The sequence below is a fragment of the Rissa tridactyla genome, chromosome 2 (genome assembly GCF_028500815.1).
Source record: "Rissa tridactyla isolate bRisTri1 chromosome 2, bRisTri1.patW.cur.20221130, whole genome shotgun sequence".
NCBI classification, from domain to species: Eukaryota; Metazoa; Chordata; class Aves; order Charadriiformes; family Laridae; genus Rissa; species Rissa tridactyla.
In genome coordinates this window covers 132,045,793-132,334,150 of record NC_071467.1, presented here as the reverse complement: position 1 = coordinate 132,334,150, position 288,358 = coordinate 132,045,793, and the positions used below count along the sequence as shown (strand labels likewise).

The 288,358-nt window shown below is 40.4% G+C and overlaps 3 protein-coding genes across 14 annotated transcripts; 1 reads left to right on the top strand and 2 right to left on the bottom strand.

Annotated features, from left to right (window-relative positions):
- The first annotated feature begins 79,231 nt into the window (after positions 1-79,231).
- Positions 79,232-136,409, top strand: PALS2 (protein associated with LIN7 2, MAGUK p55 family member). Of its 6 annotated transcripts, none has more exons than XM_054192497.1 (13): positions 79,232-79,402; positions 108,793-108,861; positions 112,164-112,285; positions 116,737-116,889; positions 122,578-122,730; positions 123,254-123,481; positions 124,671-124,802; positions 126,137-126,236; positions 126,791-126,859; positions 127,905-128,066; positions 130,665-130,867; positions 131,274-131,402; positions 133,726-136,409. In XM_054192497.1, the coding sequence occupies exons 3-13, from the start codon at positions 112,169-112,171 to the stop codon at positions 133,900-133,902; spliced, it is 1,623 nt and encodes a 540-aa protein (XP_054048472.1). In that variant the 5' UTR covers positions 79,232-79,402; positions 108,793-108,861; positions 112,164-112,168; the 3' UTR covers positions 133,903-136,409. The 6 variants fall into 6 exon arrangements, with proteins under 6 accessions (XP_054048472.1, XP_054048473.1, XP_054048470.1 ...); XM_054192498.1 differs by having other exon boundaries at positions 108,777-108,861; XM_054192495.1 differs by lacking the exon at positions 108,793-108,861 and having other exon boundaries at positions 112,167-112,285.
- Positions 136,410-142,155: 5,746 nt separating this feature from the next.
- Positions 142,156-171,583, bottom strand: GSDME (gasdermin E). 3 transcript variants are annotated; one of them, XM_054191615.1, is made up of 13 exons: positions 171,445-171,583; positions 169,089-169,202; positions 168,161-168,310; positions 167,104-167,188; positions 166,443-166,673; positions 165,098-165,290; positions 155,453-155,624; positions 154,316-154,436; positions 149,695-149,883; positions 147,675-147,802; positions 147,374-147,560; positions 144,716-144,789; positions 142,156-143,897 (listed from the first exon to the last, which is right to left on the bottom strand). In XM_054191615.1, exons 5-13 carry the CDS (start codon positions 166,651-166,653, stop codon positions 143,670-143,672), a joined length of 1,503 nt encoding a protein of 500 aa, XP_054047590.1. In that variant the 5' UTR covers positions 166,654-166,673; positions 167,104-167,188; positions 168,161-168,310; positions 169,089-169,202; positions 171,445-171,583; the 3' UTR covers positions 142,156-143,669. The 3 variants fall into 3 exon arrangements, with proteins under 3 accessions (XP_054047590.1, XP_054047589.1, XP_054047587.1); XM_054191614.1 differs by lacking the exon at positions 167,104-167,188 and having other exon boundaries at positions 171,421-171,583; XM_054191612.1 differs by lacking the exon at positions 167,104-167,188.
- A 9,859-nt stretch (positions 171,584-181,442) lies between these two features.
- OSBPL3 (oxysterol binding protein like 3) lies at positions 181,443-275,257 on the bottom strand. 5 transcript variants are annotated; one of them, XM_054192242.1, is made up of 24 exons: positions 275,049-275,257; positions 254,484-254,609; positions 231,109-231,351; positions 221,361-221,477; positions 221,112-221,165; positions 220,789-220,902; positions 219,828-219,998; positions 216,322-216,448; positions 215,388-215,491; positions 215,154-215,246; positions 214,395-214,551; positions 211,892-212,022; positions 208,932-209,039; positions 205,971-206,105; positions 205,184-205,277; positions 201,863-202,113; positions 199,868-200,005; positions 196,929-196,992; positions 193,858-193,936; positions 191,695-191,839; positions 190,048-190,192; positions 189,281-189,407; positions 188,585-188,707; positions 181,443-187,057 (listed from the first exon to the last, which is right to left on the bottom strand). In XM_054192242.1, exons 3-24 carry the CDS (start codon positions 231,199-231,201, stop codon positions 186,961-186,963), a joined length of 2,667 nt encoding a protein of 888 aa, XP_054048217.1. In that variant the 5' UTR covers positions 231,202-231,351; positions 254,484-254,609; positions 275,049-275,257; the 3' UTR covers positions 181,443-186,960. The 5 variants fall into 5 exon arrangements, with proteins under 5 accessions (XP_054048217.1, XP_054048218.1, XP_054048219.1 ...); XM_054192243.1 differs by having other exon boundaries at positions 275,062-275,257; XM_054192244.1 differs by having other exon boundaries at positions 275,198-275,257.
- Between the last annotated feature and the right edge of the window lie 13,101 nt (positions 275,258-288,358).

Here is a 288,358-nt window from a genome sequence, read left to right as displayed (position 1 = left end):
ATCGCTCAGTAAATCAGCTAGAGGAAAACATATTGGCACACCTCAGGGTTTTTATGCCTCTTTCTTAGTCCATTTAGCATAGCCTGCTATTAGAGACATAGCACTAAATGCAACTGCCCGTTTGTAAGGCTTGTTGTGGCAATTCCTATCTCTGTCTAGGTAAGCAGTTTCATTAATATTGTGTATGCTCTGTGTACAAGGCCCTGCTTTCTTCCCATTTCCACTCTAATAAGTGCTGGTTTGAAAAGTACAGCTCAGGAGAAGAATATAAAACATAAAACTGACCTCCCACCGGGTTGTAACATAAATGTCATTGGGAACATTTCCGTGATGAAGAGATGCTTCCAGAAAAATGGGTGTAATGGCATATGAAAGCCACTTTGTGATAATTTTACGTGCCCTCAAATATTCAGCATTCTGTTGGGCCCTAATGGGTATGAAATTACACAACATGCAGTGGAGAACTCCTTTGCAACCTAAAGGTTTCAATAACAAGATACCCGAGACTTGCATTTTAAAAAAAGCCCCTCCCCTGACCTGTAGTGGATTTAGGTTTTTTTGGGAAGAACCTCTTCAGACTCCCAGTCTTAGGAATTATGGACTTGAATTTCACTTATTTATCAATGCGTTCTCTTTTTACATTTTTACCTTTTTACCTTTTACATTTTTATCCAACACCCACTCCTTTTCTGTTTTGACCAAAGGCTGGACCTGCTCTGCTCAGTGCCCTAAAACTGCTCCGTGGTCAGAGGAGGCAACGGCTCCATTGCCCTGTGGCACGAGTGTTGGGGGAACAAGTGGGCAGAGAAGTGTGTGTGCGGAGGGGGGTGGCACTGAAGTTTCCAGTCCCTAGTTGGCCTGTCCCCTCAGGGACTGCAGAAGGAGGAGGATTTCGGAGGAAGTGGGTGAAACATGGAGGTGAGGGGACATTTTCCGGGGAGGGAATTGTTTGAAGAGAGACCTGCTCGTCAAAGGCAATACGGCTCCCGCTCCAGCAGCGAAATGGTGAAAGGCAGCCTCGCAGGGAGACAAAAGTAAATGTTACACAACTTCAGGGTGGGTATAATAGATGCAGCCCATCAGTGCCAGTTCAGCTGGCACAGCACCACCAGTCAGCGCTGCACTGGGCAGCACCAGGTGATCCTTGGGGGGAACACCCCCGCTTTCTGTGTACAGTATGGTGTATCTGCTGCCACAAAGATAATTAGATCTAATTGTCTTTATGTTTGCATGAATTAGGATTTTTGCAAATTCCCTCTTTATCAGCTGCCTGTCTGGAAAAAAAATACTGTCGGTTCACAAACCTGAACATCTTTGGTGGTGACATTACTGTAAGGGATGTTAACAGGATCTGGATGTTACACCTCACTGGTCAGCGGATGGCATATTTTGGCAGATTTACTCACTTCGTTTATGCTCCTTAATGAAGGGAATGTGATCAGATGCTTCTTCTGTATTGTTTAGAGAAAAGCTCGAAGGGAAATACTTGGGGAGTGCAATGATTAAGTTGCCTGATTTGTGGCCGCAGCTGTTTCCTTTGTGCGAGCGCAGGCAGGAGTGGTGATTCATACACGGGGAAAGATCACTCGTGCGTTTGGTTTGCTGTGAGCTGCTCTTTTGTGCCCTCCTGCACTCACCGTGGCACCCGCAGGTTTGGGGCACTCAGCAAGAGCATCTCAGCGCTGCAGGAGGAGGCACGGCCACACTTAGACCTTGGAAGAGCTGTTTTGAAGTTGCAAAGGACCCATCAGTGCTACAAAAAAAGCAGCAAGATGCTGTTTCTACTAATCAGGTTGGGCCAGGAGGCCAGAAACACGCCTGTTTAAGGAGTATCGAGCATGTTTCTGTGTTTTTAAATAGACATCTGGAAATCTACTTCCAGAAAGGCACAATCGGTCCCAGCCCGTGCAGTCTCAGCATCGCTGCCGATGCACAGCTCCCACGGCAGTGAAAGTAGGGTGGGGGTGGGAGGCGTTGATGATCCCAGGGCAAAATTTGGCTCTGAGGTTTGCAGGGTACCAGACTGGTATTTACCCACCTCTGATACACCTTTTACACAAAACAAGGAACATCATGTACTAAGGCACTGTCATTGCTGGAAACGCTGGCTAAATCATGGGGTTGTAGGCTCCTGTACTGAATGGCAGAGGATGTAGGTGACTTACAAGGACATTGGTAGAATGGCAATCTTTAGATAATTTCTGGAACAAAACCTAAAAACTGCTAAAGTACTTCAGGCAAATTATAACACCCACCTTACATTTTAATGCCACCTTAAACTGTATTCTGCATCAGTCAGCTGTGGGAGGAGATGACATAAACAGACAATTAATGTTTCTTTTCACTTGCCAGTTAAGATTGAAAAATGTGGTCACCGAGCTGTCTTTTTCTGACATTTTTTTAACAGCTTTACACTTTGCAGAGACGTTGCCGTCAGTCCCCGTGCTAGAGCTGCACTGCAAGCAATGGGGGGAGCCTCTCTGTTTTTACTGGTGGACCGTCAGCATTCATGAGCACCACGTGTATTTCCACTGACCACAAAACTCCCTGCTTGCTGTCTGGGGCCGTGTGTTTTGCCAGGTGTGGTGGGATCAAGGTTTATGAAGTCTGAAGAAGGATTTACTCTCCCTTGGTTGGCCCCAAGCAGGGTTTTCTGGGGCAGTCCTGCACTCAGGGCCACCCAGAGCTGGACAGGTCCAGCAGAAGACCTCTTTAGCATCAGGAAGCTGTGATGGCTGGTAGATGCACCGTTTTCACATACCCTTCAGGTCTATTTAAGCTTAGTTTGTACTTGAAGTATTCTGTAAGTGCAAATGACAATCTGTGATTGAATACTTGAGTGCACAATGTTCTCAGAGCAAACTCCACCTTCCCTCTGGTGCCCATTGCTGCACAGACTCGGCTAGCTGGAAACTCTGGGCTGTCTCCCATTCACCTAATGAATGCATGTCAGGCACCTAGTAGTGAGTTACACCAGCGATTTCAGTTTTTTGAGCAGAACTCTTTAACAGTTTTGAGTTCCACAGCTGTAATATGCACTGTCAGCATTGATTCTGTGGGTACTGACAAGCTGAGCTCTAGATAGGTTGTCTTACAGGAGGTGGGTGGTGGGGAAAAAAGATCTGTCTTCTATAAATACATTTGGATAATTGCATTTACCGAAATCACTCTTGTGTCCTTCCCCACTCCCTTCTGAAGACGAGAGTGTTAACAAAAAGAAGTCTGATACTTTATTGCTATTGGAATAACCAGATCCCTGACTTTTCAATCATACTTTAGATTTTTTTTTAAAAAAATGTCTTACATATTGAGTGTGATTGAGTTTCTGCCAGAATTTTATTAGATAATTGGCACGGTACTTCTCCCATCAGTGAGACACTGATGAGGAGAAAATACAGCAAAGGAAGGAAAAAATGGGAAGATGGAAGAAACAAATAGGAAGAAAAGAAAACCGAAGTAGCAATCTAAAAGGCAAATAGTTTTTTAATAAAAGGAGCCTGAATCACAGCCCAGCATCAACATCAGTCAGTTAAACTATGGTCCAGATTGAAAAAAACAGGCCTCCAGGTGTCATTTGGACCTGATTTAGTTACCCTGCTGCAGTCTCCTCTATGGACAGTCTTCTATTTATTGAAAGCATTCTTATTCCTGATCATTGAAGTCTGGCTTAAACCTAAATCAGCATGATTTCAATCAATTCTACCCACGAATCACTAACTGCATCTACTGAAATCTGTGCGTGTGCTGGTAGCACATTTAAGCAACGCTGTCCCTCTATAAAATGGGTTCTCCAGTTTCCTTGATAGAACTGGGGCAAGGCACTTCCCACAGTTTATGCCATTTAAGCTAACCTAGCGTGAGGGAGGGAGGGAGGAACACGCTGCAGTGAGGTAGCGCAGGGTGTGGGCTCGCAGCGTGTCAGCCCTCCTGCGGCAATGGCCCGGGCGCACGTTTGTGTCTGCGGCATGTGGGAAACGCACAGCAGCCCCTCGGCTACCTCGCCTGGGTATGAATGTGCCCAAAGGTGGTTACTGGGGACCCACTGGTGCACTTAGGGTGCAGCAACTGTCTGTCTGTCACAAAAGTCACTCCTTTTTCACTGAAACGAAAACACTCTGGAAGGATGTGCTCTGGTCAAGCTGCGCAAATTTTCCACAAAGAAAAAGCAGAGAGGTGTCTGCAGCAGCTCAGGTTGTCCGAGGTGTAGTAGGCTGGAAAGAATTGAATGAATCTAAGTAAATAAGCTTGATAACTACCTTTAACTTTGCTGTAAAGAGCTATTGAAACCCCGCAGTGAAGAAGGGATTACATGCGTGTATGCATATAGCCTTCCACTAGAGTGAACAAACACAAGATGAAACCAGGCCAGAGGGCTGCAAACACAGATGACCACATATCGATCAATTTAAATGCAACCTGGACAGGAACTGGTTTTAGAACATTAAAAATAAAAAGAAAACATGGCTTATTTGTGCTAATGAAGCCATTAGTCGTACTACCAGAAAGGTGTATCAGAAAGAGTGTTAGCAAAACCAGAAATCTCCTTTTGGAGGAAACTGTATTTCTTAAAGAGTAGTGAGGAAAACCAGGAACCTTCTTATTGTGATCGCATAACTTGGCCACCTATAGAGCTGTGTAGCAGCCTATGACATCAGAATTGTACATACATAAGATCAGTTAGCTGTGTTCTCTGTGTGTATGTGTACAGGTGTGCAAGCATATTTTTTATATATATATGTCTATACACACACACGCTTACACACATGTATGCATGTAAATATTATTTTATTGGCATTTAAGGGACATTGCTTCTGTTTGGTTTTGTAACCTCTTGCTTCTTCTCTTGCTTCGTCTCTTGCTTGTTTTGGGGTGAGCAGCCAGCTGCTCCCATTCCCCTCTCCAGGCACAAGAGAGGAGGTTTTATTTGGCAGCAGAAACCAACGGGAGAAATGCTTAGCAGTTCTGGAGAAAAGCTAGAAAAAGAGGCCCACTTTCATCACCTCTGCATTTCCAAATTTTCTTTCCCTCCCTTCCTTCCTTCCTTCCTTCCTTCCTTCCTTCCTTCCTTCCTTCCTTCCTTCCTTCCTTCCTTCCTTCCTTCCTTCCTTCCTTCCTTCCTTCCTTCCTTCCTTCCTTCCTTCCTTCCTTCCTCCCTCCCTCCCTCCCTCCCTCCCTCCCTCCCTCCCTCCCTCACCCTTAGGTGTGCTTTCTTCTATTTTTATTCTTCAGCTTTAAAAATTTGAGTGCCTGATTTTTTTGGGGGAAGGGCAGAGATTATATTCATAATAAGTAGGAAAAAGTATTAATCACTTTATTCTAGGAAGTCAGACCATAGATCTTAATACTTCCAAAGATCACTTAATCATTTAGTTCCCTTCCCCCCAAGGGAATCAGATTACTAACCACTTCGCTGCACCCTAGGGCTGCACAGCTTTTTGTCAGTCTCTTTATGGTTAACCTCTTTGTCATAATATTGATTTCTAACAAAAATATCCTTTCTTCTTTACTTAACTTTGATATGCCACAGAGCCCTGTAGCTAATTTTAGATCATTGTCTACTCTTAGTATTTGAAATCAAGTTACTGTGTCTAATCAGTTCTTCCCAGAAGTGCCTTACTAAAGACACGCAAGGGTCCGCTAAGAAACCCACCTGATTTGTTTTGCCTCCTGAGGGCTCCTCTCAACCCCCAAAATTACCAACAGCATTTTGAAAGGGACTAGTCATGACAGCCCCCCTGCCCCTCCTCCTCCTCCTCCCCGTCCCTCTCTGAAGAGCCAAGCAGAGCCTGAGATGTTGCAGGGCCTGTGCAAGTGGGCTGTGTGGAGTGTCTGCCAGGACCAACCAGAGCTGCTGAGCTCCAGGAGCTCAGGAGAGGAAGAGGTGGCAATGTCAGGGACCTATGCTGTCGGTGTGATGGCCACCAGGGATGGTCAGCTCCACCCTACAGGCTTTGGCACCAAATTGCTGGGATCTTGCTTGGGTGCAAACATGCCAACAGAGTCCAGTCATGGCTGGGGGGGGGCACGTGTCCATGGTAGCCATGCTCCCCGCAATGTGGTTGAACCCATACACCCTCTGAGAAGCTCAGCACAGGCCACAGGAGCACATAGAATCATAGAATCTTCATGGTTGGAAGGGACCTTTGAGATCATCGAGTCCAACCAAACAACCTACAATCTCTGCCACTAGAGCATGCCCTGAAGTGCCACATCTAGACGTTTCTTAAACACCTCTAGGGATGGTGACTCTACCACCTCCCTGGGCAGGCTGTTCCAGTCCCTGACCACTCTTTCAGTAAAGTAATTCTTCCTAATATCTAATCTAAACCTCCCCTGCCGCAACGTCAGACCATTTCCTCTGGTCCTGTCATTATTCACCTGGGAGAAGAGGCCAACACCCACCTCTCTCCAACCTCCTTTCAGGTAGTTGTAGAGGGCAATGAGGTCTCCCCTCAGCCTCCTCTTCTCCAAGCTAAACATGCCCAGCTCCCTCAGCCTCTCCTCATATGACCTGGTCTCCAGACCCCTCACCAGCCTGGTAGCTCTCCTCTGGACACGCTCCAGCACCTCAATGTCCCTCTTGTACAGAGGGGCCCAGAACTGAACACATCCCAGGGGCTGGGTGCCTGCTCTGATCTCAGCTTCCACCAGCTGCTGTGGCTTGTCCCCTCTGCTCTCTTCTCCTCCTCTGAAGGTTGTGATCTTGGCCCCTCATCCTCCGAGTGCCTGCACTACCAGGTCTGCTCTGTAACTGTCTGTCAAAGGCTCACACACACTCCAAAGAGCATAACTGCCATCTTTGGAGCACACCGCATCCTCTGCAAGGGGCAGCTTACCTCCGCCATGGCCTGGAGGATGAGGAGAAGGTGTCCTGTCAAGGAAAAGACCTGCAGGAGGGTCAGGAGCCCACTCTGTAGTCAGGGACCACTGACATGGGTCGTGCATCAGCACGAGGATCATCTTTCTTGGTCTGATGGTGGGCCATAAGTGCACAGTCTTGTAAAGAGTTTTACCAGATGAGATCCATGACCTTCACAGGCCAGAGCCCTTCAGTTGGCATGTGCCCAGGGACACCTGTGAGACCCCAGCCCAGCAGGACGTATTTCCATGACACCACAAGCTGGTGTCCTGAGTGTTCGTGTCCACTCAGAGACACTCCTTCACCAGTGGCAATCGCTTCTGGCTCAGGTCCAGCCTTGGGCTTTCTATCCCCGGGGACCTCCTAGGACACCGCGGCACCCATGACCTGCGGTTTCTGCAGCCCCATGATGTTTTTGGTTGCAGAGCTGATGTTCTGCAGTGCATGTGGTCTGCACACACACACGTGCGCACGCACACACGCTTCTCTCACCTAGCCCTCTGATGGAGCATTTGCCTTGTGCATGCTGGTTGTAAAAGAGCAAAAAGTGGCACAACGCTCCGCCATTCCGGTTTTATAGAGGCAATTATGTCGATCCTTGTGAGTGCCTACTGTGTCATTACCATTCTAAGCTTTGTTTTGGTGTTCTTTTTCAAGGGACATCTAATTAGGAGTAACAAACTTGTACACCAGACAAAGGTATTGCATCAGTTCATCAATTTGTAAACATTTCTCATCAGAGTATGTAGTGCTTTATGAAATGCTGGTAATTAAGTCCAGATAATAATCCCTCCAGCCCTTCAGAATGGTCCAGCAAAATGTTAATTAAACTATCGGTGTCCTCCATGTAGAAAAAATGTAGTTCAGGTCATGTCAATTAATTATATTTTTCTCTATTCCCCAAGCAGTTTTTATGGCTGTGGTCTGTGAATATTAAAAATAGTCTGATGATGAGAGACCAGATGGCTAAAGAGGTTGAAAATGGCATGTGTTGCTTTTCACTTGAGGATTATGCACTTTATTCAGATGTTGTTGCATTTGATGTCTGTTGAATTGTCTAAATGAAATGAGTTGGTGAACCACAAAATTACCCCAAAACAGGCCGGAATTTGCACCAGTGAAGAAAAATTCCCGACAAGACTGGGAAAGTTTTAAAGAGGTTTATAGCTGGTTACCTTTGGCTATAATGAATGATTCTAGACACCTTTTTACTTAGGGATTGTTATATTTATTACGTATTTTAGGAATATATTATCTTTGGAATAATAATCTTATTCCTAATTTTTGTAATTATCTCCAAAATATTCTTAATTATTTTAGATTAGTCATTTTAGTTATTCCAAATTATTCCTAATTATTTTAGAAATAATAACACTTAGTCCTGATTTCAAAGTTGGACTAATTTGGTGGAAAGATTTAATTCACTTCTGCAACTTTTGGATCAAGCCTTTAGAAAGCAGTATCATTCGCACAGCTTATTTCAATTATGAATGCTTTTGTATTTCTTTACCCACAAAACATATCAAATCCCCTGTCTTTTACAGGAGTTAGATATATTTGTGGAGGTATTACACTGTCTGGGATCTCCTTGTCTTCTGGGAGCTTCAGTTCCTAACGCAGGGACCTCATTACTTCATAAGGAAAATATGTTTTAAAAAGATAAAATAAGAAGTGGAAGAAACCACTCTCGTGCTGGGTTTTATAAAAGGGGGAATGGGGCAGTGCAGCACAATTTTATATCTAGACTTAACCCCTTCATTATTGAAGAGAATAAGGCCATCCCAATCCCTGTTTTACCTCCTTGTTGCTATCCTAGCTTTGTAAGCATCCCTTCGACTGAGACATTTGGTGTTTTACTGCAAGTTCCCCGGAAGGCTCTTTTGTGCTGCAAATTGACTTTAATGTTCCTTCCATCAAATTTTTTTGTTAGGCTTAAAGCCTATGCCATGAATGGGGGTTTAGGAGGGACCTGGGTTTCCTGCTTCTGTACTCCCACTGTAATTAATCCTAATGAAAGAAAAAAGGGGAATAAATTGCTCCAAGGCAATTCCTTGCCAACAGTGAAAAACACTCTTCCAGAGGTTCTTTGCCACACAATTGTCTGCACAGTGAGCATTCCATACCTTATCTGAAGGGATACTGGCTTGGGCCCTTCCTCTGCCATTATAAGATCCCTTGTCAAAGACCTCTGTAAGGAAAAACCTTTGAGAAGCATTATTTTTCCTTGTCCCTGCAGACCTGAATTGTTCTATGATTGTATGAAATGTGTTTAAAATACTGATGATGGTGTGTTCTTGTTTCAGAGATGTTTGAAAAGAGGCTCTTTGGTCACTCTGTGAGATCCTGCTGTGCTTGAAGACATGCTCCCCACCTCCAGAACCTAGTTTTAGCATATGTGGCCTTCTTGTTAGAAGCAGCAGAAACGCATTGATTTGCTCTGCAGGTCTGAGACGAGCAGATCTGAAGTGCTCTGGAGGCTGGTCCCAGTTCATTGCTGCTTCCAAGCCAACACCTTGAAGTTTAATTTAAAGCTGGCAGCTAAAAACAAAACACCATTTCTGGACCTGCACGCTTTCTCCGAGAAGCCAGTGGCAAATCCTTCATAGCGAATACTTTGTGAAAAAGTCAGAGACTTGTAACATCAAATGTTTAAATCATTCTTCTATTCTCACGCGAGTAATTCCAACAGGTAGTCTGTAGAGTAGTGACAGAGGAGAACCAAATGCCAAATGTATTTCTCTGATTTGTATATGGCTGAGAAACACAACTATGAAAAAAAATTGAAGAAAACTAAAGAAAGCTGTTTTTTTGTAGGAAGAAATAAGCATGAATGAAGTATTGGAGACTGGGACTACTGAGTTCTCCTGTTTGTAGCACCACCATGTCCTATCGCTTTGGGACGCCTTTTATGTTGAGATTCACTATGTGTACTTAGGAACAGAAAGAAGATGCTTAAATGAAGAGCATCATCATGGAAACCCCTTTTTACTTAAAAGATGAGCTCATGCTTTAGAGCTGCGTCTCTCTGTACTGGTCACAGGGTGGTCAAAGGCCTGATGGTCAGGAGGGCCATTCCTGGCCTCCGCCTCTGGGGACTTCAAGTGCCCCTGCTATAAAATGGAGATGAGGGTGTTTGTCTAAATCACAGAGCTGTTGTGGGAGTTGACATTTGTGAGGCATATCTGAGTGCCTCAGGTCATTCTGTATTGATCATAAGATTCTCTACTTAAGCCATGACATTTATATATAAATTTATAGATGTGATACTACTACTTTTCTCCCAAGGCTGATACTTAGTACGTTTAAAATAGCAATCCTTCATACAAAGTTAGTAAATTTATAAATCCTATAATTCTGCTTTGACTGTTTTGTTTCTTTTTCCTTTACAGGCATAGGGCCAGCAATGCACAATACTTTCGTGATTTTATGACGAGATGTTTTACCTGCTGCTAGGTCACAGGAAGGTCACACTTTCTTCTGTAAAAATGTCCAGTCAACACCAATGCTAATTTTCTCAACAGCATTGACAATGCATATGTCTTTTTGCAGCTTCATATATTATGTAAAGCCTGTCATTTCTCAAGCTGTGCTACTGCTGATGTTTGATTAACAGTGAGGACTTGTTACCTCCTACATGGAGCTCTGGCTAGTCAGCAATGACAGCTAATCGAATGGCTGTTTTAAAAGGCTCGCCTCCTCTTGAGTAGACCAAGCTTCAGGATGAATGAGACTTTGGATGCCAATCTGTCAGGGACATTTCAATCATCTGGCAGGTGACCAGTGCTCAAAGACCAGTCTTCTTTAGTCCTCCTTAAAAGTCATGTGGTTCTGGTCACTCCAAAGAAGAGGAACGGTCCCTTGAGACCTGCACACACAGCTACGGACTGAACAGGGGGGCTCCCGGTTCACTCCAAAGGCTCAAATCTGGCTACAAGAACCAATCCTGCCAGCAAACAGTTTGCAACTAATTCAAGGTCTGAAGTGTATCCACATAAACTAACATTCAAATATTTCTAACCAGGAAGAAATTTGTAGGCATCCAGCCTGTTCACTGACAATTTCCATGCCAAAAAAATATCTCAGAAGAAAGGCATTTTCAGTATCATCTTATTCAGCTCCATTTTCAAGAGATAAACCAGAGCTACATTCCTGTTGTGAAGCTGTATATGCCTTCAATAACTATCACTAAAGATCAGATTATTTTTTTTATTCTCACAGTATCCATAAATCTGGGTTCATACCTACTTCTCATGCTCAGTTTGTGAGTACGTAAACCAGAGTATGACTGACACTGTCTGACATGCGGGGAGGTATGGGCCTCTCTGTTCCTTAACATTTCCATAGAATAAGTGTGTTTTTTTTCTTTGTTCTTCTGCTCCACTTCTGATTCTATTGTAGGTAGGATGCTCTCAGGATTCTTCAGCTTTCAAGGACACATTTTCCTTTGCAATGGCCTTCCTGAAAGTAACTTCACAGTTTGGTCAGTTTGTAAAGGTTAAATTCTTTTCAGTCACTGGTGACAAGAAATCTTTTCAAGATCTCTTAAAATAGCCAAATCTCTCCAAAGAATTAATCATGGGACTACAGAAGTCAGAGGCTGTTGGATGTTTTCCAGCCCATGCTATGAAAATGCTAATCCTCTGAAGAAAAGCCGGAACTAGCTTTAATGTCAGGACAGAAATGTAGAGCTAGCCATGATCCTATAGTGCAGCACATTGTCTTCCCACGCCTACGAGAAATAATGGCAGATATGAAGTTTCTATGGAAGAGACCATGTTTCTGTTTAGTCACCTGTGGTCTTTGATCCTGGCAGCTATAGCCATTAATCCTAGTATGACACCAAACATTTGGATGCCTCTGGGAAACGGATTTACATCTTTGCCTTGTTACAGTGACACTTAATGAATTACCAAATTTGTGCTAGCGTGTCTGATCAACAATCAGGCCACGCTAATCAGTCTTGTTGCCACTGACACTAGCAAGGACACAGTGTGTGGAAGGTCATGACTTACAGCAGGAGATTCCCTTCCCAAACCTTCTCCCAGGTTTCTCTGTAGGCTGTGTTTCTGCTCCCAGGATCTCGAGCACCTCTGTTGCTCTGCAGGGGCCTCTGTGTCTAGTTTCATGGCTGGCATTTATGGGGCATCCCTACTCAGGCTTAGAAGGATGGAAATCCACAAAACACCTGGGTCTGGAGACATTGCTGGTGTCTTTACATCTTCTTCCCGTATATTAAGAGAAATTCAGAATCATATGTGTGCGTCATTGCTCAAAAACTGTAGCCAGCTCCTTGGTTTCAGTCTACTGTCAGTTCTGGCAAGTAGAACAGCACAAAACCCAGGAAAGATACCACTTAAGGAAGATTTCTATCTAATCGTTGTCATTTGCTGACACCGGAAAGAGACAAACAGAAGCTATGAACCTTCTTCTTAACCCTCCTCTGCCCCTACATGCAGCTCTCCAGAGAGAGGTTTGTTCAATTCCATTCAGAAAGACACTCCATCATTTCAGAATGCAAGATCTTAGACACCATTGCCAGAGGCTGGCCGAATTAGTCTCTGTCTTTCCTTCCCTGAAATCTATCTATCATCTGCTCTATTTATTCTCAGAAATTTCTCTCAGATGAGCCTGGTTTGGCAGAAACTGAACTCTGTGCAGGCCTTGACAGTGATAAAACACAGTTTCTTGCACTTTAGAGTCAAAGAGGAAAGTTTAAAGAGGATGATTATAATTAATGCCAGAACAGAATGAAGGGTTGCAATGCCTAGTGGACTTAGAAACTTGAATCTTTTCACTGGCTTAGACTCAGAATTGACTTTAACCTCAGTTTCCCTGACCATTCAGGGCCATTTTTACCTCTTGGCCTCCAAAATGCCAACTGCCATATACCTATCTAGGCAGCTTGTTAAAAATATCTTTATTTCAAAGTGGTCTAGCAATTTTCTGTCTTTTGGAATCTGCCTTGGCTCTTCTCAGAAGTGCACAGTGGTAGGACAAGAGGAAAGGGACACGTGTTGCGGCAAGAAATATTTCAATCAGATAACAGGAAAAAAATATTTTACCCTGCGGATAGTCAAACTCTGTAACAAGGTACCCAAAGAGGCTGTGAAATCTCTACTCCAGGAGATATTCAGTCTTATCTAAGTTGTCCTTGCTTTGAGCGCAGGATTGGACCAGGTGACCAATGGAAGGCCCTTTCAACCTAAATTATTCTAGGTTTTTATGACTTATATCATCCTCATCCATTCCTGAATTCACGCTGGTGCCTCCCTTCCCTGAGCCAGATATGCAGGTCTTTGCTGCATGGTGGCCTGTTAGCCAGCTACTAAAACAAAGTGGTTTCTGGGACTGTGAAACACAAGCATGAGCACCTATACGAGACCCACTCCGCATGAAACCGTAAACCTTGTCAATGCTGAATTATCTGGAATACACTACCTTTAGTTAAGAGCCACTGCTGCTTTGAAAGCAAGCCATTTCCTCCTGTGATTGCAGTTGACTCTCAGTGTGGCCATTAGACAGTAAGCAGCAAGCATAAATGCGCGAGGTCTCTGCTCTTCTGCAGAGAAGCAGCCCGCTGTGTTCTGCTAAATCTACAACATCTCATCTACTAGCTCATTAATTGGTGTAAAAATTAAATGGCAATATTGCCTAAATAAATAAAAAGAATTCCTGGAAAGTCACGTCACCCTAAGGAGATCTACCTTCACATTTGTGTCCACGAACATCTATGCTGTTGACGGTCTGAAAAATGCCAGCCAGAAAGCCATGAAGTTACAAAGTGTAACTGATACTTCCTCATCCACCTGAGATGTTTCAAAGTGAGAAATCTTTTCCCTCTTGTCATTTCATCCCATATTTCAAGGAGCAATCACAAACCAATTGCATTCAATAGTATTACTGTATTCTTAAGCAAGTGGAGTATATCACTCCATTAACTGTAAGGCGAAAGTGTTAATCTTTTCCAGTTACCCACCACCGAAACTACATGTACTGTAATTGTTCAATTTCTTTCCGAAAACCAGAATCACCACAGCCTTGAAAGCATATTAGAATTTTTCTTCATGACAGAAATATGTACTGTACTGTACTCTCTCTTAAGTTCTTATTGGTATTTTCTTGGGAGATGGGATTTGAAACAAAATTAGATTGTGAGATATTGCAAGATTGTACAAAAGCACTTTTGTGGGAAAAAAGGATGATTTTTACTTTTTTCTGTGGACAGCTAGAAAACATAACAGCCTGGTTTTGCAGTTTTTATTATGGTACTCTGATTTTTTCCTGGTGGATACATAGGAAGAAAAAAATAATAATTTCTGAATCATTATTTTCGGGGTTGCATGTTGCTAGCAATGAAGCAGTCAGAGCTGACTCTGCCAGCATCTTCTCACCAATAAATGCCAGTTTGAAATGATTACATGAGCTGGAGAGGATGGAATAGGCGCTTTGCTTCAGTTACCTTTCTCCCTGAATGCTGTTTTATGCATGTAGATGAAATGCACTTGGCCTTTGCCTAATACGGTACTTTCTCTACTGGGTGAAGCATGATCTTTCATTCCTTCCCAGGGTGCTAGATGGCACCGAGCAAGGTAAAATAAGAGCCCTACTTTATGCTGTATCTTTCGGGATCAGAGGGTATTGTCCAAAGCAGTTTGTAGGCTTCAAAATTAATTAATTAGTTGTTATTTCAGCTCAACACCCAGGAAGCCCTGGGTGCCCCAGTACTGTTGAAATGTTGCAGATTCTTAGTCTGGAATTTGGATAGTGACAAGGCAGCAGGTAGCAAAAGAAATGAGTTTCTGCTGAGTGAATATAAACTACATTTTAATGCCCTGTATCAAATTTTAAAGTATTTTGCCAGGTCAGTCACATGCTACGAGGCAATACTGCATTGAGAAGAAGAAGAAAATCCATTTAGAAAGCACATAATGAGGTAAGCTTTCTGGTGATGTACATTGCTGAGGAACAGAAAATTGTTGAGATATAAAACATTCATGAGAAACATGAATGATAAGGTTCTTGTTCAAAACTGTAAAATCGGTGTTTCTGTTCTGAACTCTATTTTTGGAAGTTGTTCCTTGTTCCTGAAAAATTGCTTTGTGCTGGAATGTAGCAATAAAGATGGTAGTCCTGGAGAAGAGTCATCTTATTCTTCTGGTTTTGGTTGTTGTTAGAGAAATGTAAGAATTTATTCATTGAAGATCCATTCTAATGCTTTTGGCCAAATAATAAGTGCTCAATTTCTGATTATGTTACTACATTACCCAACCATCTACCAGCAGGAAATTGTGTTTAGGAAGAAATATGCATGGGAGTATCAGCCAGCATGATATGGCGGTCAGTGTCAGCCTCCTCTGTGGCTCCAGCCTTAGAAGCCAGATGCTTTTTTGAGGATCAGTAGCATCTGGACTCCTGTGTGGCTTGGTCCACCCTGCAGGTGGGGCTTGGACATCAACGGCACTTCTTGGCCATCAGTAGTTTGGAGGATGTTGGAGATGCTCCATGGCTGATTTTGGGGAAACCCAGGTGGAAGGGGATGCCTCTCTGCAGGCTGGTGGACAGAGTCTGCAGAGCCTCCATCACTTCTGAAAATGAGCCAAAGGCACTCACAGTCATTTAGGACCAGATTTTTTTTTTCCTTAAAGCATTTAGGTGCCTTAATGTGGGAAATCAAGCTCCAAGGCCCTCATGATAAGCTCGCCAGATGCCCGTCTGCACCATTAGTTTGTGAAGTACCTGTAAAATCAGACTCCGTGGCAGAACTGAACAAAGCTTAAGCAAGTTTCTGACTGGGGACATGCAAGCTGTGACAGAAGCCAGGTGTGTCAGGAGCACGTGCTCCTCTTTAGGACAGCACCTCCACCAGCACCCGAGAACATTTGGCATTACTGAGGAGTGCGTGGCCTGACCTCCAAAATTTCCTTCTGCTTTTTGGATCACAGCAGCAATGTGTTGCTAACACAAGGACACTTCGGAGCATGTATGTCAGCGCCATCCTGATGACAGGTAGCTGGCAGAGCAGGGGTGAGGGGGAAAAGTGTCTAACAGAGCCGCTCCAGCTGGAGGTCTGAGGGTAAGCCTGATGCAAATGCCGTCTCTGAGCCTGTCCCAGTGGTAGCACCGAAGAAATCTGTGTACATTCTTTACCTTGGCAGGTCACATAGATTTATTCTCATAAAAGTCTATTGTGCAGATATTAATATCTGCAGCTCTCTTTAATTTCTGTTGTAATGATGCACTTTTATTACACTAGAGTGACCTGAAACTGTGTCCTAGTCTCACAGATCCCATTTGCACAGCTTGCACCGTAGGTTTAATTTCACAGTTTTTAGTTTCCCAGCTTAAAAATATGAACAATTTATGGAGTAAAATTAACAGTTTATTAGAAATATCACTCACTGCAAAAGTCTTAAGGGTAATTCACAGCTCTATAAAAGGTTGTGATATAAATAATTGCTTGATGAATATGGACCATGTCTGTTTGTCATTAAACACCAACAGAGAGCTAATGCACTTTAATAGTCCTGCTAACTGCCATCTGACAGGCACAGAAATCACAACCAAATACAACAATTAGGCTGAACAATTGCTTCTTACTTTTTTTTTGTTTAAACAAAAGGTAAAATAATGACATATGTTGTTTTCTTCACACTTCAGTAGTGGTCACGACTTACACCCCTATAAAATATTGTAACCAATAGCTTAGATATTGCAATGGTATTATTCCACTGTTTATCAAACAAAATGTCTCATTAATTTCACTCCTTTACATGTCGAAGGGCTGCACTCACAGTGTGCAAACTGACAGTGTGCCACAGTAAAAACTGTTATTCCCCTTCCTATTTGTAAGGGAACATATTCAAGGTCCCTGGTGTAATCACTGTGTTCCTAATCCATGCATAACGGTGCCCTGATCCAACTCTACACCACTAGGTTCTTGAGATCCACGCACATCTGTGTAGCTCTCCACGTAGCATTAGTATATGTAGATTTAAACCTTATTCAAAGTGAAGAAGCCTTCTAGTGGTGTTTCTCTAATAAATGCAATGATTTTTTGTTTTCATTAGGGGCTTATTTCATTCAGTTGTGACTGAACCTAATTACAGCACACCTAGTCCTGCCAGTGAGGATGAGGCTACAGGGTGTTGTGTTTGGGAATGGATGCAGAAATGATAAATGACATTGATAGAGATGGATTCTCCCTTCCAAAATGTCTGGGTCTTTTCCAGATGATTTCCTGCTGTACTTGGCCAAAGAGACTAAAAGGTACTGCTCTCCCTTGCTCCTACTTACCTCATAGCATCCGTCACAGATTCTAGGGATAATTAATCTGCCTCCTCCCAGCTGCCCTTGGAGAGGCTTTTCTACACACGACAGACCCCTTTAGGTCTACTCCAGGCACCCCTGAATCCCATCATCTCCTTCCCTATCCATCCTGAAAGGTCCCTGTAAAGTCCCTTTCAGTTCTCTCCATAAGTAGTTCCCTGCTAAATCCGGCCCTATCGTATGTCAATGAGTCACTTTATGTTAAGAACTTCCCACAGATGAGCTGGATACTTCATCTGACATGTGTAACAAAATGAGTTTGAAGGTAATCTATTTGTGTAAGAAATTATTTAGGCCAAGAGAAAATATGTGGTGATGTGGCTCAGCTGTCAGGAAATTAGGCTTTAGGATGTGGTAATTTCATCAGTCACAGTCAGTTCCTCAGACCACTTTTGGCACCTAAATCTGAGGATGAATTGAGCCCTAAGGTATGAACAGGACAACACTCATAGAAAACCAGTAGAGAAAATTTACAAATCTTTATCCAGGTCAGGATCCGACACATGTGCATGAGGCCACATGCTAACTGAGACAAAAGAAAATTGCTCATTAATTGATCACTGTCCATTCAGGGCAGTAAGTCATCCAGGAGTACCAGGGAAGAAATGGTATGTGTCCTTGTAATTAAGTGCTGTTTCATGTCGAGGGTGCGCAAGACCATGCTAAAATGAAGGAGCATGGGTATGTCCTTGGTTTTGGAGTTTACTGGCCTTTGCAATGTTGACAGAGTTTGCCCAATGAAGTTTATTGTTTACCGTGCGGCAGATATCTTAGGTGAATGTTTTGAAGTAAATCAATTTAATAAAGAAACTACTGATAGGAAATAAGACCAGTAATGGCAGGGAGTTAACCTTTGTTCTGATGAGACGGGATTACATTAGCAATTTGAAATAACATCAGGTAGAACCTATTCTTGTTGTCAGAGGCAAGACAGGACCTATGGTGTCACGATAAATAATTACGCATGAGAAATTAGGACTTGGTTGCAGAATCTGGTTGCTCCGCTATCCTTTTTTTCAAATAGGATGAGCAGTTTAGGGGAAAGGGAGACTTATGTTTTTAATTAAAGGATTTATTTGACATTTCCCTGGACCTAGCCTGGGAAGTGACACTCGTACAGTGAGGAATGAACAGCTTCCCAAGAGGGAGAGGCAGGTTAAATTTCTCCAGTAAGTTAAGAAGCTCCCTACTTCTACTCATCTGTGAGAGCTCACCAAGTCGGCAGGATATTTAAAAAGAATTCTCTGACTCCAGGCCATAATGGATTGCATGGGCACAGCCCATCTGCACCTGCCTGCAGCTAACCCCTGTGCAGTGGGGGGGTTGCAGGGACTTGCAAAAGGGCTGTTGACGAACCCCATACAAAGACATTGCTTCTCGCGGACGTATTTCAGGAGATCTGATTTTAGTGACCAGGAGAAACTTCTTTATTGTTTCTTCCTATGAGCTCACTGGGGCCTTGCACAGCTCAGAAACACCAGGCTGGCGTTTCTAACCTTGACTAATCGGTCTTAACCGAATGGTTTACAAAAACCTAGTTGCATACCTACGCAAGCAGTGGAGTTGCACAACCACCAGGGATGGCATGTGGGCACTGTGATCATCCAAGTATATTCCCTGGCAAGAGATGCTTGAAACAGCAAAGGAAAGCCTCTGGATGCTGCTGCCTTCAGTTGAGTGTAACAGAGAAAAGATGAAACCTCAGGCTGCACCAGAATCAGTCAGAAATGTTAGGCCAGGTTATGCCAGTATTGCTGGTATAAACACAAGATAAATACTCTGATAGACATATCTGGCCCAGCGGCAAGTGGCATTGCCCACGTCTGCTTGCTCAGAGCGTGTGGAGAAGCAGGGTAATGGGGATGCGTGTAAGGATCCCACCATTTCCCAGGCTGGAGGAGTGAAACATAAGCTGCTTTCTACTTCTGAATCCAAATTTTTGGGATACCAGGGATTTTATTTTTTTTTTTTAATGTACTTCATGTCGTGACGTGAGCAGAACGAGGCATCTTCCCTTAAGCTTGTGATGAATGTTTTTTCTAGAAAGGTTTTAAACCAGTTCTGGCTGTGTCAAACATTTTTCATTGAAAACTTTGATACCACCTGTCAAAAGTCTTAGAGAGCTGAGCTTATGAGGTTTCCTTAAGAGCAAGAAAGCATTCCCTTGCCCCAGTCAGTGTGACGTAGACTTGTTTCATTCTCGATAGGTGAGTGTCTAAGTTGTCCTTCAAAACATCTACTGACAGAGTCTACATCCTCATTAAGCAATCTGTTCAAGGCTTTGATTGCCTTACTGTTTTTGCTGGTATCCATTCTAAATTCCGTTTATCTCAACTCATTATTGCTTGTCTTTCTCAGGATGGACATGGAAAAGAGTTTACTTATACTCTATTTTTGGCTGTCTTTCGCATATCTGAGAACTTGTGTAATTTCCCTCCAGCCTTCTCTTCTCTGGACTGAACAGCCTCATTTTCTTCAATCTCTTCTCGTAGCATAAGGCCATGCTTTCTAGACTTCCCTCACCTTTCTCCCCCAGTCCCTCACCACATGGCCAGTATTTTTCACAGCTAGTGCTGTCCAAAATCGGATCCTTATTACTACCAAGTACAGACAGAAGTTTCCTCATCTGGCTCCGAGGCAGAAGCCTAGCTCATGTACAGCAGGATGCTGTTTGTGTATTTTGCGACTGTGTGATACTTTTGACTCATGAGCATTTTGTGGTTCACTGTAAAGCTCGGTGCTTTTCTGCAGTACTGCTTCGTAGCCAGACATTTTCCATCCTGCATTTGGAGAAATAAATGTAGAACTTTGCATGCCCTTATTGAATTTTTGCCTATTACTTTCAGGCCATTTTCCTAATTTATCAAGTGTTTTAAATTCTAGTTCTGTCCTCCTACGTGCTTGTAGCCTTTCCAGCACTAGTCTTGCTTGAAAATTTAATAAAGTATACTTGTTAATTTATCATCCAAGTCATTAATGAAAATATTGAATAATACTGGATGGAGGATAGATCCTAGGGGAATCTCACTTGATACATCCTTCTGTGTTGATTGTGAACTATGGGTAGCTATTACGTAAGCGTGGATTCCCCAGCCAGTTACATACCGCTGATAACACCTTCAGCTAGTATACCTTTCACTCACTTGTTTATGAGTCTGTTGTATGGGCCAGTGAAGAGCGGGTAGTGACAGTGAAGGTACTAAAGCCATGACAGTGAGTGCCTCTCTCCAATTCACATGACTTGTTACCTTGTTGTAGCAGGAAATAAACTTTCCATGATTTATTCTTGACAAATCCGCGTTGGCTGACGTTTATCTCCTTTAGATGGTTACAAGTGGCTCGATTATTTCCTCCAGATTTGGGAGAAAAATCAAGATAAGCTGACTAGCCAGTAATTTCTTTCTCCCTCTTTTTCTCCCCTTTTCGGAGATAGGAACAGCATTACCCCTCCTCCGCTGTGAAATCTCTTATTATCTAAGATCTCTGAAGCTCTCTAACGGGTCTGGGGCTCCCTGGCTGGGTCCAGAAGGCTTGCTTTGCAGAGTGACTTCCCAGCAGAGGCTGTGGTCGCAGCCATGGGTCCCTGTCCCATTAGCCCCTCTCTGCTGGGGACAGCCGAGCAGGGAGCTGGACCGGGGACTGTGGTCAGGCTGAAAAACGGCCTTTTCTTTCATGGGGACACGGCAGCAGGAGTGCCTGGCTCCGAGATGGAGGGGACGGTGAACACCTAACCTGGCTCAAGCAATGGCCCCTCAACTGAAACGTGTGACCGGAGCCCAGTACCCCGCTGGGTATTTCTGAACCACCGGGTCTGAGAGCCTCTAACTTGCACGAACACTAGCAATCTACCCACTCCCTGCTGTAGCCTGGTTTCTTATTTTCAGCTGCTGCTATTAACTACATTAACATCCCAAGCAGCCCTTTTAGTGACAACTGATGATACTTTTCACAATGTAACCAGTAGATAATTTTCCTGCCCCGTTACAAGTCTGTATGACTCTTGCCTTAGTCATTTCAGTACTATTAAAGTATTAATACATCCTGTTTACCTGTGTCCCTGGGGAGCTGTATCTTGCTTTGCTCCTGAGCTTTTATAGTGTGTGTGTCCCTGCACAATTATCCTTTACATCTGCCCGTAACAACGTGAGTTTTCCTTCCTTCCCTTGGGATGGCAGAAGAGCTTGTGGCTGGCGGTGCTGGTCTGTGACTGCCTCGCAGCCTCCTCTGCCAGGAGGGAGTTTGCACTTCTGTCCTTTACGTAGCTTCTTCTAGGAGATGCCAAGTCCTGCAAGCTCATTTCCCTCCAAGAATTCCAGTAGGGTTTTACTTACTTGCAATAGGTTTTTACTCCCGTGAAACCCATTCTCTTTACAAGAGCAGTTTCCATCTGTCTTTTTGCAGGAGGTGTGAACGCCCTCACGCTGCACATTGCCCTTTGCCTTCCCGTTTTCATCCACCTCCTCTTGCCTTGAACCGATGCCTGAACACTTAACCGTGTGCTAGTGATGGAGTTGGACAAGGTGCTAACACACAAGGAAGGGTTTTTAAGAAAAATAAAGGGACTAGCTGAGGCATAGCCAGGGAGAGACATTTTTGTGTCTCTGAAATGGAGTCAGAGATGATTTTAGCCCACCACTAGGGAAGCAGATTAGCTTCCAGGAGAGCCAGATGAAGGCAGATGCACTAGAGAACAAATGGAATTCTCACAGGTCTCATATGGATGCATTGGAACTCAGCCATTGCTGATGAATAAAAAATGAAGGTAAGGCTCCTACTCTTTTGATTCATTCCGCCATTTCTCACATTATTTTATAAATGTATTTATATTATTATCTATCTATTGTTTATAATTATGTATAATAGATAAAATTATGTATATATTTATATTATTTATATTTTTATATTATTTATAATTATTATACCTCTATAATTCTCAACAAGTTTTCACAACTACTTCTCTAGAAACAAAGTTGGTTTTCGTTGGCGTCTTACTGTTGAAGCCAGGACTACCACGTGCCAATAGCAGAATGCTTTGCTCATGGGGCCAGATGACAGATTTGTAGCTTACAATAAAACTGCCTGCAGGTTTATTACTGTGCTGTCATGCATTTCAAAATCCACGGTAGAGTGAACCTGAACAGTGCCCCAGCCACTACTTGCCATATTTACCTGATGATAAATGTCAGGTCTCTGTTGAGTTTCAGCAACAGAGCAGATAATGGCAAGTAAAAGAGCTTGGGTGAAACAGCATCACCAACAGTCCGACTCTGTGTGACCCACCACATTTTTTCATAACATGAAAGATTGTACATGGCATCTGCAACCACTCCTATGACAAGAGGAGAACATTTTCCTTCCTTTCTTGAGTATCCAGGATCTTCACGAGAGTTATCAGAATGAGGCCTGTTTGTATTTGCCTTCTAATTCTGTAGACTTAAGAGTCAGAATTTAAGCCCTTCTGCCAGTGATGGCTCCACAGATGTTCACAAGGATCTTGCTGATCGTTTCAGAGGGGTTGTATTTTCATTATTTTTTGTGGCAAGGAACTTTAACACTTCTAAGAAAACAGCATGCTGTAAGGGCTGTCCTTTAAAAACAGTAACAGAAGCAAAACCTCTTATCATCAGGACACTCACAGTGAAATCACAAAAGTTAACAACCCTGCGAATCCTGTCAACAGCAACTCAAACGATCGGGATATAGACTGGCTCTTATTTCCAGTCGTGGAGAGCTGAGATACCGGCAAACTGAGAAAAAAGAAAATGATCACTTTGCAGGACAGCTGCTATTGAAAGAGTTTCTTGGCTTTCAGGAAACGACCCCTAACAATTTCTTGCATTTATTTGTGTTGCTTGCATGCTTATCACACATGCACAAATGCAGCATCCTGGATCCATTATTGCAAAGTTTTTCAGAGTGTCTCAAAGAATTGGCAGTCTCCAATATGCAATGTAGTTTTCTAGCATGGTGGTTATAAAACATTAAATCAAGTATTTAAGATTTATATTGCTAAAGCACCCTCTAGTGGGGCAATAACAGAAGAGTTGGTTTTTTGCATAGACATAATAACTACTCTGCATATTAAACAACAGTGAAGTAAAAGGCTGGATACTGGTGGAGACACGCAAATGCATTGAATCTTTAGTTTAGTCAATGCTTTTGCTGTCCATGCAGCACGCAGCATTCTCTATAATACCTGAAAGGTGGCAGTGAGATTTTATTGCACGTAATCACAGAACAATAGCATTATTTCAGGCAGAGACCTCTGTAGGTCATCTCATCTAACCTCCTGTTCAAGGAAGGTTCAGATAAATCAGGTGGCTTGTGGCCATTTCCAGCTGAGTTTGGAATATCTCCACAACAGGGGTTGCACAACTGCTCTGTGCAACAAATTCCAGTATTTGGCCATCGTCACGGTGAAAAAAAATTCCTTATGTCTAAACAGAGTTTCCCTTGTTGCAACTTCTCTCTGATGCTTCTGGGCCTACCACTGTGCACCTCCAGGAATTCCCCATAGTTCCTCACGGTCTTTACGATGTCACCATCTTGAAATATTGGAAAAAGTATTTAGAGTCACCTCTGGATGTTGTTTGTTCGTAAATGCCTTCCTAAGTGATGGTGAATCACTGAAGATAAAGCATAATGCTGTTAGATGCAGCAGTCCTGGCTCAATGCGGCAGATTACTTTCTGGTCTCATGCTGGGACCCTCATTCTGCGAGAAGTTCATCTTGCAAAGTTATTTCCAAATTAAGAGTGTGCATTAAAAAGTCTAACACATAAGCTTGCACGGCTGCTTGTGGGACCTGGACTGCAAAATTTTGGTGTAATACTTTACAACTCCCCGACTAGTTTTGCCACTTATCAAGTGAAAGAGAATAAAATCTTAAATTCAATTTTAAAGCAACACAAGTATTGCTAAGAATTGTTTAAGCTTTATTGAAACTGGAAAATACAGCAGCCAGCTTTCCATGGAGACTGCATGTAAAGAAGCCAGTGAGTGTCTTCCCCAACGCATGTAGGCGAAACAACAGATATCACCCTCCAGAACACAGGCACATGGCAAAACATGCACATATAAGCACATGTAAATAGCTGGAGAGGGCCTCAAGGTTGATGGCACCAGGCAATGGAGGTAGAAGAGTGTTCGCTGAAAACATGGGTGACCACATGTCTGTGACAAACAGCAGTAGGAAGACTTTACAGAGAGACCTGGACAGGCTGGAGAGTTGGGCAAAGAGGAACCTTATGAAATTCAATAAAGGCATGTGTAGGGTGCTGCACCTGGGGAAGAATAACCCCATGCACCAGTACAGGTTGGGGGCTGACCTGCTGGAGAGCAGCTCAGCTGAAAGAGACCTGGGAGTCCTGGTGGACAACAGGATGACCATGAGCCAGCAATGTGCTCTTGTGGCCAAGAAGACCAACGGCATCCTGGGGTGCATCAAGAAGAGTGTGGCCAGCAGGTCGAGGCAGGTCATCCTCCCCCTCTACTCTGCCTTGGTGAGGCCGCACCTGGAGTACTGTGTCCAGTTCTGGGCTCCCTGGTTCCAGAAGGACAGGGAACTGCTGGAGAGGGTGCAGCAGAGAGCAGAGATGATTAGGGGACTCAAACACCTCTCTTATGAAGAAAGGCTGAGGGATTTGGGTCTCTTCAGTCTGGAAAAAAGACGGCTGAGGGGGGATCTTACCAACACTTATAAATACTTAAAGGGTGTGTGTCAGGAGGATGGGGCCAGGATCTTTTCAGTGGTGCCCGGGGACAGGACAAGAGGTAACGGGCACAAACTTGAGCATAGGAAGTTCCACCTAAACATGAGGAGGAACTTCTTTACTTTGAGGGTGGCAGAGCCCTGGCACAGGCTCCCCAGAGAGGTGGTGGAGTTTCCAACTCTGGAGATGTTCAAAACCTGCCTGGATGCGTTCCTGTGCAACCTGCTCTAGGTGACCCTGCTCTGGCAGGGGGGTTGGACTAGATGATCTCCAGAGGTCCCTTCCAACCCTATGATTCTATGATTCTATGACTTGAAAAGGCACACACTGAGGTGGCACTGGATGCCGCTTAAATAACCAGTGGAAGCATAACCCCGAGGGAAATGAAAAAAAACTGAGAGAAAGCTTTTGGGCCAAGTGCTGGCTGAAAGTGAGTTGGGGGTGTAGCAAAGAAACCCCTCCTTGTTCCCCTGTTCAGGGAAAGGATTTGCAGGTGATTTGTAAAGAAACACAATGGCTTCAAAGAAGCTCGCTCATTTTATTTCTGTTTTTAAAGGAGGCAGCTGTGAGGTCCTGACTGAGGCTAACCGCTCAGCTGAAGGTGGGCAGGAGTGGGTACCCCAGGCTGCTCTACAGAGCACCAGCTTCCCGTCAGCAGTACAATATCCAGTGCCTTTAAATAATTAATCTTGTTTTGAGGGGAAGGAGATGGTAATGATCCAAAGCAGAAAACAGCTGAGACATGCGAGCTAGGTTTGGAGAACCAGAAGGTCACCAAAGAGGCGGTGGACCCCCAGCTGGTGGTGATCTCTGCTTGCTGCCTGGCCCTACGCCTTACCTGGATGCAGCAAACAGGTGAAGAAGAGACAGGATGATCTGGCCCTACAGACGCTCATCTGAACAGGCCAAATTGTAGCATTGTTTTCCAGGCTTTCAAAAGATTTTCTAGTAGTCCAGCTTTGGCTGGCCTCTCGCCATGAAAAGGAAAAGGACAAATGGTTGTATTCCCCTTTCCCTTAAATGGCTGGTGACACTCCCCACGGTGTGTGGAGGGGGATGCACAGCATAGTGCTGAGTATATTTTTGGTACAAAGGTTGGCTGGCCATGTTATGGCACAATTTTCGGGGCACAGAATGTATTTTTAGGAAAAATAGTATATTTTTAGGAAAAATAGTATATTTTTAAGAAATCAGCAGCATTGAGGCCTGCTGTTTTTTTTTACTTCCCTAAGACCAGGCATCGAAGCTGCTGAGATCTGGATAGATATGGATCACAGGTGAGTGCTGATGCACCTCCTGGACCTCCTCCAGACCTGCCTGGGGGCCACAGTCCATCCCGAGGATGCGACGTCCATCCCTGTCCCCTGCATCTTTGCTCTCGCGCCGTGCATGCCTGCTGCCTCCCCTGCGCAGCCCACGGGCACAGCCTGCCAGTCCGGCACAGGATGTTTAGAGGGAGGATTAGGCAAGGAGTAATGATAGTTCTTTCAAACTGGCTGGATAAAATTAGACGCGTATAATCAGCGGTCAGGTGGCTGGAGGAAAGGAGCTTTGTTTATGAGCAGTCAGCAGCTGCTGACATCCAAACTCATGGCCTCAGTATTCGCGTCCTTGCCTTTAGGCACTTCAGCATGAAAACGCTCGCCAGGGCCAGACATGGGGACTGAGCCTCCCCTGGAGCTGGGATCCCTCCTCTGCTTTCCATTTCCACCCGCCACTGCTCGCCCCACCAAGCTATGCATTTCTGCGACCTTGCTTGGCAGGAAGGCCAGAGTCTCTGCAGGTGGCCAACTGCCAGGAACATTCATTTTTTCCAATTAGTGGAAAACAGAGGGTGTTACCTCTACCCATGACTTAAAAACAGCCTCGGAAAAGAAACCCATAGAGGACATCCTATATCCTGGTCAATATGTTGCTGTTGGAAGCCAGCAGCGCTCTCCTGTGTGCAACAGAAGACGCTCCTTCCCCCAGACTTTTTGGAAAAAACATAGCAATGATGCTTCAAAAAAGCTGGGTAGGGGAGCACGGGACCCCTGATGTGTGACAGCCTTTGTCCCTCCTCGAGCAGAAGCAGCGATGCACTGAGCACTTTGTGCAGTTGAAGGGTTCAACCCAGTGGGCTTTCTGCCCTGAGGAACTGCCCTGGGTACTCCAAGAGCTCTAAGACCCGTGCTCCAGATGCTCACAACTTACGGTAAAAGAAGACCTGGGAAAGCCCGTGAAACCATGACCGATCCCAAGGCACTGAGGAGACTCCGTTTTCCTTCTGTGCTGAATTTCAATAGTCCTTCCCTGGATTTTCCTCTGATTCTAGCCTCTTCCCTTTGGCACATTTCTGTTGCACAATTTGGCTTTTCAGATGTGCCCTTTCAAAACGGCAGTTTGGAACTGGAATTAAAGGGGGTGGCAAAAAGCTTTAATCAGAGACCTGGCTTTATAAATAACACAAGTACTTATTTTATTTCACTGTTTAATAATATATTTCTTTGCTATGGCTGCAGTGCTGAGGAGGCAGAACAGCAGCATGTAGGACTGTTGTTAATTCTACATACCACTATAACTTATTAACCTTGAAATGAGGAGACATGAAATTGAACCTTACTTTAGCATTTATAGCAACATTTGATCAAACGTGGTTTATGCCCATATACAATTTCTGACACTAGAGGGAGTACATAATTTATTTTATGAAAATAAAAAACAAGCCTTGCTTTTTAAATAGGAAATACATCAAAGGGAGTAAAGCAAAAATATTCAAGGAGAACTTCATTCTCTCACTTCAAGTTATACTTTAAAAAAAAGCTGAGAAGCCGCCTTATGTGTTACCCTTATCTAGGTAGGTTATGCAACTGGTTTCTGTAAAAGCCACTGTGGGGCAGATAACCAAACAGCTTGTGTTCAATTTGTGTGTGTCTATCGAGTCTGAACACATGGGGTGAGTAACCAGCCCACGGGATAACACACACAGACATCTGTGCCCACCGGTTTCTATCTCTGGTGCTGCTATGTTCCCACTGTCCCCCACAACCACCGCAGTGTCTGAATAGCTATGATCTCTTCAGGGTGTTTATCCTCTCAACATGCCTGGGAGGTAGGGAAGAAGCACTGTCCTATTTTACGGCTGGAAAATCAAGGTGCAGACAGGATGAAAGATGCACCCACAGCACGGCGGGAGCCTGTGGCAGAAGAATAAGACCATGCCCCGTCCATGCACCTTTGCCCAGGCTCACAATCCATCTCTGGGTACAGCAGGTTGTTAAGCTACGAGGTGTCCTTGCGTGGCTATTTTTCCATATCACAGGTACAAAGGTTGCCCAGTGCCTTCTGTGCTGTGTTTTTTGTGTAATTGGATAGACGTGTCACCGTGACTTTGTGACCCTTTCTCCCAATACGTAGGACATGAGTCAGGCTCCGGCCGATGTGAAGACCATGGCCTTTGCGGGGTGGTGTGGGGAGAAAGCGGCTCCCTTGCCCCTGTGGGGTGAGAGGCCATGCAGCATGGCCCCCACTGCCTCGGTGACAGAGGCTCTCACACAGACTGAAGCGGATCATCTTGTCCTCCTATTAAAATATTCATAAAGTTTCAAGGAAAATACAAATGCAGTTGTCCAGGACAACCTGGATGGTTTTGCAGCCCAAGCATCTTGATTTTCATGCGAGATCCATCTGACTCACAGCAGGTGACGGCATTTGTTGCATGCTTATCTCCATTACAATGTAATTGTCTGATACAGAGATCTCCTAAAAATCTCTTTATCATAGGGAGGATTTCTTTTAAATGATGGAAACAAGGTCAATTCTGAAAATACTATCACCTTGTTATCACTGTACGTGCCAACAGCTTCTGAGAGTCCCTTCTGAATTCTTCCACCGAGGCCTCCTTCAGCCCATCTGTGGCTGCAGGTATTAAAGCAACAAGTAACTTAAGCAACTCATCCCATTAGGGAATATTATGCAGTGAAATTGCACTGCTTTTAAAATAAATTCTAGTATATTTAGCAAGGGATTTGGTTTGTTATGCAGTAGTTTTGGGGACAGATATTCAAGCCAAGTGTAAGAATAATGTAATGTTTGTGCGTGGATCTCGTCTCCTGCCAACCACAGACACCAAATCATAGAATCATAGAATAGAATCATAGACTGACTAGAGTTGGAAGGGACCTTGAAGATCACCTAATTCCAACCTACCCACCATAGGCAGGGACACATTCCACCACACTACGTTGCTCATCCAACCCCATCCAACCTGGCCTTGAACAATTTGAGGAATGGGGCATCCACAACTTCTCTGGGCAACCTGTTCCAGTGTCATCACCCTCAGAGTAAAGAGTTTCCTCCTAATATCTAATCTAAATCTACCCTCTTCCAGTCTGAAGCCATTACCCCTCATCCTATCACTACATGCTGTTGTAAAAAGTCCCTCCCCAGCTTTCTTGTAGGCCTCTTTCAGGTACTGGAAGGCCACTGTAAGGTCTCCTCGGAGCCTTCTCTTCTCCAGGCTGAGCAACCTCAACTGTCTCAGCCTGCCCTTATAGCACAGGTGCTCTAGCCCTCTGATCATCTTTGTGGCCCTCCTCTGGACTCACTCCAACAGATCCATGTCATAGAATCATAGAATGGTTTGGGTTGGAAGGGACCTTAAAGATCATCTAATTCCAACCCCCCTGTCACGGGCAGGGACACCGCCCACTAGACCAGGCTGCTCAAGTCCTTCTTATGTTGGGGGCTCCAGAGTGGTACTCCAGGTGGGGTCTCACCGGAGCGGAGTAGAGGGGCAGAATCAACTCCCTCGACCTGCTGGCCACGCTTCTTTTGATGCAGCCCAGAATACGGTTGGCTTTCTGGGCTGCGAGCGCCCATTGCTGGCTCATATTTAGCTTCTCATCAACCAACACTCCAAGTCCTTCTCCTCAAGGCTGCTCTCAAGCCATTCTCTGCCCAGCCTGTATTTGTGCTTGGGATTGCCCCAACCCACATGCAGAACATTGCCCTTGGCCTTGTTGAACTTCATGAGGTTCACATGGGCCCACCTCTCCAGCCTGTCCAGGTCCTTCTGGATGGCATCCCTTCCCTCCAGCATGTCAATTGCGCCACACAGCTTGGTGTCATTGGCCAACTTGCTGAGGGTGCACTTAGTCCCACTGTTCGTGTCTCCAACAAGGATGTTACTAGATACAAAAGCCATGCCAATAAAAGGCTGTCTATCATGCTTTAGTCCACACACAAACACACAGATCCAGGCTAAGAGAGCTCAATGAATAAAAAAAAAATGAAATAAACCTTCTTTCCCCCTCCCCATTGCTCCTTCAGACCAGTCAGTAATTCCCTCCTTGCTAATGGGTTGTCCCTCATGCTCCAGGACTTGCTGAGAGACAAAACTCTCCACTCCTGGGAAGGAGCCTATTTTTGCTTGAGATTTAAGGAGCTGGGTCTCATTCCCACAAATGTTTTCTAGCACCTGGGCAATGATTTGTTACTGAGAAGACAAGGCTGCCCCTTGGGACCCTGAAGAATCCATACAATGCAGTGCAGCTGCATTTGGAGGTTTCTTTTCTTTGCACGCACAAATCTTACCGCGAGCTTTGTATGTGTAAGAAAAGCAAGATCCAAGCTATGCAGGGAGCATCTATTGTTAAGCATCAGGACCTTCCTGTCTCTTTCACTGAGATATGCAATATTTCTCTTCCTTTCAACTGCTACCCATTGAAAATATGTTTTTTCTCCCTCCTGTGTATAGATTCAGAAAGAACAAAAAAAAAAATAGTAATCATAAACAGGTGATCAAACACAGTATTCAGCATCTACCTGAACACCCGAGTGTATCAAATCTATCACCTCACTTCTGTCAAAATTTCATGTAGAATAAAAACTGAACAGACTGCTCTCGAAAGATCATACTCTAAGGCATGACATCTCTTTGTTTCCCTTGTGCCTGCATCCCCTTCTGCAACATGACAGGAGGTTTGACATAAATGAGGGGGTGGCTTGGCGTCTAATTCCTTGACATTCTTATTTCACCTGGGCAGCGAGAGCCTTTCTGTAACACCTTTAGAGATATGACTATCTTCTGTCCCATGAGGCTGGCTTCTCTCTCCCTGGGAGAGAAGACTGTGCAGGGTAATGAACTATTTTGTTAGAATTTTGTTTTGTGACTATTTGACCATTTTTAGGGACACAAAATATATATCCTTTTGGAGCAGCCAATCCTGTCCCAGGATGCTTTGTTATACTCCCAAGGAAACCACTGAGACCCAGGACCATGAAAGAAATGAGGCAGTTACCTCCTCACTGGATTCAGCTTTCTCCGTGTCTAAACACCCAAACCTTGAAACACCTTAGCTTCTCCTCTGTCAAATAGGGGAAATATCTCTACATGTTGTGAGCATAGATTTATTAAAAGATTGTGAAACACTTGGGTCAAATGGTGTAGGATGGGTCACAGAAACAAAACACAAATCTTATTAAAAAGAGGGGCAGTGGAGGGAGGGAGGGAAAAAAAAATGAGCAGAGGAAGGGGAATGGAAGGCCACGTCTAGTTTTAGAAAGAGAAAAAAGACGGAGCAAATAAAAGCCTGGGAAGAGCAAAAGCCTCAGGGACAAAGTAATATGTTTTTATGTAAAACTGCATGTGCAGAACATCATAATGAAAAATACAGCAGCACTGTCAGGGGACCTGGCTGCTTGGGAAGCAGAGGCTGAGCAGCCTGGCAGGGAGGAAATAGCCCCAGTGTCCTGCTTTCATTAGTCAAAGGCATGTTTCGGTTTTACCTGGGTTTAGTACCACATAAGCAGACTTTCACATGGATTGATGCATTTAAATGTGTGATTAATAATACGTACAAGTTTGCTGCTCTGTGGCTGTGGTCCAGCTTTGCTGTACCCATGATGGCACGTTCATAGCTCCTGGCCCGGAATCCCATATAAGAACACTGCACCTTCCGGCTTCCCCTTGCTGCAGCAGCTCCTCCCAAGGAAGGAACGACACAGCTCACCTCCCCCTTGCCTACATTCCACTGAAATTTTCCCCTTAGTTGTGTTTAGCTATATGCAAATTCACCTGACTATAGATATTGATGTATCTATCTATCTATAACAATCTCTCATGGTTCCTGGTTACATTTATTTCTTCTAGATTATATTCTCTGTTTTATTCTGCTGTTGAAATTGGTCTTTTGATTGGCTGTGTATTGTATTACATGTGTGCACTGACTTTTGGAAAAAAAAAATCAATAACAATTAACTCAAATGGGGAGATGTCAGCATGCTCCAGTCTGTACCAGCTAGCCCAAACAAAGCTGCCAGCCCTGCCCTCAGCCTGCAGTGTTAGAACTTGAGTAAACGAGATATTTAACTTTTACATTTTCCCTGAGATATTTGATAGGGAAAGGATATCAAATATCCAAAGGTATTCAACAGGGGCCCATTCCAGCCAGTTGTGGTTCTTCTGCATATTACGGAAAATGCAAACATTGGGTGCTTTTTGGATTTGCAGCGGAATTTAGTGTTCATGCAAGGGCTGAACAGGTGGAGCAGCATCAAGCCATTCCCTGTGAGGAATGCGTAACGCTTGCTCCTTTCCTGGGCACTGCTTCTTGGCTGAGTCGCAACGTGCTCGCTCTCCTTGTTGGCACCCCTTCGGCAGAGACTACATATAAATTTTGAGTGCTTGGGGCACTTAGCATTTAGATTGAAATAGGAGAAAGCAACTTACCTTTGCCTACTATTGTCACATGGTAAAATTACACTGACCTTGACTGCATCTTTTGTTTGCCTGGAGCGCTTTGAATTCAGGGGGACTTTGGCTGCCTGATGAACACAGGATAATCATCATCATGGTCAAAATTAAACACCTGAATGAAGGCAGGGGGAACATCTCACCTGTAACTGGATTCCGCAAATCAGGCTCTCAAACCAATCTCACTATCTTTTCTCCCCGCCTTTCAGATAAGATGATGTCAGATAAAAAAATCCTCTTCCCGGTCGTGGGCTGCTTTTCACACAGCACCCAGAAGGACTTTTTCGCTGCAGGTGCAAAACTTAATGCAGATCTTTTCCTGATATAAAAGCAAAATAAGCCAACATATCCAATGATGTATGGAAATCTGTTTCGTAGAAACCAATTTACAGATAAGAATTTCATTTCCTGTAGTCAGGAACTGCTCAATAGGAAGTGGGGGTGAAAGAAATTGAAAGAATTAAAATAATTGCATTTAGCTATTTTCTTCCTCTCCAGATACCCCATTATCTAATCTCTTGCATTTCTAATAAGCAGTGATCAAGCACCCAGTTTGCCCATGGCTGATATTCTATGGAAGAATTTCAACCAACAGACAATATAACAAATCTTCTATAATAAAGTCTTTTAAAATGTGAATCGATATGCGTGGCCATAAAACACATTCTGTTTTTACAGAAGGAAGTGATGAAAAATGTGTGTTTCACATCGGAATTAACCCCCTGACAGATGGGCTTTTGCAGGCAAAACCCAACCCACCCAAGTTTTCAGCCAAAGGCTTTTGCCTGAAAGCTGACATTTCTGAGTTGCCCTTCTGGTAGGAGGAACATAAAAGCCTGAAGTACCCAGGAGCTTCTTCAAGGAAGAAAAGCAAGAGCAAAACCTGGCAGACATCTCAGCAAATAGAACCGTGAATGGCAGGATCCCTCCTGGTGCCTGTCTCGGTTTGGCAGAAGGGGTGTAAAAGCCTGAAATAGGTGGGAGCTTCACCAAGGGAAAAAGCAAGAGCAACACTTGGAAGGTACCGCCGTGTAATTGATTTTTCAGGGAAAGAGAAAAATGCGCACACTTTTCCCTCTGAAGGAGCAATTTTCTTCTTAGCATTTTCGAACTATGAATGCACTTTTAGGGAAGGGGAATGAAAGGAATATTAAAGCTAAAGACTGATTTAAGAAAGACACAACTTCCAGAAGGAAGATTTTGGCATGACAATATTTATAACATGCTTTTAAACGTGAAGATGATTAATGAGAAGTTCTTACTTCTCACTTTATGAAGAGAAGTAAATGAGGCATATTGTGAAACAAACCTCAGGAACTTATGCTTGCAGTCAGAGCAACCTACAACCCATTAAACATGCATGAGCTAAAAATCATAGCTTTCCCCCATAATTTGAAGGAAAGGAGCAATTTGTTTCTGAAAAACTGACCAGAGAATACACCTGATATATGACTTAATTTTATTTTAACTTATAATCTTAACTTTTCAACCAAATGAAAAGATAAAGAGAAAAGAATATTTTGTGGGCTTGGTATGCTCAGAGTTTAATGAAATATTTAACATTTCCATTAAGGGCATATCTCCTTTCACAAAAAGAATATATTTATTTCAGTTTAAAAAAAATAATCCATTGCTATTAAAATACAGTCCCTTTAACATCACCACCACTGCCAGCAGCATCCATAGTCTTGGCAAAGGTGAGAGCAAAAGAAATCTCTATCCAGAGGACTATCTTCAACCCTAAGAGCAAGAAGAACCCTTCTCCTCCCTCTGCCAGGTTTCTAGGAGGAAGTAAGGCAAAAAGCCACCTCTGATGCCTTGGGCACGGAGGGACAGGAAGCTGCTATGGCCTCACAGAAGTTAATTCTGTTGTCACAAAGCCTCTTACTCAGCCCACTTGATTACTAATGTGAGAAGAGAAGGCTGCAACAGAAGAGAGCTCAAGGATACTTAGCTCAGGAGTTGGCTGCCACAGTGGTTATTATTTAGCCTTTTGCAGGATGATTGCAGTTGATCACCTGCCCACAAATGTGAGGGAACGTAAATCTGGAATTTGTGAATTCATCTGTTGTGTTTTGACAGGAGAGAGGCTTTTGGCAGCCAGGTAGTGGAAATAAGCTCTCTCTCTCCAGGGCTCAGAGCCATGTTGCAACTGCTGGAGTGTATTTATGCCCTCTCATCCACTCTCTTCGGAGAGGCTGTAGTTCAACCAGCTGCAGGGCTCTAAATCGGAAGTATTGTTTTAGCAAGAGGGAAAAGTCCTTCAGCCTGAGAGATGGAGCTGCCAAATAACCGTTTCCGAAAAGTTTGCTATCTGGTTTTGGACATAGGCTCTTTTCAGGTACTTTAGGAGGATGTAGATACAAAACCTCAGTAACTGATGTTAGATCAGGTCTAATCCTTAATGTCATCGGTTTTGTTTCATGTGTGGGAAGATTTCATCCTTTTGGAGAAAAAAAACAACGATAAAAAACAAAGTACTTTTCAGTTTAATGAAATCTATGATTACTGAGCTACAATCTTAGTACTGCAGAGTGGTATCACTGATGAGGGAATACCAAAAGCTCACCAAGCTTTGGTCAATTAGATAAGTACCCTGAGCATGGCTGCTAATCTGAACCACTTCATAACTAGTTTTAACCACTTGAGACTGAAAATGAAGCTCAGGATTTCACATGAACAGGCGTTCCCGTGTGAGTTCCAATACTTTTTGCTTCCAGGAAGAATGGAAATCCCAGAGGAACTAGTCTTGTGCATTTCAGTATCTCTTTCTATTGAAAAACGAATAATATATTTTTCTTTTTTTTTTTAAATGAAACAGTTTGGCTCGATTTAAGTTTAAGTTTTAAATAAATCTTTGCAGGGTGTGGAGCTCTGATGTCCTCAGGACTTGTTACGATAAGATATAAGATAGTGCTAATAAAGAACTTCAAGTACTCAAGCTGCACTCTATAAGACCAAAGAGAAACAAAGTAGAAAGGTGGAGTAGATTCAAAAGGCTGAGCCTGGGACTGGTCTGAGCTGGCCTTAAAAAAGCAATGAGGCATTGATCTAGAGATAATTTCTAACTGTAGACTTGGAGTAGTCGGTCTGGGCCCCACAAAGGGGCTTACGCCTGTACACAAACATTTTCTATTGCTGTTTTAAACCTTCTGATGGGATGAGCACCCCATGGACTGGGCTGTGACTAGCGGGCTGGCTTTCAAGGCTTAATGCTTGCCAGCAGCCTCTGGGTGAGGCCGGTACAGCTTGCTGCACAGTAAGGAAAGCTTTTTATACTTGACAACAGTATGTTATTTCTGGGTTTTATTACATGTTTATCCTCCACGCTCAGCAACATTTGGGTGGACTCGTTGTGTCCCCGGGTAAGAAGGACCACCCTGCACTCCTAGGCAGGCTGTTAGCTGCTGGAAGAAGAGAGGGACCCCCAAGCCACCATCTACCTGGGGGAGGAGGCCAGCACATTGCAGCATGGGGCAGGGGACTGTGGAAGGGAAAGACGGAGGAGGTACATAGTCAGGGATGGACATGCAGTTGTGTGAGCTTGTGTGTGTGGTGCAGGGTATTCTCCTCCTGGTGTGGGATACCTCACAGTAAAGCCCAGCCTAGGATGGGGCTAAACACTCTGTGTGTGTGCGTAGCTGATAGCATAAAAGCACACAAATGACCGCACCCAGCCAAACCAAAGGCTGAGCTCGCCCGGCACCTTCTCTCCAACAGCGGCTGTAAGGGGATGCCTAGTGAAGAATAAGGGCAGGATGAGCATATATGGCATTTCCCCCAGATGTACCCAAAATGGTACTTGCCCAATCCCAAGCTGTTCTCTATCAGGAACTTCTGAGATAGATGTGGTTTCTCTGTATTCACTAACTTCCAAAGGTTTTCCCATCTGTGAGCTTCTCCCATGTCCCCTGAATTCACTGTGGCTCCTTGTAACTTTGTATTAACCCTTCCTCCCCCTTCCCAAGCCTTTGTGTTAGAGAAGACAGCAAGTGGCTGATTTTTGAGCATCCTCACTGTCTCACCATCTTCATGCTGTAGACTTCTTTCATTAAGTTCTTTCTCTTCCAGGCTGGAGGACCCTGTCCTGGTAAAGTCATTGGCTGTACTGAAGCTTTCTGTTGCTGATCAGATATCGAAGCTGATCATACTTGTTGCTTTCCTCTGGATTTTCTCTGACTTTACTGCACCCTTTCTGACATGAGAAGTCCTGAAACCGCACAGACTTTTCACAATATGGGTCAGTCATGAGTTGACACACTGGCATAATGTTCTTCCCTCTTCCATTCTTTTTTCCTATCCTACTAAGCCCTAATATTTTATTTGGGTTTTTTGACCACTACTGAGTGCTGAGCCGGCATATTCATGGGAGCTGTCAAATAGGCCCCAAGATCTTGCTCCTGAGTGCTAACGGTCAGCTCACAGCATGTCATTTCAGTTATGAAAGGATAATTGTTTTCCTCCGCTACGTATCACTTTATATTTATCTGCACTGCATCTCCTTTACCATTTTATTGTCTAGTCATTAAGTCTCATAAAGTACTGCTAAAGTACTACTCATAAAGCCAGTCCTTGTCCTTAACAGCATAAATATTTTGCTGTTGCCAACAAACTTTCTCTCCTCTCTGTTCACCCTCTTTTCCAGGTTGCTTATGAATACCCTGACAGCAAGTGTTGCTCTATGCAGCCCTGCAGAATTTCTCTGGTCCCCTCCTCTGTTTCCTGTCTTTTAAAAATCTTTTTATCATGCAATGGCTTTCCTTCTCATGAAGTAACTCCTTCATTCCCTTAAAAGCCTGTAGTGGGGACTCAAGGGACAAATTTGCTGAAAGCCTTTGGAGATCCAAGTAGACTATATCAGCTCAATTGCTCTTATCTATATGTTCGTTGATCTCATCAAACAACTCCAGTACGTAAAATTGGCAAAGGTCATGGTGACTCTTCCCAAGTAAATCAAATTTATTGAAGTGTCAATGAATTTTGTTCTTCGTTACATTTTCTACTAATTTGCCTAGTGCAGATTTCAGACTTTCAGGTCTGCTCTTTCTCACATCTCCCCTGGAACCTTTCTAAAAAAGTTGGCCTGGTGTTTGATATTTGATAAGCACTCTGGATATCAAGGGAGTTTTAAGCACAGAGTTATAATCTACTATTAGTCATTTAGTGATTTCGTCCTTCAGGTTTATTGAAACTCCTGGGTGATATCATCTGGTTTTTGGCAACCAGTTGCTGTTCATTTTGTTACAGTGTTCCCAGACCCAATTCCTGGGCATGGCTATTTCAGACAGACTTGCTGATGAGGGCCACCTCATCCCAGAAAGGTTTCTGACATGGGAATCTACTCACCTACAGTGAACAAAATGATGTAAAGGATTCATTTAGTTTCTCTAATAGCTTTATTTTCTCTGAGTGCTTCCTTAGAACTCTGGTAATCAAGGGACTCGGCAGATTATTCTGGCAGGCTTCCTGCTCCTGATGTGCAGGAAAAAAGATTTATAGCTAGTTTTGATTCCTTTTGCTAGAAACTCATCAAACTCCTTTTTGGCTGTCTAATTGTTTTTGTTCATGTGATCTTCCAGAGTGTCTGTTACTTTCTAACTTATTCACTTGGGTCCAACTTTAGCTGTTTGAAGGATTTGCAGTTACTCGTCTAATAACCTCCCTTATCTTGCTGTCTTGCAAAGCTACCATGTACTGCCCATTTTCAAGCGTACTCGATGAATAATGTGCACTGGCCTTGTGCTTTCAGCACAGTGTCCTTTAGCAGACTCCTTGCCTGCAGGAAAGAATTAATTTTCTTTGTTGTCCCATTTTGCTTCTTTTAAACAAAATTCCTCATTTATATGTTTCTCCTCCAAGCCAATTCCAGAATTGCCTGTTTTCCAATCAATATCCCTAACCAGTTCCTCCATGAAATAATTATCGACTGTTTCACATTACATCCTTGTGCAATATCTGGCCAGTTTGCATGGAAATAATTGAAGCCTGACATTTGATATTGCCTTTCCTGCCTCTCTGGCGTCTTGGAATTCCCCCATATAGTCCAGCCGGTGTCGACATCCTGGCCGCAGAGTCAGTATCACACACAACGTTCTCCTCGTGCTATAGCGATGACACTACAGTCTTCCTATCTAGGCCTGGAATTTCAGTCCAGACAGATTTTATGTTTCATACTGATGTGGTTAATTTGTTAATTTTATTGATTCTAGCACGGCCTACTATAAGCTTGCTGAATATTTGGTATTACAGTGTCTCACTTGCTGTCCTCTTTCCAGTGTGTTTCTGATGTCTGTTATGCTGATGCCTTCCCTTGGACTACGCGTGCCTGTTCCTTTATCTTAAATCTTAGCCAGGCATTAAATGTTCTGCCTTTCTGCCTCTCTTTCCCTGGTAGCGCGTGGGTACCAGGAGCATTTCAGAAGCAGCTACTGTAGGAATCCTGGTTGTCAGCACCTCAGAGCCTCAGCTTTGCCTCTACCACCTTGCATCACCTCTCTCCCACTCTCCCCTCTCCTTGCCTTGCCTTGCCTTGCCTACAGTATTGCAATCCACATGGACCACAACCATCTGGTCTTCTGCAGCACTCCCTAGGAGCTGATCAAGGCACCTCATAAATTCCTCTCCCTTTCTGATGGTTGCTCTCTCCACATGGAGACTGTGGCTGCCTAAATAGGCTTTCTTGTCCGAATGATCCCACTGACCTTAGTTTCCAAGGTCATTCCTTTGTTCAAGCATCAAGTGTACCTCCCATGACTGCAGGTGCTACAAGAGGGCACCCATTCACACCAGCATCACAAAAGCTGCAGAAATACCAGTGGAGCCAAGTGCATCCCAATTTGGGAACTTAGATGCACCTGGGGCATTTTCAGCAGCCTGCAGGTACTTCAGTGTGAATCTCTGTCAGTGGAGCACCCCTCCGTAATGACACAGCTGGGTAGCTCTGGCCCCTGAGGGGCTATTCAGGTGGATAAAATTAAATGTGTGCACAGGAATTTACAAGATTTGGATCTGGGCGTGTAAATTTAAGGCAGGGCCTCGCCTCCCTCTCTTCTGTTAATTAAGCAGAATGATTCCAGCAGCTCAAATAAACATGTGGGATTTTAATAAAATGCACAGTTACAGAGCTGATTATTGGGATGCTAGCAAATGCCATGTAAAGCTTTGAAAACATTTCTCTGATTCAGTATTTTTCCCTCATTCAATTTTCCCTGGCAGAGGGACAGGATGTCTGAGCAGGCTGATCATTACGGAAACATTAGCAAGGCCGACTGAATGCTTTATGTAAATTTTCATACGCAAACTCTGTGTAGACTGGTGGAGGAGAGATGTAAGGAAATAGTAGGCAGTTCTGTAAACAACTTGTGCTTTATCTTATGTGGAGCTGCTCATTCTGGTAACATCTAAAATCAGTTTTAAACACGCGCTACGAGGAGAATTGTTGATCCTGAAAGCTGCCGTAATTTGTGTTCATTTAATTAGCTCAGTGTTGATGTTGCTGTCCTGTGTACGCTGCTGACCAAGCCGCATAATCTCCTCCGCAGTTGTGCCGGAGCACTACTAAGTCCTGTGATGAGATTCTGCAGAAAGCATTAACCTTCTTTGTCTGACCCTGACCCTTTTATTTGCGCTCCCCCCGGGCTTTCATTCATCTCCTCTGCCAGTTCAATTAAGAAAGAAGAAAAAAAGTGTACTTTCATTGGCCAGTCTGCTAGCATGTATGTGTCTGACGTGAGATATCTTATAAAGAAATGCTTGTAAATGCAGTGAGAGCTCAAATACTATGGGGTACATTTTAAAGACAGCATTCAGAGGTTTAGCAGCCTGATTCCCACTGACATTAATGGCAGGCATGAGGCTAAATCATAGTGCATTGCTTTCAAAACTGACCCCAGAAGACATTTCCTGGTGGGAAGGGGCACAGCCTAAGAAATAAAAGTTTACAAAACCGGAGAGCTGAAATAATTGGATAAAAACTAGGAGGCATAGGTGCAAAACTGAACGAGTTATGATTCAGATAAGCTTGCGTCTAAGCAATAAATCCCTAAGACAAGCGGAGAAAAGTAAGAGTTTAATCACAGTGGCAACATTTATGTATTTTCACTCAGCGGAAAACGTTATAGGCTTGACCTCATTTTTATTTACCAGATCTAAAGATGTTGATGTCCTGTGACAGCGAACACTGATTGACAGGCTGCAAAGCCGAGAAGCTGCAAGGCACCCAACTTCCCAGCAGGTGGCTTGGACAAAGCAAACCAGGCTTGGGCTTTTGGGAAAAAGGACTTAAAATAGCTACAAAAAAATATCAGAGAGTTCATTCATGGCTTATTGATGCAACAGATCTCAGTTACATTTCAGGGACTGAGGCGTAAAGCAAAAGATCCTTCCCAACCCTGAGCACCGCATCAATATTGCATGACCGTTCAGTCCAAAGCATTGCGCTTTTTTCTGTCTTTTCTGATTTTGAGTCAGCAGTGTGATGCCAGTTTACAGAGCTGAGCATGTAGTCTGCAGAACTGGGAAGACGAATTTGGCCTCCGCTTGGGGATTGGTGAGAGGGAATGGATCCTGCAGCGAGAGCAGGCAGAGGAGGGGGGATTTTGTGGCACACAGCTCAGCGAAACGAAAGGCATTAGCACGTACCCGCTGCGGGGGATCGCATGAGCTGACACCGGGACAGCAGCTAAAGTCGCGGGTTCTTTGAGGCCGACAGTAACGTTTTCAAACATTGTTGTAAATTAGCAGCTCAAGTTTCTCAAGCTCCTTAAGTTTTGCTCCCGAGTCGCTTGGAAGGTTTTTAAAATAGTCCACCTCGGGTTTAGGGTGGCAGAGCCTGATGGAAGAGTGAGACAGTAGAAGCAGGCAGGAGACTGGGGTTTTAAAACAAAGAAACACAAAGTCTTTCCTTCCCTCTGTTCATCCCATGCAGTTTTCTGAAATATTAGGTTGTTTTGATAATTTGCAATTTGCAGCAAGCCACAAGAAGGGTTTGCCAGCATAAAGTAAGCAAAATCCTAGGACTCAAAGTATGAGCAAGTCACCATAAAAGTGATAAAGAGCCAAGGAGAGAAAATCAGTTTTTGGAAAAGGGACAAAAGAATAATGAAGACCAGACTTAGACTGCTAACTTTAGTGACACTGGCTTACAAAGAAAATGTATCATCAACTGTATAACATAGGAAGCCAACGAGAAGTATGCAGTGAAGGATGCACAGAGGATTACTCGAAACAGTAGAGTTTTTCTCTTCCAGCCAGAATAACAAATGCGACACTTCAGCAATCCTGCGCAAGAGCAACGCCTCGTATCAGCTCTGCACCGAAAGCAAGGCTGCGCGTCCCCCTGCAAAGTGGGGGAAATGCCTGCTAGACCATAAAACAAAGAGGTGTTGCAGCCTTGAGTGGTATGAGCAGGAAAATGAAGTTGTTTGATGTGCTTCCCCTTCAGCAAGAGCCCATGCTGCTCTTTCCTTCTCCAGTTATGTGCTTAGGTGGGAACGGGCGCAGGATTTATCCGTCGTTTCACCTGATGCAATAACTGAGCTTTAGGGACAATGTTGCTCACACTTAAAGAAGAACATTTCTCATCAACAGTGGGAATGTTTAGTAGAATATAAAAATATCCTTTTAAGCTGTGGCCATAGAGGCATGATCATTATAATTATGGGTAATGCAACGACTGCGGATCCTGCTCTATGTTTAGCAGTCAGAACCGGGGCATTAATGTTTTAGACAAAGATAGGATCTGACTTCTCTTCCCACAGTGGCTCCTCATTCCTCTCAACTGAGCAACCACGACATCCATATTCATATACTATTTTTTTCTCCAAAACATTGCCCTTGGTCGTGCTTATTTCCGTGTGAGAATTGCTTCCAGTCTCCTAACAGCCCCACAAAATTTCCTACCCTAATTACAAGCGTGCTGTGGAAAGCAGCTCTGCCACAGCCAGTATAAACAGGGTCAAGGCAGAGTTGAGGAGCAAAAGAGACATACCTAGGCAAAAGGGAGACCTTTCTGGTCATAAACTGTTTTTGGAGGCTCTGCTGAATCCAAGAGCAGTGTCTGATTTGACCTCTTATGTTAATAGCCCTAGCATTTCCAGCCTTTTTCTGACACTGCTCTCTGGTACATCTGCTGTAAGTGGTTATCTATTTAAATGAGCATTTTTTACTTGGAGTGGATTTGGTTTAGTTCTTGTTAAAAAAAAAAGGAGCTCTTTCAAAACAACAAGAAAAAACTCAGGAAAAAAACCTCTGTGTGGCAGAAGTCCCAAAATTCATCTCTGAAAACACACAGAGCTGCACTCTTTTGAAAGTGCCAGTTCTGTGAAATCCTTGGCAGTCCCTGCAGGGCACTGAGTGCCCTCAGTTCTCAGGATAGTGCTTGCAATTTAAAGCTGCTCAGGAGGCTGCGGGATCAAGCTACTAGCTGCTAAAAAATATCCCCCACTTCTTGCCCATGCACATACCCGACATGCCGATGCTGCAGTCGCTAAAGAATTACAGGCTCTCACAGAAGGCATGATCTTCTATCTTCGGGATTAAATCTAGTGCTCAGCCTTATTTTCCAAACAGACAGCTAAAACACCTCCATAATAAAACAGATTAGCAGAGAAAATATGGAGTTGCTAAAATAAGTGACAATGTAAGGCAAAAATAAAGCAACGCAGAGCTCACTGGTGATTTTTCTGCTTCTAGCTTCTACAGTGACACCAACTGAGAAATTGCATCTGGTGATGACATCTGTGTATGTTCAGTGGTTATTTATTCCGCTAAAGAAAAATTAGCCATATACTCATTCTGAAAACACTTCCTCATGGAGCATGAAGAAGTTGCTTTGCTTTCTAGGGATGAAGAACTCAATTTTTCAGGGGTTGAGCAACCTCCTTCCTCAATGAGTGTACCTGATGCCAGCTGAGGATGCTTAGCACATCACAGAAATACATTTCACTTCCGAGGAGTGAAATCCTTACTCTTTTGAAGTTAATGTCAGTTTTGCCATCAATCTGGCTAGGATTTCATCTTAGGTCTGTAAAACAGATCTGTCTGCTGTCTACATACAGATTCTTCGACACTCTGCTGGCCTTGGCCACTGTTGTGGTGCACATAAAACCATAGGTCACCTTTTGGAGCTTACCATATTTTATAATGACAACAAGGAACCTTTTTTGTTTTCCCTAGGAGCTTCTAGAAAATATAAACCTCTAAAAAGCCTAAGCCCATCTTCCACTCACAACCTGCTTTGAAGTGTGGAAAAACGAGGAGGGGAATATTTGCCGTGATTTAGACATCTGCCAGCCTGCTCTGATGTGCCTTGCAGAGGGATTGACCTGGTAGTAGATGGGAACATATTAATCTGAATATGTATAAACATAAACAATGCTCAGAAGCCACTGCCCAGTTTCATATCCTGCCCTCCCTCCTCCACATATTGAATTAGTGCATTCTTAATGGCATCTCTGTTTATTTAATAAATCTAAATTTCAATTAGAGACCACTAACAATTAGTCATACAGACTAGATATGACAGATGGGCCTCATCCATGCTTGATTACACTAAAAAATGTTATGTGAGTCTATTTTTAAAATACTATCATTCTAATACCCTTGCTGCATGCAAATAGCTGAGAAGTCCATAATGTATTAGTGAGCAATTCGGCTTTCTGATAATATTGCAACAGAATATGGGGTTTATATTTTGAAAGAGCTCATTATTGTTTCCTATTATCTTGGGCTCATTACTAAGAATTATGGCAGTGTTTTTATAAAGAAATGTAACACAGCGTGATAATTTGGTTATTCTTACATGGTCTTGATTTAAAACATTGAACCAGCAAAATTATCCAAGATGGACAAAAACTTGCATGGATCAAGGCAAGGACATACCCGAATCATGTAAGGGGTTTTATATTTGTCCTTGACTCCCTTGGATTTCTAGTATTTTAAAATTCAGCCATGGACAGACAGCCAGTTTTAAAATATTTCTGGTGATGAAAACGAAGGATTCCCCCTCCCTCCCAGCATGAAACTAGTATGTTGTATGTGTTCTTCCTTTCTTTATGTTCATGTAAACTCATGTAAACTAAATAAATGGAGGATTTTGTGTTCCATCAAAAAGACTTTAACTAAGTTTTATATATTAAGTACATAAATATTAATATATTTTATACATATTTTATAGTCTATTTTATAGACTCCCATCTAGTCCAGCAGAGTAGTGGAAAATGATCACAAAAAGGCTACAGAGAGTAGTGTGTTTGAATGGCATCAGCCTTCTGGTTTCTCTTCTCCTGTCCTTCCAACTCTATTCACAAATGTTCCTTCTTCTAGCTGGCTAGCAAAACTGAATTATAATGCCATGCTACATGGAGTGATTCTGACAGAAAGCAATCTTTCTCTAAAAAAAGCAGCACTTTTTATAAGAGATTTATCTCCTTTTCTTGACGCAATTTCAGGGGAAAAAATCCTGTATTAAAGAAGACAAAAAGGTTAGGAGAATATCCTTTTGAGGAACACCATTGAGAAAATCAGGAAAGGGTGTATCAGACAACACAAAACTACCCCAGAGAAGCACTGACCTTGAAAGATTTAAGCTAAAATCAGAAAAATTAAGAAGAAAGGGCCATTTTAATCTAAGATGTAAAAATAACCTAATTCAATTGCACTCTGTGTTTCATATTTATAGCACAAACCTTTGTCCTTTTCATTTGTTTGTATCAGTGGCACTAAACCTTTAGTATCTGGAGAGCCAGTTTGTCATCTGACAGAGTCTCTGATGGCTATGAAAGATAAAATATATACAGAATACAAATATCAGACCAGAACGTTAGTCTCACAATATATATAGCACTTCTGCAATTCCAGCGTAACAGAAAGGGCCATAAAGCACCTTAACTGGTCTCCTGAGGAGCCTTTCCATCCCAGCAGGACCCCGAGTGACAGCTCTCGCCGCTGAGCAGCCGGGCAAGGAGGAGGCAGCACGATGTAAATGCTACTACAGGCCAGTGACCCCTTGCTGTAGCAGCAGCCCCTTAGGTTTGACCATAACTGAGGTTGTTCCCGAGGCTAATATCTTTATGGTATCCCTGGAGAACACCAGAAGAAAGGAATAAAGAGGCGGCGGAAAGTCCCTCTCTCTTTTCTCTCTCTTGCGTCTGGTACTGTGCCGAGCGCAGCTTAGCTACAGCGGCAGTAACAGGCTACTATCTGTAACCCTGTTCAGAAAAAATCATGGTTGGTAATTCTGTTAAATCACTTTGTCCCTGAGTAAAGCAAACATGAGAGCAGATTTTTGTATTCTTATTTTTACAGTTTGCTTACTTGGCTGACAAATTAAATAAAGTTTATATGCCTGTCTGTCCATCTGAGTCAATGTGGGTTTTCATGTTTAAGCTGGCTGCGTTCCCTGGAGTAAATGCCATGTTGCCATTAATCACTATGTGATGATGTGCACTAAAAACAGTGTCTGTGTATGTGGCAAGAGAAGAGCTGCATACTGCTCTGGAATCACATGCTGAATTCATGAGTTTGCATGGCTTGCAGAAACCTCTTTTTCAGGAGGGAAAAAAAATGCAGCACATGAAGGGAGCTCCAGGGGTGTTTCCAGGGCAATGTCTAACCCATGATTTGCTCAACATCCCTTGGAAGTTCTTCATTCTGCGTCAGCGGAAGAATTTGTGCTGTTACGTTACTGATTGCAAATTTTAACTAGTTCAAACTAGAGCTCCATGGGCGAAGGTTAACCCCTTGTAACTGCTGAGGCAGCTCCGGGATGATCTGGGGTTAACACACTGCGATTAACTGGAGGTCCAGCACTGTACTGAGCTACTGGTAAATAGCTGTCGGCTTGTTCACAGGGCAGAAAACATCCATCTCTCTGCAAAGGGGAGAAAACATTCAGCTAAGGGGTCGGCTGCCTGTGGTTCCTCGACACCTCTTGGCTTGCTGGGGTTCTGGGAAGGGCTCCTTTTTCTGTTCTGAAATGCTATATTCCCCATCCAACCTCGAGAAATGCCTGTCCACCTGCAATCTCGTTGATGACAGACACCGTAGGACCAGCTGCTCTTGCCTGGGAGGAGGCCCTTGAGCCTGGGAAGCCTGTGAGGTTGGGTTGCCAGGAGGGACCTAGGGTTAGGGAGTGCTGCAGAGGTGATCCGAGGAAATCCCAGGGGCTCCACACCATGGGGGTGTCTCTCACGTCTTGGTGCAGAGTTTGGAGCAATTTTGCATTATTCTAGATGTAAAAGTTCCTGTTACCAGTCTCCACTGGAGAGATATGTGCATGTTAAATTATCAAATCTAAGAAAAAATGAATTGCACCTAAAAAGTAAGATGATAAAATGATTGAGGAGGAAATCATTGTTATGCTATTGAGTGGTGCTAAATTGGTTATAACAGATAAAACACCTTCTTCTGCTTGCAATTATAAGGGAGAGAAAGCAGTGCTATATATATGTTTGAAGTCTGAAAAGGTGATGAAACTCAAAGTTTATTTTTTATCCTATCCAAACACACCAGCATGAAAGACGAAGCAGAATTCCCGCTGCTTTTTGCTGCAGACCATTGTTATTCCTGTGGGCAAAATATGGGAGATATATGATATTTGTACTAGTTTAAACTATGGACTTTCTCTCAGACTGTACCCTATGGGGCTGCAAGATGGATCTTTTAAGGGATTCCCCTTTCACACTTCTCTTCCGTCTTTCTAGTCTTCCTCACAGCACGACCCCGTGGGGAGCACACAGTCCAACTCAGATACTTTTTTCCATGGCAGCTCTGCAGAAGCAAAGAGGAGGCCCTGGGAGAGTTAATTCTGTGTCAAGCAGCTTTAGCTGTAGCTCTGATTTTCAGTCGGAAATCCCTGGGGTCGGCTGAGGACAGCGCTATAGACAGGAGTTGGTCTCCTGATCTGTCCCTCCTGCCTCACTGATTACCCCAGGCCCACTGAAATACCTCGGGGCATCTTATTTCGTATCCAGCTGATGGAGGGACAGTGCTATGGAAGAATTATGGTCCCTGCTGTTGCCCCAGATTATGTCAGGTTTTCATCCCTCCCCCTGAAAGTCAGAGGGAACAGTTCGATACTGAGGCTTGTAGTACTGTACTTCAGCAAAAGAAGTCTAAGTATTTTTTTCCTCCACTTATTTTTTCTAGTATTTCTTTGGTTTTTTCACCTTTATTAATACATTGACAAGTGAGCCAACCGGAACAAAAGCTTTCTCTGTATGAAGCTTTATATCCGATACTATTTGAACAATGATGTCCCCCCTTCCTCATGAAGCTGCATGGCTGCATTAAAGTTTCTGCTAAGAAGGCAGCAGCTTGGATTTCCCACCGCGACTCTCTCTTCTGTTAACATAAGCACTTCTAAAGAACTATGCCAGCCAAAAAAACCAACCCCAGAACAACCTTTGCCGCAGAAGCAGCCAGGAATATAGACATTTCTCTTCAGTCCACTCTAGGGAAGCAGCAGGGCTCTCTGAGCCCTTCCTCTGACCCAGCCTCCAAGAGTTTTGCCACTTCAAGAGCCTGTAGCTCTTGAAGCTCTCGCTAGCTGATGACAAAAGACATTTCATGGTCACCTGATAACCTTGTTTATATATGTACATTACTTTTAGAAGTGATTGACAGTTCAAGCTCAACTCAGCGTTTCTAACAGCAGCCTCCTATGATTACTCTAACGACCTTGATAAACCTCAGGCTTTTCTTACATCCTGGGAACTGACAACAATCTAAATACACGAATATTAACCTCAGGTCACTGAGGCTTAAGTTTTTGCAATGCGCAAGTCTTGCATTAATACAACACCAATTTTATTGGTAAATAACAGCAAAACATAATCTGATTCTGTTTAATTGTAGTTACTATCCTTCTGGTTGAATATGGAACTGAAATGACAAAAAGTGAACTTCCACAGTACCAAAAAATACAGTCCCTAACACAAATTTTACTCATGTAAAATGAGGTGCCCCTGTCTCCTAAAAACATGGTGTCTTGTGTGTGGTAGGAATTTTTCTACAGGAATAGATTATTTTTGTGAGGAAAAATGGCCATGTTCTCTGCTGGCTTAACTCCAGTGGAGTCACATCATCAGGGAACTGCTAACATTTTTCCTCTGTAAGTCTTTTATCTCCCCATCCCACAGAAGTGCAATTTCAATCAGTTGTTCCTTCTGTTGTGCCAAGGATGGGCAATGGTTTCAGACCTGTGGTGGCGATGAGGTAAAATTCATGAGGTCTTCGAAACAGGATTTACATGCTATCTAGTTTTCCTCCTACCTGTTTACCCAGAAACATTTTCTATCTCTCAGGACAGGAATACAAAAGGAATTGAAATAATCATTGCAGTTCTGCTTTAAAAATCAAATGAATTGGGGAATTGCTACTTTTCCTTTCCTCTAGGGTATCTTGTGTAGGACTGGAGGCTTTTAACGTGATATTTCAAAGAGATCTTATTTCTTCCTATACTAAAGTCTGTTTCTGAATAATCTCAGCAATGTCCAATTCTATGGAAAAGATTTGTGATCTGCATTGGTGACACGAACAGAGCTTTGTAGTGTTCATTTCTTGTTTTCTGCTGGAAACGGACAATTAAGTTGCCCTGACAATACACAAGTGCTTCTTTTCAGAAGCAGAAAATCGTAATCTTCCCAGGAATTACTCAGTTTACCTTTCATCAGATGAGAAGGATTTTCACTTTCATTCTCTATTTTAAAATTCACATAGGATTCATCCTGCAAATGTCAGGTGCCTGATAACAAAAGCACATATTTACTCTGAAGCCAGAAGCAGCTGATATTTTACATGAGACTTGGAATCACGAGAAAACTGTGATTCCTCTTTGACTGAGCTGTAAGTCAACTGGTTAGTAGTGTTTATATTTGTAAATGATTTGATATTTTGATCCTGGCTGTGTGTACATGAGAAGTACCACTGGCGATGTTCAGAGATAGCGTGCCATATTTTTCAGATTTCTTTCTTCTGGGTGATGAGAAAAGCGTGGCTGAATGTGCCCTTTTGAATAGCACTTTTAGCTGGGTGCCTTACCCCGTTGACATCATATCCTACTAGCAGATGATCGGGGCACTAGCTAATGTACTCATTTAATTTGGCAAATGAAAAAAATCCTGAACAAATAGTTAAAGCAAACATTGTCAAAAGCAGGCTCTGACCTTAGGGTACGGTACAGATGAGTGCAAGTTTGGTAATGTGGGTGTCTGCCTGGAGACACTGCTTTTGAGCCACTAGAGCACAGGCAGCTGCCTTCTCCCCACCAACTTCCTACCGTCTCCATAGGCGCAGCTTGAATTGGACGATCCCTTTTGTGTGACTCTTGGAAAGTAAATATTAGCGAGAGCTGAATCAAGACCACAAACTCATCCGGACTTGTTCAGCTGTGGTTGCAGGTCCCAGACTCTCAGTCTCAAGCTGAAAATACACATATGCACACACACGCATGCACTCTCTCTCTCACACACACACTTTCTTATTAATGGAAACTAGGAGAAAATATTCTATATGATTTTATATTCAATTGCACGTAAGCTGCCATTCAGCAACTGGCTGGCTCATTGCCTTTGTTTCAAAGTCCTTGCTTGCGCTCTGCTGCTGCTGCTATTAGACTATTGTCAACAAACTCAATTAAAACTTCAGATATGACGTACTTACACTTTCATTTCCTCATTAAAATACTTTCCTCGATAGGAATCTGAAGTTAAAGGAAATTTCAAAGAGATTTATGGACTTCTTAAGGTTTTTTTTTAACAACTCAAACTAATAACTTGTGTATGAATTTCCATTTCTCTTTAGGTAATTGCAATTGCTTGAATAAAAAATAATAAATAGAGCATAAATCCACGGCCACTAGAATGAATTTCATTAGCATGCCTAATCTTTACTGGAAATTTGTTTTTCATTAACATTAAATGATCAAAATTCTCTTGCTTGCTAGAGTTAGGTCCATGTTCTTTGAGGTGCTGATCACCTTTTTTTGAAGTGCTGAGGGCTCTGACGTTCAGAAATTATTCAGCAGTAGAAGCACACCGCCCACAATACAGTTAAGTCTCTTAGTTAAAAAAAAATGCTTTTAAATTAAATGAAGAGCCACCCTCAACTTTCTATTTAGAATTTGACTTGGAGCTTTTAATGGTTTTGCACATTGCTGTGAATGTAGCCAAATGAGTCTATTAATAAATTTAATTCTATTTATGATTCTTGTACTTCTAAACTGTAAGTTAATTTTTTTATATCTTTGTATGTTTTCCAGTATAGGATTATTTCTTTAAACCCTCTGAACTATCACACCAGGGAACTGGACCAGTTCTACCAGCTACACGGCATGTAATATCAGCCTGATTCAACTGAGAAGCAGTCCAGATCAGAGAACGATGTTTAGCAGCAAGCTGCATGGTTCCTTTCTCCAGCATGCAGTGAATCGACATGTTTCTAGGCATGCATAGAGAGAGGCATCTTTTAAACATTGTAATCTGGTCTCAAGAGTATTAAGGAGTGTGATTCTATTTCAATATTTCTGTGATTAAGGAAAAATATGCATCTGAAATTTTGATAGAGAGCTCCTGGGTGCCTTTTGCTCTGCAAACTTAAATCATTGCATAAGAGCCCAGATCCGTGAGCTGTTCTGTTTCACTCAGGTCCTGCACAGTGATTTTAATGGCCTTCATACAGATCATCAAATCTCTTCACAAAGACTCATCTGCTCAGGAACCAAATGGTGGTACAGATATTTGCGTGTTATGCCCTCACTGACAGAATAATTTTAAATTTAGTCTTTGTAATGGTTAAATGGTTAAACTTAGTGTTTGCATTGGGATTATCTGGCAAAAGCCAATGATGTCCACAGATGGCAAATAAGTGTAAATATCCATGCTCAGTGTGTATGAGAAACGTGGGAATGCTGCAGCAGTCAAATCAGAAGTAGATAAACCCCAGCTATATGACTGGTGAATCATGACTCCACTGAAGTCAGCAGCAAAACTCCCATTGATCTCAGCAGAGATAGCACTTCACCGACCCTGCTGTAATGGCAAATTCATGTAGCACAGGGATCAAGCATTTGAAAATAACACAGAGCGTCGGGGCCATCTCCTGAAACAGGCTGATTAAAATCAGGGAGATCAGAATATTCTCTGCCTCTTAAATCAGTCTGATTTTAATCAGCTGCTTTTGGGAGTTGCTCCGAGGATTATTTTTTTTTGTACGTGCGTAAGTGCTTTGCAGACTTAGGCCCCCTGTACCAAAGACTGTAAAACACATTGAGTTTTATGAAGAGATGGAAGAAACAAACACATAATACTCCTCCTCCGTTGACTTTGGGAGAAGGAGAAATCACAATTTATTGAAAAAAGCCAAAGCACGCTTAATATCCCCTTAGCAGTTCAGATGAAAAATGTGACCCTGGCAGCACTGGATGTTTTTCAGCTTTATTTTACTGCTTATTCCAGTGTAAGAATTAAAGCTAATGTAAGTCCCTAAACTCAAGCAGCATAAACATGTAATTTAAATAGAACAGTCTATATTAATAAGACTCCTTTGAACCAACAAAATAGGTAGGCCAGGTAGCTCATTTTTAGAAGTTAAGCCAGCCACATCCCCCTTACTATAGAGTGGGCATGAATCTCTCAAACGGCAGTGGTACAGCAAAAATAAACAAACAAACAAATAAATAAATACTTGGAAAGGAAAGAGCCTGAGCATCCAAAATAAAAAAGACTGCTGGTGTTCTCTATAGGAGCGTTTTCACTCTTATCCTTGCTACATAACCAACCTGAAAGTCTTCAGCTAGCAAACAGTCAGAGCTTTAGAGGGACTTTGATGGCTTAGAGGATTGCTTTTGGGATACAGAAGCTTTCATCTCTACGTCATTGCTTCTGGCTCTCGTCCAAAGTGGGTAGTGATCAAAAGCTGCTGTATGATGAGCGCTTCAATACTCCGCATGAAAGAGGCGGGGGGTCTTCCGCCTTCCTACCTGCGCCTGCAGCCGTCGTCTGAAATCCCTGTCAGCCTCCGCTCGTGAAACAGTCTCAGGGTCCCCAGTGCCTGTCCCCAACACCCCTCCACTAAGGATTTGTGCATCCCCGCAGAAGAGAGATGCACCCACGGGGTTTGCCGCAATGGGGGTGCCAGAAGAAAGTGTGTACCACTGCACTGCATTGCTCCCAACCACAAATATGATACTCTTAACTTTTTTTTTTTCCCTTGTGTCATAAAAGCAATTCGAAAGAGCAGACCTGCCTGCCAGGTTCTTCAAGCTACATGGAAACAAGGCTTACCTTGGGAAAGAGAATGCAAACGTGGGAAAGACCGGGCTGGGCTGGAGGAGGAAATTGAGTTCCTCTGACCAAAAGAGGTGTAAAACTCTCAGTGTGGTCATCCAGAAAACTTATTGCTGGAAACCATGAAATTGCTGCTATATCAACAGACATCAGAGACACAAATACATGGTTTCAAATGGAGTTACTATTTTAAGTACGAGAAAGTCTTGGAGGAAAAATAAAGCCATGATGTTGTTTGCCTCTGCTTTAGAGACCAGATTTTGAGAAAACTTCATTTTACAACAAACAGAGCCTTATGCATAAGAAAGAGGAGGTGGTTACAGTCACATATCTGCAAAACTGTAAATCATCATTGTTTACATGGGTTAAAAAATGGTTCTCAGAATTATGATCTTATGAAATGATAGAAATGTTTGGTATTAATTACCTCATGAAAGAGCTGGAATTTGTGCTAATAAATACTATCTGCCAGGTACGAATGCATTTGTTACAGGCTGTCACCCACTAATGTGGACGAACAAGAAGTGGAGGAGAAAAATCACCGGAATTACTGCCACTAAACAGGTACAAGAATCCCATGCAGGCCAATGATTTTTAAGTTTCATACGGAATTCATATGACTAATGAAACTGATGTATAGGGAGAAGACAGTTCCTTCTCGACCAGAAAAGTATGTCAGGACACACCGCCCCTGAGGATTAAGAGTCACAGGAAAACAGAGCAGGAGTTAACTGTAAATTGGTGGAAGGGAGGGAAGTTTAGCTAGCAGGCAGTCATGTGCAAAATAGCAACTTTAAGGTGGCAGCTGCTTTTCTCTCCCAGTTGTAAAACGCAGTGTTGTGGGATGGGTTTGCATCAACATGGAGCCAAAATCAGAACATCCTCGGGGGCTGGGCAGCTGCACAAACCCAGCTCCTTCATTTATATCCCTGCTCCTGGTGGATGTGGCTCAGAGCCTCAGCGATGAGCTTGCAGTGTGCACCTGCCTTGCAAGACTGTATCATCCACTACATTTTACCTGTCAAATAGGGCATTTTTCTTCTCTTCCCATGACATTTTAGCTCTGCTGGAAAGGGCAGAGTGGTGGCAAGAACTTGGCTCTTCACCTTTGCAAGCTGGTGTGCGCACATAATCACTTGACTCGAGGAGCTGAGACTTTGGGAAAAGCACCAAATGTTTATATGCCCTGAGATAAAATTGTGAGATTTGGCAGCACTGCTGCTTGGAGTGCCAGGAGTTGGTGGGGAGGGCACACCTAGGTTTCTATTGACGCAGATTAGTGTATTTAAGATGACAAGTCTGATACAACCCCAAATTTGAACTTCTTACCCGAAACACCCTCAAATCCCTTGTCACGCTATGCCGAGGAAAGGGTGGCATGGAGCTGCTGTGCCGGCTCCCAGCGGAGTTCCCCTGGGAGACAGATTTGTGGCAGAGCCAACATACACAGGGCAAGGTACAGGGGTGAAATTGGCCTTGTGGACTTTTTTATTCGATCTGATATCCTCCTCACGGGATGAAAAAATGAATTGCTTTTCAGGCACCAGTGTCTTTTGGTGCTAAAGTTAATAATTCTCCTATGAAAAGAGCAGATGGAAGCAGCTGACTGTCAGCAAATGGCACAGTCACGGGTGGGAACTTGTCGCAGGGCTGCAGAGTGGCTTTGGGAAGTGGCTCTGCTCAGGATAAGGCTTTCGGCTGCAGGCCCTGGCCAGGGGGGCTTGGGACAGGGAACAGCTTAGCATCAAAGAGCTCCGGTCTGAGTGGAGCTGGATAACTCTTGAATTATAAATGCATTAAAAATACCAAGCATTTTTTGGAGTCGTATTTCAGAATTTTTTAATCTATCAACAGAGTAAAAGAGGCGAAGAAAGATTTTGCAAGGTGCAGGGTAAAACAGAGCAGAGAGTAATAAAATACTACTTGTAAACGAGCCTAGTTGGAATGAGAGGCTCTTTATGACAGCTTGCCAAGGCTGTAGTGTTTTGCAAAACTGTGTGATAAACTCCAAATAGCTTCTCTGCAAATCTCTGGAGGCAGAACTGAGCTAAGGCTGGCTGCTGTTGCTGCCACAGCTTTCAATGAATGAGCTCAAAATGGACCCTCTAGTGACAGCTCTGTCAAAGAATAACAATCAGATGCTCTCAAAGACAACAACTTCGACATATATATTTTTTATGTATAAACGAACCTTAATGTGCTGGCTTCAAACGAATCCAAAAGCTCAAAGTTTTTAAGATGCATGGTTGGACTATGAACAAAATAAAAGCAAACACAGATAGTACTGCATTTTTTCCCCTATTTAGTTTGCAATGCACGATTCTCGCTAGAATTGAGATGAGAACAGAATACAAAAATAGGTGGTGTTGGTGGGGGGAACGACTGGTTAAAGGTAGCTCTGCCATCACTTTCAGAAGGGAAATGTCAGGGGAGTCACCATCACCCAACGGTTCAGGTGAACTGACTGCAAGAGGGAGGGCCCGAACGATTTTGCAAACTCACAGCTTCGAAAAGCAGCACAAAAGCCACTTTTTGGGGGAGACACTTCAGACTGCAAAAATCAATCACGTAGAAATGGGCTTAATCAGAACCAAATTATTACCTCATGATATTATTGGTTTCTCCACAAACACCTGATTTCATACCACCAATAAATTTTGCATTTGGAGATTGCGTTGCGTCTTCTCTCCTGAGCAGAATAAACTAGGAATGTCTGCCTCTGAAAAGCACTAGAAGCTTTTCAGCAGTGGTGTGTGGTGCAGCTTAGGTGAGTCTTCTCACTTACAATTATGTTGACTGAAATAATGGTTGTATCGTGAGTAACAGTCAGTTTTAGCTGTGTGACTGTCAGGAGGACTCCCCTAGCACTGAAGCACCTGGAGCTCTTTCACAGCCACTGTGGAAGAGTTAACATTTCTGTAGTGGAAGCAAGGTGTCCTTTTTGGATTCTGCTCAGGTGTAGCTGCTTGTGCAGTCTGATGGAGCTACTGCTATTGCCAGAGGAAAATTAAAACAAATCTGGCTTGGCTAATAAAAGGCTATGAGTATTAATGGCTTTTTCTCCAATTGCCAGGAAGTTTCAGTCTCTGATGTGATGAAGACAGAGTATGTACAGACTGGTGTTGTCATGCTATTTTTAAATGTTGGTATGCTAGAGATTGTAGTCCTTTGCCCTGGTCTTTTGGCAAGCAAATCTGCAGGGCGTGTAAGAGTCACAATAAGAATGTGATTGTTATTTTCAAGAGAAGAAAGGACAATTCTTAGGCATTAAGGCTATTAGTTTGCACAGTTATAAAAACACCACTTTATGGACCCGGGTCTCAGAAGTGCTGAACATTCACAGCTCAGTAAAATCAATAGCCCCTACTCAAGATTACTTAAATCTAAAACATACCAACATTCAGTGCAATTTAATACCAGTTACCTATTAGCTTTTAACAATTGTATATATTTTGACAAAACTGCTAAGATATGTTGTTACAAATGGGAAATTCTTAACTATGCCACACAGTGGAAAATAATCCACCCATACAAGGAAAATTATATTAACACATGGCACTAAGAGCAAACATATTTACAAACTAAAGCTGAGCAACAAACACATATACCAGATGTTACTGAGATATAGATAGGCTGCACTGCTCAGCTGAAGTAGCTGAAGTTCCGCAGAGGGATTTTTTTAGAGCATCTATTTCATGATGGATATCCTTGTTCTTGAGCAAGTTGTTATGGAGGTCAGAACTCGGCTGTTTCGAAGTTGTCTTTGAGATTCAGTGGTAAGCAAAATTTAACAACATCAGATAATTTTTCCCCTTTTTCTTCCACGTTTGTTGGTAAGAAAGGATCTTCAGCCGTACTGATAATAACTTCTTATGAATGGAAATTTTGGAAGGGACTTCACACTGTCAAATAACCCTATTCATCATGAGGTGGGATTATCTGTGAAGTGACAGAAGAAGGTCCTCCTTCCCCGTTGTTCAGTTCAGGGCTAACTAGCTGTTTCCCTTGCCTAATCCTCCTTATCTTTTCAGCAAGACCCATGTTTCACAGCGGTTGAGGTAACCAGAAGCTGCACCCACACCATCATGTTCATTTGGTGCTATGGCTGCACGTCCCCGACCACATTCCCTGCTTGTCTATAGCTGTCTGCAATTTTGTTTCATCCTCTGCCTCTGGCTTGGATCCTGGTTTCCTGGTAGACAAATCCAAGCAGAGACACAAGCCCAGGGTTTGCCCTCACAGTCCATATGGATCCATCAAGCTCAAGCCACTTGGCTCTGGAGCAGTACAGCCAATTGCAGGGGTATTTGCGTTGTCTGTATCAGATAACTTCTACCACAAATCCTCCTTGCCCAGCGTTCCTTCTTGTGAGCTGTTTCTGAGACGACCTCAATATTTCTTGTTGATGTTTGCTTCAATTCCTTGATTGCCAAAATGAAAAATACCAGTTTTTATAAAAAAAAGCCCAGTCCAACCTCAGAAAGCGAGTCCCCAGACAATTCCTGCGGCATGTAAGGTGGTTTTCCTGAGACATGAAGTGTTACTTCAGGCCAGCATAAATGTCTAGCATGTCCTCAGCAGCTGGGCGCTGCGCTGACCTGTCCCTTGACATTGTACACCACACCTCAGTGGGTGTGTAAGACTCCAGTTTTTGTACTTAAGCAGGAAACAGCTAAAACTGTAAATTTCTATGATTGTCTTCTGCATGAGCTGGCAATGAGTCAGCAGCAGTTTGTCTAGATCAGCAATACATCCAGAGCCATTTTTTTTGTGCTCTTGCATCACGTTTTTGCCTTGCATCAAATGTTGCCTGGTTGTGTTCAAAGGTCCCATCAAAAGGGGTAGTGGTATTGCTCACAGAAAAGACCTGGTATCTTACTTATGAGGGAAAAGTTTCTTGTTAGGATGAGGGAAGCCACAACTTTTTCCACTGCTTCCTTTGCATATCAATGAAATTCAGTAATTTTGCAGAATGCTCCTGGCATGAATCAAGCTCCACACCAGTAAGATAGGCATCTTGGCATTCCCGTACTTAAAATGGCAGTCCTGGGGATACCCTTTCCTTGCTGAGCAGAGGTTGCCAGGAAAAAGCCACTGCCCTCTGATCGCCGGGAGGCAGAGCATGGAGACAAGGAAGGCAGAAAGTGCAGAAAGTGCTGTGGAGCTGATATCCGTTAACTAGTGGAGTTACGACAACCCCCGAGTGTGGCTACAAAAAATTGGATTAAAAAGAGGATCACTTGTAAAAACTGGTACAAGGCTGATGTTGGGGGACACTGGGACACGGTAACTGAGAACAAGGCTGTCATGGAAGTCAGTTGGCAGCTTTCACTTCTGACCCTCCTGCACAAATCCAGAGGTGTATAGGGATGGCTTGCCAGCCAGGTGAAAAAAGCTGTCAGTACTAAAAGTACACTATTATTTCTGCTGTAGCTTATCATACAATGTGTCTCCAGGGATTCAGCAGATGCCAAAACAGAAATGCACCAGAAGAGCAGACGTTTATCTCTGAGGTGGATCTCAGCGTTGGTAATTTGCCATCCTTGAGCCGCAGAGGTTTTAGGATGAAGAAATGAGGCCACTGATATGGTTAGGAAGCCCTGACAAAGATGGGTTGTTTCTTACCCAATGCCTAGGGTCAGTGTCCCCCAGCCTTAGTGGGGAGAGCCGCTCGGTGGGGAGTGACAGCCATGGTGCTTGGAGCAGTGAGCATTAGGGATGAAATTCTCCATGCCAATTGGCTTCGCACAGTTGTGTCCGTGCTGCTGTGCCTCACATGCAGAGCTTGCTTCAGGCCCACATCAAACATGTCCACCCAGCAGCTCAAGCTCTGCAGCTTCCCGTGCCCCTTTGGACTACCACAAGGGTGTGTGAGGGCATTTGTCACTTGATTTATCTGCGCCATACACTTCTTGTCAGCCTCCGATACACTCAAATGAGGAGTCTTCCACATTGTATTTACTCTGCAAACACGTTGCATGCTACTGGTTGCCACTGCTGCTGACATGATGTGTGATACCAGGTCTTCTCCCTGCCTAATGGTGCCACCAGCAACTTTTAGAGTCCTACAAGGAAAGGGGAGACTGTGCTATGGTGTAGCTGTATAGGTCAGTGTTAAAGGGCACTGCATGAATACGTTGTAGTCTCTATGCTCTCAAGCATTGCTTTTTTCCAGACGTCTCAACCTTGCTCCTGCTGCTCCTACTTCCTCTTTCAGAGTCAACCATTCCCCTGCCACTGTATCCCATGAGTTCTCCTTAAGCAGCTGTCCTCCCTTCCACGCTCCCCTGCCCAGTACAATATATACTGGCCTTTAAAATCCTCCATGTATCCTGTCCTAAACCTTAAAATAACATTTCCCTGCCATGAAGAGCTACAGCAGTCTGGCAGTTTCCTCCTCCCTATGTCTCCACCCCCAGCCAGGCTTGTCTTCCCACTCTGAGATAGCCCCATAATGCATGTGCAACCTCCCTGGTGTAGACCCTGCGTCCAGACATCCTCAGGATGCCTAGCAGAAGTACAATGGAGGCAGATCACAGATACCCCAGCTGGTGGCTGGGACAGATAATAAAAGAACCTTCCAGAAACTAGAGAGCATTCAGCTTCAGCAGGCTGAATATATTTATTCCCTCAGGAACATTGTAAAATATGACTAGTCTTGGCTTGCACTAAGAACGCAAATAATTAGGAAATCTAGACCCCCTAGGTACTTTACATGCCAGCACAGAAAGTGGCAGCAGCAAGTTGTGACCAATGCAGGCTAACTAACCTCTCTCAGGAGTCCAGAGAACACAATGCATCACTGTGTACTTGGAAACAATATAGATCAGCCCTTTTAACCCAGGCATCCAGGAAACACATTTAACTTTTTGGCCTAGTTTAGGACAATGTATATTCTGTTTTATAGCAGAACAACTCAATCAATAGAATGTAAGTAAGATCTCTTCCTTTCCTTCCCCAACACATCCATATTTTCCTTGAGGTTTCTTATCTTCAAGCAGATGTCATTCTGGAGTGAACTTCAGGTGACCTTGTCCTTCTGAGCAAAGCAAGAAATGTCTGGCCGTCGCATTTATATCTCCAGAAGTTCACTTTACAATTCAAACATCAAAACAAAAACCCTCACTATACTACGGCAATACTGTCAGTAAGACTAGGAGGACCTATAGCCCTTTCAAGCTGTACCCACCCCAGAAGTGCTTCCCATATCCCCATCCATGCTTCTCGACACACTGCCTGACTGAAGGAAAGCTGGGCAAAAGCAGATGGGGGTTGCTTTTGTGCCTCTGCACTTGCTGCTTTAACTCCTCTGGGAGGCAGCTGAGACAGGAGAGCATCCAGCAGGTAAGTGCACGAGAGAGACATGGGAATACGGTTGTCAGACTGTGGCTACAGGTGCTCCTGGGAGGCTTCCCACCCAGGTGCTAATCCGCTGTCTCCGTTCCTCTGAGGTATGATGAGCTCAAAACTCACAGCTGTATTCTTATTGCTGGTTTCTGCCTGAGAAAGTAAGTTGTAATTCTGTGGAAGTATCGGTGGTAAATCTGCCCCATTACTTCCATTTACTCTTTTGCCCTGGTGCTTCTCAGTCGGTACGGCTCAGAAACGCTGCTTCCCCAGAGCACTGCCAGCAGAAGTGGAGAGACGGACTGTGAGCACGAGCACGGAGTCTGGCAAAGACCACACTGTGTAACAGATGACTCTGGGTTCTTTTACTTTGATGATCATAATAATACGTTTTATTTATATAGCACCTATTTGCATGGCAATAAGAGCAATATGTGTGCTTCAGTGAAATGAGAGATGACAGCAAACAGATTAAAAACTACGATTCATCTTGAAATGAGGGAAAACAATCAAATGAATCACAGAGCCAAGCAATAGCAAATCATTATTCTTAAAACAGCATAATAGCAAAACAAATGAAAAATACACTGTGTAACACTTTTTCCTTGTCTGACGGTAAATACTGAGTGACACTGCCAAGCTTATGCAGAAAGAGAGCCCAGTTCACCATTTAAGTTTCATGGAAACCCTCAAAAAAGAAATTATTTAAGTGGGACTTCAATTGTGCATTAGCTACATGCTAAGCCCCAGTATACACATGGGTTTGGACCCTTGCAAAGAGTACTATCTCCTAATCCTTGCATTATTCATCATGTCACAAGACTGACAAAATGTGTTTTCCCAAACTTTAAGCTCCTTCAAATTTAGTGGATTTACAATTGGACAATAATGGAGCAGAGCCTACTAATATTCAAACTCCATTTTCTCATATGGAATTCATTGGCTTCCTCAGCCCTAATTAGTTTTCCTGAGGCTGTCAGTCGCAGGCAATGTCAATACTCTAGTCATCTCTTCTGCCTTCTCCTCCCATCTCCTCACCCATATTCATTATTTTTATTATTCCTATCCTCCCCATTCCAGAGTGTCAAGCCTTCTCCACGTTCAAGTTTCTCCTAATGACCCATCTTCCTGTAAGGCACCAAAAAAAGTGATACAACAGTCTATATACAAATGAAAGAATCTTAACTTCAGGACATGAAAGAATCTGTTTTTTTTTCCAGTGGGAAAGTTATGCACCTGGTGCCCCATTAGATGCTGGCTGGCTTGCAGGACCAGAGTAGTCTCTAGTTTAGTGAGAGAAACTCTTCCTTCATTCAAATTCCTAATAATTTGACTTCAGTTGCCCTGTGAAACTCTCTTCATAGGAAAGCTAGGCTTTTCCCTTGTGTTCTGGTTTCAGCTGAGCTAGAGTTAATTTTCTTTCTAGTGGTTGTTGTGTTTTCAGATTTGGTGTGAAAGGAATGTCAATAATGCATATTGCTTTAGTTGTTGCTAAGTGATGTTTATACTAGGAAAGGACTTTTTTCAGCTTTCCATAGAAGAGGAGAAGGAGCATAGACAGAACAATAGAATGGCTAATGGAATAATCCATACCATAGATGTCATGCTTGGTACATAAATGGGGGGTTGGCCAGGGCGGGGGGGCGAATCCATGATCTCTGCTCGGGTTAGGCTGGGCAACTAATTCACCAGCTGGTGAGAGCAACTTGTGTCTTGTATATATTATTATTATTATTTTATATTATTATCCTTTTCCATTATTGTTCTATTAAACTGTCTTTATCTCAGCCCACAAGTTGTTTTTCCCTTTTCTCTCCTTTTCTCCCTCTTCTCCCTACCCTTTCTTGGAGGGGAACTGGGGGTGAGCAAAAGGCTGCATGGTCCTATTTGCTGGCTGGGGTTAAACCATGACACCTAGAATGTGCATCTTCAGACTTGAATGTTTCTGTTTATTATGGTTTTGTATTGACAAAGCTCTTCCCTACTTATGCTACATAAATATTTCAAATAAACACTGGAATATATGGAATAGGTGTCGTCCTGGCAGGTGACAGGATCTGCCCCATATTAAAGAGTAGCAGCAAGAGTGGCACTTCTGTCAACTTAGAAAAGACACACTGTAATTCAGATTAGCAAGGCTGCCCTTTCCTGGGCTTGGAAATGTACACATCTGGATGTCATGAAAATGTATTAACACACAGCCATGTTTTTGCCTTGTTAGCAGCTGGCCAGCTACACTTTAATCATGCTGCACTGAAGCTGATGGCAAAACTCTCCTTGACTTCACGTGTCAAAATGTTTAGTTCTGATTTTAATGTGCATTTTCCCATTCCTTAGAGAGAAAAAAAAATATCAGCATGAATCAGGATATTTTAGGAAAACAACGTAAGCGCTTTAAGCCCCTGGGTGCCCTCTGTTCTCTGTCACTCCACTACTGTTAAATTAGGTTCTGACATACAATCAATGGAAAAATGTGGGAGCCAATAAATAACGTGCATAATTAAACTGAGGCATTGAAATGCCTGTCTTTCCCGAACTTGGCCCAGAGAGTGGGAGGCCGTTCTCTGTGGTAAATACTTGAGCTCCTAAACTCGGTGTGGGGGCAGAGGGTTTCCTTGGAAAGGATTTGCAGGAGTGAACAGAGACCATGCAGGCACCTGGGACTGATTGATTGGAAATGCTCTGGCCACACACGAGTCTTTCACACCACATGCTTACATCCCTTGCCCAGGTGTCTCTAGCTGCTTTTCGGGGACATGAGCAGCGCTCAGTATTTGACATTAAAATAAGAGAAGCACCAGGAAGACACCAGCTTGTTGAGAGGAAAGCTGAAAGAGCCCGACTGGAAAAGCTTACTGAAAACTGTTGTTGATCTAAGTTCTCAGACGGGTTGTGGGAAGACTTACACGTCCACTTTCAGCCAAGCTGAATTTAAGCCCAAGCCTGACTGAGGTCAGGGGTACAGTCCTAGAGCTGTCAGCTGGCACCTAGTCCCTCAGGGGCATAGAATGAGAGTTGCTGTACACGTCGTCTGCAGATGTTTGTATGGATCAGGGATCTGCAAACTGTCGAATGCAAATAAAAAACCTTTGCAGTGCTGCTGCGCAAACACGATTGCAGTGCTTTTCCCTGTCCAGCCCTATGAGCACTGAGCAGCTGCCATCTCATCTGAGAAAAACAGTGGTTTGGTGCAATCACATTTTTTCCAGTATTTTGCAAAGCCAGTAGAGCCTTTTCCTGACAACGTCCATCAGACCCAAGTTTGGGAAACATTGTCGAAGAATCCTGTAAGAAATACGACATGACTAAGTTGGAATCTTAGTTAAAGCATTTTGTTGTGTGATTTTTCAAGCATTTTCCAGCACAAAAGCAGTCACCATCTGCCTGCAAGCCCCTGCTGAGCCACAAAGTATTGTGCTTTGAGATGCTCTTCCGTAACAAGCTGCCATGATAAGCAAGGGTTAACGGTTTAAACGATCAATTTAAGCAAGACACAATTCAAGCTAACATAATGATCATGCCCAGGTCAAAACCATCATACGTAGTAGGGCTGAAGAAGCAAAAGGAAGAGTGTGGTGTATGAAGATATTTATAATTCTTCTAGTTGATTGACATTAATTAACTTGCCAACTGGACGAACTCACAATGAACCAACATCCTACAGAATTGTGATGTTCCACCCAAAGTGGGAATATACTTCGCTACTGAGCTGTCAAACACATATTTATAAGACACCACAATGCAGGAAAGTGGTTTTGCAGTGTGAAGCAGTGCAGATATGAGCAATACAGCTTGGCATGCAGTGTTGGTTTTTTACTCTTTTGGTTATTTTTATATAGGCCCCTTTTTGCCTTTCTATTTATCTTTCAAAAAGTAGTAAGACACAGTAAAAAACACGTATTAGAAAAAAAGGTAAGGGACATCTTGGTATGTGTGTTAGTCATAGCAATACTATTTGGTGCTACCGAAATGTATAGAGGATCATCTACAAACACACTTGCTTTAATGGAACATCTGTCCTAATAGCCTGTATTTTGATTCCTGAAAGAGAAGAGTCAATTGTATGTTATTAAGATTCAGATTATTTTGGAATGAGCAAGATAATTACAGGCCAATCCTGCCTTCAGTTTCCTATCATAACTTAAAAGAGCTGATTCTGATTTCCATGACACAAAGTAGTTCAAACAAAAAAAATCTGGAGTAAAATACCTTTTAAATAGGATTTTTTTTTTTTACAGGAGCAGATGTATTTTGCATAAAACATTTCTGCTGGAAATAAATTTTCTAATCCCGAGAGATGAATGGAGTTTGAATCTCATACTGAAATTGATGAAAGCTGGTGGTGTTAGGCCACTAGCAGAACTAGAAGGGGGACGCAAGATGTAGAAGCTTTTGGCTGCTGTCCATTCCATAATCTACCTTGGACATTGCCTGTTTTCAACACTTTGTAACAGTCATTAAAAATTCAGAAGGATTAGATCCTTGTTTTGGCTGCCAAAGTTATTGGTGAAATTTGATAAAAGACATTTGAAACCCAGTAAAAACTGTTTCAGGCTATTAATAAAAAAAAGGTAAGAGACAGATAATGTTCTTCATGTGCCATGTTCTCCACGTCTCAAAAGCTGCTAAGTGATCTCCTCTCCTAGGGTAGCTTTCAGATCTCCAGAGTATAAATGAAGCATTCTCTTGTTGAGAACAGCGTACTATTTTCTCAATTAATAACATCTGTAAACACCCACATTTAATGACAATTGCAATTCATATTCGGCTTCAAAACAGAATTTGTGATTTTCACTGTGAGAACAATGACAAGAATGTGAGGATGATGAAAAATACAATCTATTTTGCCCATACATTTTTAATAAGTGACGCTTATATTACAATGCACTATTTTCAAGGCTTTTTCATCTGTGATGTTTAAGTGTGTAGGTACAAAATCCATCAAGATAATATGTTAATGTCTAACAGCACATCAGACTCTGTTCTGAATAAACAGAGAAGCTCTTTTACTAACTTGATTCCATTCTCTCCAACACTTCTTTATACTGTCATAGCTTATTTACTTCACTCTGGTTTTGAAGCACTAATGTAATCTTTTTTTAATGCACTACAACACCCAAAAGCATTGCCATATTTGTAAGTTATCACTGCATACCAGTTTGGGATCGTTTATTATTATGTGTTTATTAAGATCTGATAAGGTACTAGGCACAAATATAGACAACACTCTGCTGTAAAAGTTTATACGCTACAAGAGGAAAAAATGTACCTAGACGACTAGAATAGCAGGTAAATTCAGAACATTTCTAAATTAATCTGTTCTTGTCTAAGAGCTTTCCAGTATCTGCAGCAGTAGTGGCAACTCATTCTGAGCTCTTCTAACATTGCCTGAATTGTGACAGGAAGAGGAAATCTCTACGCATTGGGTTGAAGCTCCTGTCCTTGTTAGATATTCACAGAGAGGACACAGATATTTGAGAAGCTTCATGAGGTGTTAGTTGGCAATTTTCTTTAGCTCATCCTCTTCTGAGGAAAAGCCAAAAAGCTCATTGAGAAGGCCTTGCATGAATAAATCTTTGAGGCAGTAAAAGCTCTTGGTGAGAAATGCATCAGCTGTCTCAGCTGAGACAACTGCGTTGAGAACAGGTCTATTACTTATTTCCTATTGCCTTGGAAGAACCAGGATGCCTCAAGAGCAAAGCTCCACGGAAAGTCTGGAAAATTGTGCTGCAGAGAGCTTACCTATCCACCTCTCTATCCGTATGCATGGCTATCCATAGGTCATGGCTGAAGTATTTATGTACTGGTCTAGCAGGTTTGTTATGGGAGGCAGAGGTTGCAATGGTAGTCATCCACATGCCAACAAGTAGGCATTTGAAGTCCTTCAGATGACATAAAGCATGTAAGACATCTGCATAGAAATGACAGTGAAGATGAAGAGAGATCTAGAAGAGGCTGGCACCTTCTGGAGAGACAGCTGGACACCATGCAGGCTGCCTGCAGCGTCAAAAATATCTTAGTTTAGGCAACAGATTCCTACCCAGTATGACTCACATCTTTCCATAAAGTTCTGTGTTATTGGGGAGAAATGCCACAATTTTCTGGTTCTCCCAACATGTATGGAACACAGTGTTCTCATCCATTTTTCAAGCTAAAAACAGTCAATATGTTCTCAGTGTAGCTTGTTTCACTCCATAATATATTGCAGTAAGACACAACATGCCATGTTTTAATGGTCTATTAAAATGCACCTCATGTGCTTCAAGAAGCTCAAGGTTGCGTAACTTCAGACAACCAAGAACTGTACGAATTGTCAATTAATACATGCCTGATATTCCTATAATAATACGGTTCTCTACTATTTATCAATAAACATCCATTTTAATGAAATATATTTCAATGAATTCATATTCCTATTTAGGGAAAAATAGATTGTAATAAAAGGAGAGGGCTTCTAGTGCACTCTGATGACTTTTTAAAGCTGTCATTTTAATCTAGTACACTGGAAATGTAAGTGATAATCATAAATCATACCTGTTGGGCTAAGATTTCTGTTAAATAAAAATCAAACTCAAGTGTTTAGTTCAGATGATTGCGAATTTGCAGATGGTGATTAATATACCACTAAAAAGGTAGGGTTTTCTAAACACTCCTTTTCCCTTATGCAGAGGAAAAAAGGTCATGCCATGGAAAATAGATGTACAAAACCATATGTTCCCTTCTGTTTCTGTGAGTGGAAGAGAGCAGACAGACAGCTGCACTTCGCAGCAACAGGATGTATCCCCAGTAGGGACTGCCAACATTGGCTTTTGGTTCAACACAGAAACACTTCTCTAACCCTGCAAGGACTAATTTATGCCAGATCCCCTATGATGATTTGACATCCCTTTCTTTCTAAGGTAGGTCTTACTCCTGAGACTGTTGCTATGAAGGACACGGCTCCTGCGCAAAGGGCTGTGTTTGCTGTAAGAGGCAGAGGTAAGTCTTCACCATCAGGCTAAGAACGGGGAATCTCAGATATGAAACTTCTAAGTGCTTATTTCAAGTTTTTTAACAGCTGATACCTGCATTCAGTGTTTGGTGTTTTAAGCCTGATTTTGACATTTTTGAGGATCCCAATTTATTTCCAGCTTAAGGAACGATCCTATTAGCTGTCACGCAACCTCAACTGCTGGCCTTACCAGTAGTGGTGTGGGGTACACCTGGAAACTTGAGCTCTCATGAGCAATGCTGCTGGTGATTGGAGAGTGGATGCATCTCCCCCAGCAGCAGCAATGAACTGAAAGTCTAGTCCTGGAGCCTGCACCTGCTGCTTAGTGAACTGTATTCTGTCCTGTATTGGGACAAGAGAAGTTGTGTCTAGCTCAAAACAGACTCAAAATCAGTGCAGATAACCAGAAACAGTGCAGCTGTAGCGTCTGCAATGGTACCAGTGGGTACAGCATGCTTTTGAGATCGCATGATATGGAAGCAGCATATGGCTATGTATGCCTTTGCATCTATAGAGTGGTTGCACCTGGCCATGCTATTAGTCACTTTCGCCCAGCCTTTGAGCCATGTCTTGCATACTTCAGACACAGATAGGAATCTAGATAAGATATAAATTCAGAAACTTGATCCCTGGTTGTGATTAGAAGAAATAATATGGCCTTGTGACCTGGCCAAATTTTGTGCACCACTTTCATAAATCCAATCTACAACTGAATACTTTTTTTACTTTTTAATTTTTTTTTTTCTGAAACAGCTGTGCACTGTTAAATATCAATGGCATCTCCTCTTTCCTTCTCCCTTCCCCCCTCCAGATTCCAGTATATGACTGGTAGACTAAATAGTATCTCCGCATAACATGCGTGTGAGTTTATAAAGTAATTTGGTCTTGGTCAGGCTGAAGTCCAATACATTACTAGGTTGTACATAGTTACCACTATTATCTAGATTTGCTTTGAGTAGTCTTATGCCTGGGAAACTACTGCTACCAACTTTCAATTTTGATTGAAGATGTATTCAATTATTTTTTTCTTTAATGAGAAACAAAAAGACAGGTAGGAAGGAAGTGCTATTAAAAGTCACTGGCAGTCTGTTAAAAAAAAGAAAGAGGACTTTTACCCTTGTCTGACGGAACTAACTCAGCTATGGATTTCAGACATTGCTGCTTCTAAATATTGCTTTAAAAAAAGTCCTAAATTTCACACCATTTGATTTTTAGTAAAATCTTCAAGAAGTTGAAAGGAAGCCCTGTGGTTGGTACACAGTTTTTGAAACACATAAAATTGCACCAGAACACCTAGGAGAGGGTCTCCTAAAATCTGAAGTCAAAATGAAAAAGAGGACCCTGTATGTAATGTTGCTGAAAACTGTGAAACATAATTTACTATTTTTAGTAGTTTTATTCACAGGAGTGACTGGGGACCAACAAGAACTGGAGTTTTAACAGATTAGGTACTGTTCAGACACAGAATGGAGATAATTCTTCCCTTACGGAGCTTAAATGTAAATAAATAAGTCTGAAAAACAATAAGGAAAAAGGTGTACAGTTGATAAATACCATAAAAAGGATAGCTCCTTTATATATTACAGCTTCTTTAAAATCATCCAATGCAATGTAAAATACTGGATAAACATAATTTCTATGTGGTTTATAAATTATCCTCTATAAATGACAGAAAACTAGGAATGTAAAGGACCTCAAAAGTCAAACTGTCCCTGTCCCTGTGTCAAGGCAGGATGAACCATACTTGTGATACTCTGAAGGTTCTCAAAAACTGATGATGATGGAAATTCTACCACAGTTCCTAGGTAATATGCAAAAATAGTATCTTGCATGAGAGAGTTTAACCAATAACCAGAAATTCAACCCTGCCAACAGCCTTTGTCCTGTGAGAAACATAAAGTAACTAGCCTGCCTGTACCTCCCCTTTGGCAGGTGCTGCCCCATGTTTAGTCAGCTTTGTTCCCGGTTGCCTCCTCTGCCAGAAATTTGTCTGAGGCAAAGGAAATGAGCGCTTTGCCGGTAGCTCCCACAGACAGATTTGTATTGTACAGCTCCATACATCTGTATTGTAACCATCCCCTTGCCCCAGAAGAACTTGCACAAAGAGGTTCAGGAGGCCCAATTTTCCCTGGCTTTCCAAAATGCACTCCACAGCAAAAGTGGTGTTTTGACTGGACATAAAACTCAGAACAAAAGAATACCATCATTCCTGCAAGCCAACTTTTCTCAAATGATAATCAAATTTGTGAAATAAATTAACTGCAGGAACAAAAAGTACAGTTTGGGGGTCTGTTTAGACCATGCAGTATAAGTAATTAGACTTTAAATGGAGAAGTTGAGTTACATGTGCCTACAAGCAATTTCATTTTTTTAAAGCCTGGCTTGCTGTAGTGGCCATAATTGGATTTCTTTCAAATACTTTTGGGACAAACGGGCTCAAATCTTAAAATTACACATTACAGTCTTAAAAGCATTTGAAAATTAAAGAGGAAAAGGAACCAGAAGTTATGTAAGATCAATATTGGTAGAATAATTCCTTTACTACTCTTCCCATGATATCGTATTCATCTAAAATAAGAATTCGATCCCTAAATGTAGTTGTAAGTAAAATGAGTCCTTTCTAAAAAGTGAAATAGCTAATCAGCATTTGGTTTTCCCTTTATTCCCCTTTCCAATCCATGTACCTTTTAAAACCATCTCATATTTTTTCTTCACTGTTTCTTTTTTATTTCCTCATTCAGGCAGAAAAGTGTCCTCTGATGCTGCTGTCATCTTCGCCAGAGTGATTTGTGGGTTTCTTTAAATGAATTTGCCATGGCAGATAGCAGAGAACAGGCAGCAATGCTTGCTACTAACAATGGTTATCTTCTACTAGATTTTCAGTGGCAATGCAATTTTTTGCTGGCATCCCATTGAGCTGGAGACATGAATGGCAATATATTTTGTCTTGGAAAGATTTGCAGCCAAAAAGTTCGGGGAAGGAGCTGTCTTTTGTAGCCAGAGTCACAACAGCAGCTTAGGGAAAAGGGCCTTGCAATCTTAAGCTGCTAATACTGCTCATTTTGCTGTTGTAAGGGATGGTTCTTCCTGACCTTAGCTGACTATTAATTTTGCCTTGAAGCATGAGGACACAGAGTCTCTCTGGCAACACTTTTTGTAAGGTGGAGAAGACTGTTAGGAAATGAGCTGAGCCTACTCATGTAGGCCGCTGAGCCATGGCTTTTCTGGTATGCTTAGGTTCACAAATTATTTGATTCCCTTGAGTTTATTTGAAGTTTTTAATTAAAATTCTCTGCATTGGTACTCTGATTTTATTGAACGTGACAAAGATTTCTTGGGACTTGATTTTTGTTTAAACTAGGATCCCTTTACAGCCATCACATAGTGTAAAAGAATTTTGAAGTGGGTGTAAGTGACATAATTTTAACAATGTAAAGGAAACCTTAGGGAAAATGAGAATGTCTGTATTTTATTTTTCTGGAATTTCATCTTTGTGTGTCTGGACTGAAGACAAGATGGTGAAATAAGGGAATTTCTGCATTTTCTCTCAAGAAATTATTTTCAGATATGAGTACCTTGTCAAGAGATCTGGTAAGTATTATTTTCAGAATTTTGCTGTGGTTTCTCTTTCACTCTGGGCATCTCCTCTGGGAAGGAGGCTATGGAAAGGGAAAAAACTAAGAAAATTTCTGGTGGCCAAAAAAAGACTTCAAAACATGCAAGCCTTCCTCCTAAAGCTGTGCAGCCAAGAGTGCACGGTTGCTGAGGCCAAAAGGAGAGCAAACAAGGGGGAGTATGGAACTATAGCCAACTTATTATAGCACAGCTGGGTAGTTGTAGCTTGGATTCTGATCCATACTCCCAGTATAATTTAAGATTTATCGTTATATTGGATAAACCATATATGTCAGAACTGTCACCTCTCCCTGTAGATATAGTTCCTTTTCCCCATGTTTTGTATAAAAATTGTGAACTCATTGAGTCACTGAATCGTTGAGTAAATCAGGTAGGAAGGGATCCCAGGATGTCTGTAGTCCAACTTCTTGGTCCAAGATAGGACAGCTATGAGAGCACACCATGTTGCTCAGGGCTAACCCAGATGGATCTTGAAAACCTCCCAGGATGGAGACTGTACAACTCTTGGCAACTGCTTCCACTGAAAAAGGTTTTCTTTAACTACAGCCTGAATTTCTCTTGATTCCATCCATGTCTTTTGTTTCTCATCCTTCAGTCAGGCACCACTGAGGAGCCTGTCTCCATCTTCCCAATAATCTCCTCGTAGGCACTGCCAGGTTGCTGTTGTGTCCCCCTCAAAGCCATCTCTGCTCCAGACTGAACAAGCCCAGTTCCCTCAGCCTCTACTCACTGGCCAAGTGGTCCAGCCCCCAACCATCCTGGTGGTCCCCTGCTGAACTTGCTTCAATTTATTCAATGTCTTTCTTGTACTGTGGGTCCCAAAACTGGAGGTAGTATTTGAATGTGGTCTAACAAGCACCAAGTAACAGGGGGCAATAACATACTGACTTTCCTCCTATATTAATAGAGACTGGGTTGCTGTTGGTCTTTGCTGACAGAGGACACCCCTGGCTCATGTTCAGCTCACTGTCTACCAATACCTCTGGGCCTTTTCAGAACAGCTGCTGCCCAGCCAGGCAGACACATTTCCCCCCAGCCCGGATCAGTGCAAGAGGTTAGTCATCTCTGGTTCAGGACTCAGCATTTGTCCTTGCTGAATTTCATGAGGTTTCTGTTGGCATGTTCCTCCAGCATGTCAAGGTCTTTTTGCATGGCAGCCCTCCCCACCAGCATGTTAACTGCACCCCCAACCTGGTCTCATCTGCAAATCCGTTGAGCAACCATCACTCTGTCACCTCCTCCAGGTCACTGTTAAGGACATTAAACAGGACAGTTTCCAGGACAGAGACCTCTGCGGTACTCCACTTGTTACTCTTGCTACTGGCCTCTGGATAGAGCATGGTTCATTAATTGCTGCCCTCTGGGCCTGACCATCCAATCCATCTGGTTTTCCGCTCATGCAGACTGAAAAGTGGGAACCTGGGTGAAAGGACGTTGTGAGAGTTAGTGTCAAAAACTTTGCTGTATTTATTAAGCTTTTTAAGCCTTGCTTAAATCTCGACATCCATGGCTCTCCCTTCATCCACACATCCAGTCATTTTACCATAGAAACACATTCAGCTTGGTAAGGCATAATTTACTCTTTGTAAATCCATGCTGACTTTTTCCAGTCACCTTCTTCACCAGTCACCTAGAAATGTGTTCCAAGAGGACTTGCTCCAGGATTCTCCCAGGAACCTAAGTGAGGCTGTCCCTCCTGTAGTTTACCAAATCATCCTGTTGGCCTTTTCTGAAAATGGGTGCAATATTTGCCTTTCTTCCATTGTCAAGGACCTCATTTGATCTCTGTAACCTTTCAAAGCTAGTAGAGAGCAGCCTTGTAAGAACATCAGCCAGTCCTCTCAGCTCTCTCAGATGCAGCCCATCTGGTCCCATGGATTTATATGAGCTGAGTTCTTGCAAGTAATCCCTGTCATGATTTTCATCCGCTGATGGTACTTTTCTTCCTCCTTGCAGGGGCCCGTGAGACCTTACTGGTGAAGAATGAGGGAGAGAAGGCACTGAGTACCTAAAACATAGCTATGTCTGTTGTCACTAAATCATTTTCCCCATTCGATAACAGAGCCGCATTTTCATTGTGCAGCTCTGTGAATCTTTTGTGCCTAACTCTGTATTCAGGAGGATACTGTAGACAGTAGAATCTTTACTGAAGTTGTTACTGAGACCTGAGGAGTAAACAAAAATTTTATTTTTAATACAGCTTCGTTTAGCAGAACATTCTATAGCCTATGGCCATGCAGTCTAGCAAAAGAAAGGGGCTGAATGTTCTTTATATAAGGAAGATTAGCACTTTTGCACCTGTGAAGAAATCTTTAAATTATCTTGATGTAAGCTTCTCTCATGTTTTTAGATTTTCTTGTCATTTAACCCAAATTTCAAGAAGGAGGTGAGGTGGGGTTTTGGTTTTTTTCCTGCTCTGAACAGTACGTGGGCTGAGAGTTGAAAATGCACATAGGTTGTGCACAGGGGAAAAGAATAGGTCACCTGAAAAGAATTAGTACAATTAAAATAAATATCTTTAAATTAGGGGTCGAGGAAATGCCTACTCTTTATATTTGAGGTATAGCTCATAGAAACAGAGTTCTTTTCGTAATATAGGTTTTCAAAGGATGTTGTTCTGCTACTGCGCTTCCTCCACCTCGTAAGAAAAAAACCCACCAACTTGTAAAGAGTATCACATTCACATACAGACCATAAATTTTGCAGAAAAAATAGTTAAATATTTTCAATTGCAGCTAATATCATTTCTCTGATGCACACACTGATGGAAAATAAAATTCAAGTATACACACAGAACACCTACAACAATATGTTCAGGCAATTAAAGAAAATGAACAGTACTTCCAAAACTAAATATTCCAAATACATGCCATTTCAGCTCCTAGCTAAGAGCTGATCATCATTTGGGACTACGTCTTCCTGTCTAAACCACTACGGAGAAGCAAATTCTGTAACGTAACTGACCTAACCAGAGGGCAATGTGCACTTGCAACCTGCAACAGCTTAATCAATACCATTCCTGTGTTCAGTCAGTGACAGCTATTTTTGAACTGGGCTACCAGTTACAGGTGTAAGAGTTTTTGATGGATTTCACACAGTAATGCACTTAGGTGATCATGTTCAGGGGATTTTTTTTTTATTTTTTAATTTTTAACAGACCCAAGTATTGAAATTCTAAAACTCTGACAGTGAAGAGGAGCAGAAGTGGCATAAGAAAATAACGCTCTTTTCTCTATCTCTGTAGTCTCTGTATCCTGACTACAGAGGCTAAGTACAGCCTCTGTTCTCTGGCAATGCTAAAAGCTTGTTGCTTTAGAAGGCTGTACCTCTGCTCCCCAATAATAACCTTGCTAATTGTATAGTGTTGTATATAGTGGAAAGATTTTTCCTGACCCCGCAGGGAACTAGTGCTGTGAAGCATGAGATTTGATTAGCCTTATTATCTTAGCTTGCCCAGTTACCAATGTTGTAAGCTGCCATGAAATTATCCACCCCTTTTAAAAATAAAGCCATACTATTTGTCTTGATTATCTTCTCCTGTGGAGTTGAATTCCACACGCAAACAGACCTCAGTGATGAAAATAGCATAGGAATTAGACGTATAGCCTTTTAACTCTGTATGTACTGTCTCCTTTTATTCTTTCATGTTGCCTTTCCATGTAAATCAACATTCTCCTAATTATTGTGGTTTTGATCGCATGCCCCGCCCCCCCCAAAAGAAAGTTGTTTTTATTTTGCCTTCAATATTTGTAATCATCATGTGATCTTTTAATGAGTTCCTCTGGGACAGTTTGGAAAATCATGCATTTTCTTATAGATTTTGCTGTCTTTGCTGGATCTTTTTGAAAATCTTGAATGACTTTTTGTGTAGAGACATGAAATCACATTGTATACCATTTCTTTGGCACAAAGAACTTCCATAAATATCTCACTGTTTTGATGACGATGATCTTGTATGCCAGTGGATCTTTTATATGTATGCCAGTGGATATATAAACAAATAATCTTCTTAAAATTCCCAAATAGTGATAAACACAGCAAAGAAGCTGATACTTTATTGTCTGTAATTTTTCAGGTGATGAAGAGAGCATATTTTAGGGGTTATCAAATAAAGAAGGCATCTAGAATTCCAGCTGTCTGAAGACTGATCACAACAACTGATTATCCGAGTTAGACTTTGGTAAAGTAAAGTACACAGAACACTGGACTTGCAGAGTATGCCAGCTTAAAACGTCATTAAAAAAATGTACTGTCTCAAAGTCCTTCACTCTAAGTGCTCAACATCAGTTCCGCACAACAATTAAATATAAAAAGGGGAATTTACTTGAAGAAGAAGCTCTTCTGGGTGTACATCTGTTCATTTTGTCATTAAAATAGTCATCGGAACAGTAACAAAGAATTCAGAATTCAGACCCAGAATTCTGCAGAGTATAAGACAAAGAAAAATTTGGCATAGTTGACACCAGCCAGCAGATCATTCCTCCAGTAATAAGCAAATGTGGCAGTGCTGGTGGTGATTAGAGGTTTTGTTTCCCAGTTGTATACCCAAAACTGTGAGGGGACTGAAAACCACATCATCCCCCTTCCCACATTTTGTACACTGGAGCGTCTGCTCATCTACCCCTCTATATCAGGGCAGGAGCCCTAGCAAAAGACCCTGGAGAAAGACCTCTACCATGTTGTAGCACCAGCAGAGAACTATCACAACATTAGAAGCCTAGTCTCTGTGGTTCTACAGAGAGGAGAATCAGACTTCATAGGAAAAGAAACCTTTCGCTTGAGTGAGATCTGTATCATCAAAGGCAGAGTTCAAAGCTTTATAAAGTCATAAACTCCCGTTCAAGTGAATACTAATCAATCTGCCCAAAAGTGTGAGGGCTGGGTCTGACCCACCATACAGTCTTTATGCTCCCTGAATCCTGTGGCTAGACAGAGACTGAGATAATCCCTGGCATAAAGCAACTCGGCTTTGGCACTATTCTAATTTATGGCTGGCTGACCATGATCACTAGCCAGAAATTGCTGGGGCATAAGTCAGCCCTGGCTAGGTCCCCGTCTTCTCTGCCCTAAACTGGGAACAGGGTGAGGCTTGGCTGAAGTGCAGTAATTGCCTGTTAAATGGATAAGGGAGATTTACAGTCGTTTTGCGCTGCAGGAATGATGCAAAGCTATCAGATTGAACTGCACCATCAGGGTCCTAATGACCATCCTTGGACAGGGGATTTTCGTTACAAACGGCATGTGAATGTAAGTGGTAAAAAGCCAAAAGGATAGGATAATTCTTGCCAGAGGGTAAACATCAATTTCTAAATTCTTCTCTAAAACAATACATCTCTGTTTTCTCCTTAACCCTAACAGGTCAGATGGATTAAGTAGTGGGCAAGAAATGGTGTGCGAGCATTTGGGACACATTCCCTAAAGGGCTTTAATAGCCAAATGGCAGCTGCAGAGGCCAGCATGGAAGACATTCAAAAGGCTATGGAGCAGTCAAAGTACTTTGTGTTTAGATATTTCTGCCACAGCCAAAAACGGGCTCTCATGTTTCACAGGTTTGGATTCAGGCTTTGAGTTGAACCGTAACAAGGAGCCTCTAAGTTTTGCAGTGAAGGGATTTTCTTTCGTTGGCCACAAAGGTAAAGTCAGGATATCATGAAAGATGCCAACATAAATTGCTGCAACCCTTTCTCCTTAATAGAATAATGCTCAGCCTCCTCAAACGCAGGGACTGTAAGAGAAGAAGTCAACAAGATGTTGAGTTGTGAAATACAGGACGAGATGACAGTTACACATTTTGTGGCTCTGGTTCAAAAGGTTTTCCATTAGAACATCACAAAAAATAAATGAGGGGCAAAGGACAGAAGGATCTGGAGTTATTTTTTGGGGTGTGAGGATTTTCTACGCCTGTCAGTTTTTCCATTGTAGCCGCAAGTGTTCGAACACCGAAAGGGTGGTTCGTCATTACTTAGCTTAGAATCCCTCATGATGCGTTAAGTTTCCTTTCAGTTTAATAAGGAAAATATAATTGCTTGTGAAGAAAATTACCAAAAATATGTTTAATTTGGACTTTTTTACTGAGAAAACACAGGAGAGTTGTAAGCTCTTTGGACCCAGGGATGCATAATTCCATGTGCTTGTGAAGCTCTCGGCACAGTTACTGTTTTCTGAGCAGAGCCTTTGGTAGCTACCGTAATTTGAAGAGTAAGTAAAAATAATTCCTAAAGGAATTTTACATGCTGGTTTCCTAAAATGAGGATAGCAAGATCTTATTTACTTGATGCATCTTTATTGGTCAATCTGAGACAAGTTTTTCACCTGCTGGCTGCTGTTCCACAATTTCTTTAATTACGCCCTTCATATATATGCCGCTTCTTTTGATACCTTTGGTTGCATAAAAATCAGTTTATTCTTTCGGTAGGAAAGCACAATCTGAACCTGCTAAAATGAAAATCGATACCTACTGGATTTTCTGTTCAAACCCTACCCCCACATAGTTCTGGCTTTCCTTCTCCCCAATGGCTCCCAAAGCAAAAGCCAGTGTGAATTGCAGCCAGCTTATTATTAAGGGTTACCATATGTCACAGCAGGCTATCATGTATTCTTAAAACAGCATAATTAAGTAGATTACAGTTGAACTGTAGACTTAGATTTGAAAATTTTTGGAAATCCGGTAAGGGAAGGAAAAAGCGAATGGAAACAAGCTCAGGAATGAAGCATTGCTTTGGGTACGAACATTTTCTTTTCTGGGGCAAATTTTACCCTGAGATACTCCAGCTTCAGTGAGTGCAAGACTGACTTAATGTTTGCAACTCAAATGTCATTAAATCCAAGAGTATCGAGAGGTGAGAGTCTCCGCAAAATCAACCAGAAGCAAACAGCGAAAGCTTGTCTATTATCACTGTTCAAAACAAATGAAATGTTTAAACAGTGATCAGGAAAATCAGTTTTTCAGTGTTGTTTCCATCTCAGTGGTCTAGAAGGTTATTAGTATTAGGGGAAATTCCCCCCTCCCCTGCTTTCCCGTTTGAAATATTTGACTTATCCTTTGCCAGTGCTTCTCACGCTTGGTGACTGAACGGGCAGCGCCAAGTGAAACGCTGGCTTGTCCCTCCTGACTTGGACCGAGGAGAGTCGAAACCTGCCCTGGCAAACACGGACACCAATTCCAGCCAGGGAATGCATGTGCCCCACGCTCCAGACTATGGGGACACGCACAAGTTCATGTTCTTTCACACGCATACGTACACTCTCGCAGACACTACTGCTCCGCATCACAAACACACTCACCCTCACACACACTGGCTTTTTTTAGGCAAACACACACGTGCCCTTTCACACCAACTCACTGACACACCTGTACGCTCTCCCTTCACATGTGGCCACACACAGGCACTCTCTCACCCCCACACAAATCCTGACATGCACAGTCACAGTCACAGATATATGGTCTCTCACACACACTCCCACAGACGTATGCCCTTGTTCGCTCTCACACATGCTCCCTCACACTCACGGCCTCCCTCACAATCAGCGTCTCACACTGACAGCCTCCCTCACCCTCACTTACACACTCACAGCCTCCCTCACACACTCAGCCTCTCACCCTCACAGCCTCCCTCATACTCATCCTCTCTCACATGCACAGCCTCACTCACACTCAGCTTCCATCACACTCACAGCCTTCCTCACACTCAGCCTCTCACGTGCACAGCCTCACTTGCACACATAGCTTCTGCCACACTCTCCCTCACGCTCAGCCTCCCTCACGCTCAGCCTCCCTCACGCTCAGCCTCCCTCACGCTCACAAACTCCCTCACGCTCACAGCCTCTCTTACACTCAGCCTCTCACACTCAGCCTCCCTCACAAGCTCAGCCTCTTTCACACTCACAGCCTCCCACACTCAGCCTGTGTCCCACTTACAGCTGCCCTCACACTCAGCCTCTCCCACACGCATGGCCTCCCTCACATTCAGCCTCTCTTGCACTCACAACCTCCCTCACACTCAGCCTCCCTCACACTCACAGCTTCCCTCACATGCATGGCCTCCCTCAAACTCTCCCTCACACTCAGCCCCTCTCACACTCACAGCTCCCTCTCACACTCAGCCCCCTCACACACCGCGGGGGCGGGTCCCGCCGGGCTGCCATACAGGGGGACAGGCGGCGGAGGCGCGCGCCCCCTCAGGCGCCCAGCCGTTTGCTCCGGGAGGCGGGGGAGGTGCTCGCGCGCCACCGCGGCGGAGGCCGCCCGCCCGCCCTCGCTCGCGCGCGCGCGCGCTGGTGGGGCGGAGGGGGGGAGGCAGGGGGCGGGAGCGCGTGCTACAGCCACGCCGGCGGCGCGCGTCCGAGGCGGGCGCAGAGCGGCAGGAGCGGCAGCGGTGGAGCCGGCGGGGGAAGCAGCGGCGGCATCTCTGGCTCGCGCTCTGCCTCCGCCAGCTCGCGCGCACGAGTTCGTAGATGGGGCTGAGCGGCGCCCGCTGAGGAGGGGACGGGGAGCGGGAGCCGGTGCCAGCCGGTGAGTTGCGGCACCGGCGAGGAGGTCGCGTGTGCACGGGGGGTGGGGGGCAGGGAGGGTTCGTCCGCTTGCTTCTGCCTCCCTTCAAGCCGGCGGGGGAAATGGTGGTGGGAGGCGGGGTCCTCCAGCGATGCCGGCCGAGCCCCTTGCCCCGGGGCCGGGCGGCGGGAGCTGAGACGCCCCGTGTGCGTGTGGCGTGAGGGGGGACGAGCCGCCCGCAGGTACCGGTGCCGGGCGGGCCTGCAGGGGAGCGAACATGGCAGCGCCGGAGTCGGGGAAGAGGGATTTTTTTTTTGCCCCCAGAGCGAGGATTAACCCTCCTCCTCCCGCCTCCGGATACGTCCCCGGGAGACTTGCTCTTCATCTGCCGCTCCGGATTATCTACCCGCCCACCCTCCTTCCCCCACCCCCTTCCCGGTATTTTCTCTCCTCCTGGAGATTATCAGATTTCCCGCCCCTCCCTCGCCGGGATCCTCCGCCTCCCCCCTCCTCCGAGGGGATTATCTCCCCCCTTCTCTGCCGGATTATCCCCCCGGTTCCCTGTCCCTGTCTCTCCTTCCCCAGTTATGCCCCTCCGCAGCCTCGCCTCCCAGGGATTATCTGCTCTCCCTTTGGGGTGATTCCTTCTCTCTTGATCTCTGCCCCGGCTTTTCCCTGCTTATTTTCCTCCCGAGGAAGTCATCCCTCCCCTTCCGTCTGCCTCTGACTGGGGAAAGAGGAGAAAATGTGGTTGTAATCGGGTGGGCAGGAGTTTTCCAGTAGTGCTGTCATCTCCTTAGTGTCTGTACTAGTACTACAGGCAAGTGGATGTAGGTGGTAGGAGAGGCTACCAAGGATGTGGAAAGCTTGTGGCAGAGTTCAGCCCGTGGCGTTCTGCTCCGTATGCAGGAGAACGTATGCACCCTTTCTGCGATGCTATGGCTGTTGGTGGAGATGCTGGTGAAAGGGAGCCTGTCTGGATCAGTGCTTTATAAAGACATGCACATGCATGGCTGGGTGGTGGATATTGCATGTTAACCAGAAACTGCACTGAAAAGAAAAGCCAACAGCCTCCTAGTTTATTTTGGGAAGGTACAATGTACAGTAGTAACATTATATTATAAAGTGGGAAGGTGCAGGGATGACATTGCTGCTGTCCAGGGGTCAAAGCTGAGTTGAAAGCCAAGACAGAAGCTATCCAAGGCAGTTGGCTTACGCTCTTGCTCTGTGATGAGGAAGGAGGCAGGTATCTTTTGCTGAGGCTCTGTTGCTTATGTGGTTCATTACCGTCAACACACTGGCAGAGGAAAAACCAGTTTGTTCCTAAAGAGGAGAGATAAGATTTATCCCATGTGTTTGACTCTTGTGTTGGTTAGACCATTCTCTCTTGATCTTATGGCACACTGGAGGAGAGCTGCAGATCTTCTGACAATCTTGCGGCACAAGGCCCAGGATTATATCCATTAAACTTCCCTGACTTGGCTTTGAGAGGAGGAGGGGCTGTGAGAAATTGTAGAGAGGCTGGGCAGCTATAAATAGATGTCGGACTAGAGGAGGCTTTGAACAAATTTTAGCATGCTGCTTCTGAACAGATAGTGTCTCTTAAACTGGTTGAGTTGACGCTAGCATCATAATGTTTCCTCTTATTTCTGCTGAGGTGGTTGGCTTTTAATACTTCGACATGTGACTGGACCATGCAACATCTGTCACAAAATCCTTCTTGAAAATGCCATAGAGAAAATTCTCATTTAAATAAAGTGCTGATAATTGTCTAGCCTAGTTTGAGCTCATTTTAATATGATTTTTAAACGACTCTTCAGAGAAATCTATGATTTCCTCTTCCCTCCCTTGAAATGTTTGGAATTTATGATCTTGCTCTCCTTATTTTGTTTTTGAAGTAATGCACTATATAGATTACCTGAGACCCATATTGCTGTGAAAAATCTGCAGGACTGAGACATGGTGTCATAATGCTGGTACCATTGTTAGTTTTTTATTTCTTCATCTTTTCTAGGTGCGTTTTAATTACTCTCTTTGTTGTTGGGTTTTGGGGGTGGTGGTGTTTTTTTGTTTTTTTATTTTTTTATGGAACCTTCAGCATCTAACTAAAAGTGTGTATATTCAGCTTCTTTGAATTCTGTGTGCTTGCATTTGTTTCAGATCCTATGGATCACTGCTGTTTCAGCCTGTCTTGTCAAGAACTACTTAATATGGAAATTATTGACAAATGTACTGTATGGGCTATGTGGAATGGTGTCTGTTCTGCCGCTATATTAGTGGGCTAACTACACACAAGAAGTCTCTAAAATGATTGAAAAGCTGTTGCAACATATGTGCAATTGGGCCTTTCTTGAACTACCTCTTGTTGCTTTTTTTTTTCTTTAAACAAATAATGGAAGCTATTAACTTAAATCATGGCTTAATCACATATGTTTGGTTTTTTTTTTTTTTAAATAAGAAAGGAAGTAGTGAAAACACGTCTGGCTAATATGAAGGAGCCTTAATGAAGGCTAATAGAGAGGATGCATGTCTGCAAGAACCCTAATTTTTAGGACGCTTCTTATTTAAAGCATAAAAATTTAATCTGGTCTTTTTTTCTGAATTACTGTGTATGCAAACCTCAGGGAGGTAGAAAGAAACCAAAATCCAGGCAATGTAACTTACTACTTTTGGCATTTTTGGTTGACGTTTAACCACAGTAAAAGCAGGAGAACCGATAATGTAGCAAATAATTTGGCAGGCTTTATTTTGAGCTATTAAGGATGTGATCGGAGCATTGTCCTCAAACACTCGGATTCTTAGTCAGAATCAAGCTCCAGCTTGCTATTAGGTCCGTGTGTTGGGTATTTCTACGTGCAGAAACAAAGGTCAGTGATCTGGATAAAACTTTCTTTTGCCTGTCATTATGGTAATATAGTCTTTAGCATGAGTCTCTTTGTACAGTGACTCAGTCCCTGAATCATCTGTTTTTCCAAATGTATTTATTTGTAGAAATTACTTACAGTTTGAATGCAGTTTTAGAAAAAGTTTAGTGTCCTGTTTTAAAACAATGCTTTCTGCTATAGTTATAAGTGATTTAAAGTTCTGACTTGATGAGACTGTCCCAGTCTCTTGCTCCTCTGTGCGGGAGAGGCTGATCTGTAGATCAGTGAATCTTTTCTTATGCTGTAGAAAAGGGTGAGGAATTTCTTTTTACTTAAGGATCAGGTATGCACTTGTGATTGTGATAGTGTTTGTGGTAGTACTTCAGGTGTTGCAGTCGCCATCCAGATGTGGAATGAATTATCCTGTTGTAAGATTTGAAAGGATTAAAAAAGTCACACAAGTTTAAATAAAATGCCCTGTTCTGATCTGTGTTTAAGGTAAAAATGGATAAAAATTGACTCATCCAGGTTTGAGGGAACTGACTGAGGTAGTGGTTACGCTACTAGATGAGGAAAGGGTACCACAGGATGGACAGATGTTTCTCAACACTGCATATACCTGAACTTGGTTTTTCCTGCTTATTCTTTTTCTCCCACTCTTTTTTTTTTTTTCTGTTTTGTTTGTTTGAGCTGGCCTTAAATGAGATGTTCGTGTTTGTTCTTTTGAGGAAAAGAGAGCCAATTGAGGAGCTGAGGTGTAGGGAGAAACTCCACTTAACTCTTCTTAACAAGCCAAGCAAGTTACCCTACCAGTAGGAAGTGCACAGTCTATGTTATGTAAATTCAGTGCTGAGGCAAACTAGAATGGGTATGGCCTTGCACATATGGTAAAAAATGGACTTTTTAAAAGCATCCTGCAACTGGAGTGGTACAGACACTATTGGAATTATTTGTATGGAAATGTGAAGCAGAATATGATGGCAGGGTTAAGAGCAAGTCTGAGAGAGGGAAAGTGGTTTTACTGTCCATGTCCACCACAATAGAAGAAGCTCACAAAGAGTTGTGGGGAAAAGTGAGTTTAGTTCAGGCTGACAGGTGAGAGGCAGGCTGAAATACAGATGTGCTGGTCACAGATACTATTAGAGGAATGTGATGTTTTGTTTTCATTGACAGGGAGGTGTCAATTTGACTTTTTATCACAGGATAAATAGTTGATGATGTTTCAGAGCTTAAAACTGATCTAAGATTTTATTTAAGCATGTGTTAGGCAGTGCCAAATAGCTGGACTAGTAGGTGTTATTGGATAGCGCAGTATGGTTGTGACTAAAGTCTTTCTAATATAAGTTCAACAAAATGTCAGAATAACGGTTCAGGTTTTGGGGGAAGGAGTTAAGATCATTTTTAAGTTAAGGTGTTACCCGATTCCATGGTCATTAAAGCCATCTGCAGTTGGATCTCAGATTATACTACAGCAAAACTGTTGTCTTTTGCAGTGGGATAAACAAAGAATTGTTATGTTAGTGTGCTATCCTGTGGCTTAAAAATTGCTTTTTTCAAGAATAAAGCAAGCCTGAATTATTTAGTTATAGCTGATGTCATTCTTACAAGAATAATGGAGACAAAAAAGAGAAAAATAGAGGTTACAAGTGTTTTTTTCGTATAAAAACATTTACATTCCTATTTTGGGTTAATTAGAGTCTTTAAAATGATGGTAAGTGATTTCACAACCTGTATTAAGTAATAAAAATGAAAATTTGAAACTCTACTTTTCTCTCTTGTTTAATTATTTTCAAGGTCTCTTTGGCTTAAAAAAAAAGGTGTTGCATATTGAGAATGCTTCATATTAGTAACCATTCTGTGAGTTTTACACGTTAGTTATTTAAAGCACTTGTTTTAATGTTAGTGTCCAGGTCTCATGAAAGCATGGTGGAAAGATAATGAAATTAGATAACACTTCAGATTTACTGGCAACACGTTACGTAAGAAATTACTTGGATATGTTATTTTAAGAGTATTGACTAGTTTTGGATTCTAACAAGTAACTGTTTGAGAGTAAGAACCTTGTGAAATCCCTGCTGACTGCGGGGGATGTCAGTGGTTTCTGCAAACTTTATTTTTGAGGGAGGAGGAAACCAATTCTCGGCATCTCACACAAAAACATTGCTCTTACAGCTTTTGCTTACCCAAATCTCAAAGGATCAAATTACTGTTTCAGTTAAATTCACTTTTCCAGTAGGTGGAGACACAACTGTTAATTTCAAATACACTTAAGCCTTTACTTTTCGATTCTGAACATTTTGTCAAGATACAGTTGAAATAATGAAAATTACGAGATAAGAAAAGTGATTTAAATTTTTATTTTAAGATAGTTCATTTAAGCCTCTTTTGCTGAGGTAGTGTTGGCATTCAAATATTATTTCTGCAGTAAGAGTGGCTACTCAAATAGTTTGTTTTTAGTTTTCTAATAAAAGCCTTATCTTCATCCACTGGTCAAATGTGCATTAATGAAAAGTTAAAGTGATACCTTTTTATATATGTAAACACAGGATGGAGGAAAGTAGATTGAAGGTAAATAGACTGAGGGTAAAAAGACAGGCTAAAGCTTTTTTCTTAAGGCTAATGCAATGTAGGGGAGCACTCAAGTAAATCTGTAAGGGAATGAAAGAAAAATATAACAGCCATTCTGATTGTGTTACTGCATTCCTTGATAAGTTTTTTTTAAAAAATATTTGATTCCATGTTCGTTCATTAGTTATCAATGTTACGTTCAGAGATATGTATGCAGCTATCGTGAGAGGTTTTGTATGTAAAACATGTCAACAACTTTTTATGTGACATTGGTTTACTTTTTTAACAAGTCAGTGGGCCAATTGGTAAGTCAGCCTTTGCATATCTTATTAAAATTCCACCCCATGCCTTTCCTGATCCACTGTTGAAGTTTACAGAAGTCTTTTTGGCAAGATGAAACTGCTTATACAGCAGAAGTTCTGAAACTGGGAAGGCAAACTGCAGTCTAGTGAATGAAATGAGCGAAAAGTTGATTTTGCCTTTCCAAGCAATTCTGGCTTACTGTATTGTGAACTATTGTGCTGTAGCAAAGCACAGTGATGCTGGACGGAAATTGCTTGAATGATACTAAGTTTACTGTAGTTATACTGCTTCTTACAGCTTCACTTGCATTTTTGGGGTCACTAGAAGTGCAGGAGAAGGAGGTGTAATTAACAATTGAAAGTTCAGTTCATGCATTTATTGGTGAAGAACATGCGGGCCGGGGGAAATTGTTAAGTGAAATTTAATGTTTATGGAGCGTTTGACTGTAAGGTAGTCATCTGAATGCAAATCATGCAGATATTCAGCCACTTTTGCCAGATCTACCGGTACAGTTTTGCTGCTTACACTAGATTTGGTAAGTGGTAGCAAAATGGGATGGGCAGTGTTTAATTTGGTCATTTCTGATCAGTGAAGGTCTTTTCTATAAATTTAATCTATGTAGTATTTGAGCAACTTCCAGAAGCATGTTGTTTGATGTAATTGGCATTTGTCATATGTGATCTTCCCGCTGAGGACAAACTCTTTGTTTACATTGCTGTGTGTGATAATTAAAGCAGTGTTTGAGTGAAGCTTATTTATGAGGTGAAACACTAGTGATATTTGGGCTGGCTCTATGATTTTTGTTACATTCTTTTGCAGCTTTCTCCAGGGTGGCCCACTTGCTGCATAGATAAAATTTAACCTTGGCATGAACCTGTGGTGTGAGAGTTGTCCATCGTTGTCTCTGTGATAATCTCATAGGTGTCTTGGATCAAGAGTGATAAAACGGACACACTACATTTGAGTCACTGTTCTTTGGAAAGCAAGACAAACTGGTAACCAGCGTTACTGGGTTTTAAGCACTACTCTGGAACATTGGCTGGTCACATACAGGTAATGACTGCTTGAGTTGCTCTGGTTGATGGTTGAGAACCCTCATCCTTCTGCTGCTGCCTGCAGGGATCAGGTCAGTTTCATGTTCCCGTTGCTAGAAGGGAGAAACGTTTGGGCAGTTTGGAGGATAAGCAATAAATACACGAAAAGAAATGTTAGGAAAGGCATAGGAGAGCACTGAAGAGTTGGCGATTGAATTGTCTCTTAAGTTTGAAACATAATTAGGTATGAAAAAAATCCATCTGTCTGTCTGTGTGTCGCCCCGTCCCCCCTGGCTCCCAAGATGCAGGTTTTAGGTATCAAGACATAGTTAGAAATTTTGCTATTGGGATAGGAGAGTAACTGAATGTGTACACTGGCGAGAAGAGTAAGAAGTTTTGTGTGTTGTTCAAAGGTGTAGAAAAGTGTTTTTTATTTTATTATTTTCAAGTTCCGAGTGTCAAGTACGAAAGTGTGAAGCAGAGCCCCTCCTGTTTCTCAAAAGAAACGTAGCTCGAACACTCCCTCTCGTGGTGATACTGTGACATCGAAGTGGGGGAAGTGCTCGGGGAAGTCGGAGTTACTGCTCTGCATGAGTGACAGGAGCCCACTATTTTTGTATGGGTGCCTGCTTGCTTAGCTGCATACAGTGATAAACAAACCAGTGCTACTCAACAAGTAAGTAGCCAAATACACTTAAAAAAATAATCCACTGTACCCAAAACTTGATACATCTAGAAATCTTGGTCTAGTAATTGGATCAAAAAGCAAATCTCCCATCCAGTAGTCTATTGCTTGGGGAAGTCACTGCAGTCTGTTTGCTGGGGCTTTTTGTGCTGTCGCCTGGAAGCATGAAAGTTTACTGCTGAATGGAATTTATTAGCTATGAATTGAAGTGTACACATTTAAGTGTAAAATCTTGTCAAATAGCTCTACAAACAGCACAGACTAAACAGCAGCAGAATGAAACGTGTAGTTCTTACCAAGTTTACCATACAGTTCTCAGTCTTAGGTCAGATTCCATGCTTTTACAGTTCAGGACAGCTGTAAGCAGGAACAGTAAAACTGTTAAACAGGAGTCTTCGTAAGGAAGTACTTCCATTGGTACTAATGAACAGGAAATGGGAAAGAGAAAGGCGAACTGTTCAGCAGCTGGATTCCTAATAAGGTGGAAGGTCTCAAGATATATTGTCGTAAGTAATGTGAAATTTCCAAGAGAAGTGAATGCTTCATACCTGATTCCAAGCTTCTGGTATTGTTTCACTTTATTTCTTTTTAGCTGTTCAAGACTTGAGCTTCTGGCTCCTAGTGAAGTCCTTTATTTTAGATAAGATTTAAGGTTAGGCCTTGTTTGACCACACATCTTGTTTTTTTCCATAAAGCCACCAAAACTATTTTGAGACAGTTTTGTATCAGTGAGACTGTCAGAATGGTCCAGTTGATATTAACTGGAGATGTTGAATTAAAACAGTTTATGTGGACTACTAAGTAAGTTAGAGCTCATAAGTATATAGTGTTTTATTTTTTTTTAAAGGACTCTCATTTGTAAGGTACTGGCAAAAACCTATACAGAGAAACTTTCAGTAAAACCAGTAGGAATTTTTTCGTTAGAATTATAAGGATTAGTCTAAACACAAATTTGTCAGGAGGTGCTTTTGCAAGAAGTTCAAAAACACTCTGCTGCTTAGCTTAGAATGTATGGACGCTATATGGAAAAGTGGAACTATATGACCATTCATGCTCGACATCTGGTATTCTTACTGGTTACACGTATCTGTTTAGCATCACCAAAAAAGACGGTTACACAGAATGTGTACTTTTGTACACAAAATTATTTCCTCAGTATTCATGCCATTATGAAGCTTTTACACATTCCAAATGAAAAAAAAAAAATTAAAAAAATCCCTTGGGCCTCCACACCCCAGGCAAAAGTGATTTTACTTTACAAATAAAATTACAGTACTTCCAGAGGTAATCTCTCTGGACAGCCATAGACTAGTTTGAATTAGATTACTCTGTTTTTTCCTCCAGGGAGAGTTAATACATTGAGTTTTATTTTTCTGTAATTACTTCAAAATTCAGATCACTTTTAATGCTTACTGTTCTTCCTTATTACTAGACTGGGATAGCTAAGAATACTTGCATTTTAAAGGTTGACATTAACTTTTTTTTACCCGTAACTTTATTTTCTCCAGGTAGATATCTGCTCTACTCCTGGAGCTTACGTTGTATCCACTTAGTCTCAGTTGCAAAGTTTCTTAATTTGTAAATACTGGAAATATTTACTTAATAAGCAGAGAGTAAGCACACTAAATCTTTCAGTTGTGACATTTAAGTAAGTCTAGCTAGAGCAGTGTTTTTGTTAAATCTGTATTTCCAGAGTTCTGGGTTTGCAAACCTTTCAAGCAGTTTGGCGGTAAGCTGCATGAATAAAACAAGTTAGTACATTTTACCTCTATTGCAAAATCTTGGGACAAAAAGCCAGTCAGTGTGATATAAACAGAGGAGCAGAGTTAGTCTTGGGAAATACTACAGTGAAGAAAATGTTTTTCCCACTTTTCTTCATGAACTTCAGCAGGAAGGGCAATTCTCTGAACCATGGTGGGACACAATTCCAAAATGCAAATGCTTTTATATAATGGTCTGTTCCTATTTGGAATTTACATACTGTAAGAAGTAGCTATGCACTTAAGCATTAGATCAAAGAAATCTGCAGAGATGAGTTTGTAAGTGAACCTCATTGTTTGAGAATATAATGCTGTTTTGAAATAGGCAGAAGGAAATCTTTGGTGTTTTGAGGTCTCAGGACATGACTTCCTGTTTGTGTTGAATACAAGACTAGCCAGGATATGTGTAGAGGCAATTAATTTTAATTCTGTAGTTGTCATCTGGTATGACAGTGCAGGAGCGTTACATACGTTAATGGGTAAAACTTGTTACTTTCATTGTCAGTGAAGTCCTGCAGCCTAGCTACATAACGCTTGAGTCCATTAAAAACCTGAAAGTATTTGTGTACTCTTTAATATGGTATTTTCAAACAGTAAGAACTATGATTGTGTCAGGCCAAAGGTCCATCTTATTCCATATCCTTTTTCCAACATGCAGTGCAACTTCTGAAACCATTCAGAATCTATCAGGAGCTCCTATTAACACTATCTCTGAGCAGATTGTCAAGACAGAAGGCATGGATGCCTCTTCATGAGGAGCTGCGTCCAGAAAATTTAGTGTCTGGATAGCCTTAAATTCAGCTTTCAGAAAGGGATAAAGAAGCATATCATGGTCCCCAAGTGCCTAGACATCATTAGCCACAAACTGGTGAAGAATTTCATTGTGCTAATCTGCAACAGTGGCAGAATCCAAAATTTAATGTGTTGTTCACGACTAAAATAACATCTTATGTAATTGCCCTGGGCCTGCACATTAACAACTTCCAAAAAGATCTAATTGCTTTGCAGAGGGGATTGAAAACTAAGACAGCAGAACAACTGATAATGCTAAAGGCATAAGACTGAAGATCTCCAGAAAGTCTTTCCCCTTGTTGACAACAAAAATGACATATTTGCCACCTTTTATCTTTCTCTGCTTTTCTACAAGTCACTAGGGAGCCAGTATAAACACATCTAAAATAACAGGCACAGGTAAGCATCTGTGGGTATGGCTACCTGTAGGAAAGATTCCTGCTCCCTAATATTGCACTGAAGAAAGACCTTGCATCAGGACCTTTCTCCTGTTTGATGTGATCTTGCTCTGTGTTGAGATATTACCTGTTTGAACTGAACAGGGTTGTTATCCATTAACAGCTCTTAATAAAAAATATTATTTGTTTGTGTGCGTGACTATACATACATAGATATATGTATACATAAATAAAAAGAAGGCATTTTTAATGAAGTATAGTATTTTATATATATGCGTTAAGAGTGCATCTGCATATATACGTACACATATGTATATCTGTCTCTTAAAAAACAGAACACTTGTCCGTAAACAAAAAGCCCAGCATCCATAAGCTGTCTAGGAAAGTATAAAACAAAAGTAAGCATACATGGTATTTTCCACAGGTAATCTCCCAGAATCCAACTAATGTTTATCTTGAAGACTTTTTGAACCAAATGAGGTTTGTGCGTTATGTAATTTGTATTGTGTGCTTTTACTATTCAAGATGCTTCCATTTCAAAACTAGTCTCAAATTCTTCATAGACTAGTATTCATATAGAAATTGCTACTGTGCACTGGAGATCTGTTCGATTAAACATGAGAAACTCATCCTTGGACTGAATGACTCTTTAATTTCTTTAAATAATTGACATGGATTTTCTCTGGAGTGCTTGGTAACTGAGATGTGATACGTGTATCATTGTAGACTACTGTGAAGATTGAACTGGTAGCAGTTCTTGCTTTGTAATAGAGCAGATTAATGATTACCCACATGTGTAGTTTAGTAAGCATGTCAGACTGACCAGGATATCCACGGAATGTTCTTTGGTTGGCCATTGCTCCACCCTGCCTAATGATGGGTCCAGATGGAACAGCAGAAATAGATGTTCAGTCTCCAAGCACTGGAGCCTGTATGCCTGTTTACATAGTTACCTGCTCTCCAGAAATCTGACTGCTGCTGTGTGACGTGTTCCTTCTGATCCCATCTCCTACACAGGCACCCTGTGTAAGGTTGACCTAGCCTTGGCCAAGATCTTGGTGTGGCTTTAAAGGTTCTTCTGCCCTCAGTGTGGGGTTTTAATAAACACAGAAAGATACATTGTGATGGGCGTTCTTTTAAACGCCCATCTTTTAAAAGAAAACATTCTTTTAATAGTTTGAATTTGGGATTGGTTAGTTCCCTTTGAACTTAGATGTCCGTGCTGATAACAGGTGGTCATCTGAAGCTGAAGGAAAGACTTCTAGATTAGCAATAGAAATATTCTTTCAAGTCAGACTCACAGTATGGTATTCTGTGCTTGGAAACAGATCTTCAGCTGATCTGTGGAAATGCATAGATAATAAGGAAACAGTGATCTGTTTTAGATTGCTGTGATTAAAAAACATTCTTCCCGAAGTCCCTCTTCACATTGTCCTATATCTATACTCATAATTGGGAACAAATTGTAGCAACTGGCTCATCTTTCACTCACTTCAGTCATTCTACAGGTAGCTAGCAGTTTGTTATATTCAGTATCACTTGGAAAACACTTCCAAAATTATGGTACTACCCAAAGACTTTTAAGCTTCTTGGTTCAGTCCGCTGATGCAAGTAAGAAGGATGGAGTCAGGACTTCTACACCATCTTGTGTTAATGGTGAACAGGAGATGTATTTTGGTCAGTGAAATCAGCTTGATAGGAGATCTCAGAATCCAAGAAGCGACTGCGATACAGAATAGAGGCATAGTGCTATAGAAATAGTTTCTGCTACCTGTTGGGAATGTGATGACGAGGACCCAGAGAGATATAAAGAGCTCTTTCGCCTTTGCCCTTCAGTGTTTCATCTTTTCACACTTGTTGGTAAAAGTCAAGGTTCTTGTGATTGATCCCTTCATCAGTCAGTTGAAGAGGTGATAAAGAAGCAGTGTCCCAATATAGTTTTCTAAAAGTGTTTACAAAAGATATTTTTTCAAGGTGACTTTCTTATTACCTTTGAACAACAAGTGTAGTCACTGGAAAACCCCTAGTTTGAAATAAGTGGAATGTAAAAGTTCTCAGGTTTGATATAAGTTGGGAAGTGTATAAAAGTAAAAGCAGTTCTGTTACCAAGAACTTGATCTAGGCTTGTTGCGGTTCTCTTTCTTCTTGGGATAAGAGATTTTGGTGCTGGTGGGTAAAACGAGTAAGTGGAGCTCAGAAAAAAATGACCAGTTTTTCTTATCCCAAATTGCACCAGGAGGGCAGGTCTTCCTCTGTTGGTACTTCTTGCTGAGAGAAGTGACAATGGCATATCTAACTTCCATTCTCAAAACCAGCTATAGTTTGATCTTCTGATGTCTTGAAGGTGAGACTTGTCTAGACTTGTCTTTTCTCTTGCGGAAGGAATAGTTCCTTTGGAAGAAAGTTGAGATAAAGTGCAGCACTCGTATCCTTCTTGTACAGAAACAGGAGAAAAAAGAGGAGTAAAATTTACCAGCTGTACATTAAATATTGTCTGTTCATGTGATGCCCAAAAATACTCTTGTGCATCTGAAGATGTTGAATGCATCATAAATCTCAGCTAATATTAGCTAGAATTACTATACTTAGTTATTTGTGACGAAAATTAGAATCCTGTTAAAGCTTTTATTATGTAGTTTTTGGAGTTCATTGGCAGGTCTGACTGAGTTAACAAGATGAAGAATGGCAAAAGAAGTGAAGAGTCATCAGGACTCTAGATCCTGGCCATCTTTTAAAATAGAATTTAAACATGTTAGATCTCTGAATGTCTATAGCACAGATAACTTCTAATCAAACTACTCATCCTTTTAATGCAGCTAAGAAGCCGTTTTAGTTTTAGTCTCTGTTTTTTAAGCATTTGGGTATGCTTAGGAAACGGGAGTAGTACTTTCTTGGGTGAACAGAAACAAGCAGTGAATGGAAGGATACTGGAAAAAATCTTGAGTATATATGGGTATGAATAATCTTTTTGAACAAAATGGTTTAATCAAGAGTTATACTATGTGGTATTTCACAGTTTGTACTTAAGGAAATATATGCAAATACCTCTTGTCAGCCTCTTTTGAGGGGATCTGAACATATAAACCTCAGAATGAGTCTTTCATTCAAGTAGGTCACTTCCTTCCTTTTTGCTCTTTTTCTCTGGTCTAATTCCCAAAAAACAACTTTAACAGATGCCTTAACTTTGAAGTCACTGGGACTACTTACCTGCTTGCAGCATACTTAAATCATTTCAGTAATATTTTAGCAAATCCTGCTTCTCTGTAATATTGTCTAAAGAACTTTTAGGCAGTAGGCTGAAAAAGGAGCACCATGAGTAAGTAGCAAGTTGAACCTGCTCAGCTTTGTGAATCTCCCTCTCTTTCCCATCAAGGAAGGAGTAGTAAGCATAATGTCATCGTTCAGGTAGAAGTGCCAGGCTATATACGTGGAGACAGGTGGAGCAGGTGGCAGTCCTGTGTAAACACTATCCCTTCCAGCATGGTGAAGGCACTATCTTTTAGTATGCAAAAATGACAGGCCAGGTGTAGTTCCTGGGCCATCAGCTGGAAGATGCTGTAAGCCATCTTACAGTTTTTCTTTTTCCCTCTCAGCTCCTTCTTTTGCTGTGTCTAGTTTTTCTAACTTTATTATAATGTGTTGCCTGCTTTCCAGACTTTTTTTTGCCTTTTTGTTCAATAGATTGCCAAATAGTTCACTGTTCAACAGGTGTTCAGGGCTTTTGGGCCTCAAACAAAACTTTACTCTTGTTCTTTCTTTGTTGGAGAGATGACCAGCTTTTCTGTCTATGGTAGGATTTAAATTTTGGCTAAGTATTTTAAAAAATGATGTTGGAGTGTATGTGCATGTGTGTATGCATGTTATGATGGCTGGTGTAATGTGGAAATGTACAGAACGGATGACTGCAAAGAAACCATGAGAGATAATCTGACACTGACGTCTTGAATTTTTGCATCTCAGTGGTGATTAAACTCATTAAAATATATTTTCCACTTCTCCCCAAAATATAATCCAACAAAAACCTTCAAAGGATTAAAATCATCTAGTTCTTCTATTAGAGGGATCTTTGTACAAGGTTTCAGAGGTTCTGTGTTTGTAAGTTTGTTTGGGGTGCTCTTATTGTAGTATGTGTCTTTTACAGAATCTATTTCCCTTCCTCAAAAATTGTAGAACACTGTGTGTTGTATTGGCTTCAGTGTTAGCACTGTAGACTCAAGTAAAAATTTTTAGGGAAAGCAAGACTGTCTCAGATGCAATTGTAGTGATATTTCCATGCTTCAGATTTACAGTAGAGTCTTGCAGCTCTGCTGAACTAACAAATTTATGCTGCACTGTGCGCTTCTTCTCAGTCATCTTATACAGAAAAACATGTATCCACCTGTTCTTAGAAAGCCCCATAACTGAAGAGCAAGACTGTCAGAATTACTTTACTGATTTATTTATTTTATTAAGTCTTGCACTTAAGATAGTCTTCCTGGTACTTTAAATCAAGAGAGAACTGACATATGCTCTCATAGAACATTGTATGAATGTTCCTTTCTCACAAAAAGATACTTGTTTAGGTTCAGGTATCTGTCTAGAACAAGAACTGTGCCGAGTGATGGAAGAACTGGGAAAACTGACAGACAGTGCTTTATATGTAAGTCTTTGGTGAGAATCCTTTAGGGGAAGAGTTCTACAGTTTCCTGCTGTTACTCAGTACTGTCTTCAGAATGGATGAAAATGTTTTTCAGTTTGTATTTAAGTTTGGACTCTTCTTCCACGTGTTATACTACTGAATATAGGCCATTGACTACTCTTGGCTTTAAGATCAAATAAGTTTCTTGAGATTCTCATTTGACATTTGTCATACACAGCAATAGTATGAGGATAACTGAACTCTGTTGTTTGTCTTGAGGCAGTCAGTGGATTTGGTAATGCTTAATTTAATTTGGACTCATGACTTGTAAGGACAGAGAAGACTGACACTTCATGAGTCTGAAGAGGTGTAAAATCCATTGGTACAAAACTCAGTTTATTGCTGATAGTGAAAATCCAGATTGCTATTTCTGAATCATAGTTCACATGTCCCATCTTAAGTTTGGATATATGTATGTCCACTTGCTTCCTACGCTTCTTTCCCTTCTTGTAGTTATGTATGTATAATAGAGGTCAAGAGGAGTTACGTGGACCCAGAGTATGGGTTTACAGGTGTTGTCAGAGCAAGAAAAGTATAACAGGCACATGAGACCAGGAAATTACAAGGCTTATTGGTGTACTCTGCTTAAACTTGCTCAATATGCTAACAATTAATTTATTAAGGACAGGAAAAATCACAGTTTTGAGCACATGTGAAATTTACGAAACTGCATTGTGAATTTCAAGTACTTAGAATCTATATAAAAATATTATCATTAAACTATTTAATTCTCTACTCTTTCAGCCATAATTTAACCCTCTGTTGAGCCAATGTGATGCATGCTTGATTGTATTTTTTTCCTTCATAGCCCTTGATGTTCATTGTTCTGGACAAGGGGGATGGTAATTAGTTTGAGAAAGGAATTTTTAAAATTTTTAAATACAGAGACGGCTTTTTTGAACTACTGGCAAGATCTCATTCAAACCAGTCTCTCTGGTATTAAAAAGCAAGTGTTGATTCCTTCCGTGTGAAAGTTGGCTTGTCTGGGTCTGAAAACTTATGCTGAGAAGTGATGTGGTGTTTAAATCCTGACACTGTTTAGAAAAACAGAAAGTCTGCCAGCATTTCTGCAATTGGGAAACCTTCTTTCATATTTGAACTGCTTCAGTCATTGAACACAAATTCCTGCTTCTGTGATTTGCTACCATGGCAAGTTTCTGTAGGGGAATACTTGGTGCCATCAGTAAGCTTCATTTATGGAAATGATATTATATTAATGAAAATAAAAAGACACCTTTCTAAGCAGTGTGCTATTATTATTGCTAAGGTCTTTTCCAAACTGAGTATCCCAAAGGAAGTTTCAATATGAAGATCTGATGCTTCTGATGGATCTCTATGTGCAGATTAATGCTACTAGGTAGACCAGTAATCCAGTGAGTGCTTGCCTGGCTATGAGCAGGCTGCTGAGCTTGTACCTTTGTTAGTGTGCAGTTGGATCTGTCCAAGGACAGGTGTTTTGGCAGTCTCCCTGCATGTGGTTTACTTTATATCTGTTTCCTCAAGCTATTTCCCTCTCCCAACTAGACCAAAAAGCAAGCTAAAGTCCAGCATGCTACCTTGCTGGCATGTAGGATGCTTGTAGCTGAGCTATCAGGATCTGTTGATTTAGGGAAGTGCAAGCTTGGGCTGCTTAAAAAATCTCAGCTGCTCTTTGAGGAGAGACAGCCAACTGATTCTGTCCTGACTATAAGACTTGCTCTTGCACCACATGACAAGTGGAACGTGTGCAGGTATGCTGAGGGCCATGTCTCCAGAAACAATGTAGTGGAAACTGAAAGAAATATAGCTGATCATTTGGAAAAACAACTAAACAGTCTGATTTCCTTTTTATCAAAAGGAACTTAGATTTTCTGAAAATGTATTTTTAGACTGTTTTTTTTCAAACCTTTCAAAATTATGAGGAAGAATGTGGCCATTTGACTTCAGTGCTGAGTTTGCATGAGCCAATGACTATCTATTTGATTCCTATTACCTTATGTGTGCTGTATGACCTGTCTGGTGAGATAGTACTTGTTTTCTCTGTTGCCAGTAGTTCTGAATGTTGTGAATGTTTTTTAACCTTGTAATACCCAGAAAATGTTGGGTATCTTAACAATATGGAAAAAGACATCATTGCCCTTTTAAATTCACTTGGGAACTTGAAGGTAGCTTCGTGTTAAATTATTCTGCAATCTTAAAGCTAGTTGTGTCTAAAGAACCAATTTATCCATAGGAGGGTACATTGCTCTCCTTTTATGTATCTCTCAGGCCCAATACTCTTCTGGTAAAGAGGACTTTAATGGGGAGTATAATAAGCAGAAACTACTATGGATGGGACTGACTGCTCTGAGAACACATTTAGTGTGATGAGACAGTCCTCTTTACTGCCATGGTGAAGATGGTCGGCAAAGCAATTACTTTTTCCAGGTCAGGACCCAGACTTTGTAAAACCTTCTTGTGGAAAAGCTGAAACATGGAATTATTTACCTATTACAGTGGAATTCCAAGGCTGCGGATAGAGAACAATCATGGCCCCTAACATGCCATTTGTGATTGTACATGGGAGGACTTTAATAGGCTATTTTGCGAGTCCTCTCCACTTCTTTTCTGTTGGTGGCATTATCTTCCAAGTAATTCCGATTACCGATACGCAAGTAACTGGGCCTAGAAACTTGTGCAAATCTGAGAGGTTCCATTACCAAAACCCATGAGGTTCTTGGCTCAATCAGCTACTATTTGTACTAACATCTTCCTCTCTTCTTCCATCTCTTTCTCTGAGACCCCTATGCAGTGGGGAAAAGAATAGAACAAAGGACTTGGGTCGAACCCAAGAGAGTCTGTGGCTGTTATTGCTTCACCATAAACGGGGGCGAAGAGAGTTAGCATATGAGGGTATGTATGAATTGCTTTTAAGAACCAGCAATTGGAGTTTGGAGTCTAGGAAAAAAGAGATCTTAACATTTCTTTAATTTTTTCCCCTCTTTACTTTGTCATGTTTCAGATGTACTCAAAAAGCCAAGTTCCATCATGGCCTCATTTTTTCAAGAAAACATGTTATAAAAGAGATAATGAAATACAAGTAAAAGTTGTAGTTTTAAGCATTTCTACTTTCAGCTATTAGAGCCATTTACCTATCTCATAAAATGATAAAAAGCCCTGATAGACTGTATTCTTTGATTAAATTTTGCAGTGGTGTGAACTGTCTAAGAAGAAAAGTTGAGCTATCTTTGCATTTTCCAGAATTTCTTTTGAAAAAAGGAAAATAATTGAGCTGAAGACATGCAGAACTTGGCTTGTGGAACAATAATTGAGGGAGTGATTTGTGTAATATGAGTGACTGGAAGTATGTACCTGAATAGTTATTGCTATCAAAGAAGAGAAATAAACCGAAGTGAGATGACTGCCTTCCACTACAGCAGCTATTAGGCTCTGCGTGCTTTTGTGTCATCTGATGCAGGCTTGGTACAATACTAGCGTATTATATCTGGGCATGTAACATGTTTCTAATTCCCACTTAATCTTTAGTTCTGGTAGTAAGCTGTACTTCATTTAAGCACATTTGTTGGACGTTGGGCATGAAGCTGTCAATAGTTGTTGGAAGCAAGATTTTTGTTTATACATAAAGCTGATCATTATATTTCTGAGCATGAAATAAAAGCCCTGTCTTTTACTGCAGCCCTTTTACTACTCTGAAGTTTCAAATGTGTCCTTGAGCTTCTGTAATCTAGAATCCCACTTTCCAAAGGAAGAGTTGAATATGAAGATGTTTAAAACTTGTTTAATTAGAAAACCTGTAACTATTTGATGGCAAGTTATTCACTGTAAGCCTTTACTTAAAAGTTTTGCTTCTGTTGGGGTACAGGACTGAAAATTCGGACGTTTTTAGGCAAAATTTAATGAAACCAAACTTGGTATTCTGAGGAAATAGAGTAGAAAATTTCAAACTTGCCACTATGCATCACAGGTACAAGTGCAAAATACTGTTTTGAAGTTTGCATTTTCAAAAAAATACTGTTTTTGAAGTTTGAAACTACCCTTTGCAGTTTCTGTGTCTGTGTCCACCTTACAAAACACAGAACATTGTCATTCAGTGTTCATAGCAGTAAGTTGGAAACTGACTTGGAAGTGAAGGTGGTGAATATTCAAAGTGGTAATTTTCTTACAAAGGTGTAGTTCTTAATGCACACTGTCCCAAGACCACTAGAAATAACTTTTACCCCTGTTACTGTGCCCAGATATTCTTAAACTGAAATTAAATTTCCCACTTTTAACTAAGAATTTGTGATCCTAAATACATCCTGATGGCATATTGTGGGGAAGTAGTCTGGGAGGTGAAACGCAAGACTTAAGTGCAGTGTTACTTACTCCACAGAATTTTTCAGTTCCCTTCATAATCTGGGTGTTGAGGTGATGTTTTTGTTCCTTTTCCAGGATTCTTGAACATACCCTTTAAAGGACTAAAGGAAGGTAACTATTGAGGATAATGAACAAGTAATTGTGTCAATCTTGACAGCGTTAAATTGAAAGAAAAGTTTAGATTAGAATCTCCTACCAGTGTCTGAGATGCATTTTGGGCATTCATGTAGGTCAAGTAAGCGTTTAACATGCCATCATGTTTTGCCATCTCTGTATTAAAATACTAAGGTTTTATGTGGCATTTTTCACCATTTAAAAACATCAGCAATGTTGTTCTGCAAAGAAATTTGGAAAAAGCATTTTCTATCCACTGCATCACTATTAACATTCCAAGTGTGTTTTGGTAAATTTTCTTTGTAGATAAGGCTTTACCTTGTGTCCTCAGAGTAAACAAGAACTGCGTCATATGACATGGGTAGTTAAGAAAACATTATTTTTTTAATTTTTTTTTCTATTGTAAATCACCCTGAACTCTAACACTGTTAATTTAGCAACTTGCTTTTACAGCTTCCTAATAAGTTTGTTTGGGCAGAGATGGGGAGTGCTTGCATAAGAGGGATTAGTTTAGTAGAAGTGGGAGCATTAGAGTTTAGGAATGAACTTCAGATGAAACTTCTGGAAAATGTACTAGGTGATCATGTAAAACTGAAAACTGAGGTCCTCGGCCAAAGACAATTTCACTTAAATTTTATAATTTTTGTAGTTTCACTCCTGTCTTAAATTTTTCACTTGTAAGTTGTGGTGCAGAGGAAGACTTTCAGTGAAATTAAGTAGACTCTGAAAACTTCCCAGTGGAAGTTTTGCATGGTGGGTCCTTTTCCTTCTAGAAAAATGGGGTAGAATCACTTTAATTTTTTATTAAATAATGTATTGAGATAGTCTAAATCTTTTCTAAAGTGCTTTAATTTATTTTGCGCTCTAAAAAGCTGTCTTGCATTTGTCTTCTGCATGTGAATTGAGCTTGTGTGGCATCTGTAATAGAACCTCAAATAAAAGTATTTTCATGTCTGCATTGATGCAGATCTAATTTAAATACTCTGATGTTTTAGGTTGGAAGTGATAATGAAACAAATACTTCACGATAACCGAAATCTGCAACAGGGCGTGCATGAAATGCTAATATATGGGTGTGATGTATTGAAAGGGCATAGATTTAGTTTTTGGAGTGGGTGCATCATAATGGGGCAATCGGAATTTGAAATTGCCATGTTTGTATGCTTTCATTTAAAAAAGCATTCTGCTGTTATGAATAAATCTGAGAACGTGCTAGTATGGCTTTACTTCACTTGATATCAAAACCCTTCATCATAAAATTCTTAATTGTTATACTTCCTCAGTGTCTCCTACACTTAAAGCTGTGGAAGGAGGTAGTGTTAAAAGCAGCAGTAGTATCTGGATGAAAGGTGGGTTTTGGTGAAATTCATTTTCTAAGCATTTTCACTGAAGCAAAAGAGGATCAAAACAAAAGTGCCAAAACCTGATTGGAAGCCTAGAGCAATAGCAGCGGGACAAAATATACATGTAATGTTTTGCACTTAAGGAAGAGGACACTTTGTTCAGCTCCAAATTTCATGTTTGGAGAAGGCAGAATGATCTTTTATATTCTGTTGTGACAGACCAGTAGATTGAGCTGACAGTATGATGTAACTGTGAGAAAGTCAAAACAGATCTCATGATCTGTGTCAGTAGAAAGGGAAGTATTAATGATGTTGTGCAAGGCACTTATGAACCTCTTGTCTGATATACTTTGCACAATTCTGACTGTTAATACTGGAAAAAAAGGTATTTCAAGCAGACTTGAAGAGGTACACAGGAATTACACCAAGCTTGCTTCTTTCCCAATCATCTTTATTATTTAGGAGAGGAGAAATTGCCCTCTTTATTTTGGAAGAATGAAAACTGAGGCATTGTTTGCTAGCTGTAAATAATTTGGGTTAAAAACAGAGAGCAAAAGAATTGTTTCAGGTAAGTTTCTTATTAACCAAGCTTAAGGAAACGCACAGGTATCTGAAGTGTGGATTTTTTTGATGATTTGCTACTGGTATACTGTTGAGTGATCAGATGCTTTCAAATGGAAGGATGCAAGCAGCCCTGAGATACAAACTTCAGTAGAACCAACAAGATCTCTAGTGATAGAATTCATCACGGGTCTCTGGAGGTGCATGGTGGTTTTATTTTGCTGTGCAGTAGAGTATCCAATTTTGTGTATTAAAAGTACCTTGTCGTGTTTGCAGACCTATCCAAACCACATTACAAAATAGCTCTGTAAGTATTGGTCTGAGCCATGACATTTACACTGACAGTAGAGTACTTTACAGTCGTGAATTTTAGCTTGCTGCTTTGAAAATATGCCTGCACAGTGTGCCTAGATGAAAATGTGAATGGTTAAAGAAACATGTTCATAACAGAAGCTGAACCTTCCATTTTGTTGCTGCTGGGGTGCCTGTTCTTAGAAGTAGACCCTTTGGAAGGGTGTTGACTACTTTTTTTTTCAGGTCTAAACTTAGTACTTGTACGAAGAAGGCATCTGATTTAGTAAGATTTCTTTATTGATTTCCAATTGGCCTTAAAATAAAGTTATCAATGGGATAGAATTGTATAGATGGTTCTGCATGTCTTCACCACAACTTTTCCACCAATAAAAGTGGTACAATAACCTGAATTATTTTTTTGTTACGTATAACTTGCTCCTGGGTATATAACTGCTGTCTTTACTTAAGTTGTTAGTATTTTGTCAGTCAGTTACGCTGTCTTCAGACTCTGTGACCGCTCAACAGGTAAACAATTTTGAGTCCTGTGACAGAAATACAGAGATACAAAGCTTTGATTCATTTGGAAGGGTGTGCATTAGAGCTGAAAAATTAAAGATACAGAGAAAGGCATACTTCAAAAGCTGTGCTTACTTTGTTGCACCTGTTATGCTGGAATTTTGGACTTCATAAATACTGGCATTAATTGCCTGTGTGACTGCAGAGAATTTAAGTTTCTTCATCCAGCTGTTCCTTGCAAAATACCAGGGAAGATGATTGATGAGATCCAGTAAGTTCAGCCTATTATATAAGTTGAGTGGAGTGCAGGATACGTCCTGAAACTTGTTGAATTTGTACTGAAACTTTTGGTACAAAGTAGTATCTTAGACTGCATATCCACTGAATGTGTTTTGCCTTCTTTTAGAAATCGGTTTGAAAATATCCTCTAGTACCTGAATTACTAAAGTAGCTGAAGAACTAAGGGAGTACAGTCTTTGTTAGCCAAAATTGAAATTTCTCCTGAGGCATATGCTAGTATTCATTTAAAATAAGTAGTCTTTGTGTGACATCAATGCATACTTTCCTAATACCTGTAGCTGAAAAGAACGAGCACTACCGAAAAAAAAAAATTTAATTCAGCCTTTTTAAAAAGCTTTTAGTTGACTTGCTTTTACACACTCCAGTTAGTGCTGTATGGTAGTTGAAGCTTTGATGTTAAATTCCTTCCATATTTTATTTCAAATGTAACTGCTGCTTGTAATTTGAGGCACAATACTGCTTTTAATTTCTCTTGGAACACTTACGTTTTTTCCTACAATGGAAGCTTTTACATATACGGCCCTACTTGTCTGGGCTATAGGTATAAGCTTTCAAAAGTATAGAAGATCTCCTTTTCCTTCCACTGACCTCCACTGCCTCCAACAGACTGAGATTTCTGGATTACTTTAACACTTGTTAAAATGTCTTCAATGTCTGGAATATTTGGTCTTAATATTTGTGCAACTTGGCAGGTGCAGAGATATGCTTATGTTTTGAAGTTTTTTTCAAACATCTCCTCAAAGATTATTTCTTCCAAATGGCAACGTATGAACATTTGTAATAGCAAGAGGAAAAGTTGTGGTTTCCTTTAATATGTGCCTTATCATAACTGTATAATACACAATTTAGAGAGGAAATGGACCTGGTTTCAAAATTTGATTCCTTAGTACTACCTTTTAGGAAGACTAATGCAAATAGTCTGCTATAGCAATACTTTCATATATTTAGGGCAATGTGTAAAGTTTTCGGAAACTGTGGAAGTAAATTTATTTATTTATTTCTTGGCAACTGGCAGTTGTGATGTTCAGTTGTTCAGCAAAGATTTACTGTAGTTATTAAGTTTCTGATGAATAGTATTTAGAAGCTGTAAAACAGCATATTAGCAATGTAGTATCAATTAAGTAAGTAATTATTTGGAGTCATAGGTCTTCTTTTTTTCTTTTTTTTCATGGTGTGAAAATTCTTACATTTAGCTCAAAATGACCGCTGGTAGCATAGCTTTTTCAATGTTGCCTGAGTCGCCCTGGGGAAGTGCAAGCATCCATAACTGAGCTCATGGTGTTTATGGGTTTAAACTGGAGCCTTTTATGTTACAGAAAGAGTGGAGATTTCTGTCTTTCAGTATAGGATCAATATGAGTTTTCGGTAGTTGTTTAAAGGTAGTATTTACATGGTGTGAAAGGGTATATAGCAATGTTCAACAGTAGTAGTAGAAGTGAATAAAGCTTTCCATCTGAATGAAGGATGCCAGGACGTAATTACAGAATCACATAATCATTGAGGTTGGAAGGGGCTTCTTCAGATCATCTGGCCCAAGCCCCCTGCTCAAACAGGATCAGCTGGAGCAGGTTGTCCAGGACTGTGTCCATTGGGTTTTAAATATCTGCAGGGATAGAGACTCTACAACTGTGGGCAACCTGTTCCAGTGAGGATGAGAGACAGATGACATAAATGGAATCAAGAGAAATACAGGCCGTAGGTAAGGAATAATGAAGATGCTTCATTGTTAGGAAGTAGTGGAAGTGTTTGCCAAGAGAAGTTATGTACTCTCTCCATCCTGGGAGGTTTTCAAGACTTTGCTGAGCAACGTGGTGTGCTCTCATAGCTGTCCCTTCTTAAAGCATGAGGTTGGATTAGAGACCTTGTGGGGACCCTTCCCACTTAAGGTAACCTTTCATAACTTGATCCAATTATTTTCCTGAATGTACCCCTCGGAGCAAAATGTTTACTTTTTAGTAATCATTTGTTTTAACCAATTACTCTCAAACAGTTATATATGCTGTAATTCAGTAAGAAATGCTACTTTTTTTAGTGGAGCATGAAAACTCTTTAAGCAGAAAAATGGGAAAGTGAATTCTCTTTTTAAATAATTGCATCTCCTGAGCCTTTCAGAAGGCGTCTTAAGCCCTGCTGCCTCTTTCAGTGTGGCACAAATATCATAATGAAGATGCAAATTCATTAGGTGCCTCAGACTACAACAGAGGAATCACCATGCAGGTTTCTGCTGTCCTACCATTTGTTTGCTGCAGAGAACTTTCAGCTGTGGGGTTAGACCTGTACAATTTAAACCATTATAGGAGAAGCTTCTCTCTGTCAGAAAAGACATATTCAGCATATTTGTGCGTGTGCATGTGTATGCTTCCTCAGTTAATCGTCATCTGTGCCTGAAGCTTGCAGCAGTCTTTCTCTAATTAAAAATCATCAGAAGACTTGGTAATATTTAGCACCTGTATAGGCTTATCTTCAAAGCTTCCAGCTTAGTTAGTGAGCATCAAGTTAAGTTAATTGCCTTTATACTTTACAATTGAGATCTTTTTCTTTACAATCCTTTAAGAAAGAGAAGTCTAACACAATTTTCTCAGTACTGGATTTTAGTATATCTCTTATCAGTATCTTATTCTTGGTCATGATATATAAATTTAAATAAGACTTAAGCTTTTAATTCAGCTGGGTTTGGAGATGTGATGTTTTGTTCCCTTTTTATCTTTGCCGAAATAATTTTAAAATAGTGCTTTTCTTTCCAAAAGATGCAGCTGTGAGGTCCATCTGTTCATCAGAAAATTTTTGCTTCATCTTTTTTTAGACAAACTTCACAGCCTGAAAGAAGCATGGCTGCAGCGTTTGGGCTGGGGAAGAGTTGTTCGTTCTTCCCCATAGCTTTTGTGACCTTGAGAGCCATGAAAAATGGGCATGTAAGATGTAGTTGAGCTAGGTTTGATAAGGGTAGGGACTGCTCGAGCTTCTATTTATAGTTATGCTAAAATAGCTCGATCTTGGCTTGCCAGGAGACTTGGAGAAAATGATGTAAAAAAAAACAGTAAACATTTCTAAGCTTTTATTTTGTTTCTTTTCAACCTGCAAAAATTCACTGAGTAGAATTTGAATATCCAGAGGAGCATTCATTCTTATCGACTAGACTTTTCCTTCTTCCTTTATTTCCTTCGCTTCCATATATACTATTCATTTCTCTGATTCTGCAGTCAGTAAAGTATGCATGCTGCAGACAACAGCTTCCTTCATTAATCAGTGTTACAGTCTTTCTAGAGGAGATGCATTGTATTTACTGAATGAGGAAGGGGTCCTGTTTAGAAAATGTGCCTACATGATGTTACAGTGGACTGCCACCCAGAAATGTTTGAGTTAAGGTGGCTATCAGTAGCGCTACAGCTGCATTGTCCCAAAACTCCCCGCTTGGCAGTTATTTGTCAAATAGCCTGGATAAAACCTCACAGTGATGTAGATGCAAAGTCTGCTGGTGCTTGAGAGCCCGAATATTATTGTACCCTACTACAATAAGCAACGTAGGAATACCTTATGTGGGATTATGTCACTGTTTTGTAGTTTAGCATAGAGGAGCAGAGGGACTAAACTGCAATTGTACATCACTTTCACAGTGCTTCTCTGGAGGTATTCCTAAATGTGATCTCTGCTGTGTCAACACTAACATAATGTTGTATGTGCTTACTGCATAATGCTTTCCTAGAGACTTTTATCTTAAAACCTGGTTTCTGAAACTTACTCTAACAGTAGTAACAGAGGGCTTTGTCAGTGTTTTGTGTATTCTTGGTCAATAGTCTGTTAGTGAATGAACTTGTTTGCACTAGCTCAGAATGCTAACTTGTTCATAGGTACTCCTTTTCTCACACCTAGGCTGGCAAAAATGTTATCATTTGTAACTGGGGAGAAAAGTGGCCGATGCGAAATAACTTCTTTTTTTTTTTTTTTGCCTGCAGTAAATCTGTTTTCTTTTAAGAACATGAATACAAATGGAAAAAATTTAAATAGCTGTCATTGGTTAAGGGCTGTATGAGTTACAAATTAATCTTCTTTTGTCTATGCATATTCGGTGTCTTGTGAAACTTTTCTATTGGATATATCCCTCTTGGAAAGATTTTAAATCACACAAGACATTGTTTACAAAGTTTATGGAAGGAGAAGAGTTTAATCTAATTTTCTAGACTTTGTGTGAAGCACCAGCCTCACCACTAGTCCTTGAGATATTTATTATACCTTCCTATCCGGATGAGTAGGTCATGTGGAAATAAATATGCATTTATTTATTTAAATACATTATACATAATTTTCTGTTAATTCCTATTAGTTTTTAAGCCTAGAGACTATTAAAATGAAATTGAGCTAAAAAACTCGGTGCAAGGTATTCACTCTGGAAAGCTTTGATTTTCCCCAGTGAGTGACACGTTTGTCTTCTGTCTGCAAATCTGGAAAATTTATTTAAATGTATGCTTCCTCTTTCCTTTACATAGAATTAATGTAGACAAGAATTAGGCACTGAAAGAAAGAATAAAATCAGATTTAATAGAAGAGTCACAATTGAGAGCTTGGTGAAAACCTGTCTTTTTCTTATAAATACATGAAGAGTTATCATAATATCTTTTACTTCTATTTGATCTGAATTTACTATGGTAAGGTATGATATGTAGATTAAACCTTTGAAGCATCCTTTGGGTGTCTGAAGAGCTATATGTGAATTAGAAGGAGTTAATTCTGGTTAATAAATGTTGTATTCATAAGTAGGATTTCTGTATTCTCATGCCTCAGGATGCACTGTGTTTGCTATAGAGATCAATTAACATGTCTTTCTCTTTTTGATATGGGATTCAAATGACAAACTAGTTTCTCTGAGTATGGGCTCATACGCATGGTAGGATTAAATTGTTCAGTGTATGTACACAGCAGACCAGTATGCTCCTGCTGAGTCTAGCTTGAGGCTTTACGCTTTACATGGTTATGAAGATGTTCTTTGAAAATTGACTGTGGAAATTAATTCTATGTATGTTCCCTGTCACCAAAGCCAGGGGCTGAAGTGGAGGGTGTCCCATTGTAATCTGATTTTTTGTTTTCAGAGTCCCAGCTCAAACTTGGCTCCGTTGTCACTTTTTCCTAATAATCCCATTACTTCAACACTTTGCCTCAACTGAGAGCCTGTTTCTGTGGCTCAGTTCCTCCTGTTCTGTCTGGAGGCTGTTGTTAATAGGTGTTTCTTGTAATGTGTGTGGCCCTAGATGGTTTTGTTAACCATTGTAGTCAACCACGTCCATCTCATGCTGTCCTCACAAAAGCAAATCCTTTTGTGTTGCAATGAGAATGTAAAATTTTACCCAAATGGGTCTCTCCGTGTGGAAGCAAGCCTCTCTTCAGAGAGAGAAGGAGGTACATGTTAGAGCTTTCAAAGTTAGTATGTTATTACCAGTTTCCTCTCAAAGATGGGACAAGAGACACAAGAGAGACCCAATTAATTTTCCACTGAAGGAAAAGTACGCATATGCCTTTTATTGGAGACCAAAGTATCCAACAATAAGGAGCGCTCCTGACAAGCCTGGTTTATACACTGCTTGCCAGGCTGTGTGGTTGGTCACTGTAGTCCTTAGTTCTTGTGTGCTTGACTTATATGTAAGTTCTACAGGTTTGGGGTTTTTTTGTCTTTTTTTTTTTTTTTTCTTCTCCCAGTGAGTAACCTCTATCAACATTTCAAGGGCATGTTTGCCAGAGAAGAGATGGGAGGCTCAAAAGGCAATTTTTGATGGGGTATTTAGATTTGGTAGTCTCTGAACACCTTAGTTCCATCTGTTTCTCGCTTGATAGGACCTGATCTTCTAAGTAAAACTTTCCTATGTGAGTACTTATATCTTCAGTTTTCATTCCTGCTGCTCAAAGATAAGATACTTTTCTAAAAGAGCTAAGGTGGCTTTGCCCCAGGAAAAAAAAAAAAGGGAAATTGTTTTAAAGACTGCTACTTGAAATTCCATGAGTATCTACATTATTCTGAAAGATCATTATAATTAAGCCTGGAAACAACATATCTCCTGCTGTTTGTATTTTAATAAGACTTTTTTTCCCTAGAAACGAATAAACAAAAGCCTGTTGAATAGATCCATAAAAAGAGGGTCTATAATACAATTACCAAAGTGTCATCCTTCCCCTCCCCCCCCAGTTGTCTTTGGATAAATCAAATTGTTTGAAAGTACACATATGAATACCTAAGGTATATGTAGGTCAATAGGTTGCATAGACTTTCAAAGCTATTTTCACATGTGAGCAAATATTAGCATTTCACATGAAATGTTTGAAGCTGGCCCATGACTTGCATAATAAATGTGAAACACTGAAATTAAGGTGCTTAGTCTAGTCTGTCACAAAAAGTACCCATGTATTGTTGTCTATTCTTTTTAAGTAAACCAGCTGACATAATTCCTGTTGGAAGGTGCTCGTGATTACTTTTTGAGAAATAACATTTGGTCATGTTCTGAATTTTTTTTCCACGTGAATGTAAAGCAGTGAAACATAGAGAAGCATACAAACGTTGCTCTAGTTTCTAGTTACCATGTATTAAGTAATAGGCGCAAAGACTTTGCTGCAGCTTCCTAAAGCTTTCTCTAGTGCAATTTTTTTTTTACTTAACTTTATAGCTGGTTAAAATAAAGGAGTACTTAACAGTATTTATTTTTATTCAACTACTTAGAAAGATCTTCTCCTTAAGATGGGGAATGAGCTACACTGAGGCAATATAGAGACCCACATTGTGTTCAAACTTAAACAAGCCAGGGTGTGTAAAGGTGCCTTATCCCAACTTACATATGCCTGCCTTTTTGTTTTTCTTCCTAATATTGAGGCAATGCTATTCATAGCTAAGAAGACTCTTGCCATGACGGCTGTGCCATGAGAGAAGGCAACCATCAGATGCACAGCAGCAATAGGTAGCTGTTTCTGAAAACAGATGGTTTTGATCACCTGAGATGCAAGTCTGCCTTTGTGAATTTTTTGAATTCTGCATGTTGATAAAGGTGTTTGCTTGCTTTCCAAGAATGATAAAATATACTTAAGCAGTTTTGATGCTAGGATTTGTGAAACCTTTATTAAATAAGACATTCATTTGAAAATACCCTGTCTAGCTGCACGAAGCTTGAAAGTCATTCTTGTGAAGCTTAATGTTGCTTTCAACAGTTTTTCCTTGATAATAAAGTTTTTATGTAGAGATTTCATTTTTTTTAATTTGATCATTCTAAGATAGGCAGAATTCTGAAAGGCTTATGTAAGAAACAGCTTATTAACATGGTGGTATATAAGGAATGTCTTTATTATGCATGCCTCGGTCAGCATCAAGTGCTGGAATTGCAACTGGTAGTTGATGCATGCATTGACTCGAAGGAAGCTTTATATTTGCACTAAGATTATTTATAAGAACAAAGGCACTAACCTAAAGTCCCTTAAAACAGTTTACATAGCCCTTAGAAATGTAAAAATATAAAGAAAGCTTATTACTTTGCAGCATTTATGCAGCACCCAGTACACTACGTAAATTGGCTAGAAACATATGTCTACTTCTGCAAATACTGACTGCATTAAGAGCGGTGAATCTATAACTGGGATTTGAGAAAACGTGAAACAAGGCAGTTGCATCTGCAGCTGAAATAGTCAAGATATAGGACATACCTAGTTTGAGGAAGATGTGGACTATTTACACGTAGATTTGGTGACTTTATGTAATGTGTGATTGCTAACAGCACTTTGTCTATTATAAAGTAGAAATAATATTGCTTCAAAATCTGCAAGCATAAAGTAAGTGTCATTTTCCCTCCTACTCACGGTTTCACAGAAGACTTACTTTTTGAAAGCGAGAAGTGTGGTTGAAACATATTTTTAAAAAATGTAGTCTTTTGACATACACTGCTGTAGTTAAAATGTGGCACACAAGATGATTTGATTGTTGAAAAGTTGGTTCCACTTGACAGAAAGAATGGCCAGAAATTTTTTTATTGGGATGGAATTTTCTAGGGAGAATTGAAATTAGAAAGTAGGTGTTGAGAAATGCTGTTTGTTCTGTTACTGTGTAGTGTTTCATAATAGCTTTCATTATAAACCAACGAGGAAAGTTAAGGGTAAATTCCTGTGTGGGAGAAGGGGCATATAGGCTTTCTAATTGTCTTGATATATAGGCTGCTCTGCAACATGGGGAGTATTGCAGTACACAGTGGTTGTTCTAATGCTTTTTAGCTTGTTGGGGATCTCAACAGAAGATTTTTATTTTTTTTTTAGTATATCTGTGTATGTGTCTGTCTGAGCATGCACACATAACCTGGCAGGAGTTTAAAAGAATACAGTTAAAAACAAGAACGATGTACTACTAAGATAATACTGCAAGATAAGAATATTTAGTCATATGTTGAAAAACAGGGAAAGAACAACCATTTACTTCGTGAAGAACATCATAACTGTCTCCAGTGGTGCCCCCTTTTGTGCTCAGCCTAAACTGGCACATGTTCATCTCTGCAAGCCTGGGGCTAGCTGATGTGATCCCAGCTAAGGGTTGCTGCGCACGTGCCCTAATGCACAGGAAATCTGTAATATGTGACCATGCTGAACCTGTTGTCTGACATAAAAGATCTGTTCTGCTCAACTTAAACGTGAGGGCTGAAGCACATGGTTATAAAATAAATTCTCATCACTCACCTCAATGACTTCATGGGACAAGGCAGCAGGGGTGGTAGGATTTTCTGACTTTTTCTTGGGCAGCACTGATCATTCTCACCCAAGTTGCTGCAGTTCTCTCTGTGAGTCTGTAGATAGCCAGGAAAATCTTCACTGAGGGTACTGGGCAGGCACGATAGGTTTTGCATTGTAGGATATACTTCCCGTTGCAGTGTGATGTGGTGCCAGGTTGTTAGCATCTGCACTGTCTACACTTAGTGCTGGAGGGCAGTAAGTCAGAATTGGTTGTAAAGGATGGCTGGGGATGGACATAAGTGTCCCCAAGGTAAAAGTTGCCTTGGAAGCAAATTTTTGGTTAAAAAAAATTGTTGGGAACTATGTGTTTATTTTAAAAACAGTGACATTTGCCTATACAAACGCTGTAAAATTTATAATTGGTTGGTGTATAGAACCATAGAATCATAGAATATGTTGGGTTGGAAGGGACCTTTAAAGGTCATCTTGTCCATCCCCCCTACAGTGAACAGAGACATCTTTAGCTAGATCAGATTGCCTAGAGCCTCATCAAGCCTGGCCTTGAATGTCTCCAGGGATGGCGCCTCCACCACCTCTCTGGGCAACCTGTTCCAGTGTCTCACCACCCTCATTGTAAAGAACTTCTTCCTAATGTCTAATCTAAACCTACCCTGCTCTAGTTTAAAACCATTGCCCCTCGTCCTATAGCTACATGCCCCTGCAAACAGCCCCTCCCCAGCTTTCCTGTAGGCCCCCTTCAGGTACTGGAAGGCCGCTATGAGGTCTCTCCAGAGCCTTCTCTTCTCCAGGCTGAAAAACCCCAACTCTCTCAGCCTGTCATTGTAGGAGAGGTGCTCCAGCCCTCAAATCCAGAGCGGGACACAGTATCCCAGGTGGGGTCTCACGAGAGCAGAGTAGAGGGGGAGAATCACTTCTCTGGATCTGCTGGCCACGGTTCTTTTGATGCAGCACAGGATGCGATTGGCCTTCTGGGCTGCAAGCACACACTGTTGGCTCATGTCCAGCTTTTCATACACGATCACTCCCAAGTCCTTTTCCGCAGGGCTGCTCTCTATCACACCATCCCCCAGCCTGTATCGATATTGAGGATTGTGTAGGACCTTGCACTTGGGCTAGTTGGTCTTCATAAGGTCTGCTCGGTCCCACCTCTCTAGCTCGTCCAGGTCCCTCTGGATGACATCCCATCCCTCTGGCATGTCGACTGCACCACTCAGCTTGGTGTCATCTGCAAACTTGCTGAGGGTGCACTTCATCCCACTGTATATATCATTGATGAAGGCATTGAACAGCACTGGTCCTGGTATGGATCCCTGAGGAACACCACTTGTCACCCCTCTCGATCTGGGTAGATCCTTTACGTCCATCTTTCAAGCAAACAAAAAAAAGTTATTTTTGCATTCTGTCCACTTGCTCTCAGTAGATGTAGTTGGCTTCTTAACATCTCTAAAGTTAATATTGTTGTGTTTCGCAGAACTTTTGCTATTTATGCAAGCCTATTTTGGTCAGTAATTAATTTTTGTTTTTGTTTTGTCAGCAGTCATGCAGCAGGTTCTGGATAACCTTACTGATCTGCCGACATCAACAGGCGCTGAAGAAATAGACCTGATTTTTCTTAAAGGAATTATGGAAAACCCTATTGTAAGATCACTTGCTAAGGTATTTAAACTTGCTGCTCTGAGTAGAATCTGGAAGTATTTTCACTTTTAAAATATTGGGTGAACATTGAGTATGGATTGAGTTATTAACAATGGCTTTTATGGACGGTACGTCTTATTAAAAGACTTGAAGGAGTTCTTGAAAGTGAAAATTTGATATTATGTAATTTCTGTGCATGCTGATTTATTGTTCTATGGAAGATTCTAGAGGAAGAAGAAAAATTTAGAGACTCCAGAAATAATGTGATAACTTTATTTATAAAGAAAATGTCAAAATACTTGCAATTAGAAGCAGTTGGTTTTAACATAGTCTCGTGACCACTGTTGTGTGCAAAACCCATATGCCTTCTGACTTTCAGCATTTTTGCCAAAGATGAAAAGTGAGAGTAATAACCTTCTTTCTCCCATGGCATAAAAAAGTTTTGGTTTTGTCTCTGGCTTAAAACCATGTTCTGATCAGCCCAGTGAAATATTCTCTCCATGCCCTTTTCTGGATCTCAGAGTAATGCTAGGTGACCATTGGTTGTCACCTCTCTGAGACAAGCACTATCCTTAGTTTTGGTCTTGCATTATGAAAATCTGTTATTAATAGATGGTAGCAATCAATTATAAATATGTAATGTGATACTTACAAAAAATCTCTGGACTCCATAACTAAAATGTAGCTGATCTTGTCGCTAGGAGATGCAGTCAATATTGCACAGCGCTTATATTCTTTCTTAATCTTATTTCATGAAAATAATCTCCTTTCATGAGGAAAAAACAGTTAGTTTAAATGTAGCTGTCTCTTTAATATGAATAGACATCTGAAAGCAGTGCCCTCTGGGCAAGCATGAAATACTCTGTAAAGCTAAAGGATTGTTGTGCAGGGATTTTGCTCAGTATAAAGATCTGGAGAGGAAAACTTCTCATAAGAATTCATATAAGAATTTACTTCTGTTGAGCTGTTCAAAAAAATTGCTTGTAAGTGGAAGACATTGTATAGTAATAAACTTAAAAATAATGGATGTGTCTCATCTGCTAGTGAGATGACTGCAGAGGGAAAGATTTGTGTACTAAATTTACTGGAGTAAGTAAAAGCGTTTTCTTACTTAGAGTTGTTTCCAGCTTCTGTATCTGCTGCATATGTCACCTTTAATTTAATATTTATCATGAAGTAAATGTTCATTGCAAAGCATTTTTTTTCCTATCAGGAATTTTTGCGTTAATGGCCAATTACAATTGTGTGGAGTTTAATGACTAGCAGATGTAAAAACGTGCTTGTAATGGAAACAGACTCTTAACTATTAACTTCCTTTATCTAGAACGTGAAAGGTTTTAATTGTGTTCATATGGCATGACCTCACTCATATTTTCTTTTGTAATTATTTCGGAATTAAACCCAAAAACTCAGTCCTAACCAGCAGAGCTAAATAAGGACAAGATCAAAACAACAACACATTTCAGGAAGTATGTGTAGTACATGTGCATCCATTTGTCTCTTAAAAATACATAAAACTGTTTTTTCTGTTAGAATAGATAGTTTTAACAGAATAGGCAGTTCTCAGGACACTGAGATGGTCAGATTATTTAAGGAGATTCATTTCAGACCAGGCCAGAAATGTAAAAGCTTTTTCATTTTCCTTTATTAGTCAATTATTAAGACTAATCATTATGTAAAGTATCCCAAAAAGGACAAAAAGAAACTTAGGGAAGCATGCCATGAGCCATACAAGCTTATTTTTTCTTTTCAGTCAATGCAATAAGCATAGTAGTTAGTTTGTAATATTTTGCAATACAAAGTTCGGCTAATCATTTAAAATTGTGTTAAGTTCATTTGACACTTTTTCTGTCTAGAATAAAGGCATCAAAGTAGAAATTACAGATTTTTTTTTTTCAGATAGGGTTCTTCTACTGTACCTTTCCATTCTTTAGTGGGTGGTAGGGGAAAGGGGAAGTACTGTAATCACTGTAAAATGCATTTTCCTTCATTTACTGATGTTTATGCTCAATCCTAACTAGCCTTTAGAATTGTTATGCTTTTTTGAAAACAGTTGTTGAATTTGGAACATGCATGAATTTTACTCAGTTTTGCTACTGAACTGTCTTATCAAAATTTTCTTCTGGATTGTTAACTATTCTTTTGAACCTCAAAACTTTATCTTCTTTTCTACAGTCACAATATTGCTTTTAGTATTGTAGCACAGCATACAGCATACCAACTGAATGCCTAACCCAGACCAAGGAAGCATCTTGAGAGTAATCTATAAACATTGAGACCAGTGTTTAGGATGTCAGACTGTTGAAGGCAAAAGCCTTATTATTTGAACATATGGCAAGTGTAATAAATATTAAGTGAATCAGAAGACTTAATTCAGTATCACTCTTTCTGAAATGATGAACTGAAATGAAAAAAAAAATAATAATTGCAATATCTAAGTTAGGTATTCCTTTTTTTTTTTTTTAATTATTCATACCACTCCATATCCTGCAACTCCTCAACATATTACAGTATCAGAGGTTGTTGACTGATAAACTTCCAGTTTCCCAGTATATACATGGCCTTGATTTTTGGGTGAAGGGTGAGGATATTTGTATTTAGATTATACTCTCTGTTAGTGGTAGTATTTTAAAGAAAATAAGTGAGAAAGAAGGTAACCTGTATTCTCTAATCTTACACAGGTTTTGCAGTTGGAGTATGTTTAAAAGTCAATAGATCTGTGTTTTCACTTGCTGTAAAAGTAAACTTTAAAAGAAGGATGTTGTTTATTGTATGTAGTGTGTATATAATAGCATTCCCTTATTAAGTAGAATGTGTGTAGGTGCCAAGCTTCTTATGACTTTGTAATCATGGTCATTTGGTTTGTGTGTGTTGGTGTCTGGGAATGCTTGAAATGTCTTTCTCTATGTTAAGTTAGCCTTTTCAGTGTTTGATCATCAGTCCTGCAGAAATACCATTTTATACATATGAAGTAGAAGTTAATACTTAGATGATTTCAGGAAACGAAGTTTTCTGGCTTTAGCAAAATTTTATTACAATATCTGCTTTAAAGCGCTAATAAGAAAGTAGATATGTGTGCATACCTTCAAATTATATATATGAGAAGTATATATACACAACTCACAAATATATCTGTTATTTATTGTGTTTTTACATGACAAAGTGATTGTTCTTTTTTGAATTTCTTGTTGCTATGCTGTTGTAAATAACTCTTAATTGAGTGCTTTGAGAATCTTAGTTATTTTTGGCCTCCTGTTATTGTCTAATTTTATGATACAGCACTACCTGTAATAAATAAGTGAAGCATTCAGATTAATGAGATGTTTCTCTTGCAGCTCAAAGCTCCTACCTTTCAATGAATTTAAGTATCCACAGTGTTTAGGAAAGGATTACGTCTGCAGCAGTAGCTCTAGAAAGAGATAAAAAGTTATCACAGAATCACAGAATGGTTGAGGTTGGAAGGGATCTCTGGAGGGCATGCAACCCCCTGCCCAAGCAGGGTCACCTGGAGGTGGTTGCCTAGGACTGTGTCCAGATGGCTGTTGAATATCTCCAAGGAGGGAGACTCCAACCTCTCTGGGCAAACTGGGCCAGTGCTCAAGTCACCCTCGCAGTGGAAAAAAGGGTTTTATTATGTTTAGACAGAGACTCCTGTGTTTCAGTTTGAGCCCATTGCCTCCGGCCCTGTCACCAGGAAGCACTGAAAAGAGCCTGGCTCCGTCCTTTTTCGGGTATTTATACCCACTGATGAGATCCCACCCTGAGCCTTCTCTTCTTGAGGTTGAGCAGTCCCAACTCAGCCTTTCCTCAAATGTGAGGTGCTCCAGTCCCTTCATGATCTTCGTGGCACTTCACTGGACTCTCTCCAGTATGTCCAAAATTGTACACAGTACTCCAGGTGTGGCCTCAGCAGTGCCAAGTAGAGCTCGACCTTCTGGCAATGCTCTTCTTAATGCAGCTCAGGATACTGTTAGCCACCTTTTCTGCAGACTTTTCTTTAACATTTCCGTCACTTATGCAGACTTTCCTTTAGAATTTGCTGTTTTGAAGGTGTTTGAATGGGAGGAGCCTGGGGTAAATGCTTCTCTTGCAGATTTTTTTTTTTTTTGAGCAGATCCCATAGTTCCTTTTTTGTCCTTCTTCTAGAAGGTGCACTTGTACTGGGTTCTGAAGCAGAAAAGGTCTGAGGCACTATATCATTGAGAGGGGACTATTTGGTGTATACAGCATAGAGGTTATAGGAAATAAGGACATACAAGCATCTCTGAAAGGTGCTGCTTATAAAGTTTGCTGGGTCACGTAGTTAAGCAAAATCCTTCATCAGTTACAAAGATAAAATATACAGATTGTATTATATGTAATTTTTCTGGCTCTCCTGCTAAAGGTTGCACCAAGAAATTATTTTAAAGGTGTATAAATTGGAACTAATTGAAACTTATTTACAGTATAGTCTCATATATTTAATCTTACAGGCTCATGAGCGACTGGAAGATTCTAAACTTGAGGCTGTCAGTGACAACAACCTGGAGTTGGTGAATGAAATTCTTGAAGACATCAGTCCCTTAGTAAATAAAGATGAGAATATTGCAGAATTGGTTGGAATACTCAAGGAGCCTCATTTTCAGGTGCCATCTTTTTACTGTATATTACCAACTTAACTGGATCAGTGTCCGCATAGGGATCTAATAATAATAATGAAATAAAACCTGAATGGCAGCAAACTTTAATATGTAGGATTTTACTCCAAATGAAAGGTAAAGCAGAAGCCAAGTGGGGTTAAGAATGAGCATGATTTTATTCTTTGATATCATCTCAGGAATATCTTAACTCATTGTATTAAAATCCATTGGAGTTTCTGTTATAAATCTTGGACAAACATTTACTTCCTATATGTCTGGAGTTTCCATAACAATTCCCTGAAGGCTTCATCCTTAGCATTTCTGGGTGGTCTCAATCGGTACCTGATACTGACCAGTCTGCACTTGGTGACATGAATTGTGAAAACTAATAATGCTATATTCCTGGCCCTATGTTTTCTGTCTTTTAACCAATATTTTCATCTACTTGAGAACCTTACTGCTTGTCCTATAGTAGCTTTGTTTCTTTAAAAGACTTTGATAAAGGCCTTTTGGAAATTGATCTATGTTATCAACTGTAACTGCCTTGCTGCCATGCTTGGTTACTCTTTCATGACTTCCCTTTAATAAAGTGTGTTGATGTTTTCCCATGATCTGCTTTGGCTAATCATTCTGTTTTTTATGGAAACTCTTCTAACTTGTTTAGTATCAACATCAGACTTACTGGTTTGCAGTTTGTTGACTCTTCCTTGGAACCCATTTTAAAAATTCATGTGATGATTATTGCATGCTATGAACAAGATTGCGTGCTGCTGCTTTCACTATACTGTTGAGTGAGTCATGGGTATTTAAGAGAAGTAAGCCATTTCTAGAGCTCCCTACTTCATTTGCTGCAAAACCTGGATGGTACAGAAAGAATTAGGTGTGAAAGGAAGAGAAAAAAAAATCTGAAACAGCTTTAAGTTGTTGGGTTTTTTTTTATTTTATTTTTAAGTGCCTGTTGTGAGTCTCATTTGCAGAAACAATGACCAGTTTTGGCTGCTGCATACAGGCAAAAAGCAGCTAGCTACTTACTTTTTCAAAGTAGATCTGATGCGATTCAGTTTGGAAGCCTAAAATTTGTAGGTTTTGGCCCTTAATTTTGTGCTTCCATTCTCCAGCTGGAGGCAGGCAACAAAGACAACTGAGGCCAGAGTAGTATAGTTTTGATTAAGTGTTTTTATTTAACTGATATTGTAGTTATGACCTCTCTAGAAGAGCTGCTAGGAAAATTTGCATGCCAAAATATGCATACAATATTCTTTCTAACACTTGAGGAGGCTCGCTCTCTCTCTCTCTCTCTCTCTCTCTGAAAAGGAAACAGAAAATTAGCTAAATACACGGGAGACAAGTGCTATCTTTCTGCCTCATTTGGTGTGAGGAGGCATGTTCCAAACTCTGCAAGAAGGGACCAGGAAGGAAGGAAGGAAGGAAGGAAGGAAGGAAAAATACAATGTCATTTGTAATTATAGAAAATGTAATTTGCATCCTTTCTCCAGTTCAGTAAATGTGTAAACAAGCCACCTTGACTTGACGCTTTTAAAGTTTCATGGACACTATTATGTAACTGTTTTAGAGGCAGATTCTGTGTTTTACAAATGAATGGTGCCGCTTTATCACGGCATCATCTTACACTTGTAACCTGCCTCGGAGTACAAGTATCAAATGTGGTATACAAGTCATCAGTGCTATAGCTTATTTGAATTTATCAATTAGTGCCAAAAATACTGAATTAGAGAACTTAATTTCTTTTGCACATTTTTATAGAAGAACAGTGGGGAGGGACTGGCTTCTGGACTACAGGTGCATGTATGGTTATACATTACATTTGACTGTCTATTCCCTCCTTTTTCTCATTTCTCCGTTCATTCCTATATTTTTCTTCCCTTCTACTTTTTACCCTTTTTAGTTTTAACAGAACTTTTAAGGGGTCAACGTGTGGAAGATACTAAGTTCTTCTGAGTTTCACAGTACTGGCTAGCCATCAGGCCAGTTGGTATTGAAGAGCCATCTGGCACATATAGTGCATAGAAAAGGCTATAGGAAGTCTTACCAGACAGTAACTGGAGAGCAGAAGAGAGGAATGGGAAAAGACGTTGCCTTCAGGGAAGAGGGAGGAGTTGAAAGTATCACACAGTTGGAGGGGTTAAACATGCAGAAGAATCACTTGTGCTGCTTATGGAAGAACTTGTTATGTTACTTTCACCTTTCCAAGAATTATGCAAGCCATTCATCCCAAATATTACATTCTGCTGGCAATAAAATACTTAATCTGAAAAGCAGCCAATATTTTCTTCTAATAGTTAGCTTTATAACGGCTAATCATACCTTTAAAATGTTTCATTTAGAAAGTGATCTTAAGTTCTCTCCTAGATGGATCTTAATTTATAGGGTTATTTTTCCCACATGTTCATGCCTCCTTAATAGCCCCTCTGATTTCTCTAAGATCTTAAATGATTTCCTGCCTTTTCCAGAACGGCCTTTAAAAATGTATTCTTTTCACATGTACATTAGGGGCCTGTATTCCATTTATTAAGCTCTAATATTTAGACGGTGTTATCAGAGAAGACTAGCACATATTTAGTGCATAAAAAAGGAACAGAAATATTTTAAGTACTTTTGAGGCCTGAAATGTTAGGAAATGAGTCCTGAATTCAAGACCATAGATTGTTCTGCTCTTATGTATTCCCCCCAACTCCTGCCCCCAAGTGGTAGTTTAATTGTTCCATTGGATCACAGTTGGAGAAAGTTACCATACAGGGCAGGCAATGCTTAATAACATATACAGATTGTGCTGAGAATTTTTTTTTGGAAAAACAAACTTTGACTTTGAACTTGGCTTCAGCACTGTAGCGGGCCTTGGATGTTTCATGTTTCTTTGTTTACTGCATTTTCAATTACTGTCAAATAAGAATAGCCACAGAAAACTACTGTAAAGAAGTCAATATATTCTAAATTTATGGATTACTTTATGACAGTATTTTGCACAAAGGGGCCGTACTGTCTGCCACAGGACTGTATGTCCATTGTGTGGGATATCTCTTGTGATATGCAGAGAGTTCTTCTAAATGGCTTATTCCAGAAACCTTGTTGTTTTTTCCATGATATCCTCTCTACAGTTACCCAGTCCTGGATAGTCAGCTGATCCTGTTTACGTGCTTTATGGAGGAAACTTTGAACCATTTTATGGTTGTTGATTATTCAGTCCATGTTGTTTTGCAGACTTTGGCAGTGGTTTTATAAGTGTTCTAGCACCAGTATGGGAAAGGAGAGATTGGAGAGGAGCTCTGGAGTTGCAGGAGCACAAGATACTACGTTTTCTGAAACCATAAACAAGTAAAGTTCATGCAAATGTATTTCTCAGATCACTCAACTGTATTACTGAAATAAGAAAGTAACTGAGCGACATAAAATGTTGGAGAGTAGTCTGGCAATGGATACAGACGCATGGCCTCTGTTGCCAGGTGGCTTTGTCTAAGGGTTCTTCAGGACCATATATACTGTGACCTGGCTGGCTGGAAACAGTCTTGTAAAACTGGTATAGATTCCTGAGTTTCAGAACCGAGAGTTCAATATGGGAAGGTAGTAAATTAACTATGGCTTCTTTTAGGAAACCAATAACTACTTTTCTTAAAGAAACCTTTTATAATTGTGGGCAGAAATGTTGATAGTCCTTGATAATCCTTCTGTGACTCAGCCGTTATGTAAATAGCCAGTAGAAGACTTTGTGATGGTTAAGTAGTAGTTGAAAGAATTCATGCTTATCCATAAAACTGAGTGAATAAATAGTCAGAATGCGGAATGAGATCAGATTTAAGAAATGAAGAATCTTACAGAGCGTGTTAATATGAAAAGGATGACACATACTCTTAGATTAGTAGTCTTTTTTTGACTGTGGATCAGATTATAATTCATAAATTATATGACTATTAAGGGCAGGGAGCTCTACAAGCATGGTTATGTGTAAGGCTCCATGAGAAATCTAGTGGTTTGTGGCCAGAAAGTTTGGGAACAATTTGTTCTAGCATGTGACCAAAAGAGAAAACTGGAAGTATCATGCTGGTGTATCTGCTTGGTTTTGTCAGTGGTAATGCGTTAAAATGTGTAATTGATGCTAGTTGTTTTCATTTTGGAAATGTAGAAAGATCCAAAGATGTTGCTTGCAAACATTGGCAGAGAGAGAGATCTGTTCTCCTGGTTTCTGAATTGGATGTGTCTTGGATAATGAAGAATTAGAAATTGCAACCATCTGACAGCTGCTTGATTTTAATAAATGATTGGTTTTCCTATTTAATTTGATTTGGTTTATGTCCACAGTATCAGAGCAGCCACAATAAGCAGCTGTCTTTACAGTCTTAATGGCAGGGGCAGCATTGGTGAATTAGTACCTCCTTCTAACCTCAATTTGAAGTCTCAGCAGGGCCATTGTGTAATGGGCAGATTAAAATGACTGTTCAGGTTTGTGACACTTTGAGGGCTTGCATGTTGAGCTTAGCACTAAACTAATAAGGTTGCATAACTTTTAGGTCAGAGGTGGCTTACAGAAGGATGGAGCAGACTGCATTGCAAATTTTTCAGATTTGTTTAAATGTTTTCAGCTCACTTGCTCTGCTTTCTAGTAGTTTGCTGTCTTCCTCTGGCATGTGCATGTCGCTATCAGTGATGGTCCCTATGGTGTCTTCTCTTTTTAGCTACTTATTTGACACCAGTCAGTGATCTGACTTAAGACCGTATCTCATCAGGTCACTGTTTGAAACAAAGCTATGTTGTTTGAGGCCTAGAAGGCATCTCCTCTATTTGCTTCTTTTCCTCTTTCTGTATCTGTCAGTGAGACTCTCTGTGCTATAGGATCCTTTATCTTGAACTACCGCATATGGTGACTATAGGATGCCACTTTTCCTCTTTAAGACAGAAAGTCTCCACTGTCTAGAACTTCACAAGTTTGATCTTGTTTTACCTGTATGTATTGTCTTATAAATCTTTTCTTTAAATCTTAAAGTATTTTTATGAGAAAATCAAGTCTAAATTTCATTGCCTTGCAAAGATGTTTATACTTATTTGGATCTCCTCCTTTTGCTTTCTATTTATGTATGTGGACTGGTGAAAACACCATTAACTGTAAGGTCCGAGCTCTTGTCTTCCAGAAAGTTAATTCTGTCAACTTAGATTCATTTGGTCATAGAATTCTGCCTTGGCTTTATGCAAGCAGAAAGCACTCATTTTGCAGATTGCTGGAAATCCTTGCATACCTGTAATTATCCAAATTACCGTGGAGGAAAATTTTGTTACATTAAACACAAGTATCTAATAATGAGTTATCTTCATATTTTTTGCAGTGGGTTGTTTGTTTACTTTAATCATGTGCTCAGATACTGTCTCAGTAGGTGAAAGGCAATATTAGGTACTCTTTTTTCCATCTTCTTCCCTGCATGATCACACATTCCTTACGCATTCATTACGTTTTTCCTATACTTCTGTGAGAAGTATTTGTATTTACAAAAGAGAGCGTATTTGCCGGGACAGTAGGCTTATCAGTCCATGTGAGTACTTGAATGTCAGTTTTTGCTCCATTCTATGTGAAGTTAAGAGTTTTATGATCTGATCCCAAAAGGGCAGATCAGTAGTTATTCAGCACTAAATCCTTTTGCAAATTGTTATTTCATCATTTTAAAAAAGGCTTTTTCTGTTCCTTTGCAGTCACTCTTGGAAGCACATGATATTGTGGCTTCAAAATGTTACGATTCTCCTCCTTCTAGCCCAGAAGTCAATAATTCTTCAGTGAACAACCAGATTGTTCCAGTAGATGCTATTCGTATCCTTGGAATTCACAAAAGAGCAGGAGAACCACTGGTAAGTAATTGAAGATGAGTAAGTCTTTAATTTAAAAGTGCAAGTGAAAACATTTGCGTGTGCCTGATTTCTATGTTTTAATTATTTCCGTAATGTTGTGTCATTTAGTGGGTGATAGGATCAGTATGGAGAGGTTGAAATAAGAAGATACTTGTATATTGTCCATCCTGTTCTCTTTAAAAAAATTATGGGATAGTGAATAAGCAGTCATTAGGCTGAATGACTTGCTAGCATAACTGACTAACACAACATCTGTTTGGTCCTGATAGAAAATGACAGTATTGCATGCAGTCAAGAACAATACAGTCATTGTTCACTCGCATGAAAACCTTGTCTGAAAGTACTTTTGTGTCACCTGGCGATTATCTGTGAATTAAGGACTCTTACGCTGTAGTAACTATTACTGTCTGTTTTCATTGGGGTGGATAGAATATCCCAGAGCTGTATATCTTTGCCTGAGATAATGGTAAAATGAAATTGAAATTCAAACAATGGTAAACTGGGTGTCACGTACCTCTTTCAGGGTGTTACGTTTAGAGTTGAGAACAATGATCTGGTAATAGCACGAATTCTTCATGGCGGAATGATAGATCGACAAGGTCTTCTGCACGTAGGTGACATTATTAAAGAGGTGAATGGCCATGAGGTTGGAAACAATCCAAAGGAATTGCAGGAACTGCTGAAAAATATTAGTGGCAGTGTCACTCTGAAGATTCTCCCCAGCTACAGAGATACTGTTATTCCTCAACAGGTCAGTAGCACGTTTCTAACAATTCTATCAAAAGTGCTTCTGCTTGGTACTTTATTGCATAAGATTATTTTAAGATTTTGGATTAGACATGTTTTGATTATTTTGTGTATTTAATGCTAGCAGGATGGATAAAATGTAGATACCTGTGTTCACCTTTACATTTTGGAAATGGGTTTATTCAGAAGATTAATACCGTGCCAAGTATGCCTGCTTAAAAAATTCTAATTAGTATCTAAGATTGATAAGCATTTGTTTACTACATATAAAGCCAGTTTCTTTGACATCCTGGGACCTCTGATGACCTAGTCACAATCACAGTAAACTGCAGTGAACTGCATGTGTTGGTACCATGATCAGTGTCCAAGTAATCTGTTTCATAGAATTCAGAAACACATTGAATTCAACAGATGAGCTTGAACTCGCTGACTTAAGTAGGAACTTGCATGGTGGCTATTGCTTATCCTTTTGTTGTTGCTGCAGGCAGTTGGTTTCTCCACTGCAGAAGTAACTTGTTGCTCTAAATCAGTGCATTTGAAACATCTTACAAGACAGTCCTTCAGGTAGTGGGTCTCAATGCCCGTGACTATAATAGACTATGCTTACATTGAGGACATGCTGAGGGAATGGGCTCTATTTGAGGCAGGTGGGCTGCTTCCTTTGCTCCCCAGCCTGGTAGAGAAAAAGTCAAAGATGTTTCCAGTCTGCTGGTGCAACTTACTGGTTCTTCCCCTGCATCAAAATTGAGTTCCAAGCAGTCGCATATCCTGTTTGTTTCAAAACACTGAGTTCATGGTGAAATCAATTCTTAAGATTCCACAAGCCGTGAATACAGTGTTCTCATTCTGAGATTTTTTTATATTTTTAAGTAATTTAAAGTCAGAATACAAATTGAGTTGTATATACCAAAATGCAAAAATGAGTGTTTTGTAATACATTGTCCAAATAGAACAGTTGTTTTTTTATTTTTATCATGAAGCTCCTTGAGCCAAGGTTTGCACTGTTGATTATTCTATTCTCTCAGCTGGTATATGCCAGTTTTTCCCATAGATTGTGTTTTACTCGCCAAATGCAACTTCGATCGTGTCAAACCTTTTATGCTGTAGGTAAAGACATTACTTCAGTTTGACAGATAAATTAGTAAGAACGTATTTTATAATGTTTAAGCTTTGTAAATTTTTACATATTTCAGGTTTTTGTGAAGTGTCATTTTGATTACAATCCATATAATGACAACCTCATCCCATGCAAAGAAGCAGGTCTGAAATTTTCTAAAGGAGAAATTCTTCAGATTGTAAACCGGGAAGATCCAAATTGGTGGCAGGTCGGTAAAAAGATTAAAAAAATAAAATATAAACCTGAAAAGTTTCACTAGTTGCCTTAATAATAAACTCTTTAAATTACATTCTACTTCCATGTAACAGTAGATGTGAAAAAAAATATTTACACTGCAATATATTACACTGTTAATTTCTAGATATTAACGGTTGAAATACTAGAGAAAATTGAATGGTATAAATTGTATATGTAACACTCATTTTGCTATTACTGCTATTTATTTGTCTTTCTTCTTACATCATAAGCCTAGACATTCTAAAATCAGTTTAAGTGGACAATTCCTAGCAGAAAGTCTTAGGTTGACTGTGAATTGTGGTAAGCCTTCCCTGGCAGTGGCTGTGGAAGAAGTGGACCCTGTCCTGAGCGCTCAGAGTTGAGGAGAGAGAGGGGAGTTAACCCTGTGGATTTGAAGAGGGGTGAGAATAGGTATTTGGAGAAGCTGTATCTTTTATTTCCACAGTGGTGGTCAATGTCTGTGAGCTGTAACATGCATGTTCATAATCCAAGTGTTTGGCACTATTTCAAGTATGAACAGTTCATCCTGCTTTAAGGTCGTATTCAGTCCTTCAGTAGAAATGTAATCCAGTCTTACCCTATCTTTATTTTTTGTAAGACTTTATACATGCAATTAAGCATTACCAGTGCCTTTGAAAGTGGGACAAGTGGTCCTGTAAGAAACGTTTCTCAACTGAGACAGATACTCAAAATTGCAAGTGGCAGTGGCAATCTAGGCAAAGAGTTTAGCACTATTAATTTCCCTTTCTACCCTTAAATTGCTCACCCTTTTGCTAGATAACAAGGAATAGTGAGCCAGTTGTTACTTGAGGGCAATATATATATGACTTCTTTAAAAGCAACAAAAATACTTGAATATACATCAACAACCGTTGCTGAATTCTGTTGCTTGTCAGTGACAGTAATAACAGAAAGAGACTAAAAAGTGTGAGGGAAGACAGAAAATTTATTACTGCTGAGTTAATTAGTTTCAGGAGTTAGACACTCCAAAACTCTGGAGTAGTTTGACATTTAGCTTGCATTCTGTTTTCTGTGTTGCTTTTCAAATTCTCCAGTTGTAACCTGTGGGAGTCCAGGGGAAATCAATCTTAAACACTCGATCGGTGGCAAAAATGAAATGAGTTAAACCAATATAGTGTGTTGCAAGTATTGCTATGCAGATCATGCCACTGAGAAAAAAAGTAAAATGCATCAATACTTACCATTGAGAAACTCTGGCAGTGTGAAAGTCACTCAACACCACCTTGATGAGAAAAATGCTTCTGATAAGTAACCTGTGATTTTCTGCACCCCGCCCCCCCCCAGGCTAGTCATGTCAAAGAAGGAGGAAGTGCGGGGCTTATTCCTAGCCAGTTCTTGGAAGAGAAGAGAAAGGCCTTTGTTAGGAGGGACTGGGACAACTCAGGTGAGATTTAATGAATTTCAGGCATAGATTTTTCTCTGCCTCCATTTGTTTTGCTTTTCCTGCCTTCATAGATACTAGAAAACTAATGTGTGAGAATACACAAAATATTGCGAAACACTGATTATTATATTTTGGCTTTGACTGAAGGACAAAGGCCAAAGTCTATGCTTAGTCTTCGCAGATACCTGAATCAGTTTTGCCACCTGCTGATGAAAAGCTATATGAGGTGGGAAAGGCATAAGAATTAGCTCTCTTTCTTTTAAATTATATTTTTATAGTATTCACTGAAAGTTAATAAATTAAACATGTTTGATGGATTTTTCTGCTGCTTTTTACAAAGCTTTCTAGGAAAATTAACTTTTTCTCTGTGTTTGATTCTTACCATACCATTTGATGTGTATGAAAATAGATGTGATCTTCTGCCATAGAGTATATAAAATTCTACAATAGTCCTTGTAGATTTAATAAGGTTAAATTGAATATGTTCGTGTAAATAAGCCTTGGAAAAATATGTTTAACAAAAATTATGAGTTTGTCTCAATTTTTATTTCTAGGGCCTTTCTGCGGAACGATAAGCAGCAAAAAGAAGAAAAAAATGATGTATCTCACTACAAGAAATGCAGGTATCTCTTAATATTACATATGAATCAAAGTTCTCTAGGCTTCTAAACTTGCGGAGTCTAGTGTTTCCAGAGCTGAAAGACTTGCAGTAAAATATTTGATTATAAATTTGATAGATCAGGTAGTTTTTATGGTTTAAAAGCAATAGTGGCCAGTGGAGATATGGTGGTGCTGAGTCCATCTTTTGGTAGGTGGAAGTCAGAAGAACTGTGAGTTAAAAGAGAAGAAAAAAAAAGTGAAAGCTTTATTGCCAGCAGGCTGAAGGATGTGATCCTTCCCCTCTACTCAGCACTGGTGAGGCCACACCTGAAGTGTACTGGGCTCCTCCACAGTGCAAGAGATGCATGGACACATGAAGATGATGAAGGGACTGGAACGTGCCTCCTGTGAGCAAAGGCTGAGAGAGCTGGGACTGCTCAGTCCGGAGAAGAGAAGGCTTTGGGGGGGGGGTGTCTCATCAACGGATATAAATACCTGAAGGGAGGGTGCAAAGAACCAGGCTCTTTTCAGAGGAGCCCAGTGACAGGAGCAGAGGCAACAAGCAACAATGCAGGAGATTCCCTCTGAGCATCAAGAAACACTTTTTCCACCATCAGGTTGACTTGAGCACTGGCCCAGTTTGCCCAGAGAGGTTGTGGAGTCTTCCTTCTTGGAGATACTCAACAGCCATCTGGACATGGTCCTGGGCAACCATCTCCAGTTAGCCCTCCTTGAGCAGGAGGGTTGGACCAGGTGACTTGCAGAGGTCCCTTCCAACCTCAACCATTCTGTGAAAGCTCGCTAATTGTTAATGACAGTTTTCTCATTCTGATTCAATGTCAAATTTTCTCCTTTGAAGTAAAGGTAATAATCTGACCTTATGCTGTCCATGAAGGGGTTTATTCCCATACCAATTTAAAGCAAGAAAGCTTTTATCAGACTTGATGCCCTTTGAGTACTATTTATATTCACATGTGGTGTGTTGATATATAGCAGGACTGCTTAAATTTTTTTTCTTAAAGTACTGACTGTGTATTAACTATTATTTTTGTACATTTGTCAATATAGAATTTGATCGTCATGAAATCCAGATCTATGAGGAAGTAGCAAAAATGCCTCCTTTTCAGAGGAAGACACTGGTCTTAATTGGGGCCCAAGGAGTGGGGCGAAGGAGTTTGAAGAACAGGTTTATAGTACTGAATCCTACCAGATTTGGAACAACAGTGCCATGTAAGTTTTGTCACCATTCCTATTGTAATATCCTGCTGTGAGTCTCTGATTATCTGGAAAATACCTGATATTTATCCCAGTGATTCAGGGTAGGAGTAATTTTGTCACAGTATAGAAGTTGTATAGAGTGGGAAAAGAAAAAGGTTCTTCGTCTTCTCAGACAACTGAACTAACATATGATGACAGTGAAAATATTTGCAACTAGCAATTAAATGTTACTGATGCTGCAGAAGAGCTATTTTTGCATGTGCAGTGTTTCAGTCTGCTATGTTTCTTCAGTGAAAGTCAGCATCAGTTACTGAGGGGATTCTAGAAGTTTCCTTGTAGTCTTCTGTAATGAACAGCCAGTGGAGTTTCTCAGGTCTGCTGTTTAGTTTTCCATCTGTAGAAGCACCCTAGGTATTATAAATTGTTACTTCAGTATTAGAAATGTAGGGAAAAGCAACAAACTTCCAGTAAAACTGAAGTGTTTGTGATCTCCACGATTTGTGTGATAGTCTGATGTTTTAATACATCTAGCCTCAAGCCCAGGATCTTTTTCTCCCTGTCAAGTTCAGAAAAAACCTCCTCCCTCACTGAAGTTTTCTTTTCTTGCCTTCCTTCCACATAGTTACTTTGCTCATTCACAAGATCTTTATTTTTTTTAACTCCCCCCAGTATGACTGCTGACCAGAGAAATCTCCCCTAGCTACTTACTGTTCTCCTCCTGCAACCTGCTTTTCACAGTTTGAAAACCAGTCTGTGCCTTTCTGTTTTCAGTGGGCAAGAAGTAGATCTGATAATAGGGGAGGAGGGACAGGTCTTAAAGATAAATTGTGCAACATGAGAAAACCAGTTTCTGTAATTTGCTGAATCTCTAACACCAAAACCAGCCAGGGCTCTAAGAATTGGTATGTGTGACTGATAACAAGGTTGACTTCTCAGGGCTACTTTTTAAAGAAATCCTCCCCTGTGTGAATCTCATTATTTTATATTGGCAAAACAGTAAGAAACTTTTTATTACTTCTAAAATTCTTTATTCCCTTTTTAAAAAGGCCTCAGAATTACTGGTTTCTCTAAAATGCTATATAGATGCTTAAATATATATAAGTAATGCAACGCAGTGATAAAATGCTTTCGCTTGGAGCTCTTGAACACCCTTCAAAGGCATAAAAATTAACTTTTCCAACCTATCAATCTGACAATCTACTCATGCGCATGCAGCACATAGTTATTGTATATAGAATATCCTCTCTACTTTAGATTTAGATTTTAAGTAGGATAATCAGTAATCTTCGTTGGGCTCGGTTTCTCTGATCAGAAGAAAATTCTCATGGTTATTGACAAACGAATATGTGGGGGGAGGGTTGGTTTTTTGTTTTTTAAATGGCTGAATCGGATCCATTTTGCTATGGGGAGAAGCACGTCCTTGGTGTTGAGCTCTAATCTATCAGATGGTGCTGCGTTCTTTTTCTTCAGCATGGATAGCCGAACTCATCTTCTTGCTGTAAACTGTTAAAGCTCATTCTCCAGAATTTATTTCAAACTGATAAGATTTATTTGTATTGTATTAACAATTATAGTTTTCATCTTTCTATAGAATCTTGGCTAAAACTAGATGTTCTAGTAATAACGCTTATTGCTAATGGCTTCAGAAGATCATTTCTCCTGGAACGTGCATTTTCTGTAATGCTGAAGTTGATAGGAATTACTGGAAGGGGGAGAATGCTTTCCACTTGTGTTACCAAGTTGCACCAAGTGGTGATATGGCACTAAGTGGTGATACAAGTATTAACAAAGGGATCCATTCACTCTTATGTTTAATATATTCTAGAGTTCAAATCTAATTAAATGCAAGTAGTGGGCAGATAATATGACAATAGGACAGCAAAGTGGGTAATAAGCTGATTTTTTTTATTATTAAATTTTATTTATTTTCACTTTCTTGCTTAAATAATGTCTGTACTGCACAGTCTAGCCAATACCCAAGATAGCTGCTAATGTTTTACTTAATTATTTGCTTTAATCTCTCTGCGGTGAATTTACCTTGCTTTAAAAAGGGTAAGTTGTCCTGGAAGGCAGCATTAGCTGCACTCCACTAAAATTGTGCTACGGTGGCCGGGCTTCTGATATTTAAGCTGATTTTCTTTAGAGCTAGCTCAGGTAATTCTACCCCGAATAACAGGGCAAAGTGTGTGCTAAAGTCTGGGAGATGGGTTGGAGCAGATTTTGATGTGTGCTCAGTCATTTTCGGAAGTACGTTTGGCATTTGAGAGTTAAATTTCCATTTGATTTCTAAGTCACTTAAATAACTATTTTATTAAGTGAATAATCAAAAAGAAGATATGAAAGAGCACGGTATATGGTGTGAAGGAGTAATAGAAAGGAAATAAGCAAATGGGTGGGTAAGCAACAGGAAAGAATAAAAATAAAGGGAACAGGAGGGGCTCAGTTTGGAAACTTGCACTACAGCAATTGATTAATCTGTATATGGAGCAATTGTAGTTGTATATTAATGTGTATTATACTCTCCCTAACTTCATAGGCAGCCCGGTGTCCTATTTGTATTCCAAATATAAAAAGAAAACATTCAGTTTATATTTTAAATTTTTTGTTTAGTTACTTCACGAAAGCCAAGGGATGATGAAAAGGATGGGCAAGCGTACAGATTTGTGTCACGAGCCGAAATGGAGATGGATATCAAAGCTGGCAGATATTTAGAGCATGGAGAATATGAAGGAAATCTTTATGGCACCAAAATTGATTCCATCCTTGAAGTTGTTCAGACAGGAAGGACCTGCATCTTGGACGTGAATCCACAGGTATATCATTTATAATGTTACACTACAAGTGTAGGAATGTAACGTTGCAGAGATCTGCCTTTACATTTGAAGGCTTCTTATCTGGTTTCGAGATTACAGTATCAACTGGGTTCTTGCATTTGTGGCACTGAGTTGGAATGAGTTAGAAAGATGGAATTAAAAACAACTTAGATTCTGCATGGAAGAGGAGTCTTGCAGAGGAGTAAATAATCTTTTTAGCCAAGGAAAGAATGATGTTGAGCATTTCAAAAGGCAGCATAGGAGTTTCTAAAATAGAAATAAAAATCTTCGCTTATGTGTTTCTGCCCATTGTAACAGACTGGTTTTGCAGTGCCCCTTAAGTAATGGGGACACGTGGTGAGTCACTCTCAAACTATGTGTTTTTTTTCTTTTTCTTTGCTCCTAGGCCCTGAAAATATTGAGGACTTCAGAATTCATGCCCTATGTAGTGTTTATTGCTGCGCCAGAGTTGGAGACTTTGCGTGCTATGCACAAGGCTGTGGTAGATGCTGGAATTACAACCAAACTTCTCACTGTAAGCAGATTATTTCATGTTTAGTTTGCTTTGAACAGGATGTTCTTAGATGTATTTTTTTTTTACTTTCATTTTAGATGGAATTTGTTCTGAAATTCATGTCTCTAAGAAAAGTTAGGCAATGCTTTTGCTGATTACTTAGTAGAAGTTAATCAAATACTATATATAAGGCAGATTGCTTCTTTCTTAAAAATAGACCTCTTACAGAGAAGTGTTGATTACAAAAATTACTTCTAATGTGTTCTTTGGGAAGTGTCACCTTTGATTATTTGCATAGATATTTGATGGTGGGAATTGTTCTTTTATGTAAATGTCTTTCCTTCACTTTCCCTATCTCTCCCCCTCAAAATGTTTTCTTCAGGTTTGTCTTATATAGGTGTGCTTTAAAAATGGAATCTCTAATCCTTAGGAAAGATATTGCAGCCTGAGTGAAAAAAGACAAAACCCAAACAAACTAAAAAACCCCAACACACAAAAACCCCCACAGAACGCAATTAAGCCTTGTTTCCACAAGCATGTGCTGCAGTGAGAGTGGCTGGGAGCTGCCAGAAGAAGTGTTGAATAGCTTCTCTGCCCCTTACGTTCCTTGGATTTGTCATGTAAAACGAAGTGGCACATTTTATTCATTAGATCTTCTCTCCTTTTCTGAGACACAGTGTGTAGCAGAGCGAAATGAGACATGCTTCCTGCAGCGCAGCAAATTATAAATTTTCTGTATGGGCATGACCCTTCCCAGCTGCAGGACCAAAGCAAAAAAAGCCAGACGGAGCAGTTAAGACACCCATCCTCTGTGTTCAGCAGCACAACTGCCCCATCTGAGAAAAGCCCTGGTTTGCTGAAACTCACAAGAGTGCTACAGCTTAGATAGTAGCAGTACCTTGTATAATGCTGATAAGGCATTCAAAGCAATAAAATGGAGGTGGGTTAATTTCCACTAAATGAATATGGGATTTTTAGTCTTTTTTGTTTTTCTTTTCTTTTCAAAACCTGTGAGATCCCATTCTCTTAACCACATGAGAGAACGTCATGTGGTCCAGAATCTAGTCATGGATTCTGGCTATTAGAGATTCTAGTATCTCTGTGGGTGCTTGGCTTTTCCTCCTCCCTGCCCCAAATGAACCTTGAATTTTGTGATGCATATACAAGAAGGCAAGATTAAAACTGTCCAGACAACTATAACAGTAAATTCCTGTATTTCCTAATAATCTGTTCCCTAAGGGACTTCCTTGCCTTTGTTTTCCTTGTCCTTATGAATAATAAAGAGGATAGTTAGTTTTTAAAATATGCATTTCTGTATCTTTATGGATTCTAAATCATATCTGTACACATGCATAGAAAGAGTATGATTTCCTGTTTCATATTCCTGTACTTCCTGAACAAATGAAAAACCAATGTAGTTTAAAGTATTACGTTCTGGCTCTTGTGGTGCTACATTTGCGTGTCTCCTTCATTTACTGTGAAGGAAAGGCTGTTCACAGACTTACTTTTTCATTTTGGCTTTTGTATTGACAACTGTATCAGGACTTGAAAATATTAAAATAAATATGGTCAAGGGGACAAATCTCATAACCGGTTACAAAAAATTGCTTTTGTGCAAAAGTGGAGAGGCATTTTCTAAGAATGTAGGATTAACGAAACATAAAAAAACTGCTCAGTGGCAGCACTTCATGAAGGCTTCATAATGTAGGAACATAAATTTCCTGCATATTTTGCAGCTCATGTCAGAACTGAAATAATGCAGCAGTAGTTTACAAATGGGGAGCTGATGTCAGGTGAGCAAGGCTGAAATGTAGCCTCTGAAAGCAATAGGGTATTCTAGAGCTTTGTTCTGCTAGAAATGTATCTTTCATTGTCTTTCATTTCGTACTAATTTAAATTCTTGGGGTTTTGGGTGCTTTCCATGGAAATAAAAAAGGGCATAAATGTATTTACGTAACTGATTGACTCAGTCGTTCCTAAAGAATTCATTTTATTCTGATGGGATCGTCAGTTGCACGTACAAAATGATGAACTGCCCGTTGTTCAGATCAACCCAAGTTCATGTGCTTCTATTGACTTTCTTGAAAACTGCAAGATTTGCAAACATTTGGTGGCCATATTTAATATTATTGGCCCAGCACGTAACATTTTCAGCCCTTTCAATGCATTTTAGCTTATGGTTTTTGTGGATTTACCATAAGAAAAAAAAAAAATTTCATTATTTTTAAGATATATTCAGTATATAGCTTTAAATAGTTGCAGTGCGTGACGAAGAGATGCTTCTATATTTGTAAGGATTTGACAAGTCTTTTGTTCTCAGTAATCTTTAATATCTCTTCAACAGGACACCGATTTGAAAAAAACCGTGGATGAAAGTGCTCGGATCCAGAGAGCCTACAACCACTACTTTGATCTGACCATTGTAAATGACAACCTGGACAAAGCCTTCGAGAAGCTCCAGACTGCCATCGAGAGACTGCGGCTGGAGCCACAGTGGGTCCCAATTAGCTGGGTATATTGAGATTTCTCAAGAGGAGCTTAAGTAACAATTAAAATCAGCTGCAGCAAATATGCTAATGTGACGTTGTGTAGATACCAACGATAACCTACGGCACCTGTGCATTTTTACTCTGTGTATATTCAACAGTACACTGTTCTGAATTTTTATAAAAAAGTTGAAGGGAAAGTGTACTTAAATATGTAATTTATTTTAATTTTTCTAACTTTTTACAGATAACCTTTCTATTCATATCACATGAAGGAAATGCGTTTAAGCATTTTTATATGTTTTGATTTAGTACCTTTGCCTTTTTCATCTAAGAAACTTTCAGTCATTCACTTCAACATTTACGTCTTGGTCTTACATTTTCACTGTGATTAAAAAAAGGATACTTGAAACAATTTTTGTAAAACTTGTTAACGTCAGTGTTTAACTGGTCAAAAGTCTTATTAGTCTTATTAGGAAGGAACACTAATTTCTTTTGGGGTTTTTTTCTTCCTTAAAAAAATAATAATTTCATGGGAGCAGAATTTTCAATCTTAAAAGCAGCAGCCAACACCCAGCTCCATTGCTCCAGCTTCTTTCGGCTTAATGTTGGTGCATTCTTGATGTTTCACAAATTCTTGACGTCGCTTGATTTAGACGACTGCTGTGTAGGTTCCTCTTGAAACAACGTAAAGCAATCCCTTGCAAGCTGCTTATTAGGCTGTTCTTGGGAGCCAACCAGTTCACCCAGTACAGGTGAAGTACTGACGTTAGAGAGCTTGTACGCAAGGTAATTCAGTGCGATTTGAATAACGGTCAAGTAGCCTGAGAGAGAACCTGGTAACACGGAGCCTTGTAGAGTGACGCTTAATGTTTAGGAGTATTTATTCACACCTTGCAAAAACACATTGCTTTAGGGAAAAAAAAAAAGAAAAAAATGGGGGCGGGCATTTTCTTTTCTTAGGACATTGTTTGATATTTGTGTAGTGATCGATCTGTGGCTTAATTTCCTGTGAAATCTAGCTGGGTTCTATATTATCTTTTTGGATATTTGTGTGTGATCAACTGCTGTATTCTTATGAGTGTGATGTAATGGAATTTCTGTGCTTTTTGTTCTTAATTGTTTTTAATTGCATTTTTTGTTAGATAGCTTGTGAATTGGAAGCTTCCTGCTAAAAAGCAGTGTTGTTTATACGTTTTTGTTTTACGACATATTTCCTTTTGTTTAGTGACAATTCTCCCCTTAGTAGGCTCATTGATATAATTTGTATTAGGTTGAAGTTCATCGATCAAAACTTACGCTGATGTAAATTTCTGCTTAATGAGAACAAAAGGAAAATATAGCTCGTCGCTAAGACTAGCTCTTTTTGTGACAATATTTGATATTACAATGTCAGCTGTTGTACATAGTAACATTCGTCATCACTTACCAGGTTAGGTGTCTAAACCAAAGTCATCTATTTGTTTAATTCCTCTTCCATCTGGTGACCGGCACCCGGCTTCCAAATTCTTTTTCAACACCAAGGTGTGACATGGAATGCTATCAGAAGGCAGCTTCCTCAGAACTATTTCTGAAGGAAGAGAGGCTTAGGCACTGTAAAACAGTATTGCTTTGGGGGCTCTTAAAGACTTACATGTGCACAAGGAAAAGAAAAATGGAGTTGATGCAGTATAGGGAAAAGTGTAAGTCTCAGACAAACCTGTACGCTACAGGTGATTTTAAAAATCCTATAAAGTTAGTTGTTGTGGGGGGAAGGGGACAGGGAGGGCTTGAGATCCCAGTGTACGTGGAAAACATTAGTCGAAACTGTGTATAGCACAGGTAATCTTTGTGGCTCTTAATACTGAGATTTCAGTCTTGTAGAGGGAGTCTGAAATTCTCCACGGAAAATTTGTACCACTACTGTGTTTTATTGTTATACTTTTCAGGATGCGTTTTCTCTGGTTTTGTTTTAAGTTCAGCAGAGCTTTTAAATGTGGCACCAGTGTGAGACTTTCGTTTTCCTTTCCCAGGAGCCACGTTCTGTGATCCTATCGCTCAGAGGCGGCTCTGAGAAAAGGATGGAGTGTTGTATGTAGCAGCAATGATAGCGGAGCTGTTGCTTGACCATTTTAATGATTTGCTGTTGGCGCTATATGCCGAACGTGACTAAACTGTGTTTGTGTACTGTGTAATAGGAGACCTACACGTGCTGTAAGATGTGCTGTCTGGACAGATACGATGCCTTTTCATTAAGAGTTAGAAAATACTCTATTTGTGATGCCAAAAGTGGGCTGCGCTCACTCTTCCCTAATGACTGGAATGAGAAGATTCTTCAGTTTCCACACCGTAGTACTTTATATTGCACATATCACTTATTTTCATCTTTTTTTTTTTCCTATAAATTTCCTTAAACAAATGAAACACATGAAAACTGGGCACCAAGGTTTAGTCGGGAAAACCTCTCTACTCCTTCTGTTTCCATCCCAGAGAGGATACTGGCAAAAGAGCCCCCCTAGTTACCAATCTCCAAATAGCCGTGTGTTTGCTAAAGCTTCAGCTTTCCCTTTTAAATGAAGCGGTTTGCAGGGTGGAGCCTCGTGGCTGACCGTGTGCTGGGGTCAATGTAGGTGGGAGTGAGAAGTGCAATTCTGACGCAGTAAGAGAAGATGGCTTGCTTAGGTGCTACGCAGATTTGCATCACCATGTCTGCGGGTTTTAATAGGATGTCCGCATTCAGGTTCTAAGGGAAAAAAACCCCGCAAAACAAAACCAGACACCACAGTCCTTGCATCTGTTTATTAAACCTTGAAAATTGAGAGTTCAGAGTGGCAGGGATTGATGATGGGGGAGAGGGGTTGTTTTGTTTTTGTGGTGGTGGGGTTTGTTTTGTTTTGTTTTTCAGCAAAATCCAGTTTTCATCAGATATTCTGCTTAGCTTGTCACTAACTGGTAGGATGACTAAAGTGAGAATGACTTTTTTTTTTAAAAAGAGCATTATTTGAGGTTCTTAGAATGACAGAGCCATTTCAGTGTACACACAGGGGTGACTGATAGTCTCTACCTGTCCGGCTGTGCTCCATCAGATGTTCGGTAGAGACCTGTACATTACGCAATTAGGGGAGAAAGACACTATGGACGGCTAGTTTTGAGTGAGTGAAAATATTTCCGATAACAGCTGTCGGAAGTAGTTTGGAGGAGTTAAAATAAGTAGGATTTTGTGTTTCTCATTCTGTACTAAACATTCATTTTCCAGATACTAACAGGAAAACTTTTTACATTGACTGTTAATGATAACAATAGGTGTGTCTGAGCGAGGTGAAGATGCTGCTAAATGTTTAAGATATGTGGTATGTATCACAAGATAAATATGTAAGTAGTTTAGAAAAGTAAATTATCAAATAGTTGTCTGTGTATATGTATGTATGTGGATGGTAAAACAAAAAATGCTCACGTCTGCTAGCTCATGACTAAGCTACCATGACTTAATCCAGAAATGTACCTGCATGTGAGACTTTAGAACTGGTACACTTCTCTACCTGGTTTATTGTGTTTACTAATGTATATTTTTCTAAATATACAGATATTTCAATCTAAAAATTCTATATTTATCTGTAATTTCTATCTGTTTTGGAGAGTGCATGAGGTGCTGTAAAATTCTGTACATATAGAGACTTATAGAAGAAACACTGTAGTTGCCCTGTGAATGAAAAGTTATACATAGAAGTACGGTCGGTATGCCAAGAGCCACAAGTTATTTCCTTAAATGCACCAAAAAATTCCCTTAAGTGTGCACCAGTCTCAACTTTAATGTAAATACTTTGGTGCGTGTGTACCCAAGTGATTACCTTGCCGTCTCTAGATGTTACACTAGCAGGTCTGCTTTAGGTTCTACATCGTGTGACGACATGCACTCAATTAAAGTTTAGTGGGATAATTATAATGGGGTATGTCATCTTGCACAGATTTATAAAGGTCTTTAAAAATGTTCTGCAAATATAAAATGAAGGTAAAATTGGAGGAGAATCAAAGACCGACGCAAGTGAGGGAAATCGAATTTATAACCGATGCAGTATCCTTAGCTTGTGCTGTGTTCTGCGGCCGGGGCAGCTCTGTGTCCTTGGCTTTACAAAGCCTTGTGGAGCGTGTTGGCAGATCAGCTCATCGCTTCTGAATTTGTGTTTATATAAACTGTCACATCTTGGATGGGACACTTGGATGGGACACTTTTTTCCCAATCCTCTGTATAGTTCTAACTCACTGCATCTTCTAAAATCGTACCTAAATGACTTGCTGTACAAATTGCCTGCAGCTCAGTGTTCAGGAAGTCGTCTGGGTTTGGTTTGGTTTTGAAGAAGGTGACTTAGATAAGAAACAGGAAACTTTTTTCCTCTTTGAAATAGAAAATTCCTGGCTAGGTCCCCTTCAGAGCCAAGCTTGCCTCTGCTGTGCTTATGGAGCAGGGAGGAGTGATCAAGTAGAGCAGCACTCCAGAAATCGGGTGATGTGGGTTATTACCTGTATTTACGGGAGCTCTTACTGTAAACATAAACAAATTCAAACTTCCTTTTCCTATTCCTTGGTTTCCCACCCCGGGCGTTCTTGATCTTGCTTCTTCATTCAGACTGAACTTGAGGCAGACGCTGTTCCTCAGTACAGCCATAGTGCCTACTGCAGTAGATTCCCCGTCACGTGTTGTGCCTGTAGGTACAGCTTTAAGACCAACTACCGGTGGAGGTCTGGTGCATCTGTCGTGCGAACATCTATATGGACTGTTTGCTTCATGCAGGGTTTCTTGCCTCACCCAAATTCTGAAGAGCTAAAGTACCGTATTGTTCTTGCCAAACTTCATGATACTACTTTTGCAAAAGTGGTGAGAAATCAATTTATCCTCGTCTAGATAGTGGTTACTGGATACAAAGACTTGTAGTCTGCTAGGCCTCTTGCCTTAAACTCATGCCCTCCAGGCGTCAGTCCCTACACAAAACCTCTCCTGGGCCGCTAAAAGGATTGCTGTAGCTAAAGGTACTTTCATTTGTGTTCTCTGGTGGACTGTCATTACTGAACGTAGTGAAGTCCTGGCCCAATTTTATTTTTTTTTTTTTTTGCTGAATTTCTCTTTTTTGGTTTTCATGTATTTTTAACAAGGTTACCGATGGGCATTGTCTGGGATTCTCAACTGCTGTAACTTACTGTTTTCAGTCCCAAGACAGACACTAAAAAGAGTGAAAACACTTGTACAATAACCAGTTGTCAGAGGCAGCTTTGGCTTCCAAACATATTAAAAGCACACTCATGTGTGTGCTCACACACGCAGAAAAATAAAACTTAGGGCTAAGTACCGCAAGTAATTCAGATGGTGTCTGCTAATTTACCTGCATTCTCCATGGTGGGAGAATTTTAAGATGTTACGCTTCAATCTCCTGAACACTCGGTGAAGGCTGTTACGCAGTTTCACCTCCAAATAGATTTATTTTTTTCAGCAGGGTCTCAACAATATTTGTATTTTGTAGAATAAATTACACTTGAAGTAAATGTGAATGTTGTTCTCGATACTTTTAACCCTTTCCCATGCTAGCTGGGTATGGAGTTCCTTTTGCTGCCAAGGCAGTGGTTGGATGCGCAATACTTACTGGCCAACCTGCTGGGCTACTGTAGTCAGAATAATCCTGGAAACACTTTCTCCCATTTATCCTTTTCCTTTTAATGTCACTAGCTCCATGGTAATGCTTGTCCATGCAAGTTTAGCTGTCCTCGTGGCTGATCCGCTCCGTAAGTAGCCAAGAGTTACGTACAACACAGTAAAACCTCTTCCAAAAACCCAAGTAACTTCTCTGTTCTTTGACCTCTTACATGATACAAACCGTAGAGCAAAATGAGTGAGGCTGCTTTGTGCAGCTCTGGGGGCGGCAGCAACATTGTTGCCTGCAAAGAAAAATATTTGACTGATTTTTTTTGTTGGTTTAGGTCTTGTACGCAATTATATACGGAGATAACAGTTGAAATGCGTTTTAACCCCATTGAAAATGCACGTTGAGCATTGCATCCTCACCCCCACGCCCTCATCATACATGGCCTGTGTGTAGCATTTGTGTTCTGTGCTGTAAAAAGGGGGACTGCGCTTCCTTAGGTTTTAAAATACAGAAAAATTTGCTGCTCTCCCACACTGGGGTAAGAACTGTAAAAATCTTGGTTAAGTGTTTGGATTTCCGTGTGTATTAGAAGCCTGTCACCGTGCCGTTCCTTACCTTGCTTCTCCTCAAAACTGTTTTTGCCTATGGGAAGCTCTTGTGTTTTGTTGTTTGGGTTTTTTTTTTTCTTCTACAGTGTATTAAATTAAACTGGATTAGTATTTGTAAAACTTCAAAAACTGCTCTCCTGTAAAAAAAAAAAATACTCTCTCTTTAGCTGAAAAAAAAAAAAAAAACTTAACTGTTAGCTAAACTTTCTAGTGTAAACCTGAAGATGATTTAGTACCTAATTGTTGTTTGAATACAGTACTGTAGAGCAGGCCTAGGAGACGGGACTTGTTAGCATTCTGACTTCATACTGATAAAGTCAGCTAATACATAGGACATTTTTAAATTGTGACTTGTTTTCTAAAACCCCCATTGTCTTTTTCACAGCTAATATTTTCACAACGAACACAGCCGAACATAAAAAATGTTAATGTACAAATTGTGAAATTCTGTTAATTCCCAACAAAATATTTTTGTATATAATAAAGATTTAATATTGAAAAACGTAATTAGCTTTTTCCTGATTTTTTTTTGGGGGGGGTCATACTCTGAATTTTAGCCAAATAAGCTACTAAGAAGCAATCTGCGCACATCTGCCTTTTATCTGTACCTAATCCTTTGCTGCTGAGAAATGGCTCCGCATTACCCCACTAAGTATTTCCTGCTGGTACTCCAGTGTGTTAGGAACAAATATCGCATTGACCAACTCGTCTGCACAGCCTGGGCTTTGCTCACTGTCTTTTTGCCCACTGGAAGTCCACTGGGCTTCCCAGGCACCCGGGCACTGCTGGTACAGCCTGCCTGTGCCTCGTTGAGTGCTCAGAGTTCAGGAAAACAACTTTTCAGTTGATCTTGATCGGCTTGGCGTTGGTCTTGAATGTGCCCAATCCCCCATTCAGTGTATAGAGCTCCTGGGGCCTCTTCAACTATCCCATAAATGTCACTGCGGAGCTTGGGCTCCTTATTTTCTGAGCGCTGCAGCATCAAGGGAGCCATTCTCCTGGGCCCAGGCAGTAATTACCTGCTGTACAAAAGCCCAGGGGACTCAGGACTGCAGCATGTCGGAGGCAAGCGCTGGTGACTGACAGCAAGGCTGAGCCTGCTGGCCCCTGGAGACACAAGGCTGCTGCCATCCTCTTCCCTGGTCCTGGTCTGGTTCTGAATTGCAAAGGTGTGGTTTCTCCCACCTTCCTCCTGGGGAATGTAGAAGTATGGCAAAGGGAGTAACATTTTTGGGAAGAAACTTATGCGTGAAATAAATAAAACCTTTTATGAGACAAGCTCCAACTGTCTCTGAAGAACCCTCCAAGCCCTTTTACCACCTCCATTTTCTAGGGAAGACCCCATTTGACCTTGAAAAAGAATTTTCTGTATGAGGGCAGCCTGTCACAAGAAGTCACTGCTTTATCTAAGATGTAGTGGATGCACACCCAGCTCTTCTCAAGTGGATTCTGAATTAATTGGGATTGGTACAGCTTCGGCTGGGTCCCTGAAGAGGCCATCCTCACTCAGCTTAGGGAAGGGCAGGACAAGAGGTACTTGGAGAGACACGTATTGCTCCTGCTGTTCCCTGGGATCTTCATATCCCCAGTCACAGCTATTTTTAATACTAATGTGCATAAAGATCCTGCTTTCAAGAGTGTGGAAGAAGGAACTGGAGGGAAAGTGATGAACATCATATAAACTGCCTTAGTGGGTTTTTTTCTCCCCTCACTGTAACTGCTCGCTCAGTTCTACAAATGCCATCCTGGGCTACCTGTGGGTCTAGAGGTGCTTCTATAGAATGTATTTCTATAGAATACCAGGAGTTTGTTGGGGTTTTTTTCCACTCTTTAAACAAATCCTCTCTCCTGCATATATGACAGAGCAGGTACACCCTGAGAGCAGCTGTGCAATACAGTGCACATAAGGCTTACACCAAAACTCCGTAAGGAAGATCAGAGCACGCGGACAGCAGCACTCCGTGGATGCCCACACAGCCACTTCCCATCGGCGTGCACCACTTTTCAAGGCCAAGGGAATGACTGGAATCCCCCAAAAAAGAACAATGGAAATCACATGCATGAGGTTATAAGTTATTCTATTGTTTTGACATAACATTTAATAGAAAGTTTTGATAAATTAGTTAGTTACAGAGGCAACTAAGTGTAAGTGTAGTGATTGGCAAATGATTCCCATTTACAAACAGGCATCACTCCCAGAAGCAGAGTAACAAGCTTCCCTCCTCCTAAAGGACATTTCCATGTACACCAGTGCAAGGTTCAGGCAACACCATCAGCTTTGTTTAACAGAGGAGACGCAGAAGCACCATCAGCTCAGTGTGCAAGGCTCTCCTGCGCTCTCAAGGTACCACGGGGCTTTTCCGCAAAGCCCACTTCCGCAGGGAAAGCTTAACTGTCACGAGGTTTTGAAGACCTCATAGACAACCTGCTCAAGACCATGAGGGAACAGAGCAGAAAACAACCCAGGACTCCTGCCCACTAGTGAAGCCGGTTAGTGATCACCCCCTTGACAGACATCCCCCCCCAGGTGCCTGCTTGTTTGCCTGTCAGCCATCTCACAATCTTATCTGAAACCACTGATATTCCAACTTACCTGGAACATCATCTTCCCAAGCCTGTATGTACAGTGATCTCTGCTGCATTTCTGTCCCATTCACATGATTACGAAAAATTACAATAAAAAAAAAAAAAGGGCAAAGCAGTTCAAAGCACAAAGTGCTTTACCAACACTTTGCTCTTAGTCAAGGAAACAAGCAAAACATCTGCACTCAAAGTGTCATATGGGTAAAATTATTATTTTCGTGGAGTGCAGCAAGGACATTTCGTGTGCACACACCAAAAGGCATCACCGTACCTCAAAGAGAACGTTCAGAATGCAATTTAAACAGCTGAAACTTGCTAAGGTGAGTAAAAACTTAAAGAGAAAAAACAGAAATGCTGTACAGAGGCATAAATCCCTATGGTGGTCTTAGTTTTTGAACAAGAGGGTATTTTATTTCCTGCAGTGTGCAGTTCACATCCTTAAAGCCCAACTACACTTAATAAATGAAAACCTAATCCAGTACCTCTTTGAGAGCCCTCCATTCCACTTGCTCCAGAGTGAAGGCACTCTGCACAGCATCTTAAAACAAGCAAAACATTTACCGCGCTGCAGAACCCTGGATTTCCACAGCCAGTTTGTCTGCTTGCTTACAAAAAGCAGTTTGTACTTTGCAGTTTTCTCCCACGCATATTAATGCAAGCCATCAGGCTTCTACTGCCCTGCAGATCTGAAAACTACCAGAACAGCTATGTTCAATTTCTGTTCCAGGCTTGGGATTTTTTTTCCCCCTTCCTCCCCTTCATGCCTTATTTATGGATTTTCCACAACAGATCCACCCTAGTGAATCTGCAGCGCAGCAGCACACCTGATGGCAGTGCAGAGTGCTCACCCCAGGCCTGCCGAGTCCCCCTGACCTCCACAACTGCCGTAAATACTCAACCGAGTGGCTCTACTGCTACCTCAAACACACCAACGCTACACTGCAGAGGGACAAAAGAAAGAGCAGGCTTAGAGCAATAACCGGATGCTCGGCAAGGCTCCTATACGTTCGCACCTAAAGCATGAAATCCATACAATGCAACATAAAGAACAAGTGGGAAGAATCTAGGTTCCTTCATAGTTACAGCTTTTACAGAAGACTCTGTCATTTCCAAATTAATGTTCGATGAAGCAAACAGCCTTTGCACGACATCAAATCTTCCTCTGTCACTGAGAGCCGCCAAAGAACTGCTCAGCACCACGGTGCCGTCGGCTGAAGCGATGTTAGGCTGTATTTATGAGAGAGCGCAAAAGACAGAGACATTAAAAAGGTTTCCCAAGCAGTGCTGTTCCTGCCATCGCATAGCTCAGTTCCTTCTTACAAAACCACCGGAGAGCTTACAAGGCGGCAGCAAAAGGGCAAGATTTCCTTTACTATTCACCTTGACAAGTACAACGTACTCATCCAGAGCCAAAGCTCTGTGGCACCCTTTGAGAAGAAAACTCTCTCCTTTCCCCCAGTCCAACTTCTCTCACTGTAGGTGACACTTCACTCTCACTCCTACTCTGAGCAAACAGTAGCACTCCCCTTGCTCCTATGTATTTAAAAGTTTTTACTATTATTTTTGCCAGTGAGCTTAAAAAGCTTAAAAAAAAAAAAGCCCTCCCTCATTCCTTCTGCAGTTTCAATGAATGGCCTCAGAGTTTTGGAACTTCAGAATTTGCCAAAGCCCAAGCACTCCTGCTACCACAGTGACATTTCTGTTTACCAAGGGCAGGTGATTACTGTTACTGAGACTTTAAAACCAGCTAATGAGACTATTAGTAAATTAAAATTTGAGCTTAAGTTACAATTTTCTTTTGCTCACAGCCGATGAAATCTCCCAGATACAGAAATGTTTTAGAAGTTAGGTGTCCACCTGCAGTAAATTACCTGCATCGTTTGCCGCTGTCAGACTCTGACCTTGCCTAAGCAATGCCTACAGCTGAAATTCGCACTGGAGCTTGACATCTTCTTTATTGGGTGAGAAACACAATAAGGCAGAGAACAGTCATTACTGCTGCTGCTGGGCCCCACATGCTACACAGTCACATTTTGATTACTCACCAAACAACACAAAGCCGGAACAACCTGTAGATCACAGCAGGCACGCAGCAGGACAAGAGTGTAATCCGACAGCTCTGTGAAGGAAACATTAAAAGGGAAAGATTGTTTCCAGTGAACACTGCTCAGGGCTGGCTGCTGGAAAGGGGACTTTCTTAAGAGTGAGCTCTGTTATCACGGAATCACGGAATCTTCAGAGTTGGAATGGACCTCTAGAGATCATCTAGTCCAACTCCCCTGCTAGAGCAGGATTGCCTAAAGCACATCCCTCAGGGCTGCATCCAGGCGGGTCTTGAAAATCTCCAGAGAAGGGGACTCCACAACCTCCCTGGGCAGCCTGTTCCAGTGCTCTGTCACCCTCACTGTAAAGAAGTTTTTCCGTGTATTTGAACGGAACTTCCTATGTTCTAGCTTGTGCCCATTGCCCCTTGTCCTGTCGCTGGGAACCATTGAAAAGAGCCTGGCTCCGTCCTCCTTAAACCCACCCTTTAGGTACTTGTAAACATTAATCAGGTCCCCCCTCAACCTTCTCTTCTCCAGGCTAAAGAGTCCCAGCTCTTTCAGCCTTTCCTCATAAGGGAGGTGCTCCAGTCCCACAATCATCTTGGTTGCCCTTCGCTGGACTCGCTCCAGTAGTTCCCTGTCCCTCTTGAACTGGGGAGCCCAGAACTGGACACAGTACTCCAGTTGTGGCCTCACCAGTGCAGAGTAGAGGGGGAGAATGACCTCCCTCGACCTACTGGCCACAGTCTTCCCTATGCAGCCCAGGATGCCATTGGCCTTCTTGGCGACAAGGGCACACTGCTGGCTCATGGATAATTTGCTGTCTACCAGGACCCCCAGGTCCTTCTCCTCAGAGCTGCTTCCCAGCATGTCCGCCCCTAACCTATACTGGTGTTTGGCATTCTTCCTTCCCAGGTGCAGGACCCTACACTTGCTTTTGTTGAACCTCATTAGGTTCTTCTCTGCCCAGCTCTCCAGCCTGTCCAGGTCACGCTGGATGGCAGCACGGCCCTCTGGAGTGTCGGCCACCCCTCCCAGCTTGGTATCATCAGCAAACTTGCTGAGGATACACTCTGTCCCCTCATCTAGGTCATTAGTGAATATATTGAACAAAATTGGTCCAAGTATTGACCCCTGAGGGACACCACTCGTTACAGGCCTAACGAGGTTCTCCTCGTTATGAGGTTATGAGGTTATAACCTCCTCGTTATGAGGTTCTCCTGCTGAGCAAAGAGACAAGCTGCATTTTTGAGGCCCACCCACAGGTACAGCACCTCAAGAAACAGCTGCCGGAGACCAAAGCGATCCAATGCTGAGGACAGTTGTCACAAGTGCTCTGCTGGACGTTTGGAAGAGGGTGATCCAGCTCTTCCCCTTCTCCTTCCCAGAGCACAGAATAAAATGGGACGGGCGATGGGTACAAGCCCCACACTGACTATCCTTGCCCTTGAGAAAAGAAAGGCAGCTCGGAGAAAAGGGGATTTCCTCCCCATCGTTCTTGTCTCCTCCCCAAGCATCTCCCCAGTGTTCCGCTCCGAGCCTGCAGGCTGGATGAATGATTTAGGCCTTGAATAAAACAAGAACCTCTGCTCTCAAAATCTATATGAGATGCTGACTTCAGTAAAAACACAACTGGAGAAGAATGACAGAGCTGAGCCTGCCTTGGGGCAGGGAGATGGACTAAATGATCCCTGTGGTGCCCTTCAACTCCGTAACTCAAAGGCTGTAGCTCCCAATAGAAGCAACGGGCATGAAACAGCTTTTGATTCTTGATCCAACTGCATTTACGCCTGGACGTTAGCAGCAGACATTATGTCCACAGCCAGGTGATAATACACCACACTCAATTAGCTGCGCCCTGCTGTTAATAGCATCTGACAAGTGTTACCACATCAGCAGGTTTCTGTTTTCTATTTCTTTTCTGTCACTGCAAATGAGCTAAGCTTTCCTACCTGGGTACTGCACATATATGGATGCACACTGACATTTTGCTGCACAGTGCCACATCTAACCAATACCACCCTGGACTTCCCTTCGTTATCTTAATGTCAGGAAATTCTTTATATATGAGAGAGAGGAGAAAAAGCCAGGAAAGTCTGTCTCGGACTTTGCAGGTAGCTTTTAACTAACACTGTGGTGCCAACGAGATTGTGAGCATGGCATTTGTTTGACATTTATGTTTAATCTCCTTTTTCAGCAGCTGCAAAACAACCTCTAATTGCAGTGACTCTATGTTAAATTTATTTTTGCTAAAAATAGTTTGCACCTCAACAATCTATGCTGTTACACAGAAGACAACACCTGATTTGTAATTCTCAGCATTTAGGCGGGAAGAACTCCAGCATGCAACACGAACAGAAATGAGATTGCCAAACTGGAAATGCCCACATTCAGCAGAAAGTAGAGTTGAGCAGTCTTGGGGGAATGTGTATCTTACAAGGAATCTGTCACTGATTGAGGGCTGAATTTAATTCACAGCCAGGAATGCTAAGGATGGTATACCAAACCCATAAAAAGGAAGAGAGCAAATTATGTTCACTCAGTTCACCAACTGCTCAAAAAAGAGCCATGAGCACTTTAACACAGAGGGAGCTTCTAAAAGGAAAATAAATTTAAAAAGAAAAAAAAAAAGGGTCCCTCTCTTCATTCACAACATACCAGAGATAGCTCCGATGAGGAGGTGAGCAGCTGAAAAGAGTTCTTCATCATGAGGGTGATAGTTCTGCAACAGCAGCTCACTCTGGGAACTGCATCCTACGAGCTGCAAGAAGTCCATGAGGTCTCGCTGTTGTGCAGGTTTTAACTCCTCCAGATCTGGCTTGTCTCCTGTGCAGATATCATCTAACTGAAGGAAAAGAATAAGACTAACTTCTTGAAAAAAGGAAAGTTCAAGCAAAAGAAAATGCTAGTTCTATTCTGAAATTACTTTTAGAAGCAAGCAAAAGTTTCTTCATCTTACCACATCCTCCAGGGCAGTCACCACTTCTTCATGGAGCAAGAGTTCACAAAGGGTTTTATATAAAGCTCTTTGCTTGTCTTCCGGCAGCTTCACAAAGGGCTGGAACTGAGTCTTCAACCGTGACAGATCTTTCCCGAGAAAGCAGTAAAAAGTAAACCTAAGTATTGCTACACAAATGCCAGTAAGAACAGCTAACATTTTTGCTATATGTTTCCTAAGTTCGTTTATCACATCATCTTGACATCCTGATTTCCGTCATCACAAGTTATAATGAAAGGTTAGAACGCACCTGATTATATTTCCCTAATGAGCCAATGAAGCATCAATGACAATTCTAAGAAAGAAGAACAGCTACTAAGGATCAACATTTGGCATTCAATATTTTTAATATTTTAGAATTCAGTATTTTAATGTTAACTGAACTAACCATATATTAACGTTCTCACTTCAAAGTTCATCTCCAGATAATGTTCATTTATAAGGCAGAACGAAGAGTTCTGCTCATAACTTTACCTCTTAATCTGTGGGTTGATATGAATTACTAAGTTAATGGTATGAGTCCACACTTAGAATTCAAAGTTCCTGTTGCGATCTTAAATTGTTATTGTTCTCGTATTTCATCAGGTGCATCAAAGAATTACAACCCTTCACCCCTAATTATTATTACAAAAATCTCCTCTTGATTAAAATATTGAACTCATTACAATACATACAAGAGAAGCACAAGAGAGTTCACTGCGCTTCTCTCCCCACAATTCAACTATGACACTAAAAAAAAAATAAAATAAAAAAAATGTTTTATGACATCAAATTACCACTTTGCTAAAAGAAAATAAGTTTTCAAGTCAATAATGCCAGCTGGAAGGTTGGAATGTGTTTTTCCACATTCCAAAAATATGGGCATGCAAGCGTTCTTAATCTTGTTTAAAAGAAATTTCCCTTCATGTCACTCCGGTCAAAAAACATGCTCTCTTTAAAGATGCCTTTTATATCTAAAAATTACTTCACTGGGAAAAAAAAAAAAGTAAAAGCCCAGCCAGAGGCAGATATTTTTTTGTACCTGACGCAATCGTATAAATGTCTATACAAATAGCAGAAGAGGAAACCTATTTTAAATTGTTTTAGTAGAAACAATTTTTTTAGTTTTTTCCAAATAAGTGTTTGGGTTTTTTTATTTTTATATACATGTGGAGACACAGTCATTCCTTTCAAACAAGACTACGCTGGAGAATGACAGAATTTATTTCAGGACAACAAATACCTATTCTGGTCACAGTTAGTCTATTGAACAGCCATAAACAAAGGGTGAAATTCAGAGATAGTAAAAGTGACGTTCATCAATAGAACCAGCTGTAAGGATTCTACCTAGAACTGATGAAAAGTCAAGTGTGTTCTGAGGCCTTGATTTGTTTTCCCCTTTTTCATTCCTCTGGTGATAATCCTGACCCTTCCTTCCACATCCCTACAATAAACAAGTTTTGCCTGGCCCATTATACCAATTTGCAAATTTCCGTTTAAACCACATTTTAACTGTCAGCCTTAGTTGATACCAAAGATTTCTATAAAGCCTCTCAGAAAATAGTGAGGCTAATTTAAGGCAGGGGAGATGTATTTGTAATTTTTGATACTTGAAATAACTTTTAACTGAGAAGGTTTACTATGAGCATTTTCCAGATCATGCAAAAATATTTTCAGTGACCCTTTCTGAATGAAAGCATAAACCATCACTAATCTTACAGAGCTTATCTGGAATGTAACAGGACTGGCATAAACCCCTAATTTTGTAAGATCATATTTATGACAAAGGGTATCATGATATTCCTAGGGAACAATCCACTGCATGTACCTACTGCAGAAGTAAATTTTTCTATTCTTTCAGTGCATTCCCCCAAGAGTTCCTGATAAGGGCTATTAAAATGAACTAACATAATTTCTTATGTACTATTGTACCAGATTATTTTCTCCTATCATGTTGCTTAACTCACTGTAATGTAATCATGTAAAGCATTTCTGGTAATACCTTGTTTCAATACACTTAAAGAAGCACCACTGGGAATGAAGTTTTTAGCCCCAGAGTACATCTCATTATCAACAGCATCTGGCTGATAGAGAAAGGAAGTATCTCTGAATAGTGTTGAATGGGGATAACTCGAGCCTTCTGTGCTTTCTTTTTCAAAACCTCCTTGCTGTTCATCCAGCAGACAGAATTCTGTAATTAGAAATTCAATTAAAAAAATAATTAATAAAATACACAAGCAATTACTGAATCAGATGCTAGCTTATATTATCTAGTATTCTCGCATGCAATTTCTCCGTGCCTCATCTCTTCTAGATGGAAAGAACGCCAGCGGTTGCTACGTATGTGAATTATTGAGCATTACTGCAGCCCCGAGGTTCGGTACAGTGTGCACAGACAAAGGTCCTGTAGTGCAGGTACCAACTACAAAATGTGACACCAGCTCCTGTGAATTAAAGTAATGTAGACAGCAAATTATATGAAAACTTCCCACTGACACTATAAACCCGAATGTTGCATACAAGATATGCAGGTAAGAATTCTTCACATTTTCTACCAATTAAGAGATGTGCTGTAATGCGAGCTACGTGATCTACTCATGACTGAGACACAAGAAAGCACTTTCTGAGATTCATAAGAACTCTTCAGGGTCCCTCACAGAGCTTCTTCTGGTGATGGCACTGACAGACTCCTCTTTCTGAGCCAAGTCACAGATCCATCCTCAAGTTCTCCAGGTGAGTGGAAAATATCATGGCTTTTCAGAGCGTCTAAAGGACTTCACCTTCAGTTCACTAACAGAATTGCTCTACAATGTACTGTCCCTTTGCAATGCCTTAATGGAGGAAATAACACACCCTGCCTGGATTACTCTGCCTCATCTTCATGATGAGCACTGGCCCACCTCACCCAAACAGAGCTGCCCATTTCCTGCCACACCAATGCTCCAAACTTGATGAAGTTAAGGGACTCCCGGAAGGTACACAGGGAGCCTTTGGAAGAGCTATGCTGAGAAATCTGGAATATCAAGTTCTCTGCTCATGCATCCAACATTGTGCCCCAAAGATGCAGAATATAATCAAAGACCTATGCATTATTTTGATCACCTTTTATTGGCTCAAATGCAAAATTTGAAACTGTAGCCCTGGCACTCTGCAGCAGGTCTGAGGAGAACACAGGCAGGCTAGCAAGAGGAACTCAATTTTAAAGTAATACCTGACAGCAAAAGGGGGAAAAAAAAAAAGTAACTAATGTGCTCACAGTGCTCACATGTACCAGGCACAAAACCTAAATATAACCTTCCTGCAGTGGTAAGAGTCTGTCTCACCAAATTAAGGACATTCAAAGCAGATAAGAAAGCACAGAGAGCGCTCCATCAGCAAAGAGCTTTTTCAAAGGGAGAGTAGACAAAGAAGTCTCTGCCACAAAGAAAGAAAAATGACAGAGACCTTTATGCCTGCATAACCCTTCACAGAGAAGGGTGAGCTACAGAGCAGCAGAAAGCGATTAACACAAATTAAAGAACTTCCCAAAGCAACAAGACTCCAGACAGCAGTTAAGGCACCATAAGGCCAACATGCTCATGTTACTTTCACTGATAATAACACGACTTTCACACAAACCCTGAAGGAAGAAGATAGTGCTAATAAACTACCTGCCCTCCTAAGGCAGAATGATGCTAATAAGGGAAATCAAGGCACAGCATCACATGAAAAGTTTTAAGAGATACAGACCCTGCTGTTAAATCTTGTAATAGGATTCGATTCAGAGGAAAATCCAGGACTCCGAAAGTTTTGTATTAATAGGACTGATAATTAATTGTATTTATTAATCTCACTAATTTTGTCATAGTCTTTAAAAAAAGAAAGAGAAGGGAAAGTAATGGAATGAAAGAATATACATAATACTGTGATATTTTTTCCTGTTGAATTCTATTACATCCATCGATGACAAACCTCCAATAGCTCAGTAAGATCTTGTTATTCAGAAACATTAACAAAAATGGAAGAAAATCAGAGATGATCAATGAAAACAATCAAAGGCAAAGAGACTCTTTTGCATGGAGAAGCTGAAAAGATTAGGACTATTTAATTTACAGTCATTTAAGAGGAAGCAAGTCACACATATATAGCAATGAACAGAACAAAGCAAATCAGTCGGGTGCTACTATACCTCCTGCTTTGTAAAGCAAGAACAAGAGGACTTGCAGTGAAACTTTAGACACACAAAAGGCAAAGCCTTTAACAGGAACAGCTTTTACACGTAGTGGAAAATTAGCCTGCAGTAATCAAACAGAATGATTAGAGGAAAACATTATGGTAAAGGGATCAGAAAAGGATTAGACTGTTTTTCTTTCTTTTTTAATTTATTTATAAAAATGTCCAAGCATGTCCAGTCACATTAGACAGAATATTTTAAAGAAAGTTTATATACTGTTCTTCCTTATAGAATAACTCAAGCACTATCAGTTGCAAAGAAAAAGAAACAAAAAAACCCCTACAGGCACCTTATTCCGTAACTGTCTGTGAAGAGAATCCCACTATGTTACACCTGCCACTGGTCACTTTCAGTCTCACGTGAAAGGACTACATTAGTCTCTGTATTTAACTTCAAAGGCTATTTTTATTCTTATAAACAGATGCTGATCACTGCTCAGACGCTAAGAAGTTGAAGGTTAGACTCCACCATCCTTACTCTTGCTGGCAAATCCCTAATTTTGTTGTTAGTTCCTCCTTTTTACTTTCCGAATGACAGTCGGGCATGGGAAGATAGCACAAATTAGAAAAGAGGCAAGATGTAGGCTGCAACAAGGTGTGCTGGTTTTGAACCTTAAAAGACGTAACATTAAATATGAAAAAAAAAAAGTGGAAACAGAAGTGGAAAAAGAGCAGAAAAATACAAATCATTACCAAGACCCATGTATTACCAGCTAGCAGGACATTGGTATTTCCATTTAGAAATCACCTAAGTAGGCTATCAGCATACGCCTATGTAGTCAGACAGCCTTAATTGCACCTGATTACTCTGAATTATAGTTCTATTATGACCATGAAGTCAATGCCCTCTGCTGTATCTCTGTATTCAGTTTATGTCAGTGCAATTCCACCTTTCAGAAATTTTTTTACAGGTTACATGATATTTACTCACACTCTTTAACCTACAGACTTCCTTAATATCAGAAGTCAGCTAAAGAAGAATGATGGAGAGTATCTTCTGCATTTCTTATGCAAATAAAGCGCATCCTAGATTCAAATCTCAACTGCACTTCAATTATTTCTTCAATGTATCTCCTGTTTCTCTCCACATCAGTCCTTTCCAATTTCCAGCCCTACACAGTCCATCTGATTTCCTTCCTCCTTGCATAACATTGCCTGAAACCTCCTTTAGGTCAGGGAGTTTAACTCAGGACAGACAAGAAAGCAAAACCCAAGTGATTCTGCAGAGCAGTTGCTACTCCCCCCAAAGCCAATGTCAACATTTTTTTTTTTTTAATTTGACACCTGAAAGTATTCAACCTGAAATAAGTAAAGCATGACCAGAAAACATGATAAGGACATTTCTGCAATCATTCTGAGAACAATCTATATATTAAAGTGTAAAATAGACAGAACAGTTTAAATTCCAGTCCTATGATTTACGAATAATTCTTTTCTTAGCATGACTGTTGTCTAAGCATTCCTGGTTGACTGTCGATATACATCCAGTTCACTCTCCCTGCCAACATGCGAAGGCAACAGCACGGGCTGAGGGTCAGCTAGCTAGAAGCAAAATTGCTGAAAAAGACCTGGACAATAAATTTGAGAGGATCATCAGCATGCCCTTGCAGCTATTGGAGTGTGCTGCATACTGGGTTGTACTGACAAGAGCGTAGCTAGCAGATCGATGAAAGTGATTTTTCAATTTGGGAGATTGCATTCAGAGCACTGTGTCCAGTTTTGGACTCCCCAGTACAAGACAGACATTTACATATGGGAGCAATCTAGCAAACAGCCATCAAGATCGCTGCAGGCTGGAGAACACCACGTATGAGAAGAGGCTGAGAGACTGGGTTTGTCCACACTGGAGAAAATATTGCTAAGGGAGAACCTTATTTCTGTCTATGACTACCCAGTGTAAGGGTGAAGAGAAGACAGAGCCAGACTCTTCTGTATGATGACAGGACAAAAGGCAAGAGATGCAAATTAAAGAAAGAAATTCTCACTAGATATTAACAGGGAAAAAAAGTTCACCATGATGGTGGTCAAACATGAGAATAGGCTGCCCAGAGGGGTAATGGAATCTCCCTCTCTGGAGACAATGAAAACTTGAGTAGATGACGATACGAGCAATCTGATCTACCTCTGAACTTAGATCAAACTTGGCCATGCCTTGAGCAGGGGCTTGAGCTAGAAGACCTCCTGCAGTCCCCTGAAACCTAAGTTATTCTAAGTTCATGAGTTATTCAAACAACTGAAAAAGCACTACTAAATCAGAAGAGCAGCATTTCACAGCACAAATAACTATCAAGGCAATGGAGACCATACAACATCATCACCTTCATATACAGAGAAATGCAAATATCATTGTTCAACAGGCAGCTCTGTCCACAGATGAATTGCGTGCCACAGAAAATGAGTTTTATACTTACCAAACTGGCCACTGTTCTTTATAAACAGTTCAATTACACTGTAGGCAATAGTGGTTGCAGGAGGAATTTCAAGAATCACACTAGAATCCTTCATCATACTTCCACTTTCACCCACTGAAACCTAGAGGACAGATTTATTCACCGTTTATCTGATTCAGCTATGGTATAGCCTAAACACAGAATTAATTAAGGGGGAAAAAATACAGAGAAATAATGGGTTTTATTCTCCATGATGTCTAACTAAAGCACATTACATTTGACATCTATGAAAGGAACTAGATGAGTAGCAAGGCAGAAGCACAATGCCAAGAGCAGCTCTCAACTCTTAGCTGCCCTGTCCTAGTACAAAGTAGAGCTCCAGGTGTAGCTTTTGCCACACATGAAACACCGTGTCACCAGGAAACAGGCACTCACTTATCCTACCCTGTCCTCTTCTATCCTAACTCCCCTTTTGCCCATCTGGAGACTGGTACCAGGAAGGTGGCACTTGCACAGAGGGCTGTTGAACTGCAACTCTCAGATTTCTGCTACTAGAGGGACTCTGTAGACAGAAATGATTCATCTGCAGCTTTACAAAAAAAACCTTACAATGAACAAGCATATGTTTTGACTTTGGCAATTCTTTCTCAATTCATAGGCAATTTTTCAGATAGACTCATAATGCCGTTCATCGCTACTCCCACAACTGAAAACAAAGAGCTTCTCAATAAATATTAAAACTTAGTAGACACTGCAAACATTTTTGATGAATGATTACTTGGCTTTTCAAATAAATTTGCTTCAGTGATGCTTTTTGCTCTTCAACTTTCACTGAATTGTTATGTGTTTGTTTTATGTTCTGTTGTAGGAAGGATTCTACATAAAAACTGAATCACAACTTGACAGTATTGATAGAAACCATGTTCCAGGCTCACATTAAAAAAATGGCATCTTTTGCCAGTGAGGCAACGGAAAAAACATTTTACCTTTCTGAAATTTCACAACTAAGCAGTACAGCGAGTTTAATATGTTAGGGAAGAGAGTTCAATGTGTTAAGGACACATGAAAAATACTCTGAAGTCAATTTGGAGAAATCATAATTTCTTCTCAGATAATCTGCAAATGTTCTACTCCTTACAGGTCTTTAATAAGTTTTACCTTTACTGTTTTTCTACCACATCCAATCACACTGCTGATTTTTTCTTCTATCTGGATATGTTCAGATATCGTACACTTCTGAGTTGTTATTATCTTTTCTCTCAAGATGCACAGCACTTCATGTTTTCTTTCTATTACTTGCTGCAGTAAACTACTGTTTAGATTTATTGTTCTAAAAAAGAAAAGAAGCCATTAACAACATAAATGCTAGAATTGAGAAAAAACATTTTCTTAATTGCTTGAAGATGCTTTTATTGTAAAAATAACAATGGTTTCTGTATGAGCAGTCTCCTCAAAATTACTATGTCCTCTTTTGTTATTTGGTAGCAGTAAATATCTGTATTCCACAGTAAGCCCCAACACATGTATTGAATTCTTGATTCCTTACTCTAAGCAAAAATGGCAGCTGTCTGGCTACTTTCTAAGCAAGAAAAGCAAGGGGGAACTAAAGACAACTTTCAGCTTCCAGCATAATATGAAAACAACCAGCCAGGCTCGTGGACGCTGGACTGAATCCTCTATCGTGAACTCACACTGACATTAACATAGCCATGGCAGGGAATGCCGGCCAACTCTTCGGAGTCTCACGTTAGCACAAAGTGTCAGTAAGTCAATGGGTCACATCTTGCAGTCTTCACCCAAAAGAATCATTTCAACCAGACAAGTTCCCAGGGAGTACAAACAAAAGACCTGTGCTCATGGTCCTTATTAGGAACTCCCTGCATATATTATGCATGCACACGCGCAATAAAAATACCTATAATAGCATAATACATAATAAGCATATAATACAATAGCAGTCTCCACACATCACAAAGCTCTGCTTAGAAAGAGTGAAGTTGCAGTCAAGCTACTGGAAGTTAGGAAATATATAGGAAGCAATCTTCCAGTCTGCTTAGTTTCTTTATAATCCAGCCCCACTCTTCCTTACAATAGTTCTTGGTTTTCTCTCTCTTACCTGACCAGATCAAGTTCCACTTCTTCCCCCTTCTTATTCAGCTCAGCTTTGCCCTACAGCCAGCCAGCTCACAAGCCCCACTTCGTGTGATTTCTCTGCTATTTTCTGCCCTCAGATGACACCAGCTGTTCATGGCTCCTGGACTTAGTTTCCCCTCCTCCGCTTTCTGGCCAAACTCAGTCTCATTTATCTCTGAAGGAGATAAATGTCCTGTCACCCCTGTCTTTGTACATCCTTCTACCTGCCACAGGTGTGCCATCAGGTGCTTCTCAACAGGGGAGGTGACATGGGATCCTTTGCACCCAAGTCCTGATGTTCAGACTCACCTTGGACTAGGACAGCGTGAGGTGACCACCACTAGGAATGCAGGTTTGGCCTCTGAAGGCCCATGTGCAGGCAAAGGAGTGCCCTGACATGCTGCTGTCAATCTCTGAGTAACCAGAATTTCTCCTTGAGGGATGAACAGCACACTGAGAGAGTGACAACTCAATACCAACCCTCACAGCTCGCTATGGATCTGTTTCAGTGTCCCCTTAAACTCTGAACTGGCTGAGTGGGATCAGCACTAGCCACGTACTTCAAAGGGCTGGACGTGAAAACACAGAAATGATTTAATGGATTTTGGGACTGGAGAAGATTACTGAAAAAAAACCGCACCTGCTATAAACTCCTGTGTTATCCATCAGTATAACCTCACAATTCACAATTAATGACCAGGACTGTCACAGGCAAAAGAAAAATTAACTGACCTCTAATCTCTAGCCCATGCCTCCAACTTAACAAGTCATCCCTACTCCACAATGTAACTCAGCGTGCGTTTAAATACTGCTGAAGATATTTCTAAAGTTATGTTCTTCTTAGAATGAGCAGAAGAAAGAAAGTGAACTCCCAGAAACAATAAGAGAGGATTATTTTCTAAGAAAAGATGACAAAATTCACTACCTTGTCTTATGGGGTGTTAATAGACTTTCTGGTAACGGTTAAAGCAACTTCTTAACTGCATTTAATTGATTATAATGTGTCAATTATATACTTTTGCAAAATACTCATTGGAGGTCCTCAGATGAGGTGTCGTATTTTCTATGAACAGATAACTCTAGCAAGACAGCTGGAAGATTAAAAGATTGCTATCCCTAGCTCAAGTTATTCAGTCTTTCCTCCCTTTTACTGGAAATGGCTATTCATGGGGCTAAATGGCAATTCCCCAAAAATATGACAGAAAGACATGTCTGACTCCGCTTTATTTAAATCGAGATATCTCCACTTTTAATTAAAAAGTTTTAGATTTATTAGATTCCGGAGTTTTGGATTTATGCAGTCTGTATAAGTCTGAAGTCAGCTTGGCTCTTTATTAAATTAAAAATATCCTGAGGCAATTTTTGATCTTTGGAGAGTTACATGCTTATATGAAAGTTCAATCAGCTGGAATGAACTGTCTGAAAACCTTAAAGTTGATTGTTTAAACAAGGGAAAGAAAATAACTCTGAAGCAATGCAGCAGCCACTAGAAAAGCACCCCCAAACATTCCTGAGATTATTAATATAACTTTTTTTTTTTTTGGTGCAAAGCCATGCTTTATGCTTAGAATACAATGAATCTTTGGATTAAGCAAAAATTGAAGAAATGTCAAGCAATCACAAATACCGCTGCTTTCAGAAGTGTCTGCCAAACCACAGCTATTAGTTATCACAATAACAGACCATCAAGCCGATCACATACTTCACAATAATTATTTATGATTCTGAAGAGGTGTGCTAAGCATCTTGAAAAATACAAATTAATGTGCTAAGAACTTGCAATTTTAACATTCGACCTAAGGAGCCACAGGGGAAAAAATACAATGAAGAAGCACAAAAGCAATCTGTCATTTGCTTTCATATGATGTATTTTTTGCCTGCTTTAGAGGATGACAAATTCACTGGATATCCCCTTAAATTAGAGCAAAAGAAACAAAATAACCAAAGGCAGAAAAAAACAGATTAAACAGAGATTCGGAACAAGCATTAGCGTAAGAAGCATAAAGAATATGATTTAACTATGTACAAATGAATGACCAAAATACTTAAAGAGGCTTTTTCTTCCATCTACTTCTACAGTATTCTGCCCAAGGCGGGACTGGCTCGGATCCCCTCACGCTCCTGGCTTTGAGGTTCAGATATAGAACTAACAGCAGACTGGCAGAGCGGAAGAGTGAGAAGACATAGGTGAACTTGCAAAGAGGCACGGTGAAGAAATTTCTGAGGCAGCGTTGGATGAGCTGCTGCAGCACTGGAGCCCACGCAGCGACACTAACACCACAGGGGCATAGAGCCACCTGCTTCAGTCCCTGATGCAGCACTCCCGCTGGCACTGCGCCTCGGAGCCAACTTGGGGTCCTGTGCATTGAGCTGCAGTGTGTGGCAGAGACACGGCCACAGCCTCAGCCTAAAGACTCAAGTGACTTCGATGGGATGTGTTCAACTGTAAGGCTTGCAGAAATGCTCTTCTTTTCTCACAAAGTTTAGGGAGTGAACCCCACCAGATTCACAGCTTTAGAACACATACCCTTACCAACAGCTACAAATTTCTTTTGGGACAGCACAGTTGAATCCTCTCCTCTAGACCTCTGGCACTGAACTTAGGGTTGTATGAGGGCACATAACAGGTTATCGATGGGGCACAGCCTGTGGAAGGCAAAACATTCTGCTCTTCTCAGTGATTCAAATAGGAGACAACATGAGGTAAAGCAAATAGCCAGCTTATTTAAATTATCATTGACATAGCTATATCAAGAGCAAAATGCAATAGGGTTAAAGTCTGACAATCAGAGCAGGGCTTAAAGTACTGCAGGGCAGTGGCTGCTGAATCTATGACTGTATTTTTGGAAGAGCATTTGCTAGCATAACACTCGGAATATCAAGAACATATCTGAACAAGAGTTAAATCCCTGAGAATGTATGCAGGTACATGAACTGAACTGTATTTTTTTAATTATTTTTTAGGATTCTGGTTTTTAGGTTTTGGGGTTTTTTTGTTTGGTTTTTTTTTTTGTTTTTTTGGTTTGGTTTGTTTTTTTAGGATTTTACAGGTCACATTCCAGAGCTTTTATTTTCGTTCTACAACCATCACTCTTACCATCTCTTTCACCATCTATTGTACAGGAGCCCTCAGCAATCTTGTGTGACCTGTACTACATCACAGTACTCCTTCCCACCTTGAGAATCTGAGCTGAAGTACTCAGAAGTAACACTATATAAAATACAATGAGATGTTGGCTTGCTAAGTCCCATTATCCACCACAGGGTATGAGCCTGTATAAATAAAGATCATTTAAAGGATAAGGATTATGGGGTTTTGTTTGATTGTTTGTTCTGCTTAAATAACCTTCCTGAGGTCAATGATTTACTATGCTGGAAGCTCTACAGGTCAAATATGAACAGAAAACAATCTTGAGTTCTGGTTTCACTCTCTCCGCATTAAATTGGATTAAACACTTTCACTGTCCTGTAACGCAAAGGCTTCCCTCACATTTATTCAACCTTCTTCTTCTTGCATGAGGAAAGCGGTGGAGAACAGAGAGGCACAAAGGCAATTTGCTGCAAACTGGAAGCAGAAAAGAAGGGAGAAAGAAAGGCAGAGACCAATGGAAGGCAAGAGAAAACAGACACCACCTGTCAATAGAGCAGGCTCTCACAGTTAAAGGAGAGAGCAGCAGCCTGCTTTAAAGCCCACAGCTGAGACTGAGTGTCTTTCCTTCAGGTACAGAATTCCTGACCCGACCATTCACCAAGGAGGAGGGATAGAACCATTTTTCTATCAAATCCTGTCTAGTTTTCTCAGTAACCCAGCCCACAAATCCTCAAAGCAAGGTGCTTGCCAATTTACTATGAATACCAAAAAGAATGGTTACTGCTGTGAGTACTCACCATCCTCACATTGAAGTCAGCAGCCAGTGGCCTGCCTGCGCAAAATTTCACTAGTCCAAACTAGCCACTAGTGAAAAACCTTTTCAGTACTGCACTGAGCAACATCACCTCAACACACCTCCTCCCCCAGCTGCAGAGACATGCGCGGCCCACTCTCACAGCCTCGCCCAAGTGCAACTTTTTCCATAACATCCACATGACTAACTTCATAACATCTCTCACTGCTCAGCCATAATTCACCAGCTTGTTCAGTCTCCTCCACTTCATTTATAATGCTTAATAGTCTGATGTCTTACATAAAAACACTGCTTGGTGCACAGTGAGGGCCTTCACCCAGTTTTGTTCCTTCCCTAATAGAGACCTCTAGAGAGAGCGCCATGGAGTAAAACCCACCGGACATCACTCTGACACTTTCTGCCAAGCACAGATGTATAATATTTCTTTTGTTAATCCAGTTCAAATATAACTTCTCTGACCTGCTTCTTACAGTCATACTGGAATACAGTATCTGCTATAGTCAGCTTATTGATAACATTGCACAATTTTCCCTACAGAATACCCTGACAATTACTTCATAGAACATCTTCTCAAAGAATGCCAAGGACTTTTGAGAATGCAAGTGACAGGTAGTTCCTCTGCTTTCTATTCAGCATCCTTCTTACTTTTTAAATCCCAGACACACACAATTGATTTTATTCAATCCTGTCTCATAACATTCTGTGACTTCGTATTAACCCATGTAGCACCTTTGGTAGAAAACTGAATGGTTTTCTCATCATACACATAAATGCTCAAGGAGTTGTAAAGAATAACAAAATGGGTTGAATTTCCACTGTACTCTGATTAGGAATAGGCACCTATTTTTGTCTCGGTGGGGACAATAACTGAATCAATGAAGGTGCATATTAAAGTGCAATATGCAATAATGTAAAAATATCTTTCAATCATGCTAGAGTAAACCACTAATAACACTTACTCTGTTTTTCTAATATGCTAATCACAGAGTTGGAATCATTTACATTAAATGATGGAAGTGTGACAGGCAAACCTTTCTGCAGCTGATGGGGACTGACTGACTGATGCCACTTGGTCCTATTTCTTTCTCTCTGCTGTCACTGTCCTCTCAGAACTTCTATTTCATTCACCTAACGCAACTTATTGAAATAGTAAAAACAAACAAGTTAATTTGTTAATCCACGAGAACTAGAGATTATAAACCTCCTCATAATCCTTTTCACTGGAGGAGAGAATACAGAACAGTTGAGATTGGAAGGTCATCTGGTCCAACCCTCCTGCTCAAGCAGGGCCACCTAGAACAGGTCGCCTAGGATCATGTCTCCAAGGAGGGAGACTACACAACCTCTCTGGGCAACCTGTGCCAGTCCTCAGTCACCCTCACAGTGAAAAAGTGTTACCCGATGTTCAGAAAGAGCTTCCCGTGTTTCAGTTTGTGCCCATTGCTTCCTGTTCTGTCACTGAGCACCACTGAAAAGAGCCTGGCTCACCCCTCTTTGCATACGTCCTTCAGGTATTTATATACACTAATAAGATTCCCCCTGAGCCTTCTCTCCTCAGGCTGAGCAGTCCCAGCTCCCTCAGCCTTTCCTCAAATGCGAGGTGCTCCAGTTGCTTCATTATCTACATGGCCCTTCAATGGACTCTTTCCAGTATGTCCATCTCTCCCTTGTAACTGGGGAGCCCAGAACTGGACACAGTACCCCAGGTGTGGCCTCACCAGTGCTGAGTAGGGGGAAAGGATCATGTCCCCCAACCTGCCAGCACACTCCTCCTCATGCAGTCCAGGACACTATTGGCCTTCTTTGCAGCAAGGGCACATTGCTGGCTCATGTCCAACTTGGTGTCCACCAGGACACCCAGGTCCTTTTCTGCAAAGCTGCTTTCCAGCCAGTCAGCCCCCCGCATGTACCTGAAGTTGCTCCACTTGCAGAACTTTCCACTTCCCTTTGTTGAGATTCCCACCAGCCCAGCCTGTTGAAGGCCCCTCTGGATGGCAGCACAACCTTCTGGGTGTACCAGCCACTCCTCCCAGTTTTGTGTCATCAAAAAACTTGCTGAGGGTAGGCTCATCAACCCCATCACCCAGATGACTAATGAAGATGTTAAACACGACTGGACCCAGTATTGTCCCCTGTGGAACACCATTAGTCACTGGCCTCCAACAAGACTTTGCACCACTGATCAATACCCCCGGGGCCCAGCCATTCAGCCAGTTTTCAATCCACCTCACTGTCTGCTCATCCAGCCCATACTTCATCAGCTTCCCTATGAGGATCTTATGGCAGACGGTACTGAAAGCCTTAAAATCAAAGATGGAATATACTCTTAAATCCACAGCAATCTCACCGAGTTAAAGGCACAGGAGACTGACCTGAAATCAGTACGTTTCAGTACTCTGTGAATTGGCAAGCGCAATGCAACACGAAAAGCAAGAATAAAGTAAAATAAAATATGCTGAGTTTATATACCTAAAAGTACCATTTAATTTGATTTTTATATTGCACATTATGTTAATAAGTGTGTTCTGCATTTTCAATGTCATTCCTTCTGCAAATCAGGAAGGATCTCACCCCGCATCCTTCAGCTGTCATCCTTTTTCAGAAAAGGAGAGCCAGTGTGGTATCTGGAATCTAATTAAAAGATCAGTAGGCTTCTCCTTCAGAAGGTTCACATAAGAAGTGACAGGAAACCGATTTGCTGCCACTCAGCAACTCCAGCTTGCAGAACCTTGAAGACTCACATGACTTAGTTCACAAGGCATATCAGCTTTGACTTTTTTTTTTTAGAGTTTTCTGCTATTTATCTGCAACTGTGACTTAAACACCCTAATACAAGAACAACATTTTAAAATGGAACTTAATTAGGCTATATATGTAGAAATAATAAATGAAGCAATACTTGATCAAAGAAGCACAAGCAATGTATGTCATTAGATGAAATCAAGAACACTTAGCTGAATTTCACCTCACAAGGACTGAGGGGTAAACATCCTCTTATCACCTCTTAATACCACAAAGCTTTGCATCCAAAAATCACTAATTTGTAGGCACCAGCACTCCCAAATGCTGAATTCCTGAATTCCACACTCCATGAATGAGACAAACGCTAGAAGCTTGGACACAATCCATCATAAATCATAGAATATTTATGAATGAGTAACTGGAATTTCATTTATAAAGCATTGCCACAATTTCCAGCGAGCCTCTGCATTATGCTGAAGAAAAAAACAAAATTAAAAATTCTGCTATCCTCATCATTTTCAGTGACCTGGCAGAAGCCAGACGGACTGGATATCAATTCTACACTTTGCATCATAAACCTTAATAAGCTATGAGCATCTAAGAACTAACTCCTTGTATAAAAGGGGACACACATTAACCTCATTTACAGTTCTATTCAGATCAATGTAGAGCTACTGATTTCCCACACTCAAAAGAAGATAATATATTTGTAAGCATTTAGTTACATTCAGGATTATAACCTGTGCTGAAGTAAATTTGATTTGCTATGGGAGGATTATTTGTTTGAACCAACTAGTCAACTTACTGTAGAAAACTAAGTAAAAGCTTACTGATCTAAACAGAAGTTACTCGTGTTTGGTTTTCTAGAGCACTCATACCTGGTGTTAGAAACAAGATTCTAAATCTTGACTGATATTATTTTTCTGATACTACATGCATACTAATTTTACAGGCCTGGTACACACGTTTATTCCAATATTTGCTGCTTTTAATAAGGCATTTAAGTACAAGGATAGCAAGGGGTTTTATTGGAATAAGTCTGTTGATTTGTGAATGCTCACGATAAAACCAGCAGCCATTTGTGCCTGTGAAAATGGAGATTTGACTATTTCTAGAACATCGGTGTATCTAAAGAAAATTTACACTGCTTCTGACAAATTTTGTACTGATAACAAAAACCTATCACCTTTATCTTCAGAGCATCAGCAAAGGCTATTACAATGTATTACACCACCTCCTACAGATCTAGGGTACAGCGCTGTCACAAACGAACCCCCCTCATTCCCACGAGTCAGGACCTGCAGTACAGAGTAGACCCCTGACTTGTCAGCTGGCTGCCAAGTAGGCTTTGGTCCATGACTGTCTTATTGCAACATTAAATCAATCCCATTTCAGAGTAGGACAGGAAGTGTTGCATATCTTGTAAAATTAAGATTATAGTTCAGAAAATCTGGGGGTTTTCCCCTCAATTACTAAGATGTGTAACAGTGAGCAGCAGATCTATAAAATATATTTTGTTCAACTACTAGAACAACCACTGACCATGCTCGCTCACCTTTACTACTCCTTCAATTTCAAATAATCCCGTTTTCTAGCACAGTTGCTCACACACACGAAAAATTATAAAGCATGGTAATTTTGAATTCAGTTTCCATAGCATTTGCCTCAGTAAGACAGAGAAACCAATCCTTTCTTTTTTTGCAGACTGTCACCTAAGTACAGTCCCCCAAAAAAGGATTTGACCTTTGTTTCATATGGTAATTCATGCAAATACATAAGACGAAATTGCAGAGAGATATTCTTAAAATGAAAAAGGAAAGGTTCGACCATCAAGCTCTCAAAATCTGGAAATTTTGATTTTGGTATATATGATTTATCACCTGAAAATGAGAGCTTACAATAAAAATAATTCTCAAACTATGGCAACACTACAGACATAATCGTTCAGTGACCACAGCCGGACCAAGTCTTTGCGGCTCAGTAATCTTTCCAGGCCATCACAATGCCCACATTAAAAACATACCTGTCCTTGACATCTTTCATAAGCTGCTGCAAGTCAATCTCCTGCTTCCTCAGGTTTCCAAATGAGGACTGGTTTTCCACATAGCTCTTCCCTCCAGCTCCCAGGCTGATGTTCCCAAACGAAGTTCCAATACTTCCTTGAACAAGATCTCCAAACTTCCCCATATATTTTGCAAAGTCAGACTCCACAATTACTAGGAAAGCAATAAAAGTAATTTCTACCTGTGAACAGAAGTGCTGAAACAGTCCTGAAATGATTGGAAAACTAGAAACTCACAGAAAATGTGACGTTAGTGAAGGCACGGAACAGTACTGAGCAGGTAAATAATGAAATTTACAGCTCTGCAACTCTTACTTCTGCTTCCTTCATATTTTCATCATCTTTGCTCCACTATCTTTTACATTTTGCCATTTTAGGAAAACAAGGTGATTGAAATGCTGAGCTCAAGTGCTACGGAAGATTTACAAAGAATGATTGAAACTTATTTCAGCAACAAGGAAAAACTAAAAAGCAGACCTGCTTGTACAACAGAGTTAATATTTTGCCATTATCTTGACATATCTCATTACAGGCCTGTCCCAAAGCTCATTGAAAACCAATGCAAGCATCTAATTGTATTAAACCAACTCTGAATCTTATACACCTATAAACCAAAGAACTGTCTCAGAATCAGCTAATCTTCCAAGCCAGCTACAACTAAAATCTAAACTTAGGGGCTTATTTATTTTCCTGCATGGAATTGTGACATGTCCAGAAATATGGGATTTCAGATCATTAATCTTAAAACCTAGTTAGGACTGCTGCAGTTGGATGAAGAAATAAGTACAAGGGTCAACATTTTTAACAGTCTGTGCAAGAAGAAAGGAAGCAGTTATAAAACTTGCTTGGCCTTGCCTGTGCAAACATTCCCTGGGCTACTGTCACCAACGGGACACTGTTTATCCAGTGCTTTTTGACCTGGAGCACAGTATAGTTCCATGCTACTGTCACATATAGAAATTCCCCCAAATTATTCTAGGGGAATACAGCTGCACAGCTGCAGACAGCACTGTTACTAGACAGTAGGACTGTACAGCTTAACAACCTTCAGCACTAAATTTCAGTAGTCTATCTAGGTAAAACTGTTGTTTTTTTTTTTAAACAAACATTTATTACTACTGGTTTTAGTTACATGAATAGTCAAGTTGGAAAAGATCTAGTCATCTTATTTCCACAGACAGAGAATACTTCAGAGCGTTCCTCTGAAAGGAGCCCTCTAGTAACACAATTGAGAATAACAACAAACAAGACAAGGCTTTGCATTCTCTTTATCTGCAATAATAGCGCTGCCCCAGTACGGCTTTACCTGGTTTTATCGGTTTGTCTTCAGTAAGCACATCACTCAGGGTGACTGTCAAGAAATGATACTTAGGCTTCTGCCAGCACCAGAATTTTTTCCTCTTTGTAACTAAGCTCAGAAGCTGCAGCTTGTCTGAGGCGCTCAAGTGGGAGACGGGGATCAAGTCACCTCCACTGTCAGTTTCTCTCACAAAATTCTTTGTTGCTTTTGCAAACATCTTGGGCAATCAATTAAAGCCTGAAAGAATACACGGGTTTTTCAACAACTACAGTTGGAAAGTATAAATATTTACATTGTCTCTCTAAAAAGTTATTCACAGTATTGGTATTAATGCAGGAACAGCTAGTGTTCTACCCCCATCTTCTCCACTCTGAGCTGGGAACCATGACAGCTCAAACCACTTATCCCAAAGTAAAATGGTTTTCACAGTAACAGATGAAAGAATTATAGTTAAAATTTTAAATAAGCAACAGTGAATAAGCAAAGAACAATGCACTGCAAACACGATATGCAAGGCTTAAACATTACAATAATAACGCATGAAATTTATGATCGTGCAGATAGCAAAGAAAGAAAATAAATATTCTGATCTGCAGCTGAAAAGTTCCTTCAAGGAGCACTCACAGGTAATTAATCTGCTAGGGAGGAAAAAAATTCCAAAGCTTACCTGAAATTCTCAGAAAAAGCATCTACTAATGAGCACCCCGCAGAGACTGGCGGGGATGAGGAGAGCAGAGTCCTCCTTTTATTACCTAACATGAAATTATCTTACTCCATATAAGGTAATTGGGTATTATTCACACAAATTATCTTGATCTTTTTAATAGTGAGTAAACACATATAGGGGTAATAAAAATTATCCTATAAAAAGCAACAAATATTTGTGCTGGCATCTTTGTGACTAAGTTTTGTTTCTGAACTACACCCCTGGAAAAGACTCAATTAATTTTTATTTTTTTTTCTTTCTGAACCTTTTTACCTTCAATGTTTTCCAATTTTCTATTTTCCATTAGCATAAGTACAGCTAAATTGAACATATGTTTTTTGCAACTGTTACTCATATCTGCTAAACAGCTAAATACGTTATTCTAGCTTTTAAATGTCTTAAATTAAAAAATATTGGCAACTCTTATCGTGCAAGGTTTCCTTATGCAAAGCAATGCATTTTGCTGTATTTACAAGGAACTCTTCCGATAAGGGAGAAGTGGCTAAACTCACAGGATAAATGGTAAAAATGACAATTCACAAGTGCTAAACACACAATTCTAATAAACTAATTTTTTATCTTTTAAAAAAAAATCTAATCTTTTATATTTTTTCACCTCTGTGTTATTTGATCTAATGGTATTTCCAGAATTAAATCAGTTTTTTGGTTTTTTTGTTTTTTTTTTAAGTTAGCAGCATTCCTTTGAATCCTCCAGCTGACAAAGACTGGAAAGTTCAGCTAAGACCATAAGATATCTTATCTGGGTATCCACGTGCTCATGGTTAATTACCTGTCCTGCTCTGCAGAGATGTTAGATTTGTCATTTACAAATACAGGCCAGAATAAGTTAGAACAGACTTCAAACAAAAACTGATATTGCAGCGGGCACACAGGATTATAGAGAAAAGGGAAAACTGAATAAAGGTATTAGTGGCTGGACTATAGGCTCCATGTTTTAGTATCAGTTGGAGGACAGAGGAAAAAGAAAAAAAAAGCCTTTTTGCAGATGGGAACTTACCTTTCCATTAGCTTTTCTCAAATCCCATTTCAGATAGTGTTTCACACAATATTTACCAATTCATGTTGAGGTATCTACCTTCTCATGAAATCCCTATGGCCTCCTCTTAGTTCTCTATGTAAGCAAGTAAAGGGTATTTCTCAACAACACCTGCATGGAAAGGATTTGAACAATGTCAAAGTTTTGTAACATTTTACTGAAGAGTCTTCTGGGACTTTCGTTGTAATTGTGGCTGCAACAAACCCGCAGCTATGTGCACTGGGAATACTTCCACTGACTTTCTTGTTCTCTGACCTTTTCCTAAACTCTCAACTGAGATTGGTTTTTTGCATTCTTAAATTTCTCCTCCTTAATTTCCCTGGTTTTAATCTCAGTGAGAAAATGTTAATAGAATAAGCAATACAGCTCCACTGCAGCAGAAAAAAAAATCCAAAACAAACAAACCAAACCCCCAACAGCCCAAAAAAAATAGTTTTCTTTTTCCCTGAGCCTCCTTTTGCATGACTCCGTATTTCACAATCAACTAGATGACTGATTCGTAACAGAGGGGATCATCAAGAAAATTGTCATCGCCTGCATTAGCTGCTCTTCCCCAGCATAACCTTCTTCAAACATTTCTGTGCTTTCCATGACTGTTCACTCATTCTGATCCCATTCCTACCTAACCAACTCACACGGGCACAGTCTCAGAAAAGGAAAAGGCCGAACAATTTCTGAGGAGCTTACAGTAAGACAAATTAAAAAAAACAAAACAGTTCCTATGATTTGGCATTGTTACACACTCACTAAATCTCATGAGAAGAACCATTAACACCATTCTCTAAAACTTGTGATTCGTGGTGGTTTGTCTTCACTGCCAGTCACTACGCGTCAGACTGGGACATTTGGGAAAGGTGGCAGAGTGCTTATGAGGGCTGCTGAGACTCACCAGGCAGGAGAGATGGGACTGTCTTCAGCCTCAGAGTGACAACGTCAGCGTCTCCCACACTTTGCTGTGCTGGGAACGTCTTTGCAGGGAGCATATTTGCTGGTGCAACTGTGCCTGCAAAGCAAGAATATTCTCTCCGAATTCCTGTTTATGTCTCTTTGGATATAGTGCCTTTAACACAAATGCTAAAATGCACACAAATATCTTGTTTCACTAGTACACAAAACAAAGACACAGAGCAACTGAATATGCCCTCAGCCAACATCGGGGAGTTAATACAGCTACCAGGATCGACGGCATCCTGACTGAAAGGACACGGAGTGGTTACAGACACAGCATTAAGAAAAATCTGCCTTTGGAGTTTCTTCCTCTGGAAATTTTGTTAGAGCTGTGCTTGGTTTGGCAGAATTAAAAAGGAAGGTATCAAAGCTGGTAGGAAAAGCCTGTCAGAGTGAATTCACTCCTGCAGATTGATAGTTAGGCGTGAAAACAGAAAAGGAAGGAGCACCACCTTCCTTGCCTAGCGAGAAATTTAAAAATAGCCTGAACCTGGGCTATGGGAGGATTATTCAATGAAGAGGAGAATGAGATCAAGCGAAGATATTTACAGCAACTTGTTTACTTAAGCAAACAAATCTTACCCTGCTTCTTTCCTTTATCACAGCTCCCTAAATCAATATAGTGTGATATTAGACAAAGAAACATTTTATGAATAATCAGTGTTTACCTTTGTTAGCAAAAAAGAAAGTTCTCAAGAGTTGCCTGATATTTCTTGCATTCTGCATACACATACACTGACCTTTACAAAAAATACAAAAAAGCTTTTTTTTTTCCATTTAATACAAGATTACCCAGCACACTGGGCGCAGCACACAGGGAATTTCGGAAGAGGGTGACAACTGGATTGCCGAATGTCAGTACATCCCTTGCCAATCCAAGTTGTGAGGAAATACAACCCCTGAAGGCCAGGGATGACCACGCAGGAGCCACAGTGTCGGAGGAGCTGTTAGGCATTAACTCTGCTGTGCAGCAGCGGTAACGGCCTTTGAATCCTAATGAAGTCGGAGTTTATGCCGAAAGGCAACTAAAGCACAAAAGCAATGACAAGTAGGATGTGAATTTTATTACAAAACCTTATAGTTATTTTCACCTCCTTTCTAGCTAATTTAAATTAAGAAGCAGCCATAAAGGCTAATACACAAAGTCTAGCAGGGATGCTGTTGGAGTGGGTCCAGAGGAGGGCCACAAAGATCATCAGAAGGCTGGAGCACCTCTCCTGTGAGGACAGGCTGAGAGAGGTGGGGTTGTTCAGCCTGGAGAAGAGAAGGCTCCAGGGAGACCTTATAGCAGCCTTCCAGTACCTTAAGGTGGCCTACAGGAAACATGGGGAGGGACCCCACCAGGGAGTGGAGCGATGGGACGAGGGGTAATGGTTTTAAACTGAAAGAGAGTAGATTTAGATTAGACATCAGGAAGAAATCCTTTACTCTGAGGGTGGTGAGGCACTAGAACAGGTCGCCCAGAGAAGCTGTGGATGCCCCATCGCTGGAAGTGCTCAAGAACAAGTCGGATGGGGCTTTAAACAACCTGATCTGGTGGGAGGTGTCCCTGCCCACAGCAGGGGCGTTGGAACTAGATAAATCTTTAAGGTCCTTTCCAACCTAAACCATTCTATGATTCACACAACAAATTTCAGTCCTTGAATGCACGTGGTCCCTGAAAACACACCCAATGAATATTAGCCCTGGACGTGGCCCTCTTTTGTGCCTCGAGGGCTTTGCAGCATGTGCCTCCAAAGACCTGACACCACACAAACCCACAGCAGCTCGATGCACCCAACGGGGACATGGCGCCCTTGCCCTGGGCGGGCAGCTGAGGTGCCAGGGCCTGCAGCGGCAGCAGCACACATGGGGTATGGGCCCGGTGTGTGAGAGGAGAGAAGCTGCCCTTGTCCTCGGCGGACAAAAGATGCCACCTCACCCGGACCCGCGCTGAGGCGGGGATCCCCCTCACACGCTGCTGCGGCCCCCCAGAGCCCTCTCAGAACCGCCACGCCTGAAGCTGCCGCCATTCAGCCTTGTTCTCCCCGCCGTGAAGGCGGAGGGCGAGCACAGGCAAGGCAGGGAAGGAAAGCGGAGCTCCGGCAGTCAGCCGGGCGGCCGCAGCGCCTCCTCCTCAGCGCGGTGACAAGCTCGGGCGGGGCCCCGCTCCGCCTGCCCCGGCCAGCCGGGGGGACGGGGGGGGTCAGCCCGCCGCGAAGGGAGGAACGGCGGGGGCCGGGGCTCCTCAACGGGCGCTGGGGAGGCGGGCAGGGCCGGCCCCCACCGCTTACCCCGGGCCCGCTCCCGTTACTCACGGCTTTCCCGGCGATCCCCGAGGATGCGGCGAGCTCCGCCCGCGGGGCGTGCCGAGCCGCGGCGCGCCCTGAGGCGAGGTTACCGAGGGCGAAGCTCAGCGAGGAGCCGGGGAAAAGCCCTGAAGGGGCACAGGGGTTCTTGCCGGCACCATGGCGAGGCGAGGGGAGCGCAAGCCCCGCCCGGGTGCCCGGGCCGTGCGGGGAGGGCGGCGGTAGCGGCGCCCCAGGGCGCGGGCGGAGGCGGCGGCGCCATGTTGCCGCGCACGGCCGCCGCCCGAGGGCATGGCAGCTGGGCCGGGCTCCTGCCGTGATCCGCCCGAAGAACCCATGGGCAATTTCTACCTCCTTCGCCATCCCTCCTGCCTGCCTGCCTGCACCGGGCTGGGCTCATCTTCCCCCGGGGGGTTGGGAGAATCCCGCCATGAGGTGGCTGCACACGGGGAGTGAGCAGTGTGGGCTGCCGGACATGGTGGGCATCTCACGGGGCTGGGGACAGCTGTCCGGCATGGAGGTCTCCTTGTGGGGCTGGCCTGGGTGGTGATGCGGCCCTGCAAGGGGTGAGATGGTGGGATTGATCCTTCCACCAGCTCCGCCAGAGATTGGGACGGTTGGGTTCGCATGATTCGGTCCAGTCAGATAGCACGGGAAGCGTCTTTTCCCTACTGGTTATTGCCTGACGGTGATATTTTGTGACAGGATTAAAAAGGAAATTTTTGTGACGCCCTCTCAAATCCGGCTCGGATCACCCATGGACAGAAATGCAGAGGGTCAGTGGCCTACGGGCAAAATCTGCTGGAAGCAACAGCCCTGCCGCATTTTTGGATGCAGGTCGGTAGCTTTTGGATTGTCACTGTTGGCCTTGCAAAGTCGCAGTGGTCCGAATGGGAGCTTCCAAGCCAAGGATCCGTCCCCAGCCCAGGGACCTTGAACAGCAGCGTTGCGGAAAATGAGAAATGAGGTCCATGGAGCACGGGGGCAGGTTCATGAACCGCAGTATGAGGTAATGGAGGGCTGTTACCATTATCTCAGCCCTTTGAAAACAATGCGACACCAGAACAAAACAACTGGGTTGGTTATGATACCAAAGGACCAATGTGGTGAGAAACAGTTCAGTCTGCAGAAACCCAAGGAGTAGTTTTTCAAGATGATAAACATCAAAGAAATCTTTTTCAAGTGAACCGTGTCACAGGCCAGGTACTTCCCATGTGGTTTAAAGGGAGAGTATTCAAGGCTGCGGGTATAGTCACAAGTGTCACATCACCAGATCTTAGGGGTGATCTGGTCTTAACGCCTGGGCTTTGGAACAAAAGGAAGTTGAAAGCTGCATGACCTTAAATGAACAGTCCTGGGTGAGAGGTAATAGTTAATGATACAGCTAAAGCAGTATTCATTTATTCCACTCTCTTTACCTACGTACATTATGCAAAACTTCCACATAATTTCATCAGGTTTTAATCCATCACCCCTTTCTGATTCTCCCAGGTGACATCCTTACTGAATCAATGATAAATAGATTTGCCTTCTGGGGTTGCACATCCTTACAGAAATTTGAACAAATAGCCTGAATGGAACTGAATAAGTATCTGCATTTGTGATAATTTACTTTTTATGGACTAATAAAAAAAATACAAAGCTCCATTCTTAGAGCCTTATCCTGAGAAAGAGCACCCACACATCCTCAGGAGATCTCTTTTTAGGATCAGCACCAAGCTGCAGAATCGCTAGCTCCAGTAATAAAACTCCCACAGTGGCCAGTAATAGCACACGTTTCATCAACCATCATGTGTTTTTCCAGGGAGTGTCAACGTGTGATCCATTTCAAATGCCAAGTGTCTGCTGAAGCACATTTTGAGAAATCAAGCCAGCAAGTTGCGCTGAACCACATTACCATGGAAATATTCGCTGGGGAGGAAGGACACAAAAACAGTGACACTTGCTAGTCAGTTTAAGGACGTTACTGATAGTTGCGTGTACACCAAATATGGGGTGCCCACCCCAGGGATATTTACATCTTTTCAAGAAAAATTTTTGGGCACTAATCTTCAATCCACTTGAAAGACACAAGCCAGCATAGGAGGCTTCTCCTTAATTAGAAGAGCCAGAAATGTAAGTCTGGGTATTAGCAAACAGTTTTTTGCATATGCAGCAATTTGAGGCTTCAAAGACTGTTACAAAAACTGGCTGCAAACAGGAGACGTGTAGGGCTGAACACCCACCTTGCCCTTTCAGTCTTTGTGGAAATGCTCTTCAGGTGTACTGCACAGTCAAAACACAGCACACAGTTACTTCATGACCGACTGGAATGCCAGCAGGGAGAACATTGCATCAGAGAAATACACGTGAGTGTGGTCTGCATTGGGATCTGTCTGCCACGCGCTCCATCTCCTGAGCTGAAGCATGAAGTGTGTCACTTCTGCATTAGGAGATCCTTCTGCATTACCCCTGCAGGAGAAGCTCCTCTTGCAGGAAAGAGCAGAAGGAGAAAACCAGAAACTTTTGCCTTTGGGACAAGCTGCTTTTGGTTACAGCACAAGATTTGGCTACCTTATTTAAATAATGAGACTGTCAACGTGAGAACTTCAGAGCCAGAACTTAAAAAATAAGTAACACACATAATAGGTGAGTAATAACACACACAAAAAAATAGCAGCCTGAAAGGAACAAACCCAACACAATAGTTGTATGCTCCTATTTCACCTCTGTGTGAAATTCCTCAGGTGTAATATGAAGATAAGAAATCATTCAGCAGACCACCACAAGATGTCAGCATTGCAGAATGGTTATTCCTACCAGGTGCAGAACAGGTCTCTGCATCCTATAAGCGTTTGGCATTAGATTATTTTTTTTTTTATGATGGCATAATCTGGCCTTATTTTTTTCAAGCCTTGACACTAGGATGTAAGTCCAAAATTGGCTGCAAAGGAGAGTTTCTTAAATGGCTATATTTTTGGGTCTCTATCTTAAAAACTTTTCTAAATGCTTTCATGGTCTCAGTATTAACAGCACTACTAATGGTATATAATGCCTTGTAGCCATCAGTGAGGTGTTTCAGGCTGCATCCAGCCTGGCTAGAAAGCGCTTTCTGAAATTCAGCCTGTATATTGATGTGTCAGAGGTTGTCCAAAGCTCTCTGTTGCTGCACGCTAGGCTTTTTTAAAACCCTCACACTGGCTGGAGAAGGGTCTGCTGGCTTCAGTTCTCTGGAGGAAATGGAAATAAAGTGTGAAACTATTTTGAGCTTCCATTTAGCAAAGAAGGATATTTGGGGTAACAAATCTTTTTAAAGGTGTCCAGCAACATAAGCCAAATCACCAGCGAAAGAATGAACTTCTTTCTTCCCCCATTTCCTTTTGCAAGAATAAAAGATCTGAGGAGGCTTTTTTTGTTTGTTTCTTTCAAATCAGCTAACCAGCCTCATTTGTATTTCACATTAAAATTCATCTCCTGTTTTGGTGGGATGCTCTGTAGTTTTCCCCTGTACAATTCAGTCTTCCGAAACATTTCCTGTTGCAAACAACAGCTTTCTCGCTCTCCTGCTGGTAGGGCTGCCACCAGCCCTGCCACAGTGCCAGCAGCTAGTGACAGGCTTAGCCAACAGCAAGTGACTGTGTCCTGCTCAGGGGAGACCAGTGGGAGGGTGCAGTGAGCCAGGAGGGACCACGTGAGCGCAAAGCTGCCAGAAAGCTGTTCTGCTGCATTTTCCTACCCATTTGTGTCAGCTTCTGTCCATTCGGTTCTTAATGGTGGTGATGGGAAGGTGGCATATTTAAACCATCTGAAAATTTTGCCCATGAGATGAGTTTGGCCCCTATTTAGAGGCTGGTTTGTTGTCAGCTTCAGCTCTGCTACCTTTAGGGACATATATGAGGAAAAAAGAGGTCACTAGTAAATCATTTGGTCCCTTGAAGGGACAACTGGAGAGTTGAGACACAGAAAGTGGCAGATGTGTTCAGTATAACCCAGTAAAGCCTGTTTGCTGTAACTCAGTCAGATCTTGATGACTCAAGTATTGATGTTGGCATGGGGGAAAATGGTGCTGTATCTGCCTTTCTGTAGCACACGTGTTGTGGCACAGGGCTCCCCTCTGCCACCGTAAAAGCTCTCTTATCCCTGCGATGACAGTGCTTAGGGTAGCTGTAACTTTTTAAAGATCTACCTATGAAAGCCTTGTGATTATTTGATGATTTTTCCCATGATTTTAAGAAAATAGTTAGAAAAGGAAGGCTAGAATCATGTCTAATAGATTGTGGTTACCCAAGGAGTCTTCTAGTGATGTTTCTAACAATAATATGGAGGACAGTTTGCATGAAGCTGCATGAACTAAGTGCTTCTAACTTTAAAGCATATATTAGATGGCAGCCACAGAACTTTATTTCTTTTACAATAATGATAAATGAAGACTTAGGAATAGATAACGTTTCTTGCATGTCTCAAAAGTCTTTTTCCATAATAGTTTATTACGAACCATCTGGTCTCATTAATCTTTTATCATAAACCATCTGGCTGCTATATTGTTCAAGCTATTCAGTAGTAGGACCTCCTTCTAAATTAGACAAAAGGAGTGGTTATCAAACTATTGTGTAGGAGCCCCAAACATTTATGTAGGTCCTATATAAACAGTTATTTTAAAAGCATATTATTCCACATTAAACTACAAAAGTTTAAAAACTGTATCTGCAATTAAAACTGAAATGAAGCTTTTTCCCTATGCTTCTTAATTTTTCCTCTTTTTTCACATATTTGCTTCTCAGCCAGTTGGAACAGGACCTACAAATACAAATAACGAACTGTATTAATAAATATTAGGATTTTTTTTTTCAATAAAACATTGCAAACAGAGGATACCTGTCACTGAGCCTCGACAAAAATGAGGCCCTTCATCTTTGTATCTCTGCACACACACACCTTTCAGACGGTAAGCGCTCTAGCAGGGTTCTTTAAAATATAACCGTACAGCATGTGGCAGTATTTAAAGTCTAGTTGTAGAGTGCCTAGTACTATGGGCAGCTAGGTACAACTGATGGTAAAAGATTACATATTATGCAGAGATTTAATAAATTGTACTTCCACTCATGATTGTTCTACTGTTACATTTTCAGATTGATAAAAAATGTGATGCTAAAATTAGCTCAGTTCATATTGTTATTTATAGACAATCTTAAAAGTTACAGTGAATGGAAGAACTAAGGAAAGCACATCTAAAGAATACCTAGAAAGTTTAGGACAAAATTAGCAAAACAAGAGGAGTTAAATGATCCGTGGAGAAGAGCCTGTGACTGAAGCTGCCTGCAGAGAGGAAAGCCGACTGTAAGGAACAATTTTCTTCGATCGGCTCCCCAGGTTTCACACAATTCCTCTTGCATCCTCTGAATGGATGTGCATGCACAAGCGCCCTCCATAACACTCGCTATCCGACTGCGGGGGCAAATGATTTGGGCAGAATTTTCCAAAGAACCTGCAGTATGCAACTGCAGTTCCTGGCAAGGCAGCAAAATGTTCAGGAGCTATTGAAATTAATATTTCATCGAATAACACCAGATGCGTGTTTTCATCTACTACAACATTTGTAGCAATAGCTTTATTATGATTTAAAACAAATTTTGTCTCTCCCTTTTGTTTTTTGTGCCTCCTTTGTTATATTTCTCAAATATTGTTTTGCAACTCCTTAACCCCTATTCCCATTAGCTGGTAACTGTCAGCTCAGTCTCTCTTTCAGAACTGACCAACACTGGAATTCTTGTTCCGATCTGAAAGGGTTTTTTCTGGAAGAACAAAGTAAATGCATTTTTTAAGTACCCGCAAAAGCAGAAATTGAGAATTTTGTTCAGAGATCTTTGGAGCAGGCCATGGCCCACACAAGTAGCAGATACACTGAGGAGAAGACCACAAACAGCGAAGAAGCCAGTGGCTACAGAGGGTCCTGAGGAGCTGCATTGTCACTACAGGGCGAGTCAGGGCTTCTGGGGCTCCCTGGGGTCTCTGCACCTTCTGCACTGGAGATGCACACCACAAGGGAGGATGAAAGGAGAAAAAAACCCGCCCCATTCCGCACAGGGTTGATAACTCAGCCCTGGTGGGTACCAAGACTAAAGTTTCTTTTCAAGCCATTTCATTTTTCAGCTTGCCATTGCTTCCTCCTACTTTCAGCACGTGAAGGGTCTTTTCAGTGTCTTACAGACACTGCGGTGAGAACATACCTGGGTTTCCCCCATCAAAGGGAAGCAAGGTGAGAAGAACACTGCTTTTTGAAACAAGGAGCAAGGGCTGGCAAGCAGCTGAAAACTGCGTGGGCTGCCAATTGCACGGGAATTCCTTTTGTATTACGCAACAGCGTTGCCCCAAAAGACAGCAAGGTGCCATAAAGGGGGTGGTGTGGGTCAAAACAGACTGGTAGGTGTAAAAGGCTGCAGCTGTCCTTCTGAACAGAGGGGGAACCAGTACACAGCAGTGGTGTCCTGCAAATTTGTACAGGTGGTGGCCAGGGTTAGTGTCACACAACTCCAGATTATTGACACTGTTTGTTATACTGCAGTTACCCATAGAGATCGGGTCTTCACTATGCTGGAAAAAAGCCCCACATATGAAGCAAAGTGCTGGCCTGTTCTCCGACAATTAAAAATTATTTAATTTGCTCTATCATATGATTGAAACTGGTGTCCTTGCTGCTTGCACTGCCCTTGTTTGTCTGAATGATGCATTGTTTTGGGTGATGCAAGTAACCTTGGGTGGGTGGCTTTCTTATTGCCAGTACTGCCCTCTTTGCAAATGGGAGACGGGAATGCACTTCCTTCTACAGAACTGGTCGCAGGCAGCTTGAGCTGGGGCTTATGCGGTTCTTCCGCAGTTACTGTCTGGCCTCACCAATGCCAGTACACCATGGTGTGAGCAATGCGATTTCTAAGAAAGAAGGAAGACCAGCTGTGTCCTGAGAGGAAGTGTTAGCGTGAAAGGAAACAATGAGCAACCGGTACTGGGAAAGCATGAACCGCAGTCATTCTTTTGGCTTGGGCCTCGTGACTGCACACTTCAATACTGAGAATCTTATTTCAAGACTATGTATGTACTCTTTCCTCTCATTCCTTTCCCCCATCATTTCAAACAAACAATTCCTGTTGGTATCAAGACAAAAGCATTCACATGACTGCCAGCTTTAGGAAGCTTTGCAGCTAGATAAAATACAGTGCAGCTCCTACTATGGCCTTTCTTGCGACGTGGTGCATCCAGATCTCTTTTCCAGTTTCTGATATTCACAAAAGGTGAGAATATAATATCTTTGTGAGTTCTCTACCCTCCATCAACTTTGACTGAAGTTTTACGCTGTCTCCAAGATGAAAGGGGACAGGTTAAGGATGGGCCAGGCTCACCATCCTGTGGTTACTAAAGAACTCAGAAAAAGTCAAGCTTGCTCTAACTGACCTGCTTGCAGTTGTTCTCTCTCAGACAAAGTCCTCAGTAGAAGTTTTTCCCATGAAAAGACTTAAGAATTAGGTGCACTAGTTTTGAACTTCATAAGAAAATTGATTTTCCCATCCAAAAAACCTATAGAGCTATTACATAGCTCTAGTTGCTTTCACAAGATTTGTTTCACTGGCCGAAGCGCGAGCAACAAACAATGAATACAAGTAGGATGATCTCTTGACTTCACTCCATCTTCAGTCTGTCAGTGGCTGAGATGGTAACAAACCTAAGAGTAAACAAAACAGTAAATCTCTCTCAGCTATTAGACGGGTTCTCATCTATTGATAAATCTACATAATCTTCCTTGCTCTAGGCAGCAATCTAGGCATTGCAGACACATTCTCATAAAACCTAAGGAGGAAAGGAATTTTCAAGGCATGTACTGCCGTAATTCAAACTAGATTTACTGCAGCCTTTATCACGGCTGCTGTGTCTTTTTTCAACACAAGTTCAAAAGTAAGAAATTTGTAATGTAGGAAAGCAATTTTTTTATTACAGAAATTTTAATAAAGAAAAACAATGTTAGCTAAGCAAGAAAACATATTTTCAAATTCTAACAGCTGGTCTTAGTAAAATAGCAAGCGGAACATCAGCTTAAAAAATCCTCAAAAGGAAATAGTGCCCTAACACTTAGAGAAAGCCAATAATTCCTGAAGCCTACAAAATTACAGACAGAAACATCAGCTGATGTTCGTACACAACATCTTGTCTTCCAGGAATTTATTATTGTTCCAAGAGCCTGTAAAAACTTAAATCAGTGAACCCACAGAGTCAATTTCTCAGTTAACTTAAGCCTCAATTATAGTCAGCTCAGTAGAGCAATGTTGATTTACCTCAAATGAGGGCTTACACATAGCAATTTCAAATATTTCCCTTGGTACAGAGTAAGCAAAGATACAAATTCAGAAGTATACAGCAGGATTTGGTATCTGACCAGCTTTTAACCCCATTTAAAAACTCAGAGTAACCCTACAAATTCTTAACGCATCTCCTGCGCTAGTGGATGTCTAAGTTAAAAATCAACAAATTGCGCATGGAGAGCAATGTTTGCAAGTTGAAAGAAATGTAACAGAGGCACTAAAAAAAAATAATAAAAGAAAATAAAAAGAAGCCAAGATGTGTCAGTTACTACGCAGCGCAAGCTTTGCTCAGCTGTCAGTGTTTTTCCTCACGCTGTGGTGGTTTGAATCATCTTGCAGTAAGCAAAATGACTTTAAAATAGACGTTACTGTAAATGAAGAGACAGCTGAGCTTAAACACAAATTGGATGCGAGGTCCATACGAGACAAGTTTACCTTACACTTCTGGAGGGGAGAGCAGCCTGTTTTGTCTGGGTAGCACTGGCCACACCTGGGTACTTGGCATGGTATTAGCCCCAGGGGCAATCACGGGGGATTCACCCCATACCCACTTCTCTGTAAGAGAAGTTCCTGCCACCCTCGGTGTTCATGATCAGGGCACCGATAACGAGGATCCCTTGCCATCTTCCTCTCCCTTTTATAATTATGAAAAAAACCACATTACTGCTTCTGTAAACTGCTCTTTTCCCAGCAACTTGGACTAAATGCTAGTTATTTCAGGTACCAATTAAAGCATATTAGATCTCTATGAAATTAATCGGCAGTGAAGTGATTCCCGCTGACACGATAAGTTCCAAAATTCTTCACCCAATACAGAACCAAAATGGCTGGATTTCAAAAAACAGGAGCTGATTCTCCCCACTATAAAAGCTGTTTTTCTTTTGGCCTCTATCCTTATTCTGCCATGTACAACAGCTGAGGTTATTTTGCATGGTAACAGAGTTATTGATCCAATTTTCCCAGCTCTTCCTGGAACCTCCATGCTCCCTCCCACCAAATCTTTGTACACACCGAGTCTGGGAAGTGCTGCAGAACTGGAATTACATGTTGGTCAGGAATTACACTCCCTGTCCTCCCACATTTTTCAAGATCCTAATCCATCTGTATTGCTTCTTATGCGCATATGGTGGGACAGTGAGACGTAGTTGAGATCTGATTGGCAGAGCCATCCTGAATCACCATCTCTAAGGGAGAAAACACCACATCGATACCCTTTCCTTCCAGTTATTTATTTTATCCAGTAAAAGCTATGTTTCCTTGTTTTTAAAAGTTGTTTTATGGAGAACATGTGGTTTGTGGTTTCCACATTCACGCTGAAGCATAACATTTATGCTGCACATCTGTCTACTAAAACCTGCTTTTAAGAATCACCTTCCAGCTGTAAATGAATTCCATCAGCTTATCCCTTTCCCTGCCCCAGTGTCTGGCATAACAACCACGCCACAGTGCTGTACAGTGCGTGCAGGTAACTGGTAAACAACTGGAACATTGCACAACTACCGGACAGATTGTAAGAGCGATAAACAAGGCTTCTAGCAGATGGAAGCTCTTTCATACTTGCCATTTTGGAAAGTGTAAAAAGCACAGATCACTACAGCAGCTAGACTTATTTCAGCTGTCACTAACAACCTTTGAAGAAAGATGCTTACGACCCCTGCGAAAAAGTCAGGGTGCTCTATGGCCTTTTGCAAGTATGATTTATTAACATCCAACTAAATTGGTTACAGAGACAAAAATAATAAATCAAATTGCGCATCAAGGTGCTCCAACATTGTTACAAATTTTTGGAGTAAGTGAAGCAGAAAACAGGAATGATCCTGACTACAGAAAGTTTTCTCAGAAATCTGAAAGTCAGTGATAATTCTAACACATAAGATACCTTTCTTCATTCTGAAATCACTAATGCCCTATCAAAACAAACAACAAATTCAGCATTTAGTAGCTTTGCGTATGTAATACCTCATACACGTGGTTTTTCCAAGACCGGAACTAGTAAAATACTGTTAACATAAATACAAGACTGCCTGAATCTCAGGGATACCACCCGTCTCAAAGGTGCGGAGCTGAAGGAGCTCATCATCCCTTGTGGATCGACCTACCAAACATTCCCATGAGCTTTAATACAGTTTTGTTTTATACAACGAAAGCACCAAATCCACAATTTATATAAAAAAGGAACCGCTTAAAATAATTTTTTAACATATGGCAACTATTTATCTGGAAAATTTCTCTTATTGCTTTCAAAAGCTGCAGCAAGAACAGTCTCTAAGCACTGAGCAGTACAATAATACATTTGGTGATGTTACAGCATTTGCTAAGTTTCAACAGATAAGCCAGATAACATGTGCAGTTTCTTATGAACCCACAGCTGCTGGAGTAAGTTGCACCCACCAGTAGCTAGAAAATAGAAAGGATGAGTTAGTGAATACTGTGAATTTTATTTATAGTAGGCATAATCCATGAATGAAAACATGCTCAACCACAAAAAAAACCCTTTCCATTTTAACTTCACTCCTTTGAATAGCACCATCTGACTCTAGCCCTTGCAAGATGTATTCAGTTATGGGGAAAAGTTGGATTTCATCCTTCTCTCTATTATATATGCACTGTGGGACAAGTTTTGCACTCCTCTTCAGCTTGCCCCCTCTGTATGAGTTGCACACAAAAAAAAATAAAGCTGTAGTGAACAAAATAAGATATGCTGAAAATTTCCTCCTCTGCAAAGCTGGTCACCTAGAGAGATGACAGAAGAGATTTACACAAAAGCAGATGCAAGGACATTAATTAGGCGTATGCTGAGCAGATGTACCTGCACATTTCCATAGCGTGCTACCCTTACCAGGTCTGACTCCAGAGCGCAGGTGGGAAGAAAGTCTTGTGCACAGTCAAGGAAAAGATACAGAAGTAGGGCACAATGTTTACGGGGAAAGTTGTTAATGACAGTTTTTAGGCATGATTTGTCATTTAAAAGCTTGTTAGAATTGATTGCTTTCCTATTTTTCTGATTTTTTTCTTTTAATAGAGAAAAATGGGACACTGAATCAGGATTTTTAGATATAATGGGCCACATAGAAAACCTAAAGAGGACTGTAAACAGCTGAGGGAAAGCGAGGGTGGAGAGGGTCTAGGGCATGAGAAGGGGTGAGGTTTTTGTTAGGTTGGTTTTTGGGTTTTGTTTGGGTTTTGTTTTTGAGACCAGCACTGGACCTTTGTCCAACCTGAAAGCTGTCCCTGGTTGTACGTTCTGGCCCCATGAATCTGTGTTCCTTTCTGTACAACGATCTGGCTTCAACACTTAACTGCCAAATAATAAGGTGACCGTGTTTGCAGCCATCACCCCCTCCAGGGGCCAGGTTTTAAAAGAAAGCAGCTATCCTACTTCCAGTCCCTTCAAAGAAAACTTCTTGGTGGAAGAACAGACCTCTGGGATGTTTCCTTCTCAAAATTTTGGCTGTTTTTGCTCTTCCTTCGATGCATCTAATTTTCCAAGCTCTGTATAAAGAACTTAAGTACTTCACTGGATCTGTATTTCAAAAAGCATCTAAAAGAAGTAAATCAGTGCTGGCAAATGATCACATAAAGCATATCTGAGGGAGCAGAGATTCAGAGGAATGCAATGCTTACTGGTGCTCTCCAGTTCCACTCGGTCTAGAGGGCCCTTTATGCTACTACCAAGAGTGGCCTCCTAAACAAGCTACGCTGTTTCACAATCACAAACTTACGCTGTACCAAAACCAGAACCTAAGTGTCAAGTCTGCAAATCTGGAAGTAGAGCTGTGCGTTTCTGTTCCTATGAACACTATTTGCCTGGATTTTTTTTTTCTTTCTTTGCTGCTTAATTTGAAAACCGAGACAGTGTTTAACACCCCAAGGCCTGAGCTGCTCCGTTGTCTTGACCTAAGTTTTTAGCGGGGTACACAAAGAAAGGCAGTGCTAGATAAGTGTTCTCAAACTGCCCTCCAAAATAAAATTAAGTAATGCTTATAAAAGAGCTGTAACAGCAAGCAATGTTCCTCAGGAAATTTTAAGACCGATCCATTGAGCTGAACAGCTTGGGGATCACTGCTGCATATGAAAGGAAGCAGTATGTTGCCCGATATCTTCTTTTTACCATTCAGGGTAGAAATGGGGGGAAAAAAAAGTCCCTCAATGTCAGTTATTAAAAACAAGAGCTGTCTTATATTGCAGAAAGCTAATATAAGTTTTGCACCCATTAATACATCTGAAGTTTTGGGGAAGAAAGTTACCAAAATTTCATATTTTACCAAGAATAACTGTATAGAGTATATTAAGGTTTGTGAATTATGAATATATTTTTATGCAGAAATACAGAGAAGTAACATCAAGACAATTTTCTTCTACTTCTTAATACACAGTCACAGGAGTTTAACAACTAAACCCAATTGTTTCATACAAAATTAAGCAGGGATAACTATACTGCAGTTGGAAACACGGTGTCAGAGGATCATTCACAACTGGTTACGTGGTGTTTGCAGATGTGTATTACAGATTTACAAAAGGAGCTATTGTGCAATGATTTTGCTTCATGTATTGAAGAAATGCCCTGGATTATTCTCAGGCATTATTTTTCTGGAGATAGTAAAATTCTGAAGTTTCCCTTCTTGATATGGGAATTTTGCTGAAGAAAATTTTATATAAGGCACCACTCAGCCTAATGCTTCCTGTTATTCATCAAATGTATTTTTGACATTTTAGACTGTAAGATACAAGGCAACACTGCCAGTCTGATTTCTCAAAAATCATGACTCAAACACCCAATATGAGAGTAGTTGAGTTTAACACCTGCTGATTTTAATGTGTTACAATTCTTAAACTTTGCCTTTTGGGCCTCTAATCCTTTAACTTCAGATGCCATCAACTATTAGGTCATATACAAAGTATGGAGAAATCCCCTCCATACATAGAAAATACAAACCCAGCAATCAGATCAGACAGTAACGACAGTAGCTGCCAAATATGATGATGAGCAGGTTTAATGCATCCTCCACAAATTTTTCTCCCTTTCTTAAAAACTTCTTTTTTTCTATTTCCCCTACGCTCTTTTGTTGTTAAATGAATGTTATTTTTAGTATAAATGGTAATTACCAACAGCAAGGATAATTACAAATATCAACTCATTTTTGTGCCAAGTGCTGACAGTCAATACAAGAATAAAATGCCGGGAAGGGAACAAGCCATGAAGAGATCCTCACTTTCCTTGAAAAGCCAAACAGCCCCCAAAGGTTAAGATCTCCTTTGGCATAAAAGCCCAGATTTTGTCTTCATATTGATGTGAACCTTGCCTTATTGTAAGCTGCTGGCATAGTAGTTCAGTCTTTAAAAGATGTATTAAATAGGAAGAATTATGCTAACTTCTTTGGTAATAAATTACAGTGAGGCAGAGTTCCTGGGCAAAGTGAAGAAGGTTGAAAGAGCAATTCCTCTGCCTCGAAGACAATGGGGCTTCAAGGTAACAGAAAGCAAAATTCAAATATACATCTAATCCAACATCACTGATTTGGTTTAAAATGGAAGCATTCACAGTATTTCCTTCATGTTACATATAAGACATTGTCCATTTTTAATGGGTTTTCTTTAGAACAATGCAGCATACAGTAAAGCACAAGCTTTTCTAAGCTACTAGTCCCCCTAGGAGTCTCCCTTATCCATGCCCTCTCCGACTGGTCCAGTCATAAGCCATGCCAACAACATTTGGGTTTATTTTGTGTCATTAAAGTGGCATGTAAGAAAAAGAAGCGGGGGGTGGGGGGTGAGGGTTGACAGGATATAGATCTGAACTTGGAAACTGCGTTGTTGCCAGAGTCACAGACACATAGAACAGATTTGAATCATGGGTCAGGCTGGAGTTGCAGATAGGTAGGAATGAAAGTTATTCTGTTAATGCCTGTGCCATTGTGGTTTGATGGAAAAACCAAAAAATACTGCCTGTCTCTATAATCTTCATTCAAAAGTGCGACTTCTGCTACATTTGTTTCCTGCTAAATTTCTGACCTATAGTTTAGTAGTTTCACAAATCTAGCCGTATGTATAAAATTACAGGAAAGAGATGTAACTGATTTAGTGCAAGACACTTGAATATTTATCTGAACGTAACAAACAAACAGAGGAAGATCAAAGACTCCATACACTTCTCCATAAGGCAGATGGTCATTTTTTAAATATAAGATCTTAAATATGCTGTTTATTTCTTAAGAGGTAGAAAATATCAAAATACTAAGAAAAATTTTCTAGCTTAAAACAATCAGTTTGCTTACCTTTTAAAAAGTCTTACTGTTGCAATTTTTAGGTTAATAAAAACAAATGAAGCTATGGAAGCACAGGATTTCGTGCTCTGTATAGATTTTACTTACTGGAAAAAGAGAGAGCTTCTCCATCTAGTCAGTGCTCAAGCATTATGTACAAAGGATTTCCTCCTCTTGCCCTGTTGGGGGCTATAAAATCTGAAGATTCCCAGTGGAAAATTTTGGCGATTCCTGAATTTCTAGCACTACATTTAGCCGGGTAGAGTTTATGTATAAGGCAGTAGAACCACTGATGTAAGCTCAGAACCACCTCTTCCATAATGCTAAGAAGAAAGCTAATAGAAACAAAAGCTTATTTAAATCATTTCTACAGGCAGGAAAGGCTCATACTCTGATTCCAGCACCAGCTGATAATCTGTTTTAGCAATTTATACCAGCCCAAAACCAGCTGAACTACTCATTGAACTGTGGAAGCCTACTTACAGTTTGAGTTACTAAGGCTTGCCCTCTGATTCCTCGGCACAGCTAGGAGATGCTGATGCTACTGTCTCCAATGCAATTCAATAAGGCATAAGTTAATTCAGAACTGACATTATTACACATTGGAAAAGTAGTGTAAAAGCTCCTCTTTTCCCTCTCGCTGTTAACATTCATCACTATTTATTAAATATTTTATAAAAAGAAGTTAGGGTATTTATACATTCAAACAATCACTGCAATAATCAGAGTAAAGAAAACAAACGAATTATCAGATTCTAAATTAAGCACAATTCCGGAGATATGCACACTTACACACATACACACGGCCCACACATATATTATATGTGTGTGTGTATATATATATATAGATGTATATATATAGATATATTTTATATATACTTCATTTACATCAGATCTGAGAATATAGCACAGAATATCTTCAGCTGGCTCCTCTTTCACCAGAGGACAGGATTGTCCAGTTTGGAAAAACCAGGTTCTTTTCTAAGGTCCATGTAGGTTCCATTGCTCACCCAGGAGTCATCGTTGGATTTCCTATCAAAGATTAAAACAAATGCCTTAAATGTAAAGCTTATATTTTCCATACGTATGCTGTGTAATGCAATGTAGCACTATGCACAGATACCCAATCCAGCCCATGAACCGGGCACCTTCAAACAAGGCGATACAGCTCGGGGAGTGGAACTGGTATGTTTGCACTGGGCTTCGGAGACGCACCTCAGCAGCCTCGTGTTCAGCTGAGATCAACACTGTTTATTTCACTGTCACATGCCAGTGCTTAGCACTTAAAACTACAGCCCAGGCTTATTTTCGTGGTCTCAAAGGCAGCTTTGAGTGGAATGTGGAAACTTTCCTTTTACGTCTCCAAAGATGGCTCACCACGGTTATTACATAAAGAGAGCCTGTAGCTCTCAGTCAAGAGGTGAGACTCATTGCACTCGATCCCGTGCCTCTGCTTTTAATCTAGCGTACAACATTTTTGGCACAGCAGCAAATTATTCTTTTAAGTAAATCAAGGCTTGTGATTTGTTAAAGAGAGAAATCACTATTGAAAAGCCAAATGCATAATTCATATCTACTCTAACACTGGGTAATACTTTTGCTATATAGTAATTAATTTTTTTATTCTGTTATTTAAATCTACAGCACAAATCTCAGTTTTCAAATCCTCATTGTGAGGATTCAAATCCTCATCAGCATTCACATTCCTCCTTGTGAATATACAGTTACAAAGTATTAGACTTTTTCTCTATCCTGTCTTTTTAGCCTGCTGGAAGCAACATTTGCTTCTCTTCGGCTGGCGTGATCGACATGTGATGAGTTAGCTCACCAGCTCCTTCTACAAGTAGTGGTCTGAGGCATTTCCTTTTTGCACCTATTTTAAACTTTTCTGTGCACATCAGAAATACAGTATCTATCGATCCAGAAAAAAAATCAGGGTCCCAGATCTGTTAACTGTGATACATAGGCCCATACAACATTCACCTTGGCTCCAGCTCTCTCATTGCCAGAGAACAGAGGAGCTGGAGGGGAAAAGGCCATGTCCTCACTAGCATTCTTTTTTGTCTTTTGATGGCTGAAGTCTCCCATTAATTGATTTACAACAGGAAGAAATGAAGTGCCCTCTGAATCATAATTGTCTCCCTATCATATAGGGGAAACACGTTCAAAAATAGCCGTGGAAATGAAAGCCTCCAAATCTGCACAAGGCAATCCCACTGAATTCAACAGAAGTTCAGCAGAGGTAATTAAGCTAAAGCCAGCTACTTCACCTTGCCTGAAAGAATCAAAGATGCTACATTCACTCAAGCAAATTCAAACGTAGACTATCAATCACCATCAAGGCAAAAAAAATTAGAATTTCAGGGATGCACTAATGAAAAAGCAATATATAATTCTGAGTTTTAACTATGTCTTGAGTGTTCTACATTGACAAAGTACAAAAATCAAGAATATAAAAGAAACCTGGAAAATACTGGATTCTGCTCTATGGCAGTTTAGAACCAGAATTATAATAAGAATTTCAATAAATTACATTATACGCTAATTATTATATAGTACCTGAAAAATCTAGGCTGATGCTCTAGATTGTTTTCTTCCAGCACCTTCCGTCGTTCTCTCTGTAGCTGCTCGATCCTCTGCTTTTGCATTTCAGCTCCTTCAATATTCCCTTCTTCTAGAAACCTGTAGCACCATCAGTGATAAAAGACACAATTGGTGCTCCTGTACCCTATCTTTGACAGGTCCTGTAGAACTCCAGAATCTAATTTTTACAGCAGGCAGTTCACAGTGTTTGAAAGGTAAACAGCTACATCTGCAGACAACAGCACTATCAAAAAGTACTTAAGGAAAAGTGACTCTCATTACAAGCTCAGAATCATTGTTACATTATATTCTTTCCCTTGGAAGTTATCAACAGTAGGAATTCCACCGCAGAAAGACATTTCAAGTATCTCAGTTTTTGGTTACTCAAACACAGTATGCTCAACATCAAGTACCTGAAGTACTGAAGTTTTAACATCTTTGGAAAAGCAGTTATCTAGACACATGCAAGAGCCAATTTTAGGAAACTCTGGTCCATAATGACTAGACCATCTCTTGATAAGTGATTAAAATGCCTTTTTCAGGTGCGTGTTAACGTAGAAATAGAAACACACTGCAAGTATCTACACAAAATTGTCTGACCTTAGGGTAAAGTGAGTGTACAGAAGATTAAGAGCTATTTGAGGAAGATATTTAAGAGTTAAAACTTCTTACCTTTGGTCTGGCCTAAAACGTGTATCAGTGGATGGGAGTAACGACCTAGTTTGCAGATCCAGTTCATTTAACTCCAGTGCAAATTGAGTAAATCCATACCACTGTTCATAATCTTTAGGCATCGGATCTACAGAAGAAGAGAACATTCAGAATTCCCATTAAATCCTATTATCTTTAGAAGGAAAATTCCAAGCTCCCCTCAGTCCTTTGTTCATCTCTGAACCATGCTCTCAGTTCTGGGGAATTAAGAGGTTTTTAATAATGTGACAAAAGAGAACATCCCCCTTGATAATTGCACTACAACAAAACAGGCTTCTGTTCTCTCAGCTGAATAAGAGCGCAACTGTGAGAAGGTGGTGGTATTATCATAGTGCTTTTTCCAACTACAGTAGACAAAACTCCATGAGTTTGGGAGAAGTTCATATATGGCTGTCATTACAGAATTGAGCTTTGTGGGCTATCCTCTAGTGTTTAATACCTGAAATACACAACACTCCTCTACACAAAAAGTGGCGGGCATTGTTCCTTTTTTTCTTCTCTTCCTTTTGGAGTCCTCAATACCCACTTCATACCCAAATATGAAAATAGGGGGCAACAGAGAAAATGCAGGAAACCATGGGATTAAGTTCTCCATATTATTTAAGGTAAACGATGTATTCTTCTAGTCTAAATTTTAAATGCTTGACAAAAATCTCATATTCCAGATAGGAATACCAAGAAGTTGGGGCCTAATAAAGTTCTGTACTTCAGCCATTCTGATCACTAACTTGCTCTCCATATGCAGTTTGAAGATGAAGTTGTCCCACAGTATAAACTTTCATGCCACTTCCCAAAGAGTCGATGCACAACTTTCCCGGCTTTATCCATGACACTGCCTTCAATCTCATGTGCATTTGGATTCCAATACTTTGCCTAGAATTAGAAGAAACAAGGGGAAAAAAAGGTGCATAAGAGATCAAGTGTGAGTGATTTTGCCACATCAGTAGCACCGTGCTGTAGAGTGGTTTTCTGAAATGAAACCTATTCGTTTAGGTGTGCATTACAATATCATATGCAAACAACTGCTGTTAGTACTATTAATCAGCTTATTAAAAGACTAGCATTGAGAACTGTATTTATTTTGTTTGTCTTTTTTCAGGGCAGTACTGGGTGAAGCATAGCTGATCTTGAATTTAGCCCAATGACAAGTAAGACCGACTCCCAACTTAGTTATCTACATCTTCCCCGAATTTGAAGAAGAGGAAGAGAAGGAACTGACACAATAATCTCCACTTTAGACAATTTACAATACCAAAGGTGTAAGGTTTGCAGGCTCTCAATCTTTAAAATTTGAACTCTAAACATCCATTGCAACTCTGCAAATACATTACAGTACTTTCAAATAAGTATTTGGGGAAAAAAAATCACCCCCATGCTTCTTAGAAACCACAAAGAATTCAGGAAAACAAATAAGAAAAGGAAGCTTTCCTTCTGCTGCTGAGCATGCCATGCTGCATAAGTATGCTGAAGTACTTAGCTTGTATCTATATGGTCTGTTCCTATGTAAAACACAGCCTTTCTTCAGCAATCAGGTGCAGAATGTGCAGGTTAAGGCAAATCTCCTAGTATGCTTTGCAAAACTATTTCTCAGGTTATAAATTTTGGCATCATTTTAGGTTTTCATTGATTTTGCCTTACTAGGAAGAAGTAATTTATTGCCAAAACCTAATTTTAATTTCAGTTATAAGGGCATATCCTGAGGAAGTCATATCTTGATGCCTTGTACTGAAGCAAAAGCTTTGAGTAACACCACAGCCTCTCACTTAAGCTCCTCCGAGTACCTGCAAAGGGCTAGAAAAGAGCACTGGGTGAAGCACCCCACATAAGCACTGGTTCTACAATTGCTGAATGAATGTCATCACAGCACATGACAATACGTTAATAGAAGGTATGTGGTAAACCACCTTATGCCTACCTCTCTCATCAAACACAGAGTAGGTTTTTTGTCCACCTGTTGTGGATGCCACATCCCTGGAGGTGTTCAAGGCCAGGCTGGATGGGGCTTTGAGCAGCCTGGTCTAGTGGGAGGTGTCCCTGCCCAGGGCAGGGGCGTTGGAACTAGATGGTCTTCAGGGTCCCTTCCAACTGTAACCATTCTATGATTCGGTGATCACATTTCTTCCTTTCCTTTCCCCATACTTTTCTGCATGTCAAGTGAAATCACCTGAGAAAGCTGTTGCTTCTCTTTCTCGTCTGGCTCTACCTAGTGAGTGGTAGTTTCTTCAGAGTTACAAGTTTCTCAAAGAATCACATGTAATTACAGCAGAACTACAGGAAAAAAACTGCTGGTAAGCAGCTGTACTGAGCTCCAGCAGAGACCGTCCACCCACCGATGTGTCTGTTAGAAAAGGCATTGCCGACATTGCTGTGGTTACCTTTATGAAAGTCAGTTTGCAGTGGCAAGTGTCATCGTTAAGATTTTTGATGATGATCTCTCCATAGTGTTCAATCCATCTTTGCCCACTTAAGATGTTATGGATACAAGATGTCACCTTGTTCCATGCAAAATGATCTCTAAAACTGTAAGAAAAATACACACAAGAAAAATCTCATGCGATGTTCAAACAAGATTAGGAAAACCCCACAAAACATTTTTTTTTTTTTCTCAAAAACAAACCGTATGACAACAATCCTGTCTCTCAGAAAACCCTTTTCACTTCTGCTGTAAACTTTGGTCTTGAACACAGTTTTCTCTCAATTTACTTGCCCCCATTTACCAGTTTTAAGTTTCCAAAAGTAATCATTCTAATATCGTCTACTGGCCGAAATGCCCATTTCTCAGCTTGTAACACAGTGACAGCTGACAACACAAGGACGTGGGCCACCAGAGTCATCGGAAGGCTTATTGAGTGGAACAGCTTGGCTCAGGCTCTCAGGGCTGAGCCTATGTGTGTATTTCAGGCAAGAGCAAAAGTTCTCACCCGGTAGTTCAAGATGCAGTTGCACATCAGAAGACAGCAGCCAGGGGGAGATGAAAAATACCAATAGGTAATACAACATTTTACCTTTTATTAAAGAAGTATATGTTCTTACAAAACACCTTCATAAAACTTCAAGAAAAGGAAAATCTCATGAAGACATATATTCTACAATTTGTTCTGGATATTGATAGCCAAGTTGCTACTGGTAAGGTAAAGGGTAAACTTGCAAAGCACCAGTTTCACTAAGGCACCTGCCTCACACACATTCCATGAGGATATTAGCATCTTTCCTTCCCTCCCCTTAATCACTTGCTTTTACTTGGTGCTTTCTAAGAGGAGGCACAAGGACAATTTTTACAGACTGGCAGATATGCAGCCAATTTACCCCACAGTAACTTGTTTTCCTGCCCCTACCTGCAGGTCACATGCTCTATTACGCATGCTAAAAACACTGTATTTGCTCCAGAAAAAAACTTAATACTAATGCTTCACTTTTGCCTACAGGCTCAGTACGTTTTTTGTACCCAATTCTATATCAGATACACAGGGATACAAGCAAGCACGTGGAGATGACACATGAATCAGGTTATTTTCCACTTCATCAGCCCACCATGGGCCCTAATCCATTAATTACCTTGTCTCTGAACCCTCACTCACATCCTAAAGATCTTTCACTCCACAGCTTAGGCTAGCCACTATGAACACGACATGTTTTATACATTACCTTTTGGATACTATCTTACTATATCACAATTCTACGCACTTAAAAGAAAAAGGCATGCTTAGTCGCTTAGCCTGATAAGTGCTAGGTTCTTGGGTTATTTTTCTTTTTTTCAGATGACAGAATAATTAATTTTGTAGACTCTCTTTGGAAAACAGATTTAATTGGAACACTACTCAACCTTTAGACCTCTGGTTCTGCAAACACAATGGATATAGGCCAAATTTTAAAGGATTTTAATTGTTGATATATAATGAGCTCTCTGACAAGCCAGCATAGGAACACTGCAGATTTCTACTGAAAAAAATAAAAATTAAACTATACTCAATGCTTCATCTCCATGGCTGCTTACTTCCTTGGATAATAAACATCAGAGATGCAACTGGTTCTGTTTATCACTTCCAATAATTATTTATGCAGTGATGATAGCTATTTAGCTTCACCTACAGACCAAGACCACACGGAGTGAGGGTTTGTACAAATATAGGTACAAAAGACAGCAGCCACAACACCTGCTCCCCCAAACCTTGAATACAAGCAAAAGAATTCATAGCTTCCTCTACCATGCAGTTTCTCCCTTTGAGTTAAATTGCGTGAACCTTGAAATTCAACTGAAGTATGAAAATACCAACTTTGCTTTTTTCAAGATACACAGCAATGATGTTTATTTCATCTTTTGGTTTTTGTAACCCTGGTTTATGCTTCTGGTTTTGGCTTGTTTGTGTTTGTTTTTTCCTTCCCCCCCTTAAACTAAATCGTAATCACCAATTCTTCCAAAGGTCTAATAAGGCACAGCACAGCTTGTTCTCATCTGGATAAATGATAAATGTGGCTCCAGCGTGTGCAAGCACGTCTGTGCCTGTGTGTGAACAGCAATGCACGAGTGCAGCACTTACGCTGGAAGAGTTACGTGTGTTGTACCGACTGGAACAATTTCCATGGACTTGCCCCAGAATTTGTTTTTCCATCTTACATCTGAAACAGGAAGAGGAAAAAAAAAAGGACAGGCTTAGTCATAAGCATGGGTGAATCATTGTATTTCTGGGTTCTGTTTTATTTTCCAGAAATTCAAAATAACAAAGTGCAGCATAATAATAATGTTCGAAGAATTCTGTGGTTCTTAGAACGTGGTTTTGTTTGACTTTTTTTTTTTTCATTACATTATTGGTTATCTAAATAGCAAAGTAACAGGTTTAAAAGTCCTCTCTCAAAAACTTTTTCAAAAGAGTAATTTGAATAAGCTATAGACAGCATATATTTATCTGCAATTCAGTTGCTAGTGAATGAATGCACACATTTCCAAAAACAAAAGCATGATTTCAAATACAAAAATATAGCAACTAAGAACATTCACAGTGGAAAAGCAAAAGAATGTTTCAAAAGGCACAAAATTGCAGAGGGATTTAGTTCCAACTTCCTCTGTAAGTTTAACTGGCCTTTTAAAATCTTGTCTGAATCACAGAAAGACACATCCGAGTCCCACATCATTTCTCAAAAAAAAGACGTCAAATCTCAATGCAAATTTATCCAAATTTATCGAGCAAAAACACCTGGAAGAGAAAGAAACATGGACAGAGAAGCATGGCAGAAGGAGTATAGGTTTAAATTAGGCTCAATAATCAGGCAGTAACTTTCATAGTGACTTCAGAGTGCAGGGAATGGTATCCTTGCTGTATTAGACACTAGGAACGCCATTCCCTGCCCCATCTGAAAAAGAGAAAAAATCCTCTCTAGTCTCAAAAAGATGCTAGTACTAACACAAGGAAACCAAAATACCGTTTCCTGTGCAACTGTGGGGGGAAGCTGTTAATGCTGACTGTGAGATAGATGCTCAAACCATAGTTAGGAAATTACATCTCTCCTGAGCATATATATTCAAGCGATAGGACTGAGCCACACCAAGCTGCCTACCATTGCAAAGGCTGGAATGGGACATAGAGCAGAATTCCTCACGAAAAAAGCAACCCTTTCCTTATCACTTGACAAAAGGACCTTTGGGATTTTTTAATTTTTGAAGTTTGATGCTGGGCTGTTTTGATTCCTATACTGCACAATAAGAGGTCCAAAACTACCTTGACTATTATGGTGTTAAGCTGAATTCTGTACTAGCTTTCTCTCTTCTGCAGTGGGATGGGAAAAAAAGGGCAAAGGCACACCCTGCTGAGTTTAACAGTTAAATTGCATTATCAGACTGTGTTATGTTTTATGTTCACATAAATGCCACAGCTGTCCCACAGAGATCAGTACATGGGAAACATCTTGGGAACCAGTGTGTAACTTGATCATGCAACATTTTTAGGGCAACTAAGAAAAGCGAAGTTTTATTTTCAAAGCTATGCTCAGACTAATTCAGGCACAGATGCTGTAATAGCTGGAACTTTCTATTCTGCCTTTCCATTGTTCATGTGTCCACACTCCTTTGCAAAAGCAGAGTCAGCTTCACAAGTCAGGGAAAATTATTTCCAAAATAACTGTCCCTGTCAGAAGCCAGTCTTCTGGCTCACTAGCGGTGATCAAGAGATTTCTTGATGTTGAAACAGATGAACGAAGGTCAGCGTCTGGTGGGATGACAGCACTACTCTGGCAATGTGGCTGAGGACTGTCTCCTTTTCGGCTGAGGAGATAATATGGTAACTGAAAAGATCTTTGCACACAGAAAGAACTTACCTCATTGACAAGCAAGCTTTATGATTAACTTGATGTTAATCTTTCCACGTAAGTCAATACAGCCCCATAACAAGAGGCCACAGCATTTACAATCTGAGTTTGCATTGGAAAAAAATCATTGCCTAGATCTCCCAAAAGGTCAACTAGCCACATTTAAAAACAAAACAAACCCAAACCCCAAAATCCTGCGGTACCCTGACTGAGACTCCTGCGCTAATCAAGACCAAATCCTAGACCCTTTCTCATTGATCAGGTTCTCAGCTGTCATGTTTACAGAAGAGCTTTGTTCTCTAAATGCAAGTGTTAAAACAGTTGAGTGACAGCTGTTGTCAAAATCTGTTAAACAAATCAGTGTCATCGGTTTTTATTAGGACAGGTTGCTACCTAGTCTTATTTATATAGAATTCAGTAACTGAATAAATTTTTGGTGATCTCTGATTTTTGGCTAAGAACAAAAGGACTCTTGTCCCTGAATTTGTTAACAAAGCAAAGAATTATATTGAATAACGAAACTCAGACTAATGACAGAGTTCCAATTTCTGTTCAGTATGGCTCCATCCGTAATAACTATAATCAAGTCAGCAGAGTCAATCATAACAGAATTAAAGGTTATAATGCGGCTACATTGTGAATTGAGAAACCGCTGCAAGAAGGATTTTAACTGAGTTAAAAGGCACAGTTATGTTCTGTGTATGCTCCAAAAATATCTAACCACGCAGGTACTGTGACTGGCTGACAACTTCACCAGCGCTACACAGCAAACAAAGCTTCAAAAGAGGTTTTATGGAAACACAACATTAGTAGTCAAATAGCACGAAATCTTACATACTGTAATAACACCAGCAGAGAAAGACATGGAAAATATATTTATCCTTGCTGTTATGCTCATTTTTGGAATTTTTTCTCTGAACAGGTTTACAAGATCTGACAAGGCTCAGGGTTTAACTTGCGGTTTTTCAAGCTGTGTTCTAGCTTGTTTGTTTTACAAATAGCTTGAGGGACAAATCTTCTTTACTAAAGAACCCCCCTCCCCCTCCCCAGAACAAGCCTGATTTTAAAGGAATGCAGGTATTTGTACATGAAAAGAATAATCAATTAAAAACAAACCTTGAAAATTTTATAATGGCAGAACATCCCAGTAAGAAGCACGCAAGTAAGTACAGGATAGCATTTCTTAAAGACATTCCAACACAATTTAAGCAGGGGATTTCACCTTTTCCCAATTTCAGATATTTCATGTTAGACATACAATGAATATATTATGAACACTGTAAAAGTAAATGATTGACTGAAGAGTTACCTTGCCAAAAAGCAAAATTCACAGATTCAGCATGGCATGCAGAAATAGGTGGATGGTGACTGACCTAATAGCAAGACATGAAAAGAGGGGGGAAAAAAAAAAGAAAAGGACATATTAACACTTGAACAGTCATTTTGGTTTGGGTTCTTTTTTTTTTTTTTCCTCCTTCATTTTTCAGAGAGGGTGGTGAGGCACTGGAACAGGTTGCCCAGGGAAGCTGTGGATGCCCCATCCTGGAATTGTTCAAGGCCAGGCTGGATGGGGCTTTGAGCAGCCTGGTCTAGTGGGAGGTGTCCCTGCCCAGGGCAGGGGGCTGGAACTAGATTGGCTTTAAGCTCCCTTCCAACCTAAATTATTCTATGATTCATTCATATATGGCATTTACAAATTGAACATTTACTTTCCTTTTGCAGTTGTGGCCTGAAGGGGGAGTCAGTGAGATTAATAAGGTACAGAGACCTACCAAGCCTTGAAAGAAATGGGAAGCACTTATTTTAAAAGGACTGTGAATTTTGCTCACCGAGTGAAGATCTGACTATATATTTGTACCCTGTCTCTAATGTGATAACTACATTTACCCTTAGGGCCTCCTTAATATATTAACAGAAGCTGCACTTTAAGCACACAGACAAAAGCAAAACAAACAAAGGGACAAATTCTTCTGTACAGTAAATACCCACAAAACCCTGACTATGAGGGAGGACACAGTGATCAGCATCCCTGAGGGGGCCACGGGTGGAGATATCAAGCCATGAAATTCCATCTGGCAAACCTCTACTACTGTAGTAGTAACACTTCAGGCTTTTTTAGTGCAGAACTCTAACCACGCACACTGCATTTTATCAGCTTTTGGGTAATAGCACATACATTAGAGCAACAACCACAACAGCAAAGCAAAGACTGTGAGTAAATAAAGAAATACATAATGCAGACTATTAAAATGGACTAGCAAATAATACCCTTCTGGGTGAACACGACTAACAGTTGACCAGGACGAACTCTTTGATGTGTAATGCCTACTGTTCTTTTGACAGACAACTTTATTTTCAAGTCAAATTGCTATTTCCCACTATGAATTTAATTTCTTAACCACATACATGGATCAAATACACTTTTACTTTCTTCTTTGTTACTCATTTTGCAAATATGTTATCCAGCACTTTTTCTGCAGGCATCCAGTTACTTACTGAACATCCTCTACTTGGTTTAAAAAAACAAACAAAAAACCCCTACTAATTACTCTCAGCTATGCCCTAATTGCCCAAGAGCAACACTCTCTCTCACATACTGCACTAAGATTAACCCCAGATGTCGTTATAATTCATGGGTTAAATTTAGCTCTCACTTAAACTGTTATAATTCCAGAGTAAGGTCATGGAGCTAAGTGGAGTTATTCTAAACTCACAGTTTAGAATAGTACAGAATTCTGTAATAGAACAGAATCTCTATTATTTTATAGATTTTTCCTACCTGTTTCATGGATTACATACTATCTGCACTAACAAGTTATTTAGAGTAAGCATCAAAATGCTTGCACAAACAAGCAATAAGCAACAGCTCCTGATGCAAAGAGAAATATTTTATGCTTGCAAACTGCATGAAATTTCTTTCCTCCTATATTGCCCTCCCTTCCTAATATTCCTCCATGCCATACTATTACAGTAACTTTACCATTCTATAAACTCATGTCACATATTGCGTGTATTAGAACAATAGCTGTTAATAGCCCAAGCCCCCTCATGTATTAAAATTCCTCTTTAGAAAAAGTAGCCTTTGTACTGATTAATCCAATATTCAGGGGAAAATCTCTTCCTTTATTTCAATCTAACATTAAGCTCAGTACCAATCTTTACTCAGCACTGCAGTGCTCTATACACATCATCTCAGAACTGAAGTAACACAATGAAGGACCAGATATATTACTTGAACTTTAAATTTGATTCTTGCTTTGACTGTTTTGCCTTTTTTTTCCCCTTATTTTTACTCTTGCCTGTGACATTTCCCAAGACTATGGAAAGATAAAACAGCACTCCTTTTTGTCAGTTCTAAATTATAATGTACAAAATGTTGTATCTTCAGAGGTGGTGAAAAACACTTTTCGTTTCCTAAAGGATGCCTCTTAGAAGGCTTTTTTGGATCAAATCTCTAGGTTGTACACCCTTCCTCACTGCACTTTTTGTATTTTTTTTTGTTATGTCTAGACAGAACGAGACAGCTTTCAATTATTCTTACTCTGCTAGGCACCAGATTATTTAAGTTTTATCTCTTTTTAAGATAGGTCTCAAGCTTAGCAATTTTGGTAGCTTAGCTGGTTTAAATCTAATATTTTTCACCCATACTTAGTAATTATTCTCCTACTGGGGAACTATTTTCATAAACACTCAGACCTTGATGTGTTGGATACATCCCTCACCTACTAAGCTGTGGCACCAGACTTGGAAGGCTCAGCCCACAAAGTATTTGGACAGGAAGCAGAAATTTTCACGGTGCCATAGCAAATACTAGTGGTTGATTGACTCACACAAGGGAAATATTTGTTATAAAAGAAGACATTAAACAGCTGAAGATACAGTATTTTTAATGATCACACACAAAAGAAAATGACAAGAATGTGAATGCTTGTTGCAGTCATGATCAGATTTCAGCATGGGGAACTGCACTCTACTTAACCAAGTTATCTAGTTACTGTAGTAGGCAGCCTGCCAGCCCTTGCTTCTCGACTGTCAGCTGCCGGTTGACATGTTCCATCCCAGAGTGAGCAGACTTTCCTCAGAAAACAATTTCCTTCATTTATAATGCTGCAACCTCTCTTGAGTTTTGCTGGGCTCAGGTTACGTAAAGTAATTTTGTATTTCCCCTAATTCCAGAGGATTCCAGCCACGCATTTAGAATTAAGCAGTGTATCAAGTAGCAAATGTAAGGGTTGCAGCATACAGTACCTGTTCCGCAAAGAACTGGAAACCCTTATCTTCACGAATACATTCATAGGTTTCTCCAAGCACAGGATTAAATGGCTTACTTCCAGCTCGGTAGTAACTGGATGCATATGCAGAGACTGCAAATGCAGCTATATACACCTGTGAATAACATATGTGGAATTTTAATTAAATAATTTACCACAGCCATGCACAATTTTTGCTAAATAATTTGATTTAACAGAAGAAATAAAAGGTCTTATCCTGACATCAGATTCTGTATTTTTCCCCATCATTTGCAGACTACAAACGTGAATGCCTCCTGCAAGTTAAGCACTAGCTCACACGTTAAAGAATTATTCAGTTTTCAGAGAGTCATTCAATGGTCCAGGGATGGAGTTATTAGGGTCAAGCCCTGCAAATTTAATCAACTGAAAACAGCATTTCTGAAAACTCTCTGAAACCACTTAGCATTCTGCAACACAGTTGAAAGCAGTAACCTTAAAAATCACTGTTAGATTTTGTATTATAACTGGCTTTTTTAATTATAGTCTGTGATTCTATGGATCTCCTAAATATGGCACAGGAAGCATGGGATAAGTTTTCACAAAGTTTGCTATTTCTAATGCACTTTGAACTGAATTGCCTTTTATCTACTGTGTGCTATTACCTAATTGTGAAACTGTTCTTGATTATGACTGAGACACAGGTAACCCTTCCAAATTTTTGCAGTCAGCTAAGGCATAATTCCTCCTAAACCTGAGGAATTGGAGTTTATGGTTGTTCAATTCAGGCCTCTCTCATACCATATTTCTCCCGTTTCATTTCTTTTTCCTCATCTCGTGAAAACGTAGATGCTCTCCTTTCACAATTTCAGAAACTACATCCACTTCAGAACGGCTCTTTGATGAACTATTACAATTACTATGAAACAGCTAGCATTAATTTTGACTCAGGAATTTCTCAAAGACAAAGAATACTCCATTCTGAGGCAATTTCCAGATGCTTGGGTGTGGGAAGGAGGGGAAAAGCTTATTTTCACTCCCCTATGAACAACTACTGCTCATTTCCTTTTCCTTTTAACATATGTTCTCAAGAGAACAAAAAAAGCCATGCACCTAAACCCCATGTTAATAGCCACACCTTCTGTCCTGAGAACAGGCACAAAATTGTAACCCTTGCACAGCATCAGAATGGAGCAAGAGGCTTTTCAAACAGTATTTATAACACGGCTATTTACATTCATTAATAACCTCATTTTAAGATAAGATATATTGAGTTGCAAAGGCTTAAGTCAGTTTAAGGGACAATCTCTAGCTTTAGAGAGCTTTTAATCCCTTATTTATGGGCTTACATATTAAGTAGTTCTTGTATACCTGGAAGCGGAACAACTGAAAGGCATTTTTCTCCTGTTCTCTTGCCAAATGCTGAATTCAGGGTTCTGCACTGGCAGAAGACGACACCATTATTGTACCTAACATACATTCATATTGCCTGGTTTTGATATCCTGAACATTTTGGATCAACCCAAAACTTCACAAAACCAGTTAATAAAAGAAATGGAGATCATTTAGTTAATATAAAGATATCGCAGTAGTGTAGGGCTGGAAGATGCAGCACCTTCTACGCACAAATGTGTTACTAGATTAGACACCCTTAAAAAAAAGATGTACTGTAGCTTTCATACTCAAGAGGGAAGTTTACCAGCTCAACCGCTCCCTTCCTTTTTGCTGTAAATTTTTAATCTTACAAAGAGCTGCAAAACAGAACTAAACTACATCTTTGTTTAGATATAGGGAGAGAGACGTCCTGACAAAGCAACAGAAATTATGCAGAAGAGTCAAAAATAGGGGGGGTGTGTAAGCATGTAAAGACACACGTTTGGAAAGTCTGCCTCTCCCAGTTGAGAGAAAAAGAAAAATGGAACAGAACATCTTCAGTTCTTTGGCAGATTGTTTTTATATTTACTCTATTCTAATTATATTGAATGTTACTAAGTGTTTGGAATAATATATTTACCATCCGTTCAAATGGGTTAGGTGTATGCGCTGCTTTGTCTAGTAGTTCACTGTACTCCAGCTCCTCGCAGAGACGCTGAAGGGTGTTAAGTGGCTCATTTAATTCAACAGGCATCGCCACTTTGGAGAGATCCTTTCCTATGTTATTTCTCAGGATATTCCACAGGCTGATGTTACTTGTATTAGGACATGGAGCTGGTAAACATGTTCTCCGTTTAGAATTGCATCCAATTCCACTTTCAGAAATACAGTCTGAAAAGGAAGGAAGTGACAGACCAAGTCAATTCACTGTTTACTTAGTTTCATCCCCTTTGCAAACATACATTAAAATGCAACCACCTTTTTTCTGTCAAAAATTCCTCCCACCCTCACAATTCATTCAAGTATTTCACTTGTGGTTTGAAGATAACCTGTTACACAAATGATAAAGTTAAGAACCCGCTTTTAATTTCTGTATGTTAACTGAGGTAAATGTCAGGTACAAAAGATGCATAAAAAAATTACATCCTTCACCTTAAAGCCTATAAGAAAGGCTCAGGCTTCCCATTGAATTTGAAAGAGTGAGTACTATAACTATTTTATTTGTAAAACAGAAATGGATTCCTATCTGTTTAAGGGACATAAAACCTCCCCCCTTGACAGAGCTTCAATTAAGTTGACAATTCTCATAAGGCAAGGCGTAACCTACAGATACAAGCACAATAACAACTCCTACCTATCTTTTCCTGCTTTTTTGAATACTCCTACCAGAGAAATTTACTTCACCAGATTTACATGCAGGCTTTTCCACAGTGCTCTCCATAATGCTAAGTATTTAAAAAAATTTCGTGATGTTAGCTTTAAGTTACACCCATATGTTGGTGGAGAAATGGCCTGTTTTAAAGGTGGAAAAGTTGAAGCAACTGTGGAGCTATGGGTTTGCTGAAGATAAAAAAAAAGGACTTGTGTCAAGAGTCCTTGACATGAATATCTGAGGCCTGTGTTGCTATGTCAAAGCAATTGGAACAGGATAAATAGTTCTAAGTGCACCATGAAATGATTTGTGGCAGGATCAAAACAGAGTTAAAAGCTTCTGCAACGGGCACTACTCTGAAGTGTTTACATTGCTTAGCTGTACATCAATATCGTTTCAGAGAGGAATACGGTTGCCACTACAAGAACATATTTTATCTTTAGAAGCACCAGGAAGCTCCTGCCCAGAATCAGTTACCATTTGGAGACATTCAGGTATAGCCCCAGCCTGTCAGCCCCTGTCCTCATCCAGCTTTCCTCACACCGCTTTGTCTTGGAGGAATTAAAACAGCACTGGGCGGCACATCTTTCCTGTGTTGCACGTGCCCAAAGTACCATTGCCCTTAAATGCATAATTTCAACCAGTATTTCCTCTGCTGGTCCACTGACATAAGCACGATACCAGCAGTGCTTCCAACAGTGACAAAGTGCAGGTAGCCACAAGGGCTAACGTCTCCAGCACCGCTATCTATGCTGGCCCATGCCTTAGGATGGGTTTAAGGATTTAAAGTGTAATCAGCAGCCTCAAAGTTTTGAGGAAGAAGTTTCCATCTTTCCTGCCACTCACAAACCAGAAGTCCTAGTATCTCATACGATAGAGTTACTGTAACAAGGACAGGTGAACTATTTGCAGTCTGCTGCCCATCTCTCTCTTTTTGCATAAAAATGGTGTGGGCACTATGAATCAAAACATCTACCAGAAGCAATTATGCTGTTCAGAGTTAAGAGGTGGGCTTGGAATATTCCCTCTTGGAATAGTTTATTTATATCAGAAGAGGCCAAAAAGAAGAATGTTCCTGTAGATACCTGAGAAATGAGGGGATATCTGGAGAGGAAGGAGGTAAATGCTAAAAAGTTATCCTTGTTCAAAAGAGCTCTCTGAAATGGGATTTAGCTATGTCCTTTGACAGCTTCTGATTAAAAGCAGAATACTAATTAACTGAACTATGTATTCTGAACCAGTCCATTAACTGGGGTAAACTGGTGACAAAACTGAGTAGAGAAACAACAAAGATATTTGGATACCAGCTTTTCCATACAGTGAAGTTTTCCCACCTTCCATGAAAAGAAAAGCCTATGCAAAACCTGGTTTGCAAGAGACGTGACAAATGGCCAGCAACAATACTGAAGGAGATTAAGACATCTGGCCTCCAACTAGACTCAATGACTTTTAAGGCCAGACTGGACCGTTATCATCATCCGGTCTGACCTTCTACATTATAGTGGCCAGAGGATTTTATCATAATCCTACAATTTATAGTTCAGCTAAAGCCCTGTAGGAAAAAGACATCCAGTTTGCTATTAACGGGAGTGGCAGGCTGCCTGAAGCACAGAAATAGCAGGTACCAGACAAGCATGTGGAGGCACTGCTAATACAGAAGAGCTTCAGTGATGGTCTTTGCTACAAGAAGATGAACAGACAGATTAGTACAGTTTTCTAAGGTCCAGATCATGAGAAAAATCAATCTGTATTATTTCCTATCTTTCAAAAAAACAATCTTCATTTTTCAACAGTAACAGAATACAACAGATCTCCCAGGCACATCAAACTACCTGAGTTCTTCCACTGGTCCTTGGAGATGCTCAGGAAACAGCTGCTTGTACAAAAGCACTGTTCAGCATTTTTGAAGATAAAAATATATTGATAGAGTGGAAAGAACATTGTGGTTAGCTGAAAAGAGCTGAAGGCACAAAGCCAATTAGTTTGTTATGACCAATTCTTCTCCCTCTTTTTTTGATTCTGTCTCTAATTAGCAAGACAGTTAAATAAGCATATGTACTAATACGACTATCATGATTAAAACATGCAAAAAAGAAATCCTTATGGTCATACACCAGGCCTGCCAGTGTGTAATTATTCTCATGTTTAAACACTGAATTCTGCTAAAAACAACAGAACTCTGAATGCCGTTTTTAAATTGCAGACTGAAAAAACAGAGTGACAAGAAGAAAATTACATTTTGAAAAAAAGAAAGCAGCTAGGCCTTGCTACTTTGAAAAGTGGTGTGGCCATGAAAGGAACTGAAAAGGAGTGGGAGTTGCACAAAAGAAACCAAAAAAATACGTGTTTCTCTGCTGATACAGAACCACCATCCTGCTTAATCAACGGTGCCTGGGTCCTGTTAATCAGATTAGCAACAATGCGCTGTTCTAAACAAATCTGAGGCTGTAAGAGAAAAAAACACAGGCTGTTCACATCTCAGAGCCTGTGATATCAAATTATTTCTAGTAAGAGAAGAAAAAAATAATCCCAAACAAAAAGAAACAAAGAAAATTCTCAAAACATGGTATAATAAAGCACTGAACTTACCTAACGTTTGTCTTTCATTCTCCATGTCATTGCTTAGATTATCTTCTGAGGCATTATCACTGATATCACTTACATATGAGTCATCATCCGATACCTAAGTGGAGGGTGGGGAAATAAGCAAGATAAATCACTCATTAAAATAAACCCATATGCACATGAAAATTGTTACTTTCCACTACAATTACCACTTTAATAGATTTACACTGTTTAAGACGTGTTTCAGTATTACAGGAAAGTACTAAGAAGTCCAAAGATGACATAATTGAGTTTGGAAGAAATTAACATCATTGAAAATTCAGCTATTCTTTTAGTGGAGACGTGCTTCATCTTCTTGGCCCCACAGCTAGGGCGGCTTTCCTCATATCGAAAGCCAAGTCTGAGAGAGGTGGCAAAATGAGCTATTAAGTTTCAATATGCAGGACATCAGCCCCGAGGTACCTACAGGTACCACAAGGACAGGTATGAATACATATTTCTATGATACCATTTCTTAAGCACCTGTGTAACAACTCCAGGCAGACAGTACAATATATGCAGCGTCTGCATACTAGCTACCTAACTGCCATTTGCCTCAATGTGCGTATAAGACTTCTCCATAATAATTCTTACATTTTACTGTGAAGAGACAATGACAACAAATAAATACATGCAGCGTATTAATTTCTAAATGTTTTGACAATTTTCATTTTCTGGCAGTCATCTGATGTGCCAGATGACTCAGAAAGACTGCACGTCAAGTAGCAGATCAGAAACTACATCAGAATGACGTCAATCTTAATGCTCAGACCTCATTTTCTGAAGAGCTAGCAGACAGTAGGACTTCCTGGGCATCAAAAAATTCTGTGAGAGAGTCAGCTATAGACAGTCTGCTTTCATTGGAGACCTGGTGAACCAGACCTCTGCTTTCTTCTCTTGAATTTTCCTGTTTAAAAGCAATAAGAAGTTTTGAGAGGAGAAGTACCACAAATAACACTCATGCATGCAATTCTACAGTCACATAACTCGAAGGGCTGTAAAACACTGGGAGAAGATTGCCCATGCTCCTCTCCAGTTTAGTGAAAGGTAGCATGTGTTTCAAACAGCGATTTAAAACCAAAGTAAAACAGACCAAAGAGAAGAAGAAAAAAAGAAGGAAAAAAGCAATGTGTATTCAGTAAATCAGTTATGGTGCTGCACGTACGTTTTCCTCAAACAAAACTAAAAATCAAAGTGCTTTGATATTTGAATGATTTAGCCTGATATACACAAGTGTATCATGAAAAAGCCCCCAAAAGAGCAAAACTCCAATCTCTTTATATTACATCCTGGATTCACATTCCCTTCTGATCTTAGCAAATGAGTTAGTCTTCTCCTCCTACGCCTTGTTTAATGCAAAGCCTGTGGTGCAGTGGCATACAAAATTCAGAGGGGCAAAGTTGATTTCTATATAATAGCAATGCGTTCCTAGCTCTCTTTCTTCACTAGGTAATTTTCTATGCCGTGCTTTGAAAGCTTTCCTTCATATCCACGCCTGAGACAGCTCTGTGTAAACCAAACCCAACGTATTATCAAAGCCATGTAAGTGATACTGCTTTTGCTGCTGCAGGCACGTTTGACTGCCACAGAGATCTTGGTAACTCCTCCCATGGAAGCTCTACAGATCATTGATGTAAGTAAAGTTACAAAAGGTGGCCTAGCAAAGGTGGGGTGACCAGTGAGACTTGATTCATTCTGTGCATGCAGTAAAAAAGTTGGAGAACATTGTGCACTCTTGTTTTCCCTTATAACTCCACCAACACTAAGGAAAAGGGTTACCTGGCCCAAAGGAGTGTATCAGCTGTTCTCAAGCTTTTCTCCATGAGATGCTTTACTAACTTGTAACCATGACTGCCCTATCATGATTTTGGAGGAATTGTAGTGTTTTACTTTCAGAACAACATAAGGAACAATCTGACATGCCTATAATCAAACTGACAAATCTTCTTTCAAAGCTTTTCTGCCAGTAGATTTTACTGTAGTATGGAATGTTATTCAGTACATGCTGATAATGGGGACATGATAACAAACCAAACTGTTATCATACAAAAAAGTTATTATAAAAAAAAAAAAAGTTCTGATACAGCAGCAAGAAAAGAGGAAGTCTCCACATTGTCTCTTCTGTGGGAAGGCAGTTACGCTAGGGTGCTACAAGTGAAAAAAGAAAATCTTACACATGTAAGAATTGCTACTGGGATTGTTTCCCATACTATTTTGAATCTGAGAAGGAAAGCGAGCAGGAAAGGCTCATAAAAGAACATCAGGTTTTTATATTTATCACATGACAGTTTCAGGTTGTCTTCTTTCATTTTCCCACCCTGGCACGATAAACTACAACATAAACTGCCCAATAGACAAAGTAAACTTTTACCTTATGCAAAGACTTGAGATAATAGTTTATACTGCTTCAATTTTCACCTGTCTATCATAGCGCCAAGTTTTGTGCAGTGGCCCTGTCTTCCTCACCGCAGCACTACTGTATCACAGTCCTCAGACAAATCTAAGCCAAACTTCTCCAGTATAAGTGATTTCATCCTTAAGCTCCATCCCAAACCATGCCAGGGGGAATTTTTGAATGAAACCTCTAAATGACCTTTTGAAGGCTATTTTTGTTGTGCGTGTGTATGTGGTGTGTGTAGTGCATAGAACAAGTTTCAGGAAATAATCCATCGTCATTGCAAGGACATCCACTAAATATAAAAATAAAGAACTGAAATTAAAAATCAATGCGTTAATGCTTGTTTGGATAGCAGTTCAAGTGCTGTTCAAATTCTCATGGGATTAAAAGCAAAAGGCATTAGAATGATCAACTACTTTGAAGAAGAAAAAAAAACAAAACGAACTGCTAAATATGACCAAAACACATCTCTACTAAAACAGAACTAAACCAGAAGTGAACAGACGGAATGACTAAACTGTCATTAAAAATAAAAGGAAATAAGTTATATAAAACCCCTGCCATTACATCCACTGAAGTTCTAATGAAAGATTTATACTACAAGCACAGCAGAAGTTTCTGTATGAGGTAACATTTAGAAAAATCCATCTGAATTAACACAGTTCTTGCTTCCCTCACTAGCACCATTAACACGTAGATCCCATGACCTATAAATAACCATATTCACATGGATTCTGCAGCAAGCCAAAAAACTGTCTGAACAACAGCATGTCTTAAACTGGCTCACTGAATATGTAGAAGACTCCCTGGCTTCACACAAAGAAAACGAAATGGCTGAGAAGGTTCCTGTATGTCTCATTTCTTTGATCCTTTCATGGAAATGTCTGGGAGCTGTTCTAACCCTTACACAAGCCACACTGGTAGCCAGCGTTCTGGACTAACATTATTTAGACAGGCAACAGAAAGAACTACAGAACTTGAAAGTTTACAAGGGAAGAAGGGGGAGAGAAACAGTAGCATGAGGGCAACAAGGCATCAGCTCTGTTCATGCTGAATGGGAAGCCAGGCAGGAGATGAGGAAGACCACCAGGAACCAGTAGCAAAAAAGCCATGGAAATGTGCTCAGGAAAACTGCTCACAAGGAAACTCTTTGAAATCAGTTATTACACAGTGCATCATCAGAAATGACTCATAACCATGAAAGCGACTCATTTTACTAACACAATACACCACAGCAAAGACATGAAGAACAAGACAAGATGCAGCTATACAGCACTGTCTAGATGTAGGGGCTTGAGGAACAGACATCACTTGAAAGAGGAAATCCATACCCACCTTCACCAAATCAGGACTTGATTTTGCATTAGATGCTGAATCAAGGATCATAGATTCGGCATGTATTCTGCGTAACCGGTCTTTAAGATCTGTGTTTTGTGCTATTGCCTGGAATATTTAACAAAAATATTGGGGATATAAAGTTCTCTCAACTAACTTGAACTTGGCTTTATTGTGTAAAAAGAGGTGAAGAGTATTTAAAGTGCAATATAAAACACCACCATCGCATGATTTTTTACTGGTTCAGGAAATCTTTTATTATAAATGCTTCAAACCTTGTTCATTATCTCTGAAATTAAAACTATTCTTGTTCAGTGTGACGGAAAAGTCACATGAATAGAGAAAAAAAGCCAAAGATGGCAGGTATATTTCAAGTTACTAGGTTTTGCAGGCTGATTTAATAAGTTATAAATAAATTTTGTGCATCTTTTTTCTTTTAAGCTCCCTTCCTTCAACCCTATCTCCAACCTAGCCTCTCTCAACATTAATTCTTACGCTTGCCACATCCAAAACCATTTGATTTCCCCATCAGCCTGGTATACTGACAGTTCCCTTTGCCTTCCGCTGACAGAGAAATAAGACTCACATTCCGACAGGTACAGCTACAATTTGTGTCCTATCGGCTTATAACGGCAATGATCAGAATAAAAAGCCTCTACTGCAAACTCATGTTTGTTACATGTTATTTACTCATGCTGGGTGCATCTGATGGGCAGATGTCAGTTAGAGTAGACTTGTAGGAAGAGAATGCAACCCTGCCTGCAATGAAAATATCTCTGAAAAAAAAAGATTGGGTTACTAATTTTGGAGCAATACTGAAGACTTACTGCCCATTTTAGTGATCTGAATCAATACTAGGATGTGGAGAACCCTGCTGTTTACACATCTGCTTTGTCCCACAAATGCTGAAATCAAATGCCACAAATGATTTCAATAGTAATTTTTGTTGGAAATTGTCTTGAGGGCAAGAAAGACAGTAAGCTCAAAGTGATGATGCAAGGGAGAAAGTAATTTCTGGCTTTAGGTTTTTTAGGTATGTGTGGTCTGAATTTGCCATACAGGCATACAGCACTTCTGTGTCAAGTGTTCAAGCGGACAGCATTGTGTTATACCCTCGACATCAAATAAGTGCAAAAAAGAATTTACAGAGCTTTCCTGTAATAGCATCTTCCAATTTTCATTGTTTGCTACTAAGTGTTTTCTTCCTTCTATTATCTTCTTCCTCCCCGCAAAATAAAAATATTTTGCTTTTCCCCATTCTGTATTTGCTTTTCTTAGACCATGTGTAGGTCAAGGCTACAATCTTAATGAGGGAGAAGCAGAAGCAGAGATGTTATTTTTGTGGTGTTTTGTTCACTTTAAACATGTTCACTTTTCTTCCCCTGCCAGGCTGATGAGGGCAAAACAGACTTCTGTTTCATAGCTTTCCTCATGTTCCTCATGTACAGAAAACAAACTGAAATGACCAACAAACATTAAATCAAAGTCATCAACATGGGACCCTCTGCAAGGAAGTCTTAGAAACACGTCAAGTTTATCATATCTGTGCTTCTATATGTCTTCAAAGGAAGCTAATTCCTTTCTCCTACAGGATTCTCTGCTGTACAGGGTGAGAAATTTCTGTTGGCACCATGGCTTTACGGATCTACAGGCTAAGAATAGCCCTCACTGGTGTTAAGCTCTGCTGAAACTGCCAAGGTTCACAGATGACTTCCGAATGCGCTACAAAAGGCTTATTATCAGATAAGACCTAAAAGGATGACTTTCAGAAGCTATTTAGAGGATGAAGATGGACAACAGAATTTCATTGCTTGGAAAAAAAAAAATCATGCTAAGCTGAGTGTTCATTGAGTTCAGAAATTTTAAAACAGATTTTTTGATATAAAATGGTAGGCAAATAACACTGGAAAAATAAAAGTCACTTATTCAAATATCAGAAGTGGAACATCTGAAAGCCAAAAACAAAGGAGTGCAAGTGAGTGAGTATAGTCATTATGCAACAGGTTTCAGCTTTCTGTAAATACTATGAAGACATCACAGCCTCTAAAGGTCTAGGCAAAGAGGTATTTATGTGCTTAAAAAACTATAACTATATGCAGCTTTTGTAAAGCAAAGGGAAGTTTTCATACTGAAATAATTCTAAGATGGTCTATATCACATTTATCAATGACAGAGAGTCTTCATATCCCAATCTGCCTCTGATTGGAAATTTGCAACAAACACTGAAATTTTAAGACCACAGTAGTGATGGCCCTCATTGCTCTGAGATGAGATCACTGTCTGGTTGACATGTTCAAACATGACCAACCTGAAAGTTCTGGTCTCAACCAATTACAAAAAGCACATCAACCAAAACCCCCACCTTTTTAAAGAGCACGATCTTTTGTCATTTAGAACTCTGCCCTAACAGCTCCATTGCTGCTTTTAGATGACTAAAAGATAATTAAAGTTGGAAGTCAATATAAACGAGTTTTACTTGAATTTGCTTTGCAGTGTCTTGGTGCAGCATAGTGAAGCTCTAGCACAGTAGAAGTGACAGCTGAGTGTTTTCAGCCACTCTCACCTTTATCTTATGCCAAGTCATGCAGTGAATACTTGAGTTCTGTTTAAAGAAAAGGAGAAGAAAACCCACAGCCTACCAGAATTGAGTGATTAAGCAGTGTATGTTTCAAGAGAAAGCAGACTTAACATCACAGAGCAGACCTCTGATTCTTGACATAAAATGATACCGATTATACTATATACCTAAATCAATCTAACAAACTTCAGTGATTTCACAATACCTTTAACATTTAGGAAAGAGTCTTTGAAAAACACCATATATAATAACCTACTATGATTCAATACTGCAAATTCTATCACAGAACGGACACTAAAGAAACCCGAAATTAACTACTATTAAATTTAAAAGTAGTATCTGATGACAATAAAGCTTGCTGAACTCCAGGCACGTCACTTACGGATGTTAAGGCATTCTTCAAGCCAACTATTTGTGCAGATGGAGATGAGGATGCATCGTGCTCCAACATCTGCTTCAGCTTTTCTCTCTCTGTAGATATGGTGCTGAAAGCTGACCTCAAGGTGAAGTAAACTAGAACCATTTCATAAAAAGTGACAGTTAAAAACAGCTAACAATTGTATACGTACCAATTATGTAAAACTTCAATGAAACATCATTTATGGTGACAGAAACGAGAATTTAGGTTGAGAAATCCAGGGCAGGTTACTAAAAACAAGTAGTATTAATCAAGGTTATAGGGTAGATTTTTAGTAGGAGAAATGTTTATGGTGTATGCTACCGTGTTGACTATATTAGCCACAGTCAAAATTACTCTTGATTATTTGTGACAGATGGCAACGAAGCTAACTAACCACATCTGCTCTTCACTTGCTTTTGTTCCCCAATTAGCTTGGATCTTCAGATGGTCATGACTCTATTCCACATTCCTTTAAGAATTCCAGTGGGGGAGAAGAAAAGAGGGAAGAAAAAAAAAATGAAATAGAAAAAAAATAATCAAAAAAACAGCTACAGGGTTAGTAGTTTCCCCACAAGCAAGTCAATTGTGCTGTTGAGTTTTGTTAACTCTTTCTGGGATAAAAAAATTTCAGCTTGTTAGATGATTTAGTGACTCAAAGGGTCAGATCCTGAATGTTGTGCATGTTACGCTGCTACTTCTACTCCTTCCTGAGCCAGTATCACCAGCCTGAAACATTAAAATCAGACAACAGATCATGCAATTTAAAAACCACTAGATTGTTAAAGGGGAAATGCACTTTCCTTATTTTTTTACTTTTAAGACATTTAATCTTTTCTTTAACCACTAGGAATAAAAATTTGAGTAATATTTGTTCATGTAGGATTACAACGTTAATCTAACTGGAGAATTGGAGGATTTCTGAGGGCCTAATAGAGCCTTGTAACACAGTCAAGAGAACTGCCAATGCAAAAATGTATCCACTTCCAGGGAAATGGAGATATAAAATCTGAGCACGGATGCACGGAAAGAACAAAGAAAAAGAAATCTCTGCTACCTCTCTCTTCTAATCACCCACTCCGAGTTAACCTGAATCATCATCACTTCATTGAGTATTTGTTGTAACCTAATTTACACTTCTAAGAAAATATTCTTAAGGGATATTTCAACACTGCAAACCATTACCAAAGCTAATTCTCATACTTTCACCTATTTGAAGAAATCTTTAACAGTAACACAGGGGGTGGGGAGGAAGATGTATCCACTATGATCTATTCTGTTAGCCTTTCATATGCGGATGACATGACCAGAGTCTTTGGTGACCTTAAATGTCATTTAGTAAGTTGTACTCTAACTTAAATTTTCAAGAATTGTTACATACTAAAGTACTAATGTGACATTTTATTTAATTTGTATCAAAAGCTAAAGCAATAGTTTTCTTCGCTACCCTTTTTTGGAAGGGGTGTGTTCGAAAGCAACTTTGGAAAAAAATTCTTCGTACTTTCAATAAAATGATAGTGTATTAAATAGTACCAAGTCAATTGTCCCCTCAAGTGCATGGGTCAATCTAACCAAAATTTCTGACATGGACATTGCAGTTAAGATGACCTTGAGAAGGTAATCTCTTTGCTCTGCTTAATAGTAACTTTTCCAACCGCACCCCACCCGCACTCCTTTTATCTTTTTGGAAGCATACATCAGTTTTGATTACAATTGGCTTTTTATAAAGTTTACTACTTAGATGCATTCCTTACATAATGGCATCAAGATACACCATCACCAGAGGGGAATAACAAGCAAAGAATGCTTATTGATAACACCAACCGTTATCTTGTGCAAAAGGAGACAAAGCCAATACTTCCAAAAGTCTGTCAGATATAAATGCTTAAGTGCCTTCCTCACCAAGATCATTTAAACAACAAAAATGTTCCTGGTGCAAGGGTGATGGAGCAAAGCACTGTTAATGAAAAATGATTCTGAGAGAAGAAACATTTCTAGTCAAGCTGCCCCTCTGGCTGCTTTACATGATTTTACTCTTCTGTATTCACTAAAAATAGGTTACTACCATAGCAACCCTTGCATCACCAACAAATGTTAACTCGGAAATACAGTGAAGCACACCGAATATACAAACATACATGTGCTCATATAAACACATATCCACGCAAACACAAAAGAGTATAATCTGCTGTTGTATTTATAGCAACTGATTTTAGGATTTTTACCTTTTGAAAAAAAAAAAGTAAAACCTAGGTTTTTAGCACATAAAACAAAGGACTGCCCTTTATTAAATAAAAAAAAATTAAAAATGCGATGATTAAGCCACTTTTTTCAAATGACTCAAGATCTCAGCATTTGCAATTCCTCAAGGGAATTGAAGGGAGGGCATTTTCTGCTTTTTCTGAACATTAAACAGGAAGCATTCTTAGAAGTCACGTCATTATTTAAATCGTGATGATATAAAATCACATGCGAACAATTTCATTACCTTTATGTGCAATGTGAAATAAGTCCTCCTGCATTTTAGTAAATTCTGATGATGTTTCAGAGCCATCGGAGTAATTTTTCTCCTCTACAAAATCTATTGTAGATAAGTTTGGATTGGAAGCATGCAGTCTCATTGGGGCAGAAAATACTGAAGGCACCTGTAAGGAGAACAGCCATTTGTGATGTTTTTACAAACTGTAAAGAAAATTTTGTTTTATTGTACCCACCTGGGTTACATGTTGAAGACACCAAAAATGGAAAAACTACTGTAAATTACCAATAGGCTTGGAATGGATGACACCTGGCAGATGAAACCATAGATATAACTTTGCCCAAGATATCACAATTGGAGATTTGGCAAAACTCCGAGAAACAAGTCCACTGAGAACTGTACCATATGCTATACTATTTTCCCCCACTTATAAATATCTAATGGCCTCTGGATGCAAACGTGTACAAAACTATCTGGAGAATTTCCAAAAACCTGTACTGATAAAAAATCCCACCACAACAAACCCTCAAACTGGAGGCAGATTGAAAACATGGGTAAAAACCATGGCCAGTCTCCTGAAGGTAGCAACACAGATCCTATTGCAGATATCAATCATAACATATTTTTTTTGGTCTGATATATTACCCACATAAAATGAGCTAGCACAGGACACTACTAAGAAAGGATTCATATTTCCTCAACTGGTCACACTAGGAAGTGATCAATAACTAAGACTGGAGAAAGATGGGCACTGAAAGGACTGGTTACCTGTAACATTCCTTTAGCCTCTTTCCCAACAACTCTGGATCGCCACCTCCTGTGTGTTCTCTTTTCCTTCTTTGGGCTTTCAAAAGGTCCAGCCTTTTAACAACACACAGGACAAAAATAATACATTAAACTAGTAGAGCTAAGAAGAAAGACCTTGATCCTTTAGGATTTGGTGTTGTTTTTTGGATTTGCAAGGGAAAACCTTTTTTTGGTTTTGTTTTTTAAACAACAAACCTGCATAGCATTTATAGCAGGCGCTGAATATGTCCTGTGAAGAACATCCATGCTCTGTAACAGCTGGTTCATTTCCAGTAAATATGTGTGACAGTTGGAGAGGTCTGTTTTGAACAAGAGAATATTTTCAGTTGCCCTAAAGTAACAGACACATTGAAAGTTTTTTCTTTGTAGGTTAGTCTTACTTTGATTGCAGCTAGGTTATGTTACTTATTGACTAAAAGCACATTATTAGACAACTGGATAAAAAGCATGTATCCTTCTATCTTCAAATTCAAAGTATTAAAATGCATCTATACAGTATGTATAATGATAATGATATTTTATCCTAGTTGCTTGCAAAAAAAATGAGAATAATGTGATAATTACTGCAGTTCGGGACAAGTCATAGCTCCTCATGGTGAGGGTAACAATGCCATAGGCATCAAGACTGAACTGTACATTCAGAGCTAGAGATGAGGCTCCTCTACATTAGAGCTGAAGCTCACTAGTAGGTAGAACTTTACCAAATAAGTACTATACAGACGCTACCAACATGAGAGAGATCTTCATGCTCTTAGGAAAGCATGAAAGCAGAAGGTGACTTTCAAGTACAAAGACTTAGTGCTTTTTAAATGACTAGATTTTGGATGCTTCTTTGAATAGCCAGCTCAAGAAAGTTCAAATCTTACTGCTGAAGGTGTTCGTATATAAAAGAAAATGTACTGAAATACATAGGTTCCTTTAAGAGGTGCTCACAATTGATAACCCCACATCCATAATCACTAGTCCTTTTGAAAACACATGAGTAGCCAGCTAATCAACAAACACCCCTTTCCTCCCTCCAGTTTCAGAGAAAACTCTAACTGTAATGACTACTTAAGGCATAGTACTCTTGTCAAGAAAAAATAGGGGAAATATTAGGCTATTTTCAGCTTCCTTCAAATATCATTACCTCTTGAGCATTTTTCCATGTCTTCAGAAGACTGTAGCCAAGACGAAATCCTGGACTCATTACTTGAAAAGGAAAATGACAAGTTACCTCCAGCTGCCAGCGAATTCTGTTTGGTCAAGCTGCCTCCCTGTTCCAAAAAAGAACAAGTGAATTATTAACAAACAATATTTTAATGTTCCGTGCACAAATTTTGACAACCAACAGTTGAGGTTCATGATCAAGGACAAGGACCGAAGGCATCAATAATACAGAGGAAAAAAAGTGTACGAACTAAAAAAACTAGGTGTACCAGTCATTGAACATAATGTCAGGATATCTAGCATAACTGCTGTCTACAAGCAGTACAAATACTAAAGGAACCATAAAAATTTGCTGAAAACTAAATTTTAAGGAAGGGCAAAGTTCTGCATAAATTAAGTCAACAATACAATTAAAGCACCATATCTGAACAAGGCCAAAGTCAGACATTCTACTCCTCCTCCCCGCCCCCCAAAGAAGCCCACAAAGTAACTTAAATGTAACATGCACGTATTTGTTAAGGCTGTTTTTCCATGTAGAAAGCAAGATCTACTACATTTTATTTAAAAAATTTACTCAAGGTTGTGTGACTTTAGCATGGATTTGGCTTGACGGGCCTTAATACATGTGTGACTAGACACTTCATCTGGGTAAATACTACCTTTTACAACATCTCTGTCACCATTTTTAAACTTATCTAATTTTTAGCAGCGCCCACTATCAGATGCTTCAGGAGATGCCGGAAATTCTGTGTAAGAGCTAATTGAGCAGTACAATTCAGTAGTTTCCAATGGGAAGAAATTCCTACCCAATACTTTTACCAGTTGATTGTGGCTTATAATGCTGTTTTATTCTCTAATGTAGCTACAAATAATAGCACTTCAAATGCCTAATTATTTTTAGACCTTACTAAACCTTTCATCTTTAATAATACCTATGTCAGGAAATCACACAAATTACATGCTTTGTCATCATCTTGTTTAAAATAATTTTTAAAATGCCTCATCCTAAGTGCCATTACTCGACCACTTTACTGGTTATGAGAAAAGCTGACTAAATTGTTTGGCTCTTCTCTGAAGCACACACTTTACAGACTTCGTTACCTCTTGCTCACCTTATATCAAAACTCAGGCAGTACTAGTTTTAAATCTATTCATAGGAAACATCATCTACACCTCAGTCAGTTGTAGTTTTCTTAGTCGGTCTTTTAAAATTTACAATATAAGGTCCAACTTGAGTTGCAGAATAAAATAAAATGTACTATCTGTGTGATGTCATTCAGTACTGTATCGATTTCTACAATCAGTATGCAATTGTAGTAAGCATCAATAAGCACACTTATTTTTAAATTAATCTATGTAGTTTAGGTGTTTTATTCCTACGTAAAGCTGTATGAGCTTTAGTCATCTATATATGTATAACCAAATAAAAATCCCAATGCCTTTAAAAGCACAAGAAAACTGAATTTAAAGATGAGCAATTTTATTGGCATTTTGTGAACAAATCCCACATTTATCTCTTCAGAACTCTATCTCATATAACCAACCTTTCCACAACTCATATACATGAGGGGCATGAATAGGAGGGAGGAAGGAAGTAGGCAATGCCAAGAAACAGGCAAGAGAGTTTATGTAGCTCTAGTTAGCGTAGTTTTGCTTTTGATCAGCATGGTTAAGCTTTAGAATCCAAGCTTTAGAATTCCACATGGTTAAGCTTTAGAATTCCACGTTAACAATATGTAGATACATACACCTCCCTCCTAACAATAACAAAAAAACAGATGTGAAAACTGATCAGGTGTTTCTAACAGCAAATAAAATGCAATGCAAAGTTCACTCGATATATTTTTCTCAAAATAACCTCAACTGCTGGATTGATATCGACTACCATCAAGCTAGGGCTAGTGTAAATTGGCAAAATTCCATTTAGTTACAGCAGAGCTAAGGTGATTAACTGCAGCTTAAGAACTATCCCCTTCTATTTTTCACATGAAAATAAGTAGGGCTTCTTTACAGTGCAAATCTGGATTAATAAATTAGAAGTGAATTAAAGTCTTTCATGCCAAAGAAGAAATGGTTAGTTTTCTGACAGTGAGCATAGAATTTAGATATGGTAGTCATGTGGATTTTTTTTTTCTTTTTTTTTTTGAGAGCACAAGCATGGATATATCATGGGCTTTGCAATGTTCCATTTTTGCCCTCAATATTCTTCTTCCCTTCCATCGCTGCTGTCTGTTGGGAGAAAAGAACTAAACGGCCACAGGAGGTTTGCCATTTCCTTGCAGACACAGCCTCAGAAGAGCAGGCTGTCAGAGCCACAGAGGCGCTGGCACCACAGAAAGCAGGCAGACAGCTCTTTGCAGAACAGCCCTGTTACCGCAGGGTGAGTTACTGTTCTTTCAGTTGCCGGCTCGCACAGATCCCCTCCCTGTCAACCACTAACAAAAAGATGTTCAGGGACATGTTTGTGTTTGGTAAAATTCATACTCGGTTGCAGGATAGTCCTACCAAAGTAATGAACTGCAAGTACTGGGGAACAAGCCCACTCAGATCATAAAGCAATATAGCCAGCGAAAAGAAAACCTTAGATAGGAGGATAATGAATAGGTGATCGCTGCTTAGGAACCACTCTGGAGCTGACAGAAATAGAGAGTCATTTCAGTTATAGTAAATAACACAATATTCTCAAAAGAGATCACTGGTTCTAAATTGGAGCAGAAGAGCTTCTTTGGGTGAATGTCAGCCCGTCAATGCGCAGACTGCTGAAGGCACAGAGGTTGTGTTGAGGCACAGAACACAATCCCTCTTCTGTGAGACTGCATCAAAGAGGTCAGTTATGGTGTTGGACTGAGCATTTGTCAGGTCTTTTGTGAAACTAAGTCACAGACTTGACCTAAAGAGAAGCACACTGCTGACTGGACCCATCCAGACCCCATACCCACCTACAGCATGGTCCTTGTATTGGTCTGAATAACACTTCTACCTCAGTTAAAAATACAAATAGTGGCCACAGGTGATGGCTCTTGGATAATTCCTATATACTCCTCAGGTAAGCAGTCAGATTCATTAATGTAAAAGAGGATGGGTTTTACTAGCTAAAGGATAAATGAAAAAATGCTAAATGGAAAAAAAAATCTAGCCGAGTGCTCTTCTGTGACCCAGACTAACATTTACCAGCACATATCAGACAAATACTGATACATGTCTCAAAAATTATGAGGATTCTAACTCAATATGAAGTTTTAAAAGTCATTGCGAATATATAATTTACTGCATTAAAACAATGAGACAATAATTATAAGATTTAACAGCATCATAGCGATAACTCCTTGCCAGTAAATCAATAAATCATATAATTTTCCTCTTGACATTTTAGATCATAACTTAAACCCCACCACAAACTTCCATTATGCTTTTTACTTAATAAACACAAACCAGACTAATTTAATCCCTGATGAAAGCTCATTATTTATAAATCGTAACTATTACCTTTCTACCCGGAGTAGAATCACAGAAACCAGGGACAGAGTCCGCAATAGTAGACACAGGGAAGAAAAGATTATTGACGTCGTGAGGAAACATGGAGATTTCGTTCTGACGGTACATTCTGTGATGACGAAGTTTTGCTACCCATTCATCGAACAGCTCCTGAGATTTCACCTACACAAAATTTCAGGTTTTATAACGTTTACATTCAAAATCACTAACAAAGAAACTACGGTATTCTGTGCTCACTAGACAGCTAGTCTGGCTCATTTTTATTGGTAAAATATCAGAAAAGTTGTTCTAATGTTCCTAAAATGCATACTGCACGAGCTTAAGCATGACAGAAAATTAATCACGGGATAAAGTCATGAAAAAGAGAAAATTCAACTAGTATAGTTATGACTTCCAATGCAGAACACAATACTTAGCAACTTCTAGATGGAAAAAAACCACAACATAATTAAAAAAAAACCATTTAGTTTGTCATTTCTTAATTGCCTTTTTTAAGGTTTAGTCAAGGCTCAACTAACCACAAATAGAAATTTGATTTTGGTCATCTATTTTGAAACAAATTATCCCAAAAAGGATAGATAAATCTACACAAATCTACACTGTGGAAAATACTTCCTATAGATAAGACAAAGAACAAGATACAACCACTGAAAATAAAAGCACTTGTACAACAAGTGCACACCCTTTGCTGAAAAAAGTGCTGGGTGAAAAGTGTGCTGCTAAACATGAGGCATCTTTAAAGTTTCTATTTGAAACAGAGTTACTGACTCTGGAACAGTACAATAAAGCCTCTCAAGGTATAAAGCGTAACCTAACCTGCTGACACTAAAAGGTAAGTTATTAGTGTAACTAACAGACCTCCTACTATTAAGAAAAAAAAAAAAAGGTCATCTTCACCATACACAGCTAATGTTTTTTTGGGAGCAAGGATATAACAATCCTGAAGACCTACCTTCAGATGGTATATCTGCTCTTCTGTATCCAAATCTATGCATTTTGTTGATTTCTTTACAGACATGACAGAAAGTCCAACATCAATACAGCCATGAATCTTCCCTCTCTCTATCTGCAAAAAAGTAAAAAGAATACAATCACTCCAGAATAAAGCAAAAGGATAGTTATTACCTGCAGAAACTATCATTTCCCCCCCTTCAAACTACCATTTAGAACTGCTGAAATTCTATTTCCCATTGCCAACAATATGGAATTATTGTTATTTTGGATAAAATAGTGCTGTGACCTTATAATGGCCTTAAAGGGTTTCAGATCACTTACATCAGCTTGGCATTTAGAATACTTCAAAATCCCTCTGTCCAAAAAGAAGTATCTCTGCAAACAGAAATGCAGAGAATTAAAAACAAAATAATAAAACACGCAAAAAAAATGCAAACAAAAACCCACCACCACCATATATCTTTTGGAGAACACTTTCTCTGCTCTTAAGCTACCTATTTGCCACAAAACCGCACCAAGCAAGGCTCACTCACATGGCATCAGGCTTTCAGCTGCACATTCCTTTCCTACCTTGTGCCAGCCCTTCAAAGGCCATTTCCTCTTTTTCAGCAAGCAGCCCTCCTGCTTCTGTGGCTCCTGGGTACAATTCATTGCTCCCCGGAGTCCTTCTACAATTTCCCAGCTGTCCTGCTTAAACAGAAAATCCAAATCTAGATCTAATTTCTTCCAACAAACAGAAATGTTAAGAGGAACATTCAAGGGGAAGAAGGCTTTAAGTAAGAAAAACCCAAATCATGTCAAAATCTAAGCTTAGATCCATCTTTACACTTTGTTATGTATCTTCCAAGAGACAATATTCTTTTTTATTTTGATAGAAACAACACAAACTAAACAAAACAGTATTTTATTACAGCTTCCTTCATTGAATGCATCTGCTTACCAGAATTTTACACATATATTTTTCTGTACACACATATACACAGTGTATAGCCACAGCCTAGTCACAGTTTAGCATAAAAAACCTCTGCAATCACAGGCAGAAACAGCCTATGCTAAAAGGCTATATTTTATAGGTTATGAAGCAGAAATAAAAGACACTGAAAATGAAGACCTTTTCTATAAAACTATTTTGCCCATATTCATTAAGTCAAGGTTTTGTGTTTGGTGTGAATTGCAGCCTCCCTAAAGTAATAATAATAAAATAAAATAAAAACAAATGAAAAATCCAGGTAAATAACTCAAGTATTATGAGGAACAAGACATAAAGGGAGAGTACAAGAAAAATAAAAACCACCCTTCAATCAGATACACCTCTAATTAAAAGAGGATCTCTCTTTTTTGCCATCAGGAACTCTTAAATGAAAGACCCTGCAGCAAGATAACAGAGAAGACAATAAATCTCATAGTATTTTTACAGTTCTTATTTATGGAACAACTGCTAATGACAATGTAACATAAGTTTCAATATTTGTGATGGGTGATCTCATGAATTATTTATTGCCAGCTACCATAGGATTTGACAGATCTCGAATTGTGAACAACTGCCAGGAAATGGCATGTGCTAGTACCATCCTCATAGATTTGAAAGAGACAAAGAATCCTTTAACGTATAGATTTTAATGACAAAAAACGACTAGTATGAAACACTTTGGGCAAAACAGAACTACACCAGGTAGGTAAGTATTTGTGGTCCTCCCTGTAAGATACATAGAGAAGTATTCCCAAAAAGAACTTGACTGACTCAAAAAAAACTTTTAAACAAAAATGAAACGAAAATCAGCAAGAGTGCTAGTTGTGCTGTGTTGGGTTTGCATGGCCAGGTTTTGGTAGCTGGGGGGGCTACAGCAGTGGCTTCTGTGAGAAACTGCCAGAAGCTTCCTCCGTGTTCCACAGAGCCAAGTTGGCTCCAAGGCGGACCCACTGCTGGCCAAGGCTGAGCCCATCAGCGACGGTGGTAGCGCCTCTGGGATAACATATTTAAGAGGGGGGAAAAAAACCTGCGCAATAGCAACTGCAGACGGAGACAGGAGTGCGAATATGTGAGAGCAACAACTCAGCAGACACCAAAGTCAGTGAAGAAGGAGAGGGAGGAGGTGCTCCAGGTTCTGGAGCAGAGATTCCCCTGCAGGCGCTGGTGAAGACCATGGTGAGGCAGGCTGTATCCCCTACAGCCCATGGAGGTCCACAGTGGAGCAGATATCCACCTGCAGCCTGTGGAGGACCCCACACAGGAGCAGGTGGATGCCTGAAGGAGGCTGTGACCCCATGGAGAGCCCGTGCTGGAGCAGGCTCCTGACAGGACCTGTGGACTCATGGAGAAAGAAGCCCATGCTGGAGCAGGTTTCCTGGCTGGACTTGCGACGCCATGGGGGACCCTCACTGGAGCAGTCTGTTCCTGAAGGACTGCAACCCGTGGAAGGAGCCCATCCTGGAGCACTTCAAGAACTGCAGCCTGTGGGAGGACTCACGTTGCAGAACTGTCTCCCATGGAAGGGACCCCACGCTGGAGCAGCGGAGAAATGTGAGGAGTCCTCCACTGAGGAGGAAGAAATGGAAGACGTGTGATGAACTGACCACAACCCCTATTCCCCCATCCCCCTGTGCCACTCGGGGGGGAGGAGGTAGAGAAAACCCGGAGAACAGTTAAGCCTGCAAAGAAGAGAGGGGGGCAGGGATGAAGGTGTTTTCAAGATTTGGTTTTATTTCTCATTGTCGTACTCTGATTTGATTGGTAATAAATTAAATTAATTTTCCTTAAGTCAAGTCTGTTTTGCCCATGATGGTAATTGCTGAATGATCTCCCTGTCCTTATCCCAACCCATGAGCCTTTCATTGTATTTTCTCTCCCCTGTCCAGCTGAGGAGGGGACTGATAGAGCGGCTTTGGTGGGCAGCTGGCATCCAGCCAGGGTCAGCTCACTACATATGCTCATTTATCCGTCTCCAGAATCCTTAAAATTCACCCCCGGAAACCTAGGAAAACAATTACATTAGGTAATATGCTCATTACTTGAGTAACAAGGCATAATGGCAAACCATCTTTGAAAAGACATTCATTAAATAGCCCAAGGAATGTGATCTTTTATTCCACCACATTACTGGTGGCACTCCACTATTTTATTATTATTTTCCTTGCACTGCACTTCATGGAACAAAGTGAAAAGCTGCTTTGCTTCCCTGGCTTGACTTCACTCTGCCAGCACTACACAAGAGTCTGCAAGCAGTAGAAATGTGGGGCTGAGCAGCCCCCATCATTCAACACCCTACAGACCACCTAATGATGTACTACTACCTGAAGGTAAGTCAAAACTGCAGTTATCCTTACCAAAATTGTTATGGCACACATTTTGCAAGCCTACAGGTCTGGGTTTTATCCTTGTCAGTTTGGTAACAAATAGCTTCTTTATTCCCTTCAGATCAAAAGATATTTTGATAGCTACTTAGATACCATCATTTCTAACCAGTGATCATGAAATAATATTTTTCCTATTGAAAACCAGAAGTTACACTCCATACTCTTTATTTTTTATTTTTATTGCTTTGGGACTCACTTAAAATTATCAACGATCATGAACCCTTTCCTGCTTTGGGGTAAATTACTACGATACCAGATCAGGGAACACAGAAGTTACTCATGGATATCATGAGCTAGCAGGATGAAGGGAGAGCAGAAGACCTCCTGGGCTGTCTCCAGCACACCAGCCTAACATCAGCCGCAGCTGCTCCTAGAAGCCGAGAGCAAAGGTCTTTCACAGGGTGAAGCTGGCAAAGAATGAAGCAGAGCGCCAGCCTGTGCCCATGCAAGGCCAGTTAGCTAGAGCTTGCTAGCTGCAGTTTGACAGCTATTCAAGTACAAAGACAGATCTAAGCCTCCAGAATTACCTCCCCCCCCCGGCTTCTTTTTTTTGACAGAACATTCCAGTTGAATGATCCATCATCATGTTCCATGATGACAAAGAGCAGCCTCTTTAAATATCACCAAATACAGTGTAATGCTACAATTCACCTTAACTAAGTAACAGCTGAACAGCTGCTTAAATGTCCACGTGTGGATAAAATCTCATCTCCTCAGAAAATATGATCTACTAAATGAGCCAATATAAAAAATAACCGTGACATTAGCTGATTTCATGTTGGGGACTTGGAAAAAGGTAAACAGTTAAAAAAGTGAGAAACCTGATGGAACTAGTGAAAGATAATTCTAATTAAGAACTACCAGGAACATCTGCAAGATTAAGAAAAACATTAAAAAATTTTTTTGTTTCTTTCTTCTTGAAATTAGCCAAAGAGCTTAAAAGCTGTTTTGCCTGATTACTAAGCAAGCTATTTCCCTTGTCTTAGCTGAAATACATTAAACTGCAGTATTTAAACATGTAACTTTTCTGCTGAGAATTAACCTGAGAGCAGTCAAGACCAGTGAACAGCACTTCCTTTTCAATATTCCAGTGTTGTACCTAACGAAGAAACTTTCTTGAACTTTGGATCAAGTTCTCACAGACTTTGGTTGAGCTTAAACACACTGTATGGTTCATAAAGTGGTCTGCTTGCAGGAGGCAAGCACAAATTTCAGCACAATCAAGAAAAAAGAATCCAGATTCACTTTTTTACAAGCTTAGAAAGAAAGGGACTCCTCAAGTGAGGCAGATCCATGCTACATTGGGCATATGATGAGGCAGAACCTGAAAAATAGTTCAGCCAAATGCACCCATCTGGAATATACACAGTGTCAAATAGTTTTGGTAATATTTTTAAATACAGAGAACATACTGGCCTGCATTACAACTCCAATTTTGTCTGGGCCTCTCCTGCAGTCCAGGCACAAGCTGTCTCCCACGTTCCTGTAGGAGAGCCACATTTCTCTCTGTTGTTCTGGTCAGTGAAGTGGCCAAGAAAGTGCCTCCACAATTAAAAAGTGTGAAAATGGGAAGAAAAGCTGAAGTAGGAGCACTTCTTCCCATTGCACAGGCCCAATGGCCTGCCAAATCTCAGGTGAAGGCAAGTCTCTTACTCACATTTCTGCCCTGGGAACCTCACACTTCAATTGCAAGCTTTACGTAAAGATAGCTTTAGTTAAATTAGAAATGGATCCTTTTAAAAGCACAAAATGTAATCAACTAAGTTACCCAAGAAAAGGCAAGCAATAGCTCAGAAAATTAAGAGTTTGGGGAACTGCTGGATATATGCATGGTACAACACTGCAGTAACAGCATCTGGTCCTCTTCTACATACATCTGTCCAGAAGAGTCCAACCTTTCCCACCTGAACCCCCAAAACTGCCACATTTTTCAAAATACCACTGCTGCGACTCATTTTGGATCCTTTCACTCTAGACCCAAATCCTACAGGATCTTGATCGGTATTTTGTTTTGCAAGAGATCTGACATCTAATTTAATGAGGAAAAAGCATCAGTTGGCAGCAGCAGCTGCAGAAGCAAAAGAAAACTGCTTACTCTCTAAAATGAAGGCAAATGAATCAGTCTGGTCGGTTATCAACTGTTCTCATCTGTCTGAAATAGCAGAGGAGCAAATTGGAGATACAGGATTTCCTGAAAGCTACTGGAAGCATTCAGATTATGCTCCATTTTACCGATTCTTATTCCACAACAGGGAACTAAGAGGTACCCCAAACCACAGCCCTAAATTTAAAAAAAAAAACTCACCACCGCACCCCCCAAAACATACCCCAAACCTCCCAGCTGAATGGCATTAACAATTTTAGCATAAGCCTGATACCCAGATTAGTAGTGTCTTAAGGTTATGACACTACAGAAGATTTTGTATCACTACGGGCCTACATCTGCACAAAAAGATCAACAATGCATTTGCTGCCCAAGCAGAAATTTCACTTGAGGCTGAGGGAGGAACATACTCTTTGCTTTTCTCAGGTCCAGAGGTGCTCATTTCAGATCAGCACTGGTAATACACCCCATAGTCACCACTTGGCATATACCTGCTCTGTGACTGGGGAAAAAAAAAGCATACACTTTGATCTTCAGAGATAAGTCTGTCATTAGGTAACTGTAGTAATTTTCTTTATTAATAAAATAAATCCCTTCTCATTCTCTGCAATATTCTGTACCACACAGCTCCTCAAGGCAAATTATTTCAGGAGAAAGAATGAAGTAATGAGTTTGAGCGGCTCTCAGACCGATGCTTGTGCTTGCAGCTCCCTGAACGAAACAGATGACAGTGCCAGACTTTCTTCCAGTGTAAAATGCAGTCAGTTGTACCGAATATTTTAAAGTGCCAAAAATAGAAACCCGCTTTGTGGAGGATAAGGGCTGGCATCAGCTGCAACTAAAGCATTTGTTACGGTTCATAAAATTGGCAGAAATGATTTAATTTTCTTTTTAAGAACATGAGGGTTTTTTAAGCAGCTCTTCTGACATAAAACTTTTCCCTACTGAATCTATTTTAAAAGTTAGTTAACACATTAGACTTAAAAATAACTACCACAATATATCTTCTTTTGATCACAGGTCAATTTAATTTTAAAGATCAATACCAGTTTTTCTTCCTCACAAAACACAGTTTGAGTTGTAGCTTTGTGGAAGACATCCCTTTTCATGACTGAAGGAGCCGGGCAGAGAAAAGCAGAGAGGTGGGATGTGGCAGTAGCCTCCAACCTGCTATGGGGCTTCAAGGCAAAGGTGAACAGGATTCACTGTTAGCATCTTCAGTTTACAATGCAAATGTGTTGCATCTGGCAGAAAAAGGGCACCACATTTAGCGAAGGAAGGAGTGGGCCTCTCCAAGTCCTGCAGACCTGCTTCAGTCAACTCTTTTTCGGCACAGTGGCCTGTCTTCTGCATCACAGGACACTACTTATGCTCTACACCACTGACACATGTTGCTCTGCAGGAAGCAATAATTAAATTTTAATGGGCACAGCAGCCTTGTACTAGACCCGTAGAATCTTCATGGTTGGAAAGGACCTTTGAGATCATCGAGTCCAACCATACACACACACAAAAAACCAAACCCCTCCAATCTCTGCCACTAGAGCATGCCCTGAAGTGCCACATCTAGACGTTTCTTAAACACCTCTAGGGATGGTGACTCAACCACCTCCCTGGGCAGGCTGTTCCAGTGCCTGACCACTCTTTCAGTAAAGTAATTCTTCCTAATATCTAATCTAAACCTCCCCTGCCGCAACGTCAGACCATTTCCTCTGGTCCTGTCATTATTCACCTGGGAGAAGAGGCCAACACCCACCTCTCTCCAACCTCCTTTCAGGTAGTTGTAGAGGGCAATGAGGTCTCCCCTCAGCCTCCTCTTCTCCAAGCTAAACATGCCCAGCTCCCTCAGCCTCTCCTCATATGACCTGGTCTCCAGACCCCTCACCAGCCTGGTAGCTCTCCTCTGGACACACTCCAGCACCTCAATGTCCCTCTTGTACAGAGGGGCCCAGAACTGAACACTACGAGGGTTCCATATCACAGTCTCAAGTAGCTTCTTATTATTTGGTGCTAGCGTGTACCTGCAACAGAGTCTGTGGCTAGGAAATCAGAGAGACTCAAAACCCAGATCCCACTACTCTGGGCAGAAAAACAAATTACCTGTCCAGGTCCCCTCCCCTGCACATTTCAGAATGTGGTGTATGAATTACAACCACTGAAGAAAGGGTCTATCTAGCAAGGTAAAGATCTTTATAATCTGTAAGACCAGAGCCTATTGGGAACCGGAACAGGGAGAAAATATCCATTCCTCACCCAAAGGTGACACTGCTGTGCCCAGGCCAGTGAGTCTTGCAGAGTACTGGCCTCTGTTAGACCTAAAGGTCCCTCCTCCCACATGCAGCACAGAAAAGTATAACTACAAAACATTCACTGAAACAGGCTTCCACCACAAACCATAACTAACAAATAAATTAAAAAAAAAGATAAGGGAAAATGACATACAGGAGTTATTCTCAAGTAAATATCTAGAGTGCATACTGCACAGGATATTTAAATCTTTGTTTTCCCCACCAAAACAGTTTGTTCTGTAAACTGCAAGATAACTTCAGTGTGAAAAAACAGCCATATGAAAAACACCTCAAACATCATGGAATTAAGGAAGGAAAAGCAATACAGAGCCATGCACATAAACACTGACAATGCTGAAAGAAACTGTAATTTAGAATTTCTTTTTTTTCTTTCTAAATTTTGCTACGTTGAAGGAAGACCTCTAGACCACTTCAGCAGATGCAAACAAAGTCAAAGGACAAGCTAGAAAGTTATTGCACTTGGTAAAAAAGGAAACAGAGAAAGTATTAAAGTATCCCTTACAAATATTAGAAGTTCCTATTTAAAAACAAAAACATCAGAAGACCAGTGGAACCTTAAGAAGCACATATAATTTCTGAAAAACATGTTTGTAAATTTTCTGACTATAAAGAAAAAGCAAGCAAGCAAGCAGAGCTTTTAGCCCTGCTTAGTGACCATTTCCAAGCACATAACAAGTCACACAAACTCCCCAACTTCTGTGGGCTCACCTCTATCATTACCTTCTGAAAACATGGACAATCCGTCAACCTATGTAGGTTGCCCAGATGCAGAGGTATACTGTTACTTACTTGGTATTGCAATGACTGACCATGAAAAGATTAATACTGAAACATTGATCAAAGTGGAGATACTTAAAACAATGCCCCAGATTATCATGAAGAAATATCAACTGTATTGCCCTTCAATATTGCATTGGGAAACAACCTACTTTATGCCTCCATTTAGCTTGACCTGATAGGTGCACGAGGCAATTTACCATCTGCCTGAATATAATGAATGAGTACATGTACCAGGAATGCAAATAAAACATCAAGTTGCATCTCTCACCTTTGTCAGGTACACCTTGCATTTTTGTACAGGATCAAAGAATAAAACATTGGGGATTGACAAGATGGGATTAAAATTTAGTGGATTATTCCGTTTCTCCAAAGACAGCAGGTGAGAACAAAATGGCTAAGAAATGGGACCTGCTAATAATAGTATCAAAAGCCTGAGCTAGCCAACAGATTTGATCACGTTAAACGGCAGTAAGTGAGGTTCTTGCAGAAATTGCTTATGCGTAAGTATGGCTGCTTATACTGGCTGTGTAAGACACCAGTGGATTTAGTCACGCTCATGTAAATCTTATTATTTAAATACTACGTGATAACACTTGATAGACATGAACTGTCGAAACAGACAATACAAGTTGTTTTAAATTACACTTTTTAAAGGTAATCTCATACTGAGGATATAAAAAATAATATTGCAGGAAAACAAAAAAGGCATCCTGAAAGCAAGGATTTCTTTGCTCAGTATACTAGAAACGCACAGCATTTCTTACAAGCACGGCACTTTAAAAGGCATAAATGGTTCAGAGATTTGTCTGCTTCGCCAACTGCATGTACAGGGACAGAAGTCCCAGAAAAGCAGGTGCTATTTCAAAACACAGCTGAGGTCTCCAAAGCTTCTGGGGGATTAGGATGCTCAATTCCAATTAAAATTTCAACCTGAGGCAACTTCAAGAGCTCCACTAAGCCAGCATTTGTACAAATAAAAGTTTATGCTGAGCTTATTGCTCATGATTTTGCCAGCATGGATTGAGCACGTTTAAGCTTAATTCTCAGTGTGGCTGCAAGTCAATGTTTCTTGACCAGACACAAAAGCTGTCTTCAGCAGTCTCACTTGTCAGGTGCAAACACTGGCACATGTCTTTTAAAACTTTAAGGTTTAAAGAATAGCATCACATCTTCAGAAAATAAAGCATCCTTTGCATTAGGCACCCAGATGTATCACGTTACATAAACGCTTATTTTCATAACTACAATCCTACAGCAATAAACCAGCACACACAGGCATTCACAGGCACTTTTTCATTGTCAAAGAGGCCCTATGTCAAGTTTCACAAAAGTGCATTCTCTTTCACACATGCACGCACACCTTTCCCTGGAAACTCGAAATAAGCAGAGCAGTTACACAATATTCTACCACAAAAGTGGTATCTTACAGGGACAATTTGGGATTTCGAGATCAAACGACTAAGGCCAAGCCACTACAGCCGCAATATTTCCCTATTAAGACACCATACACACAACGTGGCAGAAATTCAAATTCGTTGGTAGCATTCCAGTTTTACAAGTGCCTGCTATTCAGTAATGTGTGTTCACTGCATTTGACTCAAACCAAGATGCTGCTACCAATAAAAAAAAGACGAGAGAGTAAGGAAAACAAAGAAGTGATGAAATAATATAAGCAAGCAAAAGGAAAACGGAGTTTAAGAGATTCGCCGATATTCAAGAGCAAAAGTAATCTCAGTAATGCTTTCAGTTTGGCTAAAAAAGTTTGCATTACCTGTCGACTTCCCTGCTTGGAGGAGCAGCTGCTAGTACTTCTTGAAGGAGACAACATTTTCTGGGATACACCAAAGCTTCTTTCTTCACTCATGATCCAATACCATTTGTTTCACATAAGCTTACTTAGAACACTATTAAAAGGTAATTTAAAAAATGTGTTGGAAGACTCCTGAGAGAAACACAGAACTCATCCTTTACCCCAATGCAGTCCAGAGGCATGATCTGCATCCCATGGAAATTTCTAAAAGGGAAAAGAACAACAAAAAGCCAAGTTATCAGATGTTGTCTCTTACTGACATCCTGTAGCATGAATCATAATAAAGCCTTTGGTAATACAAGCTGTCTGCATTACTGTACATTATTAGAAATTAATTCAACAATTTTCAAGTCTCAAACAGGAACAACATGAATTCAGGATGCTAAATGCATGCTTTAATCTTCACTGTTTATTCAGAGGACAAAGTACAGTATCAAGCATCTTTTTAAAGATGTAAATTCATTTAAAAGATTAATAAAGGCACACATAGAGTATAATAAATATGTGTATAAAATGGACCAAAACAGCCTCAAAATGAGAAGAAAGCATCTAATAAAATGTCTCACAAAAAGGATGGTGGGTAATCAGAAAAATACCTCTTTTTCCCAGTTCCTTGATAGTTTACAAAAGTAAGCATGGCTTCAGGTTGTAAGGGGGGGAAAAAAACCTCTATAAAGTAGTGAACATGCAAACGCAGCTGCATAGAAATGTGCATGACCACTCTTACCTGGAACCAGAAAGTTGTAACTATTGTCACATCAGTTGTCTCAGTCAGTGACTGGAAGAATAATGAACAGTCTGTTTAATAACAGCGCTGTTCACAGCATATGCAAATAAAAGCCACGCCAGAAACTCCCAATAACAGATTTCCAGTGTGGGCAAGAGTTGTCATGGTAACTGCATATATTTTTTAAAACCAAACAGAGGACATAACAAAAGGGTGATGCTTTCCAAAACTTGGGGTGGTTAGAGGAGCTTTATAGGAGTCTATCACTTCAGATTTTATTGTCTTGGGCAAGGAATTTGCACATTAGGAAGAGTGCAAGAACCACCACTGAAAAAGGTAAGGAAGTTTGCACAAAGGGAAGAGAAATATCATTGCCAAAACAGGGAGGCACTACTTCATCAGGTGAATGAACACCTGTCAGAAGAGTCCTGAACTGGGATCGCTGGTTATTGAAGTTTGCCATTCATTTTTTCTTGAAAAGGCTTTAAAACCTATTACCGAGAGAAGCAGCGTTTTCAGATCCCTAGTAAACCACTTTTTGTATCTTATGAATTCATTTCCCTTTAAAAAAACAAAAACAAAAAAACCCCACAGAAAAATAAGCCAAACAAAAACACCAAAAAAAAGTAAAACCCGGTGCTATAATTAAGACGAAGACAACATTATGTTGCAGAACACCTCTCCACCTACTGCCATAGTCTGAAGCATCCAACTTCCAAACAGAGACCTTTTCCAATCTATAGTGCCTCTGTGGCAATATAGTTTATTGTAACATTTCAACAATATGCCCTCTTTTCACCTGAAACAAAGTCTCTCTCTTCTTAGTGTTTACCTTACCTAGGTAGAAATACCCAGTTACCCCCAGACCAAATCTATGCTCAGCAGCAATAGTGAAACAGCCCAAGTCTCCAAACGTCGGGTGAGAAAGTGAGCTCTGCTGGGGCTCTGTCACTGCTGAGTCAGCCTGGCAATTATTTCCATCAGACAGGCACAAAACTAGCGAGCGCAATGCAACAGCTGAAGAAAACCAGAAGAGCACAGCAATGTGATAGCACGGCCTGAACTGGGCTAGCGCATGGGTTTTACACTGAAATTACTACTGAGCTTTGGAATAGTGCATTTTGGAGAAGGTATAGTCGCTTCCTATCTGGAAGGTAAATTTGTGTGGCATTTCATTAAGGACTAGCGCTTTTAGCAGGTTTGGATTTATCTCAATTTATGCAGGTTTTAAACTGCAGAGTGAGTATAAAGTATAACTTTCTTGCTTAGTTTCAAGCTGCATTTAGTAAGAGAGTTTAATGGTAACATCTCTATTAACAAGCAGAGGTCAAATATTCACAAGAAGAATGGAAACACGCTTCCTGCAAACTCATCTTTCAGATAACCCCTTGAAAGTACCATGCAGCAAGTGCTTTACTTTTTTGGCATACAGTTTGCTCAGATATCGCCTGTCCTCTTCACTGCTCTATGTTCAAAATGAGCACTTCAGCACTTGGCTTTCATCAGTGACTATCCGGCATTTTGGCAGAGACTGGCAGAGTTCATGGCAAGAAACAGGCTCTAATTTGCAGCAAAATGCACTGAAAGTTGCTGTCATCAGTACCTTGCGAGTGTATCTTCAGGATGCACTAGATGTAAGTTACACAACGCCCTTTGCCTGTCTGAACACACAGCACAATGGTTGTGATGTCCTGGAAGTGTCAGGTAACTAAAAAAATAGGAGGTCTCATGGACTTTCACACAAAAAGAAGTCATATAATCAGAAGAGTATTTCTATCATCATGTTTTTGGTGTGGAGTCTAAATGAAGTTGTGTGTGTACATTAGCATTTTAGGACAGAGCAGAAGGGCACTTCTGCTGCAAATCTCCTGGTCCTCCCCTCTTCCCACATTTCGGTTTGCACTGCAGGACAGTCTTGGAACATGGAAACCAAATCTCTTTTGGATGAACTGTGCTCCAGGAGTGCATCCAGTACTCACTGCACTGAGTCCACGGCACCAGATTAGAGCTGTCCTGACTAGTCCCATCCCGGTGTAGGTGCTGGGTCCTCACCTTTAACTGATTCGCTACAAAGGTCTGCTTTTAATGCACTGTTCTACTTGCTAACATTGACATTACCTAGACACAGACTTAGCCACCTAAGTAAGTACTTAAGATCTCCTAGGGCAATGTCATTTGTCCTTTTTGAATCAAAAAGAGAGAGACGGGCACTTTTCCAGAATTCAAATGAGCTGAAGGTGACTCAGCCACCTAACCAGAAGTGCTTAAACTAAGGGCAGGAGACAGATGGGGTAAATCTGACAGAGAGCACCTGAAGTATTTCGTCAGTCTGTTTCCAAAATTAGGCTTTTGAATTTTCCTTTATTACTTCAAATTAATTTACTACATGGGCTGAAAAAGAGGCTTTTGTTACCAGCCCTGAAGAAGGCAGGAGTGAAGCGTGCCCTCTCTCCAAAGTGTTTTATTATTATTTTATTGGGGTTTCCCAGTAATGTAACTTACTACCTTGAGACTTCCCAGTTTGAACAAGAAAGTGTATATGAATAACGAGCATGGCCCCAAATCATCTTTGAAAACTGCTGCATGCTCCAGCAACTACTTTGTGCTCCTTTTTTAAAATTCTCCTCAAGTTCAGGAATAAAAAAGAAAACTGTGGCTGTCCTTCAACAATAACCCACCTATTCTTCTAGGAAGGTGTGAAAACACTGATCCTGCATCCCAAACTGACTTGCATATTCTGGCTGCCAGCAGCAGTGGCTGGGCCTCTCTAAGACAACTGATATTTTACATTACCCATGGAACTTAAGGCTACCAGGCACAAGAGTAATTACAACTTTAAAGCAGGCATAAAAATTGGTGTTATGCTACCTATGCTAAAATTGCGGCTAAAACTGATGTTTTGAGGTTGTCATGATCCACCTACTTCAGGTTCAACACACTTTGGTCCTCCCCGTACCACAGGACGGCCTCAGAACTGTGTTTGTGCCCACCTTTCCTCTGGAGCGCACAGTGCCACTCCATCTGGCCTACCCCAAAAGACACATCAGAGACGTGAGGCTGAGGGAAATCCAAATAAATTTAGGACAGGAATTTTCTCAAGTGCTAAATACTGGCCTAATTCTTCGCTATCTAGTCAAAAACAGCAAAAGTAGGCCAAGAGAGTACTTTTGCAAATGACCTTGCCAGGTGCATTTTAAAGAATTAAGAATACGTGAGTATCAAATATTATTTATAGCTACTACATCCTAAACCCATAAACAGCACTTATCTCTACTTATCATCTGTTACTAAGAGCCTTATCGTTCTACATCAATTAATGTATACATATGAGAGGACCTATTTTTTAAAAAAAGTACCATCCGAAGTTGTTCTCAAACCTTTAAAACTGCACGAGTTCAAAGCAGCTTCTTAGTATCACAATTCATCTCTTGCTACTGTCAAAACAGTAAGCTCACAGCAAAACACAATTTTTTCCACATCTTAAAAAAGGCAGCAATTTAGAAAAAGAACAATTGAAAACTGCAGTAAAAATCAACATTATGCAATTTGTTATGGCTCTGGAAGAAAAATAAAGCCTTAACAGCTGCTTCAGAGCTGATTCAGCAGTGAAAGAACACTGACGAGAGATTTTGAGCAGCAGAACTGGAAGCATACATCTCATTCTATAACTGTAATCAATTAAGGTTTTGTGCACAGAAGAATATGAAGAACAGCCTGAGGAGAGTCATGTGGCCACAGCAAGCGCAGGACTGAGCAATCCAAAATAGAACTGCAAGCAACATTGAGTGACTCTCACAGAATTAAAAAAGAATTCGTGCTGAAACCTTTGCTTTGTAGCTATTATTAAGTTACATTCACTCATGTCCACCTGGATAAACAAAGCAATAGTCTTTCTCAAGTAATGCTTTCATGGCTTTCTCTGTTATACTTCAAATTGTCAGCTTTAATCTATCCCAGTGTCTCATCTGGTTCAAAAAAGGAAAGAATTATTTATAGACTACAGATACGCCATGTACAACTACTGGAGATGTCTTTTCAAGGAGGGTATTAGCTGTTTCCTGAATTACCATAAGACTCATACTACTGAAGGACAAAGCACACAAATAACTGTCCTGTTGCTAGCTATTCTCTTTATAGAAGAAAACTTGCAGAAACAAACATAAAGCAGTTTAAAACAACTAAGTTATTAAAACTATCTTTGAAAACAAAAGTTCAAACAGCTTAGGGAGACTGACAGTAACAGGAAGTATTTCAGAACTGCCTTCCATCGTAGGCGCTCTCTGCAGACATCATCCAACACAGCCTGTGTTGAGCTGATGCTTTCATTAGCCATGGACACATACTACTCTCTGAAGTAGTCCGTTACGCAAAGAAACACTTAGTTCCATCTAGCCCACTTCCTTGAGGAGGCTATCATAGTAATGAAACCATACCATTTCAGTGACCCAAAAGAGGAAAATGTAGTTCAGGCAAAATTCTCCTAATTGTCTAATCAACAGACACAGAGTGAGAAAGCAAAAAAGCGAGACAAATGACAAACACACCCCATTTAACACCAATGACTTTTCATGTATAACATTCATCACTTGATGAAAGAAAATCCTGTACGTTCCAGTGTAAGGAAAGTAAAAAACCAAAACAAAAAAAAACCCAGAAAAAATCTAGTAGAGTACGTCCCAAGAAAGACATCAATGAAGAATATGCTTCAATGTCAAGTCTAGTCAGACTCTCCTGAAGCAAAGCAAATATCTGCTGTCTCACTACCCCTTGGGGCAAATAATTCTATCCTTCTATTAGAAAAATCTTACATAAATTTACAAGTAGGTCAATTGGCATCTTGAAATACATACATAAAAATACCACCTTTCCCTCACATCCACCATAGAACCTAACTATAATACTCCATGCAACATGATTCATTTTAAATGTGTAATCTTGACGCTGTTTCCCCCTCCCCAGGAGATCTGCGATAGATTACACTTGTATAAAAAAACTTGCTGGGTATATAGTCTAGACAGATCTGTTAAAAATCTTGGTGACTAGTGATACTGAAAACACATGCAGTAATGGCAGCATTGTATTACTATGGTAGTCAGCTGTCACACCGCCTTTTCCACCCAACTTTTAATTGCAGTCAAGAATCATAACTTAAAGGACTGACCTAGCCCACAGTCAGGTCCTAAATAATTAATAACTCTCCTTCTCCCCCCACCCCTTTTGGAAAGCTCTCTAGCAGGAGCCACTGGACTGAGTGGGGTCCCACGTGTCCCCTCCAGCTCTTAGCATGACTCTCACACACTTGACTGAGAAGCCAGAAGCTGGGGGGCCATAGGAACCAGTCTGTGACCCAGTAACAGAGGGGTCCACAGTCTCCCTATCAAGAGGATGGAGCAGAAAATAACAGCTACTGAGCTGGGATCAAATTCTAGACTGGGAGCAGATACACTGCATACAGCAATGCTAATGAGGTTGACAGCCCTCCCTGTGCTCAATAAAGAAGCAGTGGGTCTGTTTGCATGGGAAGTGCCATTCATCTAGGGAAGACCTTACAAGTGAAAAGACAAAGGATGATCAGGCAATAGAAAAGAGAGAAGGGCTTATTACCATTTCCAGTAAGGAAAGTAACAGGCACGTGGTATCATTTTACAGTCTGTACTAAAAACCTTGGAAAGGCCCATCTGTTAGTGATAACGTCCCAGAGTTGGTACGAGTGGAAACATTACCATTTGGCACTAGCTTGGTTGCCTCTCATTTTTCTGCTATCTGTTACTATTTAAAGCTTTGCTTTGTTCACTAAAACAAAGATAGTCCACTATGCCCCAAGGCTTATTCCTTTTTAACACTGCACTTGCAATTGCTAAAACGTTACTGAAATACAGACTGTTTGTTTTCCTAGATTCAGTTTTGATAGGCACAATGTTAGTTCTGGAAGTCAGTGCCTTCTCGTGGAAACATCTGTCAGTCTGCCAGCATGTAGTAATTCAAGATCTTAAGACAGTACTGTCTGTACATCAAGAAAAAGACATCACTTTCCTGTCAAATCACTGAAGGCATCCATGTAACTTTGAATCAGACTGTCTCTTTGTGACCTGATCAGCTGCATAATGCTGTGAGATGCATAAATCTACCAAGGCTGACATCAAGCAATATATTTTATTAAACCAGTATACATAGTTGATTTAACTATGGAAAAACAAACCCAAAACCAGTCACCTGTGGTTTCAGGTAGAACAGCAAATGGAAGAGTTTTGGTAGCCCAGCCACGATCCTTCACAAAAATCTGAAGAAAAACATTATGGGGTATGTATGAACAACAAACACAACACCAAGATCCTTTATCTCATGCAGGAAAACTAGATGTGTTCATTAAAAAGTGGCAGGATTCAACAAGCCTGCATTGTCCTCTTTGATGTGGCGTTCTAGTTTTCACACTTTGGCATAATCTAATTTCTAAAAAAACTAAACCAAAACCAAAAAACTAGGGTCCCCCTCCCAGATAGCTGTTTTTCCATGATACACTGGAATTAACATGTATGTCTTGTGTATGTCATTTAATTCCTAAAAGAAAAAAGTTACAACAGAAACAACACTTCCCTTTAAGAATGTTTAGTGCTTCTCCTTTAAAAGCAGGCTTATTAGCTCAAAATTTAAATCTCATTAACTTTAATGACCGTGGTAGCAAGATTCAGTTCTTCCTAGGATACACAGAAATTCGTTTATGTACTTTATAAAGTGTAATGACCATGAGTTATGAAAATGTTGCATTTCTTCTTGATCGACTTACCGTATCTTTAGAGGCTTCTGTCTGTAAATCCATTCCAGTACACCTTATTCAGTTTACTTTACAACATCAGTATTTATAAATGCAGAACTACAGCTTTCTTTTCAATATTATGCAGATTATTTCTACATATTGGTCTTTCACATTAAGATAGATTGAAATATCAAAAGAGGTGTGTAGTATTCTGAAAAAAGGCAGGTAGATTAGCACATCAGTGTTAACCCTTTCTAACATCATCTTAGGCGAGGGGCCACTAACTTCCCAACACACTGTTTCTAAACATGCAATGTGTGAATAACCTTAGAGATACGCTGTAGGGAACAATTAACACCCATAAAGTATACTGAGGACAATTAGTACTACAAGTGCCAAGAATTTTTGTTATTAATGCCAAAAGGTAAGTGTTTGTTAACTCCAAGCCTTTGATTAAAAAAATATGCAAATACGAATAAAAAAGTGTACACAGAAAAGTGTTTCTTTTAAATAAAAATTAAAGATGTTAAGGCTTGGGCTAGAGCTCTTCAAGGGCAGACAGGGCAATGCCTGCAACTGTCCCTTTGCTTGTAAACACATATCGCCTACACTTATGCAGGTGACAAGAACCGAGAAAAGCAGATGCAGGTGCAGAGGGAGCAAACCATGTTCTTGGAAGATTCTACATCACAGCTGGCCTTAAATCCATCCATATTTATGACTGTAATGAACACTTTGACAATGGGAACCAGGAAAGAGGTTCCAAGGATCAGGTTTTCTGCAAATTATCTTCATGGCATAGGATAAAGATGAACTGAAAGAGACCTGGAAGCAGAAAGATGCATGATATGGGAAACCAGATTATAAATCTGAATGATTACATGCATGTTTTGCCTAAATAATACGAAATAGGAAAATACCAATCACAGTAGCTGGGTCAGCAAAAGAAGACGCAGGCTAGAGATGAGGGCCTCTAACTCAGTTAACAAGGTAGCTCTTGAGCAGAAAGAGACCATAAAAGGGATCCTTTCCCCACCGCACGTGACAGAACTCCTCAAGTTCTGAAATGCTGGAAGAGAATCCGAATCCATCTAGGGTTACCTTAGAGGCTCTACTTGGACAGAGCTGGTAAGAGAACTTTTGACCTTGAAAAAAGAAGAACGTGAACACAAAGCTGCAGAAGCAGCAACCATGCTCAGGAAGAACAGAAAGTCTATTTCAGAGTAAGCACTTTCATGTCAGATCTTGTCCTGCCGCTGCCTAGCTACAATGGAACAAAATCTAAAAGCAAGTTAGGAGACTGGCCAAAAAGGAAAGCTTCAATTAAGACTTGTGAATAATTTAATACTATTACTGACAGCCCAGAACAAGGAAGATGTATAGAGCTTTAATGCACTAAGTTTGTTTATACAGGTCTACTACAATATGACATCCCAATGTAAAAATATGGCCCGCCTCCAGCAATAGAGCTCAGAGTTAATACAAAGCTGCTGAGAACTTTAATGGATCTCAGTAGCAGTTCGGTGTCGCCACTGATGGGTTAGAGCTCAAATTCATATTCACTTTATAACTGCAGTTAAACAAATTCTTGCTCCCAAGCAATTTGTAACTGTCCTTTTTCTGGAGACCAGTAGTTCCCCTACAAAGAAAATAAATTTTAAAAAATAATTTAAAAATCACAGGAACCCTCCCTAATCTGCTTCAGTGGAGAGCCATTTGTCACAGGGGGTAGTTCACATACTTTGCTTTGGCCAAAATGCAGGGATGCTCATCACCAACTTGCGGGCAAGAAAGTAGAAGCTGTATTGTTTTCAACTGATCAGACAGATCTGGAAAAGATACTCTGTCCCTAATCTTACATTTCAATTTAGGTTACTGCAAGCTATTGACTATCTATTTGAATTTAATTAACAACAAGAGAAATTCCACATGATTAAAAAAAAGCTTCAGCTACACTCCCATTCTCAAGAATTTTTAGAGGTTTAAAAGATCAACAGTTTTAATTATGATGCTTCAGCAATATGAAAGAATGAATAATTTACAAATAACTTGATTTGAGCTCAGTGAAAGGATGCTAGAATTTAACAATCCATATTTGTTATTTCTAATGAGTACACTCATTTTTTACTTCAGTTACAGTCACCATAGACAGGTTATAGAGACAGCAGACAAAAACACGAAGAGTTTTATAGCATGTGCAGTCAAGCGTCTTGGTTGCTTCATAGCATTTTTGAGGTTGGTTATACTAGAACTGCAACTGAACAACCTGGATTTTAATTATAGGCTATAAAAGCAGCAATAAATGGAAGTGTTTACAAGTGATGTAGATTCCCTTTAAACTGCTTAATATTAAAAGAGCACCACCATTCTTGGTCTTTGCCTCTTCTCCCTACTCCCCTCCCAACCTCTCATCATTTTTGTGTTTGTTTCTAAAATGCTGGCATATGGTACTGACTTTTCTAGACCATCAGAGCTTACAACACAAAAATAAAATAAACCTGTGGTTAATTATGAGTAGGTGCAGCGTAAGGTGCATCCTGACATACTTAACAAGAGATTTTCCACAATTTTTCATATAATGCACTTGATTAATTTCTGAAAAGGAAAATAAAATTTAAAAAAAGCCATTTCTTAGAGGAAGGAGCTAAAAAGTTGGGGTTTTTTATTTTTAATAAAAAAATATCTAAAATAATAACATAGGAAGTTGCAGGAAACATAACACAGAGCTAATTTTTTAACAGATGGCAGTCATGCCCTCTTCACCCATGCTGACCTACATATTTTTCCCTTAACTTTTATTAATATTCATCTTTCACTGTGTTTTCCAGAATTTTGCCAGCAAATGATACATTTAGGATAAAAGGTCTGAGGAACTCATTCAAGTACATCTTTTTTACATGATAAAATATAGAACACAAAGCAAGAAAACACCTTTAGAAAGCTTATGCCATAAAACTGCATTTTTGACATAAAATTAAAGGCCGCTCAAGATTGAAACTATGTACAAAGTTTTCATCAAGTCTTGACCACAAAACTTGGAGTTTGCAGACATCAAAGCATTTTGATAACTCACACTTTCTTCTAGAAAAAAAAAATACACCTATTCCATACAGACAGTTAATTCACAACCATTCAACTGAATTTCATTATTTTGTCCTATGCATTTAATTGTGAAAAGGTAGAAAAATTAAATACATGTAGAAAGCAAAGAGATGGAGGAGGAATGTGGAAATAATTACTGTGAATGGCAAAAGAATTTTAAATTTCCATATAAAATGTACCCAATCTTTTCTTCTAAGCATTACGTTATACTGCTTTTGAGAACACATAATAAAATATGTCCAAAATACTCAAATCTTTTACTTTTTTTACTCCAAAATGACAAGGATTTACATGGAACACCACATTAAAGATAAATCTTGGAATGACTGATGGCAGTTAGAAGGATTACATTTGGAAAAGTTACATCATCAGCATTTGCAGTCTTCCAGTCTTCTCTTCTGTACTCAAAAATAAGAACATTAGTCAACTGTCTGTCCTAGCAGCAAGCAAACGAGGTGGCCATGGGAGGCAGCAGTCCCCCAGCTGCAGTTTCAGACTGTCGTTCTCAGGCATGCTAACTCGCCTGACTGCTCATCAGCGTCTGGGGAAAAGAGCAAAGTAATCTGAGCATATTCTCACTTCATGCACAACAAAGAGACTGCTGCAAAAATATCCTTTTGGAAAGACTTACTGGCTTTCTTGGAGTAGAAGAGGTAAGCTTCTATGTAACAAATTCTCTGTGGATGAAATTTATGAGCAGCATTTTGTGGTTAGCAACACAAAGATGTCGAGAAAAGTACCACATACAGTACCATCGCCTAACAAAACTCTGAAACCCTGCACATACGGGCAGAGACTCAAAAGGACCAATAGTTCCTATTTTACCTGAAGGACCAGCCCCCTGATGTCCCTCATTAGAATGATCTCCCAGAGCAGAAAACGCACGCTAATTGGGACAATCATAAAATGGTTGTTGCTGAGGCTATTCCCACATTGTTCCCAGACTGAGACATTGAAAGGTTGTTCTCTAGTGTGATTTTACAATACCAGTTAGGCAGATGAACAGTGAAGGTGATCGCTTCAAGTCAGTAACCAAACTATAATATAAAATACAGTGACAAACCAAGCAGGATCTCCTGTCACACTCCAGTATCAATTGCTTCACCAAGAAATGATTTAAAGAATAGATCGCTTATCATGCTGAATGAGTATCATACTTTTAAAAGGTGAAAGTCAAGAAATACAGAGCACAGTACAACACAACACATTTCTTGAGCACCTGGCAGTGTATCCCATCTCTTCGTTTTAGTCAAGTGAATTAAAATGCTAATAGAACCACACGCCAGCTCATTTACAAAGCCCATACAACAAAATCCAAGTAATTTCTATATGTGTGAAGTACAAAAAAATTATTTAATTACTTGGAGGAAAAGATTCTGATCTCTTTCCTTATGTTTCTCTCCTTTCAGCACCATTAGGTTTTTGAACAAAGATTTTGAAAGTGGGACAAACAGGAGCCACATGTCAGGCTCTGAATAGCATCCAGTGAAAGCTGACTGTATCTTCGTGCCTCCCAAAACACCCACCTTTAACTGCATTAAAAGCTTTTACGCTCCACATTTTGCTTTCACATAAATGATAGCATTCCCAGCCATACAAGTTCTGACCCATTACCAATCACCAAGCTATTAAAAAATTCAGTATCATTCCCAAAAATTGGATTAAATTTGTCTTTACTCCAGCAGCTCATTTTGAAAGTCTGTCATTTGCTCTTGTGGGTTGTCCACACAATTCTAGCATACAGAGCTAATTGGAGTTTCCACTATAGTAAATGCTGCAGCGCACTGCTTTTCCTGCCTTGTGTAAAGGGATCTGACTTTGTATTAATTTTGCCTGGGGACTCCACAGACTGCTCAGACAGAGCTCACATCTCCTGTTGCTAGTTCATACTCTCCATCTTCCTCCCTGCCCCACTCCCTCTGCCTGGAATATTTCCTAGAGCTAGGGGGGGATGTGGGAAACGCATGAGGCATTTGGAAGTTAAAACCAGCAGTTTAACCACCTTGTACAGCAAATATAAGAGGCTTAAATTCACCAACAAGTGCAGGAATTGTCAAGTTGGACGTTATGCATTAAGCATGAGAAAGTAAATACATGTGACAAATGCATTTCTTCCCATGTGAATGTAATGATTCTCAGGCTAATGTATCTAAATTAAGTCACACATTAGTTATGTCTGAACAGAGCAGAGTGACAATTAACATTCTGTACATAATCAACCACTGGGTTTTTATATTCACAACCAACTCCAGGGACACTGCAGGCCTGACTTTTCTTCAGCTGAGCAAGCAGTGAGATATTATTTCAACAACATCCACTTAGAGTAAACAGCCTTCATGTCCACATACACAGAACAGGATATTTCACAGGTAGTAAATTAAATAAATTGTGTGAAAGCAAACAGTTCAAATTGGGTTGCCATGATTTATCCAAAACAACTAAGCAGTCTTCCATTAGATCTTCCCTGTAACATACTGAATCAGGACTTGTTCACCACTGGTCACAGAAATAAATAAATAAATAAATGTCAGCAATGCTAGTTTTCACAGTCATTTCAGAGTACTCTGAAATACAGTTGCATGCAGAAATGTGAGTATTTTTGTGACAGCAATAAAATATTCTTTATAAAGGAAGGTACAGCTTCCTTACCATGCACTTTATAATATGTTACCTGTTGTTCTCACACTCCAGCTTAATGACAGGAGTTTTACTAATACTCAATCATGGCAGTTACAGCCTGAAGCTGCAATGCTGAAGGACAATTAAAGGTCACTGCCTATAAGATTACACCAGCCCCATGACAGAACGTATTTGAAAGCTAAGGCAGAAGCCCCCTAGCTCTGAGTCACTGCAGTCTCAACAGATCTGGACATTTCTCTCAACATCTGCATCACTTGGGCTTTCTGAGCTGGCTACTGGATTCAGATCCATCGGAATGCCACCTGCCGGAGGACTCAGGTGGACCGCAGCCTTCCTCTCTACTTCAGCAGCTGTATTCTGTTTATCAGGCTAAGAACTTCTGCAGCACCTTCCATGGCAAAACCTACAATTTGTGCAGGTCACAAAGCTGCTTTATTTCCAATAGCTGTGAAAAGTACATGCATATTTATATACATGCTTTCTATACGCACATCTGCATGCTATCACCCGCTTCAAGTGCTAATGATCCTTCTATAATCAAGTTTTAATGTGCACGTTATTTTTTTTTTATGACAACCCCTTTGTATTTTAAAGGCATATATCATATCCAGCATGTTGTGGCCAGATTTCTGGGCTATAAGTCAAATAAAATGTGATGCATGTTTATTTAACTGGAAAACATGAATTTATCTTCCCACAGGTGACCATTCTAACAGCACATCTGGAGCACCCCACATACAGCCAAACACCCAGGCAAAAGACAGTGTTAGTGGTTCCTTACCCCCTGCAAGCCACTATTAAAAGGGCCTCCATCTTACAGCAAAAGATCCCACTTCAGAAGTATTCCTCAAGTCTCGTGCTGCTAGTGATGAATTAACCAAGTCTGAAGGCTCTGACAAGATAAACCCAAAAATGTTCAAATCTGCTTGAACTGATGCACACTAAACCTGTGGTTTGACCAATGTAACTTTGCAGAGGTATTTATATCCCCCTCCATTAGGGCTTCGAAGAAAAGAAGAAAAAACGTGATAGTCATGTGCGTTGAGTTGCACTTCAGTCTTAAGGGTTTTCAAAATGTTTAAATTTGCTTTTTCAAACATATAAAAGAGGCAAGACAACACTGACAGGAATAAAGTGAAATGCATTTAGAAATAAGACTTTAGCCTGCTTACGTTTTACAGAACCCTGAAATCTGTTCATGATTTGAAAATGTCTTTCTACTTCTGCTTTGAATGATACTTGTATTACACAAAGGCCAAAAGCTGAGTTTAAGTGCAGAAATACAAAGCTGTAAGAAATTCTTATCACTCATTTCTTTCTATCATTCCTTATATTTCTCCAAAGCCTCTAGTCACTGTCCTCTACATCTTTCAGCCCTACTGTCCTCTGTACTCCCCACTGTCATTCAGAGATGATGACAAGGGGTGCGTGGTGCCTCTCTCCTACCACTACCTCCACTTTTACGAACCCACGGTTCATTTCAGTGATCCTGTGTTGACATACTGACAATCTGAAAGATACTCAGTATTGAAGAATGTTGTGTGCTGCTTCTTTTGACAAATAATTCTGTGATATTGTTCAAAAATCTTCCATCTGGAATACAACTGTGGGAAGAAAACAAACTAAAGAAGAAAAGAGCCAAAACCAGTGAGAGTTTGCAGGCTGGGAGTTTCTGGGAGTGGGAAGAGAACAGCCTCAAACGCAATTTGAGGTTTCTCATTGCAAGTGTCTTGAACAAGACATCTCAATTTTGTCAAGTGAGATTTAATGATACAGTGTAAAGCTACTTCACTGGGGGAAGTGTTTATTTCCCCCCCCCCGCCCCGCTTTCACTTCAAGGGGCAACTTTGTTATTGCAGCTGCTGCAGTTACTTACAGTCGTTGCTTTCTTTAGCTTGGTGTTTGGGGATTTTATTTTTTGTATTTTCACTTTTTTTATTTAAATGAAATGAGCATTATTTTTCAAGTTGATACATTAGGTCATGGCAATTGTTGCCGGTAGAAGTAATATACACCACCTTTGAAAACAGACTTATTTTTGCCAAATATATCCAAAGTAAATCCTTATAATATAAATTTATTCATCTTTGTATATACCATCAATCAAGTATACACTTACTAGAATAGGATGTGCAATTTCTATAAACTTGAAAAAAATCATTTAAAGACAGCCTTTTTCACCGAAGATCATAAGTCACCCTGATGAAGATTATAGTAAGGGTCTGACAAAAGGGCAAATGTTTTATAACTATTCAGGATAAAGGACTGGTGCACTTTACTCTTACAGCATCTGGTGCTGGCTAGTGCCAGAAACAAGTGTGGAGAAGAACAGAGTACACCCATCATAGCAGCCCCTGCACCTGACCACCAGCATTCCTTTACCAAGGAGTCTGCAAATACAGGGAAGATTGAAATCTCACAACTTGCAGGGTGAGATGCTGAATCATGCCCTTAACAGCTGTTACTTAGCTATCACCACCTCTTCATTAGTGGTTTCATTTAGATTTCCTTGATAACTGTATGGCACTGGGGAGGACAAAAAAAAAAAAAAAGAAAAACAAAAACAAAACTCAGCACATAAACCATAAACAAAAATTTTCAAGTTGAAGTATAAACTATGGCTTGGCTAGATAGAGCAAGTAGCCTTCTAGATTCAGTGTGAAAGCATTCAAAGTGAAAGCATGAATCATGGTGTGAGGAAAGAATAATTTTGTGCTTAGGAGACTTTCAAAACATTTGGAGTTTCTGGTCATGAGATGACTTTGAAAACAGGCAAGTGAACTCCCTTACTCTCCAGCCACCCCCCAGCCAGATTTGGGCTAGTAAGGAAAGAAACCTCAACTCCAAATTTGATACATCCAAGTATTTCTCTGGAAAACTGACCAATACAGGCTACTTCTGTAGAAGAGCCAATGCTGCACAAAGCCAAGAAGATGATTTAACTGGAGCAGTAAAACCCCTGCTTTTCGTATAGCCAGACAGACACAGTCCTCCCTCACCTACTGCTGGCCTCACTTTTCCTCTCTCCAATACATCCTCCAACAACAATGGGTAAAATAAAAATGCTGCCAAGGACTGATTTAAAAGAAAACCAAACCAAAAAGTTTATTGGTATTTCAGACACAGATGTGCACACTTCTATAGTTGGTCATACAGCAAAGATACAGCATGTGCAAAAAATTCTCCAGACAGTGGTCTGCTGTAGAAAACTCTCACTTTTATTTTCATTCCTTTATGTTTACTTAAACAAAAATGAGTGAACCATTGTATTCATTAATATCTTTTCCAAACTATAACACTACAGATCATAAACCCTGAGTTTAACCAGTGTTGATTAAAAAACCTTAGGTAGTTACTCCTTGTAAAATGTATCATTAGAGCAAAGTACTGTCTGATTGTTATTTAGAGTGTGGCATTTATTTATGCCTGTTGTCCTTCCCATTAAAAGAACCAAAGTGAAGAAGACCGAGAACCACCTCCTCTGTTTCTCAGAGGACAGGGGGACTCTGTCACCCCAGATGATGAAAGAACATTAGAAAAACTGAAGTTGTGGTCATTATGGACAGCCTGAAAGACTTGCAAAAAATAATCTTGTAAAAATGTTCAACTTTGAAATTTTATTTTTGAAGTTATGATTACACTGCCCGATGATAGTCTACTAAACATGATTTAAATTGAGAAAGCAAATTAGAGCAGTATAGGCTTAAGTGGAAGGTTTTAAGGGGACTCTAACTATGGGATTAGAAAGAGCTGTTACTCCCCCACTTGGACTCAAGACTGCTCTGGAAAGTTAACATGAACTTTTACATAGCAACAGCTTCAGGTAATATATGCTGCCTAGTCTTAAAAGTTGTATATTACTCACTCAAAAGGGGGAAAAGCAAATGGGAACTGAAAAAACTGCTAATTCTTACCTAATAAATTAACAAAATACCAAAACACTGTGCAAGGAACTGGTTTTACACTTCTGAAGTACAATCAGAAACAATTCAGTACATTGGTAAAATTGTACATTTCTGGTTCAGTAAGTTAAAAATGTGCAACATATGTAGAACTAAGCTTAATTTTAAAAATTACTTTTTCATTATTTTAACAAATTTTTAGTGGAAATGCAGTTTACCACAGATCATACACAGAATATCATCCTAGTCACCACTCCAATAGTAATAAAAAGTGTAAAGTTATGAATCTGAATTAAACATATGTGACGCTATATAAATTGTTACTTAAGCAAATATGTATAGCTATATGTAAAAGTACTTTGTTTTGCTAAGCTAAATTTACTACCAAATATCCACATATAGTTCATCAGGTTTTCATGAGAATCAATCTTTCTGTATCTTCATAAAATGCAAACATACAAAAATATTAGAGGCAACTAAAAAAAAAAATATCTTCTGGATTTCAGGACACTTTTGTAGGTTTCCAGTATCACCTTAATTTACGTGACCACAGAGATACGTAGCATGTTTCCTCTTGATAGGTAGAGAACAGTCTGCTTTGTTTATATTTTCACATCCCCATTTCATTACAACGCACTAAATTTAGTCAGAAGTTTACTAGCTATGAAAGCCATCTACAGAAAATTTGCCTATTTATACTATCCTCATGACAAATCTAAACCTACTGAACTTTTCAGTTCTTAAATACACAGCCTGTCTCCCTCCGTACAGTGAAAATCCTACTTTCCTTCAGAATCCCAAAGCTTGAGTAAAACAATGAATGCTTTTTCCACTTCTCTTGAACGAGACGTTTTCTCTCAAAAAAAAGTGCTGGCCAGATGCTGGAGGGTATTACAGGAAAAACTACAAACTAGCTTATCTCATGGTGCCTTTTACCTTGTTAAGAGCATTTTGTCCAGTGATGACAAAAATAAAATCAGCAGGTAGGGAGTGGTGCATCATTAACTGTTAAAAGCTGCATTAATAAACAGTTTCAACCTTTAGAAGCAAATAGTTGCTGCCCAATAAAAGCTGGTGTTAAAAATCACACATAAAGGGACAAGGCACATTTGAAGTCCTCCTTATCCTTCTCGGCAGCAACACCAAATTCTGTTGATGTCTCTCAACCAGAAACACACTCAGCTTTTTCACTGTCGCCACAGCTGACAGCATCTACCTTTTAGCTAACATAAGAACACCCAAGAATTTAAATTGTTTCATTTTGTAGCACTTGTCAGCTTGGTAGCAGCTCCAAACACTGGCCGCAATATAGAAGGACAATTTTCTAGTATCAACATTTTAATTAATCACTTAGTATTAGACTTGTAAAGTAGAATAAAATTTAAGTTTCTTTGATTTTTCTGAAGGCACAATTCCTGCTGCTTAAAATAAGCTACTACTTGCAGTACATTAAAACGCATCTGTTGTCAGTTGTAAAATTGTTCAGGTATTTAAATACCGGGAGTAAAAAAACTCCTGGGGACACTGGAGCATACATTGACAAAACTTAAGAGAAAAAATGAGTAGGAAAACTTTCAATACATTGTAAGTTAAGGCATCATACAAAATCTGGTCTTAGATCAAGAACTTTTCCTTTTCTTTAATAACTTGTCATCCTCCAAAAGTACAGCACCAGAGCCCAAGTCTCCTCCAGGAAATAGGGAAGCACAGAAGTCACCTGGACAGAAGGGAAGGCCAGCAAAAGGCACAGTAAAACATGCTGCTGTATTGAAGTCTTCTTAAAGCTTTTTAAAATCATTTTATGCTGCCTTGCTGTGATGCTCACTATTCTGCCTGCAAGTTACAAGCCACCATGTTTTGCTCCCTACCAGACAAGGCTTTGCCTGCTTTTCTGCCAGAATCTTAATGTTCTTTCAACATAACTTCAGTTGATGGGAGAATATATTTTCTTCTCAAACGTTCGTGCTATGGTTCTGTAACCAAAAAGCATGTGTCTCCACAGTAGACATTTTCTTTCATAAGTGTGGCATAGTCAGTAAGTTTAAAAAACTCATTAAACACATATTGCAAACATCTTACATTTTCATAAATACATTTCTGCTTATTAATCACTACTAATAATTATCCTTGGTCAAGTTTGACCTTTTTTCATCCTTCATATATGCTTTGATAAGATGTGCAACAACAACAAAAAAAAAATCTACAACTGATTACATGTTTGGACCAACACATGACGATAAAATGAGATTAAAACACATTTCTACAGAAGCACACTGATTGTGAACATTACACAGGTGGCTTAAAAAAAATTATACTTTTAACATATTACTCATTCTTTGAAGTAATCTTTATTTTTCCTTGAAAAGTACCTACTTTAATAATCACAACATTTTTCTGCTTGATGTAGGAAGCTTCTTCAAAACAAAAGGAACAATGCAATTTTCATTTCTTCTTCAAATACCTACCGCTACAAGAACTTGCCATATGAATTAAAATGAGGGTATGACCTTTTCCCAAAAGTAAATGGGAGTATAAAACATTTAAACTAGGAGTCAGAGAATGAGCAAAGGAGGCACTAGAAGCCGAAAAACATACCTTATTCACTATTACATATGCCAGGATCCGAGATTCAGTCCCACATCGTCATTACCATACACTACTGAAGGAGTCAACCAACACCTGCAACCTTCTCTTCCCCTCTCTTGCTATTATATTGCATGCAAAACCTTTGCAGTTGCACAACTGGAAAGCAATGGGCCCTGAAGCTATGTAACAGTTGCTCTTCATAAATACATTTCTAAGGTCAACCTTGTAATGTAACAAATCTTCTGCCTTCTGATGTATCTGAAGCATTATTTTTATTCTTCACCTGGTGGACAAATAACCAACTTATGACAGTTCACATCAGCAAACACAGGAAAAAGTTGCCCAGGCTTTCTAAAAAAGATAAGGCTGATGGAAACGCATGTTCAAACATATACGGAAAGACAGAAAGGGTATCTTAGAGCTACTCTTAAAACAAGGGGCAAGTTTTTAATGGCTTCTCCAAGTACAAAACCAATTTACATCAAAGGACTGACTGAGTTCACGACCTCCAGATGAAGAGACTGTGCTTCTGCTCAGTGAGCACATGATGAAAACATTTTCAGTGGTAAGAATCTGGACTACCTGTATCACTTTCTGGAAACAGAATCTCACTTTGTAAAATCCTCCTCGTAATGGCAGTAAGGTGGCAATTTGCTCCTGCTGCTAAAATGAAGGGCAACAGCCCTGATCTTCTCTGGAACAATGAGACACACAGCCGTTGCTTTTTATCCTCTGCGTATAAACGTGAGGAATCAAAGGCTTGAATAACAGTAGATGAGATTCACAATCTTCTCTTAAAAGTTACTTTTGGCTATGCTAATTGCCTGTTTCAAGCACTTAAGTTCATGGCCTCTCCCAAGTTAGGAAGCCACAACTACTAAGACAACCTGAATTTTCATGGCCAAGATGTGCTATGTCGCTACTGGGGGGAGAACAGTCTCTGGCCTTGACACCACAGGACCAAGGAATTCACATCCTTGTCACATCACTTCAAACCTAACATCAGTCTGACACGTTTGGCATTTACAAGTGACAACTTGCCCTAAAAGATGCATTTAAGCTATGACTAGTTTACAATGCCATACTAATGAAACTGTGCCTGCACATTTGATCCACTTTTTCATAATTTCACAAACATTTAATTTCTACTGACACAAATTCTAAAAATTACTTTATTATGTAATCATACTAAATCAGCAGTCCAGATGTTTTGAACGGTTTCTCTGTCTAATCAGGTATTATCTGTTTTAGATCAAAGTTCCTACAACTAAAACTAGAAATTACAAATTATGCTTTTATGAGATAAACTTACCCTGCTTCTTCACCCCTGCCTTCCATAGATGACACCCATGGTGCTCAGATGTATAGTTTATTTTAGTCTTAAACAATAATACAAAATTAATTTGTTTCAGTAGCAACTATTAAGACAGTAAGTTAAACATCCTTTTTCTTTCTCCACTCTTTTTTTGCAACTTTATAAAAATGAATTTAAGATAACTTCACTTTAAAGTGAACTCACTTTGAGCTGTTTCTTACCTTTTCAAAGACACAGAGCTATTCAGTGAAATCACACCATGTGTTAATGTGACATTTAATCTATCTTTAAAAAAGGGTGTTACAAAGTATTAATGCATTCCAAGAACATATGCCAACAGGATTGTACTACATCAGTAGGGAAACAAAAATATTATCGTTAAGATAAATACTAGTTCTCATTGCAGCCTTCTGCTACAGTTTTTAAAGGAGCAATGAAAAAAAAAAATCCCTTTTTTCTAACTATTCAAACTCTGTTAGTTTTGTATCCCTGTAGATCTACCACCCTTCCTTTTAGCAACTATCAAAATTGTCTTTCAATGGAGAACAATCTTCACTGAAAGATTAGGATAAGCAAAGCCAGGGCTTGCCCTGACTTTTTCACAGGTTTCCTGCATGACTCCATGTGAAGTCATGAACATACCTGTTCCACAGGAACCCCCTTTGTAAATAAAATAGCCACATGTTGCACACTGGGGTGGAGCAGGTCTATATTCACTTCTGACAAGTACACTGAAACTTTTTGAAAGTCATTAGACAATCATGAATCATTGCTTTGATACTTAAATACAAAACTTCCCAAGATGATCAGCTAACTATTTTGTAACAGTATTTGATAAACTCTGCTATCTGCATAGGTAAAAGGATCCTACAGCAGCTGGGCACCTCCCACAGTGCCCATTGTAGCAGTATGGCCGTACCTACCAACGCAAATAAAACCAAGTAGAAGTATTTACCACTCCTTGCTCTGCTCCTCCAACTCCAACTTTATAGCAGCCACATCTATCAAAGAGTCAACCCTCGTGCCTGCTACATACTTCAGTTTTCACAACCCAACTCCAGCTTTCCAGGGGAAAGTAAGTCCTACTGGGCAATATACAGCTAGCGATACCTTTTACATGCTCACAATAGAAACTATAAAAGATTTAGCCTAAGAGAATTCACCAAGCTTAAAGCAATGACTAAGCCTACACACACAGAGATGCAAGTATAATGAGAAATCAGGGCTGAATAGCATTGCTATATTCTGTTTTACAGGTAGGAGATCCATGTAAGCCTGTTAACACTAATTTCAAAATGTTAGATCATATACAATTGCAGGACTATAAGAAGTGTATAGTTCAGAACATTTGCTTGCAGTTGTGGAAGACTGGATATGTAAGTTATATGCATTTAGGACCTACAACACCCTAACCATCCTATGTGCCCTATAATACTAATTTAATACCCATAGGTTAAAAAGGCCAAGAAAATATATATATAATTTTTTTAAAAAGTTAAAACAAAGCACAAGAGCCAGCCAGGAAGCTCAAATGCATTATCGATGTCCCTAGCCCAAAGGAGAAATTAGGTATTCAGGATGCACTGTGAATACATTTACGTGCTATCAGAGAAGGCAGCATGTGCCATGACTGGCAATATGACTTGGGATAGAATTTCCTCCTAATGATAAATCTCACAATTAGTAAGCACTCAGGCAAAAAACACACCCACCAGCAACATGAGAAGTTTTTCAATATCACCAGTAACATAATCTCAACCTTGCCAAAGTCTTATCTTTGGCTGCAGTCTATAGAGATCATTTCAAGATGAGACACAAACCACAAAGAGTTCAATGGCGCAATAGGCAAGAGAGGCCTTTCCTGACATGGCAGGTGATCAGTGGAAACTCCAAAGCCTAAGATTAAAGGGAACCCAAACACAGTACAACTCAAACAGTATTTTTTCCATTTCCCTCAAAAGTAACACAGCTTTGAGGTATTTTTGAACAATTAACCTCATATCAGCAGAATATAAGGTTACATAAGCACAACTTCAGCTTTACCTATTCCATTTCCTTGCTAAATCCTTCAGTTCATCTTCTAGACATACAGTTAAGCACAACGTATCATCCCAAAAGTGGATTGAAGTCCTGCCTCTATGCCAGCTGAACTACAGTCCTCTCCCATTCTCCACTGATGGAATGATTCTTCATAGCAAGAAGCTTCTTTCATCATGTCCCCTCTAGGCTGAAACAGGCGCCACAACAATTTAACTTCTGCTTTCCTATAGGGAGAGCACCACATCCATGGTATAAGGAAGGCTGACTTACAGTGACTGGGTAGTCTCTCAGTGCCAACTATGAGGAATCCAAATCTCCTCCTCTTCTACAGCAGCGAATGTCTGAGCAACTCCATTAGGCAAGATGCGGCAAGCTCACATGAGTCTGGTGTTGGATCTGAAAAAAACAAACAAAAGAATCAGATGAGAAACAAAACTTCGTGCTGCATTGTCCTTCCATACCTGGGAAGCACAAGGGAGGCAAGGATTACAATATACGAATATCTGGAAAATTTTCTACCTTGGTTTGTTTTGTGGGTCATCACCCCCCCACCCCACAAAAAAGTTTCCCTAAAATAGAGCGTCTACAACTACATATCTTTCAGGAGAGGAAAAGGTATTAGAAGTTCAGGTTAGCAATGTTCTATATAACTAAGCAACTAAGTTTTAGTCTACTAACACGCTAACAGAGCGATGCATTTTGTAACAGAAATCTTTCTTGCCCCAAGGATCCGGAATTATGCACAACTATGTAACCCTACTGAGGGTGTAGGGAACTCAAACATCTTGTCAGCACAAAAAAAGAAAGAGGAATCCTGCATAGAAAGAGATGCCAGGGGGTACTACTCTGACAAACTCATATTGCTCTTCAGCTGTTGCTTTGAAGCAACCAATATGCAGTTCCGACATTTAGTCGAATGCTTTTTTTTTCCTGCAGACAATCCAATTTCACAGTTTTAGCAGCCTGCAGGACTTCTTTGTACAATATCAACACTACCAAAAAGAAATGGCTTATGACAAAATTTAACATGCGCAATTTGAGCTAAAAAGGATCAATAGTTTAGCCTCTATGTTCATAGACTATACGCTTCTTCATTCCAATTATTAGATTTGAATTTCTGTTGCACCAAGTCAGTTCCCATATCAGCTCGATAATAATCTTTCCAAAAGTCTGTAATCAACAGCAGATGAACCAGTGTCTGGGTACCACATATAATTTACTGTTCATGAAAACTAGCACATCATTAAGCTTCCTCCAGTGCTTTGAGGCTTTCCTGGTCTTTCTTCAATACCAATATGAGAAACATAGAATTGCTCAAGTGATTTGTACCCTAGATTCAAAACTGTTATTCATTGTGTAGTTCGTGCTTTTTCTTAAAATAATAGCTTTAGTAGTTATAATTTAACTTTTTTCTTAGTTATTATTTCTATACGCTGTCAATAGACCACAGAGCTTCATTTCAGTAACGGAACTAGATTCTTCTGAATTTCTTGAATGATTTACATTACTGGCCTTTATTTAGTAGTATTCTTAAAGCGTTAGCTTATTTTCCAAGTAAAAAGGAAATAATTTTTCCCATTTTCAACTGACTGAGTTGTGAGCAATACTTTTGCTTTCTATTATCAGCTGTCTACATTTAGTAACTCCTAATTTCATGTTTATACTCAATTCCTTGCTTCTTCTATTTGTTACATTCCTGAAAATGCCACCATCCACAGCTGGTTTGGAGTCTAAACATCTGTGATCTAATTTTAGGATGAGATTTTTTTAATGTATGAACTTGTGTATTTTTAATAAGAATCCAAATATCAAGCATGGAGGTTTTCAAAGCTAGAGCAAGAAAGAACACTTGATGTGTTAACTTTGATATTTTATATTAATCTAAGGTTCTTTCATTTGTGCTGCCTTTTAAGATTAGAGACCTAAAATAGCTACTAATGTAAGAGCCTATTGACATTTTTAGCCTGTAGGAGCATGCGGTGGGCAGACGCAGCTGAAATAATAACATATTTGAGTGATGAACCAGCTTTACAATTTTATTACTCAGACTTCCCCAAATCTATGGCTGGCGGTTTTCCCAGTAACTCAGAAATTAAGCTGTTCTACATTTAAAACTTCCAACTAATCATATACTAAAAACTTCTCAGGGCTAAGGCAACAAAATCACCTTATGATGAACCTTTGAAAAAAATATATAAAAATACCTAGATTTGAAAAATTGCCTTTCATTCTTTGTGTTATTTACGTGAACAATGTAAGAGAAATAGGAAAAAAAGTCATCTGAGATAGGTTAGAGACAATTACATTAGTTATCAGGAGTATATTACATACCACATTGAAATAGTAGGAATCCTAGAGGGACCTCAAAGTGAGGTGACAGATAAAAGGAAACAACCTAAGCATTCTCCCTCACTAGGTATACTAGGACATCAGCAGTTCTATGTAACTTCCAACACACATGATGAGTTAAAAAAAAAAAAAAAAAAAAAAAAACAAAAAACCCACACACAAAAGAACCACACAACCAAAACAAAACACAAAACACCATCCCAAAATTAAGAAAAATAACTGAACTTTTCAACATAGCCCACAAGGTCAGACCTTATGCAACAACTCCACAGACTGCACGACAGGAAAAGGGAGTTGTTATTTCCACCATTTCAATCTCAAAGCTTTTATTTAGAAAAGAGTTAACCAAAGCAATATCCACGATTTTCCACTTTATTGTGCAGCCCCCTGTGTAAGAGCTTGGCCTTGTTGTCACAATTGCAGAATTCATGAAATCCATGTCACCTAGGACAAGCCAAACGTAGGGGCTTTCACCTTGGATGATGTTTCTAAAGGTATCCAAAAAGTCAATCAGGGAGCTCAGGCTCATACCAAATGACTTAGTCACCCCATAAAACTAACTGATGCCTTTGTTGTTCCAAAAATCTTTCCATATTTTTGCACACACGGCAGGTCTTCCTCCTCCCAGAAGTGAAATTTTCCCCACAACTTGCTGGTCCAAAGAAGGTCCTGTGTTTCCCATTGCTTCTCAAACCACTGTGCTGCAGTGATCTAGTCTGATCAGTGAGCACAGGGATGCATCCATATATTTTTTCCTGAATATTTTGCAATACAGGTGTACACTTCCTAAAATCATCTGGGAAATACAGACCAGTATAACTGCACTGTTGATTGATTTACAACTTTTTTTATTTCACAGGCACAAAAAAAAAAAAGTAATCCACACTTGTACAGACATACTCATGAAAACACATTAGAAAAATCCTAGAGCTTGATACACTGGAATAGAAGGATAAATTGAACAATAAACATATCTCACAGTGGGTGACTACAGCTAATGTGAGCATCATAGAGGGATGCTCATTTAACGTAGAACAGAGAAAATTAATTATTTGGTACCTGAGGAAAAAAAAGAATGAGCATGCAATAATTAACCTTTTAATAACTCTACAATTCATTAAGCTGTTTTGTACTGTATTAGTCCCAAAGAAACTACACATTTCTAAGCATTGCTGGAATAGCCTACCAGGAGTGTAACAAAGACCTAAACTGGCAGTTGAGTGTAATTTGGTGTAAATCTGCAGCAAGCAAGAGAGGGCCCTTGGGGAGCAACCAGACAACTCTCTTCTCAAATTTAGCCATTTATTTCTGTGACAACTCCTCCTAAAACCAGTAGCAACACAACTACAGAGTAGAATGAGAGTGGGAAATTAATCTAGTTAATAACTAACCAGGAAAAAAGCCAGATTTGTAGCCACACCATTTGCTGAATCAGTTCACTGTATGAACATGCTGCCAGCATAACAGAGATGAGAAGAGCAAATCAGGCAGCCGCAGACAAGAGAGTAGATCAGAACTACCCCTTTTGGAAGCAACACAGAATTATACTGCTGTCCACTGAAAATGGAACTAGGAACAAAGCAACAGTGAACAGTAAGAAAGCAAGTGACTTGCCCAGAACATCCTGCAACAGACATGCCTTCTAAAACTCAGAGTTTGATGCACATGAGCAAAAGCTGGCAGTAATACCAAGTCTGACTGAAACCATTAAAACATTAAAAATCTTATAGTTTGCATGATGGATAAGCTAGTTACAAGTGCCATTATACAGTGCTAGCTTTAATTGCTCTAAACTAAATATAGCTTTCAGAATTTAATAGCTCCCCCACAGTTTTTCTGTCTTGCAAGAAGAGAAAAATCTTCCCATTAGAAAAAGCACACGGGCATACACGAGTTGCATGTTACCACAGAGAAGCAGGAAGCAAACTGTAAAGATGATTAAGTTAGAGTCTCCAACACTCATTCAGAACTATTTACAAGAGACCAATTGCTTTCCTATTGCACCGCTCTGGTTCCAGTTACAGCAGGTAACAGAAGCATGCATACCTGCTGCTGTTCAAACTAAGCCATTTCATTGCTTTATTAGCAGATTGTACTGAATCTTGCTCACCCTATGTTTCCAGTCGAGATGCTTCCTTTACCAGCAAGCTGCCCTGGTACCCACATGCTTCTTCCTGTGCCACCGAGCTAGGCACCACAGGGGAGGAAGAGGAGGAGTGAGTCTCCTGACCGACCCTTCCCTGCAGCCTTTGTACTGGCATGACATACACAAGCGGGTCCAAAATCTGCTACGGCAGCAGAGACTGCAGCACCCTCATAAAGGCATGGAACAAGTTCTCTCTTCTGCCTTCTTTTACCCAACAAGGATTTCAAAAAAAAAAATTAAGGAGTTCTACGTAGCAGGTTTCAGTTTCCCTCTCTGAGTTGATCACGGGTTTCAGGCAGAAAATTTGGCTGACAGCTAGAAGTGTGCTCTACAGATTCAGCATTTCTGTTCACCTTCATTTTAGAGGTCATTACTTAACTGAAGTGCTTGCAAGTTTTCTACAATTTAGGGAGTTAAATTTAAAAAAAAAAAAAAAGCCACTGCTGCAATGACAAGTCTTTCTACGTTCCCTCAGGCCATGACTGTGAACTCCTTTTCTTCCCACAGCCCAAAACAATCACCTGGCTTGTATCCTTTACCTATTCTCTCTCTGGTTTCATCCATCCTCTTCTCTCTTCTTTACTGAGCTGAACTCTTAGACATCAAAGAGTTCTGGTCTTCTTCATTCCTGTCTTTGGTGAGTGGGGAAAAGAAGAATAACACTACTTATGGAAGAAAAAGTATTTGTCAGACCATATGAATTACTGAATAACATTAGAGCTGAACTCCAGGTTTGCCCAGAGCTGTGCATGCACTGTAGGAGCACCAGTTGGAGGTCTGCCAGGAAGTACCTTCTACACTGAATAAGACCAAAGGTAGTATTGCCACAGCTTTTTCCGTCCTCTCACCTACCATTTCTGAAGTGCAGACCAGGTCGGATAAAACAGGTTAAAGGAACTATGTCTATTTGTTGCTTAAGAGAGATTTTTTTTTTAAAGCAAGCCTCCTGATGTGCACTGTTCTGCATGAGAATATCCATAGTCTACTGCTGGCTGAGCTGCCGCAGAACAGAAAGGCTCCCTACTGTCAATGCAGGCGTAGACAGACTTCATTTACCCACTTCTGATAAATCACAAAATCATAATACTCACCGCCATTAAGATTTTTCCTTCTGAAGTAACAAAGCAAAATGTGGATAAATAGCATAAAAAAAAAAAAAAACAAAGACAAATACTGGAAGCTCTTTGTATACCCGGTCTGTCACTCTTACAGAAAGCATTTTTACTTTAAAACTTTGCCATTCACAACAGCCTATTTAGAACAGACGAATGTTTAAAAAAAAAGTCCAAATACAACATACACAACATAATGCATCTACTATGGATAAACAGACTCTTAAAGCTATGTGTTAACTGTCATGAGTCAGAGCTGAGTGACCTAGAACTCCATGGGGCCCCTCCTAGTTGAGCTGTTCTGCTCTGAGGCAGACAGATACAGGCAGGGCAGGGCAACCCTCATCCTCTTCCCACATTTAAAACCATCATGTAAGGTGTGGAAAGTAGAGACATAACACACGCTGCCTTTTAAAAAATTAGTAGAAAAACCCACACAAGCATAAGGATGGAAAAACAGTGGAGATCAGCCAAAGCAACCACGGTATTAGTCTGGGAAAGTAAGCAAGCAGCTACGGTATCCTTACATGACTGTCCACTAAATCTGGATCTAGGGATTAGCAGGAGAGAAAAGATACTAGAAAAAGGTGATTTGTTTTCTTGTCACCAGTAATACCGGAGAGATTTTACTCTCCTCTCCAAAATTAGAATACCGATGTAAGTATAAACCCTTCTTCTTTTCCTCTTAGTGTCACATGTACACACAGAAACCCACAAAAAAAAAAAACCAACAAAACAACCAAGCCTCATCAGCCTCAGGTTAGGACAGCTGAGGCCTAAACGTTGACAAAACTTTCATGGAAGAATTAATTAAAAAGCAATTATATTAAAATAACACAATTCAGAGAAAAGATATACCATCCTCCAGGATCCACTAGAATAAATACATAATATCCTGCAGAAGCTGCAACCTATTCACAGTAAGTTTATTCAGAGAATTTTTCCCGCAGGAAAAAAAAAAAAAATAAATAGATGCGGCCAGTTATGATGCTACAAAGCCCAGAATCTATTTATTTATCAGATGCTTTTCTCTACATGTGGTGACCTGCAAAATTGCCTCAGCTGTAGCAATAGCTGCTGAAAAACTCCAGCAACAGGTACTACTATATCTGTGATTTCATGGGAAAAGTTATAAATATTTTCAGTTAAATAGATTCACTAAAATGCAATGAGGTTTTTTTAATGTTTATATATATATGTTTTAAAAAATATATAAATAAAGTTGCATTTAAGTGAATGCTTTCGCAGTCTCATCAAATGATTCATGTATGTCAGCCCTTCCCCTTCCTCCTTGCACTTTATGTATTTCCCTACTGATCTGAAGCTATATTATTTCTGGGTGTTCAAGGTTATTTAAGTTACAGTCACAGAATGGAATGGGGCAGGGCACAGGAAATATAAAGATCATTTATAAGGCAGGACTTCAAACAACTGATCCAGCTATATCTCAAGGGATTTGATAAACAGGCATTAAAATAACGAGGATAGAGAAAGATGGGTGAAACACTAGAGTATTCAGAGTCACTCAGCAGGACTCTCCTGCCGATGAGATCTCTCATTCATGAGACAAGGACACTGACCCTCTAGGACAAGGTGACACACCCAAGAAGGGATTTACAGATGAAAATGAGAAGTGAAAGTTGTTGGGCACCCACACAATCTCCCCATCTAACCTCACTGCACTAGCAAAGGAAAACGAGGATGTGGCCAAGAAGGACTCTTATCTCTGGCAGTTTGATAGAGGACTAAAAGTCCAAATACAGATGAGAACAGGGGTCAGGCAGACAAGTATTCTGCCCTGGTAAACAGGCCAGATAAAACATTGTGAAGTATTTGTGTACAAAAAAGCCTCAAACAAAACCAACCCAAACAAAAACCAACAAACAAACAAACCAGGCCTATACTACAAAACTGATGAACTTGAATTAAATACAAGACTAGATACCACAGGGATAGAGTCTTGGTGGCTAAAATACATATTGAAATGTGCACACTATTCAGAAAAGCCAGCAGAGGTAAAGGCGATACTTATCTAAACCACTTAGAACTGTGGTAGATTAAAATAACACAAACACACTGAACAGAATCCAATTGGGTCAAAAAAATAAAAAACAAACAACCCACTTTAAAAAAGGACAGTCCTGCTCAGAGTGCTGAGAGTCTGTGGTAGATTCCAAGAAAACAGCCTTGGTGCAGATTTATTTTATTAGAATGAAAAAATATCACAGTGAATTAGGCATTAAGGGAAATTAACTTCTTTGACTCAAGCAAGCAATAAGCAAAAGGAACTAGTTTAAGTAGTCAAGTAGACTGAGGAATTCAAACTCTCCAAAATTGATAATGCTGAGCTGCTGCTTCATTAGATGTGCAGAAACAAATCTAGAAATGCCTCATGGGATGCAGTGTGCAATAGACAACTTGCAAGACGAAACAGGCCTAACTAGATAAATAGCTTCCCCACACCTCCCGAAGAGGCAGGGAAAGAGTTGATTAATATACGAGGTGCAATTTCTCTGAAGTATGGGAATAAAATTAAAACTTAAAAAAATTATTTAAAGGTATTGAAAACAAAGTTATTCAACAACACACTGAAACTAAGTGAAGAAGTGAAAATTTCTTAGTAAAGAAACAAAGACAGGATGTCTACTATGAAACAGGCCTTGAAACTTTCACAATCAACATGGAATCAAGAGTAATAGCTTCCTGAGCATGAGTTGAGGAAATCAGATGATACTGCTACATATTTCTGAAAGAAAAGGCAGATTAAATTGTACACATAGTTGCAAATAAAACTTTCATGCATTCTCAAGTTATTGTGCCTATTTCACCTCTAACCAATATAAACATTTAAAAACCGTAATTGTCCTCCTCAGAGAGCATCTGTTGTTCATTTCAATGGCCAGTCCAGCTCAAACCACGACACATAATCTATACCTTTTAAGCAAACAAAAAAAACAGTTGGAGATACTCTATGATGGGCAGGAGAGCAAACAGAATACCTGCCTTAGAGTTGGAGGTGAGGGAAGAAAAGGGAAATCAGCACTACTACAATCAGTAACATGCAAGATTTCAGATTAAGTCAAAGAGTCATAAGGAAATACCAAGGTCAATGGTAACAGATTAACTTTAAAAAATAATAATAATTTAAAAAGACAAAAGAAATATGTAGATCTCATCTGAAGCTGTCAGCAGCTGCATAAAAAAATTGATAAAGCTGGCAATTACCTTATTTAGTAGAAGAGTTGCAAAGTGACTAAGTAACTGGCCACAGAAGATGACAAAAAAATGTCAGGCCTGACACTGATCATCAGAAGAGTTTGCCAAGAATTATCTTGCGGATAGTTTTATTTAACAGTCCTACTAGTGACAAAAGAATTGAGGTGTCTAATAAAAATTGCTGCTGACAAAAAGTATAGAGGCACCTCTGATGCACCAAACAACTAGAACACTAGGTGAGAGGAACCACATGAAGAGAAGCAGTGACAGGGAATGCAGTTCATCAGTCCTGAAGGCAAGGTCAGGACCCAAAGAGTAAGACAAGCAGAAGTTCTGCTATGACAGCTGGAAGTGACCAAGGAGGAGAAGGTACTTAAATGTATAAGTTGATTACACAGTCACTCCATCACCAGTTTGACGAAAGTCTGACAAGAGAAAAAGAGTTACCCTTGACATTTCCTACAGAGATATACAGGGAAGCATCAGAAAAAGCCATTGTGCAAGATACTGCCAGCATCTAATCTGGTCAGGAAACAAAAAATAGTACCTAAAATACACCTGAGATCAATGGAAGCTCATAAAAGGAAGACTGACGGCAGAATATTTTCCTGAAGTAAATACTGTGAGCATACCTAGTCAGCCACATAACAAGATTCTCTGCATCTCTTCAAGTCTAAATAGAAGAGTCCTGGCCTGACTGAGGGAACAGGAGAGTCCCCCTCAAGTGAACAAAGCAAAAAGTTAACCAGTTTACAAAGGCTCAGAAGAAATGCAGATGCTCATATAAAAACTGAGAGAAAATGTCAATTTTAGTCAGGTGTATAAACTGCTTATGGATACATTTAGCCAGAATCCTGGAGTAAAGTTTTAGTCAAAGCAGGGACATTTTGAAATTGTTAATGAGACACCTGGGGTCAAAGCTCTGACTATTTTAAGATGATGCCTGGTCACTTTACTAAAAGGAATATACGAATGTATTGACTGCAACAAATACATGACCATGAAGTCTTGTGATGTGTCAGTAGAGCCACTTTCAGCAAGGAAGCCTTTATATACCACTTACCAACGTTACTATTGCTGATTTAACCTGGGCTGCAAACTGACTTTGCCTTAATACTCTAAAGTTTCCATTAATAAAAAGAAATTATTTCAGTTTTACTCACTTATATGTATGTCTTTTGTCAACAAAGGTTTGGTGGGGTTTTTTTAAGGAATATTAATTTCAAAAAGTGGCAGATCAAGGAAACTGTATTTTTTAGAATTTATGTTTAGGCTACCAGACATATGTAGCTTTACTATATCAATTCTGATAACTAAATTTGTTGATATTTTCTCCTTGATTTGATGTCAAAACTTTGCATGCCCATGCCTTTCTGAAAGAGGATGACTGCAGTTTCCAGAGTTCTGGGACTCAGATACTCTAATATGCAGAAACAAGCATTTCAGAATCTCTGTGCAGGGAGGAATTGGAGGATCAGAACAATTTTCTTCAATTCCCTTCTTCAACATAACCAATCCAAGCACGAGTCTAGCCAATCTATGTCTTGAGATTTTTGTTTGTACTCCTACATTCCACAAAACATTCTTGCATGCAAATGTTTCGGTGGCATTCACAGACTGGGCAAAAACATTTCATAGGATGACTTGCCTGGATTTACTCAGAACACCCCCATTATTTTCCAAGAGTCAAAAAGAACCACAAGGAAGTTAAAAAGCAGTTTTGTCAGCCAGAAGTAGTGAGGATTAAAGTTATGTACAGTAATATGTAAAAAAACTGTTTTCCCATCCTTCATCCCTAGTTTTCTTACCAAATACCATCCTTTCTCTCAGCTGTAAATGCATTAGGGTAGGCTAATATAGAAGATATTATTTTATTGAAAAAATAATGCACGAGAGATGCACAGCCTACACCTTCTCTCTTAAGTCACCCATCACAAGGTGGATTAAGTGGCAATGCACTTGCAGACTGTTGATCAATGACATTAAGAATAAAAATCCCTCAAGAATTCAAGTTCTGCAAGATGCAAGGACTGTGAGACAGGCCACAGAGACAAAGACATTAATCTTCTTAATAGTCCGCAGACAAACATTTTTTTTTTTTAAGCTTAGAACATAAAATTCATTTAACAGCAAGGAAATATGATCTTTTTGCAGAAGGGCTCTGCAGAATTATAGCACTGCCTAGGTTGGAAGGGTCCTTTCAGATAATAGAGTTCAGCCATAGACCTAACACTGACAAAAACCACCATTAAACCGTATTGCTAAGCACCATGTCTACCCATCTTTTAAATACCTCCAGGGATAACTATTCCACCACTTCCCTGGGCAGGCTGTTCCAATGCTCGATAACCCTTTCTGTTAAAAATTTTTCCTAATATCTAATCTAAAGCTCCCCTGGTGCAACTTAAAGGCCATTTCCTCTTGTCCTATCACCTGTTACTTGGGAGAAGAAACCGACCCCCACCTCTCCACAACCTCCTTCCAGGTTGTAGAGAGCGATAAGGTCTCCCCTCAGACTCCTTTTCTCCAGGCTAAACAACCCCAGTTCCCTCAGCCACTGTTCATAAAGACTTGTTTTCCAGACCCCCCACCAACTTCGTTGCCCTTGTCTGGACACGCTCCAGGACCCCATTGTCTTTCTTGTAGTGAGGGGCCCAAAACTGAACACAGTATTCAAGGTGGGGCCTCACCAGTGCCAAGTACAGGGGGACCATCACTTCCCTAGTCCTACTCACCACGCTGTTCCTGATACAGGCCAGGATGCTGTTGGCCGCCTTGGCCACCTGGGCACACTGCTGGCTCATATTCAGCCGGCAGTCCACCAACACCCCCAGGCCCTTTTTCTGCCAGGCAGCTCTCCAGCCACTCTTCCTTGAGCCTGTAGCCAGAAAACCAGAAGAAAACAACTCTCATATGGTTCTGAGAAAGCCAGAAGCAAACAACTCTCATCCTGCACTGAAGAGAGGGTGCATTTATGCTAACCATGCATTCTAGTCATAATAAAGTAAATAATGCAAGCTCATTTGTCAAGGAACGCTTGGCAGTTCAATGTGAACTGTCAACTGTCATTATGTCTGGATTATCAAGACCAAAATGGCATCCACAGTTAGGAAAATGTGGATGTTTTCAAATGCTCAGAAACCAAGCCTCTTCAAGTAGGAAGCAGTCACCACCACAGACAAGCCCCACAAATGTTTGCCAAAGCAAGAACACTCAGTCACTTGATGATACTGAGATACAGCCACTGTTCTACCACTAAATTACTGTGAATTACTTTTTAAAAATAGAGGTGGCTGACAATACAGCTAGAAATAAATGGGAAGTTGCATCTTCCCTGCTCAGCTTATCAAACTAATCAACTAGGACTAAAAGCAGATTATTAAAGCCTGCCTGATGAAAACAATGACCTTGTATGCATTTAACAATACTTAATGGTCTCCCATTACTTGAAGTTTTATCTTTTAAATTGTAAGGTTAACACCAGTAAGGGATCTTCAGTGCACCAGCAATTGCATGCATATGACATGGCAGAAAAAAGTGACCTTATATCCTTAAGTGTTCCTGCAATAAAGGAAAAAAAAAAAAAACCCATATATTTTACAAGTCACCCAAATCAAATGCTCCATTTTGTGAAAGCAATTTTTTTTTAAAAAATGTATGCAAACAAACAATAAGTATCATCTGTGGAAGTGACATCCTGGCAACGGCTCTGCTGTTGATTTTCAAGTGAAAGTGTTGATTCTGTTGAACCTCCAAAAGTACAGTACAATATAGTATTATACATAGGAAAATAAGCTATAAAATAAAGAGTGAAGCCTAAAATACAGCTATCCTGTGGAAAATTCTAATACTTTATCTCTGAATCTGAAATTAAGTTCCATATTTATTCAGCAAATTGAATGAAACAATGATTTCAGCAGTGCATTTTTATTCATATTCTAAGAAATAGGATGTTAAAAAGCTTGTTTCAAAAAAACAAACTGGATATCAGCTAAAAGGCTAAGTACTTTATTTATTCACGACAGCAGTTCCCTACCTGAGTAAGTTCTCCTTTCTCAACAATTTGAGATTCTCTGAGCACTGGGAGATATTTAATAAGTGAGTCTTAGTTTTATAAAGTTTATACAGTTACAATATCGAGTGCTTCTGGTTTTAATGTCTTGCAGATGATACAAGTGCATTTGAATGGCAGTAACAAATCCGCAAGTGAACTCAATCACTATTTTTTTATTATTATTTTTAAACAACAGGAAAGAATGAATGGGGTTTATACTTCCTGAATTTCAGCAGCTGTGGCAGTAGTGTAAGAGCTTTGAATTGTTACTTCCTAGCTAGGTCACTCAGTTAAAAAATTTCACTACCATTCAGTTAAGGAAGACAAGAATCAATCATAATACTTTGGCGCAATATCTTGCTCAACACCCAAACTTGAAATTTCATTTCCCTTTAGATCTGTTTTTTTGGACAGAAGGTTAAAAATAACATGTCAAAACAGTCCCTCATACCCAGCCCAGGAATGTAAACCCAGCTGGGCTCCTGCTCAGCCTAGCAGCGGTACAGATACCACAGTGTTACGCAAATGTGGGTCCACCATACATCTTAACTGTCTATCATATTATTCAGTAAATAATACACGTTGATGCTAGTAAGGGTACACCTACTGAATTAACTTCTTAAAACACAGTAGCTTTCTTGCTAAGACACAACAAAGTCCTGTAGACCAATACCTAAATTATTTTCCTTCCATTGTTCAACTTTAAGCAGAAAACAAATAAGAAATACCAACTCTTCCAACATGGTTGTTACTAGAGTTCAACAACTGGACTAGATTTAGCCTGGAACTAGATTCTCCTCTTCATACACAAATTGCTTGTTATCTGACCTTAGTATCAGCAAATTTGCAAACCCTATGAGTTCTAATTCTTTTCTATTTCTAGAAGTCAAGTTCTGCCACACAGACACCATGAATCCTCCATGAGAAGCCTATTACAACAATGGTTATGCTCTTCTGTACGAAAGATGACCTGTATCCCAACTAATAGGTTGTTTATTGACTAAGTTAAGGCCCAGGCAAGACTGGAAAAGAACACCAGGATTCTGACTGGCTTTTCTAGAATCATTTCTAGATCTGAGTTTGAAGAACAGAGTTGCACTACACTAAACTTCAACATACACTAGTACAATTATCACAGAATGGTTGAGGTTGGAAGGGATCTCTGGAGGTCATCTGGTCCATTCCTCCCTGCTCAAGCAGGGCCACCTGGTGCTGGTTGCCCAGGACCACATTCAAACAACTTTTGAGTATCTCCAAGGAGGGAGACTCCTCAACATCTCTGGGTAACCTGTGCCACTGCTCAATCACACTCACAGTGAATACTTCCTGATGTTCAGAGGGAACCTCCTGTATTCCAGTGCCCACTGCCTCTGGTCCTGTCCTGCTGCATATCTTAACAAGTGACAAACCCATTATCAGAACATTATCTTTTAAGGAAACTAAGCATGGGTGTTCTGAGTGTATCAACTAACACTATTTAACAGTAACAGCAAGTAAGATGCAGTTCTGAGAAGTTTCCAGGACATGACAGTACCAGGGTAGACCACAGATCCCTACTAATCCCTCTTACTTACTAGCAAAAAAAAGTTAGGGAGAAATCTTATCTTCAGGCATAGTCTTAATAACAACTTTTGCTTATTATTTTTTTTGTTTCTTTGTTCCATTATCACTTGTTTAAAAAGCAAATACCTGCAATTTTTCAGCAATAATGCCATCTCCAAATAGCCTGATGCAGGCTGCTTCTTTTGAGGTGGCAAACTCATTGCTAAAAAAAAATAATGGACTAGCATGTTCTTAGAGCATCTACTACTTAAACAGCTGTGTAGTTCCCAAGAACTGAGAGGTCACGTGCCACTGAGCTGCACAGATGCATCCAACTGCAGGGGTAAAACCCCACACAGTTCCCAAATAGTAGAAAGGTATCTCTCGGCCAGTACCAGCCTGCCCGCCTTTGACAAGCAGCAAGGTATCAGGGAGGAAACCTAAGAAAACCACCACAAAAACTCCTACCACAGTCATCTTCACAACTAGCAAAGACTCAGTAGCCCACATCCTTTGGTGTTAGCTTCATCAGCTCCCCAGTATGCAGACAGGAATCACCAGCATGTCTTCGGGATCCCCATTGCTACTGACGTTTTACACTTCATTATTTTAAAGCCCTCAAGCAGTACCGCTGAAGATCAACAGACAGTCACCGTGTCTTTTTTTAAGGTATCTGAGACAGTTAGTAACTGAATCACATTCATAGCGAAACTTCCTCCCTCCTCCTCCCCCCCTACATTATAAGTTGCGCTTACATTCACAGTTTATGCTGTCAAAGCTTTGTCTCAAGCAAGGGATATAGAAAGAAAGGACAGAACTATTCACTCTCCTTCAGAATACAGTATTTTATAAGGCTATTAAACAAGCTCCTTTTTCTAGCAATACAGTTGCAGCCAGCATAGTCCCAGGTGCCAGTATGAGCAAGGCGCGTTCTATAGCATGTTCAGGGGAGATACTTCTATTATGCCTCACAGCCTGAGGCGGCAGCAGAACCCTTTTGACAATAAAACTTATCACGGCTGGTTTCAAAGCCATCTGTTGCAACTGCAGACAGGACAGCAAAAGTTCTGTAAAAATAAGAATTGTACACTTCACATTTCACTTGGGGAACTAAGAGCATGAAGAAACTCTCTCTATCCCTCCTCAAGGCTATTTTTCTAGACACACTGACAAAGCAATTATCTTGGTGAAGAGGGAGACATTGCAAAAATTTTTTATTGTTTTTATATATTTTTTTTTTTTTTTTTTTTTAACATGAGTGGTTGGTGAGATGGAAGAAAGTAGCGCCAGAGACCTACATCCTACTGTGCACATGTGAAAACTTCAAGGGCAGGACTTAACCTTGTGTAACAAGCAGAATTAACAGTGACACAGATGGGCTTGTGCACAGAGAAGGATAAAGTCTCCTGCACACACGGTTCTTTTTGTGATTGACAAGCTGTTCAGAAATTGTTTCTTCTGTGGTTTCAGCTACTCTCCTGGCAAAAACAAGTAAACACGTAAGGCAAATGGAGCATATCCACGCAGTTGTTCTTTATCAGAACCATTAAGACCAGGAGCTTCATTTAATTTCACCAGCAACTATATAAAAGTGGAACAGACTAAAACCAGAACAGTAACAATGTATTTGCTGTGACTAGGAAAAGCCTCCAGAATCACAAGAAGTAGCGGCGTAAGTCAGATCAGAGAGGGGCGACCTAAAAGTGACCTAAGTGATCGCCACAACAGATAAGAAATGACACTTGTGACAGTAGAGACTCTGCTGTATCATCACAAGCAGTAATAACAGAATTGGCAGAAATTAAGATGAGGGAAGAGTACAACTATATTCAGCCAGGGGAACGTTTCAGACTTCTACTCTTTGAAAACACTCATCAGAGGATACACTGAATGGACAGAAAGCCTAATGCTTCATGTTTTTCTAATGGCAACAAAAAGTCATTACTGAGATCCAACAGGTATCATTACCACAAACACAGAATAATTATAAACACTGATACAAACAAGGATTAGTTTCTCACCTTTGCTATTTTGTAATGTTACCATCTTCATTCTAAGAATAGCAGTTAAATACGAGTGCTGCATGACAACTGCAGCACCACATACTACCGTGTTTTTGCTGTGGCGGTTTTTTAAATTTCAGCTCAAACAACATGCAGGCAGAATCTGAAGCTATCACATCAAAATAAAAATCTCCTTAATTCCCAATTCATGCACTACATTGGAAGGCAGAGGAAAGGGAGCTGTGTTTGCACACCCATGTTAATAAAAGTGCCAAAGAAAACGTCCAGAAGGAAGTAATTAAGTGTTGACATGGTAGCAGCTGTGTTTGCCAATCTAAATATGATTCAGCCATCAAAACCTCACAACTTAAAGACTAAAGAGGGAATCTTCAGTTCAAGTACTTGTAATTTAACAACTGGACTTTAAAGTGAGAAATCTAGAAACACAGATACACATGCACCTCTTGATCAAACAAGGAATGCAGAGCTCAGATATTATGCTATTCAATGACTGCAAAGGAAGGATTTTTTAAATTCAGTCTAAACTGTTACAAAATTGAAAAACAATGCACAGAGGCACATAAAGAATCATATCTACAGCCTTCCTTCTGTGACTTACCAGATGCTATTAGGCAGCCACTGCCTTTATATCAGGTTGTCTTACAGACAGATATACGATTAGTAAGTTTGGAGATCCCTCCAAGAGCTAGAAACCCATAGCAATTTTCAGTGCACTACTTCAGCTTAAGGTTTAGAGGTCAGTGAAAGTCAGTTCTCAATCTTACTCCTCTCTCCTTTTGCACATAACAGGGATTCCTGTCAAATCATGCTTATAAGTACTTATTTTCCACAGAAAAAGGTTCGAGAGCTGTGTCTAGAACAGCCTTCATCCAAGGACTGTGAAGCACGAGCGAACAGGCATTGCAAAAATTGCTTAACACCTTCCACATCAAAAGCGGCTCAACTCTGTTTCTTTACTTTCGTGGTTAGCATCATGGAGCGCCCAGGCACTGAAATAGGATTAAGCGCTGTCGTGCTTACTGCTATGTACTAACACGTGACTTCTACCCTAAGGAACTTGCACTGAGTCAGGGCTGTTCTGGCACACCAGACAGGCAGGGCAGCAGAGGCTGAGCTGACGGAACACGTTTCTCAGTCTCAGATGGCACTTCTTAGAGTGCTCTCACCACTTTTACTAGCAAGGCAGGTACGCGAATTCATATTAATAAATAAATAAATAACTCCGATCATTTAACAATTATCTCAGTTGGGACACCTGACTATAGAAAATCAGACAGAATTTGTGCAAGCTTTCTGTTTTCTTCCTCCGCTGAGACTGCCCTTAACTTTTTTTTTCTAGTATTTCAAGCAACTTGCAACAACATTCCATGAGTTCCATGTTGACAGAGCTCCAAAACCACTACTCCAACACTGTGTTGATTCACGTCATAACTTCATATATAATAGAATCTGCTATTTCTGAACATACACACTACATGAAAGTCACAAGCAGCTTCAAGAACTTTGCATGAGCAACAAGCTAAAACAGATTGAAAGGAGGAGTAGTTACGGATATCCTGCCTCCCAGGATCAGACCCACAGCCCTGCTTTTCTTAGCTATTATGTTTCCAGCTTTACCCAGATTGTCATATTCATTAGCATCAACACCCACATCGCTCATGCCTGAAGGCAGACAGCAAACTTCAGTCTAAGGTAATTAGAAATTAACATCGAGGAGATATACTTTATGTTAGCAGAATAAGGACAAGCACCCACAATGGGGCAGAAGGTTACATACACAAAACCTCTTTGTCCTTCAGATAAATGAGGAGCTAAAGCAGTGAAACATGTACTTCCAGGCACAACATTCAAGGATTTACATACTTGTACCACAAGTGACAGCTGCGGGAGACTAAAAACAAAGTCTGTCCCCCAGAGTATACTGCTTGAACACAACCACAAAGGCAGAAGACCAACATGAAAATCCAGCATTTCGAAGAGCAGAGCTGTGTAAGTTTGGTAACAGAAACACATTAGACCCAGTCTGGAGAGTTGTTTGTCAGATCTCACAAGAAGTGCATCCTATTATTGGAAACTTGATACAGAAAAAGGCAATTAGATTCTCCTAGAAGTTTCACTGGCTTCCTTCATAGTGCTGTATCACAGTAGCCCCAAGCCTTTACCAGCAAAGCTTCACACCTTTGGTGAATCAAATCTCAACATAACTGAAATCAGCTGAGAAGTTTCTACTGACTTCAATAAGATCAAAATATGCTGATACAAACACCACGCTTCTTCCGACGTGTAGAAGTACCCCATGACTGCACAGTCCCACACTCATTTTGCTGCCTAGTTCATCACTGCATTTTTTTGAAATGCATATTACAGCAAATCAAGTTTAAGCCTAAAATATATTAGCTACAAAATGAGAAAAGCCTTCCTATTGAAAACATAATTAATATATAAATTGGCAAGAGCACTGTTTGTAGCAACTGAAAATTCAGCTTATTAGAAACCATAAGATCTCAGACTGCCAGAATGCCCTATTCCACTCTACCTTCTACAGAGCATGTAAAAAACCCTACAGAATGCAACAAATGAAGGAAAGCTTGTTAGACTGACATACATATATTTATAATGGATGTGGTTTGAACGAGACCCAATTCTGTATAATGACATACACACAGCTACCAAAAAAACCAAATAAGGATTTGTATAAAACCCAGTATACTTACGTTTGCAAAAGTGAATGAGCTAGCCACACATGCAGTGTTGCAGTAAGCAAACTCCAGCTGAGTCTCACCATCATTTCCTGTCCCTGGTGAACATGCCAGTAATTTCAGCCCAACCACAACTGTTCAGCACACACACGTGCACAGTCATACACAGAGAGCATCTCCAATCCCTAAAATTCCCCTCCCACCTTTCCTGCAGGCAAACCCACATATTATACACGATGATAAGAGAGGACATAAATGGGGCCGAAATACAGGGTGTGGGGAGGGGGATATCAGAGTAAAGAAAAAGAGAATAAGGAACTGTAAACATTATTGTTTTGTCAATGGACTAGAAGCCACATAGAGAATATTTAGCTTAGTCTATTGGAGTACAGACTAGGGAAGATTACTTCAGATATTATTTTAAACATTTTCAATAATAAAACCAAAGCTCATTAAAATTAAGACTGTTGTTACCCAGGGCTTTACAGAAAACGTCCATGAAAACACCTGCTTTAAATACCCAAACCAGACTTACAAGCTCTGTTGAAATTAAGTAGAGTGAAACATTCTGAACTCTATGATTAATTGATGAAAGTCAAGGGATGAAGCAAAAGCCAACTGTTCCCTCTGTCCCTTCTCGAGACAGCAGAGAAGGAAGAACACTGTCACCATCATTAGAGGCCTAGGACAAAAACATAAGGCAGACAAATTGCCTTACAAGGAAGAAGAAAATTTATTAGATGCCCTTTTCTCTAGCCATTCCAGATAGCCTCCTAGTAAAAATAAATCAGCGTCGGTAAAGAGTACTTCACTGTCAGCAAACTGTACCAAAATTATCGAGTAATGGAGCATTTAAATGCTCATATTGCCTAATTTGTCCTCAAGTGGAAATTAATCAACCTGGAAACTGAAGAGGCTGGACTTAATTAACCTATTTTCTTAAAGATGTGGGAAATAATGGTGGCATTTTTTATTTTACAGGAGCACAGAGAACGGCAGCTTTGGTGAAGCGACAGCTTTGCAAACACGCCCAAAATTTCTGAAGTTACATGTAGCAGCCGGCCGGCTGCCAGCTCGGTTGCCCAGAGCAGGCAGGAGACTTGCCCCTGCCCGCTGCCTCCCGGGAACGCCGCCTCGCCGCCCGGGAGCCGCTCGGGAACCGGCTGCCCGCTGTATCACGGCTCATCTGCAATTCCCTCCGTCTCGGTGCCACCGGCAGCGAGATAAAGGACGAGCAGCCCTCAGCGGCACTCTCCCGAAGCAGGAAAAGGTGTTTTAAGTTGGCTGCCGCTCCGGAGCGGACGTGGGGGCTGTAACAGCGGGGCCGGGGACAACCGAGAGCCGCGGGGGGTGATCGGAGAGGGGGCTCGACGGGGCTGAGGCGCTGCTCCGGCGGCAGCAGCCGCCCGCCCACCGCCGGCCAGCGGCCCCCGGGGGGCTCCCGCTGCAAGCCGGACCACAATGGTGCATTTTATATGGTAAAAAGCCACTTTTCTGGCGTGACGAGTTCGCCGGAGGGCGCCACTCTGCCTTGCCCGAGCCGCCCCGCAGACCACCAGGAACGTCGCCGCGCCTCAGGAAAGGGGGCTGCAACCGCCCCCCACCCACGGGCTACGCCCCGCCCCGCCGCCCCTTCCCTACGGCGCGGCGGTGAAGCGGCCCCGCGGCCCGCCAGCCCAGCCCGGACACCCACCTGAGCTGCTCACCTGCCGCCAGCCGAGCTACCGCCCGCCGGGCGCCCCCGCCATGGCACCCCGGGCGGCGGCGCCCCACAGACAGCAAGAAGGAGGGAGGAAGAAGCCGGGCGGGAGCGACAACCGCAACCATAAAGAGCCGCTCTACCTGCGCCGAGGAGTGGGCGGAGGCGCACGGAGCAGCACCTCCGCTCCCGCCGAGCTCCTGGGGACCGTCCAGGAGAGGGACTGTGGGCGGGACCGTCGCGCTTGATTGACAGCCACCCTGGCCAACGGGAAGCGCCCGTTTCCTCCCCCCACGTGCTAAGGAGGCGTTATTGCCGCCATCCCCCCCGGCCGTTGAGGCGGGGTGTTTCCATGACGTCACGGGTGGTGGCCAGGTGGGGAGCGGTCCCTGAGGGGACGCGGGGACGGGAGCCGCGGGCTAAGCCGGGGCTGAGCCCGGCAGCCGGCCTTCAGCAGCTGGGGCAGGGCGAGGGGGTGCCTCAGGGGGAGGCGCGGAGCTGATCCTTCGGAGCCGGAGGACTGATGGCTGCCTCGGTCGCCCCGCCCCGTCCCCCCAGGGGGGCGCCGACGGAGAGGGCCCGGCAGGGACCCGCCACCCCCACAGCGGCCTGAGGGGATCAACGCCTCCCCGCCCCCGGCCTTGGTCCTCCGGTGGGAGAGACCCGCGCCGTCCTAAAAGTAACGTGTGCCTCATTTAAAAGCAAACAACTTGAATGACTAATTAGACCCACGCCGTGAGAAGCGCTCTGGACTGCTTCCACGAACCCTTTAATGTGTGCGCCAGACCCTTCCGAAATTCTTCCTGCTCGGGATGTGACCTGGCACAGGATTTCCAAAGTGCGATTTAATCCACGCTTTAGAGAGAAGGAGGGGGGCGGGAAGAACCCCCCCGATTTCCCCACTCAGCCTCATGTGCCCAAAACTGATCAGCTGCTTTTCAATTCCATTCAGAACTTGGTGCTTTTGTTCAGCTGGAGTGATTATGGGAAACAGAAATTATTTTCTTCATTCATGGCATTCATACTGCATTAGAAGTATTATTAGAAGAGCAGTATTATTAGAAGAGCAGAAGCACTTGGAAAAGCAAGCTAAAGTGACATCCGAAAAGGTAGGAAGGGTATTCATGGATAGGGACCTGTGGTAGCATAACCTGGGAGTAGTGCTTTGGACTTTGAATGAAATCTTGTAAGGGTGTGAGAGACACCTTTATTAAGAACACTATCCAGCAGGGGCTTCCGAAACCATAGACACCAAAACAACCCAAACACCTTGAATCCTGCTTTCAGAGATGGCCTATGTGCTTCTGCAGCAGAGAGGGTGCCTGCTGTTGTTGCTGCTGACTGGAGCCATTCAGCCTGATGATAGTTTAAGGAGATGCTGCCTCCACAATGCAAACCCAAGCAATGATGGTTTTGGTCAGCGTCAAGCAACAAAATCAATTGAAAATCAACAGAAGCAATTTTAATTTTGATTATATTGTTTAACATAACTTCAAGTTGCTACTGTGTGGGAATTCAGGCATTACCAGAGGGTATTTATCAGCTTGCAAACAACTGGAGTTTAATAATAGTATATAGCAATTCCTTGGGTTTCAGGTGTTATAGAAGTTTGGTTTTATAAATGCGAGTTTTATGACAAAATTAGCACTGCCCTTTTAAAGAGCACAATTGTTGAACTAAAGGGACCAAATAAGCTGCAGCAGAAAGTCGGTTAAGGAAAATTAGGCAACTGGAATACGTGGATAGTACACCTTTCTAGTGATTACATGATATAATAACGTACTTTTAGGTAACAGCATGTTTCCTATGCATGTACAGCCTGTTCCAGCTCCCACTGAAACCAAACTCAGACCACCTCTTGATTTAGAAAGGAACTGGGTGGCTCCCTGAGGATGTGCAGTCTCCAGGCCATGCAATGAAAAGGAAAAGAACAAAACAAAAATAAAATTCTCTTCCAGTCCAAGATCTCCATCTTGAGTCCTACCATATTGCAGTATTTGAGGTTCCTGAAATATTTAGGACATTTACTGTTCCTGTGCTCATCACAGCTAAAAACATGGACAGAGCACATCTCTGGGCTGTATTAAACTGTTTCACTGGAGTTACATCTGGAAGGAGTTTGCTCTTCCTGTGGATTTAAGGCTTAGTTTCCTTTCCTTTTGTTCTGCCCTTCTGTTGAACAGAAACAATGAAGAAAATATTGGAGTGCTCTCTTTTCCTGCGCTAAAGAAACTTCTAATGAATTAATAGGCAGCCCTTTGAGAATAAGATCATTCTTTCTGTTAGAAAATCAACACACAGAAATCGTGACAGTCTGTTAACTGAGGTGGCAAAATACAAGATGGTTGTATACATCAGGGGAAATATATAGCCAGAATATAGATTGCTATTTTTCGTTCTTTATAGGTCCATCAACACAAACCCATCCGGTTTATAATAGCAAAAGGAAGGTGGTTAGGGTGTTCCTCAGCACCATGCACTTAACCTTCGATTTATCCTTGCTCTTTGGTTTTTCTGTTCTGATTGATGGAACCTCATGACACTGTAATCTTTCCAGAGCTATTAAGAAGAGGAACTCCATTCTGCATAATCCAACAGGTATTTTTTTTTTAATTCAGTTTCCCTTTGGTGTAATATAATTCAGAATTAAATTACATGGCCTGAATTAAAACTCTGCCACTATGTGTGTCCTTTTTGCTTGCTCTTTCTTGTGGTTTTGTAGACTATTCACAATGTTTTCAGTGGTGTAATGAAAGGGATTGTCATTTGATTTCCAGCCTTTTTTTTTTTTAATTATGAGGTGAAAATAATTACTGCATCTCTATTGAACTCCAAGACATGCAATGATGTTTCATGTTTAAGCAATCTTAGTCTTGTGATGGTGAACAAGCTTTCATACCATGTGTATGGACCAGACAGAGAAAGGCTCATTGTGAGATACAAGTAAAGTCCTGTAGTTTGTCCTGAACAACTAAGACAAAAAAAGACTTGTGAAGAACTGCTACATTCACAGCAGAGCAATATATTTATCAGTATCCTTGTGGCCGAGAAGGTATGAACAGCAGCAGAGCTGTATACATTGCAGTTATTGGATTAATCTGTCTTTTCTGATGACTATGCACATATATCTTCAGTCCTGAGCAGCAGTTATCTGTCTTGAAATTCAGCAACGTCTTCCCTTGTGCACCAAAATAAATCCGTCCTTGGTAGCTGTCCTTTTTCCACCAGCCCTCCCCATCTTGTCATTTCTGTCCTTATGCCAGTACCTTTTATTTTATTCTCAATTACCTCTGAGAAGCCTTCTATCCCATTGACGATGCTTTGGCAAATGCTGCTGTTGTCCTGTTGCATTTATAGGCTGGTATTATGTAAGCTACTGTCACTACCTTTCCTGTGTCTTTCTTGCTCATATTTCTAAATTCTTGCCTATCTCCCTAATCTACCCAGGCCTCTTTTCACATGACTGTAGTCACTGGGCCTTCTTCCATGGCTTGTCTGGCTTCCAGCTGGAATTAGCCTTGTTAAATTCCCTTTGGAGCCCTTCTGAATACCTCAGAGGTACCTGATGCTGTAATGCCCATGTGACAGCGTCTCATATGTGTTGCAAAACTCATTAATTTTTGCAAATACTTTTATCAGTCTCAGTTTTGCCCTTCATTTTTATGGTGATCAGAGCTCTACAGCTGTGGGGGAAAGCAGAGCTGCTGTCACAGCAACATTACAAACTGGCTAACTGGCTGCAGTTTACTCATCCAGATGAGGGCAGAGAGAGCAGGAAGTCTTATTTTTTTCCATGTTGGCAAAGCAGATGTGCGGCCAGAAGTTATAAATACTGAAAAGGAATGAATATCCACGAGCTTAGCACTCAGCAAGGACTTGCCCCTGTGGACTGTACCACAGTAAAGAAAGTAAGCAGATGTTTCTTTCCCTATACCCAAATTGCTCTTCAAGAGAGTCCCTGTGCCAAATAGTCAAATGAAGTTTGCTCTGGCCCAAGACTTAAAAAGCTGGAGTAGGATGAACCGGACAGCAATCATTAATAAGATGCACAGATTTACTGTGGCTGCCATGACCATGATAGTGTATACACTGCTGGGTAACACGATACATGATAGCTTTACAGCCTCTTTCCACACCACTGCTGATCCATCCCACCCACCAAAAAAATAGAGAAGGCATGCAACCTAAGTTCTTCAAAAAAACCCAAAAAGCCAAAACTGCAGACTCTGGAAAACCCCGTCTTTTGTGTGTGTGTGTGTTTGTGAAGCACCTGCCACAATAGGATCTGTGGATTTGGAAAGAGCTGAATTCCAAGTCGTGACATTCATCACTGGTACTAAAAGTACTTTTCTTGCTGTTGTTTGGACTTGCATTTGTCTGTTCCATTTAACTTTAGGGAAACTGGGAGGGCCCAGTTGTATTGGGTCTAGCTCCCAGGCTTACTACTTTTGAGGGCCAACTCATGAATGTCAAGTGGCCACTGTATGGTGACTGAGGAAATCTATTGTCCAGACCACAGGAGAAACAGGCAGTTAAGAATCACTAAGCTTCTGCTTCACACAGACGAGGACACGCTTCAAGCAGTTACTTTAATACAGACTTGGAAATGGGAGGCAACTCCAAGGTCTTCAAGAGAAAATTATTCTGATTTTTTTTTTTTTTTAATAGTAGCATTTTCCTTTAAGAAGAAAAGCTAAACAAACTGGTAATTTAAGATTCTGGATTTGTCAGTCTTGTGCTGGTTTCATACACGCCAGACGCTGTTTTATAACATTTATCCTCCTCCCCCTCATTGGTGACTATTACTCATTCTTCCAAGTATTCTGGGATTTTAATATTTATCTAAAATGCAGTCAGATGGAAAAAAATAGTCCTGTTTTTTTCCATATTACTTAAAGCAGAAAATATCAGAGTACATGGAAGTTTACCGTATTCAGAAAGCATGTTTACAGAGATGTGATACAGGTCTGCAGAATCTGGCATCCAGATGCCGTTCAGCTGGCAGAGGGCAATACAGCTGTTAGAAAAGAGTGTAATTCAGTGTACTTTGGGACGAATTATCCTTCCCTGCTGATGCAAGCCTGGTTGTTTGGGTTGCTAGTGAAGGGTTCTCCCTGGAGTAGGAGAGACAGAAACCTCCCGTGGGTCACAAAGAATTAGCAGAGATACTCCACATCCATGGGTCTTTTGCCTTTCTAAAGTCTTCCATAGTTGCAGACAGAAGACAGTATATTGTCCATTGCAACCAAAGTTTCAACTTACTTCACTGGGCTCGGGGTGAGGCCCAGGCATACCTCTTGTGTTATTCTTTCTCTGTAACTATTGCACACAGCGTAGAGCACGTCAAGTCCAGAGGTTAGGTCCCTGTTCTCCTTTTCTCAGAGGAACTGCACACAGATCTTTAATCTTTGAAGACTTGTCATGTTTTCTGCAGTGGGAATAGGATCCAGATTTCTCTTATTAGCGCTAGCTTTGCTATTCTTTTCCTTTGAATATACACAATAGGAAAAAAAATGTGGAAACATTAATGCACAAAAACTGCTGACATCAAGTTACTTCATTCTTTAGGGACCATGAAAGCAAAAGGTAGGATAAGGCACTGAATTTATATCTGGAAGGCATTTTCTGGAAGGCCATGGGATACATGCATTTCACTTCAAAGTAAAAATAAATTATATTGTTCAAACCTTGTAAATTTTACCTGCAAGGTACATTTCCTGCCAGCATAGGCAAAGTTTTCCATTGTGTGAACTCTTTAAAGTTGCTAGTGCTTCATTTGAGTGCATGTGATTTACTTAGCAAGGGTCAATAATGTCAGTAACGAGCATGACCCCGACAATGTGTGCAAGTCCAGCTACAGACATTAAACTTGTTCACAAACAGTTTTTACTGACTGGCGTCAGAATGAAAGAGCAGATAATCAACTCTCTTCACAATCACTTGAAAGCTGTGTTTCTGGCCTCCAACCAAAGAGCTGTTCCAGAGCTTTCTTGCTCCAGTGATCAGACAGTCTCCCAGTTCTCAGACTAGGCATAGTTACAGCCAATTTATGTCTATTCATACTTTGCACCCCCAAACCTGCACCTAAGTAAAAAGTTAATGTACCAGACCTATGCACTGCCACAACTCTTAGATACATGTACTTAGGTAAGAATTTCACTAGAGGAGATTAGAAAGCATGCCTGTTGCTGGTGTGAATTAGCTATTCATTTCTCATCAGGAGATTTCCAACAGGAAAACTGTTCAGTCTGGCTGCCAAGTCACAATGGGGGAAAGCTAAGCTGGGTGGGTTAAGTTCTGCTGATGTACAGTAGTAGCCTCTCCTTTTTCTGTAACACAGCCATTAGTATCATGGCCTGAGTTTCAAAACAATTCATAAGTATACTAGTATGGCTTATTTCCCATTTTCAGTGCTGCCAGCAGACCTTATTTGACAGGAAAATACATCTTCCCAGACATCATAACCCTGACTCCACACAAAACAAGTCAGTAAATCCAGACAGACTTTGTTTGGGGTTTTTTTGGCCAGAGGCTAGCAATGGTTCCAGGCAGAAGGGATGTCCAAGAAATGAAATCTTCACCTTTATTTGAAGTAGCATTACAGTTCCAGGCAGCTGCATTAGACCAGATCTAGAGCTGTTGAAATCAATGGAAAAATCATCCTTCAAGTTCAATGAACTTTGGGTCAGATGCCTCACCGAACGGACCAACATGTTGAGTGGCTGGAATTTTCCCTTGCATCTCCAGACATTGATGAAAATCCATGCAGCTATTGGGAGAACAGTTGCGTCACCCCACTATTGCCCCATGATAACTGAGGTAAAACAGGCTACCCAGTCTATTGCTCAATGCATCCTTTCATCCGTGCTGTTTTTCTAAGGGTTTGCTGCTGAGGAATGGGTCTCTGTGGTTAAGAAAGTTTTGACAATGATAAAGCAACAAAAGCCTTCAATTGAACTCAAAGGTGGTTGCTGAGAAAGAGACGAACAAAAGTATTTGTGGCCACAGTCTGATACGACTGACTGACAAAGTAAAATAGAGGAAAAGCAAATCTCCCATGCAGCTTGCCTTGGGCAAACACAAGTAGAGAGGTCACTAGCAAAAGGCATGAAAGGAAGTTTACTCACCTGCAGCCCAGGTATAGCCAGTTCATCATGGTCACCTCAATCCAGTCAGTGGCTGATCCGGTAAGTCGTCACTTGGCACAAATTCAATTAACAGTGCCCTCAGCCATGACAGAGAAGTGAAGCTGCCTTTCCACTTTCCTGCCTCCAGAAGAGGTGTGGAAAAGGGATATCGTTACAAGGCTTTAAAGCCAGCCACTTTTAAAATCTCCTTTTGAATACAGATAGACATGGATTTACCAGCTGTTACTGTTTTTATTTTAGTATACTGCTATTTTTCAATGGAATTAAAAAACACCAAAGAAGCTGCTGAAAAGTTAAGCAAATACTATAGCAAAAATTTGAGGTCGTTGGTCTGTACATATTTGTAGGAACCAAGAGTAAACAAGTGTAAAGTCTTTAAAAAGGGAAAGTCCTCCATTTATAACTGAAGAAGAAAAATATTTGGCAGAGACATGGAGCTGTTTATGTACCTTCATTATCACACTAGTTAGTGTAATGGAATGGAAGGAAACAACTACCTGTAGGGAATTCTGTGTTTTATCTTGGTTGTTAGAAGTAATAAAGGTAAAAGACTCCTGGAGACATCTTTGAAAAGATGAAATTAAATCACATTACTTAACTGGGAGCAGGTGATATAGGAATGTCTAGTGAGAGCTAAAATAAGAAGCAGCTGAATTCAGGAAAATCCATGCCACAAAATGAAAAAAGCACTTTGAATTAAATGGGCTGTTTATCTGACCTAAAAGAGCTAAGGCAATGTGTTATGGCAAACATTTACTTTGCAATGAGAAAATGAATAACCTAGTATTCACTCTTTAAAGTGGAACTCGTGTTGATTTTAGGAATCATATGGGTTATAGAGTTTTAGCTCAGTGTTGAGGTAAAGAATTAAAGGTGGATTTCTAAGGCAGATGGGTGACTATTACAGGCTGGACGCAAAGAGTCATAACAATAGGGGAAGAAAAGCAAGCAAATAGGCCTCCCATGCACTGGCTATGATAAGTGAAAATAAAGTCACATGCTAATGGTGGGAAAAGCATTTATTTTCTAAGATGTAGGCATTATTTCAATATTAAAATAATGGCTAATGAAGGATGAGGGGATGCAATTAATTTAAAGCCTTGAAACGCTGTCAATAAAGTCTTTTTCAAAGAGACTGTAGAGGAACTTGAGAATCAGAGGTGAAAGGTAAAGTTCTGTCATGAATTAAAAACTAGCTGAGAGAGAGACTACGAAGAGCTAGAATAAATTACTACCTCTTAAAATGGAAAAAGGTTAATAGCAGGATGCCCCAAGGACCCTGTCTGGAGTCAGTGTTCTGTATATTATTCAGAGTAGTATAATTTACTTGTGATACAGATTATTTGGGTTTGGCACAGTTTGGGAGGATTATGAAGAATACCAGATGGATCTAATAAAGCTACTGTAAATGTTTGGAAGCAATATAATTGTAAATGAAATGCCAACAGAGAAAGTTCAAGATAAGGCTTGTTGGAAGGACCATAGGCTGCGGAACACTTGTATGCAATGAGCTCTGAATGAACTGTAACCTCCAAGGACAGCTCTAAGTACAACTGGCAAGAAGACCATTAAAAAAACACCAGTAAAACTGCCAGCGTGATTGCTGTCATCTCAAGACTGTTTGCAAATACGAATCGACTTTGCCAAATAGTTTCAGCAAGAAAAGACCCGTAACTATTTGAGGGCCAGATAAAAAAAAGTGAAGTAGTAACTAGAGCACTTGTCAAAGATATGGGAGAACCAGTTCCCCCTCCTCCCCTGTGAGGAAGGTATGTACCTCAGTGGGGAATGCCAGAGCTACCACAGCACAAGCTGTGCCAAAGGGTGTGGCTTGAGGGGTTTCATTTACTCGCAAAAATAAGAGAATGAATCCCTGACTTTGGCAGTGATTAAACTACTCCCAAGAAGACGCAGTGCTTTAATGCTCCTACCTGATCTAGTGTGTTTAATTAGTTGCATGCCAAAAAAAACTTGATTCCTTCCCGCTGTCGCAGAAAATGCATTAGACAGGTGGTTAGGGCTCCCACATCATGGGTAAGCACTTACTCACTGAAGGAACAGGAACAGTGATGTTGGAGGGTTAGATTATATTTTTCTCTTTTCTCTGAGCCTGAATGGAATAGTTGTGTCAAATGAACCAGTGTTTTTCAGGGTTTTATTTTGGCAAGGAAAAGGTAGACTTCAGTCTTGATTGTAACCAATTTTTGTTTAAATTTGTCCAGTTTAGCTGTCAAATCAATTTGTGGTGCTCAAGATGCAAGTGCATGTTGACAGCTCGTCCAAGACATCTGCCGAGTGCTCAGCAGATGTTGAAAAGTGAATAAAGTATTAACATTTGTAATAAGAAAATGAAAGGTAATAAACAAAACAGTATGATACCATGCAGTGTTCTTCTGGTCTTCACTTTGTCAGTTAACAAAAGACTGCTACAGAGAAGGTTTGAAGCTTTTTTCAAAGACATCCCACATTGCCTTCTTGTGCAGGTTTTTGCCTTCCCATTCTCTCATTTCATCTACGTCTTTTCTCCTTTGATCCTTCACCAGGCTCACATGTACCACAAGTGCCAAGCCAAACATTCCCTCTACTATTTTTCCTCCATTTTTCCCTTTTTCCCCCCTCACCTCATCAGGTGTCTGCCTTGTCACTTCTGTATGTATTTGAGACTGAGAATAACTTGAATTTGAAAAGCACCTTGTTCAGCAGGTACATGCTAAAAATCTCTATGCTTTCAATTCTTGAAATCTCACAATCAAAAGAAAATAATCCAGACATAAACAGCTGACACTTTCACAAATCATGACTGTCATCATAAAAGTTACCCAGTGTCAATGTGAGGTATATATTCAGTTTTCACTCCCAAAAAGAAGAAAAAGAAGGAAAGTGACACAGACAAAAGGGGAAAAAGCGTGTGTGGGGAAAAACGAAGTGTGCTGCTTGGGCTTATGTGTTCCTAAAGTATCTCAGGGAGGAGGTGCTCGGAAAGGTGGCTGTCATTTTTATCGAGTAAATATAGGTTGAATGGCAATGACATCTTCAAACTGCCAGCTGAAAAGATATGAGTCATTCAGGTGAGATTTCTGAATATAAATGGCCAAAAAAACCCTGACAACTTTGGAGTAAGAAACTCCAGAGGGAAAGAGAAGACAGTACTTCATGGGTAGCAGAACTAATGAAGCCTGATCTTCTATAGATTTGTTTCTCTACATGTTTCCCACAAAGCTCCACTCAATAACCCTCATTTTCCCCTCATCTTTTCCAGTTTGCCTACATGTCCGTAAGCTCTCCTACAACAGTCTCACCTCACTCCAGGTCCTCTCATTACCAGACAGGGAAGAGGCCAGATGTGCTGTAGCTGAATTAGAGCTCTGCACCTGGTCAATTAGTAGCACAGACTAACGGGACAGCCTGTTCTCACCCAGAAGAACAATGGCTGAATTTTTCCTCTTTTTCCTGCATCATGAAGGAAATAATAGGCTTTTTCTACCTAATCACAGATTTTTTTACATGATTTGCAGAAACTTTTCAAATTTGCCAAATCTGCCTGAAATCAGTCTGCAGGTTCGTGGTTATTAGAACTAAATTGATAGATGGGTGAACAAACAACTTGGCTGAGTAGGCATTGTTTCCTTGAGAAAACAGACTGGAAATAGTTTTCCATTGTGAATGCCCAACACTCTGGGGCCTCTTTTCACAATGAATAGACTTAAATAATTTTCAGCCATTTTAAAAGAAGTAAAGCCTAGCTATCTGATCCAACTGAAATAACTTTGTAAATGGAAATTAGCTCCTAGAAATACAAAAGAAGAAAAAGGCAAAAGAGCCTCTAATAAAAGCTGGGTGAAAGCCTTGCAACTATGCAGCAGAATTCTGGTAAAATAGTGCTATCGTAGCCACCAGATCCAGTCTTTCTTGTCTTTTTTAGCTTTTATGAAATATAGGCAAGTGGGTTTTAGTTTATATTAACCCACCCAAACCCAAAACAACGACAGTCTCCTGGTCAGTGCAGGGAGAATTAACTAGGTGGCAACGTTAACTGTGCTGTCAGTGCAGAGACAGCCACACCAGGTCCATGTGAGCCAGCTTGAATTGGTAAGCAATATACCCATGTTCTCATGGGGATGTGCTCTAGAACTTACTGGGTTGAGCTGATGCTAGCTTGGAGAACCTTGTACTGGCAGAGTTGCCTACTATTAAATCTCTTTGTGTGTGCTGATGCCAAGTTTTACTGGTGTTTTGTATTAACTTTGTTATTATCTTGTCTAGCTTATCCTAACATCTCCCTCATGACTAACTTGGCAGGATTGTGCTTCTGAACCTGGCTCAGCAACCTGAGGGTGGCCCTCACAGACTGTACCAGAAAAGATAGAAACAACCAAGTTATTCCCAACCGGATTCTTTCTTCTAGTAGAGCTCAGGTAGGATTCAGCAGTGTTTCTCCAGCCAGATATACTTTAAAATCTAGTTGTCCTCAAGCATTCACCCCAAGACCTTTAATCCCAGTCACAGCTAATGCAGTGGATGAAGAATGTGGAAAGCTTCTGTCCTGCCTGTCCTAGGTGAAAAAATGGCTTAAATTGTGAAAGTGAACAGGGGACAGATAGTTGGGTGTATATGTGTAGGTGTGAGAACTTCTGAACTGTCAAGCAGAAGCCTGCTACTTACTAACTGCAACTGGTACAGGCTGGTAGAAAATTTTGGTAACACCTGGACTAAACAGAAGTGGCACATCCTGAATCCTGCAATTAAAGAAGAGACATGAGACAAAACCACCAATTGCAAGGCTGATCGTGTGTATTGTGCTTCTGCACACTGGCTATTCTGACTGAGAAAAATGGGATCCTGGAATTCTGGAAATAATATCTGGTGATAAAATGAAGGGTTCCCAAAAAGAAGTGGTCTCAATAAAAAGAAGGTGGTCTGGAAAAAGGAAGGTGAAGATCTCGGCTAGAGGAAAGGTCCTGAAAGTGAGGGATGATCCTATATACCAGAGGGCTGTGTGTAGTGAATGCCAAGGGATGGCCTTCCTCGGTGGACAGTGATGTCCCTGCTGGAAGGGAAGTTGAGACCTAGTCAACATAACACTGGGGTGGTGGTGGGAGTGAGTGAGTGTGTGAAATAATTAAGAAGGGTAAAATTTCTAATCTCGTTAGTTGTTAAGTAACTGTCAGTTCCCGGATCCACTGTGGGTTATCACTTACTATGTCTCATCCATGGCACTGCCCTTTTTAAAGTAACCTGCATTTCCTGGGCTAGAGATGGTGTTGGCTTGTGTGACTTTTGTACATTTCTTTGCTGTTGTGATACAAAAGATTAAAAAGAACATTGTCATATAAAGGCCGTTTTCCTCAGTTGATACAAAAGCACTCCAAAGCACACCTTTCAGTGGGAGAGGAACACTGACACTTTGAACCTCGAAAGTAGGCACCTGAACCAGAGTAACATGGTATAAAAGGTAAACTCTAGTCTGGTTCAAAAATCTGATGATATTCTAAATATTTGTGCATGGGAAGGGCCTTTTCCAGAGTAATAAAAAGAGCTAGTACAGAAACTCATCACTATTAAGAAGTCTGCAAACTGTTAAAATGTGTGCAATTAAAAACAATTTATCAAGAATACTATTGATTTACAATGCAATAAAATTGATTAGTGTATAGCTGAGTCATAGCAATGCTTATTTTTCAAACAAATTGCCCGCAGCTAAAAGTGACATGCCTTTGAGTGACTAAGCCCAAGTCTGTTTCGTGAAGTGAAGCACTGGAGATTTGCAATGACATCTTACACCTTACTGTGCATTAAGCTCATCCATATAATGAGCACTAGTCTTGTATTAACAATCTGCTTCTCCTTTCTCCTCTGTCTCCACAATAAATTCTTGACAACTTTCTGATGGTCAAATATGTGCTTTGTGAGCATGTTAAGCTGTCCATGTGGATGTAGCCTTTTGTCACTGTTTTCAACAAGTCTTTTAAGCAGAGCTGAGAAAAGTCAGAGATGTCTAGTTCCTTGGTTAAAAAGAGCTACTTTCTTTGGCAGCGCAGTACTTTGTGGTAGCTCAGGGCAAGCATTTTCCTCTGACAGCTTTCCAGTGATGTAATCATAAAAGCTGCAAACAATTATCTTCTCAGAGAGTTTCTGAAACTTACTGGTGAGGGGAGC

Excerpts from the sequence above, each read along its gene's own strand:
- PALS2 (XM_054192495.1), top strand. The coding sequence starts at position 112,169 with ATGCAGCAGGTTCTGGATAACCTTACTGATCTGCCGACATCAACAGGC. Across the intron at positions 116,890-122,577 it reads TCAAGGAGCCTCATTTTCAG|TCACTCTTGGAAGCACATGA; the intron begins GTGCCATCTTTT and ends GTTCCTTTGCAG. Across the intron at positions 123,482-124,670 it reads ATACTGTTATTCCTCAACAG|GTTTTTGTGAAGTGTCATTT; the intron begins GTCAGTAGCACG and ends TACATATTTCAG.
- GSDME (XM_054191614.1), bottom strand. The coding sequence starts at position 166,653 with ATGTTTGCAAAAGCAACAAAGAATTTTGTGAGAGAAACTGACAGTGGA. Across the intron at positions 154,437-155,452 it reads GTGGTAGAAAAACAGTAAAG|GTTTCAGTGGGTGAAAGTGG; the intron begins GTAAAACTTATT and ends TCTGTCCTCTAG. Across the intron at positions 147,561-147,674 it reads TGACTGCCCTGGAGGATGTG|TTAGATGATATCTGCACAGG; the intron begins GTAAGATGAAGA and ends CTTTTCCTTCAG.
- OSBPL3 (XM_054192242.1), bottom strand. The coding sequence starts at position 231,201 with ATGAGTGAAGAAAGAAGCTTTGGTGTATCCCAGAAAATGTTGTCTCCT. Across the intron at positions 215,492-216,321 it reads CATGGAAAAATGCTCAAGAG|ACCTCTCCAACTGTCACACA; the intron begins GTAATGATATTT and ends TGTTCAAAACAG. Across the intron at positions 206,106-208,931 it reads CAAGTCCTGATTTGGTGAAG|GAAAATTCAAGAGAAGAAAG; the intron begins GTGGGTATGGAT and ends GCTTTTAAACAG.